Source organism: Pezoporus wallicus, unplaced genomic scaffold, assembly GCF_028554395.1.
Source record: "Pezoporus wallicus isolate ANWC-B61680 ecotype Strahan unplaced genomic scaffold, APGP_CSIRO_Pwel_v1 contig_2770, whole genome shotgun sequence".
Lineage (NCBI taxonomy): Eukaryota > Metazoa > Chordata > Aves > Psittaciformes > Psittacidae > Pezoporus > Pezoporus wallicus.
Window position 1 is genome coordinate 354,258 of NW_026641724.1, and position 288,358 is coordinate 642,615.

The window sequence follows — 288,358 nt, forward strand, 5'->3', positions numbered from 1 at the left end:
CTGCACAGGAAATTCAATTTTTGGTGAATAAAATGGCAAGATGGACGTTGCCAGATCCCCACAGATGTGATCAACAAGATAATAGCAATGTCTCCACCAACTAATGAGAAAGAAACACAAGCTTTCTTGGGTGCAGTGGGTTTCTGGGGAATGCACACCCCAAAATGCAGTTTGATTGTAAGCCCTCTCTATCATGTGACCCGGAAGAAGAATGATTTTAAATGGGGCCCTTTAAATGAGGCCTGAAAAACAACAAGCCTTTGAGCAAATTAAACGCGAGATAGTTCATGCAGTAGCCCTCGGACCAGTCCGGACCGGGCCAGATGTAAAAAATGTACTGTACACTGCAGCTGGGGAGAACGGTCCTACCTGGAGCCTCTGGCAGAAAGCTCCAGGGGAGACTTGAGGTCGACCCCTTGGCTTTTGGAGTCGGGGATACAAAGGATCTGAGGCCAGCTATACCCCAACTGAGAAAGAGACACTGGCAGCCTATGAAGGGGTTCGAGCTGCTTCGGAAGTGATTGGCACTGAAGCACAGATCCTCCGGGCACCCCAGTTGCCCATGCTGGGCTGGGTGTTCAAAGGCAGGGTCTCCTCTACACATCATGCAACTGATGCTACATGGAGTAAATGGGCTGCACTAATTACACAACGAACTCGAATAGGAAATCTCAGTCGTCCAGGCATTCTAGAAGTCATCATGGACTGGCCAGAGGGCAAAGATTTTGGAATGTCACCAAAGGAGGAGGTGATGCGTGCTGAAGAGGCCCCACCATATAATAAACTGTCAGAAAGTGAAAAGCAGTATGCCTTGTTTACTGATGGCTCTTGCCGTATTGTGGGAAAGCATCGGAGATGGAAGGCAGCTGTATGGAGTCCTGGACGACAAGTTGCAGAAACTGCTGAAGGAGAGGGTGAATCGAGTCAGTTTGCAGAGGTGAAAGCCATCCAGCTGGCCCTGGACATTGCTGAACGAGAAAAGTGGCCAGTACTTTATACTAACTCATGGATGGTGGCAAATGCCCTGTAGGGGTGGTTGCAGCAAAGGAAACAGAGCAACTGGCAACGCAGAGGTAAACCCATCTGGGCTGCTGCACTGTGGAAAGATATTGCTGCCAGGGTGCAGAACCTGGTGGTGAAGGTACGTCATGTAGATGCCCATGTACCCAAGAGTCGGGCCACTGAGGAACACCAGAACAACCAACAAGTGGATAAAGCTGCTAGGATTGAAGTGGCTCAGATGGACTTAGATTGGCAACATAAAGGTGAATTATTTTTGGCCTGGTGGGCCCATGACACTTCAGGCCATCAGGGCAGAAATGCAACATACAGATGGGCCCGTGAATGAGGGGTGGACTTAACAATGGACACTATTGCCCAGGTTATTCATGAGTGTGAAACATGTGCTGCAATTAAACAAGCCAAGCGGTTAAAGCCTCTTTGGTATGGAGGATGATTGTTGAAGTATAAATATGGGGAGGCCTGGCAGATTGATTATATCACACTCCCACTAACCTGCCAAGGCAAGCACCATGTGCTTACCATGGTGGAAGCAACCACCGAATGGCTGGAAACATACGCTGTGCCCCATGCCACTGCCTGGAACACTATCCTGGGCCTTGAGAAACAGATTTTGTGGTGACACGGCACCCCAGAGAGAATTGAGTCAGACAATGGGACTCATTTCCAGAATAACCTTATAGATATTTGGGCCAAAGAGCATGGCATTGAGTGGGTATATCACATCCCCTACCATGCACCAGCCTCTGGGAAAATCGAACGGTACAATGGGCTGTTAGAAACTACACTGAGAGGAATGGGTGGGGGAACTTTCAAGCATTGAGATACACACTTACCAAAGGCCACCTGGTTGGTTAACGCCAGAGGATCTGCCAACAGGGCTGGCCCAGCCCAGTCAGAACTTTTACATGCTGCAGAGGGGGACAAAGTTCCTGTGGTGCACATGAAGAATTTGCTGGGGAAGACAGTCTGGGTTATTCCTGCTTCAGGTAAAGGCAAACCCACTCGTGGGATTGCTCTTTTGCTCAGGGACCCGGATATACTTGGTGGGTAATGTGGGAAGATGGGGAAGTCCGATGTATGCCTCAAGAGGATTTGTTTTTAGCAGAAAACAGCCAGTGAACTGAATTGTATGCTGTTGCCTGCTATGTAATAATTCTATAGTCCATCAACTAGATGTCTTCAGGTCACCAGCGACTGGCTCTGACTTCCCTCTGATCATCATCCCAAGAGAGAATGAACTTTCATAGAACCAGACGAGTTCTGCGGTAAATGAGTGATCAGCATCAGCCGGCAACGATCCAACACTGCACACAACCTTTCCTGCCCTGAAAGACTGTTACAAGAGATGGAACCTGACATCATGGACCGAATGGACTCAGCAACATTATAGGGATTGATCCATTCACTAAGAAATTACCTCTCTCTCTCTGTCTGTGTGTGTATGTGGATGTATATCTGTTAAGAGCGATGGTATATTGAAAATGTGGGATCTGAGAATGACGTGAATGGAATGGGATAAGGGGTGGATAATGTCCTGGGTTCAGCAGTAGCAATCATTTTTAATCCTTTTTAGTAGCTGATGAAGCACTGTGTTGTTGACTTTTGGCCTGGGAACAGAGCTGATAACATCGATGTTTTTAGTTACTGCTCAGATGTTTAGACTGGCCATAGGACTTTGTGAGTGTCATGCTCTGCCAGAGAGGAAGGGAAGCCAGGGGGAAGCAGAACCAGGACACCTGACCCAAACTAGCCAAAGGGGTATTCCATACCACAGCACGTCATGCCCAGAGGGGTAACTGGGGGTTACCCGGAAGGGCACTCTCTTCGTGGTCGGGCTCGTTTCAGCAGGTGGTATCGTATTCTCTTCCCTTGTTATTTCTCTTATCATTATTGTTATTGGTGGTAGCAGCAGTAACTACCTTAGTTACTGGACTGTTTTTATCTCAACCCATGGGAGTTACATTCTTTCAATTCTCGTTCCCATCCCTCCGGGGGAGGGGGGAGGAAAGAAAGAGGGGGGGGAGTAGAAACTGTGTAGCTGACTGGGTTTAAACCGTGACAAATTGAAAGCTGTGGTGGGCTAGCACTGGAAATCTGGCAAGCTCCCTAGCCATACGATAACCAGAAATTATTACATCACATGAGATAAGCCTGGCGATATAAATACTTTTTTTGTAACACTGGAAGAAATATGTCTTATGAGAGGTCTCCTAGGGACAATTAGCTTGCCACTTTCCATTAGAGCCGGGGTTTTGAAGAAAAGACAGAGTTATGCCTCATGTTTTGGATTCAAAGGGAGATCAACTTTGTAGAAAAAGAGGATAACCCACATAGAGGAAAAAGAATGAGGAACCGTTACCACAGGGATGTTATCATGGTGAAAGAAAAAGCGAAACATGAGGAAAGGGTCAGTAGTAGGAACACGATCTCATTGAAGATTAAGTAGTGAAATGGAGATAATAAGAATTACTGGGAAAAAATGTTTTGGTCTTGAGTGTAACCTGAATCATTTCAAAACATACAGACAAATGAAAAATTATATGTGCAACATGCCTATACTTTTTCCTAATGCCCCCCTTAGAATCACTGTTTTGACTTTTTTAATATATGCTGTTAAATTTTCATTTGCATGTAAATTGGAAGAAAACATGGCTTGAGAGAATTGTTCTCTGCAAAATTCTGTCTTGGAGTACTGTGTGCAGTTCTGGTGTCCTCAACATAAAAAGGACATGGAACTGTTGGAACAAGTCTAGAGGAGGGCCATGAGGATGATCAGGGGACTGGAGCACCTCCTGTATGAAAACAGGCTGAGAAAGAAGGGGCTGTTCAGCCTGGAGAAGAGAAGGCGGCATGGAGACCTCATAGCAGCCTTCCAGTATTTGAAGGGGTCCTACAAGGATGCTGGGGAGGGACTCTTTATCAGGGACTGTAGTGATAGGACAAGGGATAATGGGTTTAAACAGGGGAAGTTTAGGTCAAATCTAAGGAAGAAGTTCTTTACTGTGAGGGTGGTGAGGCCCTCGAACAGATTGCCCAAAGAAGTGGTGAATGCTTCATCCCTGGCAGTGTTCAAGGCCAGGTTGGACAGAGCCTTGGGTGACATGGTCTAGTGTGAGTCATCCCTGCCCATGGGATCTATGTCTTTTCCAACCCAAATGATTCTATGATTCTATGATAACTTTATCGTTCAAGCATGTTGAGGCTTAAAAACAGTAAAGCCAGCTTAATTCCATAAAGAAAGCTCACACCAACCAGTGCAAACTTTTTGCTGTTTTAAACCCTGAAGGATACTGTTTGGTGTGGATAGAGGCCTTTTTACATTTCCTTTGTATAAACGACCGAGGAAAATGAAATTTACATCTGGTGTTTTCCCCATCTAATGGACCTTTCTGTATTTTTTCCAGAGCACACACAGTATGTTGTGCAGCTGGATTATAATATATTGATAATGCAGGTTGTCTTGCAGATGTGCGCAAGATAGATCATTCCAAGATGCTGATAGATGCTCCAGAGAACAGATGTTTCTCCACACACCAGCTATGTTGACATCTTTCATTAACCTTGAATTCTATTTTTTTTTTTAAGAGTCAGTTACTATATCTACCTATAGATACTTGATCCAGGAGTATTTCGAATCACTTCCTGAAGGAACTGCCTAAGCCCTTCATATTTTACCTATCCTGAATATCTGCAGTTAGCCATGTATTGTTTGCAGGCTGTGAATCCTAGTGGAATTTCGGCAGTAAATGCTGACTTGACTAATTTAGCAGCAGATTTGCTTTATGCATACAAATGTTTTCATTAGCATCTGCAGGCTTGATTGCAGGTTTACATTTATAGTGAGCATTTTTATGCATCAGAGACCAATAGATATTATTTATGTCTGAAGCCTTGCAGTTGGTAGTAGTTATTATTTCAGTATATTCTCGTTACCCCACAGGTAAGGCTGAATTTTTTTTTTTTTAAAGTTGTTTGACATTTGCTCAATTGCTAAAATATTCCATAAAAATTGTAGGTTTGACACACTATCTTCCTCTTTGTAGACAGAGTTTGACAGCCTGCTTGTTGTTAGTGCAACAAAAAAGTGATTTAATTATAATGCTCAGCAATATTTCAGCTTTTCAAAGCAAGACAAACAAAGGATAACTTGGATAATACTCAGAATGCAAATTTTGAGTAAAACAAAATTTTGTTCTTATCATCTTTACTAAAATAAGACAATCATGGCATGTACTTCTTTGAATACAGCCTTTAGATATGTAGGATTTGTGAGCAGACGAACATGTTTCCCTTATCCTAAATTCCCTTTAGCCAGCTCTGAAACAGACATAAGAAGCCTGGGATTGGTAAACTAGCTTGGAAGTTGGACACTGCTGCTGTGATAGTACTGAAAATGTGTATATAATATTTTAAGAGACCATACCTAATAAGTAGGACCAGTTCCACATATGTTCAGTCCTACCTTAATAGAAATCTAAAAGCAGTCATCCATGTTAAAAAGGTGGCGAAGTGCACTGATGGTGTAAAGCTCCCAAGATGAAGTAATTTACACTAAGAAGGATGTTTGAGTATGGTTGAAGTATAGAAGATGTAATGGCAGCCAATAAGCAAGATTTGGCTTCTGAGGTTATTGTTAGCATGCAGAATGAAGCATCCATTCAGATTTTTATTCAAAAGGTCTCTTGAAGCAAAGTGTCTTCCAAAGCCAATAGGTTTTATTAAAACATGAGTCTAGAAAGTGTCAAAAATATATTGCAGCAGGGCCTGTGTATTAGACTGCGTCAGATCTGTACTAAAGCTGATACTATTTTATCTAATTGAGATAATGAAGATCTGACATGGAAAACAGTTGTCATTGATACCAACAGAACCCTTGCTACTACCCTATTTTCCAGTCTTACCTGGCAACACTGCTATGGGCTTTCACAGATTTCCAGACAGAATGCATGTCTAAGAACAGAACGGTAGGCAGTTTGCCGCATTCCTGCAAATAGATTACATAACAGAATGTGTTGATTATGACTATTCGTGATTTTTTTTCTTTAGGTTAAATATCCTAAAAAAAAACAAACCAAAGCAACAACGAAAAAAAAAAATGTCTGAGCTTCTGCAAGAAGTGGTCTCTTGTTCTGAGCTAGTAAATGTAAATCCTGTGATTGGCATGGACTACTTCAGTAAATGTTGCAAGGTACCTCACATTCAACTGCTATACATTATTTGTTTTTTTTCCTGCATCACCCCACTACACAATACATATATGCATAATCTTCTGATTGCTAAGAGTTACTTGAAATTTCATGTTAGGTATAAATCAAAGTCTTCAGCGGATACAGTCTCAACATAGTGTTAACTGCAAACTGTCCAATTCTTTTTGCAGGCTTAGTTAATTTCCTAGTCTCAGTGGTATGTCATGTCAATAAATCATATTTTTACTGTGTGTAGAAAAAATCAACTTCTGTTCATTTCAAATTTGCCATATCTTGACTTTTTTTTCAAAATCCTTTAGTCCTAATCTTCAGATTAACATATGTTACAATCTAGAACTGTTATCTTCCCAACACCAATTTATACTTACAGTAAAGGCTGATGGTATAACAAAAGCTGTTTATAACTACAAACTGATAAGTCTTAATTAAAAGTATACCAAAGTTTTCTGGTTTGATCAGTCATATTTAGCTTGTTAAATGATACACCTGAGGCATTTTCAGAACTATTTAATTGTGTATATGACCTTTTCAATATCATGTTATGTTAAGTTCCACCAAAATGAAGGTGCCGGTTCTTGATTATAAATACACTGGATTGCATTTTAGATTTGTAGAATAAAATATATAAAAGTATATAAGTATAAAATCAGTATAAAAGCCATCCAGGGTAAGTTCTTCAGTTTTTGCCCCCTTGTGCATAATATTCAACGTTTGCATTGGTTTTGCTTTTGTTTTTTTTTTCTACTAACCTTGTTTTAGGGCTTGTGTAAATATATGTAATATTCAAAAGAAGCATCTTCTTTAGGGTGAGAATGAGGATGATGAAACAGGAAAGTGAAAAGAAAAAGGAGAAAAACATCTAGGAAAGGAAGACGGCATCAAGAGAAAACAAGGGGATTTATTTTTAATGTAAATTATAGATACCTCAATGATTGTAATTCCTGAAGATTAGACAGATAAATTGCATCTTTCTAGTCAAGCTAAAAATCATAGACTGAATTCTTACGTGGTTCAAGAAATAATCTGTGTTTAAAGCTTTCTCTCAAACACAGTGTATAAATATTCTTTGTTACATTCTGATAACAAGAACTGACTTCTTCTATCAATTTGAGGAAACAGAAATGTATGGTATAGCTTTTCAGGGTGCTTTTGACTGCCAGGCTAAAAAACATGACCTGATTTGAGGTTTGGTCCAGAATATAACTAATTGTTAAAACTATGAAATGCATTTTCTATCAATAGTAGAGATCAAATGCCTTTAAGTGGTGAAGAGCTTGCATCCAAATTTCTTGACTACCTTGAAAATTTGACGTAGTTGCAAAGTTGTCGGTTTTGCTCTTTAGCTTCATTACAGCTACAGATCTAAAATTCTGAATTAGCTAAATACAAAATATACGGTATCTCTAGTTTATTTTCAAGACAGTATATGTTACCTTTCTACATTTGTCGAACTAACAAACTTCTGAAGTGCCTTTATGATATGTATACAAAGTAGACTATATCATGAGTAATATATATGTGTGCCATTTTAATCATATGATGAGGTAGAAACCTATACAGTAAAATTTCTCCATGGTCCAAAATGTTTTGATCAAATATTTTGCATTTCTTTTCTGTATGACATTTATGTGTTTAAGAGAGATAGACCCTAAATAAATACATACATGAGTTTAATGTTTCCACAATTCCACAAAAGACCAATTTCGGAAGCTGTAAGAGACAATTACAAAGGTTGTGATTAAAATCAAAACAAAACAAAAAACTCATTGGCAATTCTAATGCCCAATAAAATTCTTTTTTGAATTTATAATTTAGTGATAGAGATAGATGCCTTTTCCTTCCTTGCTTGGCAACACTATGGAACCAATGTACTTCATGAAGTTCAACAAGGCCAAGTGCAATGTCCTGCACCTGGGTCAGGCAGTCCCAAGCACAGATACAGGCTGGGTGGAGAATGGATAGAGAGCAGCCCTGAGGAGGAGGGCTTGGAGGTGTTGGTTGATGAGAAGCTGAACATGACCCATCAGTGTGTGCTCACAGCCCAGAAAGCTGACCATATACTGGGCTGCACCAACAGGAGTGTGACCAGCAGGTCAAGAGAGGGGATTCTGCCACTCTACCCTGCTCTCATGAGACCACACCTGCTCTGCTGGCCTCCAATACAAGAGGGACGTGGACCTGCTCAAGTGAGTCCAGAGGAGGCCACAGAGATGATCAGGGGCTGGAGCCCATCTCTTATGAGTAGAGCCTGAGAGAGTTGGGCTTATTCAGCCTGGAGAAGAGAAGGCTCTGGGGAGACCTTGGAGCAGCTTCCAGTGCCTGAAAGGAGCCAACAGGAAGCTGGAGAGGGACTTTATACAAGGACATGTAGTGACAGGACAAAATGAAATCACTTTAAACTGGAAAAGAGTAGATTTAGGTTCAACATTAAGAAGTCCTTACCTGTGAGAGGGTGGTAAGATGTTGGAACAGGTTGCCCCATCTATGGAAGTGTTCAGGGCCAGGTTGGATGGGGCTTTGAGCAGCTTGGTCTAGTGGAAGGTGTCCCATGGCAGGGGGTTTGAACTAGGTGATCTTTATTGTCCCTTCCAAACCCAACCATTCTAAGATTCTATGGCTCCTCTTCCCTTGCTCTCTCTCACTCAAAACAGCTTTTTTTTTTTTTCTTATAGTGCAATATAGGAAAATATTATTGACTGGTTACTGCATAATGTGGTTCTGAAGATAATGGAGTGTAGGTACAAGCAAGTAAAAAAAATGTAATGCCGAAACAGACTCCAGACTCCAGATTTACATGAAGACTAACATTTATAGAATATCCTAATTCCAGATAAGAATAAATCAGTTTAAATCAGTGTCTTTGAACTGAAATATTGAAACCTATTAGTTTAAGATTTTGGCCAGATTTATAAAGTGAAAAAGAAAAAAGGTGTTTCATGTCTCTAGATTTGCTAAACTACAAAAATATAACGGAAGATAGATAATTCCTGCCCCTCTGCTCTCTTGAGACCTCACTTGGAGTATTGTGTGCAGTTCTGGTGTCCTCAACATAAAAAGGACATGGAACTGTTGGAACAAGTCCCGAGAAGGCCACGAGGATGATCAAGGGGACTGGAGCACCTCCTGTATGAAGACAGGCTGAGAAAGCTGGGGCTGTTCAGCCTGGAGAAGAGAAGGCTGCATGGAGACCTCATAGCAACCTTCCAGTATCTGAAGGGGGGCTATAGGGATGCTGGGAAGGGACTATTCTTTAGGGATTGTAGTGATAGGACAAGGGATAATGGGTTTAAACAGGGGAAGTTTAGGTCAAATCTAAGGAAGAAGTTCTTTACTCTGAGGGTGGTGAGGCACTAGAATGGGTTGCCCAGGGAAGTTGTGAATGTACCATACCTGGTGGTGTTCAAGGCCAGGTTGGACAGAGCCTTGGGTGACATGGTTTACTGTGAGGTGTCCCTGCCCATGGAACTAGATGATATTTAGGCCCTTTCCAACCCTGATTATTCTACGATTCTATGATATTACCTATCCTGTTGATGTATTCCACACAGGGAGGAGAGTATGGCTTCACAGAATCACAGAAAGACTGAGTTTGATGACCCCCTTTGACATCATGTGGTCCAACCTCCCTGCTCAAAGCAGGGCCATCTGTAGCATGTTGCCCAATAGCGTATCCTGTCATATTTTGCGTATCTCCGGGGATTAAGACTTCACAGCCTCTCTGGGCAATGGGTTCCAGTGTTCAAACATCCTCTAGTAGAAAACACTTTTGTTGTGTTCAGATGAAACTTTATGTGTTTTAATTTGTGCTTATGACCTCTTGTCCTGTCAATGGGCATCACTGTTCCCTGTTCAGTCCCTTCTATCAGGTATTTGTACTCAGATCCTCCGAGCCTTCCTTTCTTCAGGCTGGACAAATCCAGGTCTCTCAACCTCTTCTCATATGACAGATGCTCCAGCCCTTCCATCCTTTTTGTGGCCTTTTTCTGGATTCACTCTTCCTAATGCAGTTAAGGTAGCTTCTTTAGCCTTCTTTACTGCAAGCATGGCTCATGGTCCTACAGGACCGCTCCTGTACTGGAACAATATGGGGTTATTCCTTCCCAGGTGCAGGGCTTTGCATTTGCTTTTATTGGAAGTGTTTTTCTTTTCTGAACTTACAATTTCATCTTACTAAGTAATCTCTACTTCCTTTGTTCACTACATATTGTCATCTTCTTTATTTGAAGAATAAAGTTATTTGATTTTGTAAATGCATGGCTTCTAAAAATGTAGTTCTTGGGTATACGTTTCTGTGACAACCTTCAGAACCATCATTTAAATGGTGGAAATAATGCATGTACAAAATAGGGTGAATTTATAAAGTGTAAACCCTGTAATTTTAAATCTATCATTCAGTCAGTTTTTTGCATCATAATTTCAGTGCTTAATGGCAGGGTTGGTTGGTCTCTGAGCAGTGCTTAAAAGTGAGTGAGTTAATGAATTGGTAAAAACATCAGTCTGTAGTTGTTATAAATTTGCATTAAAGTCAATGAAACACAATTCTTTTACCCAAAGAAGCTCTCACTGAAGATTTTGGTGTTTGATGAGTTGTTTTTGAATCTTTTTTTCCCAGATAAGATGAACAAAAAGGAAACACCCTTTGGGTTATATTTACAGGATTTTCTAAGAGAACATTTTAAAGTTTAGAGGAGAAAGTTTGTCTTTTAAAATTTTCCAAAGTAAGCTTTGTGACTTCTGAGTGTTTTTCTTTAGTTTTGAATTTTATAATGAAATTTTTGCATAAATTCCTTTTTTTTTTTTTTTTTTTAATCCAGTCCAGAGACTTTGATTTTGGTTTGGGTTGTGGGTTTTTTTTTCAGACTTTGTTGCAATGTTAGACCATAGAAGCAAGAAGGGACTTGATTTTCAAAGGAAACAAAAGAAAAAAGGAATGAAAGCCTTGTTGGTGGCTTCCTTAAATTATTTTAAGAAATAAAGGAATATTTTCTATATTTAAATTTTTCCCAGAAAGAGTAGACTGAAATTTCATTAGTTAGTTGCTTTAGATGAAATGAAGTTGGCAGTGTCTAGCATATTAAAGTCTGATCTTGGGATGTGGACACGCAGAAATTTACTGCTGCAATTATGGATTCATGAAGACTTAAAACCATCTGGGGTGTGCATGGCATGGCAACAAAGAGCTGAGCAAGTTGCAGAACCCTTACCAAAAATATGTAAGTCCTATGCTGAATGCTGCGTAGCAATGTCAATACTGTTAGCTGAGATCAGTCCAGCTTAGTTCACCTCTATGGGTGTGCATTCTTTGTTTCTCATTCCCTATAATTCCTTCACTGCAGTGAAGTAATTACAGTAGTAAGGCTCTCCTCTTGGATCTTAGTGCATTAATCTGGAAAATTTAAGTTAGCTCATGAAGATTATGTGTATTGCAGCCCTCTTTTCTCAGGAAGGCTGCAAAAAGAGTGCTGATGAATGACTGAGTCTCATTCTCTTGTAAGACTATTAAAAATGTTAATGTAAACCTTTTCAGATGTCTAAGAGACTAAGACAAGAAAAGTAGGGAGAGTGATAAAGTGGGAGAAAGAGTGGAGGGAAAGGTTAATCTTATCTGTGAAATGCCAAGTTGTTAGTGGGATGCTTTTGCTCAGCAAATATAATGAACAATATGGTATTTGTCTTGCAGGGAATGCAGACCAGAAAAATGAAGGGCTTTGGTCTTCAAGACCAAAGTCTTGAAGAAAACGAGTGTAGCATGGTAAAGTGCACAATAGAATTTATGTTACTAATGCATTCTGCTGTTCATTTTAATATCTCTCTTTTTTTATAAATGCATATTTGAGTAATAAATCAGTCTGGTTCTTTAATGATAGAATAACCTATCTTAGCTGAAACCTATAAACCCATTGTGAATACTGCATGGTGTATTTTCATCATAGAACTGATGAAACCAACGATTTAGTTAAGGGATGGCTCTACTGGTGATAATGTCAGCTTACGTTCTTTGACTTTTCTTTCCACTAATATCAAGTGTTTTGCTACTTTGTCACTGCTAGGATGAGGGCTGGTTATATGGGAGTCACATTTGTTACCCAGAAGCTTTCTCACAGCTGACTCCTTTCCTCTTTCTGCCCATGTTAAATGGCACATTCTGCTAAAGCATAAAAGAGAATTTCTGCAGTGCTTTCACTGTTAGCTGTGAACTGATAAGAGACACACCTGCTTTTCTTTTCCCTGTTGTATGTAGAGTGACATTGGAGAAAGAGATCTGGTAGTATCTTCCAATAACACCTGCTGAAGTAGAACCTGCTGAAATAAGCCAGTTTCATCTTTGCAAGCAACTTGTAACAATTTACATCTTAAAAAGAAAAGAAAAAAGAAAAGAAAAGAAAAGAAAAGAAAAGAAAAGAGAAAAGAGAAAAGAATAAAGAAAAAAGAAAAGAATAGAAAAGGAAAAGAAAGAAAAGAAAAGAAAAGAAAAGAAAAGAAAAGAAAGAAAAGAAAAAAGAAAAGAAAAAAGAAAGAAAAGAAAAGAAAAGAAAAGAAAAGAAAAGAAAAGAAAAGAAAAGAAAAGAAAAGAAAAGAAAAGAAAAGAAAAGAAAAGAAAAGAAAAGAAAAGAAAAGAAAAGAAAAGAAAAGAAAAGAAAAGAAAAGAAAAGAAAAGAAAAGAACTGCAAAGACGCTCAATAGAAAATTATGATTCTATAGAATTATTTTTGTGAAGTACACTGTGTACCATGCCTGCCATACAAACAAGCAATATCCAAGCAATCCATTGTTTCAGAAAAAGACTGAGTTAGAATGAAAGCAAGGCATATTAATCTCTATTGAAGAATCATGAAAAAGCAGCAGCAGATAGCTGACAATTTTCATCTTATTTTTTAATGCGTGTCCTGGCCTTCATGCACCATGGTTCAAATTCATAATACTGTGACAAGGACAACGATATGTCATGAATCATGCAGAGGGCAATTAACGACAGGCATCAAATATATTGAAGAACATCAGACAAAACTAAGTGTGAGGTGAGTAGGGTTGCAAGAGTATTTTATATTTTATATTTTATCCTTTTCTATGTAGAAGGAGGATACTTGACAAATATAAAAATATTTAGACTATACTTTGACTTCTGCTATTCATGTGAACAGCAGCAAAAAAGTCTGCTCTGGCTTTTACACATTCCCAGGACTGAGACAATCAAAAGGAGCTATCAATTAATTAATGATTTCATTTAACTGCAAAATAAGGTCGGTTGGACAGGACTGATGGAGTTCATCTAGTCCAGCCTCCTGCTCAAAGCAGTTTCAGTTACTGTTGCTCAGGACTTTGTTCAATTAAGTTCTGAGCATCAGCAAGGGTGGAGATGGCACAGCTTCCACAGACACTGCTCCAGTACTCGGCAGCCCTTATAGTGGTCAAAGTAGTTTTCCATAATATTGAGTCTAAATTTCCCATGTTCCAACCTGTGCTTGTTGCCTCTCATCTTATTGTCATGCACCTGAGAAAAGACTGGTTCCATCTTCCTTATACTTCCCCATTCCTCATGAGATGGTTGTAGCCCAGAGCAGAATGTCACTTTAACCTCTTTCTTAAGGCTGAAGAAACTCAGATCTCTCATCCACATATTCTGGCTGTAGCCATCATGGTGACCCTCCACTGAACTCACTCCAGTACATCAGAGACTCTCCTGTGCCAGGATCCCAGATGTGAATCCTGCACTCCTGGTGCTCAACAGTGCTGAGCAGTAGGGCAGGATCTGTGCCTGGCCCTGGTGCTGCAGACCTGGGTGCAGGGGCTGTGCTGCCTTGATGCCAAGAGAACCTGCTGCCCCTCAGGGCCTTTTCTGCTTGGTCACCCCTAACCTGTCCTGCTGCAGGGGTGAGTCCTTTCCAGGACTTTAGGGACCTTCGTCAGGTTCCCTACAGCCCATTTCTACAACTTGTCCAAGTTCCTCAAAATAACAGCACTGTCCTCCAGCCTGCTGTTTACTCTCTCCATCTGGTGAACCCCACTTACTTGCTGTCAGTGCTGTCTGTCCCATCATGCATGTGATAAGGACACTGAACTGCTTTAAACTCAGTATCAGCCCCTGATGGATGCCACTAGTAAGCAGCCACTATTCGGACTTTGCAACACTGATCTTAGCCCTTTGAACCCACCTTTCCAGAGAGTTTTCTTCTTATCTTGTCATACCCATACCCAGGCTAAACCTTCCCACGGCTACAATGAGTTGATCATGTCAAGGACCTTGCTAAAGTCAAGGCATGCAACATCCACTGCTGTCCCCTACACAACCTGCTGGTCACCTCATAGCAGAAGGTGGTCAGGTTTGCATTTGGTAGATTTGGTAGATTTCCACGAGCAAAAGGGTATTGTGGCTAATATGTCTGACTTCCAGAAGGAATCTGGTGGCACCATGTGTGGGCAAAACAATGCCAGGTTAATCTTGATAAAATAGGTAAACTATCTATTTCATAGGCTGCAGCAATCACAAGAATTCACCTCTTGACCAGATTTATGCTTAAATGGGGCATATCTTTTATGAACTGTTTTGCATCGTGTAACTTAAAATTTATTTTTGTAAAATCATAGATAAGTTTCTTCAGCATAACATTATGAAACAAGTTGAACTTGTACAGATTCTGCTCTCTTAAGTTTCTGGAAATAAGAGTCTGCACTAGAAAAGTTGATATGCCTTACAAGGTGCTATTAGGTCAGTTAAGACTGGTTTCAATTGCTTTTTCCCAAGGCCTGTTAAATTTTCTCCTGCGAGTGCTGGTTCTAGAAATAATGTCAATTTTAAGTCATCCTGAATGTGGAATTTTCTTCCCTTTCTGTAAATGGGGTATATATGCTGTGAAAGAAATGTGTTCATTGTGTATTGTGTTTGCTGTTAAAGTACATCTTTCTTTTTTATTACTTTCTTTACCCATTAAAGGGCAATAAGCTTCCCCTCACTTTGGATTTGATTATTAGGATTTTATGCTTCCCTGTCCATAAACCATCAATGCACAGAGGTTCAGCAGAATAAGTTTTGGTAGCTGTGATCTTTATCTCTGAATTCTGTTTCTGGCATAAGTGGATAGGTAATAGAAGGAGACGAAAGAGAATATACATGATAATATCTTTAATGAAGAATGACTGGTAAGGTGGTCAGTGAAAAATAGGGAAACAAAGCCTGTGTTTTGTTCAGTCCTTAGTGTGTTACAGACTAATGCCTTTGGTTGGAGGAAAAGATGCTGCAGCCTCTCCAAGTCTACTTGTGCTCCTCTCAAAGGCAATTAATTACTGCTGTCAGAGTTGAGTTCCCAGAAGGGCCAGTGCAGTGGTATTTTATTAATGATACTCTGCAGTAAAATGTGTAAAGAATTGTGCTCTTTGATTAAACACAAAATCTTCTCAGTTGCTCAGGGTTTATTTTTCTCTAGCAAGCTGGTACTGAGGTTGTCCTGGGTTCAGCAACAGCAGTCATGTTTCTCCTCCTTGGTAGCTGGTGCTGTGCTCTGTTTTGACTTTCAGCTCGGGAACAGAGCTGATAACAAGGATGTTTTGGTTTGGCCAAGGACTTTGTGAGCCTCATGCTCTGCTACGGAGGAGGGGAAGCTGGGAGGAAGCAGAGACAGGACACCTGACCCAAAGTGACCAAAGAGGTATTCCATACCACAACACGTCATGCCCAGGATGTAACGGGGAGTTAGCTGGAAGGGCTGGCAGACTGCAGGGTGGGAGGAGGTATGGGTCTGTGCTTGGTTGGGCTGGGGGGGACGAGTTATCAGTCAGCTGGTGCTGAGGTGTTGTATTCTCTTCCCTTATTATTTCCTTTATCATTATTATCATTGGTGGTAGCAGTAGTGATGTGTGTTATACCTTAGTTACTAAACTGTTCTTATCTCAACCCGTGGGAGTTGCATTCTTTTCGATTCTCCTCTCCATCCCTCTGGGAGTAGGGGGAGGAAAAGAAGGGGGGGAGTGAGTGAACAAGCTGTCTGGCTGGGTTTAAACCACAGCAGAGGGTAGCTACTTCACAGAATGTCCCTTCAGTTTTTGTGTAACAGATGTGAATATATATAAATAAATGTTTCTAAATATACCTACCCATAATTTTTAAATTGCATGTTAAAGTTGGATTAGTAAAAGCAAATTTGGTCATTCATCTTACATACAGCATAATCAAGAGGTCACCAACACAGAACTTTGTATAAATGTATGCGTATTGAGTGTTTTTATATTGAATTGGTCCCTTATTCCATTGCTTAATGTTTGTCTCCCAGAAGGAATTCAGGTTCCTCCAGATGCTGAGTGTGTAGATTGGGGTAGGAGGAAGCAAGAGTGAATCAGGCATTTGAGACATATGTAAAAGAGTATCTACACAGGAAGACATAGACAACCTCAGGTTCACCCAGAAAAGTCCATTGATCTCTAAAACTCAGTAGGTGAATTACGATGACGTCCAGTGTGTGCTTTTATAGACTACTTTGAAAAATTACACTGGAATACCATAGTAAGGACATTACCTTATACTGTGTAAATTTTGGTTTAGTAATATGAGTTTATTGTCATAACATTTAGTATTTTGCCTCTTTTGTGCATAATCATGGCTTCTAGTGATTTTCCTTTGAGAACTGGAGAGAACTCAACACATTCATGTCATATATATAAAATCACCAGATGATAATTATATACCTATGATTTAAGCTGGTGTAGTGAAGTGTCTTTTTGGCAATGCAGAGAAGAAACTACTTTTTTTTTTTTTAATTGCTTTTTCTTCAAAAAAAGCAATTGAATAGTCCCATTGAATTTATAAATACCTTTATGTACTTACAAGGGTTGTTGAATCAGAATGAGAAACTTTTAACACTTTGTAGGATCAAGCTCATTTTCAGTGCATTGCTTCCAGGAGCAAACTATGCACAGAAAGCGTTCTGCAGTCAGCAGTCAATGAACATGAATGTGACATCCTTTCAAAACCATGTAAACAGGAGTAGTGGTATGTGGTATGTAGTTAATATTTCCAAACTCTATTACAAATTTTCAAATAGTTTTAGATATTTTCAATCAATACATCTATGCCAAAGGGAATGGTTGTGTATGATAAAGCATAGATTGCAGCTCCAGTTTTGTAACTGTGTTTTAAAACTTCTTTCACCCGTGTTTTCTATTGGAACAGTTTCATATATTGTCCTGTGAATACAGCAGAATTAGTGTAAATTATAAACATGTCTTCAGCATTTTCAAAACGACAATCTTATTTTTTCCTTCATTTTTAACCACAGGCAAAGATTAAATAGCTGTCTGAGCTTTTCAATCAGTAGACAATCTTCTGAATTTCTTAGAAACAATGTATTTTACAGTATGGGTTAAAAGGGACCTTAGACCAGGGGACTAGTAGGATGACTGTATTAAAAACTCCAGGAGACAAATACATGAACAATATGCGAAATGCACCGAGGATGCGAGCGCATCTGGGAACAATCTAATTATCAAATTGAACATGTTGAGAGGCTAACAATATGCTCAGTATGTTCTCTTTATGGGAAGGATACTAACTACATCAGCAGTACAGTCAGAGAAGGGAAGTTCCCTGAGGACTGGTTAGGTCATCTGCAAATTTCAGCTTGAATATTTCTTGCTTGTTTTTTTGGGGGGGTGAATTTCTCTCTCTTTCCCACACACATTTCTTTTTTCTTTATTTATTGTGTGGACATGGTAAAATGAAATAAAGAATGGGTATCAAGATTAATTCTGCTTGTTTATGAAAACACACATGAAAGTAATATGAGTGTGATACAAGACTACAGACATAGAAATCAATAGCCTGTAGGATTAGAATGGTTCACTGTATGATCTGGGACTGTATCTCCTGCATTCTAGGAAACTGTACAATTTTTCTATCAACTCTTATAATTGCATCAATTTTCTTAAACCTTTCATTTTTTCTTTAAAGATTGGCAGCAGATAGAAAGTCATCACATTTCAATAATGTAATATATAGAACATCATGTGATAAATTCATCCTCGTCAGTTGTAATCTATAGCTTGTCATCTTGAATTATTCCTGGAATGAATTTGGCTCAACCATAGTTCCATAATTTTTTTACAGAATCTACTTAGTACTGTCCAGGAAAACACTATGATAATGAGGCTTTCCAATAGAAAAATGAGTTACTATTACACTACCAATCATTGTAATTACAACCTTGATAACAAAGTGTTGTTTTTATGGTCAGTTGTATAGTTTGCCCTTGAGGATCTGGACCTATCTGCAGTATATTGTTGAGACCTAGATGCCACAATAAGTGTAAATCCCTTGATTTTAAAAAGGACATATATATGTCCTTTACTATGTCACCTAGGAAACTGTTTATTTATATATAATTTGGTAGCTCTTTAATCACAAATTCATCCTGCTTGTTTTTATCAGTGAGACTCTGAATTAAGATGCCAGTGCCCGCAGTACTCTGTAGTTCAAAGTCATACCTGATGGTTGAAGTAGATTGACCTCCTCTTTATATTTGTACTAGATTATACTGTTTGTAGCCATTGAAGTGAGAAATTGTTCCAAATGTTCATGTTCATTAGGCACTATTTTTTTTCCTTGTTCTTTAAAATGTTCTGATACTTGTCCATTCCTGCAACTGTTGACTATTCTGTGATTTTCCTGTGACATGAACCAGTTTTGTTAATTTTCCCAAATAATTGTTTGAAAAGCTAGTACTATTATGTTATTTCTGGCTTCGCGTATATATTCAGCTTGCTGATAGCTGTATTTCTTACAAAAGATGCAATGCTCTATTTCACTACTTGCCTTTTTTTTTGTTTGTTTTTAATACAGTAAGAAAGCTTCAATTTTTTTCTTATGGAGAAAGAAAAGTATAAAGTTATAAGAAGTATCAAAGAAATATGTTACTTGGAATGCAAGTAGTTACAGACTGAAAAGAGCAGGAAATCTTGCTCTTAAGAAGTTTGTTGCTTAAGAAGTAGCAAAGAATATGCTAGTCCAGGTTCCTTGGTCAGTATCAATAGTTTCCTTTTGCTGATAATTAAGTATAGCTACGTACATTTTTTTTGAACTTTCCTGCATTTAGCAAAGTCAATTAGAATTGATTTTGAAGGTCTGGAAATAAATGCTGTTTTCCAGTGTAATTTTTATGCAGCTTCTAAACAAGTTTATTTCCAAATTGATGCGGGCATATTGGAAATATGGAATTTGGACAAACATGCTCAAGTCCTGGAGCTACAAGTGTTACAGATAGGCCAGAGTCTTGGACCCACAAGGCTGTGTAGTGATGGTATTCCATGTACTGACAATATGCCTCTTATGGAAAAGGGTACTTTCTCACTTTATTTCCTTTCATTGTAGTAAAAATTGTGCTTCCAAATATGTACAGCAGGAGTACTGTATCCCCATAAACTCACAAGTGAGTCAATAGTAAAAGTGACTTGAGAATTACACACTGGTCAGTCACATCAAAAACTACCAAATCTGAAGAAATTACAGATGGGAACAACAGTACCTGTCACAGTGACATATTTGTCCTTTTCTGATTTAGGAAATGTTTATTTAGAATGACAACTGTCTACCAACAGAGTCTTAAGTAGCAAATTATACTAAATCTTTGAACTCTGAATTTTGAATTTAATAAAACTTGATAAATTCCCTATATTAGTGTCTATTAATACATACATATTTTAAATACATTAAATATTTATGTTAAATGGACTTCTAAAAATTAAAAATTAATTTCCAGCACTTAAAAGCTTTTCAATAATTTTTTCAGGAAAACATGGAACTTTTTTCCATTACAAAGGATTATTTTGAGATGAAAACATTTTGTAAAATCTCTCAGAAAAAAATTGAAGGAAAAAACTACCATAAATATTGAAATACTAAAGAGAAATTTTAATTTTGAAATTATTTTTCCTTTCAAGTGGTTTATATGAACATATATGAAGATATGTTCCTTGTGTAATAGAAATGCAAGTATCTATATTTGTATTTCAACTAGTAAAATGCACTTTAAAACATATAGACTGTATTACATACTTTAAAATCTCTTCATGCCATTTGTGAAATATAGGAAACACCTAAGGACATGAATTGCATCTCTGCTTGCTTTACTACTCTGACACTGTTAGACTGGGGCAAAATGTGACTTCAAAGTAAACAGAAAGTTAGTTAGTTAGTTACTTAGTTAGTTAGTTGTTAAAAAGCTTCAAAAATAACATCTGTTCTTATCTGCCACTCTAGTGTGACCTTCTGTCCTCCTGTTGTCATTTATATTGTACATTAGCTGTAGCACAGTTGTAAAATTGACTTTGTTTCCTATTCATCTTTCAATAGAACACGAGTAATGTGGCATGTGATGCATGATCTTTCAAAAGTGCATTCCCACAAACTGTGATCCCATAATCTTTCCTCATATTCCTATAATCTGTCATCATATTAATGGTTTGCTTTGGCTCTAACAGAGTTAATACATAGGAGACTAGCCAGCCTAATCCTGTCAGTATGCCTCCTGTTACAAGTGACTAGCCAGGACATTCCTAGATAGTGTTTTTTCATTTGTGGCTGTTTGCCATGTGAGAGTGTCAATTAGCTGGAACACAGGTATTGTTATGCCATTTTGCACATTAGTGAACTGAGCAATGAAATAGTGACATAATGTGCTAAAGGTCACGTGTGAGTGGCAGTGGCAGACACCAAAAAAAAAAAAAAAAAAATTCTAGGTTCCAGTGCTAAAAAAACAAACAAACAAAAAAGTTACTTTAAGGAAGATCTTTCCAGTAGAGAAGGGTGTAATGAACTTAGGTGGTATCTGTGAAAGAAGTAGAAAAGATGCTGGATTGTCTCAAATAATTCATACATCCGATCTACACTGTGATGAGCTCTTTTATGACATTTTAAATTAAAACAGAAATATACATATATATATGAACGTGTGTATAGGTGTATATGCAACTAATATATATTCAGTATGTGTGTGTGTGTGTGTGCGCATGAGCATGTGTTTGTGTATGTGTGTTAGGGTTTTTGTACATGTACTTCCCCTATAGGAGAACTGTGTTTATTACACTTATGATTGTCACAGATACATGGTGTGTAACTGAGTAAGACTACAATTGAGGGGTGAGTGACATAACATAATAGAAATGCAGTTATTCTTCAAGATGCTGCATAATTTTACAGGGAAACCTTACTGGTTTTTAAGAAATTCAGGAAGGTCACTGTAACATTGGATCACATTCCTTCTGTACATTTTCTGATTATAACATCCTATGTCTATAAGGACTTCAAAAATATAGAGAGTATGTGATTTGATTTTACTTGTGAGCAGCAACATTTTCTGTATATTAATCTCTTTTCCTGCTGGCTTCATTTTTTTTTCTGTTTCTTTTGTCATAGTTCCTTTTGGGGGTTTTTGGTTTTGTTTTGGTTTTTTTTGTTTTGTTTTTTTCCATTTACTTAATTGTCATTATTTCTCTGAATTCTTCCTCTTGATAGCATTTGAGTGAGCAAGGCATGTTATTTGCTATACCTGTAAGGCATTGTTTTTCTCAAGAAAGTTTTAGCACAAGTAGAATGAGTTATCTAAGTATTCAGTCTTGATATAGAAGGTCATGAAAGCACAGAACAAAAATGGTACAGGTAATGTCAATATTTATTTCTGTGCACATGGCATTATAAGATGTGAAGGTAGTCACAGAGGCAGCAGCCTCAAGAGAATTATAATAGATTATTTTCCCACACTCTATGATATTGATATATGCGGATGCAGTGCTGTATTCTATTTAACCTATTTTAAGTGCTTGAAGCAGGTAAGTTATTAATTTTTCAGACTGTCCTTGTAGTTTATTGGTACTTACTTTAATATGGTTCTAGAAAGTAATACAGTGTAAATTCACCCCACAGGTTAAAAAGCCAACAGAAATGATGTATGTTAGTTGTTTTTTTGCTTGGTTTGTTGTTTGGTTGGTTTGTTTGGTTTTTTTTAATTTTTTTTTTTTTTTTTTCCACAGCAATAGTGGTTTGGTACTGACCTGAATCCATTTTAACAGGGAATGTAGTTAGGTGAATCTTTGTAGGTAAATATACTTCTTATTGTCATATTTGACCCTTTGAAAAGGGTCCACAGACTGCTATTTAATACCTGCATCCCTGGTTTTGTATCGTCTGTTGCTGGTTGCACAATTATCTTGAGTTATTTTGCAGATTTTAAATACCTTTCTAGCAGGGCTTGTTTTATTCTTCTGAAGGGGTTACTCACACTCACTCCAAGCTTCCTGATTATGATTATGACCACAGTCATCTTCTAGATGGAATGATCATAGAATCGTAGACTGGTTAGGGTTGGAAAGGACCTTAAGAGGATTTAGTTGCAACCCCCCTGCCATGGGCAGGGATGCTTCACCTAAACCATGTCACCCAAGGCTCTGTCCAACCTGGCCTTGAACGTTGCCAGGGATAGAGCGGTTGCCATTTCATTGGGCAACCTGTTCCAGAGCCTCACCACCCTCACATTAAAAAACTTCTTCCTTACATCTAACCTGAACTTCTCATGTTTAAGTTTAGACCCATTACCACTTGTTCTATCACTACAGTCCCTGATCAAGAGTCCTTCTCTGGCATCCTTCTGGGCCCCCCTCAGACAGTGGGTAGTTCATGCAGTCATAGAATGGTTTGGGTTGAAAGGGACCTTAAAGATCATCTAGTTCCACACCCCTGCCATGGGAAGGGACACCTTCCACTAGACGAGGTTGTTTAAAGCTCCGTCCAATCTTCCATAGTTGGGCATGGGGAAAAATACTATGTTAGATAATAGCAGGTTATATAATTTCAGTTAAGCTTCTGGGATTGGTTTTCACTTTCTAAGGAAGAAAAAATAATCTAGATTCTCATTCTTTCTCATTTTTGCTTCCACTTATTCTGTCTGTTCTCAATGTCCTTTCTAGTCTCAGCCTTCACCAACCCTCAGATGCTTGTTTCTTTTACCCACCTTAGCCTTGCTTGATGTTCTTTTCTCCAAAGACATTGTTTATCTATCATCTTCTCTCCCTGATTTTTTCAGTTCATATATGTTTCTGCTTCACTTGCATCTCTCTTCTTCCTAATCTCTATTCCTGTTTATTCATAGTAATTTGTGACAAGCTGCTATCTTGTGTCACATATGGTTGACTGGCAGCAATGCTTTGCTTTCTGCAGTCTTGTGTTCTGCCTTCCTGTTTCATTCATTACTAAGTAGCTGTCCCGTAGAGGTAGCTCACATGGGTCTATTCACTGTTTTTGTGTGAGCTCTCCTTTTCCTAGGCATCTGTGAAACTTTTTTGATACACAGTCACCAACGTTCTGTTCACTGTTCATTATTTAAGAACTGATTCTGAGTTCTTGCAACATTTTATTTTCGCTGTCTACCTGGAGACTTGAATTTAGTTTCAACAGGAGCGAGGGAGCTCCATAGCTTTAACTGTAAATAAATGCATTCCAGTACATTACAATTACTGTAAATTAATGGATTAATGCCGACCTATACGAGGCAGGATTCTGACCCCTACAAGATGCTTAAAAGCAAGCATGCTTGGAAATGTGTAACTGTAGCTCTAGTAGTATCATTTTGCTTAGATCACTTCTCAAATATTGCATTCTGTTTTGATTTCAAGTATAAAACATCCCAGTGTGAGTCAAATTGTCTAGTAGGTCACGTGTCCTGAGTGGATTTAGAAGGAAGGACTCTTTTACTGATAATATTAGGGAGTGTTTGGCCTGTTAGATTTTGTGTGTATCCTGATACTGTTGTCAGTAATTTGCTAGTCTATTGCCAGAATCAGTATATTTTTCCAAGAACTGAAAGTAACTAAGTGTCTAACTAAAGTCTATAAATGGCATTGTAATTTCCTTGAACCTTGCTCTTTGCTTACATAGTAATCACCATGTTCCTTTTTATCACTTTCTACCAACCCTAATTTCCAAGGCTGGATAGGTTGACTATTGCTGGTACGTACATATTATGTAAGTCTTTGTATGCACTGAAATAAGAAAGTGGATGATAGATTTTCTCATGCAATGTGAATTTTCTCACAGTCAGTGTAAACAAAATCTCTATGAGTGCACGTATCCTTTGCATAGTACCATCTTCAAATAAGCTGTTGCCAAAGCTGATGTTCCAGCCACTCTTAAGTCAGTAGCTGTGTGCAGTGAAACAGGGAGCATGTTCTGTTTTCTGCTTCTCCAGCACAAATTGTAACTTTGTGATAGTCTTCTTTGGCAGTTAGATTGTTACAGAACTTGAAGCAAGTAATAGAATCTGTGTTTAAGCAGCTTGTTTCAAGACTTGATTTGCAAAAGACTGTCTCAGATCATTGACAAGTTAACTGCAGAAGTTTGCAGTTGAAAGTCAGTACATATCTGTGATTAACTGTTCAGCAGGGTGACTTCAGCATCAGGACCGATGAACCAGCTCAAGCAAAATCACCTAGAGCACTGGAGTTTTCTCAGTCTGTGCTAGCAAGCGGCAAACTTGATTTCTAGGCTTTCATCAGCACTTCTTCATGTCAAGAAATTGAAAAGTCTTCAGCACTTTGCGTACAGATAAAGTTCTGCATCCTCTTTGCATGCCAGCTAGATAAGAACATATGAATTACCATAATTCATAGTTCAAAGTGCTTTGAATGAGTTTTATGTTTAAAAAGATTTTAAAAAGATGCCAGTATACTCAATGCACTGAACTGGACAGCATAGTGATGTCAGTTGGAAACTGAGAATTCTCTGGAGCAAAAATTAATACAAATTCCATTTATGTTCATTCTGTTCCTGTTTCCACTCCCTAGTTTAGGTTCATTCTTGTAATATATACATTGTTACCTCTTATTTCCTTTTTCATTCTGTGTGGAGAGTCTTTCTAATTTACTATTTTGGGAAACATTTTTTTCCAGTTAGTTTAAGATAAGATTTTTTTCTTTTCCTCTATATTGTGTAGCACAGAATAAATGATCTCATCTAGCATTTGGAATCAGCCTTGATTGAAAACTTTGGCTTATTTTTTTCCTGCCTGGTTAATGAGCACAGGCCTGCAAATCCTTATTTATTTATGTGTACTGTACTCTATTTAAATTTCTGTCAAAGGAGACTTTGTGGTTTATACCTAAACTTGGATTTAAGTATCATTCCTGAACATAAATGGGATGTTGCCTCCAGGCAGGAAAACACTGGAAATGAAATACAAATAAGGAAAATAAGATTTAAACAATGAAGTGTTGATGTGGGTGAATAGATAACAGGCATTGCCTTTTCATTTGTTTGAAACAATTTGGAACCAATTTAACTTACATTAAATAAGTGTGGATAATATCGTATCATATGTACCTTGCTGCATTTTTTCAATTAAAGCCCCAGTTTTCTGCAGTACTTTACTGGCTTATGTTCAGGAGCCACCAGATGCATACTACTTATAACGTGACTTAATCAGAATCAGGACCAGTTAAGAATCAAAATGGATGCCTTCTTGTGAAGTGTCATTCCTTGAAATTTTGGGAAATTTGCAGATGCAAAAAATTTAGATGAATACAAATAAACTTCAGATAAGCATCCAAGCCTTTAATATGGGTTCACATTAAGTATGTCATCCTTTAATAGTCGGACAAATGATAGTTTCAATATTTGATATTCTTTCTTTCATCAACATTTTAAAACATTCCCTTTGTTTTGAAAGTATAACTAGTGGGAGTAAAATTTCTCTGCCACTAGCAGCCCTCTCTCTTCTTATGTATCTTACAGCTAAAGATGAGCCAAGGCTGAAGGAGATTGCTGACTACCACTCTGTTAACAAAATACAGTAATGAATCATGGCCAGTCATTAATCAGAAAACATTGATGTGGCGGAGAAGCGTCCCCAGTTGTTACTCTTTTCTTCATTAGTTCTTTGAAAGTAAGTATAAATTTTTTTTTATTTTCTGTAGCTTTAGGCAGTAGCTCCAGAATATCTGCCCAACTGAAGCTGGCAAGTATCAGTTACTGTTGGTATCAGTTACTGTTAAAAATTTTCAGTAAGATGACTTAAATGGGAAAATCCAGGATTTTAAATGTGTTATTTATGTAATTAAATTATTTGACCCTCCTGAAACTACTAGACAGCCAGCAATGTGTGGTGGCAGCCCAGTAGGCCAATCGAATCTCGGACTACACAGAGAGATGTGTCCAGTGGGTCAAGGGAGTTGATTCTCACCCTCTCCACTCATGAAATCCCACTTTCATCCAGTTCTGGGGCCCCAGTACAAGAAAGGGGCACAACAGTGGTCAGAGGGCTGGAGCATCTCTCCTGTGAAGAAAGGCCAAGAGAGTTGAGTTTTTCAGTCCAGAGAAGAGAAGGCTCCTGGGACACCTTATTGCAGACTTTCAGTACATAAAGGGGGCTTACACAGAAGACAGAAGAAGACTTTTTACCAAAGCCTGCAGTGACAGGATAAGAGGCAATGGTTTTAAACTGAAAGAGAGGATATTTAGACTGGATAAAGCATTTTTTACCAGGGAAGTTATGGATGTCCCATTGTTGGAAATATTTAAGTTCAGGTTGGATGGGACACAGAGCAGCCTGGTCGAGTGAAAGACATCCCTTCCCACTGAAGGGAGATGATCTCCAAATGTCCCTTCCAACCCAAACCATTCTATGTTTCCATTAAAAAAAGTGCAATACTGGAAAGATGCTTAAGGTTGTCCTCTCAGCTTCAGCACTGATGGTGTCTAATGCACAGATAGTATGAAGTCAAGACAAATCATCCGTTAATTGCAGAAGTATCATGTGCCACTTCCCTGGGGACTGCTTTCTAGATTTCTCATGTAGCTATGCAAAGTAGGTTGGAAAACAGTACTCTACCTTAGTGCTTGTCAAGCAGAATTAGAGTCCCTGCCTCCAAATAGTCCTAGGCATTAGGGTTTTTTACCTTCTTTCTATTTAGGGGACACAGTTTCCCAGTTTGGTCAAAATGTAGGCAAAGATCCTTCTTCCTCACCAGCCAGACTTAATGAGAAGTGTTACTTTCTTTTTTTTTTTTGTAGAATACAGCAACTTAAATCCTCTGCTGTGTGGGATGTGAGGTACAGGAAATGCACTGAATTATCTTATTTACTGTACTGATTACAAGGCACAGTACAGTTCTCTAAACCACGTTTAGTACTCATTACATGGCATCCCTGTTAGCAGCACGTAAAAACATTTCCTGTTATATTCAGAAGCAACTAGATTTATCAGGTTTATGTACTCAGAGAACTTTAAAAAATAGATTTATTTATCACCATTCTCCTTTTACTACAAATGTTAGCAATTAATTCCATGTGAGCAAGCTTATTAAATGATAAAAGTGAGAATTTATCTGCAGAGTTGAAGTGTGGCTCCCAAGGAACAAAAAGCAAAGGTAAACTCATTGTCATGTCTTCTGCCAGTCTCTTCCTCCAATGGTAATGGAAGTTCAAGGCACCCCATTTTTAAAGGCTGTTTTTTGTGAAAGAGAGAAAAGTCTCAAGGGGAGGAGAAAGAGCATATTTGTTTTCAAAACCAATTAGATGCCTACCCTCTATTGTAATAAAGTGAAGGCAGATACTTACAAGAGTAAGTATCTATACAAGTGTTTGAACCTCTGGGTTTCCAAAGGCTTTAATATATCTGTTTTGTAAGTGCCACAGCCATGTTAAAGCTGTGGGCTTGTAGATGCAAGTGAGCTTGGACTTTTTATGACTTTTTCTTTCCTCATGAAAGTGTCCCCATTTCAAATGTTCACAATGCTGTAGGCTCCCTTGCACTTTATTATGTAGATATAATCAAAGCCAAGATTTGTAACCATAATCCAACACTTGTAATGAACTGAGAATTGTTAATGCAATCACCACTCCATTCCCCATGTTCAGATATCATAACTTTAATCCAAGTTAATAAATCTTCTCATTTGTAGTAATGAGGCTGGTAGACTGTTTTCCCATAATATTAGAGGATTTAAAACAAATGGGAAAATATGCACAACTGAATCCTTCTGGCACTTTAAGCTGCCAAAAGCCACTTATCTGAGGGGCTCTGATGTTCTTCTCAAAACCTGCATTTAACTATAAATATCACTTTACAGTTTAATAGGACTTCAAAAGCAAATATGAGGTAACATGTGCCATGAAGGGATCCAAGATCCAACTAATCTCTTGCTTTTCTTCTTTCTTTTCTTTTTAAAAAAATTACATAAGAGGGTTTTTAAGTCAACTATTACTTAATTGCCGTGTGTTTGCCCTGCTAATATTCAAGCAGTTTCTTACTCTGTATTGGTCTGCATAATTTCTGTGGGCCATCTGAATTTCTGTCAGTCCATTGAGATTCCTTTTTTTTTTCCCCTGGAAGGAAACAGAAATACTGTGTTTTGAATAGAAGCACATTGGGAAAAATAGGATGGGGTAAAGCAGTGATTAGTACTGAGTACTATTTTTCCAACTGGAGAGTGGGGATATATGTTTACTTTTTCAGAAAACATGAGTGTGGCACTTCTCAGACTAATAAATTGATTGCAAATCTGCATGAAATCACCTATTCCCTTAAAAGCTTATAGTACTTGTATGAGCAAACGAAACAGACAAAATGAGGCCGTAGTTTTTCTAAGACAAAGACCGCAAACCTGGCACTTATTCCCCAGTGGTACTGTTGGCCACAGGATGAATGTCCTGGATCTCCTTTTGCTTGGTTCCTTTACAGTCACCTGTTCTTATGTCTATTCCAAATGCCCTGCTTTGGTTACCCCATGCTTGACACAATACTGTCTTGGGTTTTGTGTCCCTCTGGCACAAATCATGAGTAAGAATGGTAGGCAGGAGCAAGTTTTGGAAACATATGTAGCTGCTAAGAGTAATACTGAGGTGATTACCTAGGTAGTGTCCTTTAAGTGTGTTTAAAGGCACTAAACTAACTTAGGCTTTTATTTTTTCTTTAAATGCACTAGATTGTATCTTATTGCTGTTTTTATTTCTTCAAGTCAGTATTTCTGTATTGTTTTCTTAGGTAGCTGTCAGACCTTTGTAACCATAGTATCCAAGTTCCTCCTCGTCTTTAATGTATTTCTTCTTGTAAATGCAGTCATGTCATGCTATTATCTGTACTATTTTAACTGAGATAAAATAAGACACTAACTTACCTCTGTACGGTTTCAAAGGAAGTTTATGGTGGAACAGGGACTAAAGCTTCTGCTCCCGCATTTTTCACTATGCATTATTAGCTACTTGACCATTGCTTATGCATCATACTTAAATGTGCCAAGGGAAATTAGTGGCCTGTCTCTTCTTGGGAAAGAAACTCCTTTGTTTTGAGTATGAATAAGAGATTTTTCTTCTTCACCCTTGGACTCTCCTTGAGGAGTTGAATATGCTGGTATTTCATTACATGCTACTTACAAAAGAGACATTGTAAATATAATGCTTATGTTAAGTTTTCAGTAGCACAAAAATTAATCCCCAGTTATCTTGAAGTGTGAGAAAAATTGTGTCTGAAGTGTGAACTGGAGATGCAAGAAAACTTGGCTTTGGTTTGATGTCTTTGGTGACATACAAATAGTTTATCATAAGTTACCAAACAACATTTTTTTGTTTTTACATTCATTAGCAATGTCAACACTGTGCTTCTTCTAGCCTCCAGTTGAGTGAATTAGTTCTGTTTAAGGACATCTATGAATGTGCTTAATAGCAATCAAAGTCAGTTGGAGCCAAACAAGAACTTAATTACTTATTCAGAAGAGAGACTTTCAATTATCCTCACAATTCTTCCCAGGGTTTTGAAGAAAAGGATTACAGTGGCTCAGTTTCAGCCTTTGTGATTATCAGTGTCTCCAGATCCAGTGTAAGTGCCTCAGCTTTGAGAAGATTCAATAGCCAAGGTATTTCGAAGACAGTATTTGGTGGCAAGTTCCAGAGAAGATCTGAAATAGAATATTTGAAGAGAGAGAAAATGTTCTTTTTGTTCCATCACAGTTCATTTTTACAGTGCTTTTATCCTCACTTAGTATCTTAGGAGCATTATTGGCATGTAATATACTTTGCTTCTGCTTCATTTCACCATATATAAACCTGAGATGGGTAAGACAGAAGTAAACATTGAAAAAATTCTGAGAAAAAAACACGATGATGTAAGAAAGAGATGTAAAGATGACAAACTGCAGGATTTGAAGTAAAAAGCTGAGGACTCCAGGAGTGAAACGCAATACTGATTACCAAATGGCTCAGCTTAAGTAGGGTGATAAGAAAAAAAATCAAGTTCCCTCTCTCTTCTGTAACAGAGAGTTTTCAAAGACATCATATACAAGTGTCCAGATGTAATAGCTGTCCTTTAGAAAAGTAGCTGTTAGTAGCCCTCTGCTCCTTAACCCATGCAGAATTACTGTCCTTGCGATATTTCCCATATACAGAAGTAACCATTGGATACACAATCACATTGAGTTCTGTTCATTTTCTGAAATATAATGATGATTTGTAAAGTAATCTCACTACATCATTTCAGTGTTGAACATTTGAAGCAAATATACATATTAAAGTGTCTCCCATTATGATTTTTTTTTTTTGCTTTAAATAGGAATTAATTCATGTAACCTTAACTTAATTTTCTTCAGCATGATCCATAATGTCCAATAAACCCAGTGTCATTTTGCAATATGATCAGTTTGCTCCCTCTGTAGTAAATGATGCTTTCAGACCTATTGGAATATGCATCCGTCTACTTAAGCCCATGAACCACCTAGTGTAGACTCATTTGCTCATCTAGTTAGACTTATTTACTAGTCTACACTAGTGCTGGTGCTGCTATCATTTATATGGGCCAATTCAATGAAAATAAACTAATTACAGATCTGATAAGCCTCCTGTACCACAGATGATGCTAATTTAACTGTGTTTTGATTTTTAATATGTCTATGTTGACAAGTCCTATCTAATCACAGCATGAGATAAACTATGAGCGGCTCTTCAGTGTCTTTAACTAAGGACAGAGATTCTGAATGCTTGTAGATGGGAGTAATATCTTGAATGCTTGAGTGATATCTTGTATTTGTATTTAAAATTAAAGTTAAGCAATGAAAGTACATAAGAAATAAAATAATTCCTTGCCATTTTTCCCCTTTATCTGTTATAAAAGAATTTTGCAAGTTTATTTTGGTTTTAAGAAACAAGAAATTTTCTCTTCGCAAGGAACAACAGCTGGTTGGCTATCAAAACCTTCTGTGAAATTCAGCTCCAATCCAAAACAAAATTTTTCTATATTAAAAAAATTAGTTTCTTTGCTTTATTGAGCGATATCAACTTCTTTTGTAATGTCTGAGAACAGGAAATTGAAATATTGTGCACTTTTATTTTTCCATTTTATGTTCATTTGTTGCAGCATTATTCTACTTAGCATTATTCTCCACATTTCTTTTTTTTTTGTTTGTTTTCCATTTAAATGAGTTTCTAACATCTGTTTGCTTTCATTTGTTTTCCAGAGGGCTGTGTTCTATTGTATAAATCGTACTAACCTTTCTCCTGTGCTATCCTTAAAAGGCTGACTTGTAACTGGATTGCCACTTTTGCTGATTCCACCTTTATGTTACAGTCTTTTACCTTAAGGTTCCCAAATAATTTTGTTTCAGGTAACTGTTGTTGCAGTTTGTTTTGAAATTGCAGTTATTCCTTATTTCTACTTCAGTGCTTCTAGGTAATTAGTAATAACACAGGCAAATAGTAGTCAACATCAAGCCTCTAAAAAGCATAATATTCACAGTATATAACAGCTCTAAGGTTCTTTCTTGCTAAGCAGGATTGCTGGTTTAAGCTGTTGGTTTCAAAGAGATGTCTTTTAAATGAATGACATATATCATTAAAAAAAAGAAGACTGCAAAAGAGACAAAATCATCTTTCTGTAACAACATGGAATATTTTCTTTAAGGTGATGAAATTAATTACTGTTCTATTAATAATTATAATTAGGCATCTACAGGCTTACTTCATTTTACGTCTTGGTATGTGTAAGCCTTCATTTTAGTGGGGATGTACAGATACCATGTATAAACGATATACAGGATCTAAAAGGAATGGGGAAAAGCCTGTTTAGCAGTATCATTCTTTTAAAGGCTTTTATCAGCATAACATTTGGGCGCCATCAAGTAACTGATGGATTGCATGGCTGACCTTAAACTATGTAAAACAGGGAAGTAGCGTCACAATTTCCAAAGGGCAAAGCAGCTGTCTTTAAAATTGCACAGCAGGTATCTCTGGCTGGGGCCGAACTGTATGTTCACTTGTTACAGTAAAGATGTTGTGTTAAGATAGCCTTTATAGGAAAATGAACTTCTTGTTTCAACTTGAGTCATTCTGGTCTTTAAAAAAAAAAATACAAAACCCACAGTATCTGAGAGGAAAATTGATTTCCTGAAGTGGCTTAGATCAATCATAGAATCAACTAGGTTGGAAAAGAACTTTAAGATCTTCATGTCCAACTGTTCCCCCAGGGTTGCCAAGTCCACCACTAAACCATGTCACTAAAAGCCTCATCTACACAGTTTTTGAACACTTCCAGGAACAGTGAATTCCACCACTTCACTGGGCAGCCTGTTCAATGCCTGATCACCCTCTCTGGGAAGAAATTTTTCTTAATATCCAATCTAAACCTCCCCTGGTACAGCTTGAGGCTGTTTCCTCTTGTCCTATCACTTGTTACTTGGGAGATCAGCCACCTCCTGGCTCCATCATCTTTTCAGGCATCTGTAGAAAAGTTAGGGTCAGAAGGAACCTTAAAGATCATCTGGTTCCAACCCCCTGCCACAGGCAGGGACACCTTTCACTAGACCAGGCTGCTCAAAGCCCTGTCCAACCTGACCTTGAACACTGACACGGATGGAGCAGCCACAGCTTCCCTGGGCAACCTGTTCCAGTGCCTCACCACCCTCACAGTAAAGAACGTCTTCCTAATGTCTAGTGCAAATCTACACTCTTTCAGTGTCAAATCAAATCAATATCAAAGCTGTTTATTGTTAACAGCACATAATTAATTGATAATTAGTGAATTATACATTTGAGGCCAACAGCAATAACAAAAAACTATACACCACAATACTAAACACAAAACATTAGTAAATACCTACAAATTTCCAGGCATCCTGCTGTAGCAAACCACAAAGAGATACACACATACACATGAAAGCATGTATGTTTCCCTGCACACCACCTCCTCTTACAGGCTCTGGATGTTGCAAACCTCTTTCCTGGCTATGTGGGCCCCTGCCACACACTCTGCCATGGCAGAATGAACACTGCAGTGTACCTGCAGTGGTACCACCCTGAAGCCCACTGCCCCACACACCACAATGTCCTAGATACATACCTCAGTGTGTGGTCTCTTCTCTGTGTCCTTGCACCATGATGGCTCATAGTGGGGTGAAAGTAGCCAGCAGCACTCCACAGGAAGGCTTCTCTGCCCATCCCAGCAGTGCTCAGGGTTACTCTTCTACACACAGAGTTCCTGTGTTAATGTTCTTTGCTTTTGCTTCCAGATTTAAAAAATCGCAAAATACATTTCATTTGTCTCAGGTATTTTAAGGTATATTTAAAGCAATAATGGGTGTACAGAATAGAAATAAGAATGTGCAATAGGCCTGCATTTGACTTTTTTTCTTTCAGAAGATGCTGACAAAATTGCAGTGATGTTAGAAGCTTACAAAATTTCTGCTAAAAATCAATATATACAAAACAGCAAGACGTTGTCTTGTACAGTAGCAATATTTGGACAGTGGTGGGATCTTAGGTTAGGGGCATAAATGAAGATTAAATAATATTCATTTGTTTGGTTTTATAATAGGAAGGATAGCACACGTAAGATGGAACAATGTAGTGTGATGGGAGAATACATATATCTTCCTCTAACAAAGCAATGAAAAATAGTTATACTTGTATACTTATGATCTTTGCTTCCTGAAAAAATACACATGCCTTCCCTGGAAGCCCCATTATATGCAGCTATGTTCTAAGTAATCTAGTTATGTATACTGGAATACAACAGTTAGAAAGGGAGGTGAGCATTCCAGGGAGAGAATGCTCAACAATAGCAAGTATAACCCTGTTCAGCAATTTTAAATAGGATTCATTATTACTGTTTTCTAATAATGCAAGTTAATAATAGAAACCCATGCACTGATACAGTCTTCTCAATGCTTTTTTAGGAGCAGACCCCAATGAACTTTGATTATTACTTTTGGTGCATTACCATGTAGGTTGTTCTCTGACACGATTTTTTTTTTTACATTGAAATCTTCTGTTATTTACAATGTTGTTTCTGTTTTGAGATTGATTTTACTTTATTCACCTTTTTTGGTTATTTTCCTTCTGTCTGTTCTATATTTTTCTCCATTATTTGCTCTCTTTATTAAAGCAAAAAATACTTAGCTGGGCAGCTTCCAGATATAGCTGTAGTTTTGATTCCATTTCCAGTCAATCTCACCCTCATGTTGATTTGTGTTGAGAGCTCATTTCTAATAAGCAAGCAATTCATTTTGCAGGTCCAAATAAAACTACTTTGGGGAAGATTGAATGCTTTTGTATGTTCAGCTCTTAATTTCAAATCTCATAAGTCAATATGTGTCTGTGAGGACAAGTTTGAACATGGTATTCTGTGTTTTATAGTTGTCCTAAATTAATTGCTCATGCTAAACGTTATTCAACTCAAGTTATGTGCTGACAGAAGCCAGACAACTTTGATCTGGTTAGTTAGGCTTATTGTCAATATGTTGCTACCACAGGCATAGGGGCTTTGTTTTATTATATATAGTATACTTTTTATTGTGGTGGTTCCTTCTGGGAATATGGGGATTAAAGGCTTTTTAGTTTTGTAAATTCTTCAGAAATTACACACTGCTTATTATTCAAAATGGGCAAATTTGCTTTCAAATAGCACTTTTCACTTAGATAACTTCAAATTATATGAATTTGAAGTACTGTGAAAATGAAAAGTCTTATTCTCATACCTGAAGATTTTGGTGGAAAAGGTACATGAATCTAGATTTAAATTGCCTGGGATTCAAGTTAAAGGCATGGATACATCTTAAAAGCTGTATATGATCTGTTTTAAGAATCAACAAGTAAGACGATTATCTGACCAGCTCCTTTTCCTAAACCAACTAAAATATGTCTGTTTACAAAGACCTCCCCTCTGCCTAATTCATCCATTTTTAAAGGCCTCTGACGCAAGTCTTCTTCATTAGCAGAACATCTGGGAATTAAGTGGGATTTCTTCTTCACATGACTTCAGCACCTGATGCTCTATCCCAGAAGAGGTTCTCAGGAGCTCAATAAAGCAAACTTTGCTGTTAATATAATGTTACAGGAAGGCAAAACATGTTTTGGTCAAAGTTATGTGAGAAAAAGCAGAGCTGAGATTTCATATGCATGATTCTCAGTTCTTTGTTCCTCACTCAGTAAAACACACTGATTGTAAAATAATATGTTTCCTGCAAGGACTGAAACATGAAATATTGACTAAGGACAGGAAATAAGAATAAAGGCAACTCTATTTCATAACATGATGCCTGATTATATCTCAGTTTGCCTGCTTCATTCTTTCCTAACATTATATAACTTCATATTATCTTTTGCTTCCCAGGAAAAAGGTCATGTCTATATTTGTCATGAATTAATGGAGTTTGTGTAGATATAAGAAATATTAAAAATCAGTGAATTGGTATGCATTTATAATTGTGTGAAACTGAGATGATGTCAGGACAGAAAATATTCATTCCTTTTTCTTCTTTAATCTCAGAATAGCCCACATCCAATATCTTAGCTGCTTTTTTGGCTAGTCTAAACCACCTTCAGTAGAGGCACTCTTATTTATATACTCTGGGGACAATAGTATTAGGACTTTAGTCCTGATCATTCATCAGCTGTATTAGGATGAATTCAACTCTACACACCTGGTCCAAAAAAGGAGTAGAAGTAAAAAAGCAGAAATGTGAGTAACCCATAGTCATATCCCTCTTCTGTCGATTTTGAATGAAAAGAGATGGAGAAATTGATCTAAGTCAGTCAGCAAAACTGTTTAGTCAGACTGCTTTTAACAACTTACACTGAGGCTATTGGCCAGCCATTAGTCTGTCGATTGACACATATATTCAATTCCAAGCAAAGTAAGATTCCAGCTTGTAGTCAGTACAGACTTTATTTGTGCTTTGAAAAAAGAAAGTCCAGACAGCTTTAGTTTTCATTTGGAAGTAGAATTTAAAGCAAACTATGGAACCTCAAAAATTATTGTTGAATGAGGTCATTATTCCCTGGTAGTCTTTGCTAATGACTTTGCTAATAACACCCACTTCAATCCAGTCTAAGGGAGCACAGGTAGGATTCTGATAATCCTTTTATCCATTAGTTGAACTCTTTTACCTGATAAGAATTTGAGACGTAGGTCTTTCTAAACTGTGTTTAGTGACTAAGCTTTCCAGAAAACCTGAGAGATGTAGAGTTATTGCATAATTGCTGTGTGTGTACTTTGGGAGGGAGGATTGAAATATTAGCCCCAGCACATGCTGATATACACTGCTGAAACAGTTCTTATAACTGAGTGCCGGAGGGCATTGTCTTTATCATGCTTTAATACCTCTCAAGCCAGGTGCACCTTAATCCATCAAGTTTTTTGTTGTGAAGTTTTTTATGTAGCAGGAGGAGATATGTACTATTACGTAAAGTCTCATCACAGGTAGAGTTAGTAGTTGTTGCAATCTCAGAATATCTGTTGATGCCTGTCAAGCTCAGGTGTGACAGAGCAAGGTGTGTTTGTGACAGCACTTGTAGGGACAGAATTGAAAACCCTAGAAGCAACTGCTTTTGGGAGCTTTATTGATAAAAGGCTCTCAAAGTAAGTAAATCAGTAAGTAACAGGAATATCTCCATTTAAGAGCACTGGAATAGCTACAGTAGTCTTTTTGTTTACAACGTAAATATCAGGTTTTACTTCTACTCCCAGTAGAATGGAGTGAATTCTGGGGTGATATTAAAGAAGGCAAGAAAGGTACAATGGTTTCCCTTTGAACAGTTTAAACTGATCTACTGTGAGGTGTTAGCAAAAGGCGTAAATTGAAGTTCAGTAGGGAATTGTTACAACTTGCCACTTTGAATAACTGTCCTGGGTTCAGCAGTAGCAGTCATGTTTCTCCTCCTTGGTAGCTGGTGCAGTGCAGTGTTTTGACTTTCGGCTCAGGAACGGAGCTGATAACAAGGATGTTTTGGTTTGGCCAAGGACTTTGTGAGCCTCATGCTCTGCCAGGGAGGAGGGGAAGCTGGGAGGAAGCAGAGACAGGACACCTGACCCAAACTGACCAAAGAGCTATTCCATACCACAGCACGTCATGCCCAGGATGTAACTGGGAGTGAGCCGGAAGGGCTGGGAGACTGCAGGGTTGGAGGAGGTATCGGTTGGAGCTTGGTCGGGCTTGGGGGGCGAGTTATCGGTCAGCGGGTGGTGAGGTGTTGTATTCTGTTCCCTTGTTATTTCCTTTATCATTATTATCATTGGTGGTAGCAGTAGTGATTTGTGTTATACCTTAGTTACTAAACTGTTCTTATCTCAACCCGTGGGAGTTGCATTCTTTTGATTCTCTCTCCGTCCCTCCGAGAGCAGGGGGAGGGCAAGAAAGGGGGGAAGTGACTGAACGAATTACCTGACTGGGTTTAAACCACGACAGTTCTTTTTGGCGCCCAACGTGGGGCACGAAGGGTTGAGATAACGACAGATTTGACTGGATTAATAGTCATTCGTCACAATGCTGATTTATTGGGTATCAGAGTTGTTTCTCTTGATCTCACAGCTTCAGAATGTTGTAACTTACGTAGAGCCGGTATTTGCTGTGTTAGTGTTTATTAAGTGTGGGGCCTGGGCTAAGGTTCTTGTCTCACTATGCTTTATGGCAATGGCTTGTAATACGGGTGGGCTCCAGCAGCAGGGCGGGACGGACGTGGCCGTGGACTTGTACCTGGCCGTCCGGCTGCTCTTCACCGTCCTGGCCCTCACCCTACTCTCCATCTTCGTGAGGCTGCGGGGAACTGAGGGGGAGCGGTCCCGGGAGCCGGCGGCTGCTGAAGCGGCCCGGGAGAGCGGGCCCGGGGACCAAGCGGCGGCGGGAGCGGGGCCGGAGGCCGCCAGGGGACGGCTGCCGGTGGAGGAGGTCGGGGCGGTCGAGGAGCAGAAGGAGGCGGCTGCTGAGCAGCGGGATAAGGCGGCGGAGGAGCCGAGCCCCGCGGAGGAGCCCAGCCCCGCGGAGGAGCCCAGCCCCGCGACGGCCGAGAGCATTCCCCGGCAGCCACCCGCCGAGCCCCAGGAGGATGCAGGAGACCACGCAGCATTTCCCAGCAAGGCAGAGGAGGAAGATCTGGACTCAGGAAAAGAGAAGCTGGCGGTGGGAGAGCCGGCAAGCACAGCAGCTACACAAGCCCCAGTGACAAGCACAGCAGCATCGTTTGAGAGTTCTGAAGGCTCTGAATGGCCTTTGGGTATCCTTGGGACCTGCCTGCTGATTGTGATGGGGATCAGCATGTTGGCACACACACTGACTGTGTTCTACCCACAACCATTTTGTCTGATCTCAAAAGTTAAGCAGAGTCAGGTTTGGGTCTTGTCTGGGGTTAGACGACAATATAGGGGGACCAAGAGGTTTTCCCCAAGGCTGGACAGTCATGAGTGGCAGGGTGTGTGGGACAGTATGGGCAAGTATCTAGTCCACTGGGCCCCTCCATTGCTTTGGAAGCATCGGAGATGGAAGGCAGCTGTATGGAGTCCCCAGCAACAAGCTGCAGAAACTGCTTAAGGGGGCAGTGAATTATTTTGAGCCTGGTGGGCCCATGGCACTTCAGGCCATCAGAGCAGAGATGCAACACAGAGATGGACTCATGATCGAGGGGTGGACTTAACAATGGACACTATTGCCCAGGTTATTCACGAGTGTGAACACTGCACACAGTCTCTCCTGCTCTGGAAGACTGTTACAAGAGATGGAGCCTGACATGGACCAGATGGACGCAGCAGCTTTATAGGGACTGGTCCATGCACTAAGATAAGAGTGCACCGAGATAAGAGTGATGGTATATTGAAAATGTGGGATCTGAGCATGACGTGAATGGTATGGAATAAGGGGTGGATAATGTCCTGGGTTCAGCAGTAGCAGTCATGTTTCTCCTCCTTGGTAGCTGGTGCAGTGCAGTGTTTTGACTTTCGGCTCAGGAACAGAGCTGATAAGAGGATGTTTTGGTTTGGCCAAGGACTTTGTGAGCCTCATGCTCTGCCAGGGAGGAGGGGAAGCCGGGAGGAAGCAGAGACAGGACACCTGACCCAAACTGACCAAAGAGCTATTCCATACCACAGCACGTCATGCCCAGGATGTAACTGGGAGTGAGCCGGAAGGGCTGGGAGACTGCAGGGTTGGAGGAGGTATCGGTCGGAGCTTGGTCGGGCTTGGGGGGCGAGTTATCGGTCAGCGGGTGGTGAGGTGTTGTATTCTGTTCCCTTGTTATTTCCTTTATCATTATTATCATTGGTGGTAGCAGTAGTGATTTGTGTTATACCTTAGTTACTAAACTGTTCTTATCTCAGCCCGTGGGAGTTGCATTCTTTTGATTCTCCTCTCCGTCCCTCCAAGAGCAGGGGGAGGGCAAGAAAGGGGGGGAAGTGAGCGAACGAATTACCTGACTGGGTTTAAACCACGACAATAACCTTTTGTTAACTGCATCTTTGGCCACACACTTATTTTCTGACTCCTCATCTTTGCTTGCCCCGGCTTAGGATGTACAGGATGCCATAGATATGGAAATTTATTTCTTGCCCTCCTCCAAATTCCTGATTCAATTAGGTGGTTTCAGTTACAGTTATATTACTCTGATAAAAGAATTCTCAAAACTAGGTTAGCCAAGGAGTGGTATGAAAAAGGCTTTATAGAAGTTGTCATTTGTGATGGTCTTGTGTTGTCTGCAATACTGCGGGAGGAAAAGATTCTAGAAATTTGCTGGGATTTAATTTTATTTAAAAGTCAAAATACAATGAGAAAACAGATGCTATCAGCAGCAGTTTCCACTTCAGAGCATCATGCAAGCCTGATTCTAGCAATGAGATCTTTGCTGTGACACTGAGCGTGAAAGGGTAGGAAAGTATTTTCTGCCTAGGGCAGCTCCTTCACGCATACACAACCCTTCCTTCTCACATATTGCTGTAAGCTCTTGAAGACTTTCTATGAAGCTCTGAAGGGAGAACCTTGTAGTCTATAAGGGACATCTTCATGCTGCACATATGGCCTTTATCCTCCCTGAATGCACTGCTGTCAAGTCACTGAAACGTGTTACATGTGCACTGGTGAGCAGGTGAGGTAGCTGACTTTGCTATAAGTCACAGTAGCACTCTGCAGAAGCTGGGCAGCAGAAGAGAAATTGACGTGCTCCTCTTTTACTTATTTCTTCTGGGGCTCTGACTGGGTCAAAATTTCAGAGAAGTTAAGTAAAATTTCAGTCTGTTTTCTCAAGAAATTCCTTTCTGGCAATGCATGCTTTACTTTCATGAAGAATTTTCCTGTGGATGTAGAGTTAATTAGAACTGAATAATGCTCATCTTCCTATAGCTGCAAGACTCTACCCACCCTTGTATGCTAAAAGTGAATCCCCATGTTAGTCCATGAAATAAACACCCAAAATTCTGTTTTTTTCTTGCTTATGTAATGAACATGCTAGACATGGTTATATATAAAAAGAGGATAAAAAAAAAAAAAAACACTGATCTGTAATTATGTGATCTCATTTGGCATCTAACTATATGATAAGAAATCAGTGATTAAATTTCCATTCAGGGTCTTTGTTCATCAGTCACAAAACAAGTTCAGTAATTGCCCCTTAGTTATTGTGAGAACTGTGCCTTCATTATTACATTCCTAATTGTTTTCAGTTAAGGAAATCTATTTTTATAGATCACTCTGCTGCCTCTTTCAGACTGGGTGAGTCTCCATTTTTTTCAGTGTAGAAACCTAGGCCTATAGATTATGTTAAAAGAAATTCATATTACCCTGCTGGTATATGCAATTGGACCATACTGCATAAATAACCTGAGTACACGTTATATTTTGTTCTATGTTCTATGAGGCATCTCAATTCAAAATGTTTTATGAAAATTCACAGAACTTCCCAGCAGAGACCTGTAGTCTACCTGAAAGTGACAAGAGTTTCATCATCAAAGAAAAATCAGTTTTATGTTGTAACTGTGGGTGAGATAAAACCATCTTCTGTGTGGAAATGCCATATTTGTTGTCCAGTCGATTCCGCAGACAGAATGTGTATGGTTTTGACCACTAACTTGCAAGTTTCTTATCGGGAAATTTTCATTGTATCCCTTGAAGTGAATTAAACACGTTTGTGCTTAAATGTAAAAATTTTAATGCACATTGCACTGGACACCCTACCAGCATGTGCAGCTTTACAGGGAGTCTGAAAAGGTGTGTCATAAGCCAATTCCTTATGTGCACTTGTACAGGCACCAACCCCATGAGTGTCAGCAAAGGGTCCCTCAGGTAACATTGGATCCATGCAGCAGCCCAGCTCTGTTACTCAAAGATGGCCCCTGAGGTCATTCCTAGGTCAGAAATTACCAGTGCTGAGCTGCTACAATTTGAATTTCACCTTCACTTTACTGGTGTACACACAACACTTACAACTTGACTGCATATGCTAGCTTTCGAGTGGATTAGTAAGATGGCAGTTTTGTGGCAAAACAGCTGCTCTTTCAGCAGATTCTTTGAAGAATAGGGACACTAGAACTATAACCTGACAGTCCTTGGTGGAACTTTCTACCAGAGCCAAATCAGGTGCTTCCTGAAATCTAAACCACCCTTTTAGTATTAGTCCTGAATGATAATATCATGAATTAAGAGTTGTGGGGACTTTTTGGGAAAAAAAAAAAAAAAAAGGCAAAAGATATAAAACTCTGTTTGGAAATACGGACTTTAAATTAAGGAGCCTGTCACATATGCAGCAGTACTGGAAGAAGCTTGACATTCTAAGGCCTCTGATTATAAGGTGGTAGTTAGAGACATGTGAATTCTATGAAGTATCAATTACAGCTAAAACAATATATTCTGCAAATGTTTTCTACCTTTCATAGTTGTCCTTACTTGAGGGAGGGTGTTTTTTCTTACTGTTGTAACTGTTCTTAGTATGTTTTCCCCAATCATTCCATGTAGAAGGAGGATGTACCATCCTGACTTTAATGTGTTTGTTTCGAATACAATTTCGAGCTTATTAATTCAAATCATCATATTTTAGGTATGGGCCTGTTTGGGGTCTTTTGTGCTAAGTATCACCTTTTAAAAATTTGGAAAGTTTTTTTCTAAGTTTCAATTGACATTTTTAACAGATTAATTCCATTGAAAATGTTTGTCAGAAGTTGCAGTCTCTTTAAAATCAAATAAATATTGGTGTGTTGATCTGTACACACAAGTATATACTTGAGAAGAAAAATGCAAATCGGAACCCATCTCTAATAAGCATTCTATTGAGACAGAAATATATGGTTTATTTTTGAGTGAGCTACCTAGGAAACACATTCTCAAAATCAGTTTCACAGAGTTTCAGGGATTATCTAATAAACTGAAGATTTCAGGAGATTTGGGAATGATACAAGGTAGGATCTGAAATTTTGCAGATTACTCTTAGACCACTCATGGTGCAAATATGCAAACCTCCTATATCTAGCCATATTCAGTATGCTTTTCAGATTGCCTTTTGTTCCCTCACAAGGGGGTCACAAGTCAAGTTACTGAAGATGGGAAAATACACTTTTCTTTGTGCTAGCCAATAAAGCAACACCTATTGAGACATGGTTACTTGTCTTAATGCACCACTGTGATGTGTTCCTACAGAGATCATTTAATGATCTGAACCTAAAGCAAATATTTTGGGTGATCACCATAAGTTGTGTATTTTGCTATAAAGCAATTAAACCTGTGAAATTAAGATGAATATGTTGGTTGCACTATACACATTGTGATAAGGCTAGCTCTCTAGTTAGTATAGCAGTACTGTACTTAGACTATCTCTCCTCATGCTTCAAGGGTGACAGGTAATTTCACACTTCCAGAGAACTGAGTATAGCAAGTCCAAAGTTTTATGACTTAAGACATTTTCAAAGTGGTGAGGAATAAACAAAAATTTTCAGTCACAATATGTCAATTCTAGATACATATATTTATAGGTGTATAAATATGTAAGCATACATTTAAATATATACATGAGGTGAGCAATGGTTGGCAAAGGTAGGCTACCATAGGAGTAATCTTCTTCCTAATCTCAGAAAAATATGTGACAGTTCTCTGTCAACAGTGCTATGATGTCTTGAACTTAAGGGTGAAATCCTCCAACACTATAAGCTGCTATCAATTTTCTCAAATCATTCTAGATTTCGAGAAAAAGTTTCTGCTCCAGAGATTCTTTCACATTAGAGTATGAGAAAGGATTGTTTTATAATAATACGTGAAATTAACAGAAGTTAGAATGGGAAAAGACATCAAAGTTTTCCTGTGCAAAATAAGATGGTCCCAGTGCTCAGTCTGTAATGCTTTCTCCAATGTATTGACACCAGTATTGGTAAAACAGGAGAAGTTCAGTTGTTATATTCCCCTTCATTCCAAAAAAGCTGAGTAAGAGGTTGCTGCAAGCTATGTTATTTTCTGTCATCTGTAAGACTGGTATTTATTTTTGAACTATTTGTTACTGCTGCTGCAGTAACTAATGCTGCAGATGGAGTACAAAATATTGTTGATTCCTGCTTCATAAAATATTTGATTTAGACAGATTTCTTGCTAGACTTCGTAATGCAAAATAAGCTGAAATCCAGGTCGGGAGGCTGCAGTGGTCAGGAGTGTGTTTTACAGTGGACCTTCTTCTCAGAAACCTCAAAAGAGGAACTGAAGGACTGAAAAAATTACACTCATCTTTTGAAGGTAGCTTTATGTCAGCAAGGAGCATGCTGTTGGTACTAAAGAAGCTTGCAAACTGTGCTAAGTAAAAGATTTCAGATAACAGGATTTTTTGTCTTAAACTGAATTACAGAAGTTTTAACAGGTGTATCTTATTTCCAAAGGTGCAGCAATTATCTCCAGGACTTGAACCCACTGAGTCTTAAGGTACATTATTTTTACTTTCCATGGCAATACAACTTGATCTAATATGTTTTGTGTTAATGCTTGTGGTTATGTTTCAAGAAAGTTAAAAATGAAATGGTTTTAATCATAAGTTTACAAGTTAAGATTTTTTTTTCATATGTAGAAGAACTGGGATGTATATTGTATTCTTTTCATTGACCGATGTAAGTTGATATATGACAGGCCATATATCTCACCATTGTTAAATGGATAAAACAGGCTTAACTGATTCACGGGCTGGTAAGTTTTGCTCCATTTTGCGGCTTCCACTCTGAAGTCATGAAATCTGAAATAGGTAGGAAAGCATAGGACAATTTCTGCATTTTATGAAGCCTTTTGTTATAGAAACTTAGTTTGGACAGAACGTGTATCAAAGCTGGAGTTTCTGCAACTCATTGTTTTAGAACTTCACCTTTCCATTTTATATAAAATGAGGTTTTAGATCTAAGACTATGGAGGGGAAAAAAAGAGGAATTTTAGAGAATTAGGAATTTAGCAAATAAAAATGCAGCAACTTTTGAAATCAAAAATATCATCTCTATTTTTAGTGTTTGATTTTATGGTTGCTGCTGCTCTTTGTTCATGTCTGTGGATTCTTGTGGACAGGGAGTGAGAGTATAGAGAGGTTAGAAAGCATACATGCATGCACCTGGAGAGCTAATCAGTGAATTCTTCGGTGTCTTTTTTATATTACTTGTTAGCCTCCAGGTATGCTTGCTCACACACTTCCACTCTTCAAGGTTGAAAAGACTATGAGGAGTCTCTGCTCTCCCCGGCCCATGCTAGATTTATTAGTAAAGGTCTCCTCCCCTCTTTATGTGCGTGTTTCCAGGTGTCTTCTGGTAAACCCACCGTCATTATTAGAAACAATAAGTGTCCATGTTCAGAACTTTTGCTCATGCAGTATCTCCAATGAGACTGGGATGTCACAACTGTTTCATGAAGCAAAAGATTTGCACATACAGGTAATATGCTTCATTCATGATCCACTGGAGTTGCTGCTACTGTTCAGAGCAGTTGGCAGCTCCTCTGATGCACCCCACATCAGTCACTGTAGAAACATCTGTTTTCATTCCACCAACAAGCAGTGAACTGACAAGCAGTAAAAAAACAGCCATCAGCCAGTCATAACACTTTTTATCCATCAGTGATAGAAAAATTCCTGTTTCCAGTGTTGCTACCTGAGTATTTCCACCTAGCTGGCATGCTGCTTTTACCTTCAGATTAACTTCTGATAACTGCTAAATATGTGATTTCACTGGGTTTGGACCAATTGTCAGTAGGTGACTATCCTAGTAATTTTAGATTTGGTTAACGTATTTTGTTGGCTAGTCAGGGAGGACAGAAGTCAAACAGGTTGTGGGGAACAGCCATGTTACTCTCAGGGTTGCATATTCTGCCATGCAACAATTAGCTGGTATCAGTCTTCCAAACCAATAACCAGGACTGCAAATGCAAATGATGCTCCTAAAACAGAAGACATTTGTAGCCAGTAGCCTTTGCATTTGATGTTTGAAACTGACCTGTGAGCATGCATACACTATAGCCACCCCTAAATATGTATCAGTACAACACTGAATTTTGTTTCACCCTATACTGTAGCTTCAAAAGTCTCCTAGACATACAAGGATTCAGATGGCACCTTCACACTACTTTCTTTTGGAAGCCCCCGCTTTCTCTTCTAGCACATTCTCACTTTACTCTGTGTTTTGTTGCTACTGCTGTTAATACCTCTGTCACAAACCCACTGAAAGTACTGAAAATCCAGTACCAGTATTTAAAACAAGTCATCAGAACTGATGTTTTATTGATTGCTATGTTCTTCTCGCTCCAGTAGATGTTTCACCACACTTTGCCTGTGATCTTGATTTAAATAGTAGACCTTTGTGTCAGTTAGCGTCTTATACATTTATATGGTGTGGCACAAAAGAAACTCTTTGTCCTGGGTTCAGCAGTAGCAGTTATTTTTCTCCTTCTTGGTAGCTGGTGCAGTGCAGTGTTTTGACTTTCAGCTCAGGAACAGAGCTGATAACAAGGATGTTTTGGTTTGGCCAAGGACTTTGTGAGCCTCATGCTGTGCCAGGGAGGAGGGGAAGCCGGGAGGAAGCAGAGACAGGACACCTGACCCAAACAGACCAAAGAGGTATTCCATACCACAGCACGTCATGCCCAGGATGTAACTGGGAGTTACCCGGAAGGACACGGGCTTCTGGGTCAGACTCATTTCTTGGCCGGTGGTATTGTACTCTCTTCCCTTGTTGTTTTCTCTTATCATTGTTGTCGTTGGTGGTAGCGGTGGTGACTTGTTTGTACATTGGTTGCTGGACTGTTCTTGTCTCAACCCGTGGGAGTTGCACTCTTTCGATCCTCCTCCCCGTTCCTCCGGGAGTGGGGAAGGGGAGAGCCCCGGGGGGAAGGGGGGACCCTCTATTGCTCTCAGCCCGGCGCCACTCACTGTGAGTGAGTGAACAAGATGTCTGGCTAGGGTTTAAACCACGACACTCTTATGCCGTCCTCCTTTCCCATCGGCATTACTGGGAAAAAAAAAAAAAAAATGGAGAGAGAACTCTGAGTATCTCCTCACAAATTATACAGAGTCAGCCAAAGAGCAGTTTCCCAAATCCCTAATTTCTTTCTTCGAGACCTAGGCATAGTCATGCCATTGCAAAACAAGACTAGCAAAATGCTAATACTGCAGTTTGAAATGTGGTTCTCAGACCTGAGCAGGATTTCAGGACATCAGAGAGTCTAAGCTCCCAAGGAGCAGAGACAGGGCAGACTGCTGCCACCAATAATATCATGAAGCCTCTCAACATGTGGAAATTGGGTTCTGCTTCAGTCACACATACCTGAACAAAGACAATGCAAAATATAACCCTTTCATTTATAAATTTTGTGTTCATAATGGTGGAAAGGCAACAGAAGGTGGAGGCTTGTGAGTGCTTTGCTTCTTTGACTTTACTGACTGTCATTAAATAGCACACTTAGATATTTGTTCTGTGGGACTGTGCTTTTAAAAGTATTCTCCAGATTTTAGCTTTACAGTCTCCTCAGTGTTATTACCTCAGTTCACTTTCAAAAATTGTACTGTGGCAATGGTAAAAATGAACAAGTAGAGAATGAAATTGATGTTAGATATTAAACCTGTCTGCTTAATAGGGTTCAGGGGGAGTTAGTTATACTGGCATGTTCTTTTTGTGCAAATTCTTTGTTTAAATGCCAGTTTTGCTGAATGTCTGTGACTTTAAAAGTCACAGCTAATATTATTGCACTGGAAACACTGTCTTAACAGAGTAGAGACAAAATAAACTTTCTTCAACCCCAATAAAACAATGCTATTATTACACAGGTTACACTTATGTGTCTCAAGGTACTGCGAAGTAAGCAAACTGTTGCTGTTTTTTCATTCTTTTGACCATTTTATAGGATTTCACAGAATCACAGAATGGTTGAAGTTGTCAGGCATCTCTGGAGATAGATTATTTCAATGCCCCTGCTCAAAGAAGGACCAGCTAGAGTAGGTTGCCTGGGACTCTGTGCAGTCAGGTTTTTAGTATTTTCAGGGACGGGGACTCCACAATCTCCTGGGAAACCTGCTCCAGCCTCACACAAAAAATTGGTTTTTTATGCTCAAACAGAATTTCATGTACTTTGGTTTGTGGTTGTTGCCTCTTGCTTTTTTTCACTGGGCACTGCTGGAAAGAATTTAACTCCACCTTTTTCAGTGGACTTGGGTTAGCAGCTTTTGCCTGTTCCTCCATCACTGGTATTTAGAGACAAATAGACCTCATTGGCTTAGGTACTGTTATTCGCTTCTTTTTCCAGTCCAAGTTGCCTAGTTTTAAGCAGTTTTCTTTTTCTTTACAGAAGTGGTTGGCCAAGATCAGGCATAAGTTCTTATCTTAATAACTATTTCATCCCAGTTTCCCTTATTCTGACTCAGGAATGCTCCTGCTTATGTATTAGCAAATTCTAGTTTCTGGAGATCTTACCTTTATCCAGCTGATTTATCCTATTACCTTCTGTCTTTCTCAGTTGCATTACAGATCGAAGTGTTTCAGTTTGGCCATATAAATCCTGAGGCATTCAAATCTGAAATCTTAGATGATTGTTCTCTTTGCACTATAAAATACAAAAATATCATGCAAATATAGAGGAATATCTGGAATAGTTAACTTTAGCCAAATGCAAACTGACATATCCTAAGGATTTTACGGCCACAATTGAATAAAACTTTTCCATTGTCTTACTGGAAGATGTTCCTAAAAACTTTGTGTCTTCTTTAGACTCCTTTATGTGCCTATGATATTACATTTTTAAGGAAGTCTTTCTTGCAGCCCTGTCAGAGATTTTATTACGGAAATCACAACCAAAGAAAAGCATCCTTTCCCATGTATTTTGAGTTTGGTAGGAGATTTATTCTAAGACCTATTAGTGTATTCCTTCCTCTGTCTCACTAAAATTCAGTTCTGCATTTGATCATGAAGAACCATACATCAATCAGTAACTGATCTGCATGCACTGGATTGGATGGAAAAGATCCATTAATTTCTCAATGCAAGATACTCAATTTTCAAAGTACATTCCACTAACTTCACATTTCCTGCATACATCTGACCTGGTGTATGATGGGAGATCAGAACTATGATTCCTGATCATTTATTGAGGTACATTCCTAAAACTCTGGACATGGTCACTCTCCCATTTGAAGTCATGGAAGATACGGTATGTGTTGTACACTTGGAAACTTTGGTATTCATGGTGATGCATCATGCCTCAGATGCACTGAACTCTAACATTAAACTGGGTTAAGTGCAGTTGTGTCCCTTATTTAGAAATAGCTTGAATAGCAGTTTCTCTTTCAACCTGCCAGTTTCAGCTCAGTTGTTGCAGTCTTAACAAATTTTATTTGTTGATAAGTTATACTCTATGTTAACCCAGTAGTGAAATACTTTGCAAAATTAGACAAGAAATTTTCTATCTTTTTACGTAGGATATTTATAGATTTTGATAAAATGTTTTTATTTTTACTTTGCATACATATGTATGCACGCTTACATCTGTGCACATATTTCCCTGCTGTCTATTAAAAAAACAGATGCAACTCTTGACAAGGAAAGTTAGGAACATCCAGAATTTTTGAGATGTTTAGGAGCAGTGCTTAGTCAGTCTGTATATTTCAATAGGGACTGAAATAAAAAGTTGAGATTGCTAAGGAAAGCCTAGATCAGTGTATCTTCTGGATGATCTGGCATGATCTGGATGCTGTCTGGTATACCCCATGATAGCTGTGAATTGAACTGAAGATTTCAGTGGTGGAGAACAAAGATGAGAAAAACATCTTTATTAGATAAATTCAACTCACCTAAATTAATCATCATTTTAGTGAAGCAGGTAGATGCACTGTAATTTAAAGTCTGAAAAAAAAATAAAGGTTTAGAGATTGTAACAAAATTATTGACTCGTACTTAGAATGCTAGGAAATTTTGTCAAGAAACCTTAAAACTATAAAGAATCAGAGGGCTAGACAAAATTGTAAATATCCCTGGCTACATGAAAACCATGTTGAAGTATGGTACCTCAATACTTCACTTGTCTGCATGTCTTTTCTTAGTAAAAAGAAGAGCACATGATTGGTGTGGGTTTGCCTTGCATCCATTTACAGGTTGTCTTTCTGTAAGAATGGTACTTAGCAAAGTTTTCATGGAACAGCTAGTCAAAATTTTACTGAATCCTTTCCATGACCTTTCTCAGGTAAGATTCTTGGTGGTTCAGGATATAATCTTCCTTTAGAAATTCATATGAAACATGACTTAAAGGTCTATGTATAAAAAGCTGAGTTTGTTTTGTTGTTGTTGTTTGGTTTTTTTTAATTTAATATTAATCCTGACAGTTTTAATGGATCAATAAGCACAGCACAGCTTCATATATTTAGCAAAACCAGGTTTTCTGGAACATGAGCTTCACAGTTTCTGGTCTTGATGTTTACCACATTATATTTATAGGTTTGTACTCACTCCTTTATAATGTAGTCATCAACTAAGTGCTGATAGTTCCTCATCTCAGGACATAGTTAAATATATTTCAACAAAAAAGTAAGGATATCTGTGTCTTCCAGGTGTGTTTCAAGCACTTTGAGTATGGTGCCATGAGAGATGCTGTTGTCCATGACAGGTTGGGATTATCATGATCAAGTGCTCTACTTTGATTTCACCCAGTGGCTAAAAGATTTGTGTGGCAAAGAGGAAGTGTTGGACTTTTAAAAGCATTAAACAGGTAAGTCTATTCAAATCAGTTTGTTTACTGACAATTTCCAGGCTTATTTCAATTGCAGGTGTTTTTTGAATCATACATCTCTGATTCTTTCTAACAGGGTTCCCTCTGAATTTATCATTTCACAGTAATAGCTGTGGCTTGAAACAAAAGTTTGCTACTAAGTGCAATTTGATAAAGAGCAGGTTAAAATATAATTTCAGTCACATTTCTCCAAACAGAAGGGAAACACAAAAAACATTGCACTGAATTGTTTTAAAGCAGATACTTGTTTCATTTTATTCGTCTAGAGTATTTGCACAATCCTATCTAACCATCCCAAAAAAATCTATATTCCACAAGCACAAATGCAAACAACCATTGCAATTTCAGTTCTAAGCAGCAATTTATTTTGTGCAGTAAGCTGTTTTATTTACAGAAAGCATGTTTTTTTTCAAAAAGGGACTGAGTTATTTCCCTTACCCAGTAGCATTGCACCACTGTGAAAGAAATGGAAAAAATATGAATGAGGCTAGCATAGGAATTTAGTGGCCACTATGTAAGTTATTGTATTGGAATACTGTTAATTGTATGAAGGTTGGGCCTGAGTGCATGTTTATTTCAAGGTTATTTTAGCATAATATTTTGTTTTATTAGTACATCCTAAGAATTCTCTTTATTCTTCAAATAAGACTCATGTTTTGGTCTCTAAACAATGTATCTCATTCTTTATATTGATCTCTAGAAACCAGGTAATCTAACATAAAGCAGTGTGCTATGGACACTTTTGAACATTACCAAAAATAATTCTGTCTTGTCTGATTTTGGTGGATGTTTCACAAGGGAGGGAGAAAACAGTGAACAGTTTGGTTTGCTTCTTTTTTAAGTATGCTGCTGTAGCTTTTCTCTTTTCAAGCCAGAATCCTAGAAACAATGCAGCAATATGGCACTCTGGGAAAGAACTGAACTGATGGATGGAGACTGGTATGGAAGCCATGCTTGTGGCTGATTAAGGGTTTTCATATCCATATTTTCCTTTTTGGTTTGGTAAAGAATAGGGAGCGATGTTTTATTTTCTAAGGTTGTATTCAAAACTGTCTTGGAATATCTCTAAGGCAGCAGTAGATACCACTGCATGAATTCCAAACTAATGCCAATATGATCTGAATATATCATTTGTGTCAGGAAATAGTAGAGCAATGTTTAGGTGACACCATACCTTGTAATTTTGACTGATTCCAGACATGGTAAACATTAGCTTAGACATAAGTGCAGGAAAGTGATCTTTACATTTATTTTCCCAGACATCTAGTTATAGAGTACACTCAGATAAAGAAATTTCAGGTATATCTGTATCTATATCATAGCTGCACTACCATTGTGTTCTGCCTCTTTCCAAAAAAAAAAACTTTGCAACAGAATTATTTTTGTACCAGATGGGAAAAGTACGTTTTATTAGCTATTTAGTGCTGCAGCTGAGTTGTCCTCTGAATTTGAAGGTAGTGATTTAAGAAATAGGCTTTTTTAAAATATTTTTACCACCATGAAACACTCTGCTTTTTAACCTTAAAAAACTCAGAAAAGAAAGAAAAAATGAATGGACTAATGACTAAAATGAGATGACTGCCAGTTTCAAAAACAAAGTGTTGCAGCTTAACTTTGAGATACAGAATTGGGAATTGTTATGCTGATATACAGTGATAAAAAAAAAAGAAATGTAGGAATGTATTTGAAATGGCATCTTATTCTGGGTTGTGTTTCTAGCTTCATGTTACTTTTCCACAGAAATCTCAGCCTGATAAAATATTCTACTCCTAGGCCTGTATTTCTCATGGTAACTTTATTCTGATGATGGACATATATCATCTCTATGTCATCTGATGATTGATACACATATAGAGTTGGAATCACTGTTGAATTAGGATTGTTTATGCTTTGTTAATCTTCATCTCCTTACGATCCAGATTTTTATTTTTAGATTTATTTTTAGAATAAATTATACTATTTAAAAGAAGTCAACACAGATAACTCTAAATTATACTGCTAAATTTTAGGAGTATGTGGTAAATGGGCAAGAGGCAAAAGAAATATAACATTCTTGTTTTGCCTTTCAGAAAATACTGCTTTTTCTTTCTGCTGTCCCTCATTTGTAAAAGTCTTCTGTAGCCTCTACTGTAAAAACTCAGTATATTTATAACATCATTACATTTATCTTCTCAGTAAGTGTTCAGATTTTTCTCCATTTACATCAAAGGCTAAATGATGTTTCCAGCTTCATATCTTCCCATGCTACTCTGCTGGCTGAATACATGGGCAGAAAACTGTGAGCTTTACAAACAACTAATTCTGAAATTGCATTACTAGCCAAGAAAAAAAAAATTGTTTGTTAATCGAAGACCTGTCATGACTTCCAATAAACTTCTTTCTGTGCTCTACAAAATCTTGCCCTCCAAATGTCATCCTTAGACTTTTGTTACCTGCCAAATTGAGATCTTCATATTTTCCTCTCAGTTTTTGCATAATGGTACATGCACTTGGTGTCTTGTGAAGGCTCAGTGCTTTTTTAGGGACTGGAGGGAGAGCAGGGCAACCCTAGCCACCTAATGCACAACCAAGATATTTTTGTAAGAGGCTGTTTTCAGTGCATGGAAGCTTAAAATAACTCCTCAAACAGTAAAAATAAGACATTGCTTTTTAGAGTGCTTTATTTTGTGGGGAATCTTTGCAGAGAAAAGATGTTTTCTATAGTTTGGTGCAATAGAAGTAATTGCTAGCATATGACAAGTAAAGGCTTTGTCAGGAAGTTTCAGTGTTCTTATGACCTGCTTATAAAATTATTTCACCAAGCCTAAATCAGAATTATCTTACTCTGTTTCAACAAGTATATACCTGTGAAAATTTCTGCATAATAAAAATTAAAGCATAATACTACTATGCATGGCAAACTCAGAATATTTCCATGAAATGTAAAGCTTTCCAAAAGGTGATAAGTTCATATCAAGAAAGCTTTGCATTTACCATTTGAAACAAAGAAAAATGTGATATGGAAACTACCTAAGTACACTGTGCTTTCTGGAAAGGCCTGAATAAAAATACACATTTATGTCTAGAGGTTTTAAGTGACTGATAATAGCACCACATCCTTCCTTCAGGGTTATTATGAGTGTGTAATAGGCTGATAACTCCAAGACAATGGGAGACTGTTTACAGTAGTCTACTTACAGTATGATATGAGAAGTGAGCATGTCTAGGAGTTCAGGGATAAATTGATCAAGGTTTGGTTGTTGCTCATTTGATTTTCTGAGCATATTTTGAACTTAGCATACTCAGTGCTATTGCTACAACTTTGTATTCCTCCCCATTTCTTCTTTCTTCTGACACTGAAGTATTTTTAATTATTCTATTAAATAACTTGTGTTTTCTTAATTTCATTTAGAGACTAGTGTCTTCCTGGAATACACGGTTGCTAAACCATATAAATACTCAAAAATATAAGGTTCATCTTTTATCTAAGGTATTCTGTGATCTGCAGTGGGGAAAAAAAAAAACAGTACTTAAAGGATTGTCTTAAGAATCAGAAGGCAAACCAAGTGAACCTAAAATCCATTGCAATTTTTATATTTAATTGTCATTATATTGTTGGTCTCATGAACTAGGGGCACTGTAAGCCACATCTTTAGGTTTTTGAATCACAGAATGTTTTGGGTTGGAAGAGAACTTAAGACCATTTAGCTCCAAACCCCTGCCCTGAACAGGAACACCTTCTACTAGACTAGGTTGCTCAAAGCCCCACCCAACCTGGCCAACACTTCCAGGGATGGGGCATCCACAACTTCTCCATGAAACCTAATCCAGTGCCCCACCACTCTCATAGCGAAGAATTTCTGATTTAAATCTACCCTCTTTGGTTTAAAACTATTCCCCCTTGTCCTATCATTGCATGCCCGTTCCAAAAAGTTCCTTTTCGGGTTTCTTGTAGGCCTGTTTAGGTACTGGAAGGTGCTCTAAGGTCTCCCTTAAGCCTCCTCTTCTCTAGGCTGAACAAGCCCAACTTTCTCAGCCTTTCTTCATAGGAGAGGTACCCCAGTACTCTGATAATCCTCATGGCCCTCCTCTGGACTCTCTCCATAACAAGTCCTTGTTATTCTGGGGGCACCAAAGCTGAATGTAGTACTGCATGTGGGGTCTCCCAAGAGCAGAGTAGAGTGGGAGAATCCCCTCCCTCAACCTGCTGGTCACACTCCTGTTGACGAGGATACGGTTGGCTTTCTGAGCTGCAAGCGCACACTGCCAAGTCGAGCTTCTTGTCAACTGATACCCCCAAGTCCTTTTCCTCAGGGCTGCTCTCAGTCCATTCTTCACACAGTGTGTATTTTTTCTTGAGATTTCCCCAACCCGAGTACAGAACCTTGCACTTGGCCCTGTTGAACTTCGGGAGCTTGACATTGGCCCTCCTTTCCAGCCTCTCAGGGTCCTGGCATCCCTTCCCTCCAGCATGTTGACAGCACCACAAAGATGTTAAACAGTGCTTCTCCCAGTATCAAGTGGAGGTCCCCCCTCAGGATTCCGTATCCACCAAATGGTCCATATATTTAATCCTTATTCCTCCAGTTTAGAGAGAAGGATGTTGTGCAGGACCTTGTCAAACGCATTGGACAAATCCAGATAGATGACATCAGTTGCTCTTCCCACATTCACCAACACCGTAGCCCCATCACAGGAGGCCACCAAATTTGTCAGGCATGATTCACTTTTGGTGAAGCCATGCTGGCTGTTAACAAGTTGCCTTCCCCTTTTCCATGTGCCTTAGCATAGTTTACAGGGGGATTTGCTACATGATTTTGCCAGGACTGAGGTGAGACTGTCTGGCGTGTAGTTTCCTGGACCTTCCTTTCTTTTGCTTTTTAAAAATGGGAGTTATGTGTCCCCTTTTCCAGTCAACAGGAAGTGCACTGGCCTGACACAGCTTCTTAAATGTGTGGCTTCGCTACTTCATCTGCCAGTTCTTCATCAGTGACTGTACTGATACAAGAAGGGGTAATGGGTTTAAACTTGAACAGGGGAAGTTCAGGCTAGATATAAGGACAAAGATGTTTACTGCAGGGGTGATGAGCCTCTGGAAAAAGCTGCCCAAAGAAGTTGCGAATGCTCCATCCCTGGAAGTGTTCAAGGCCAGCTTGGACAGAGGCTTGGGCAACAGGATCTCGTGTGAGGTGTCCCTGCCCATGGCAGGGGGGTTAGAACTAGGTAATTTTAAGGTCCTTTCCAACCCTAAGCATTCTATGATTCTATGATTTTTAGCTGTATAATGTGAATACTTTCTGTAAGAAATGATATTTCTATAAATCTTTTTCCCTTTTGAGGTCAGATGATTCATTTTATGAGTTTTTTTTTTGTTGTTGTTGTTTTTTTTTTATTTCTGATAGGGAAAATCTGATCTGATAGTTAAATCTGGGCAAGGTTCTTCAATAGAACTCTGAGAAAAGTGTTGCTTCTGCTGTGTAAATGCTATCAGACCAGGGCTCACACTTCACTGATCCTTTTAGTTAGTGTACTGGCTCACTAGAGAATGGAGGACAACTTCTTCCTCTTTGATCTCTCTCTCCTCCTTTTCCCCATTTCAGTCCTTTAACTGAATTTCCTGCTTCTGACAGCTTATGATGGGAGCAAATGGGTTGTGAAACATGCCCTCTGTGCCATCTCTGCCAACTGGGAATACATACGGATGCTGACATGGAAGGGTGTGAAAATGCCATGGAGGAGGAGTAATAGGAAGAGATAGCTACCCATATGCCTTCCGTTAAGTCATAAAATGAAAATAGAAAAGTGGAGGGGTGAGGAAGGACTCCACAGTCTGAGGAAATAGTTGATCAACTAAGACGACTGTTCCCATCTCCCCACTGTTGAATGTAGACAAGAAAGTTAGGAGTCATCTGTGAATGTGGGCCATGGGCATTTTCTTCTCACATCAGTTGCTCTTGGCTGTATGGGGTTGAGGGTATAAATTAGGCAGAATAAGGGGTGCTGCTTTAGCCCAGCCTTCCTGAGAGCTAGAAAGATAAGCACAGAACTGCTCTTACCTGTTCTGTTGGGGGTCCCACCCAAATGATGGGATGACAAAAATAACTTTCATACAGCTTGATCAGCATTCTCTGTTAACATGAAAAGGGATGGCTAAGGTGATGCTTGCTTTAACCAGAATGGTGTATAATGGAACTGGCAGTTTCTCTGCTTTGCACTATAGACTGTCAACCCCACTGAAGCCTTTACTTCCCTTAGATTACTTAAATACAGCTTTGCAAAGTGGCCCATATCAGACCAGGATGGGTCAATAGTCAGCATTTGTGCCTCATAAACTCACCCTAATACTCATTTGTTGAAATGAAATCTCATAATCCTGTTCCTCAAATTTATGTTTCAATTAAAATCAGTCACTTCTTCAAAACTTTATTTCTTTTTCTTTGCTTTTATGTCTCAGGTTTTATCCTCCTATTCATCATTTTATCACCTGATCAATCAATAAATTTCAATTCTCTTGCAAGTTCAGCAGGCCAACAGAAGAAACCAAATGTAGCTAACACCAACAAATGAGCTCCTAGGGAAAGTTACCAAAATTGTTTCATTAACAAGGATCTTGCAAAAAGATGAGACAAAGCCATGACAAATATAGAGAAAGGCTTAGGGAGATCCTATGTGTGTCATATAGGGCCCTCTTGCTGATAAGGGAAGCTAAAGCTGTGACTTCTGTAAAGTGTTCTCTGTTACAGAACAAGTTGCAGCTGAAAAGAGGAAAACACCCAATCTTGATCACTTTAACAATCAGTGCCTGAATCTAAGCCTCTTTTGAATATTTTCCAAGTATTCTGCAAATCTGGAAACCCTTCTGAATATTTAGCACTTCAGAAAAATAAAGAAATGAGAGGGAAGGGAAGGGAAGGGAAGGGAAGGGAAGGGAAGGGGAAGGGAAGGGAAGGGAAAAAGGGAGGGGAGGGGAGGGGAGGGGAGGGGAGGGGAGGGGAGGGGAGAGGAGGGGAGGGGAGGGAAGGGGAGGGAAGGGAAGGGAAGGGAAGGGAAGGGAAGGGACGGGAAGGGAAGGGAAGGGAAGGGAAGGGAAGGGAAGGGAAGGGAAGGGAAAAGGGGAGGGAAAAGGGGAGGGAAAAGGGGAGGGAAAAGGGGAGGGAGAAGGGGAGGGAGAAGGGGAGGGAGAAGGGGAGGGAAAAGGGGAGGGAAAAGGGGAGGGACAAGGGGAGGGAAAAGGGGAGGGAGAAGGGGAGGGAGAAGGGGAGGGAGAAGGGGAGGGAAAAGGGGAGGGGAAAGGGGAGGGAAAAGGGGGGGAAAAGGGGAGGGAAAAGGGGAGAGAAAGGGGAGGAGAAAGGGAGAAAGGGGAGAGAAAGGGGAGGAGAAAGGGGAGAGTAAGGGGAGGAGAAAGGGGAGGAGAGGAGAGGAGAGGAGAGGAGAGGAGAGGAGAGGAGAGGAGAGGAGAGGAGAGGAGAGGAGAGGAGAGGAGAGGAGAGGAGAGGAGAAAGGAAGAAGGAAGAGAAAGAAAAAAAAAGAAGAAAAAAAGAGAAAAAGAGGGTTATTTGTGTCAGACTTATTTGTGTAGTTCTGTCTAGTTCTCCTAGGCAATGTGTGCAGATAGATATAAATTTATATAAAGATATCTTCTTATTTCTTGTTTTTTTTTAATCAGAGTATCCTACTTGGGTTAGGTTTCTACCCTACCGTAGTCACCTTTTGAAAAAGCCTGCTCTTTTTCAAGAGCATTTCTGTACTTAACAAAGGTTCAGGTTATAACCCAATTGGGGATTTTGTCAAAATCAAATGACACTTTGAACTTTCTGTCTTTACAATTCCATGTTTTTACAGTTTGGGTTTTATGAAAATTTGCTTTTCTCCTCTTATCGACTGATCAGTTGTGACATTACAAAGAAGCACGAGCTTGCCTACATCTGAGACTGCAAGAGCTTCATCCCATGATGAGATGTGAATGAACAAGAGACTATCTTGGTATGATGCAGCTGGATGGTGCTATTCTAGCTAGGAACAGTTTTTTACAAATTGGAAAAGAAAACATATTTAGTGAACAGTGTACATGGAGATAAAAAGATCCCAAACTAGATGTGCACAATATCTCACGGTCTGTCAAACAAATAGCATGTATTTTAAGAAGTCTCTAAATAAGCATTGGAAGCAATGCATTTTAACAACTTCAGATGAGCTGTCCAAGTCAGTTAAATAATATCCATCCTTTCCTCCTCCAAAAAAGGCAGGAGATAGCAGGGAAAACTTCTACATACAATAAAATGTCCTTTGCAATGTTCTTTGCAAACTCTTTAGTTTGACAAGTGAAATTTCATGTATCTTGTAACAAATACTGTATTCAATAGGGTTTGTGAGTGAAAATAACTTTATGCAAAAAACTGGAAACAATCCTCGTAATGAAGTTATTAATATTGCAGTGCAAATTCTCTGGTTCAAACCTACAGGGAAGTATATATGTTATGGAGCATCTTAATTGTGAACACTGAGGTAAAGGCTATAAAGACATTGTGAGACATTAATACATAAGGCATTATGTATGATATATATTTAACAACAGTAGTTTATTCAAGTATTTCTATTTTGGTCATTCATGTAAGATTCCAGTGCTGTTTTCAGAAACTTCAGGCTAGGCTCTGACACTTTTGGTGACCTTGACAACTACTTTAGCTCATGGCTGCTGCAGTTAAATTGGAAGTGCCGCTCATCAGCTTGCAGTAAGAAAATGCTAGTCCTCATATCCTTTATCCATTTAGCCATGTATATTAACAGCAGCATATTTTTTAGTATTAACTGAATACAGGATTTTATATTCTTCTCTTTAATGAGCTATGTTCAAGGAATGAAAGATCAAAGAAGTATTTTGAGAATGGTATATTGCTGTGAAACTAAAGCATAGCCGTAACTAGAGGTATATAGTATATGCTATATATACTGTTTATATGTTTATATAGGCATCTTTACACATTATACCAGGATGCAGAAAAATGCATTCAAGTGTCTGCGTGACAGTGTTAAAAATTCTGGCCACAGACTTTGTGAAGATACATTTAGTTAGTGAACTTTGGACAGTCTCTGTCATATTCTCTGTGTTGCAGCCTTATCCCACAAAAAAAAAACACATATTTGCAATTGGAAGACAAAGAAATGATTTATTGTAACTGAGTCTGTGAAGTTAGAACATTAATCCTAATATTATTTTCCTGTTTAGTTTTCCTCTAGCAAATGAGTGTGTTGGAGTTCTCTTTGTTTTGAGGGACTTTTCTGCTTTCTGATCCAGATAGTTCAACTGTTGTGGGCAGAAACAGCTCAGGAGCTTCTTCAGAAGTGGTAGTTACTCCAAAGCTAATCTACAATGGTTCCATTAGCTAGATGCAAGATGCCCACACAGACACTCTCTTACTCACCCTCCTCAACACAACAGGGGGAGAAAATGAGGTGAAAAAATTCATAGGTTGAGATAAACACAGGGAGATCCCTATCCAATTATAGTCATGAGCCAAACAGATTCAATTCAGGAAAGTTTCATTTAATTTTTTTTAGTAGAGTGGAATGGAACGGCATGGCTTGGAAATGAATGGAATGGAATGGAATGGAATGGAATGGAATGGAATGGAATGGAATGGAATGGAATGGAATGAGGAGGGCAGCCTGCCTTGCCATGGGCTGCACCATGGGCTGCAGGGGAATATCTGCCCCCAGTGCCTGGAGCACCTCCTCCCATCCTTCTGCACTCACGTTGGTGCCTGCAGGGCTGTTGCTGTCACATTTTCTCACTTAACTATCTCACAGTGGTTATGCAGGAAATTTTACCCTTTCTTAAAAATGTTTTCACAGAGGCACCACCATTGGCCAGGCTGATAGGCACAGCTTTAGCCAGCGGTTGGTCCAATTTCAGTCTGCTGGAACTGGCAATGTTCAGCAAGGGCAGCCCTGGTGTCTCCTCACAGAGACAACCGCTGTAGTCCTCCTGCTACTAAAACCTTGTGAATTAAACGGAATATAAATTTTAATGAGTTGTAATGTAAACAGACCCTGTTTGCCATTAAATACTGAAATCTTTAGAAAGATAAAAGAAAACAGAGCAGGTAACAATTTCTCAATTAATTATGAGTGCCGGAGAGTAAGAAATTCTCTTTCTGGAGTGTAGGTAGGGTACAAGTAGCTGAATTCACACACAGATTACACTGCTAAAACTATTCAAATTTGGGTAAAAATTGTGATTAATATTGTTTCCAGTTTAGCAACATTTTTGAAGTTGGGAGTGAGCAATTGCACTCATACATTAGCATCCATTTAATATGACTACAAATAGCCATTGTGCATACACAAATCAGGTATTTATGTATGTATGTGACCTAGCAGAAAACTAGCTGGCTATTTGCTTATGCAAATATTTTGAGTTTCCATCCCTCAACTGGGAATTTGCACAAGAAAATAACCATGTGTTACTGTTTAAGCTAATTGTATACACCAAAGTAAGTTTACAACTGAAAAATTAGATTTTTCCCACAGTGTCTCAGATTAGAACATGTGAACATCAATGATATTGTTCTATGAGAATTTTCCTTAAAATTAACTTACAGTATTTCTTGCAAGTTCTCATCTCTTAAGGTTAGTTTAGGCCAAACTTCATATGTTGTTTATATAAAATAGAAGATTATACGCAAGCTTTCATTGGTCTAAACAACTGCCAGAACCTGACATATTTGTAGGAGAACCATTCAAACATTTGCAGGCCATGAACTTTTTCCATAACCCAATGTCTGGAAATAGCATTCTGTGAAATCCCCCCAAAAAGTAGCTGGAAGATATTTTTTAAAAGTCAAAACTAGAGAGATTTAGTAAATTTATAACCTGTGTTTGCCCAAGGCAAAACATACTAATAGTCTGTATGTCATTTTTGCCACAGTAGCAAATGCACTCTATAAATCTATGTTTTGTTAGGTACGCCTTACACAGGAAATGTTATCTTAAGAGATACATATATTCTTCATAAAGCTGGGACAAGATTTTCAAATCTTTGTATGACAAAGCCTAAGGAGAGGAAGCCTAGTCTATTATGGCTTCTGAAATCTTACCAGAATCATAGAATCATAGAATAGTTAGGGTTGGAAAGGACCTTAAGATCATCTAGCTCCAACCCCCTGCCATGGGCAGGGACACCTCACACTAAACCATGTCACCCAAGGCTTCATCCAACCTGGTCTTGAAATGGTATTTTATTTTTTATGGTTTACCAGGAGTGTATAAAATGCAAAGACAGATTGTATGGAGTCATTTCTTTCAATTAGAAGGACTGTTTAATCAAATCAAATGCTTTTTCATAAGACCACAAAAAAAGATACCCAAGCTAGCAATGAATCACACGTTGCATGTGCTGTGAACTGTAGGAAACGTACTGATGCAGTCTTTTGAATTGTGAACTTTTAAAACTTATAAGATAAATTCAAAACTTTGCAGTCAATGAGATGCATTCTGTGACAGATTTTTATCTTAGAACTGCATTTGTTGTTTTGAACCATGTTTTGTAATCACTCAGCATCCAGGTATACACATTACTTTGACTTCTAAGAAACTTCATCGATTCAGCATCTTCAAAGCCATGTGGGAAACGGACATAGTAATTCTTTCAGAAATATTTTGACATGATTTTGTTTGATATTCATTGATATGTAACTTCTGCAATTCTTAGCTCATACATTAGCATTGGAATGATTCACCATAAGTTCTTCCTGAAGGAAAATTGTATTTCTAGTCTATAAAATGAAATATCTTAACAGTCAGTGAGTATCTTATAGCGGGTCCTGCACCAATACATTTTTTCCTTTCTACCTATATAAGGTACAATTGTGCTTTCCTTTAATGAAGATTTGACCGAAGTAAATGATGTCTTTACTTAATAATACATTTTTTTCATCTACAAAACATCACATTACTTACTTTCATTTTGTATATGGAGCAGGAAAAAAAAAGCCAAATTCACTAAATTTGTTTCATATGTTTCACATGATTTTTTATACAGCTTTCTTGGGTTTTTAATAACCAATTTTTTGCCAATTTAAATGATTCACATAATCTAGGGGTAAATGAGATCTTAACATAAAAGTTAAAGGATTTTTTTTTTACTTGAAATTCATCTAATTTTATGTAGAACATCAGTTGACCTACATTTTGAAAGAGTAAAATAGCCTGTTTCAAACGGCAGATAATACATTTAGAAGCTTTCAGGTATCTTAGTAATACAGTGTAATGAAGCTACTAATTCCTTAAATGAAAATTAATTGTAGAAATATCTGCTCTAAGAAGAGAGAAATGCAAGAGTTAGGATTCCTTAGTTACAAACTTTCAAGAGAATGAGGAACACCCTGGGTTCAAAGTCCATTGGATTCATACAGACTTTTTTACTGGTTCTGGTTTTGGCCCTAAAGTCTATAAGAATATATTTTTTTTGCATATTGAGATATGTGCATGTCCTGGTTTCAGCTGGTATATAGTTATTTCTCTTCCTAATAACTGGCACAGTGCTGTATTTCAGCTTCAGTCTGAGAACAATGCTGATAACACATGGATGTTTTAATTGTTGCTCAGTGGCACTTACCCTGATCAAGGACTTTTCAATCTCTCATGCTCTGCCAGTGAGGAGGGATACAAAAAGCCAGGAGAAAGCAGAGACAGGACACCTGACCCAAACTAGCCAAAGAGGTATTCCATACCACAGCACATCATGCCCAGTATGTAAACTGGGGAGATTTGACTGGGAGGGACCAATGGCTACTCAGGGACAGGCTGGGCATCAGTCAGCAGGTGATGAAAAACTGTATTGTGCATCACACAAGGGAGGGTGTTGGGACCAGTCCTGTTCAACATCTTTGTTTGCGACATGGGCAGTGGGATTGAGTGCACCCTCAGCAAGTTTGCTGATGACACCAAGCTGTGTGGTTTGGTTGATACTCAGAAAGGAAGGAATAGTATCCAGGGGGACCTTGACATGCTTGAGATGTGGGCCAGTGCCAGCCTCATAAAGTTCAACCAAGCCAAGTGCAAGGTCCTACACCTGGGTTGGTGTAATCCCAGGCACAGCTACAGGTTGGGTAGAGAAGAAATTCAGAGGAGCCCTGCAAAGAAGGATTTCGGGGTGTTGATTGGTGAGAAAATGAGCATGAGCTGGCTTCAATGTGTGCTTGCAGCCCAGAAAGCCAACTGTATCCTGGGCTGCATCAAAGGGAGCGTGACCAGCAGGGCGAAGAAGGTGATCCTGCCCCTCTGCTCTCATGAGACCCCTCTTGGACTACTGTGCACAGTTCTGGTGTCCTCAGCATAAGAAGGACTTGGAGTTGTTGGAGCAAGTCCAGAGGAGGGCCAATAGGATGATCAGGGGACTGGAGCACCTCCCGTATGAAGATAGGCTGAGAAAGTTGGGGCTGTTCAGCCTGGAAAAGAGAAGGCTGCGTGGAGACCTCATAGCAGCCTTCCAATATCTGGGGTGGCCTACAGGGATGCTGGGGAGGGACTCTTCATCAAGGACTGCAGCAATAGGACAAGGGGTAATGGGTTCAAACCTAAACAGGGGAAGTTCAGGTTAGATAGAATATAAAGTTCTTTACTGTGAGGGTGGTGAGGCACTGGAATGGGTTGCCCAGGGAGGTTGTGCATGCTCCATCCCTGGTGGTGTTCAAGGCCAGGTTGGACAGAGCCTTGGGCGACATGGTCTAGGGTGTCCCTGCCCATGGCAGGGGGGTTGGAACTAGATGATCTTAAGGTCCCTTTTAACCCAAACAATTCTATGATTCTATATTATCATAAAAAGATACTTAGTAGTAGCAATAGGACAGATCAGAAACAAGGATAGAAGTTAAGCTAACATTTGAAATAGACTGTGCAGGGAGATAGTCACCACCATGGATACAGAGGCTTCCTGAGGGTCTGTAGTTGACATTTTTGGTGGTGGGTGGCCACACTGGTGATTACCTTTGTCCCCTTTTATTAAGTGTTACAGGGAAGTAACTCTGTCCTTATCATCAGTTTCCATGGCAACTACTCACCCCTGGTTGAGCACACACATCCAGTTTTGCTGATCTTTCAACCAGCTCTTCAACTGTGAATGTCTGTAGTCAGGCCATTTCTGATGAGCATGATGATTGTGTGGTCTCGGGGCAGTTCCCACCACAACACAGTATCAGCAGTCCTTGAGACAATGGACCTCAGTTCCTCACACCAATCCTGGAGACAGTGGAACCTTATCTCAGTTCCTCACTTGGCAATTTTTGAGACAATTCAGTCTCTCACATTGTCTTAAGAGGAAAAGGTAGACAGATTAACAAATTTCAGCTTGATGATGCTCATTATGCTTCATCTGAAGATTAGCATGTTTTCCTTTAGGATTCTTTGACCTTTTTTTCTTTACCTTAGATTCTTCTAAGGCTACTGCTTGAAGTGCTTCAGTGTAGTCCACTGGAAAAGCAGTGTTGTGTATTTTTGCTGCTGCGTGTCATTTTTTAGGAGTTGAAGCTGCACTGCAGTGTCTTAAGACAAGCATTACCACAGCCTGTGTGCTACAGTTGGAGTCAGAAGGGGGTGAGAAGGCTGAATCTGTGGATTTTCAGTCAAGGACAGCTGCCAACACATAATCACGCACCTCTACTGACATCTACTCTGTTCTTTCTCAATCTCCATGTCCTGGGTTCAGCAGCAGCAGTCATGTTTCTCCTCCTTGGTAGCTGGTGCAGTGCAGTGTTTTGACATTCAGCTCGGGAACAGAGCTGATAACAAGGATGTTTTGGTTTGGCCAAGGACTTTGTGAGCCTCATGCTCTGCCAGGGAGGAGGGGAAGCCGGGAGGAAGCAGAGACAGGACACCTGACCCAAACTGACCAAAGAGGTATTCCATACCACAGCACGTCATGCCCAGGATGTAACTGGGAGTGAGCCGGAAGGGCTGGGAGACTGCAGGGTTGGAGGAGGTATCGGTCGGTGCTTGGTCGGGCTGAGGGGGGCAAGTTATCGGTCGGCTGGTGGTGAGGTGTTGTATTCTCTTCCCTTGTTATTTCCTTTATCATTGTTATTATTGGTGGTAGCAGTAGTGATCTGTGTTATACCTTAGTTACTAAACTGTTCTTATCTCAACCCGTGGGAGTTGCATTCTTTTCGATTCTCCTCTCCGTCCCTCTGAGAGTAGGGGTAGGGAAAGAAAGGGGGGATTGAGTGAACGAGTTACCTGACTGGGTTTAAACCACGACACTCCACTACTTCAGAAGAAGCATATTTTAACCATGCCTGTGTAGGATCACTCTAACTCATAACTCCTTTTTCTCTCATGTTTTAATAGCATGACATTTTCAAATGCTAATCAGCATACATGTTTGCTGCTACTCACATTTTACATAGCCAGTGAAAACTAAACTTTCTGTTATGTAACAAAAAGTGGGGAATGGGAGTTTTGTGTTTGCTTCCTGCATGTGAAATCTTTTATCAAATTCCAGAACAGCTACTTAAGCAAAATCTTCTGAGCTGGGTGTGTCTGGGATAAGATTTAGCCAGTCACAGATACTTACAGATACTTCAGGCAATGGGAAGGAATTTAGTTTTGTCTCACATCCAGATTTTGTTTCAAAACCTTCCTCATTTCGATTGTGCTCTAGTGCTAGAACAGCATTAAACACATGCACACTCATGCACAGTTTCACTTCTCTGGTGCTGCAAGCAAAATGTGTGAAGAAATATCTGTGTGACCCAGAATTATTCGGCTTTAACTCACTTTTATAACTATGACCCAATACTCCGTTTCATCTCCTTTCTCTGCAGCACATTACCTATGTGATCTTAGATCTATTACAATGTCTCACTGAGCCTCATGCCCTGTCTGTCAAACACTGATAATGGCGCTTCTTGCCTCCCACATCTCTCCTGTTTGTTTTGATGGCAAGCATTTTGGAGAGGGGATAGTTGGGCACGGCATCTGCACAGTACTTAGTGCAACAGCACCTCACTGTCTGAAATCTTGCATGCTTCTGGAATGCAGTCAATAAAGAGTGATATGTAATAACTCATGTCTAAATCCTCCCAGAGGACTTGCATTTTCTATTTCATTTTAAGCGGAGGCAGTGAAGGCACTGGCATTTAGTAGAAGAGACACACTTTCTATCTGTAGAGTGAGTGAAAGGAGGTGCATTTTTCTCAGTCTGACATGTGCCTCACCTCTGGCTTGGAGGATTGACTTTTATGGGTTGAAAGGCAGTTTATTTTCGAGGCATATTCAGTCTTGGCCTCTCAGACATGGTTGCAATCAAAGATGTCAATCAGCATTAGCTGTAATTGTTTTATGATAGAGAACTGGAATGAGGCCACCAATTCACTTCCTATAGGTCCCAAAGCAGCCATCTAATTGTCACAATTTGCAGTCATTACTGACCTCAGGCAATTTCATGCTGTTATCTGGAGGTAAAGAGCTCCCTATGTCATTACCTGGCAATAAAGCCATCTACGCCTTCAGATTTGCTCTTCTGAAAGGATCTATGGCCTGTCTATGTTTTCTCATGTGCTTACAGCAGCTGTTTAATACAACAGAGTAGTGTGATCAGTGAGGCCCCGGTTTAGTCCATCTTGCTGCCACCTGCCCCTCTGCACAGCTTCCCTGTGCTGTGTGGCCGCAGGAGCCGCAGTGGCTTTACACCATCTGAATCTCACCCAAAGAGAGAGCTAATATTTACGAAAATATCTCAACAAGTAACTACAGTTTTCTTACCACTGTTCTGGGGACTGGCATTCAAGAAGCGCAGGGATTAATATCAGACCTCTTTCCATTAACTTGGTATCAGCTTGATAGTAAATCAATATTGGCTTGATATTGTATTTAGGAGGATTTACTCTTTGGGGAGTGAGGGGAAGGCCATTGCATTTATATGTGGGGTTTTTTGTTCTTTTCTTTTTTGCAGTGAAATATTTGTTGAATGTTGCTTTCACATTTAGTTTTCCATTTCACTTGGAAAGGTGTCTGAAAAACTCACAGCAAATTTCACTTCAAGAAACTCTCTTGAATATAGACCATGATATTGTCTTCTTATTTCCAGTTCCTCTATTGCCTTTACATGATGCAGCTATCAAGATTTTCTAAATATAATGCCATTGTTTTAAAAGGTAGGGTTGCTGATGTCTCTGGCTACATTTACTAGTATTTTATTGCAAAGAGAGATCCAATGAAATGAAAAAGAGTGGCTTGAGAGGGAAAACTCTTTCCTATGGAAATAAAGGTAGCAGGATTTAAGCTTCAAATTATTTTGGATAAAACAACCAGACTACAGACAACATTATATTTTCATTTCTTGTGTAACAGAGAAAGAGAAATCCAAGTTAATAAACCCTCAGAACACCTGAGGCTGATTTTATATGTGTGTATATATTCCAGCCTAACATTATTTTAGAATTGTCTTGTCTGAAACAAAAATTAGAGTAGAATAGCATGTAGGAACTCCTGTGAGAAACTAGAATATCATACTAACTTTATCTGGTTTGTTAAATTAATATAAACATAGTATAAGACATAAGACCATGTTCTTCTAACTACTTTTTTTTTTTGTTTACATAATGCACCAAACAGATGACAGTAAAAAATAATTGACATCAAACTAAGATCAAAACAACACCCTCCAATAAAACAGTTTTAAGTCAAAGTCTGTGGTTTGCAACACCACAAAAATACTGAAATGTTATTTGAAATAATTAAACTACTTTTGTCTCAGCAAATGTTTAAATAGCTGGGAGGGAGCAGGCAGAGAGGTACTAATCCACTAGTTATGAATGCTTGCAGAACACAGCTGCAGATAGTATTCTTCCTTGTTTTTTCTTCATATAGCCACTTCCAGAGAAAGAATGTTGGATGCGAATGTACCACTGGGCTGACTTAGTAGGGTACTTTCAGGGTATAGGAAACAGGATCTTTTGAAAACCTCCCACCACTAGCTTCTAAAAATAAAGTACAGATTTACTTGGTTTATTTTAATGCATTTTATTAGGTCAAAATATTCTACTTATATATTTCTTTGCCTTTTCTTCACTCCACAGAGATGCCTTCTCCTTATTTATTGTCGTGAATTTCAGATTTTTTTTTTGCCTTTAGGCATGAGTTACTATTAAAAAAAAAACAAGCAGTGGGATGAAAACAAGAAACTATACTTAGACTTTATTGGAATATAAGTACCGATAAACTTCTTGACTAATAGCTCTACTGACTGAAACTGAACTTTGGCAGCCAAGCAGATATGTCAGAATACAGCATTTAGAACACAAAAACCACTTATGATTGGAAAAAATAAGTTATATAAATATTTTAGAAATATGTACTGCCTTATCCCAGAATGGACTTTTTATATCTTTTGATGGGAACAGAGAAACTAATGTCTCCTCAATGTTGCAAAGTGCTGAATGATTTCTGGTTGACAGGGATGGATGAGGAGGCAGAAATCAGGTTAAAAATTATTCATAGTGACTCCAGTTTCTCTTTGTCTAGTCCTGTCTTTCTCTTATGTCCTCTCTACTTTATTCTCTGGCAGATGCATGGAAATTGAAGACTGAATGGCTTTTCTTTAACCAAAAGTTCTAAGAAGTGTAAGCATCTTTAAGTGTCACTATATTTTTTGAGGCTGAAGAGTTAGAAAAGGAAAGACTATGCATTCATATTTTTGGTCCTTTTTGGGAGAATAAAAAGGATTCCTATTGATTTCATCAGCAAGATGTTCAGAAGTATCTGATACAGTAGCACAATGGAACCAGACATGGGAATAAGAAAGGCTCATTTTCCTTTCTCAAGCCTTATCTTTTGAAAGTTCTTTTTGCTTGCAACCTGAACTGCATTTTTGAGAACTCTGGAATAGAACTGAAGTCTAACTCAGGAAACTCATACTCCTTTAGATTAAGGATCCTCTAAAGAATATCTTTCTTAATAATCATGGATTGAGAAAGAGTAGGAGAAGTGATAGGGATGTCTAAATTGACTGTCTTTACTATGTCACCTTGATCTCAGGAATGCATGTTGAATCTTGGCAGTGACCTGAACAAAAGTGGCAGTGTGCTTTGTAGTGCTGGCCTCGGTCATGCTCAGTTAAGCTTTCCATCCTGTCTCTTTTCTGGCCTGTTGGATCGTTTATTATTAATGGTGCTCTGGGACTGAAAGTGCCTAACCTGAGAATCATAATTAACATCCCTGATTTCCACCCCTACAGCCAAGACCAAGTCCCAGGTTGAAAGACTCCTTCCATGACTTCAGCATTAATTTAGCTGAGCTCAGTAGCAGCACAGTATCTGTACACTAAAAGATGCCTGAACTGCGAACCATAGAATCATAGAATCATAGAATATTTAGAGTTGGAAAGGACTTTAAGATCATCTAGTTCCAACCCCCCTGCCATGGGCAGGGACACCTCACACTAAACCATGTCACCCAAGGCTTCGTCCAACCTGGCCTTGAACACTGCCTGGGATGGAGCATTCGCAACCTCCCTGGGCAACCCATTCCAGTGCCTCACCACCCTAACAGGAAAGAATTTCCTCCTTACATCCAATCTAAACTTCCCCTGTTTTAAGTTTTAACCCGTTACCCCTTGTCCTGTCACTACAGTAAAATCATGTTTTACACTAGGAAAGTCACAAGTTTCCTTGTCAGGACTGAAAGGAAATGTATTTGATGCTTCTCTTATCTTGATTCTAACTTCTACTAACACAAAAATTCCACCAGCCGTGGCTGAAAAATGGACCTGTCTCCTCACAGTGCAGTGATGATTAGACTTCCACCCTGACAGAATAGACTGAGTTTCAGAGAAAGAGATCCTAGTCATTTAAGAAAATGGGCCTGAAGCTTTACATTTTGCTATTTATGCAGTCCTTTATACCCAGATAAAAGCAGGTATAAAATGCAATCAGTTCAGTCTTGTTCTCTTACATCTGCTTTGTACAGGCATAAATCATGCATGAGTTGCTTAGTTGTGAAGAATCAGGTCTGAAATATCTATGTTTTACGAACTTCAGTACTTTTCTGTGAGTCAAAGCTAGGCTGGGAATAAAAAACCTATTAGTCTGAACAAAGTACTTCAAGGGACTCCAGGCAAGTAATTGTTGCAATCTGTTGTGTAATGTAATGTATGAGCTTTGTCAACAGTGATCTGAAACCTTACCTGCCCAGGTTGTCAGTTCTCTGGCATTAATCATTTCTGTCTTGGGACAACATTAACCATCACCTCCCTGTGCTTCCCATGGTCAAAACGAATTAGGAGCACATCAGTGTGCTGTTAAAAACCTTTTCCCTCTGCTCTTTCAAGTAGCTCAAGACAGTTTGAGTTATTGCCATACAAGTCACAGGTTTCCTGGGGATACGTATGGCCACAGTCTGTTCTCCTTCTCACATGTACAAAAGTTAATTTTGAAGAGTGGGAAGTGAACCAGGGGAGAGGAAAGGGGCGGGCAGAGTCTCAGCTTTCCTTTGGTGTCTCTTTCATGGAAGTTGCTGAGCTTCATAGCTCATAAAATATTTATCAGATTGTTTGAAGAATAAAACAACATGTATGTGTCTGCTCCCAGCCTTTAGGAAAGAGAGAAATTCCTCCTGGATATGATCTGTATTCATTGTGTAAGCTTTCATGTGGTTGGTAAGTCAATGAGAATAAAGATGGGGTGGAAAAATGGTTTGAAAAAAATGTTCTGTGTTGTAGCTCACAGCTCTTATCCTGCTGCAGAAATCTGATTTATTTTCATCCTTCACTAACAAGACTTTCTAGTGAGATTGATGTTAATCTCCGCAGACTGCTCTTCCCCTGGAAAAAAAAAAAAAATATTCCTAGAAGATATTTTTTAATGAGCTATAGGAGCAGCATATCTTTATTTATGCTGCATATTAAAATGAAGGCAGACAACTTCTTAAGATGATTTTACTGCACATGTTAAAGAGATACAAGCACTCAAAAATAAGGAGTGCTGGTAGAAATACTCTTATACATTACTACCTTTTAATTCCAGAATTTTTATTCTGGTTTCTCTTCTGCTATAGGAAGGAGGAAGAAGGTCTCAGGAGCAGTTATGGCAGAAGCAGTGGCATCTTCCCACAACTTCCTTGCCTGTTGCTCAATACACAATACACACACAAGCCCTAGTGTTACAGCAGCTCCACATCTTTTAATTTATTTGGTAACATAGTCTTGATTGTTTTTCAGTACTGGCCAGTTAAATTTCCTTTATGTGAAAATATTGAATTTTTAAAACAAATCGCTTTCACAGATAAGGTCCAGTGGTTTGTAAATTTTGTCTTAGTGAGCACCTCTATACAATGCTCATGAAGTTAGTGAAAAAAATCCAGGTGACCCCATACTTTTGATTGTGCCTATAATCTATTCTTTCAACCAGTGCCTAATGCTGTACTAATCTTAGGATAATTAACCCTTTTCTTTAACATAATTTTGTCTGTTATTCTTCAAAGGATGAAGATAAGATTTCCAGCCCCAAAAATCTGTTCTAATAGAGGCTAACCCTTTTTTTTTTTTTTTGAGGCTAAGCCTGGCTATTTTCAAATAGTAAAGATAATGCGGGTTTCCTAAGGATCACCACTGCATCACAGCTGTATATTTCATGACATCATGTGGTCCTTGTGTCAGTACCACTTATGATAATGACACATGACCTAAGTTGACCTGTAGCATGGTCAGTATGATGGCTTGGGAATGTGATTTCTGGTGGTGGTTGTTTTTTCTAAGAATTCCTCATGGCCATGTCAGTATTGTTCAGGGGTATTTTCAGGGTTGTCTGCTAGCCCCAAGCTGTGGTCATCCTGGACGAGGGGAAGCATAAAATCCTTCAGTGATCATTTCCACTGTCAGACAGCTGCCATTGTAGTTTTATTCGTCCACTGTAATTGGAATTTCAGAGAAACTTGCTTTGGGAAAACTTAATTTTGTGCAGGTGTAAATACACAGTAATAACTGTTAGATGCTAATTCTAATAAAATGTGGTGTTGGGCAGAAGGGAGAAGACATTTTTTGGGTGATACAAAAGAATCAGAATCTATATAGTTTGGAGGCTTCATATATAAGACAAAAATAATTGCTTCAGACATTATTTTGCTTTGTGCTATTTTTTTATACCTTCTTCATGTAATGTGTGGTATTTGTACTGTCATCGTACCTTGGCCATGGTCCAGGACTCTGTTACACTAGGTAGTATATGAGAAAAGAATAGGAACTCTTTCCTGTGGTGTTTACAATGTGTGTTTAAGGTAACGCAACAGTTGAAAACAGACATGCTGAGGGAATATAAGATAGGCAGTACTGATCAATTCACTAGACAATGATCTCAGCAGTACCTAATTGATGCTAGTGTTTTGTGCAAGCAGCACAACAAAAGAGAATTTTAAGGAGGCTTTGAATGTATTTATAGTCAGTTCTTAAGTTGTGAGAGAAAGCACAGGAAAAGATATGCTTTAATAGGGAGATTATGGTCGCGTTAAGATAATTTTTAGTAGAGCTAGGGCAATGCAACAGCCAATCTGAACTGAAATATTTTCTAGGAACAGTTACCATAGAGGGGCTTGGCAATAATTTTTTTAAGCTTTCAGGGTTTTACAGGACATCAAAGGTTACAAACACATTTCATCTCAGCTGGCTCTTTCTGTAGAAAGCCCTGTCAGATGCAAAATACCTGGAAGGCTCTGCAAGCTCTTCTGCCTCAAGACAGGCTGACATTTTGCTCTTTATTCTAGAATTTCACGAAAGTGAGTCGATTTTATTATGTATGACCACAAAATGGGAGAAATGTAGTTCCATTTTCAACCAAAGTGGTAGGTAGATCTCTGGTTTCAGAATAATAGCTTTACCAACAGAAAAAAAAAAAAAGGAACACTCAAACATTTATATAATGAAAAATACAACAGAAAAAAGTTTGGCATGTTTTTTTTTTTAGGGTAAGAAAGAAAGAACAAATTTCTTAGGTCAAAGCAGATGAAATTGACCACCATAACTCTAAGTTATATCCTCAAAGAAGAACCAAGAATAAGTAGAGGATCATTTATACACATTAAAAAAAATTAATCGTAGAATCACAGGAAGGTTTGGGTTGGAAGGGACCTCAAAGATCATCTATTTCCAACCCCCCTGCCATGGGCAGGGATGCCTTGTGCTAGATCAGGTTGCTCAAAGCTCCATTCAGGCTGACCTCAGACCAATGATGGGGTATCCACAAAATCTCTGGGTAATGTGTCCCAGTCTTGCCATCTTCATAATAAAAGAATGGCTTCCTTATATCCAATCTAAATCTACCCTCTATCAGTTTAAAGCCATCGCCCATTGTCCTGTCATTATAGGCCTTGGTAAAAAGTCTTTCTCTACCTACCGATGTGTGCACATCTACGGGGGTATGATATAATAGGCATCACAGAAACATGGTGGAATGGCTCCTACGACTGGAGTGTTGGAATGGAAGGTTACAGGCTCTTTAGGAAGGACAGGCCTGGCAGGCGGGGAGGGGGAGTTGCCCTTTATGATAGGGATAGGCTGGAGAGTATGAAACTCTGTCTGGGGACAGGTGAGCAGTTAACAGAGAGTTTGTGGGTCAGAGTTAAAGGGAAAACAACGATGGGAGACATTACTGTGGGGATCTGTTACAGACCACCTGATCAAGAGGACTGTGCGGATGAAGCACTCCATAGACAGATAGGAAAAACCTCGCGCTCACAGGCCCTTGTTCTCATGGGTGACTTCAACCACCCTGACATCTGTTGGCCCAGCACAAGCAATCCAGGAGGTTCCTCAATTGTGTGGAAGAGAACTTCCTTCTGCAAGTAATAGAGGAGCCAACAAGGAGAGGTGCCATGCTTGACCTCGTGCTCACCAACCGGGAAGGGCTCATTGGAAATGTGACTCTCCAGGGCAGCCTTGGATGCAGCGATCACGAGATGCTCGAATTTGGGATCCTCAGGAGAGTGAGAAGAGCGTGCAGCAAGCTCACTGCCCTGGACTTCAAAAGAGCAGACTTTGGCCTCTTCAGGAACCTACTTCGGAAGGTTCCATTGGATACAGCCCTAGAGGGCAGAGGGGCCCAAGACTGTTGGTTGATATTCAAGTATCACCTGCTGCAAACTCAGGAGTGTTGCATCCCAACCAGAAGGAAGTGCAGCAGGAGAGCCAGGAGACCTCCTTGGATGGATAAGGAGCTCCTGAAGAAAATTCAATTGAAAAAAGAGGCTTATAACAAGTGGAAGCAAGGACAGGTGCCATGGGAAGAGTACAGGAATGTTGTCCGAGAAGCTAGGGACCAGGTTAGGAAAGCTAAGGCTCAGTTAGAATTAAACTTAGCTAGAGGTATTAAAGATAACAGGAAGGCATTCTACAGGTACACAGCAAATAAAAACCAGACAAGGGAGAACGTAGGCCCCCTCAGGAAGCTCTCGGGAGAACTGGCTACACAGGATTTGGAGAAGGCTGAGGTTCTGAATGACTTCTTTGCCTTGGTCTTCACTGGCAAAGGCTCTGACCAAACCACCCAAGTTTGGAAAGCAGATGCAGGGACTGTGAGAATGAAGACCTTGTGCCCACTGTAGGAGAGGAACTGGTTCGAGACCATCTTAAAAATCTGAACATGCACAAGTCCATGGGTCCTGATGAGATCCATCCGTGGCTCCTGAAGGAGCTGGCAAATGAAGTTGCGAAGCCGCTGGCCATCATATTTGAGAAATCATGGCAGTCAGGTGAAGTTCCTGACGACTGGAAAAAGGGAAATATAACCCCCATTTTCAAGAAGGGGAAAATGGATGACACGGGGACTTACAGATCAGTCAGTCTCACCTCTGTGCCTGGCAAAATCTTGGAGCAGATTCTCCTGGAAGGCATGCTAAGGCACATGAAAATCAACAAGGTGCTTGGTGACAGCCAGCATGGCTTCACTAAGGGGAAACCCTGCCTGATCAATTTGGTGGCCTTCTATGATGGGGCTACAGAACTGATGGACAGGGATAGAGCTGTTGATGTCATCTACCTGGACTTGTGCAAAGCATTTGACACTGTCCCACACAACATCCTTGTCTCTAAATTGGAGTGACATCACTTTGATGGATGGACCACTCGGTGGATAAAGAACTGGCTGGATGGCTGCATGCAAAGAGTTGTGGTCAATGGCTCAATATCCGGCTGGAGACCAGTAATGAGTGGTGTCCCTCAGGGATCGGTGCTGGGACCGGTCTTGTTCAACATCTTTGTCACTGCCATGGACAGTGGGATTCAGTGTGCCCTCAGCAAGTTTGCCGATGACACCAAGCTGTGTGGTTCGGTTGGTACGCTGGAGGTAAGGAATGCCATCCAGAGGGACCTTGACACACTTGTGAGGTGGGCTGATGCCAACCTCGTGAGGTTTAACAATGCCAAGTGCAAGGTCCTACACCTGGGTCGGAGCAATCCCAGGCACAGCTACAGGTTGGGCGGAGAAGAGATTCAGAGCAGCCCTGTGGAGAAGGACTTGAGGGTGCTGGTTGATGAGAAAATGAACATGAGCAGGCAGTGTGGGCTTGCAGCCCAGAAAGCCAACTGTATCCTGGGCTGCATCAAAAGGAGCGTGACCAGCAGGTCGAAGGAGGTGATCCTGCCCCTCTACTCTGCTCTCATGAGACCTCACCTGGAGTATTGTGTGCAGTTCTGGTGTCCTCAACATAAAAAGGACATGGAACTGTTGGAACAAGTCCAGAGAAGGGCCACGAGGATGATCAGGGGACTGGAGCACCTCCTGTATGAAGACAGGCTGAGAAAGTTGGGGCTGTTCAGCCTGGAGAAGAGAAGGCTGCGTGGAGACCTCCTAGCAGCCTTCCAGTATCTGAAGGGGGCCTATAGGGATGCTGGGGAGGGACTCTTCATTAGGGACTGTATTGACAGGACAAGGGGTAATGGGTTAAAAGTTAAACAGGGGAAGTTTAGGTTGGATATAAGAAGGAAAGTCTTTCCTGTTAGGGTGGTGAGGCACTTGAATGGGTTACTCAGGGAGGTTGTGAATGCTCCATCCCAGCAGTGTTCAAGGCCAGGTTGGACGAAGCCTTGGGTGATATGGTTTAGCGTGAGGTGTCCCTGCCCACGGCAGGGGTGCTGGAACTAGATGATCTTAAGGTCCTTTCCAACCCTAACGATTCTATGATTCTATGATTCTGTGATTCTACCTGTAATATAAGCTCTCTTTAAAGATTGAAAGACCGCAAGATTACATCATTTTTTCTCAGCAAAGCACTATATACTACAATCACCACGCATGGTAAAATTTGTTGAGCCTTTTGTGTATAAGTTACAGGATAAATATAGTAGAAAAAAGAGGCTCCCATTCCTATGATGGTCAAAGTGCAACTTTAAAGGCATCAAGCTCAACAAAATATGATGCTTTTTTTCACTTAATGTTGAAATTCATACACTTCTCTGCTAATGTTTACTCCATACTGAGGTTTAGAACCAGTGTATTCAATATTAGTGCAACTTTTTCACCTGAAAAAAAATGTTAAAAAGTGTACTTAGACTTCTAAACTTCACAGAAAAATTTAAACTTTTTTCCAGCTGATGCTTGAAAAGAATTCAGTAACACTTCAAAGAGCGGTGGTGGGCTTGTGGGTTTTTTTTTTGCTGTGCGCTAAGGTGAAAAATTTTCTACCATTCCCATTGAACATTTACAAAATAACTGAAAGTATTATAAAGAGAAGAGGGGGAAAATACTTGCTTTATTGGAAACAGTTATTTTTTCTTCCTATTTAAAGCTCAATTTAAACATGCTGCTTTATTTGAATAAAAAAGCCAATTTAATGTTAATGATCAGGGAAGAATTTTTATTTCTGACTGAAAGAAATATAGCTCATCTTTAATAGGAACAGTAAGTAAAAACAATTATTCATGCGTGCTTGCCATCTCATTAGGCATTTGATGTAAAAAAAAACCACTCCAATAAAAACTCTTAAGTAGTTTTGTTTGTTTTTTTTCTTTTTGCAAGGTTAGACTGAATAAGGTTCATTATTTCTATTAGGACTTTAAAATTTGATTATTCAATCAACCTTCTTCAATCCAGGAAGTCACTTAAGGTCCATTAATTTAGTGATGCTCCTTGGTTTGTTCTATCTTTGTTTAAAGAAAAAAAAATATTCTCATTAAAAAACCCAACTTGTTAGTCCTTTCCAGCTTCACTTTCTTCTGTGACTTTTGGCACTCTTACAGCAAACCTTGCATGCAGCAAAGGAGAAGAATCTTAAAGAATATTAACAAGACAGAAGAGACAGGGGATACTTGTAGCTTTGCTTGAGGAAATATCAGTTTGGTCAAGGATAAATTAGTAATATTTTTCTTTACATTTAAAAGCACCTTTTTTTGTCATTTCTACACTCTTTAAGAGTTATCCTTTACACTGACTTATTTCTGTGCACCTGTCTGAAGAAGATCTTACAATGAAATTGAGATTGTAGGAATATTAGAAGAGTTCTTATCTACAAATTCCCAAACTCTTTGTGATGGGTTAGTACAGGCCTAAAATCTTTATAAGGGCACACACATAAGCTTTACTTTACATAGCTGAAGTACAGGGTTCAGCCACCCTCCTGCATGCTTAAGACTTGTTTATTTCAAAGGTCCTCAAAGCAGCTAATTGTAGCTACAGCTGATGAAAAGTTCAGTGCCTAAATAATCTTGTCGAATTGTTCCAATAAGGCTATGAAATGAGGAACTATGGATTATATAGCTTGACTTCAGTAGGCTGTGGTATATTAACAGGATCATTTGAAATATCTGTTTATAGGTAGAATTTATGGTTATTTAATGTAGATTTATTGCAAGGGAAATTGACAGCCCAGTGCTAACAGTAACAGAAATTTTAGGAGTTCCCCTCTTACAGTAGGAGATCTGAGAGGGACCACTAACCTGTTTTCGTGTCTTGAGTTTACAGCTGAGCTGTTCTACCGTGGCAAGTAAACATGCTGAAGCTGCCAGCATCTTTTATTGATTCCCTGAAGTCTGTGATTGGAAAGGGATGCAGAAGTGGGGTAAATGAACTCTTGTGGTCACTCTCCATTTGCCTGTTGCACACCTCTGGAGACCCTTAAATATAGTTTAATTCTGCTTGCACTGAAAGCAGGAGCTTTGGTCTAAAATCAAAATGCCGAGATGTAAGCTCTCATGTGAATCATAAGCACCATAAAAGATGCTGAGCATGGAAAGACCCCAGCTATTATATTTTGCCGTGCTGGACTGCTAAGTAAACTAAATAACTTAACAAAGTTTGAATGTTAATAATTGACACTTTAAAATAAACAGCTTTACCCAAATTAATGTTTTGCTCCTGGTTCTGTGGTTACGAACATGTACAAATTTATGCTCATGGATTTGGGCTTATTCAGGGACCTGCTTGCCCCTGGAGGGTGCAGGGTGATCTTCAAGGACAGCCTCTTCAGAGCACAAGAGTGGTTGATAGCAGTGTGTGAAAAGTCAGGCAAGAGTGGCAGAAAAAGCTAGCAAGGATGAATATGGAGCTTCTGAGCTCAAACACATAAAAGACATACAGTAGGTAGAGGTGGGCTTCTCTGTAAAAGGAAAGCTAATGAAAATGTGGGCCAATTGTTACATGGGGCAGGGTAACTATTGTCCAAAGACATGGAGATGGTGATGATGTGCTCTTGCTTCAATTTTCACTGGTAAAATCTCCCCTCAAGACACCAAGTCCCTGAGCCTGTAGTCCATCGGACCAGACAGAACGCACCAAAGGCAGCTGGCTGGTGTCTTGCTGTCTATCATCTTACAAAGATTAGGACTTCATTTCTTATGCCTGAAGAAAGGCATGATATACAGGCAGGTCAGCCTCCCCCTATACCCTGGGAAGCATCTGGATGTACCCTGACCTTAGCAAGATCTTTGCCACGGTATCCCAGAGTTTCTTTATCATGAGAGTGGTGAGGTCTGGTTTCGATAGCTGAATGAGAATGTCGGTGAGAAGGGAGCTGGGTGCAGACATTCAGAGGGCTGTGATTAGTAGTGCAAAGTCCAGCCAGCAGACAGTAACTGGTGGTGTTTTTTCATTACAGTTTACAGTCCTCATTGACAGCCTAGATGATGGGACAGAAGACACTCCCTGTTTGTGGATGACACCAGTTTGTGGGGAGAAGAGTGAGCTCAAGGGCAGGGTTGTTGTTGAGAGGGACCTAAAAAATTAGCTCGTAGGAATCCCACAGGGCTCCCCAAAGTCCAGGAAAAGTCTGGCCCCAGGGATGGAAAACAGGCTGGGGCCTTCCTGCAGCAGGACAGGCCTGGGCCAACCAGCCAGGAAGGCCTCTGCAGAAAAGGTCCTAGGGGCCTTGGGAGGCAGCAAGTTGCCAGGAGGCAGGAGTGCACTCAGTCATCAAAGCAGACCCTGCACCAGAGAATGCACCAGTAAGGGGGCAGCCAGAGGGGACAGGCACTGATTCTGTGCCACTGCTCAGCAGTGGTAAGACCACATCCAATCTAGGTTTGGCTCCAGCCAAAATATATGTCTATTACATTAGTATTATCTTACTTGGTCTGAATTTAAAAGTCTTCACAAAGGGGATAAAAACATAAATTAACCACCATAGGCACTCGGTAGATTTGTTTGTTTGGTGAGTAACATTGCTGAATTCAGAGTATACAACAGCCAATGGTATCCCCTCACCCAAAGTGACAGTCTCCTCACTGCAGAAGGCAGTCAGGCTCATGAAACAGGATTTACTCTTGGTAAATCCATTCTGACTGTTCCCAGTCACCTTCTCCCTTGTAATTGCAAGAGTCTCAGGGGGATTCATTACATCCCCTTCACAGGAACTGAGATGAATCTGAGCTACTGGTCTATAGATCCCCACATCATTTTTTTACTGTTATTGAAGATTGGGGTGATGGTTATTCTCTCTAGTTTTTTGATAATTTATAACTTTAACTGAACAGGAACCAAACTGGAATATAAGGTGATAATTTGGGAAAGGGGATTAAATGTACTTTCTTCTTTGTAAGAGGCTGAGGAGAATAAATTTTCCAGGTTTCTTGTAGAGTGTGGCTTGAGGTGTTTTTAATGTATTTAACTAGCCTTGCAGCTGCTACAATCTCATTTAGACTATTTTGGAAGATATGTTTAAACCACAAGAGGAAACCTATGTTGGTTTGGTTTGGTTTGGTTTGGCTTGGTTTGGGTTTTAATTGGGATTTGATTCAATGCCGTCACAGGTCAGGACCATTGCTCCCTTTTTTAGAAAGTGTCCTTCAGTTGATGTTTTTATATTCTGAATCAGAGTTTGCGTTCCTAATCTGGCTAGTCCCACATCCTTCTAGAGCACCTGCTGGCTTGATGGCAGAATTGCAGCTAAACCAGAGGCAGTTTTCAGTCCAAGCCTTGATGTTCATGGGATAGAAATTTCAAACAGCATTGACCTAAATCAGATTTCTCCTTCTATATCACTTTAAGGGTATCAGATTTCAGCACCAGCCATTAGATCTGATATTGTATTAAAATGGAACTTAAAACCTTCCTGGAAATCTGCAAAGAAATTTTGTGATGTACTAATGAACAGTTAGTGATCTTGGTGAAGAAGGAAAAGTTATTTTGATTTCTTGGATTTTTAATCCTACCTTGCTTCCTTTTTTTTTATTGGTATACCACTAAATTAAAGAGCTAAAGTGTAGTGCACACATTTTAGACATGATTAAGTGAGATACTGATATCTCCCTATCTATGCATGTGAATATATATGCCAGAATTTTAGTTATCATCAACCATGAGCAAACTGTATGAATAGAATGAAATATGTCACAGACTTGATGTGAACAAGACATTCTTGATCTTTGTGCTGTTGTTGGCAATGAGGCCTGTGTTTTGTTGAGAATTAATGGGTTTAAAATAAAATAATAAAAAAAATAATCTTGTGCTTGCTTGATGTTGGTGCCTTCCTGCAGTTACAAGTGAAGTGTTTTCTGTGCCAATGAATCACACTTGACATAAGCAGCAAGAATGCAACAGTCTTCACTTTGCTTATTCAATGTGTCTCAGCCATGGTCGAGTTAGTCACTGTTAGGAGTTTCTCATGATTGAATCTAAAGCAGCAGATGGCAGTTTGTCTTTGTTCTCTGCTTTGAGGAATGTTGTTGGTATAGAGAAGTCAAACTTTCTTAATATTTGGTATATATTATAAAAAACATTGTAGTTCAACCCTACATGCCAGTCTTAGTCATACTTGATGGATCTGGCTTATGATCAGTAGTGCACAGGCAGTTGGGTAGCTCTTAACATGGCTTAGTATGAGCACACAGTAGAAAAATTCTTGCCAGAACTACACAAATAGTAAGCTTCTGTCCAGATCAAATTAAAATATAGTTTGCAGACTTTACCAAGTGTTGGGATGCCCTTTCTCCTTTGCTCCTTTTTCAGGAGGCAGCTGCAGGTGGCTTGATGCTGTGCTTAGGTGTGCAGGTTTTATGCAATGTTTGGTCTTCATACCAGAGCAAAAGCTGGTGTACTGCTTCTTCTAGGGCATCAATATTGTCTGTCTGACTTAAAGGGGCATAATTCAACATTCATTTGTTTTTCTGCACATCATCTTTTTTATTAGAAAAATACCATAGCTCACATGTTCCATGTTTGCCGTTAACTATCTTGACGTTACAGTACTGCCTCTTACTTTGTCAGTATTCTGCTAGGCCAGACAAGGAAGTTGCTGATTAAAGTTACTTCTCCAAGCACAGTCTGGATCTGCTATTAGATCGTCAGAAAGCAGAACCAGATTAAAACTTCTTTCGTGTGATCTTCTTTGGAAAACTAAAAAAAAAAAAGAGTAGAGTTTGTGAAACCACAAAAGTGAGTGGCTACAGATGTGATTTCAAAACTTCTGTGGGGAACATGATTGTGCTTCTCAAAGGTGGGAGCTTAACAGACTATGCTGGGTTGATCCTGGCCACCAAAGCCATTCCATCACTCCTCAGCTGGACAGGGGAGACAAAATATAACAAAAGGTTCATGGATAAAGATAAGAACAGGGAGAGATCACTCACCAATTACCATCACAGGCGAAACAGACTCAAGGTAGGGGAAAATTAATTCATTTCCAATCAAATCAGAGAAGGATAATAAGAAAATAAATCTTTAAACACCTTTCTCCCCACACCTCCCTTCTTCCCAGGCATAACTTTCCTCCTGATTTTCTCTACCTCCTCCCCTCCAGCAGTGCAGGGGGACAGAGAATGGGGGTTGTGGTCAGTTCATCACACGTTGCTTCTGCTGCTTCCTCTTCCTCAGATTAGGACTCCTCACACACTTCTCTTGCTCCAGCCTGGGGTCCCTCCCAAAGGAGACAGTCCTCCATGAACTTCTCCAACGTGAGTCCTTGCCATGAGCTGCAGATCTTCATGACCTTCACCAGACCTTGGTGTCTGCAGAGCTGTTTCTCTCACAGAATCTCACTTTTATCTCTGGCTGCTGTTGCACAGCAGTTTTTTTCTTTCCCCTTCTTAACTAGGTTACCCACTGTCGCTGAAGGACTCAGCCTTCGCCAGTTATGGAGCCAGCTGGCATTGGCTCTGTCAGTCAAGTCACCGCTGTAAGCTTCCCCCACTACCAAACCCTTGCCAGGCAAACCCAGTACACAAACTGATTGATAGGACTGCAAGTGCTGATGCTCCAAGGATTTTAAAATGCAGGTCAACAGCTTGTCTGCTGTTCAGTAATTATATTTTTTCTTGCATTAACCATTTTTTTGGGTTGCCTTAAATGGCTAGACAATAAGGGTTTTCTTGCTTCTAAACAACCTAGTACCTATGAGCACATAGATACGGGCTAGGAGCTTTTAAAATTAAACCATGTATAGCACATGCTTCATGGGAACACTGCTTAAATAAAAAGCACTCAATTCCCCAGAACACCAGAAGCAATTCATCTGTTGTTGTTCTTTAGACAGAAGATCAATAAATATGAATAACTTGAACAACTTAATACCTTTTGATGCCCACTGTTGGGGAGTCAGAGAATTGACTTTGCATTGAGAGAATCACTGAAGTTGATATCTGTCTTTATTCATTACTGGTGTCGGTGGGCAGCAACTAAGGTAGATGTATTTGGGAAATAATGATGCTTTTGTATAACCATTCCCACCTTCAGTGTCAAGGCTCTAGACTTCGCGTAGCTCAAGTATGTCTGATACGCAAAAGAGTTGTCCCAGATGGTTTCTTGGAGTTATGAGTAAACAACTGGAACACCCTTTTTGCGATCAGCACCTTTCTTCAGCAACAGTTCGGACACAAAATGGAACCTATTAAGTATGCATGAAAATAAATTAGTAGCACATCTCCATACTTGTAAAACTGACCTTTCTAGTAGTATGCCACTCCAGGGAAACATCCATTTGTGGCTTGGTACCACAAATTCACCTGCCTATGGTATTTTTATTTATGTGGGATTTTGATTTAAAAAAAAAAAAAAACCTTTGATGTTATTGTTACAGTTTTCATTGGGAGCTGCTAAATGTTTAGCATTTTTGAAATTTTGGTCTACAAAAGCAGTACTGTGAAAGATAATCAGTGTTATGCTGATGTAGAGTATTTCTTACTGCCTTTGTAATATCAAACTGCCTTTGTAATATCCTGTGCAGCATAATTAATGGTTAACCCATTTAAAAAAAATATATTAGTATCTTACAGTCTCTATCCCATTATAATACTTGTTAACATGTTTTTAATAGGGGTCGATTCATATAGAATGGAGGCAATTAGCAAATGATGTAATGACAAACTCATTCTGCCCTATACATTTGGGATATTATACAGTGTTGTAGTAATTTTTTTTTTACACTATACAGTGAACTAGTAGTTCTTAATTGGAGTGAGGGACACACTAGGGAAAACAACAAAGGAACTGTTGTTCTAAATAAAAACTTTAATAAAAGGTAAAAAATTAAAGATATCAATTGTATTTCAGTCTCACTGGCAAATCTCCTAACTCAGCAAGACTACTGACAAGAGGCTGAAGTTGTTTGTTCAATTACATGCCTTTGAAAATCACTCTTTGTGATTATGCATGCAGTTAATTATTATTTCCTTGTTGTGTGTTCCCTCACTGTGCTTGGAGGTGCAGTTTAGAAGTGAATGGAAATCCTTCTTTATTGAATTCTGCTGTAATTTTGCCACTGGCTTCAGCAAGGAAGTGTGTACTGGTTTTACCAAAAACAAAAAAAGCACAACTGTCAAATTTGATCAGTGACATTTCACTTTGACTTTTGCTAGGATGCATATCCCTATCTGTACAAGGACTGTAAAAACAGAGCCTGTATTTTCACCTTAAGTACAGTGATAATGGTAATCTACCTAACAGAAATGCATGTGGTCAATGATATTTGTTGCTGAAATGACAGTAAATTATGACATTGATAAGTTAAATTCATAATCCAAAACACATCAAGTAGGGCAGAAGAAAGTATTGTCCTCATAGACAAAAAGGTAGAAAATAGTGTCCCGTACTAAATGTGTAGAAAATAATTTTAATTCTAGTGATAGTTAACAATAATTAATATCAGTGATATTCATATGACTTAATAGGGAATAATGCTGGTCATTTGATGATATGATTTTTCTCTTGGAAGACTGTGCTTTTATAAAAAGTAGGCTGTAGTTTAAAACAAAGAGTCTAACGTTCAAAATACCATAAGGCTTTTTGGTATGCTGGAAGTGAACAAGGTAATATGTACAAGCTATTTACTTGCTAACTGACATGTATAGGTTTTTTTTTGTTTGGCTGATGCTTGCTACCTTGAAAATACAGTACTTTATAAATGATTTATCACAACAAATTACGCTGTGGCTCTTTCAAAGGTAGTCCTTCCAACCGCTAAATTCTCTATACCTGTTGCATGTGGTGTTATAAATAATATGAAATATTAACCTTTTTAATAAAATTCATACATTTAAGTCTAAGATTGATATTCCAAAACCATTTTAATATTCCCATATGCAGAGGAAAACAAATAAAAAATTCTTCATAGAAAAATATTTCTGAAGAACTAAGTAATTTGCCCATCAAACTAGTTTTGGAATATGAAGGAAGTCATCAGTAGATTGCTTAGTAGGCAGCATTTGGATATTCTTAGCTGCATTTGGATGAATAGGAGTCATTATGTCAACTTAAGAGACATCAGGTTTTTATTTGACAGAAAGAATTTTGGTTGGTTTTAACGCGGAAATTTGACGCATCCTACTTTTACATAAAAAAAAAAAAAAAAAAAAAAAAAAAACCAAAACCTCATCTTGAAATTAAATTCAGACTTAACATTAGAATGGCATCTATTGTTTATCAGCTATTGTTGAAGTTTAGCTATATACACTTTTCTGGAGTTGTGCATGTACAAAGAAGTGTTAATAATTATGTCATGGCTTCAGATCATATAAAGTCCATTTAAATGCCATGTGAGCATAGATATTTTTTTTTTCACTGTTTTAGAAAGAAGTGTAGCATCTAACAGCAGCCTATTTTATAAGAAAAAAACATAAAATTATGGAGGGCTCTTGTTATTTTAGGGCAGTTGCATTTGGTGCATTGTTGGAATATATTTTTTTGGTGTTCTTATGTTTATATCTGTGCTTATAAAAATAAAAAATATTTAGAAGTCCAACATTTCCTACTCTTTTTTTGCTCTATAGAGGTTCTGGATCACTGATCACTGGAAGACAAAAAAAAAAACAAACAAAAAACATATGTATGGTATTAGTGATTTCTGCTGAACTTCTGGGGAGCAACAGCTAAAAAAGGGGTAAAGTACAGTAGAGAAACTAAATAGCTTGGCTCTGGTAATTAACAATTATAGCAAAAGAAAAGTGGGTTCTGTAACAAAACAGTGTGGATAAGAATAGTAAATTCTATGGAATACATGATATTAATCTAAGTAATCACAGGAAATTTTGCATAATAAGCCTGTTACTCTAATAGGAATATATGCCTTTCTGTTAAAATTATTTCTGTCATACTACCTTCTCTAATGCACTTGAAAAGCCCCCTGACTTTCTAATAGGCCTATTCCTGTATGTTTTAAAGGACTAAGAAAACTGCCTTTATTTTTCCTGAAAATTTTACACTCTGAAAGAGTAACACTGAAGCGTTTAACCTCCTCTGAGGAAGCCATCTTTTTTTTTCCCTAGAAGTAAGATATTTCTTCATGCATTTATGTTTACGAGGAAACTTACAATGGCAGCAGAAAGAGCATCTGATGCAGAGAGAAAGAAAAAATAATCCATAAAAAAGATAAACTAGATAAATCTGATGCTCAGTGAAACATTAAATAGTCTGCAGAGCTCAGCAGAATCATGAAGGCCTTGTATTAGCCTATTATTAAATGTTTAATCTTATTTGTTGGAGTCACGTTCAAACTGCGCACACTACATATAATCTACTGTGACCTTACTTATTTATTTTGCCTGAGATTTATTTGAAGACCAGTCTAGGAAGTACTAAAATCGTAAATGTGTATTTTGCTTTGTTATATATGAAGAGCCTACTGGGTGAAATCCCTGCATATAAAGGGAAAAAAGCAAGGCTTCACGTGCTGCCCATGGGACCTACAGAGTCTTGGCATAACCCTGTCCAGAGGAGGACTCGCCACACTGAATTGGTTGTAATGTTGACTAGACATCTAGTATGCATTCATGTGTAGCCCACTTCAAAGGAAAGTGAGAGGACGAGAGCTGTGGGTTTTTTTCACCAAGAACTACAGCCTGATTCACCTGGTTCCCACATAAAGAAACAAATTTATTAATTGGTTTTGTTTGTCTTCTTTAAGTGACTATTTCTCCTCCTAAAAAGCTAATTTTCCTGCTTTATTCTCTGGTGAAAGCTGCCTGTCTCCTTCTTTCAGACTAAAAGCTTTTCAATCAATCAGCTTTGGAGAGTTTGCTTTCAGAAATGTATTATATAATTCCAAATGACAGTTATGCCGAGTATGGACATTACCTCTCACTTAGAGTGAAAATACTTGCTCTCTTACTGCCATAGCTGAAAAATCACTGAGTGCTTTTCAGGTTTGGCTGATCTGTGATCATTCATGGGAAAAACAATTTTTCTCCTAACAGTAATATCCTCATGAGGAATTCTTTAGGCCAAATTAAACTCACACTTATTTTTCCATTTTTCCTGGAAACTTTTTAAATAAAAGATTATGGAGATAATGGGGACAATTAAAAAAAAAAAAAAAAAGAAAGAAAAGAAACCTACTTAAAAAGTAAGTCTGTATGAAATTTCTTTTTTATGTTGTTTTGTATTTCTGAGTAGATAGATTGAAGAAATGCATTTTGACAGATAAAAGTGGAAGGTAAGGCCTGAAGTTCTGAACTCTTGACTCAGAATCAAAACACAGGCTGTTTTCTAGCCTTCATCTTGGAATTAGCAATAGGCTAAAAGGAAGAAATCATGGATAAATAAGTTTAACATTGCTTCTGCATAAAAATTAACATGTTAATTAAAAATTTATCAATTGACTTAAATGCTTTATTTGATGAATTTTTGACATAGACCTTCAATTTTCCATCTGCATCATAGCCATGTAGTATTTATTTTGAATTTGCCATGATTCTTAGTGCCAGTGTGGCAGATATTTCATGCAGTAAGAGATCACTGGAGTCCTTACAATGCAAGTTAATAGTGATTTATATTATTTTTAAGAGCTAACTAGTAATACTTCATAATAATTTTACAAAATATTTCCACAATTTTCTGTTCCTTGACCTGAGGAATACAAAAATTGCTTCACTATTGCTCTACTATATAGAACATCTTTTTTTTCTTTTCACTTGCATCAGTGCACGCTAAGGAGAAAATATGACACAATGCGTACACCTTTAAAGTCATGAAAATGGGGTCCAGGATCTCCAAAACTGAACTTCATATCTTGTTTACAGCACACACACACACACACACACACACAAAAAAAACAAACAAAAAACTAAAACCAACCAATAACCATTAGTAGATCAGCCTCTTTGATTCTATTTTCTGTTTTAAAGTAGGGGAGGAAAAAATCACATCAAGTACATAAACACTACCAGATAGCATGAAAGTTTAATTTTTTCAAGATATGTTTTCTGGTATGCAGGAGTGAGGAAAACTGAAAACATTAAAAACCAACTGAATTATTGCACTGTAAATTCCTCTATATAAGTTGAAAAACTTAGATTGATCTTGTAAAAACATACAAATAAAATGGAAATGGATTGTTTTATTCAAATGATATCATTACATGTCAGCAACTAAAAAAACAACCACAAAGCAAAACAAAAAAAACAAAACCCCAAACCCAACATTTATTTGAATAGGAAATGTCTGCACAGTGATTGTATAGAGACTTCTGAATATAGTAGCTTCTATTGCAAGTGTGTGTTTAAGGATAAATATTTTATTTAAAATTAAATAACTTGTGTAAGTGACTGAAACATGGTTATAAAGAATTGAATTAAAAGTCTGAAATGAAGGGTATTGTTCAAGAAAGTCTTCATAAACTATATATATTTTAGTATTTCTCTGTCAATTCTAGCTCTTTTCTGCTCTAATAAAAACTTTCCTTCCTGCTCTGGTAATGTTATGAAGCCTATGCAAATAGCTGTTAGATATCCACTAGAAGGAAATGAAGTGCTCTGTTGCCACTTGTAATGTAGTTTACTTTTTCTGTTGAGAGGCCTGCAACATTACCACCCACATAGGGTAATGATCCAGTACTTCAGACATAAACTGGGCCATTAACTTTCAAAGGATCTGTAACAGGAGGCACGTCTTTAGATTCAGTCTTACTGTTCTTTTTAATGGTGCTGTCTATCATCTGTAGTATTTCAAGTGTTATGTGTAGGGCTTTTCCTTGTGGCTAAGAACCACATGTACAGTCAGAGAAAATGCAAAAATGTAACTGATTTCAGGAAATTAGATCAATACATTTGCGATCTCTGAAGCTGAGGGCAGTGCATACACTACAGTCCACACTACCAATGAGACACACAACAGATCATAACATTCATAAGTTCAGCGTCAAATTTGACAGGAAATAAAATACAAGAATATGAATGTACAAGCATACGTATTTTGTTACAGGTTTCCTTAAGCCAGGTCTTGGCAAAAAAAGGATTTCCATTATGAACACAGAATGCTGCCTTTGATAAGCCCTTTCCTAATTTAGCAAAACTGTGTTATCAAATGGGAGCTGTATCTCCAGGAATTGCTCTGATAAAGGGGACCCCAGAATCTGGAAGATTACCAACTTTCAATTTGTACATATTTAAAGCAAGGATGATGACTAAGGATATCTCTGAATGACTAAGATGTTTCTGATAGCATTAGGAAAACAGAGTGTGAGAGTGTGCATGTGTGTGCAACAGATTGTTTCTCTTTCTCATACAAATAGAAGAATTGTGTCTGTTCTTAAGTTTTGTGGTGAGTGGAGGCAAGGACCCTGGTGTTGCGTTTGGATCTGCTTGCTTTCCTTCCTTTCTTCTTTTCTTCTGTGTCTTGTTTATCTCTCTGCTGTGGCTGTGTGCAGACCCTATACTTACAGTAACGGCTTGCATTGATTCCGATTGGATCATTTTGGGATTGACATGTGTTAACGACAAGGGGCTCTTAACCCAGAAGCTCTGTCTGGGGCAGTAGCAGCAGAGAAGAAAAGACTGCTGTTAGTCCTGGGCTGAGTCAGGGGAGCAATAATTCTTCTGCTGGGAACTAAAGAGAGGCTCCAGAGAGACATTAGCTTGGAAATCCCACTCAGAGCAGGATCATCTGGTGCAGGGCTTGTCTACCGGAGGAGACTGCATAGAAGGAGAATTGCATGATAATGCATTGCCATCACACAGTCATCAGAGTAGTGTGATCCCTAAGATGGCATCAGAAGCACCTGAAATTGACAATCAAACTCATCTGATCTTTACTGCTAACAGCTTCTGCCCAACTCACTGTTAGGCATGGCTGGACAAACCTTCCCATTTAGCTGATGTAGCCTTTGATCTGCTTCAGCTGGGATGCCTGTGAGTTGTTGCATTGCAGGAGAAGAACAAATGGGGAGCTCCTCATTGTGAAAGGCAAATGCCTTCTCTCAATTATCTTTTCTTGACTGGAACTGTCAACAAGATAGCCCTTTTAATGTCTATAAATTAACAAACAGTAATGATTATTGTTTAGGTGCTGCTGTTAACCTATCTTGCATTTTACTAGGGTGCATAACAATGTATAGTAGGATAAAATATGTTAAACATAAACATCTCAATGTAACTATTACAAAGAGGTAACTTTGAGGATTCAGAAGGTCAGAGTTCAAAACAAGTGGTGTGGTTTTGATATTACATTGCACTTTAGCTTTGTATGCTTGTAAGCTGTACACTGCAGCATCTTAAAAAAGAGCAGCTGTTTAGAGAAATTTCAGGGTGAAGAGACATAATTCTTAGAAGGATTTATTGTCACAGAACATAGTTAAAAGCCTACTGAACTTTCTAAACTCTTAAAACTTGGCATCCTCAAGCTACAGCTGGAACAAAAGGATTGTGCATTCCTGCAACATAGCAATGTTATTTCTATGTATAAATGACTGTAGCATGCTTAGCCTGACCTCTTTTGATCTTCACAGCTCCAGTAAATCAGAACCTTACTCATCTGCACAATTTGATGACAATTCTCTATAAGCTGCCCATCCAGAAACAAGAAAAAGGAGTTAGCTGGAGCACTAACATTCATTTACTTTTGAAGAGTTGCCTTGTGAGAAAAGAGGAAGGTAGAGAAGTCCAGAGTAGGAAAAGCATCATAAATTGCTCAGGAACATCTCAGTATATACCATCACAATTCAAATTGCACTAAAAGAGAGCTTTAGCAGAAGTTACATATCTTTTTCTGTAAACAAGTGTGTGAGTGTGTATGCATCTTTGTATAGATGTAGATAGAATCCTCAATCTTCCAAAAAAGATTAAGTTGTTGAATATTTTCTACTCAGGGGTCACAAGAGGCCAGCTCTCTCTTACCAGAATCTCTTGATTCACTGTATGTGCATCACTGGAAGGAAACACTGGTCATAAAGAGAAACTGAAGAATAAAACTTCCTTTTACCATCTCCTCCATTTTCAGGAGTTACTTGACTAGGCAACAGAACTATCATTTACTAAAATGGTGCTTCATATTTGCGGTGGGATGTTCAGAGAGCATTTCTGCTGCCATGCAGCATCACACCCATAGAGGGTGAAGTAAGACTAGAAATAATATTTTGTACCAGCACAGTGATTTTCACTCAGCATCAGGAAATTTGAATATTGCACTAAATGAGTTAAACCTAAAGGAGTAGCTGCAGTAAAGCTTGGTGAAGTGTTGATTGCCACATGCTTGCAGAAACTTGAATATCATTTAGTGCTCTGTCATGCAAAACTGAAACAAGAAAGACAGTTATTTAAATAGTAATTTAAATACCTTTTCCTGTACTACACTCAGTCCTACTCTGGATTTCTGTATCTCAGCCTTAAAAGGCAACTCTTCAAAATGAAATGAATGTTAGTGCCTGAGCCATCTTCTTTTCAATACCTTATTTCTGTTTTGCTGAACCTCTGAGTTTCTGATGCACCACATTCTTGTGGCATGTAATAAAAAACATGGTTAGCTTCATACATTCAATATCAGAGTATTCATACCTTCAAGTGTTTAAGGATTCACCAAATTACCCTCTTTTCCCTGTTCATTATAATTTTTTAAATAGCCAGAATAGCTGTCTTCAATGTCTATTACATATTTTTCTTCTGTTCTTTGTGCCCAATACAGCTACTGTTTTGACTTCTGAAAAAACTTCTTTATGCTTATTATATGTGTGTCTGGCCACTTCTTGCTTGAAGTTTCTCTCCATTCTTCATGACCAAAGCAATGTCTTGAGGTTGGGGAGCATTATCATAAGATGAAAGTGGAAAACTGGGGGATAAATTGGAAATAAACAATGGAGAAACAGATGTGTCTCCTTGTTTTGAATAAATGTTTATACAAACCAGAGGTCAGCCATGAATCCATATTGTAAGAATGCTGAATATTCTGTATATTAGTTAGAAAAAAATAGAGATACCTGATGATATATACATTCATTGAACAGAATTCCTGCTGAAAACACTGAGGAGTGTATCATGTGAAACATAGAACATCCTGAAATATTTACTGGCTAAGAAGGGTAAATCATAAAATCATAGAATTGTTTGGGTTGAAAGGGAACTTAAAGCTGATCTAGTTCCAACCCCCATGCCATGGGCAGAAACACCTTCCACTAGAGGTTGAGGTTGCTCAAAATCCAGTCCAGCCTGGCCTTCAACACTTCCAGAGATGGACAACATATCCCAGTGCCTCACCACTCTCATAGTGAAGAATTTCTTCCCAATATCTAATCTACATTTACTCTTTTGCAGTTTAAAGCCATTACCCCTTGTCCCATTAGAACTAGCAACCTGAACTATCATTTCCTGAAATGAACCTTCATATCTGCTGTGGGAAGTTCACTGAGGATTTCTGCTGCCATGCTGCATCACTCCCACAGAGGGTGAAGTAAGACCAATTATTTCAGCCTGTCTTCACAGGAGATGTGTTCCGGCCCTCTGATCATCTTTGAGGCCTCCTCTGGACTTGCTCCAACAGGTCAATGTCCTTTGAAACATTGGGAGTCCCAGAGCTGAAGAGAGTACTGCAGGTACTGCAGGGGGTCTCACAAGAGTGGAGTAAAGGGGCAGAATCACCTCCCTCGAACTGCTGGCCATGCTCCTGTTGATGCAGCCCAGCATATGTTTGGCTTTCTGGGCTGTGAGCATAAACTGCTATCTCATGTTGAGCTTCTCATCAACCAACACCCCCGAGTCCTTCTCCTAAGGGCTTCTCTCAACCCAGCCTCCCCCAGTGGTGTATTTTTACTTGGAATTGACCCAACCTAGGTGCAGGACCTTTCACTTGGCCTTGTTGAACTTCAGGAGATTTGCACTGGCCCACATTTCCAGCCTGTCAGGGTCCCTCTGAATGGCATCCCTTCCCTCCAGCATGTGAACCACACCACACATTTTGTCATCACCAAACTTGCTGAGGGTGCACTCATCACACCGTCCATGGTGCCAACAAAGATGTTGAGCATCTGTTCCAAATACCAACCCCTGAGGAGCTCCACTGGTCACTGGTCTCCACCTGAACATCAAGCCATTGACTGCAAATCTTTGAGTTCAATCATCCAGTCAATCCCTTATCCACCAAGTGGTCCATCCATCCAATTTATGTCCTGCCAGATTAGAGACAAGGACATTGTGCAAGACAGTGTCAAATGCATTGAGCAAATCCAGATTAGTTGCTCTTCCCTTATCCACCGATGCTGTGGCCCCATTGTGGAAGGCCACCAAATCTGTAGCAAAACTTGCCCTCATTGAAGCCATCCTGATTGTTACCGATCACCTCCTCCATTTCCATGTGCCTTAGCATAGTTTCCAGGAGGATCTGCTCCATAATCTTGCCATATCTGAGGTGAGATTGACTGGCCTGTAGTTCCCCAGGCTTTCCTTCTTTCCCTGTTTTAAAAATGGAGTTATATTCCTCTTTTTCTAGTAAATGGGAACTTCATTAGATTGCCACAGTTTCTCAAACAGGACTGATAGTGGCTTAGCCATTTCATCACAGGCCCCTCAGGGCCTGTGGGTGTATCTCTTCAGGTCCCATGAACTTGTTAATGTAAATGTTTCCTTTTTAGGAAACATTTAGTCCATTTAAGCACTTTCTAGTTTTATTTTCTGCCTTTACTTCCTCATGCTTTGTATGGCCTGAATTAAAATAATTGTTATGGTGATACAGTAAAATAAAGGAGAAGACGAAAGTATAGAAATGCCTTCTCTGTCTGAGTTCTTCACATTTGCAACATGTTCACAATACACTTATTATACTGAGAAGCCCTTTTATCCTCATTTTGTACATGGAAGGCTAAAAGCAAAGAGATGGAAGCTCAGATCGAGAAGACTTTTACAGTAAGTTTCATTTTTTATTGAAAGTTAAAAAAACTTAGTCTTTGATAATCCAGTATATGAGATTTACCAGGGAAAAACAAGGTATCTGTAGCAGACCAAGTTACTGAACCCTGGTTCTTGTGTCTTAGCCTGCCCACTTAACAAATAGAACATACTTTTCTTCTGAAATTAAGACGCTTGTTTTTTCATTACTACTGAACTGAATATAAAGAATAATATAAAACTGAAAACCAACAGAAACCTTTCTAGGAAGATTTCTAGCTTGAAACTACTTCTAAATAAGAAATACCTACCTACACATAGGATTTTTCCTAATTATAGAAAGTAAATAACTTCTGTAAATCGGAGATATAAAAATTTTAGAGCAACAGTTCAGCAAGTAAAAGTAATGAGAAAACATAAGAATTCTGCACCTGCATTTTAATACAAAACACACTGAAATCAGAAACTTGCTGCTGAAACGTATTCCTTCATATTAGCTTGATCTTGTGTGCTGATCACAAGTATGCTTTTGTGTCTCTATTCTGTAATTCAAATGACTTCATCTTAAATTAGGTAGCCATATATGGCATTTTTTATGAAGGAAAAAATAAACCAAGCTTTGTATTTGAAATCAATTCTCTTAATTTAACTAACATTAACAAACAAAGAAAAATTGATTTTGCTGATTTCTCCCCGTAGCATAATTGTGTTCCATATGCATACTTTACTAGAACTGCAACTAGTTCTGAAGCAAAGTGTACTTTTTCAGACATACTATATTTACTAAACTGGCTCTGACTGGACTCAAAGTAAGGAGAATTCTGACTCCAGGACTTGGAATTTAAGATTCCAAGAGATAACTGCAGGTTGTGCTGCACTGATGCTGATCCCCATCTGCCTATTTTTCTACTTATTGTATAATAAGTTTAATCTTCAAATCTAAGGAGAGACAGTGGGTTGGCCCACAAGCAAATACAGGTGATTTGGCCACTCATACTTGCTGAGACAAGAAAGAAGGACAGGTCTGAGGGAAATATATTGATTAACAATGACCACTGTACTGATAGCAAGTTGGCAGCTCATGTGGCAAATCTGGAAGATAATAGCAGAGCTAGGACAGATGTGGGCTGAGCTGGCTTCTTAGCCAACAAGTCAATCTATATGTGCTGCTGGGAGCTGTCAGGTCAAAGCACATTGGGGTGATGTGGATGCCCCCAGATGGGGCTGACCAGGACTTTGTAGCAGGTAGCACCTTGCCACAATGGTAGTCTGATCCTGATTTCTTCATGCACAGAAGTGAGGGGCTCTTCCAGTGAGAACCTGTTGTCACTGGGCAGGGAACTGAGCTGTCAGCTGAGCTGAGCTTTTGTGGTAGGCACTAATTCATTTGACATTAATAAGAAACTGAATTTGTTGCTGAAAGCCTGGGGACTAGGAGAATAGGAAAATGCCAAAGACAGGATGTGTGCAGGGCACAGGAAGATGGTCTCTGTGTATCAAGCAGGGGATCTGTGCCAGCCTGCTGATAACATTTTTTCACCATTGGTCTGGAGGAGGATCCTTGCAACATGACTGCTTTACTCTGTAAGGGAGGTAGGAAGCGGAAGGATGAGTTTGCACCTGAGTGAGCAGTGTATGAATGTCAAGGTATGCAACCTGGGAATTCCTGTTTGTTCCATTGTGCGTGAGACCTTTCTGGACGGCTAGGCTTTACAGAGTGGAAAATCCTGTGGGTTGTCAGCTTGACTCAACATGATAAAGTCTTGAATCTGTCATGTATCTTCTAGTACTTATGAGTGTGTAGAATATCCACTTTTCTTCCCTGGTTTCCCTGAATAGTGCACAGCTAACTGACGGAGAAATCAGGCTCTTTTGGAAAGACAGGCCAGGCAGATGGGGAGGGGGAGTAGTTATTTGTATCAATGTTAGATTGGAGAGTATAGAACTCTGTCTTGGGATGGGTGATGGGCCAACAGAGAGCTTGTGAGTCAGGGTCAAAGGGAGAACTGTGATAGACATTACTGTAGGGATCTGTTACAGGCCACCCAATCAAGAGGACTGTGTGGATGAAGCTCTCTGTAGACAGACAGGAGCAGACTCACGTTCACAGGCCCTTGTCCTCATGGGTGACTTCAACCTGGTATCTGTCGGAGGGATGGCACAGCCTGGCACAAGCAATCCAGGAGGTTCCTGGATTGTGTAGAAGACAACTTCCTTCTGCGAGTAATAGAGGAGTTGACAAGGAGAAGTACCATGCTTGACCTCATCCTCCATCCCTGGCAGTGTTCAAAGGTCAGGTTGGACAAAGCCTTGGGTAACATGGTTTAGTGTGAGGTGTCCCTCCCCATGGCAGGGGGGTTGGAACTAGATGATTTTAAGGTCCTTTCCAGCCCTACCCAGTCTATGATTCTGTGAGAGTCTGTAGACCTTTGCCTTTGCGTGTTCCATCTACCTGGTACCTTCCACAAAAGCTCACATGGTTTCTATAGCTCTTCTAGTGATGTGTTTTAATGCTCACTTGATCCGCCTCACTTGACACTCAAGACTCTTCAAAGGATTAGCGACCTTGTGCCAGTCTCCATCAAAACAGGAATTCTTTATTAAATCTAATCAAAGATGAGATATATTAGAATCATAGAATCATAGAATCGTTAGGGTTGGAAAGGACCTTAAGATCATCTAGTTGCAACCTCCCTGCCGTAGGCAGGGACACCTTATGCTAAATCATATCACCCAAGGCCTCGTCCAACCTGGCCTTGAACACTGCCAGGGATGGAGCGTTCACAGCCTCCCTGGGCAACCTATTGCATCCATATTGATCCATCCCTCTGTTACCACATACAAGAAAAAGGGGTTAGAAGCATGCAGTCTCCAGGGTGACTGAACCAGTATTTTTTCACAAGCAATGATGTAACTCTAAAAGGGGAAGGAAAGGTAGAAGACTTTTTAGTGCCATAGGTAACTTGAAAAATCAGTATGAAAAACAGAGTGAGGATTTCTACTTGTAAATTAACTTCCACTTGTAAATTAACTTATGTGGAACACCTGGAATAAAATAAGAATCTGTGAAATGGCTAAATGAATGTTTTTTAAGATAACAATTGATAGGAGCTGTCTCTGTAGGGTTTTATAGTTAATAATTGCTAATGTTTCATATGCTTAGGATTGCATTTATAATTTAAAATTTCATTTTTACAATTATAGGAACAATTTAGAATATGAGTTCTAAGTGCATGCAAATATTATGTTGTTTGACCTGCTACATAATTTCTAAACTGATTTGAGATGTTAACTATATTCAGTTAGGTGGTCTTACTGATTTTGAAAATGTTTTCAGCAAATTTCAGGCACTGCTTCTAAACTTTTTGGGTTTTTTTAAATTTTCCATTCAGCTGGAAAAAAGAAATATCTGAGGCAAATTTCTGAATTTGGTACAGATTTTATTCACATCATTGCCCAATTATTTCAAATGTTATTTATATTGATTTAGCTACATTCATTGAAGTATGTAGGGTCACTCTGGGTTTGCAGTTATTTTTGAGAGATAGAGATATGTCCTAGTAATAAATTGCAAGTCAGTAGCAGTCTATTCTAACTTTCACTTTGCTGCTATAGGAAACCTGAACTCATGTAGCGAAGTGTATACTATAATCGAACATATACCTTACAGTCCCTCCAGTGAGCAGCTTCTTTTGTTTATCCCCGTTTTATGGACATTCTGAGATGTGAGCTGTACATGCTAGGTCTTGAGCTTAGATAGCTAATAATACCAAGCTGATACATAAAGAAGGAAGCATAAACTACACTATGATGGGTTGAATCTGGCTGCACACTAGGTGCCCACCAAGCTGCTCTATCACACCCCTCCTCAGCAGGATGGGGTGGTGAGAAAACAAGATGGAAAAAAACTCATAGGTCGAGATAAAGGCAGTTTAATAAAGTAAAACCAAAGGATGGGTGCGGAAGCAAAAAAAAAAAGTAAAATATTTATTCTCTGCTTCCCATCAGCAGGTGATGTCCAGCCATGTCCTGGGATGTGCTTCTATGATTCTATGTATGGCTTCGGTATATGTAGCAGTTGCTCCAGAAGACAAATGTCATAATAAAAACTGTCTCCCCCCATCCTTCTCCTTTCTTTTCACTTTTATTGCTGAGTATACATCATATGGCATAGAATATCCCTTTGTTCAGTTTGGGTCAGGTGTCACCACTGTGTCCCCACCCGAGATCTTGCCCACCCCTTATAAGCCTTTGCTGGTGAGGGAGACAATGTTGTATAGACAGCCTTGATGTCTCACATGCACTGCTCAGCAGTAGCCAAAACACTGGTATTTTAGAAACACCCTGTAGCTACAAATACAAAGCACAGTGTTATCGGGAATGCTATGAGGAAAATAACTCCACCTCAGCCAGACCTAGTACATGTGCAAATGAAAACATCAGATTTTGGATGTAAATTACAAAACTTGTCTCTTCACAGGTGCACTGGACTTATTTTTCCTGTGCCCATCTCTGCTACTCTTTTAGACAATGACAACTTGCCTAATTTTAAATTAATGTATAAATTGCAACAATAACAACAAAATTCACTTAATCCCAGGCTATGCTTTTGTGAACTGGTAAATATTAGGCATTAGCCTAAGATACTTAGCTATTAAGGGATAGTGTGTTTTTTCCCCTTCAAATGTGCACTCATTTACATTGAAGAATATTGACTTTATTTCTAAGCTCCTTAATCACTTTTGAAATGCCCAGAATAAAAGCCGTAAAAATGTTCTGTAGGATTCAGGATTAAAACATGTTCATAAACACAGTCTATGAATTAAAAATGAATTCATAAATTGTCAGCCACAAACTGTAGTTTTTTATTTCAACTACCAGGGAGAAAATGTGTCATTCTGAAATTATGTTGGCATTTATGTATTCAACCTGTATGTTACCTTAACATCCTGTTTTATATAATGCTTTCAGAACTGGGGATTCATTGTTGTATGTACAGAACTTCCTATGCAGTTCATGCTGAACAATATACTGAGGGAAAGCCAGAAACTTTCCTATGCAGTATTTTTTGCCTTTTTTTGCACTCAGGCATTACAAGGATTTCTGAAGAGTAACTGGACCAACCAAACACAAAAAATTAGAATTAAACCAAATACCAGAAAAACATTTCCCTTTAATGATATAAAATAGCATTTGTGGCAGTAAAGTGTATAATATCAGAAGGGAGACCCACGGAGCTCAGTTTTCTTGCTGACTTAGGTCTACAACCTAGAGGAGGTGCCAAGTTACTAGCATGATCAATTGATTTTCCCACTTATTTTTTGTGTTCTTTACCTCTATTTATGGTTTGCCCATGAAGATATCTAATGTTATTCAGATGGATTTGTGTATTATTGAAATATAAACCTATTTTCCTTAGATGCAGATGAACATTCTTTTATGACATGTGTGGCATCTTAATGAGTTTATCCAAGTGTGGTTCAATATAGTTCTTGTCAGATGTACTTCAGGATTCCTAGATTTTTCAGTGTCCCTAAAAATCCTAATCAGATAACAAAAGTGAAAAATGTTTATACATACACCTTCCACACTCACTATCCTTCCAAGTACTTATAACCACAATTATTACCATGTAATACATTTATATGTTTGAATTTGATTATTTTCAGGTTACAAAACTTTGCAGGCTTCATTAAGATACGAGTTATGGCATAATGTTGGTCATTTATTGCATGTATTTGTCAATAAGGAAAAGAATTATATTCTTCAAAAATTATTTTTTTAGCTGGCATTTAGAAAATACAGTACAAGGTAACCAAAGTAAGTAAGCCATTTTATAAAATACTGTAGCAAACAGTAATTAAACACACAAGACACTGCCTCTATATTCATAGAATCATAGAATCAGCTAGATTGGACATTTATCAAGTCCAACATTACCTCAGCACTGCCAAGACCACCACTAAGCCGTATCACTGAGGGCCTCATCTATATGTTTTTTTAACACTCCCAGGGATGATGATTCAGAAGGCTGTGTCTTTCTTTACTTAAAGTTTTTTTGCGTGTCATAATATGCATGTTAAATACAGCACCTTTCAAGCTAGAGTCAAAGTTATATTGTACAGATATATAGGATAGGAGTAGAATGTATATTTCCTTCTTGAAACTTCAGAGGAAATTCCTATCAGTATCTATGAGATTCTTTTCTTTCAGAAAGCCACAAGATGAGCTTGGCCTGCTTCCTGAGTGATATGCACAGATCGCAAAGCAGAATTGTGTAACTTTTACGTGGAAGTTTGGCAGAAATTTCCAGCATTTGGGTGGAAAGTCTGGAAAAGTGAAGTTTGATCAGTGACAACCATGAAGAGGTAGCCTAAGCTTTTGCTATTTAAAAAGTGATTCAGGATTGGTTGAACTTTGCATTCTGAAAGGCAATGAAGCCAAATGAATGAGGTTATACCTACTTTCCAAGCAGGAGCAGGACTTCAAGGTATCTGCTGTCAGGTGTAGAGATCATGGTGATGAATACGTGTATGAATTCACTACAGTATGAAACCCAGATTTTCTTTCTTCTTCACTAAATTTGCAGACATGCTGGTATGCATGTATTTGACTCTAGTTTTGTTAACTCTTTTGGGGTCTATATTACAGAGGTATATAGGAGTTTAAATTATTAAGCAGTTTTTAAAAGTGGAGGTTGTGCTGAGAAACAGAAGTGTGAGGTGGTATGACACTTGCTATGACACTTACGTTAGTTGCGTTTTCCTGGAAACAAATAGGGCATAGCAGTGGAGACCCATGCACAATGTAGGCCTTTTTTTCAGTCTTTCACTTGAATTTTTGTATTTAAGGATAGTTTCCTTTAAGTAACTGTATTCCCTGGATACCTTATGCAGCTGTTGTGCATTGTACTACAACCTAAAGTTGTAGTATGATTTTTCATAAAGCATACTAAATAATGTAGTATGATTTTTCATAAAGCATGGTTGACTGGATAACTTCAACTATCTTGTAGCACCTTTGCTTTAAAACTAGATTTTAACCCTTAACTACAACATACCTTATCTATGTTTGTTTGATGTCCCTCTGAACTACATTTTACCTTTTTCCTAAAGTTACCCTGTGAGTACAGTGTTTGACATTGAAGTAGAAATGTGGCAAGGAAGAAAATCATACATGACAGAAGTATGCAAAGATAGAAGGCTATTTTCAGGACAGTGTTATGTATCTCTTCCTGTTCAACTTTATTCAAAACACTCTGCCTCTCTATGTAGCTAAGTGTTATAGAATGCACTTTCACATTTGCCATAAATAAGTATGAATCTACTGATCAAACTAATGTCTTCCTCCCTGCTTTTTCCTTTCACTAATAATTCAACAACCTATGTTAATTGTGTCTGTACTGCTTGTGAAAGGAAAATGAACCTTTGTTATCATCCAGGTCTTGGGTAAGCCTGGGACAAATTTTAAGTTCAGGTTCAAAATTTGAACAGATTGATGTCTTTCAAATTCTCATATGATATGAATTATGAAGTTTGTGTCTCAACCTGATTATCTTTGGAATGAAAAGAGCTCTTATTCACACTGAGGGGGAAGAATAGGGGGGAGGGTTTCTGCTATTTTACCTTTATGTACAAGCACTTACTTTGTCTTTTTCTTCTTACTTCTAAGCTGAGTCACACTAATTTCCTTATTGGAACTTAAGTTCCTTTGTCCGAAAAGTTGGTTTAGATTTCCTCGTATTTCCTGTCTTCCATGACTCTAAGACTTCCTCTAGTGGAAGGTGAAACTAGATGATCTTTAAGGTCCCTTCCAGACCAAACCATTCTGTGATATCTCGCAACATGACATCATGAGAGTAAGAGGTGATTTAGACATACTTCTCATCCCATCTCCTCTACAGTCCATGGCATTTGGAAGAATTACATTGTAGGTTTGCTGTACTACAGCTCTTGCTAACCTTTAAAATTGAACAATGATAGACATCTTTCCTATGAATATGCAAACATGGGCAACTCTATCACCTACTGCCCTTGCATTTTGTTAATCATTCCCAAACTACAGCTTCCTGGTTCAAATGAAACCCTCTATCTTGTACATAGACTTCTTGATTTTTTGCTGCCAAGCGTTGCATAAATAAGTACTGATGGAGAGGAAGATGAATGAGTTCACTGAGAATAGTGCTGTTCTTCTTCCATAGGCTTGTTCAGGAAACTGATATCAGTTGCTGGAAAATGGAAAGTTAAATTCCCTGTGAAAATTAAGTTCTTTATGATAGTGATACCATGTACTTTTTATTATCCCTCCATGTGCTTCTATTCCAGGTTCCAGCTCTGGAAACTGCTAGGCTTGGTGGTAGAGTCTAGGTGAACAGGTCTTATGATTGACATTTAATTAACAGATCTGTTGATATGGGCTTCAAGGTACATTTCTACATTCTGCTCCCTACACAGAAAGCTTGCTGAATGTAAAGATGGCAAATAAATTAACAGACCCACAAGAACACTTGATCATACTGACAGGAATGAGGCCCAGGAGGCAGATTTTAATAGTCTAGCAGCCCAGAAGATTACTTGATTTTTGACTCTCAGATAGGGTTGTTTCAAAATAGATGAGTGTAGTGTGGTTCCCTAAAGGGAGTAGGCCAACTCACTGCTGTCAGAAAAGAGAGATGTTCGAGGATTTGGGTTTTCAGGATGTTTCATTTCTGGTTGTTGTTGTCGTTAAAGTCACACTGTTTTGTTATTTGATAAAAATAAAATGTGTATGGAGAGCCTGTAACATTCATTTTCCAGGATAGCAGGAGGCTCAAGCAGCCACAAACACTTCAGTTTTTAGACTAAGCTGACGCAATTCTGAATTATGGAAAGTGAAGCTGCATTTCTTAAGGATTTTAAGCCAACAGAATGTATCTGGGATCCTGTGGGAAAAATCCAGCCTAGGAAAAGTATCAGCTGAATTTTTCCCCTGTTCCAGAAAGCACATTGTGGCATTTAAGTGTCATCAGTTGGAGCCAAACCTTACCAACTTGCAGCCTTGTGAGAGGACAAGTTGGTGGCGTGAAGGTAGGATTCTTTCTTGAATTGGTTTTCTTTAACATGGGGCAATTTCCCAAAGTGTTATCTGGCTTGTGTGTGTTGTTTTTTTCCAGATTTTCTAGAATTATATCTGTAATTTGCTCATTTAGCTCAGTCCTCATCCTTTATTCCTACATTCTTTCCCAACTAACTTTGGAACAGTCTTCTCTGTGTTTGCATTGACAAAAATGTCCTGAAATGAGGCATATGCTTTCAAAGGGAAAGTAAATAAATCACCTAATTTGAAATGTGGAATCCATGTTATGCCAGTTTTTCACTGCCACTATGTAAAGATGTGGGGCAGAAGAAAAAAGTCAAGGGACATTCTGTAATAGAAAGTGTCAGAACAATTCAACGCTTGTTCTCTCACTGTGCCTGGTGAATTTGTATAAAGTGGAGGCTTAAATAGGGAAAACTTTAAATTGTGGAGCTCTTGAAGTTAAACACTATTTTTCTTGAAAGCTTTTACATGTACAAGCAATTGGAAATGACTCCCTGAAACATGAGGACAACTTTAATAACTGTCAAGTGTCAGTGAAGTAGACACATAAACAGAAGAAATGACATAGTCCATCAGCTTTTCCTTTCTTCTCCAATTCACTTTCCATTGCTTAGTCACCTAGATGTATATAAAGACTCTGCGTCAGTTCTACACTTTATCTGCTGCAGAAAAAGGTTAGTTCATCTGCGTTGCGCCTTTCCTGTCTCCACACCTCCCACATAACATTCAAGTTGGATTTTCACTTTAAAAATTAACAGTAATCAATCCTCGATGTATGATTATGTTAAAAAAAAATTTGCATTGGTATTTGATATTTATTCTCCTTCAGTGATTTCTATACTGGATCTGTTCACTGCACATCTAAAACCAAAAGTTTTCTAGCTGCTGTGCAGGCAAATTCATTTTGATACCTGAAAGTAATGCTGGGGGCTTTATTACCCTTCTTTGTCAATTTTGCCAATGGAAAGCGCTATTTTTAGTGACACTTTAGCTGTGCAAATCAATAGACAGATCAGAAGCACTGTTGAATTTCAAACATTCAGGAAAAGAGGGAAGTAAGTCACATCAGAGGCCATACCCTGTCTGAATTCAAGGGATAATCTCCTTGTTTGCTTCATACAAAAGCAAGGACTGCAGAATTTTACTTTTAGTAAGGAAATTATTAGAGGTGTTGAGGAAAAGATATTTGCCAAGATAGGGGTTCAACTGAAAGGGGAAAAAAGAACAAAAAAAGTTATAGAAATACAACTGCATTATTCTAGTCAATAAGTAAACTGAGAACGTCCATTTTGAAGTATCTAACCCTCTGCCTCAACATTCTGATTTGGCTTCATGTAATGTTTTCCTCCACCCTCTGACAAGCGATCGGTTGTAGTCTTTCAGTAACGATCTGCACTGAGGAAGAGAAAAGAGTTAATCCCATGTTTTCTGAATATTAAAAGGCACAGCTACTATATGTTTAGTGCTTGTTTCCATCAAAAGGAATAGAATAGTATTTCAGCTTTTCTGCAAAAGATACCGATAGTGTCCTACTGTTATTCCATCAGAGTCTGAACTCCTGGCTCAGCTTTTAGACTCCTGGAGATCCCATGCATTTCAGTTCCAACTTGTGGCAGTGTATTAGAGAAAGGTAGGCTATATTTATTCTTCTTCTTCCAAGGGTGAAGAAAAGAAAAAACTTTATATGTAGAATATATAGCTTTTTATTTAGAATATATAGATCAATGGTGAGGGAGCTAGGTTGTTAGTCTAAGTAGAGGATAATCTCCCTTAAAAACAAGGAGGACAAGCCCCTAAATGAAATATTATACTGTTTCTTTTTAAGATGTGTCAAGGTCTTTTGGTTCTTCAGAGTTGCAGGAAAACCTGAGAATAAGCTACAAATGTTTTTCATCTAGTTCCTATTGCAGGGCTGTTGATGCTTCATATCTGTCTCTGTAAATAGTATTCAATAGCCAGGGCTAGCCAAGACGGAAGACAAATTCTGTCAGAATTTAAAGGCTTAATCCTTGGATTCTGAGATAATCACATTTTAATTTTCTTGCTCTGTTCATAGATCAGATACTATGAGGTATAATAGAAACATAACTATGCAAGAATACTTCATCGATTTCAATAGTCTTACCTTGGAGGCAGGAAGAAGAGGGAGAAAAGAAGGAATATTTTTCAAATATTAGAACCCGATTATAAGGGAACAAAGAAACATGAGGGAAGACGACATTATATTACATAAAATTTCAAGTTTGAAGTATGAAATTCAGCAATGCTATGCAAATCCTTTTCAGAATTTAGAGAATTTCAATTTTTCTTATGAAATAAAAATGGCATATACCTGTATGCTTTCACTTCTTTATGCCCTCATATTTATTAACGACAGGACAAGGTGGAATGGGTTTAAACAGGGGAAGTTTAGGTTACATATAAGAAGCTCTTTACTGTGAGGGTGGTGAGGCCTTGGAACAGGCTGCCTAAAGAAGTGGTAAATGCTTTGTTCCTGGCAGGGTTCAAGGCCAGATTGGATGGAGTTTCAGGCAGCATGGCCCAGTGTGAGGCGTCCCTGCCCATGGCAGAGGGGTTGGAACTAGATGATCTTAAGATCCTTTCCAACTGTCATGGTTTAAAACCATCCAGACAGCTCGTTCACTCACTCCCCTCCCCTTCTTGCCCTCCTCCTCTATGAAGAGGAGAGTCAAAAAGAATGCAACTCCCTGGGCTGAGATAAGAACAGTTTAGTAACTAAGGTATAACACAAATCACTACTGCTACCACCAAGAGTAACAATGATAAAGGAAATAACAAGGGAAGAGAATACAAGACCTCACCACCAGCCCAACCAAGCACTGACCCATACCTCCTCCCACCCTGCAGTCCTACCAGCCCTTCTGAGTAACTCAGTTACCCCCCCAGGCATGACGTGCTGTGGTATGGAATACCTCTTTGGCTAGCTTGGGTCATGTGTCCTGTCTCTGCTTCCTCCTGGCTTCCCCTCCTCCCTGGCAGAGCATGAGGCTCACAAAGTCCTTGGCCAGGCCCAAACATCAGTGTTATCAGCTCTGTTCCCAGGCCAAAAGTCCAAACACAGCACCAGCTACCAAGGAGAAAAATGACTGCTACTGCTGAACCCAGGACACCAACCCTAACCATTCTATGATTCTGTGATTTTTGTTTACCCACACAAGTGATCTTTAGCTTTAAAGAAGGGATGGGGTTCAGGTTTGCTTAGAAACTTCTTCTGGTCTGTCCAGATCTCTATACAGGCCCTCCCCATACACTCCCAGCCAACTTGGTGTCATCCACAAATTGGCTGAGGGTGCACTCAATCTCCTCATCCAGATCATCAATGAAGACATTAAACAACACTGGCCCTAAAACCAAGCCCTGAGGGACACCGCTAGTGGCTGGTTTCAAACTAGTTGTGACACAATTTATCACTACACTTTGGGCTCTTCTATCCAGCTATTTCCAACCCAGTGAAGAATCCATCTATCCAGGCCATGGGCAGCAAATTTCTCCAGGAATATGCTGTGGAAGACTGTGTCAAATATTTACTGAAGTCTAAATAAACTTTAGTTCTTCCCCTACCTGTGTATTTGCTGAGGTGGATCCTTGCTTATGGTTAACTCATGCTGTCCAAAAGGCAGTGTATTTTGTCCCTAGGAACAATTACTTCCAATCTATTTTTTCACTCCTTGCTCCTCACTTTAGTTTGTCTCTCAACAAGCTGCAGTTTCCCAGCTTCAGGCTGGGTTTCTTCTGTTCGCTGCACTCTGAAGTTTCAACAAGTTTCCATCAAAGCAGTTTCAGCAAATCTCCCATTCTTCCAGGGGTTTAGTTTGGCTTACTGTTCTCAAAGGAATATAACAGAGAGCACACAACACAGCACATTGTATAATAGTACATTTGTTATTTCAAAGTAAACGAACTAATGTTTTAAGCAAAGTAAATAATAAGTCACATTTGTCTTGAAAGCTTGAGAAGTTATGTAATTAATTCCAAGAATCATATAAAATCATACAGAGTAGCCACTTTTTTCCTTTCCCTGCCCCTACCCACCCCTCCCCCCCCAGCACCCCCAATTTGGAAAACAATTTGAGTTTACTGAATTCTTGTTTGTCACTTTGGGGAAAAAAAAAAAAAAGAAAACACAATTATTTCAAAGAGAAAACTTGAAAATGAGGAATGAAATTGATGTAAATGTTTTACAGCTCTGAACTAAAGAACCCTGTTTGATTCATTGGATCAAATGATTCTCATTTTATTCTGTTTCATTTCATGCTTATTTAAGAAATGAGGAGATCAGAAAGATGCTCAGATCTACTACTAACATTTCTATTTCTTAGCGATTGTTTTATTATTATGGCTTATCGATTTAATTTCACTTTATAGTGGAAGCAGCTCTTGTGGATATGAAGCTGAACATTGTGTCTCACGTCTTACTAATTTCAGCTAGAACAAGATATATATAGGTTCTAAATTATTTTCTTCCTTCTCTTCCCCACATTTTACCTTCCCTGGAGGAATCAACTCTACAGGGTATTTTAAACAATGAGGAAGACTGATGCAGAGGCAGCCCCAGGAGTATTATGTAGCAGATTGTCTGAGTATGATTACATTGGGATGAACTGTAAGCGTGACAGCGCTCTGCTGATAGTATAAGCATGACAACAAGATGCTTTAAAAAGTATGTAAGCATCAAGTTGACTTGCTATTACACAGTTGTCTCTGGATTGTAAGGGTAGCAGCCTGAGAACAAACTGGGGAAGGTTCTGAGTTTTGTTTAGTGGGCTAAAATTTTCTGGGTCTATCTCATACCTTTTCAGATAAATTTTGGGAAGCAGTGTAATTATTGCCTATCAATCATGAAAACATCCACTCGAAGTCAAATGGAGTCTACTTCAATGCTCTTGGAAGACTGTTGCAGTCCTCCTTGCACTGCTAAAACTCCTCACCGCTCAGTCAACAGGAGAGTTCTGTGCACCCTGAGCACTGTGAACTGTTGCACATCTCTGACACAATATGCCAGGGGAATCTGAGCTCTTTGTTTAAAATCCAGAAAACTCATGCTGGGTTCATAGCTATATTAAAAGTAGAAAATTGGTTCATTTAAAGTGTACACTGCCACCAAGGGAGATTGAATATATAATGCAGGTGTAGATAGGTATTGTAGATATTTTAGATATTGGGAAGTTTGGAATATAGCCAAGCAGATGTGTATCATAAGTAAAAGTTTCATTAACATGTAAATAAAAGACAGATACGAAACAGTCATGCCATAAACAGATATATCCTGACCTTTTGGCAAGTTCTGATATCGTTAGAAAAAGGACAAATAGGCACTGACTCTACTGCAGTAGAATGTAGAGCTTTTCTTCTACCACATTTTTAGGTAGGTTTTATGTAATACTGTCTTCTGTGATGTTCAGAGGTTTATAATTACAATATGTTACTGACCTTACAAGACGAAAATAAAAAATCACTTTTTTATTGTCTAAAGCACATAACCTATACATAGTCCCCATAAAGGCAAAATTTTGTAAAACGTGGCATTGAAACTAAACGTGACAGCGTACCCTACTACTGCCAAATTTAAAAATAAACAAATAAATACATAAATATATACATACACAAATAGATTGTAAAAATTATTCTGTTATTGCCCTATTCTTATACGAGACAGGAGAAATGAGGTTTGATTGTAATAGAATAATCTATTCCCATTATTGAGGAACCTCTTGCCAAATAGGCACTGCATCAGCGGTATCTGTCTCCCTAGAATATGTTTAATAGAAGGCTTGAAGGATAATATATCACAAAATCTGTTGCTGTAAGAAGAGAATGACAGGTTCACATGGGAATTAAAATATAGGGACCTTCCTCTGCTTATATTTAACCTCAAATCAACAAGTGGGGATATAAATCTCAATCTGGGGAATTGAAAAGTCAAGTTTTAATACATTCTTAAATATATGGGCACCCCAAAAGAGGAAACAGGAGGCAGTTCTGATGACCAGTGTTGTATGAATGGTTTCTATGCAATGGTCTAGTGTTCATCATAAAAATGTCACATAATATCACTTTATAGGCATTTTTAAGGAAAAATACAGTTAACATGTTTAGTCTCTATATTGCTGTCTCTGTGTGTTATAGAGTAATGTAAGAAGTGTCTGAACACATTTTCATGAGATGCTGTCTTACAATTCACTGAGCTGTATATGCTGTGCATCGGTTGCCTAACCCATCAGTTGTATGTATCTAAAGAAGCAATCATTCAGAATTTGTTGCTTTTCCTACCCCTTGTTCCTCCAGTAACTTGGACCTGACCGGTTTGAATCAAATGCAAAGGAGTAGATGCCTCACAGAGTGAAATTTCTACAGTTTTGTTAGACAGTACTGGGTAAAGGGAAGAATTGCAGATAAATGGTTCATGGAGAAAAAGGCTGAAGTGAGAGCCTAATGGACATCTGCTTTGCTTGTTACAGTGCATATGAAGGTATGGTGAGCTATATGGCATGAGCATTTTTCAGCTGTAATCTTCAGACCTGTGGGAAGACATATTGGACACATGGGGCAGGGAAGGGACAGGGAAAAGGACGATGAATACTGGAGTTCCTACAGTAACAGAAGGGGCTAAGGCACCAACTGGAAACCACGCTTCACAAGCTACATATCTTTTCCTCTGTTTTATCTCTGTCCACCAAATTTTGTCTTTTATTATGTACTTTACATCTGTAAGTGTGTGAAAGTGGTAAAAATAAAAATTGACGACCCTGAGGTTTTTTTAAAGGATTTGGGAAAATTATTCACACAGAATGCAGAATTGCTTTAGCTGCCTTAATAATGGTTGAATTTCATCCACATGTATTCAAGTTCTCCTGCATTTGTCCAGGCCCCAAAATGCAGAAAATACTTTTTGATATTTTGATTTTTGCTCTGCATCTTCACTTGTAGTCTGTCTTGGGAGGGCTGACTGTGCAGCTTTAAAATGATTGCCAGGCTCTTGAAAAACAATGCTTTGTCTCAAAAGTTGAAACCAGTTAGAAGATACAGTGTAGCAAATAAATAGTTCACTTCTGGGATTGGCATGGCATCATACTGAGTATATTGTGTGTATTGTGGGGGAAAGACTGGCTCTTATGGGAAGAAAAAAACATTCAGTTTTTTATCACAGTAAGACCTCACTGATGACAATCTAGCACTAACTGTTTTTTGAATTACCTCATGAGAAAAACCCACACAATTGCAAGCTATCTCTGGACCTACACAGAATGCACTGTAGGGGAAGCAGAAACAATCTTTCATGCAGATATTCATTATAACCTGCACATTTACCCTATATATTTGAACATTCTCAGAAATACGAGATAGATTTACATATAGCTGTTCTTTTGAGACTGTTATCATCTGATTTTGACTTGCACACCCAGAGACAGTCTCCAATAAGCTATTAAAAGCTTATTAGCTACTAAAAGCTTAAAAGACTGCGCAGTTTTGCACATTCTGCACACAAGTGCAGGTAGCATTCTGTCAGATAGGACTTTAAAGTAATTAAATATTTCTATAGTAATTAATTACTGAATGATTTTGAAGACTATTGAAAGGAGGATATAAGTTGACAGGCACCAGCTTGCTCTATACGTCAGTGAGTAAGACCCTATTCTCTTGAAGATAACATTAATGTTTGGTTCCCCATGGCATGAAACAAACTTAAAACTACCTTATCTGTTAGGGTACTTGGACATTTTCCCTGTCTCTGAGACTATTAGTATGTCTTCATGGTGAACCCAGTGCCGACAGTGCTGAAATAGCTCTGCTGATCACTCACCCACTTTCAGGTGTGCTATTCATAGCTGTGACTTATTTGCATAATTAATAAAATCAAACCAGAGTTGCTTCTTTCTCAGATGGCTAAACGTCATATACAAAGAACACTTGTACAGAAGCAGAATAGTATAGGCTTAACCTACTGTAATCTTCTGCTTACACATATGCAAGTATGAAGAATTCCTCATGAAAAATTTTCTTAGAGAAGGGAAAAATTCGTGCTTCTTTCCACTGTACAACAAACCAGGTCAGTACTGACAAACACCTTTCTTGACTGGAGGGTAGACACAAGATCTATACGAAACATATAGCATATAATAGCACTAAGACAATGATTTGTCTTAGTGGAACCTACAATAACTTAAAACCACCTAGATCTTGAAATACTTTTTGGCTTCCTCTTAAGCTCCTCAGTCTTCAGTGTCTGCCCTTCATTTTCCTCTCATTTGTTGCCTTCTGCAGGAAAAACTAAAAACCATGAATTCCCTTTCAATATAGCCATTTTCCAAGAGAACATTTATCCTGACAGCAGTTAGGAATTAATGACACATCCACACATCATTAAAAATGCTTTCTGAGTAGCTCGTCTTCAAGTAAGTTTTTCTTCTATCTCTCCATGTGCAGTTTCACTGTTTGAAAAATTGCAGGGAACAGTTGTTTCTTCTTGTCTCTCTTATGACTAGCTTGCATGCATCGCAACTTCTACTTTCCCTAGCAAGTAATGATCAGTTTGATTTAGTTCTCTTGTGTTACATTTTCAGGAAAAATAAAAAAAGTCCTGGAACAAAATCATGCTTTGACCCAAAATTTAGACTATCTGTTTAGCAGAAGGAGATGGAAGAGAAAAATCTCTACAATATTTGAAACTGCAATTATGATGTATAAACACAGAATTTTACTGGTCATGTCTATAGGCATATTTTATGAAAATGCTGTTAGGAGAGCAAATGAAAGCTTTCTCTTCCTTCTCCTGTAGGTTACTGTTCTCAGTGGCAATAAGAAAATCTGTCATTTTCTGGATTTATACAACTGAAGGTACTAACATCTATCATTCAGTAGAACCTATCTAGATTTGAAGAATTAGTCTGCAAATCAAAATGGATAAATAGGTCATTGCACATGTAAATATTTGGACTGGAAGATAAAATTTCTAATTTACAAATGTGTAAACCTGAAGAGAGCAAAATTTTACATGTGGACTTGCACGTGCAGACTGAGTGCATTATTTCAAACTTGTGTAAGGACTTGCAATGAAACATGAGATTCTAATGACCAAGTCAATCTTGTGAAGAATCTAGTAAATGAAGAATAAAATTGCAACATAGAAATAGTAAGAAAAACTGAAACAGATATGAGAACATAACAGCAGATAAACAAGTTCAGGTTGAAGTTCCCATTATCCCAGTATGACATCCCCATTGACAGCCAAAAATAATTTCTCAAGCAGAATGTAGATCCAGAATGAGTATATACAATAATTCCCCATAGTATTTGCTCAGCATCCAAACAGCTGCAAATTAGGAAGATCATGAGTTGGAGATATTCCTTAAGTGCTTGGCAACCCATAGTAATTTTTTTTCAATAAATTTCTTCCATCTTGATTTGAAGTAGTGTAAATCTATTACCACCTATAACATCTGATGGGAAACCTTTCATAGCTTATTGACATATTCTACAAACAGCCACTTCTTTTGTTTGCTTTGTACCTGTTAAATAAAACTTTGTATGTTGCCTCCTACTTATGCTTTATGAAATTATGCCAGTATTTTTCTAGATGAGATTATAGAAAATTAGGCATTTTTATGGTTAACTTATGTTATTGCTTAAAACAATTCAGATATTGAAAATCATGTATGATGTGGAAATCTTTGCCATTATCAATACTATCATCTTCCAAATGTGTCCTATCCCATATTTTCCATCCTTTCTTTCTTTCAGAATTCAGATGAAGGACTTGAGACAAATTTGTTTTCAGCACATTACTCTAGACAAAGGTGCAGGTCAGCACTTGGAAGGGACATAATTCTCTTTTTCTCTATTTAATACTTACAAAAACTACGAACACAGGTTAAAAAGTCCACCTGATCACAGTGATTCAAACCCCAAACAACTGTGCACCCTGACATATCTTTGACACTAAATTAATTCAGTTTAATTGGATTTTTTAAATTGCTGCACATTAAATAAGATACTTAAATTCTAAAACATTGCTCCAGAACATAAAGGTCTTAATGAGGCAAGTTATCTTCCTGTAGAGCTGTATATGATAGATGCAGAGAGATGAAATACATGTAGAGCTAAGCTCTCAGTAAGAAGCAATGTGTTGGCATTCTCGAGAAAGAAACTTTAATTACTTTTCTCCTTTCTACTTTTCTTCCAGTCATTCTTGATAGATCATGTTTACTAGACTTCTTGATGATTCTTGTTGATTTATCCTCTTCAGTTGCTTGCCTCAGCTTTCTCTTAATCCTGCATCTTCTATGGATGAGCACTGGCTGTGAAAGGGGCATGGCCAAGCTATTTCTTAGTTGATCATTCAAAAAGGTTAAGAATCTTTCCAAAATGAGTAATTGGCAAGATTAATGACCTCTCATCTGTCGGGTAAAATACATTGTACCATAACTAATCTAAGCAATCTATAAAATAGTAAGCTTCCACAAACTGCCTCTGTGCTGCTCTCATCCTTGCCTGAGATTGAACACCCAGCATCTCACTGCTTATCTTCTGCTTTTACAGCACTGATATTAAGATGGTGAAAAAAAGGTAGGTTTTCTTGATGTAGAACTATGCAGGTCTTTTGTATTTACAATCACATTGTGTCAAATTTGTATGAAATAAGTGTACCATCAAATTATTAATTTAGATTTAGTATGTTAATAAAATATATACATGCAGTAGTAAATAATACAGTAAATTACAAGTTCTAGCACAAGGACATTAAAAAAATCTGAACATGGCTTCAGCTTTGACTTTGACATAACTGTGTGGTAAGTTCCAACAAATTTTAAATATTTTTTTTAATTTCTAAGATACAGTAGAGACCCAATCAGATGTCTTATTTCAGAAAGAGCCCCTGACAAAATATCAATTTACTCCAGGTACAGCCTGGGTTCTTTGGCTTTTTAGTGGTCATTCAAAGGGGAGGAAAAAAAAAAAAAATCTAATTTGAAATCATGAGTATATGAAATACAATGATAAGTTTGTCATAAAATGTCATAAAATGTCATAAAACTTTTTTTTGCTTGTCTGTCAAAATTTCAAGCTCACAAGTCTATATCATTTTCTGCTAAGTAAGGGCTATTCAGTTTAATGCTCTTAATGATCGCTATGTTGAGATAACTTCCTGTGAAGTTCTCCAAATGTCAGAATTAATTTCTCTTATCAGTATAAAAAATAAAAAATCCAGAAGTAATTAAGATTTACTGAAGATTTATTTTTTGCCACTGTAAGCAAACTCCCAGAGAAAATAACTACTTCTGTTGATCTCTTGTTTCCTAGCAGAGAATAATGGTACATATATAGGATAGCCAGCAGTGAGCTCATTTATCGTAGAAGTCCTAGTTTAGTTAGCACTGCTGAGCTTTGTCTACAGTGAAAAGCTTAACCAGTGCTGACAATGCTTGTGAGAAACGCCTGTAATAGAAATTATGCTAAAAATAGTTTTATTGCAAGGATAGGGTAAAATACATTGCACTCCTGAATTTCTAAAGCAAATAAATTTTAGTGAACCACATACTTAAGATGTGGTTCACATAATGAAGACATTTATAAATACTGCCATTTTTGAAATATCGTATGCCATTTTTGAAATATCGTATACCATTTTACAAAGTTGCTCTTACAGCTTTCTTAATAAATAAGTGTAATAAAAAATTACATTCTACATGTTGGATTGCAAAAGAGCTATGGACAAACCTTCCTTTTCTCTGCTTTATTTTACAAATTCAGAGTGGATTGTTTTACAAAATTAAGCTCTTTACAGCAGTTTTCCAAAACAGCAAAATTATTCCTCTTTTAAACCACATTTGCTCTTCTGCTATTCTTATACAGTTGTAAAACCTCTGAAGGAAGAACTCTAATTTGTATTTAACCCTTTTCTTTCTGAAATGGAAAGCACTTTAGACATTACAGAATTAATACTGTAATATTTGTCTTAATGTTCAATGAATGGAAGGATATGGGTTTTTCCTCTCTTGTCAGGTGTGTAAATGCAATTGGTTCAAACCACTTACATCTTACTTATAGTGGCCCTTGGCAAAAAGGAAAAAATAGGTTTTACATAAAAATATCTTGATTGCCTATCTATTTTCTAATCAAATACAGTAGACAAAGGTTACAATTAATGCTAAAAACATAATGAAGCCTAAAACCCGTGCCTAAATAGGTCTGAGTAATGTTAAATCCTCCAAAGCTAAAGAATGTGGCTGTGATGCATTATCGTCTGTCCTCTATGTTGCTGTCTCTGGTGGCTGAGCAACAAATTGCACAGGCACGCCAGGCTTGAGAAGTTAAGCATTGTTTTAGCCTCTGGTTGTGCAGACTGTATAGCCTAACTTTGCCTCACATGCTGTTTCTGTGTTGCGTTTTGCCTCATAAAGGGACAGCTGAGACTTTGACACATCTGACATTGAGAATTACATCCATTTAACAAACATTTTCACTAAAATCTGTGTTTATAAACAAAATTGTTTGCTGTCTTATCAGAAACTTGTGTTTTATTTTCCACCAGTCCTATGTTTTCAGTTTGTCTTCATCAGCCCTGAAATACTTGTTCACCTGAGTGTCTATAATCTCTTTTTCTAACCTTGGGTGTCACTCCACCGCTGCTCTGTTCATTTTTTGGAGCATCATCACCAATATGAATTTGGTAAACTGGTAAACAGTTTGATAAATTCATGTATTATTTAGAATTCAAAAAGGTACTAACCTAGTCCTGAGGATCCTTGAATTCATACTACTATTAGAGTGTTTCTTAAAAGCTTTTATTTTTCTGGAGTTCAGGGTTTCCAGGTTGAGAGAGAGGCAAGACACGATAAAAAAACTAGTTTATTATTGTAGGAAAATATAGGGAGGAAGAGCTGGCAAAGGGTAAAAAAAGTGGCAGATGTTTTTGGTGAGTTTTTATCTTACCATAGCCAAAGACCATGTGATAATGATCAGTAAACCAGCTCCAAGAGACATCATAGTTTTGGCTATTTGCTACGACTGTGCAGTTAGTACAAAAGAGTCTCTATTCGGGGATTTCCAAAGTAGACTGCAGGACTTTTAGGGGAGGAGCCACTGCAGACCATTGCCTCATGTGTCTTGCAACTGGTATAAGACTCCCCTTTGCTAACAGCGGTGTTAACTCCCTTATTTTCAAGGTTGCATTCCCACAACCCATGCCAAACAGTACTGCTTTATTTTTGTGTGTTTGACCACGGACCATTCTCTATTGTCACTGACACAGGCCACCCTGTGGTCTGTGGTTGGAACACACAAAAATTTTACCATCTGTACTACAGTTTTTTACAATATACTCTCTACAGGGGAACAGACCAGCTCCGAAAGACAAGGAACGTAAAATACATAAAAACTCAATACCTATTACTGCTATATAATATAACAGCTTTCCACAGCCAGTTCCACCCCCATGTCCATCCCTGAAAGGGGCTCCACCTTGCGTTTTCTGCTAGCTGGCTAGTGAGGGTCTTTAGCTTTCGTATTTGTGCATGTATTGAACTGGACTAGTCACTTAAATTCATGCAACATAACACATCAAAGTCTTCACACCCATGCTTATGTACTAAAGGCAAAACAATCAATCACTGCCCAATTTTTGTTTTGAACTATCAAGGCGGCGAGCACTTTGGCTCCAGTTCTTCACAAATTGGTAACACGTCTCTAGATGACATGGAGGAAAAGCAAAGCAAAGTGGTGATGTCCGGGCTCCAAAAACAAGGTTTCACAAATGCTTTGGCCAGATATACTGGGAGTCTCAGGAATCTGGAGATAGATGCTGTTACTTCCAAAGACAAAGTCCTTCACTTTCTTTATACCCTTCTCTGCTTAAGGAATCTTAAATCACATGAGAGCAGCTTCTTGGCATTAGCCTTGGAGAAGATTCAAATATGATAGTTAGTTATTATAATAGTTACTTATTCTAATGATAAAACCTACTTTAGATCGCCCTGCTTGAGCAAGGGATTTGGACTAGATCCTCTCTTGTGCCAGCCACAAGCTACTTGGTCTGCACTTCTGTCCTGGATGGTTCTCTTATAACAGAGGATGCCATCCCTCACATCAAGATCTGGCATGGCATATGTCCCCACCACTCAATGCCTGCTGGCTTGCAGCCAGCAGCAGTGCTAAAGGTTCTTCTTGGTGGCAAACAGAGGCCAACCAGTCTTGCCTTTGACTTATGGTAGGAGGCATTTGGCCAACTTCAGTCCTTGCACCTCGTTGTCAATGCAGAGTTTCACCTGCCTGACCCAGTAACATGTTGTTACTATGGCAAAGCACATACAGATTTACATTAGCAGTATAACTATTACAAGGTGCAGGAGTGCATTAAGGATGCTGGTGGCAGTGGGGGACCAGCCACAGAAAGAATTTCCCACCAGTGGGGTTCTCCCACCCTCTTAATTGGTTCCATTTACCTGCTTTATAACACTACCATTGTCTTAGAATCTTTCTAGCTTCTGCCTTAGCATTTTCTATGAGCTGCCATAAATTTGCATGCTCTAACATCTCTTTTACAAGTGGCAAATCCATACAATACAAGGCGTAGGTTCTCATTGGCAACTGGCTAGTAAATATAGGTGGTTTATACACAAAATCACAGCCTCTAATAATAGCCACATTGCAAGCACATATTCACGTTGTCACTTTTCAGTTGCCCCTAAGTGAGGTTTTGCAAATCATTCCCTTTTCTCTTCTTCTGTTGCATTCCCCTCAGGGGTCTTCAAGGTCAGCTCCTGCAGCTGAGGCATCAGGTTCTTCAACTTGTTTGTCCAGCTCATGGTGTGGCTTGTCAAACTTTGCAGGCAGGTGCCATGGACCTGTAGGCAGGGGGGCACAAACATACCCCCTCCCTCAGATTATCAGTTCCACTGGCAGTTCCGTTTCTGCAGGCCCAAAGGATCACAGTATCACATTCGGCTTTAAGCCACAAAGGTTTACGTCCATGGCAGGTGAGGACTGAGCTGTTGACTGACAGCCAGAGCAAGATCTGACACTTTTCTTTGCTTGAGAAGATGACAGGTTTAAGTGTTTCTTTAAAGAAGAGGCATTCTGATGAAAAAGGGAATGTGAAGCAGCTGTAAAAGTAAACTGCACAGTATTAACAGTCAAGGAGTTTGCCATCTCATTACCCGCAGTTAAAGGGACAGGCAGGTTGGAATGCGAGCTAATATGACCGATAAGAATGGAATAATTAGTGCAGCAGCCAATACAGAAGCCCTACGAGCCTCTGCTCTGACATCTCAACATGCCCGAAACAACTCGACAATGTCTCTCCTCCGAAATCTCAACATACTCCAACCAACTTGACAATGTCTGTAAACTTTTCCTCTGACTGGGGCTAACACAGCCCTGCAATCCCCACCTGCACTCTCATATGCTAGCCAAAATGAAAGTGCATGAGCAGCCTCATGACCATCAATCTGCCTTTGTATAGTATCATCCAGTCATTCTGTAAAAGACAAATAGAGCTCCTGAGACCCTCCCCCCCAGCGAACACCCGCGAAAGAAGCAGTCTTCCCTCCAATGAAGGCACTTGCCTCCAGGCCCAAGCAGCCACATGGGAGGCCCACTGGAATATCAGAGGGTTTAGAACTGAGCTAAGAAGCCAAACAGAAACCACATCAATCACAGTGACTATCTTCAGTCACTATAAATTCGGTTCTATAAACAGCCACTCATCAGGCTGTTTCCCAGCCCGACCTTGTACCTATGCACACAAACACTCCCTGGCCTGCTCAAGACCCATGTGCACTATCAGCAATTCTTATTCTTCTTTTTCTTTAATTATCCACATAGCGGGAACAGGACGGCTTGCAGTTTTTTGATATCTCCCCCTTTCCTACTCTCCCCTTATCGTGAGCCGCTTTGTCCATGGCCAGCCCCAACAAATCCCCTAATTGGCTTAGCTTTCAATCACCTGTTCAGTGGAGTTTCCTTGTTCTGATTGCAGTATGGGGCTTTTCGCATCCACCCCATCTAGGAATACAGTGTCTGCTCCTTCCTCCATGAGGCAAACTAGCCAGTTCTGGGGTTTCTCTCCTGGTCTCTGCTTGTATTTATCCGAACAGTTACTAATCTCCTTGGGACTATAGTCTGTCTATTGGTCTGTTCTTACTTGTCCATTTGCCCTGTTAATCATCTTGCGTTTAAACACAGGAGCTGCGCAGCCTCCTTCCTTTTTCATGTCTGCCTTGGCTTCAGTATTTGATTCTGGCTCTGCACCCCAAATATCTCCATTCCATGTCCTAGTCGAGATCAGATACAAGGGCATGGACCTGTCACCTTTTATCCTTGTATCCTTTTTATTGCTCCGTTTTTTGGCAACACAGTGTATTTTTCTGATAGGGTGGCACGTTGTTTTTTTTTTCCCCTGAGTCGCTCACCCTACTCTGCAGCAGCTATAAATGCCTGCCTCTGCAACAGTGCTTCTGTTTTAACCCTTTCTAGCTCAGAATATAAATCTGCTACTTGTTGCTTCAACTCTGTGATCTTATCTACCATGCCTTTGTTTGGCAGGCAGCAAGCAGCCTGTCATGAGTCCGGCATGATTCAGTAGCTCCCTCGAGCAGGTATGGGGGGTTTCTACATACTCACCCCAGTACTTTAACACTCCCATGGGGTCCCTAGCTCCCCATGGTTAGGGTCCTACATTAGTGCAAGTCTCTATCTCACAACGTTCTCTGTGGTTTCTGCGTCCACCCCAGCCACTCCACAGGAGGATCCATGGCTCAAGGCTCTTTCACATCTTTCTCCCATTCGTTTCCATCCTCCTCATTATCCGATGTACTCCAGATGTCTCCCTCCCATGTTTCGGGATCCCAATCTGATTGGGTTACTACTGTCCGTACCTGTGGTCCCATATTTGTGCTGGGCTGTGGGTGTCTCTGCCACCGCCGCACAGTCTGCACGGCATACAATGTGGCTAATTCCTCTAGCTTTTCCTGGCCCCCCGATGCTGCTTGGGTAGTGGCTAATAAAGCTTGTTGTTGCACTGCCCATCTCGCTTTTTCAGTTAGCAGTTCTTGATTCAACTAATCTACCTCTTCCTCCAGCTCTTCGAGTCACCCCCATCTAATTTTAAACACATTAAGTAGGGCTTCTCCCACGCACCCAGCATGTTGCAGGCACTCTTTGGGCTTGCTTTGTGGAACTTCCACAAACTGTCCCAAATACTTCCATAGATCAAGGGGTCATGTTTCACTCCATGTTTCTGGCCCCATCTGAGTACAGGTTTCCCACCTATACCACAATGTACTCCACGGCTCAGGTGTCCATCCTGGCCATTCCAGTGATGGGGCACCAGGAGCCGAATCACAGGGCAGCTTCTTTTTGAACATGGTTACTCACAACTAACAACTAAACAACTTAGGCATAGCGCAATCCAATAGCTGTGCACTCCACTACATGGCCCCACTACACTCAAAGATGCAAAACATGGAACCTGGGAGCTGTATACCACACCACCTGGCCCCACTAATATTCATGTATACCCAAATGTGTCTACACACGAATACATGGGACGTGGAACCTGGTGTGCAAAACCCAGCCCCACACAAAGATGTGAGACATGGAAGCTGGTGTAAAACTCAAAACTTACTCCCTGGCCCCACTAAAGCTTGTTATACCCAAATATCTCTCACAGTCTCTCAGACCCGGAATCCCATCCTCATCGCCAGTTATGTTCTGGAGTTCAAGGATACCAGGTTGAAATAGAGGCCAGACACAATAGATGAAAAACAACTAGTTTATTATTACAGGAAAAGATAAGAAGGAAGTGCTGGCAAAGGGTAAAAACAAACAGTGGCGGATGTTTTTGGTAGGTTTTTATCTTACCAACCCCAAAGACCATGTGATGATGATCAGGAAACCAGCTCCCAGAGACATCATCGCAGTGCAGGGTGGCAGGCTCAATCTTAGTGGGCGACCCCGCCAAGGCAATGCTGATCTGGGTGGCATAAGGTTTTGCCTTCCTACATTGCATGAGGCTCAGGTTTTCATGCTAGTGAAAGGGCACAAACATTCCAACACAGGGGGCCAGCCTACTTCAGAAGGAGTGGCCACTTATGGCTATTTACTACGACTGCACAGTTAGTACAAAAGGGTCTCTGTTCGGGGATTTCCAAAGTGGACTGCGGGACTTTTAGGGGATTTTAGGGGAGGAGTCACCACAGACCATTATCTCATGTGTCTTGCAACTGGTATAAGACTCCCCTTTGCTAACAGCGGTGTTAACCTCCCTTATTTTCAAGGTTATGTTCTCACAGTCCGTACCAAACAGTACTGCTCTGTTTTTCTGTGTTTGACCACGGACCATTATCTAGTGTCACTGACAGATTTATAATTTTCCTGTGATTCTAAGTAAACCTCTGAGTGTGCTATCTTGCTTTGCACTTCAACTTTTTATTAGGCTTTGTGTGGGTTCACTAATTTCCAGTAACACTGCCAACATAGCATTAACCAGTGTTGGGGTTTTCTGCTATAGTTTCTGCAATATTTTTGTCCTATTGCAGTCTTAGAAAAACAGCTTCTGCTTGGTTATAAATGCTTGGTTGGAAATAAAGATCAAATAATCTATTCACCAGTACTTCAGAAGACTTTACTTCACTGGAGGTTTTCTTTTCTCCTGTCCTGGCATTTTGAAATTGTTAGATTTAAAACTCCTTTGAGAATCAGTAGTGCAGACTAGAGAGAGAAAATTAGTTACTGAGTAGTGGGGGAAGACTTTGTTTTTTGCAGAAGGGTGAGACCATGGCAATTGGCTAGGCTAGCGCTAAGAGCTTATTGATGTAGGCGTGATGTTGGAGGTGTGAGATGCCAATCACAAACTGAGTGAAGTTCAGAAGACTAAAAAACAGATGACAGGCAAAAATGGCCTTTTGGAGGGCGGCTGCAAAGTGATCAGAATCTCAGCTGAGAATACAAGGAGAGTTTCCCAGATGAGGGATGCTGTTTTGACTACTTAGCAAAGGCCTGAGGCAGCCAGCCTCAGGTGCCTAATGGAAACATTCTTTCTATGTTTTTACATCTTTCATAGAGTATCTTTAACAGAAGTCTGCTGTGCCTTTCAATGCATAAAACAAAAGGTTTTCATTTACTGATGATTTTCCTTTGTTTTTTCTCGCTGCAGTAATGCATGTAACAGGAGGAAGAGTATGTCTTGATTATATTTGGTCTGAAATTCACTATTCAATCAATAACTGATCAATTCACTTATCAATTTTGGTGTCATATAATAGGAAACTGAATAGCTAAAAAAATAACAAGTTAGAGGAGGAAACCGATTTCAATCAGTGCAGTCAGCTAGTTGGAGGAGGCCTTTACTTTGACAAAATTAGGAAGTTTTCTCTCAGTTCTTCAGAGGGGAAAAAAAAAAAAAAAGAAGTCTGTTCAAGTAGGAAAACAGCCTCTAGAAAAGAAAGAAACAGTATGATTGCTGAATGCTGAAATTAGAAGTCTCAGTTTTATTCCCAACCTACAGCTGAGGAAGACAAACTGTACTTTATTGCTTTCCATAGCAGAAGTCTAAGGAATAAATATATGTGGGTTGAAACAAAGATAGGAAGCAAAATACTTAAGAAACTGGGATAAATCACAGCTACTGCCTTCATTCATGACCACTGCATTTCTGTACATAATATCTTTTTTCATTTCAAATTCATTGCTAGGTAATGTTCACAATGATTAAGTCTGTGTTCTCTAATTGGATTTAGACGTGAGTAATGAGGTAGACTTGCCGTCGTCAAAACATAGTTGCATGTTTATGATATACATTCATAGTTGTTAGAACGGAATGAGCAGTGAATCTTATAGGGGGAAGCGCATGTTTACTTGGGTTGTTTTCTTACTGTTGCATCTTACTTGCTAGAAACACTACCATGGCTTCTAACCAATAAATACTAATTAGACTTTTTCACTTCATCATACTTATTTTTAGGAGAGTATACTTTCATTAAGGGAGAGATTAATCATAAAAAAATGGTCAAAATATGATATCAACTGAACTTTGTTTTTTATTGAATTCATAAACTATATTAAAGTTTGTCAATTTGCTGAGGTTTTGGGTTTGGGTTTGTTTTGGGTTTTTTTTTCCCCTTTATTTCTTGTTTACTGACTAAACAGTTCGTTTATTTATTTTGTTTTACATATAAAATGAACAACTATGCTTTTGGCCATGTCCCTAAATGAATGGAACCTGCTGCTGTGGCAAACCTTGAGACTGTAACAGCAGGCATTCAGTTGCTCATGCCCAGCCTGCAGTGAGCCCGGACTTATTTTTTATCCCTTGCGTGCATACTGCTCATGTTTAATTTGTGTAGTGTTTTTATTTTTAATGAGGAAGAGATACAAACTATTTACGCATTTCCTGTCATATTGCAGGCAGACACATGATTAAAACCTTATAATCAAGAAATAATTTTTCACAGTCAGAAAGTGCTCATCCTGCTGCTCAGGACCTATTTTTAATTAAAAATCTGAGCTCTGGTACATATTCAAATATAATTATGTTAACAGGAATAGCTACAACAACATGAAAGACTCATCCGCGGTCTCACTAGAGCAGAAGGGGAATGCAATGGAATATCTTATGCCTTTCTTAACTTCATTAAATAAATTGTAATGGACATGGTATAATGTGAGGTATTTTATCCCTCCCTTGGCAATTTGTTGGCCGTACATGGAGGAGGAAATGGTAAGGCAGAAAAAGTTTAAAACAGTGGATACTTTTTAAAAACATAGTAAAATAATACAAATATGCAAATAGTACAAATATAACCGATTCCTCCATAAATCATGCCATACTTAATACTGGAATCTCTTGCTTGAGCAACGAAGGCTACATTGGAAGTTCTTGCACTTTTAACTTCTGTTTAAGCAGGATTAACATTTGAAAGCTAAGCTTATAGTGCAAGAGTAATGAACTTCATCTGAGGAACCAAGGAGAAGCTCTCCACAGCTTTGGACTTTTCTGATAATCACATCTCACTGCATCTATACTCCGCAGATCCTGCTAAGCCACGTGGTAAAGCAGAGCCTCAGCAAAGTCTTGACACACCACTAACTATTAGGTATGGTTTTATGTCAGTCAAGCACAGGTTTGTTGGGCATGCTTCCTTTATTTATACCTGTAGTTATTTATTTACATCCCTTTATTTATATATTCTAGTTATTAGTTCTTTCTGCAGAATGTGATTTTATGAAATATATTTTTAGTGGTTAGTGGCTAATATCAAGTCATTACATGTGGGGGAATATATTTGATTTGCATGGCTTTGCTGTAACTGTATGGACTCAAGCTACTGGCCTTAAAAAAGGAGCTAAGTGGAGGTGAAGTTGTCACAGCTGTATTGTATGCAAATACTTCTCTCTCCAAATTAAGTGCCAGATTGAATCTTTGAGGGATCTGTCACAACTATACAGTATAAAGATGCAGAATGTCTGGCTGAAAGCTTTGTGTTTTCTTTTATTTTTCTCTGGTGTATTCTACACAGTGAAAGAATGCTAAAATAATTGTACAATCGAATAAGTAAGCAGGTATGTATTATCTGAGAGGTATTAAAAAGTATTGGAGGTGAATAAGTAGGAGGTGTTCATAGGCAGAAATAGGAGGAAATCTATTAGTTTTCATTCCTGTATATTTTAATGGCCCAGTGAATATACATACTTATCAACATATGAGTTGGTCTAGGCAACTCAGGAAACATGCAGGTTTTTATATAGTTGTTTTCTTGCATGAGATGTTAACAAATGTTGGTACTTAACTATTTTGTCTTAAGTCCTTCCTCCTTCTATTCTTTCTATGCAAAAAATAAGCTCTCTTGCTCATTCTAAGTTCAGGTATGCTCTCCATTTAACTAAACAGATGTTCTCTTCAAATAGGCTTCAGGTAATACGGACATCTCAACCTTTCCTTAATGAATCCGTTGCAAGCAAATTACATATGCATAAATGCAGGCTAAGTCCTTCAAGGACATACTCATTAGCTGTGTCGTTTGGAATTCACTCTTTGGAAAAAATATTCCCCTGTGGCTGTTTGAAGCATTTAGATTCACTATTTGAAAATACCCATTTGATATATAATAACTATATATTGCTATGTACACAGGAAAAAAAAGAAGCAAGATAGTTATTCCCAAGATTATAAAATATGTCCTTTTATATTCTACAGCCCTGTATCCTTTTCGCATATGTAAAATAACAAGATGAGGATCCAATCAATCATCTCTATACTCCTAATTTATTCACAGTGATATAACTTAACTTACTGGATTTTCCTTATTCATAATGAAGTGACAGGAAATATTTCTAGCTGTAGTAATGCACAAATATGAACACTGTAAATTATGGGAGAATTTGAGTTCTGTCAGTGTAGGTAGAAGTTATTTTTAATATATGGCATAAAGTAACATAGTTTGGGATAAAACATGGTCAAAGGAATGTCTGATACCTGGAAAACATAGCGAGATTGATCAGCACCATAAAAGATTTAAAGTGCTGAAGCTTTTATGTTGAAAAGAATTTTAGGGATCTTAAACAAATTTTGTGTAAAATAGACAAAATAAGGAGATGAGTTTGGATCACTAGGTATAGTGATCTTCAGTAAAGAGGTATCAGGTTATCAGCTGCCCAAGGTTTGTGACACAATTCTGCCTCATTAATCAGCTGTGCCATTTTAAGCTCTACCTTTTACACTGTTGTGTTTTTTTTTTTTGCAGTGCACTAATTTGCACTATTAAAAATGAAGAAATGGTGGTTACAAACAATTTGTTCAGGGCTGATATGAATCATTGGACTTAAAATAATTGAGACACTCTTCTTTGGAGTCAGTGCCAAGCAATGAAGACCTCCATGGTTTATTTCATGACCAAAATGTAGTAGTGCTGGTAATTATTGCATAGGACATTTGGAATCATCATGCAATTGGTATTTCTTTCTTTTCTCCTTTATCTAGTGGCAGCATTCAACTTTACTTAGCTGGGGTTTAGTTGTCTTTGTTGCAATACAAGGATCTCCTTTAGAAACGAGCATCCACACTTTGCTTGGGCTCTAGGGAAGATAAGAGATCTCACTACATGTAGTTGCAATCTCCTCTGAATTTTTTCATAATGTCAAGGCTATAACTGGTTCAAAATAAAGGACTAACTTCTGCTGTCTTTACTTTGGCCTATCTGAAGCACTTGTTTTGCTGCTCAAAAAATATCCAAAGAATGTGGCTGCTCAAAAAATAACCGTAGTATTTTGTGCATTAGTGGTGGCACATCACCCAAAGAAGGTGGCAAAACACCTTTCCTGTTACCATTGAAGTGCAACAGGTATCCATGATTTGTAATGGCTGCATAAGGGAATATCCAAATGAAAGTGAGGGCTTCCACAGCTGAAAGAGTTGATTTTGACCTGCCTTTATTTCTAAATGAGAAGGGGTCTACCAAGCATTTGCAGCCAAATATTTACCTAGTAGGTCAGGGTGACTGATGCAACAGAAATAGTTGGATTGCCTGTTGGAAGCTGTTATATGAGAGTGGGGAATGCAGCAATTGCATATTGATAATGTTTGATTATAAATTATGTTTGAGTGCTCATTAAGGAACAAGAGCATGCATTTCATTACAAAAACACAAGGATTTAATACAGGTAAAAAGTCATTATGACACTCAAGGGCATAATAAACTGTAAGCAGTGCAGCATTTCTTCATAACAGTAAACTAAAATATTTTCCGTTTCAAGCTTTACCCTCGTAAATAGGCCCCAATGCCAGACAATGCTCCAACCAACCAAGAAATATAAACAAAGTATTTACAGATTGGCATTTCTCCCCTCTGTTGCTTGGCCTGTACTCAATTTTTATTTCAGAATGTTTTTCTATTGAAAGTTGTTCTGAGAAGAATTTGACAGCATTACTGCCATACTGGTTTTGTAGAAGTTATGTAAGGTGTCAATAATGTGACCAAAGAACTGTTCTGTTCTGCCCTTTCTCCCCTGCCAAAAAAGGGGTAGTCCTTCTTCATTAAAGCAAAAAGATTATGCAGTCAGATTACAAATACATGTCAAAGCAGTTTTTTGGATCACTGTTCCTGCTGTACTGTATATGTGTTAGAAGCATCTTTTAAAAATAAATGCATCTTTCCACTACCAATAAAATCACTTCCCACATTCCTGTCATGTTTTCTGGCAAATCATTGCACATCTGCACTGCTAATTCCACTGTGCAGAGCTTTTCAAGTTAGTCTGAAAAACTGCATAGTTGTATGACTTCAGTGCTCCATGGTACTTCTCAAAAAGGCTAATTATACTGTGTCAAGCATGTTACTAGGGGAGTGGTGCTAATTACCCTTTTTCTCTATTTGTTCAACTAATGAACTTAATTAGGTTCAAATTAGGCCCATTGTTTTTACCTGTTCTTAGCTTGAAGTTTGCTGCTGCTTTGTCAGCTCTAATGAAGAGACTTACCTTTTATTCCCCAAATGCATTAGATGTGTCATTTAAACATGTTAGTCTTCTGAGAGCTGGCAGGGGTGCCAAGGACTAAGGGAACAGCACAGCCTCACTACAGCCCCAATACAGCCCCTGTAAAAGTCATGGAGCAAGTCCTCAAGGGGCACATTTCTTAGCATAAGAGGAAGAAGGATGTGATGGTGAGTTTTCAGCAGGGTATGGCCAAGGATGATCCATCCTGGTTGGGCCAGAGGCAGGAGAAGGAAGGGCTCAGGGGAGGCCGCTGGAACAGCAGGGCTGAAGAATATGTCCTGTGAGAAGTGGCTGTGGAGCTGGGTTTGGTTTAGTAGGCACAGGGGCAGCCTCATAGCACATAACTGCATCCTGGTACCTACAGAAGTGGATCACAGGAACAGGGACAGGCTTTTCACAGTGGTGTCTGCTGGGAAAGCAAGAGACATTGGCTGAAACAGGAGAGGTTCAGGCTGGATTTAGGAAGAATTTTTTTCTAAGGAAAATTGTTGCAAGGACAGCCAGGGTGCAAGGTCAGGGTACAGGGAGATGTTACCTTCCTTGGAGGATTTCCAGACCACACAGGATAAAATCCTGAGCAACCAGGTCTGATCCCGTGGCTGAACCTGCTCTGGACAGGAAGCTGGGCTTAGGACCTCCCAAGGTCCCTGCTGGTCTCAGGTGTTGTGTAGTGCTTTGGTCCCCTCATCACTCTGACTGAAAATGGAGGATGCCTGCATGACAAAGTTGAACCAGCACTGCTTTACAAGCTTGGGATCTGGAGAAATATATGTTAGCTGCTGGCACTGTGCTGCAAACACCTGTGTGGATAGATTACCCTCTCTAAGAAGACCATCTGTTCACTGTGGGTTTTTCCAGTGGAGAAGTAACATAAATTCCTTTAATCAATCCATTTTCCATCTGGGACAGTGAGCTGGGATACTAAAATAATGATCTGTACAGTAGTCAGTGCACTTTCTACTGCGTCATACCACACTATTGAGAACAAATTCATAATAATCCACTTTGTTAAAAACCTTCTCTAGACCTGTCAGTTACGGAGTTAAAAAATCTGTCCTCTATTCACGTGACATACATAGAACATTCTAACACAGGAGATGAAAATGGAAGCATGAATAGCTCAAATAATTTATCCAAGATCATAATGTCTATAACATATCTAGGAAATAGATCCATTTCTGTGCTCCTGATCTTACAACCTAGACATGGGACTCTTTTTCTTCAGATGTCACCACTAAGTATATAACAAGTAAAAAATTTGGGGTGCTGCAGTGAAAGTCCTTTACTTTCTACTGTTCAGGACTGTTATCAGGAGTAGAAAAGAGCAGCCCTTCCTTTTCACCATTTATTGTAGATTAGAAATTTTCATACTATGGTGGTAAAAGGGAGGGGAGAGAAAAAAAAAATAAATACAGAAAGAAAATTAAAGACTTTTCCAGCTGAATCAAACTGGACGTTTGTCTAATTCTTTGTTACAGAGTCTGCACCATCAGATTTTGACTGCCAAATCCTGACAAGCATTGCACATTTTCCTATCATAAATATGCACAGAAAAGTACTGCTGAAACCAGCATACCTTACGGGACCAGAGTTAGGGGTGGCAAGACCAGATGGGAATGTGAAGCAGCTTTTGTAACTGCAGCCCACCTCATTCTTAGCTAGCTCAAGTACACTGCCACTGGTGCCACAGCCACAGAACGGACATTTTTTTGCAGTAAGGGATCAAAATGATGCCTTGATATGTCATCATTTGAACAAACTTCAGTGAACTCAACAAACTTCATGCTTTGGAAGAAAGGAAGTGTAACTTTTTCCTCTCCTACAGAGTTTCTTTGTGCTGTGTTTCTCTGGCTTGTTCCTTATTACCAGAAGATCATCCTAGAGCACTATAAATAATACACGATTTGAAGATCTGCCTTTACAAAAGAAACCAATAGATATAAAGATATTAATCTTAGCAGTGGATTTCCCCTCCTTTCTGTAGACTTTCATTTTAGTTAAAAATGAAACACCTCTGACAGAGAAATCCTATGCAGATGCAAAATAACATTTTCTTTTATTATAGTCTGCAAAACTCAGTGAGTATAGAAGATGCAAGCTTTGTGCTTTACATTCTTTAACCTCCATTAGCTTCAATTTTTGGCTTCCATGAATGATTTTTCCAGTATCATTGGATACCTCTTCATCACAATGTTTTCAGTAACATCAACAAAAACTCTGAAAGTCAAGCCCTTTACAAAGTATTAAGGACTATTCTTCAGGAAAAACATCAGTTCTACAGCATTCCAACTATGAAATATGACACTTGCAAGCAAATGTAATCGTTGAATCGATTGTAATATAAGAAGCTGAGTGATTTATCACATTGGGCATGGCAATAGTTCTAGGAATAAAAAGTCATGATCACTTGCTGCTATTAGGAAATAGAAATTCCGTCCCACATACAGGAGGAAAAGGTTACCTTCCTGAGTGAATGGTATGTGTCCACATCAGCTACTGACAGATAATCTTTTGCCACAGTAGGTTAAGTGAGTGAACCAGAGCTAATGTGTCCTCGCTTTTACCTTTGATGTTTTGTCAGTTTTAAAGGTTCTGCATAGATAGAGTTCTGCATGGGTAAACAGTATTTCCCAAGGGTTGTAACCTTTAAAGTGTTTGGGGTTTTGTTTTTGGTTTTAAGATTTGCACCATCTGTTAATGGGCATTTGAAAAGAATGTAAATCTTGTTTGAGTAAGTAAATCAAATTGTGGTGAAACGTGCAACTTTGAATTATGCCACATTGCAGCTATGCTATTCCCAGTCAAGTCCACATGAATAACACACACTTATTATACAAGGTGAACAGTGTGTGTGTGAGAAAAGGAAGGAATATGAAGTTTCGTATCTTATGTATAGTATTCAGTAATCATTTAAGTAGCTGAATAGTAATATAGATGTTATACTTAAGATTGTGACCTGAGTTAGCAGGTAGATAATGTTCAGCCCTCTTTGAGGGTGTCTTACTTCAATGTTTCCAGAATTTCATGAAGAGGTTCTTCTTCAGCTGCATTTTGCAGTTTTGGACAAGCAGTCAAGGTATGCTCCTCTACTTGACCTGGAATGAGTAAGATTTTCATATGCTATGTTGTTTATTTAGGCTGACTGGTATTAAAAGCCCTTAAATGGAAAGCATTGGGAACTCCAGACTACACTTTCTGTGTGTTACCATTACTGTAGCTCCTACTGCATCTGCATTGATGTCTTCTTTATCTGTTGTCAGAACTTTGTGAATTTTTTTTTTTATTTAGTTTTGGTTCAGATTTTAGCTATACCTGTAATGTCAGAAGATTACACTGAATATGTCTAAGGATATTGGTAAAATTTATCTCCTTAAAATATATCTATTCTCTCATTCCTGAACCCAAATATCTCTCGATTTCTCAAATGCCAACAGCAAATTAATCTGAACAGCAGATATTTGAACCCAAATATTTCATGATGCCAGAATAAGCTTTGGATGATAGTTTCTTGCTATGAGAGGAATTTAATAGCAGCATAAATAACTAAATGATTTTTATGTTCAGTGCAAATTACTCAGAACACAGAATGAGTAAAGCCCTGGGATGATTTCTGAGGAGGAATAGAAAGAGATTATAATAACCTGAATAGTTAAAGGTATATCAGACCTGTTAGTTTGTTTATATTGACCCATTATTTCCCACATGTACCCTTCCTGCTGGACACTGTGTTTGCCTTTCCTTCCCTTGACGTACAAATTGTCTTCATCTTTTACAGGCTAGATGCCTGAGCACTTCATGTTACATTTTTCCACAGGATCCCATTCAGATTTTGAGCAATATACAAATATTCCAGATTTTTTTTTTCCATTGTGCTGGTTTAGGGGCTGACTTAGAACTTAACTATCACTATTTACATTATTAATTACTTTTGATTTTGGGTTTCTTTTTGTCTAGATGCTAAGCATCTGTCTGTTCTGCTTTCCTCTTTTTCTGTGACAGTATTGTTAAATGCGAATGAGATATGCACAAAAAGTATGCATTACACTGTTAGCTCACTTCAGGACCTCTGAGGTTACCACTTGACCAACAGAAATGTCAACATGAATTGACATAATATCACACAGCAATTACAGTTAGGCACTCTACATTTAGTGCTCTTTGGCTGCTGTGTTGGGTTTTGCCTGCTTGATATGGAAGATTTGTACCAACTTATTGGAAGAGAATTTTCAAATAGTTTGATTAAAAAGGAACAACAAAAAATTTGCTGAAAGATCTGGCCAGAGAAGAAAATAATTCTTATGTTGTTGATATATCACTACTGCTTTACATTATTATGTCTTCAGAGATGGAGATGCATTATTAATAATTTATCATGTAATCAGTTATTAAGGTGTCATTTGTCATCAATGGTTCTCAGCCCCTAGTTTCTGCATGCTTTTGCTTTTCCTCAAGTAAGCTGACCCAGCAGGGTCAATATGATGATTTTGATGTCAGTGATCTTGTGCAGGAAGTACAGAAAAGATGACTTGCTATGGAGATTTTTAAAAGCCTTTGTAATTCTGAAGCTAAAAGACAGTTACACACATGCAGTGAAAACCTTTTGATGAGCATTTCCATTTAGAAGGATAGCAGAGAAAGGTGCAGGAGGAAAAAAGATCCTTCTTGAAATTGGGATGAAACTAGTTGTTCAAGCTTCATACTAAAAATATAAAGGAAATTATCTGGAATAGCCTTTCATGGAAAGGCCCCATTTCAAAGCCCTTCTTATGATACTTCACAAACCAGCTAAGTGGCATGGTTTTGTGTGAAAGCCTTTTGTCCCTTATTGAAACTGGCCCACTCTTTATTAATGAACAGCTGCTAGACAGGAATTTATAAGGTAAAGCTCCCAAAACGTACTAATAACTTTCTCCATATCTGTTGGACTTCTTGCCTTCTAAATGCATCCTGTACTTGAGAAATCATTTCTTAAACTTTTTTATCTGAAATTACATGTTTCCTTCAATAGCCTCTCTTCCAGGAGCATATTTGATTTAAAAAAATGTCTGGTAATCTCTATGCAGGAGCATGTCTTCATCCTTAAATTCTCCCTACTGAATCTTTATAGATTTACTCTGATGTCAGGAGACATCAATATTAGCAGTAATGTTGAAACACATGCATAAGCCTAGGAAAATGATGGGTGCATTTAAAAATATTGTTTATACAGCTAAATACATTTGCTACTGGAACATCTTTGTTTTGCCTCCCAGCCCCATCAAACTTGCCTTCAGACTTTAGACTATAATAATTTACTTCTGTCTTACAGCTTGAGGGGAGGAGAGAGGCATTCATCTCTAAACTTGTAATTTTAGGGAAAATTAAGTTTTACTGGTACTTCCACCAAAATTATGCAGCTTTAGTTACATTTTGCCATCTGCAATTACATTAATCTTCTCCAGCTAATGAAGTGTAATTTGTAAATGAACTGTTTGTTTCGCTGAAAGGATCGCTGCAGTCATCTAGCTGTTGAGTCTCCTCCAAATGGATGCATTGTTAATCAGGGATGTCAAAGTCTAGCCTTTTTGAATTAGATTGGCTTTCTGGGGTTGTCACTTGGCTTGGCTTTTTGACAAGGGCTAGGGAGTGCAGGAAAGGCTTCTGTTTTTCCTCAAGGCCACAGCGAAGCAGAGGTGTGTGCTACTGTATGTCTTCCACCCATCATTCAACAGTGTAAAAAGGGTCTTGGTGATTAGATCTCCTTGCACAACATTTTCCTGTTGCACGTTTATCATGCTGTTGTGAATGACAGAGGTGAAAGCTAAGAACCATGGCTTTATGATTATAAAAAAGATCAAATATGAAAATTGCACAGTACACTTTGCACAGTAATGATAACGTCGTATAGAGCTCTGGGACTGCTTACCCCTGAAGAGATTTAAATTGCCCTTTTTTCAGTCATCTCTTTCTAATGTTGCTCCTGTTAGTGGCTCTGATTCCAGAAATGTCAGGTTTTAATGGTTCTTTCAGCTTTCATGTAATATATCCTCATTTTTCTCAGAAAATATTCTTCTCACAAGCTCTGATATACTTATGTGTGTCTTGGTGCTTGTGTTTGCTGAAGGGAGGGGTCTGAGTTTTTTTCAATAACTGCAGAAGCAGCTAATCTTGTTCTGAATACATATATACCCCTCGTAAGAAAGCTGAGCTGGTTTATACACTTCCAATAGGATTTATCTAAATGGTTGAGCTGAGCTAGATTGTGCTTTGTGGAACTGCAAATGCATGCAGAATGTGTAGTTCAGGATTGCAAAACTAATAGTCAGATCACATGAGTTATATCAGTTCCTTATTTCTTCTTTTTCTCATATATCTTAACACTGAGAGTGAATTGCTATAACGCAAGCTCTGTTGTTTATATCCTGATCTGTGACAGTGCACACAAGCTCCAGAGCAGCATTGCAGATTTTTCTGTATTTGAGTGAGTAAACAAGTTTGCCAAATTATGTCCAAGATTTGTAATGTTTTTAAAGATGCAGGAGCAGTTTGGGAATACTTTTCATTTCCAGATCCAGTAGTTTGGGATTACTTACACCTGGCCTTTTTACTCACAGAGAAAGGTGTCTTTGAAGGCAGACATAGCAAGTCAATAAATAAAAATAATGCAGCAAGAACTGATATACCAGTACTTGAAATTTTGGCCTTGTATATCTTTAGATGATGCTGCTAACCAGAAATCAAAAAAGAAGCAGGAAAAGTGACATTTCAGAAAACAGAACTTACTGATGTAGACTCTCCTTTTTCCTTTACTAAATTAAAATGGCAGGTTTTTTTCTCTATAATAATTTGATAACAACTAAATTACAGTTTTATCTTTCTATTAGTTTCTTAACTGCCCACAAGTAAGTTACTGTATTCTCATCTCTACCCTTCCAATCCCTTTGTATATTTCTGGGGCACAGTCTCTTTATGCATAGATAGTTTTAGTGTTATTTTAGCCAAAGCTACCAAAGTCACATCACTCTTTTACCCCCATCACTGCCCCACACCAATTACATTATTTTAACAACATCAAACAAGGAATAAATAGCAACTCGTAAAATCAAATACGTATTTCAACTGTGTGAGCAATGAAACTTACAGTTCACTCGTGTTTGTTCATGCTAAAATGGTTTGAGAACATAAGTCTGCAGAAAACAAACAAGAGGCAATACAAACATGCCAAGGTGAAAATTAATTTTGCATTTGAACAGGCATTTATGAAAACTGTTCTCTTTGCTCTGCATCCTGTAGCAGTTCTACCACATTCTTCTGCAATGTCAGATCTGAACTTTATGTTCCAGCAGAGCCAACTCAACTTTCCTGATGGGCATCCCACTTCAGTTCTGTTAGCATCAACATTTCTTAAGAACCACCTTTGTGTTGATGTGCATACAGTAACTTCTTAGATAGCAGATAGTTGTTCTGTTCCAGGATCAGATAAAGGCACTGTGTGAATTGGTGACATTTTTTTCCTGCTCTTCACCTCCAGTTTAGACTCTGTCAAAGGAAATGGAGTAAGTTATCCCGCTTGTCCTCCTTTAACTTACCATGGCATAGCTTATTTCCTTCTTGTGCTCAAAGGCAGCTACTTTTAAGAAACAAGTCTCTACCTTTTCCCACATCCAGTCTGTGCTGTCTCCAGCTGTTTTCATCTGCCAAAGAACATTAGGCAAGCATTCCTTCTGTTCCCTGCCACGTCCAAAGCTTAAATAGCATTTGTAAACCAAGTTAAATAACATTTGTAAGATAGGGTGGGTGAAAATAAAAGCTATGGTATTAGTCTGGGCCACTAAGATTTATGAAGAACTCAACTCAGTACCATTTTGATAGGCTGAGATCACATCCAGAGGCCAGCTGATGGGTACAGGGATTTTCACAACGGACCATTTACTGCAAATGAAGGAATAAGTGTGTTAGCAATTAAAGACTTTGGGGGAATGTAAAAGCTGAGCCCCTGGAATTGGATTTAAATGTGACTCTTCTGTTTTCTGTGATTGATCAGGCTTGTGCAATGCCTCAGCTTTTCATTAATGTCACTGGCTAGGTTCATGGGCTCTGCCATTTCAGCAGAAGAAAGGCCACTCAAATTCTTCTTCCATTCTCCTTTCCTTATTTCCCTGGAGTTCAAGGCTCAGCAATCAAAGTGCACATCAACCAGCTGGAACTGAAACTTTTTCTGTCTCAGTGATCAGAGTCTGAAAAAACCCTGCTTATGCAGATCATTTGTATTGCTATTTGCCATTGCCATTTTTCTTACAAAAAGAAAAAATAAATCACCCACATTAGTCCTGGCATCCTGTAGGATACTGTTTCTCATGCCTGTGCAGGCAGGTATCCCTATCATGTGTTCATCCTATAACCATTCATGATTTCATTGGTGCATGTGTCTCTTTCAAATATATATAATTGCTCTTTAGACAGACTGAAAGATCTAGCTTAGGTCAAGGGTGATCTTCAGTTATGGAAGAGACTGAGTCATTTATTTCCACATAAGCCAAAGGATTGTCATACTTACTGGACCATTGAAGGCCTTTCAGAATTTATTGCCAGAGCTTCCCTTGGATCTTATGAAATCTTTAATCATGACAGTATCTTAAAAATAAACAAACAAACAAACAAAAACGCAAAACACCAAAAAAAAAACCAAAACAAGAGTAATAAAAATAACAGAAAAGTAGCACTTATTTTCTTTGTAACATTTTAAGGAGTCAGCTGGCTAAAACTAGAGAAAAATGAAATTCTGGCCTTTTTTAAATTGACGTCATGCTTTTTTTGCTTACTATAAGTATGGGTATGTATAGGCAAATACTTCTTTCATCTATGGCATTTGCAGTGTAAATAACACATCACTATCTTTAAGGTCTCTTTCAGTCCAAACTATTTTATTATATTTTCTGGAATATATGAAATCATCTTCTGAGGATTTTTTTCTTACAGTATTGCTGTTAAGAAAAACATATGTTACTTAGGCACCCCATGATGTTTGCCTGAGTGAAACTGAACAAAAGGAATTGGCATGTTATGAGTGCCAGAAAGGGCAGGTAAAGAAGTGATATATGCACTTATTTTTCCTCCTGCTTTTCTCTAGACCACCTGTCTTCAGGAGCTGCCCCTTGCTTTGTGCTGTCTCTCTGGCTGCTAACGAAGTCTGACAGCTGCCCTGCTAGCTACCTTATTCTTCGGTTAGCCAGTTGGACATTGTTGATGGAAGCTGCAGGTTTGAACGCAGAGGCATACCTTTTCACCTTCATGGCCGAGGCTCTGACCACCAACAATCCACATCCAGATTGCCAGCTGAATCTTTTATTTTATTTATACATATACACATAGAGGCACACAAGCTTGACAGACCTTCTTTTTTATTCCTTAGTGTAATAAATGATCAGAAAGTTCAGTATGCACTTGTGTAAATTTTGTAAGTTGAAGAAAGATAAGTTAAAGATTACTTAAAAGTGAGAGCACTCACAACTGCCTGTGCATGATAGTTTCTTTTTGCTCTCAGTTTTGTTGTTGACATTTTGTTTAGATGATCTCTAAAGAAACTTATTGAATTAGCTCAAGAAATCAACACAAAACTTTAACTTATGTCAGATAATGAGTCTGCAGTTGCATTTGGCCTCCCTGTGTGATTTAGCAGAACAGCATTATGTTTACTTTTGGCCTTGGAAATCCTCAAGCTTAACTCACAAACTTCCACTTGAGCACATACAATAATTGCTATCTAACTGATAAATTAAAAATGACAGAAGAGAAATGGCGAATGAGTTGACTAATCTAAGTTCAGCACTATAGAACAGTAGCTTGGATGATTCACCTTCAAGGACCAAAGGCAAAAACAGCATCCGTTTAGATGACGAAAACTGAGTGCTCTCCCTGAAGGGATCATAGAATCATAGAATAATTAGGGTTGAAAAGGACCTTAAGATCATCTAGTTCCAACCCCCCTGCCATGGGCAGGGACACCTTACACCGATTCATATCACCCAAGGCCTCATCCAACCTGGTCTTGAACACTGCCAGGGATGGAGCATTCACAACCTCCCTGGGCAACCTATTCCAGTGCCTCACCACCCTTACAGTAAAGAATTTCCTTCTTATATCCAACCTAAACTTCGCCTGTTTAAGTTTTAACCCCTTAACTGCTTGTCCTATCACTACAGTCTCTAATGAAGAGTCTCTCTCCACCATCCCTATAGGCCCCCTTCAGATACTGGAAGGCTGCTATGAGGTCTCCACACAGCATTCTCTTCTCCAGGCTGAACAGCCCCAACTTCCTCAGCTGTACAACCCTGTGAATTTAAAGGATATAGCATCCAAGGATTGATTTCCATTGAACCATGAGGGTCAGTGCTGATCATTTGGGAAGAGCCTCCTGCCAGCAGGAGTCTGGCAAGCAGTCGACAGAGGTGCAGGAGTACAGGCAAAAGCACTCCTTGAGTCATCATGGTTGGACAGTGCATGCACACACTTCAGTGCTGCAAGATATACCATATATTGATCTTGGCCAAAACCAGAAATTAACTGTATTTTCATCAGTAAAGCAACAAACGGTTCCTTTGGTTCTTTTTCAGCACTACATGTTATCTACAAAAATGCAAAGAGAGGAAATATGGTTAGTCTTTCTTCATACCATTAGCCCAGTTTGTTACAGTGCTTTAAATCCCTATGGAATTTTACCTGTTCTCTCCTTTGTTGATCAGTAGAATATATCATATCTGCTATACTACAGTTTTTGTTTGGACTTCAGGGTTTGCCTCTTTTTTCACCTATTGAAAATTACTTAACACCTCAGTCTCAATATGGCATAATTTACCTTCTCTCTAGAGGATGAAGAGGCAAAAATACTGAAACAAAGCAATATCTTCATCAGTTTGTTAGGAAAAAATGCATAATAAAATACTTTATCTTTCTTGTAAGAATGATTTGAAAAATGGTTATGACCAAATAAAGAATTTTTCAGAAACAAAATGTATTTTGCAGACTGGAACTTTCATATTATTCTCCAGTCAGGATTTATATTATTTATTTAGTCATATGGAATTTGTTTCCAAAAAAAATGTTAAATTGGAAATTGGATTTCTCAAACCCTACACTGTATCATTACCATAACTCAGATTAATTTCACTCTGGTAATTTCAATTCATTTGATATTTTTTTAATGAAAAAGAAGGAAAATTATTTCTCCCTGTAACAATGTGTCATTGCTGGCTATCAGTGCAGTATCAGAGGTTATAAACACTCTAAAGAGTGCCTACTGAGTTGGCTTAAAAACTATATTTATCAAATGCTAGATGAAGTCTAGCAATACAGGAATGGTGCTGAGCACACATTAATTCATTCAGCTAGGTGCATTTCCAGTGTTTAACTCCTTTCTCTCATGCGACACCATTTCTAGCACTGAAGTTATTTTAGTTATATTAAATATCTCTGTGCAACTCAAGGAAAGTGGCATTTCAGATCTCTGCTGGATTTCTTAAAATCATAATCTCTCTGGCCTTTCCCAGTTCAGAGGAAATGTACTGTAGAAAGGTACGTGTTTTTGAAAAGTCATCGGTAGGGGTAACATGAGTGAATGTTATTTTAGATTGTGTCATTTTCTTCCATTTTAAAAAATATGTATTAGCAGCTATGGGCATGAAGGTATGTATCTATATATACATAAATATGTTTAAAGTATGAGTATTTATAAGCATGGCTATAAATATCATGTTAGCAACAGCCATTCTCATCCAGCTGTTACACAAGGTTTTGCATAAAACCCCTGTATTGAGGTCATCAGGAGGTGGAGGGAGAATATTGGATTGCTTTCACTTGTGCCCCAGGTGGCTGCCTAAAGATTAGTTGCAATTTAGTACAAATTGCATTATATCAAATTTAATTCATAACCAAAGTATTGCAGGGTGCTCCAGTTGATTAATAAGTGTTGAGGAAGAAGGATTTCAGAACATGTATTTAATATGTCATTCTCATGGAGTAAAAAAAAAAAAAAAGAGAAGGAAATGAAGCAAAGATGTGTGGCTTCACTCTTTCATAATTAAATCATGACACTGTCAAGAATTTAAGGTGACAACTGCTATCTAAGCAAGATAAAATGGCCACAAAGTTGAAGTTACTTTATAAGCTTATTCAGTTACATAGACTAAATTTTAGCTACTGTGAATGCTAAAGAACTTAGGACAGGTATTACTGCCTAACAGCACCCAGAGCAAGCAAAACTACTTGCACATACATGAAATCTCTGACAAATGCTTCAGAGCATCAACCACTGTGCAAATTTGGAGTGGTATGCAGTATGTCACATCAGAGTTGTGTCTTTATTTTAAGTACCTGATGCCAACTTTGAGAACTGGTCACATGAAGTCTGTTGAAAAAGTCTGTTCTTTAAAGCAGAGGGTAAGCCTAATTCCTCCGAAGTAAATTGTTTTTCATCTCAACAGAGCAGTTACCGTCTCTACAAGTATCTTGTCTTTTAACAAGTGATTTATAATTCTTTCAGATATAATTAATACATTCTCTGTTTAAAGATACAGATATAAAACAGAAGTACTGTTTCCTCAAGGTGTGCTGAGCTGTTTTCTTTAAACAGTAAAACCTGAGAACCATTAGCACTTATTAGGAGCACAGAGGAAGAGAAAATGCCAGAAACATCAATGTGGCTACCGCTTCAGCCAAGGTGCTTTTGTATCAAAGCATGGGCCCGTTTGACTTGTGTATGACTTACCCTTTACAGCCTGTGTTTCCACCCTTTCTGTTTAAATGGAAAACAATAATAGTAGTGTCACGTTGCATTTCTTTTATCACAGACCTAAAATTGCTTTTTAAGAGTGTTCAGTATCACTATTTTTGTCATCCAGAGTGGGAATAGAGGCCAGAAGCACTAAAAAACACTTGGGCGTGATTAAACAGCAGAGCTGATAGCAAAATATGGTGTGCATAATCTGCAGACTTAGATTTGGACACATTGGCTTTCAGCATTTTGGGTGAACCTCTTCAATAATGTTGATTGAATGTCTAGTATCCTAAGCATATATCTGCTTCCCATTTGGGCAGCATTCCTTCTACCTGTGGATGTGAAAGTTGAGGGACAAGGCAGCTGCTTACTTTTTTTAGGTATAAACTGCCTACTTTTTTTTAATTTCAGGTGGAAAATTAGTGCTAGTGGTTGAAGAGGATTGATATCTGGCTATTATAATAATAAGTAATAAATACAGCTATAATGAATTATATGATTAATAACTGTGTACTGTGTAATTACATTATACAAATGAATTATACATACTAACTATCATATATAGTGTATATTATACAATTATAACTGTACTTAATTGTAGTATTTCTGGTAATAACTTCCCTTCAGCCTATGTACTTTGACTAGTTTATAATTCATCAGTTTTACCCCCGCTGTATACTCTGTATCATTTTAATACATTTTAAAGGCAAACAAGAGCTGTGGGTTTGCATTTGGAAGTCACTTCTAAAGAAACAAATGTTACATCTCTCATATTCTGCAAAACTTGTCTGAAGAAGTGTCCATAGATTTCAAGGCACCTGACAGCCGATGCTTCAGCTCCCTTTGCTATCGTTGTAGTGCCAGTCATTCCCTCCTAACACGAATGGCTCAGCAGGCTAAAATACAGCTGTTTGAGAGAGAAGTCCAGGAGTGGTTACAGCCTTTTCAAATTCAGGAAATTCTCAGGAGAGATAAGGTGGCAATTAGTTTTCCAGATGTAAATATTTTTAAACTAATTCAACAAATTTTAACTGAGGTGTGCACTATCCAAGCTCCAAAGAGCTGCAAAGACATTTAGCTGCACACAGGTTTGTTCATTTTTCTGCAAGTGCCCTCAGTGCCAGAGACGTTCTGCTTCCAGCTCTATAAAGAATATCTTGAAAAAGATGGGTGAAGTTGTTTGCCTTGAAACAGTTGCCAGATAGTGTTATTTGTCCACAGCCAGCATCTCAGGATTTGTCAGATTCTTAGTATGGAAAGGGTAAAGTACTGAAGTAAAACTGGCAAGCTCAGGAAAGAAGTCATGGTAATCTGAGCACTGATACTTGAAGGCTGGCTTGGCACCAAGAGAAAACATGATCAATGCTGAAGTCAAATACTGCTTTTATAAGTAGAATTTCAGTTCCCTTGGATCAAAACCGATAACTTTTGGCATTGATCTCCAATTTTAGCAGATAAGAGCATTTCTGAGTGGCAGGACTCCTTTGATTGAGGAGTTAATAGGGCCGCTGCTTGGGTAGTTATAAATTAACTGGTTATTGATAAGTTATTTGTGGCATGTCTCATAAAGTGAATAAGGAAATCCGTATATATGGATACAAGCTATCCCTTCCCTTCAATTATACTACTTTTCAGCACATTGTGTTACCTCTAACGTTCTTTTGAAATAGTCTTCTCTCTGATAAACCCACTGTATTTCTGGTTAAAGACAGAAATATAAAAACAGGGAGATATGAATTGCAAACATCAGGGTTTCTCCCTACAGCTTTGGGAGAATGCCCACTCATTCTTTAAGAGGGCCTGAATTTTTATACAGTAATTTATGTTTATCAGTAAATCAGTTTAATCCTGAGAACTGCTGAGCTCCCTTCAAATCATACTTGTTTTCCAACATTTTATTTACACTGGTATCAATGGGAATTATGGATGCTTAGCAGATTTTAGAATCAAGTCCTGCATCTCTGTTATGAAAGGATGCTTTGCTTACTTCTGTGCTCTGTTTCTGCTGCAAAGCTGCTGCAGCAAGCAAATTTAGTATGGATTTTCCTCAAAGCAATCAAGGTCTAGCGTTTAGGGGTTTTTCTTTTCCTCTATTCCCTGATTTCTATGGTACTGGCTCATGGCATAGGAACAAAGTATCAGTTTCCATGGCAACATTAACCATATGAAATGTTTTATAAGTTCAGGAGGTAGGGGTTGTAGAAGAGATGGCATTTATCCTCTCTAAACTGGTAACTGAAAGATGGGAATGGAGTTCCTGCCATAAGTACCGGTACTATTCAAAGACATACTGTCTGGTATAACAGACGCTGGGACTTGGTAGTATGAACACTTCTAGCTAGCTGGACTTCTAGTCCCTTCATCAGCCTGACAGTAGTTTAGTTTCACTTAAGAGAGCAGCAACTACCACATTGCCTCTTTTTCCAAGGAAGTGTGGGAATGGGAGGTCATTCTGGTAATTTTTTTATACACAATAGAATTATTGTGATACCCCATTAGGACTGGAGCTTCAGTTTTGTCCTTTGGGTGCTTGTTTGGTTCCTTCCTTTTCTTCATACGTCTTAAAAATCAAATGTTACTCTATAAGGACAGTCCTAAGCGAATAAAAGAAATCAATATTTTCCTGAATAGAGTATTATAAGAATCTGTTTCATGCTGTAGGATAGTACCTGTCATACCAAAAATAAATGGGAGGGAGGAGAGGACTTGACTCCCCTGGTCATCAAACATTCAGAAGCTTCAGGGGGTGCTCTGCAAGCAATCTACAGCCAGGGAATTACATTATATTTCATTACCCTAAGGTTGATGAAGAGGGTCTGTAGCACAGTGAGGAGCGTTCTGGTTTTGCACTCATTAAAGTAAAGCTTTGAGAGGACTGAATAAGGAGAACCAAAAGTTCTTTACATTTTTCACAGCATGGAGAACTGTAGATTATGAAAAGGCAGTACTGACAATGATTTTCAATGAGGCTGCATGACAGCAGGCCTGGAGGTGGTGGATCATGCACTCCCCACCCCACAGCGGAGGTACTTCTTTCATCTAGAGACAGGGGATCATTGGAGCCGAACCTGCCAAATCAGCTGCCACTCTGAAAACAAACTTTTTTCTACTGTGCCTTTTTAAAGGGAAATAATATACTAGAAGATTAGCTTCCTTCATTGTATGAACTATATGATACTGCAACAAACATGTATTACAGCTTTCTAAGCTCTCTCCAGGTTATTAACTGACTTGAGAGTTGTTTTCAGGTCTTAACTGACCTGAGAGTTGTTTTGACCACTTTACATTTTCTGCTCCAAATCTGTCAGATCATTACCTAACCCTTGTTTTTGTAACATTGCTGAAGTTGGTTTTGCCCTCTTGGACAGCTTTATGTTTCTTTGTTTTATGTAAGCAAGAACATCGTTCTTATGATTCAGTGCATATAGAGCAAATTACAGTAAGACTCAGATTTGAATTATCTAGGTCTCAAACAGACTCTGAATGTGCCCCTGGCTCTTCAGTTGTCTCACTGTTACCTCTGACAGTGAAATCTTGTCTCTATTAATCTCACATCAGCATGCCCTGCAGTGAGACTTAAGGGAGAGTCCATCAGAATCAGATTCCTTGTTGAGACTTCAGTGCCTGAAATAGTAGTTGGGTATCCATAATTGTTTGTATCCTCTTACATAAGAAGAATGCAAGGCAAATGTCATTTGTTGAGAAAACATGTAAAGATGTAGGTACTGGGAAAAAGTAATTGTTGCTATAAAATAAGTTACATCCTGAAGATATGAGAGGGATCTATATCACAGATGTATGTACAATTAAATGTATCCCAGGTAAATATTTAACATATAAATATACATTCAAATAACTTTGACCCTTCATTATGATGATTTCTTGGAAAAGAAATTTGTCATGAAAACTGACTGTTATCCCAGAATTCTGTCATTCCTCTGAGTTTTGTAAATCATCTTCAATTTCAGTGATAGCAAACATTTTAAATCTGGCACCCTTCTCCTCAGATGTATTCTCTGGAATACCTTTGGCATAGGTATTTCGTAAAGGGGTCAATAAGAGACTCTTGTCTCAAAATGAAACACATGAACAGAAGGGAAAGCCAGAGGAACAGAAGGCTAAAATGTCATGAAGGAAATTGAAGCAGAGAAATGAGATGAGATGAGGTCGAAAATTTAACAAGACAGATGAGCAGTGAGTTGATTTATTCTGCTAGAAAGTAATCATGTTGTGCTCCTTTGTTTTGCAAGGGCTATCCTGCTTTTTCTGTCCATGATACAATGCCTGTGTAGGCAGCATACAATCCTTCACAGATTGTTTCAGCAGTGACACATCACTCAACTCTGCAAGTGCAGAAAGTCTTTTTGAATTTTTCCAGCTCTGCTTAGGCCAGAGGATTTGCAGGGTGGCCATGACATGCTTTAGCAACTTGTGAAGCTCTTCCAGATATAAGAAAGCCAAGGCAGAGACTATTGTTGTTTATGGATTTTTTCATTTTATATTTTTTTTTAGAAACATAGAATTTTAAAAATACTGAGCCTTAACTTGATAAACATATCCCTAATACCTAGTGTGTATTGCAAATATTTTACATGTTTATGCCAAGCTTTTTTCAAGTATGTATTTTCAAATAACATAAATTACATCATTTTTTCATAGAAAAGTTTAATTTTTGCTAATTATAGAGGAAGATGACATTTCAATACCATTCTCTGATGAATTTAAACCATTTCTCTCAGCAAACTACTTTTGGGGTCTTTTTAACATTTTTCTTTCTTTAGTCAAGGTTGTTTCTTCTTTCTTTAACAATGGTAATAGCTGAAGTGGAGGGGTGTTCATAAAAACCACTGTGAGTCTATTCATTTAGAATGGTGGGGTCTGTGTGGGAATTATAAGACATTTCAATGAAAGTTACAACTTATCTCTTCAAAACCTTTGTGATATTTTGACAGTTTAATTTAAATGATATAGGGAATATATATGCAGTTATGTACTTCCTTGCTTTCCTTCCCACTTCACCACAATGTAAGGAACAAAAAAAAAAAAAAGAAATTTAAAAAAAAAAAAAACAACCAACAAAACCCCACAAACTTCTATTTTCATCTGTTTTCTATAGGAGTGAGAGAAATCAGTTAGTGGCTTTTTTCCTCACAAGTTCATCCACTTCTTGATGTCAAACCTATCTAATAACTGGAGTGCTGTGCAAGTAACTTTTCATTCATTTTGAAATGGTACCTCCCTGATTCTTTCTGTTATAAGTTGTGTGCTTGGAAGTTCAGGCACAAAAAAAGCAATTAGGAGGAAAAAAAAATAAATTACAAACTCACATATTTCTTGTGCCACTCATTTCTCATGGTGTTTAGTTAGTTGCTCAGTTAGCCATGAATATGTTAATCAAATGTGTACTGTTCTGCTTTCTCTAAGTCACCAACTACATTTGTCTCTAAAAGCAGAGTAGCTAAAGGAACTTAATTCTGTTCTGGAACGGCGTTAAAACTTATTTGCTTGCTTTTTTTCTAACTGCTTTAGGAAGTGTAAGACTGATGTCAAGAAAGGCTTACTTTCCTGCCCATGAAAGTAACAAAGGAAATGTATCCATCAGCGTTTCCACTGGTACAGGTTTCCACCTGTGACTGAAGTAGGCAGCTTTTACTTTTCAGCTTTTTTGGTTTTCACAGGCAGATATAGGAAGGTCTTTGCATGACGAAAAAGCACATTATCTGCTTTCTAGATCCATGAGCAATTCAAGTCTGAAGCATAGTCTTGGAACTTTTTCTACCTGATCTCCATAATCATGAGAAGTGTATTTTCCCTGAAAAAAAATAATATATATAAATAAATAAATAAATAAAATGAGCCATGGTCAATTCAGAGAATGAACCACTCTCTGAAAGACCTCAAGCTTATTTATGCTCACCTCCCAAAAGCTGCTTCACATGCCCGATGTGTCCAGACAGTGAACCTCATCTGCAGAGTAGTTGCTTTCTGAAGATAGGAGATAACTGTCTCCATATTTTTCTCTAGAACATCCCAGAATCCCTCGTCTTCTTAAAATGCAGCTTGTGGCACAAACCCAAGATCCTAGTCATCTGCATTAGGAAAAACATGAGGAGTTAGTTAGTCTTCTCTTCATCATCACAGCAAAGACATTGAGTTCTTGGAATCACTGGGTGAACACAGCCAAAGCACCTTCATGACTGAACTAAGTAAATTAGCCAGAGAAATGTATGACTAACTACCTCTTTTGCTCATGGCAGGTCAAACTAAAGCTCCTGTTCTTTTCAGTATCTGAAAACAAAGACACATACCGTGGGGCTTGTGTACACAGAATTACCCAGAAGCTTGAGTAGTTTTATAGATCTGGGGCACATGTTTTCCTCTCTCCTGTGTAGGCAAACTATTTTTGCAATGAAATTATTCTGAATATTGAAAGGAAGAAGACATCTCTTCCCCTCTACCTTTTTATTTATTTACTTTTTCCTTTTGGCTGCGTTTGACCATGAGAGAGAGCATTGTTCCTGTCCCAAGAAGGAATTACTGTCTTTGAGGGTAGAGTACTGAGTGACTCGGTAATAATTTCTGTTCTGCTTAAAGATTATCTTTACAGTGCATACAGTGTGTCATTCTCTCCATGCAAAAAAAGCAAACATTTACATTTTTAATCAACCCCACAAAAAAGTCATAATTATGGAATTATCACAACAATATCCTAGGCAGTATATCAGTAATGAATCTGGCATCTCTTTAATAATAAAACTGAATCTGTGTCTACCTCTGACCTTTGATTCACACATAAAGTTAAACTTTTGTAGCATAAATTATACCTGTCTACCTACCTGTATCAATGCAAACTTGGTTCTAATGACTCAGACCTCATTAAATAAGGATTAATATATATTAAATATGTAATTAAATGGTAGGGATAAGGACTGTTTCACTTTTATCATGACCAATCCATCTTCAGCATGTATCAAAATAGTGGTTAGAGAATTTTAATTTGAGTTCTGCACTACTATTCTTCCTTTCTCTTCTATGACTTTAAATGGACATCACTGATAATAGTGAACAGACTTTTTTCAAAAGCACTGAAATTATCTCTTTCAAAAAGTTCACTTGCCTACACAGCAGACTAATGTAGCTGCACTAGGGATGACTGCAAAAGTGAAAGAATCTTGCTGCCTTTTACAATTTACCCTGCTTTTGACAAAGGGCTAGTTTCAGTATTGCTTTTCTGCACTGAATCTGCAGTGTAGGCTTTCCAACAAGCCTCTAAGAATTCAAATAGAAAATCTAGCGGTCTGAGCTGGGTACGTGTTTTATCATGCTAGACATTGGGACTTCAGTTCCTAAATCAGGTTAACATTAGAGGACACAATGCTCACTTCTGCAACACCTGTGAAGGTTCAAGAAGGTACCTCTCTTGAAATTTCTGTTGTCTCTTCAGTTTTGAAACAAGTCAGTGGGCAATAGAGAGTTTTCTTCTTTGTTCTTCAATGTTGGTAAAAATCCTTACTCAGCCATGTCCAGAGGGATGGTAGGAGCACTAAAAATGCTTCATTTTGTCTCTTCAGCCCACCATAGTTATTAAGAAGTCAGTTTTGAGTTAAATTTGTGTATTAAGCCACACCAGCCTTTTCAGGCTGAAGTGTCTGGTTGTTTTAAAAAACATTTGTATTATCTGCTTTGATGGTCTTCTGAGAGATTTCTACTCTGACACTACATTTAAGAGAGCTTATTTTGGAAAAGCACAATCAAAAGAAATACTCCTATATATTTGGGGTTTAAGCTGCAGGATTTAGTTTCTGATTTCTGTTTGCACTCAAATATGTACATATATTTTAATTAAAATAATAGGACTTTTTCTTTATATTACCTGTCATTGTTTGTTTTTAAAGCAAGAGAAATGCTTTTGTATTAACGGCTTTTTTTTTTTGTATTCTTCCTATCCTAGGTATTATTTTAACATCTCTGGTCCTAATGTGATGACAGAATACAAATATATCCTAATTTTTACCTTCCTCCTGGCATTAGAGTCCTAGTCAACTTTTTTTCTGGAAATACGAACCTAAATAAATTGTTGTTATAATTTAAATGCTGTTTAATGCAGTGTCCTACTAGGGACTTATTTTGCTTGAGCTGGATAAAAGATTTTTTCCAAATTCAGATGAAAGTGTAGGTAGATTAAATGGGAATAAATGAGCTTGAGTTCATTTTAAGGGTAAGGTATTTGTTGACAGATGAGGTAAATGTGTGGTAAATGTGGGAGGAAAGAGGACATGTCAAATGACCTCCCATGGAGGGGAGGGGAAAAAGAACTGAACAGAAAAGGACAGAACAGAACAGAAATTTCAGTTAGAAGGGACTTACAGTGATTGTCTAGTTCAACTACCTAACCACTTCAGGGCTGACCAGAAGTTAGAACATGTTATTAAGGGAATTGTCTGTCTTTTAAACACCAACAGGCTTGGGTGTCATGATTTAACACCAGCCAGCAACAAAACCTTACACAGTCTTCCTTGGTGGGATGGGGGAGAGAATCAGAAGAGTAAAAGTGAGAAAACTCGTGGGTTGAGATGCAGACCATTTAACAGGTAAAGCAAAAGCCGTACGCACAAGCAAAGCAGAACAAGGAATTCATTCACCACTTCCCACAATCAGGCAGGTGTTCAGCCATCTCCAGGACAGCAGGGCTCCATCATGCATAATGGTGACTTGGGAAGACAAAAAGCCATTAAGTCCCAAATTCCACCCCTTCCTTCTTCTTTCAGCTTTATATGCTAAGCATGACATTATGTAACAAAAAGAGAGAGAAATAAACCCCAAGAAAACAAGTGATGTATATGAAAAATGATTGTGCGCTGCCAACCAACTGATGCCCAGCCTGTTCCTGAGCAACAGCCCCCAGCCAGCTTTCCCCCAGCTCTACATGTTGAGCATGATGCCATATGGTATGCAATACCACTTTGGCCAGTTAGGGTCACCTGTCCTAGCTGTGTCCCCTCCCACCTCCTTCTGTGCACCCCCAGACCTCTTGCTGGTGAGGTGGGGTGAGGCAGAAAAGGCTTGGCTCCGTGTCAGCACTGCTCAGCAACAGCAAAAATATCCCTGAATTATCAACACTGCTTCCAGCATAGGTCCAGAACAGAGCCCTATGCCAGCAAGTGGGAAGGAAAATTAACTCTGTTCCAGCCAAAACCAGCAGAGTGAAGGATCAGCCACCTTTCCAGGATGTCTGTTCTGGTCTTTGGCTGTTAAAGAAATGCTTCCTATTGCCAAGTCTGAACCTCCCCTGATGCAGCTTTGAGGTATTCCAATGCCTCCTATCCCTGGATCCCAGCAATAACAGCTCAGGACCTCCCTCTCCACCTCCCTTCCTTAGGAAGCTCTAGACAATAATGAGATCGCCCCTCAGCCTTCTTTTCTCCAAATGAAACAAACTAGTCCTCCTCTGCTCTGCACAAGACATGCCTTCCAGCCCTTTCACCAGCTTTGTTGCTCTTCTCTGGATGTATTTGAGTTTCTACATGTCCTTCTTGAACTGTGGGGCCCAGAACTGCACACAGTACTCAAGGAGAGGCCAAACCAATGCTTAATACAGTGGGATAATCACCTCTTTTGACCAGCTGGTTATACTGTGTTTGGTGCAACCCAGGATGTGGTTGCCCTCCTGTCTGACAGGGCACATAGCTGACTTGTACTGAGCCTGCTGCTGACCAGACCCCTTTCTGCAGAGCTGATCTCAGGACAATTCTCTCCCAGTTTATACTTGTGTCCAGAAGCATCAGGCATTAGCCATCCCACCACCCCTCATTCTAGTACACTCAAAAAATTACTCATTCTATCCTTTCATAAGTTTCTTGATCTACCGCAGTCTTCTTAGCCACTCCGTCAAAAAGCCACTCTGCTCTCCAAAATCTTTATACAAAGTCGGGGGGGGGGGGGAAGGGGGGGGTATAGTATGACTGTTAATTTACACTGCAATCCTTTAATCTACTTCCCACTAGGTAATAATAATTTACCATCTTGGAAAAATCCATGACCTCTCAAAACTGTTTTTGTTTGCTTCAACAATGTTCTTTTACTGTATATCTTCTATCCCTTAGCAAGAGAGACGCAATACATAGAATAGAAACATAGAATGCATTTGGGCTGGAAGGGACTTTAAAATCTATTAGTTCCAACTCCACAGCCATGGGCAGGGACACCTTCCACTAGACCAGGTTACTCCAAGCCCTGTCCAACCTGGCCTTGAATACTGCCAGGGATGGGGCAGCCACAGCTTCTCTGCACAACCTGTGCCAGTGTCTCACCACTGTCATACTAAAGAATGTCTTCTTAGCGTCTAATCTAAATCTCCCCTCTTCCAGTTTAAAACCATCCTTCCTTGCCTATCAATACATGCACTTGAGAAAAGTCCGTCTCCAGATTTCCTGTAGGCCCGCAGTTAGGTACTGCAAAACTATTATAAGGCCTCCCCCGAGCCTTTTGTTTCTCCAGGCGGAACAAGCTGAACTTTCTCAGCTTCTCTTTCTAGGAGAGGTGCTCCAGCCCTCTGATCATCTCTGTGGACCTTCTCTGGACTCGCTTCAACATGTTTCAGTTTTGTCTTGCACCTCTGTACCTAACCCTCTCCAAAGGACAGTTGGAGAGTTGGCCAGATAATAACAATTCAGGTCTGGAAGGTGAGTTGAAGGCAGTACTATGTCCCAGCATGGGGCTCAAGCATCATGTTCATTGGCTGTGAGAAGCAGGAGAGAAGGAAGACGGGATGTAATTGACTCCAGCCACTGTTTGCCAGGACCAGGACCTTCTGGAGAATCCTTCAGGGGTGGGAAGATCCATATGCTTTTTGGCTGTGCTGCTCTTTCCATCTCCACACCCGCAGAGTGAACTGGAGGATGGCTTGACTGGATAATTCACAGGGGAAGATACTGATATGAATTCATGCCAGCCTACAGTGACTTGCTCACTAGAGTCTGAATTGCCTGTGAACAGCTCTCAGCAGCTCTCATTTAAACCACAAAAATGTCAAAATATTTTATTCAGTGGAAAACATAAGTGAGTGATCAGAGCTGACTATTTCTGAGTTCATGCCTTTTAGCAAACTTTTGAAATGAGTTCTTCTCCCTAACCCCAGTAAAAAACTCATATGTTTTCAGGTTTTGAAGGGGGGGGGTATTTCTTTTCTAAAGCTCTACTTTAAAATAAATTTCTCACATAGAGGCACTGATCCCATTCATAGTAAAGTGAGTGATAAAACTACCATGGACTACAAAATGGCAGCAGAGTAGTCTTTATCTTCAACTTTGCAAAACATCTGGAGTCTATCTGTTATACTACTGGGAAGTGGAAGATTTTAAAACAATAAAGCAGCAAGGAAAAATTGTAAGCAGTAGTGAAGAGAAATTATTGTGATTAGAGCAAAATCATTTATTACCCTATGCCTTCCTTACAGAGAAAAATATTAGACAACTATTACATAAAAAAGCCAAGTTTAGCCTTTCCCTGGAATAGTCTTCTACTACTTACATAGTAGCTAGATAAAATAATGTTTATAATTTAGCAGCAGTTCTTAAGTCCCTTAATTTCATTGCACTGATCAAAGACTTTCCAATACATTAAACAGAAATACTGATTTGGGATTAAGTCTTAGCTACAGAAGGTGAAAAAGGGTGAAAAAAATATTGCTGTCTTTACTGTTCTTATGCTTATTATCACTTCCAATTTTTTTCTTATGCTTCTTTTAATTTTTTTTTCTTACTCTCGTTCTTACTGAATTCACTTGCTCCCTGTCTCTGAGGCTTTGAACATCCACTGCAGTCTTTGGGAACTAGAAGTCATAAATGCTGAAAGTTTTTTTCAGAATCATGTCATCAAGGTATCTTGTATATTAAGGTTAGAGGTTGAAAAATGCAAAAAGTACTGTCAGTGCTTTAAGTAACTTGAGCTTGTTTTGCAGTATTTTGCAAAATTAAAATATAAAAGGAGCTTTTATTATTAGCTGCAGCTATGTGATGGCTGAAAGGAAAGGATTTGTTCAGAAAAGCCTGTGTATTTTTGTATTTTGTATTGGAATCATCCAAATGTTTCCCTTTTAGTTAGGCCTTTTGAAAGATTGATTCAGCAGACAACAGCAGCCATTATTAATTTTAAGATAGCCACTATTAATTTTGTAGCAGCAGTATTGTCTCTCGGTTTGTATGCAATGTGAATTGAAACACTCCCAAAAAAATAGATCAAATTTAGGGTCTACATGCTGATATCTAAGGCTGGCTTATTTTTGGTATGTCATTTTAAGTAATCACCATTACCACCTTGATTTTGTTTGCCCCTCTATTTAAAATACAGTTGGCCTACAAACACCTCCAGAATCTCATTATCCTCCAAATTCCTCCATAATTCTTGTGAAAGCTTTCTAGAGGAGGCAGTGCTCACATGCTTGTAATAATCTTATTCTCTCATGAGTTCTTCAAGGTTGTAATACTAAGCACCCTCACCTGCCAAAGGCATTTTCTGTCTTCTGTCATTTTTTTCAAGCTGCCTTGCCATAGGTAGCTGTGATATCCTTGTTTCCTAAGTGAAGAGGCCTATAGGTGTTATGCTTTCTGGGTATAGATTGATCTCCTACCAAGAAAGTTGGAACAAGCTCCTCAGTTTCAGCCAAATTTGGCAGCGGGCTGTTTCTCAAAGCTAGTAATTTTGCATTAATTTTGTACATATAAGGCTAGAAGAAGTATCCTAATAAAGCTTTCAGCAAAAAGAGTGTGCAGACTAAGTATACTTTTTTTCTAGTCATCGAAGAATGCATATGGGAGCTCAAACATGAAAGAAAACACTGTTTGTTAGTAAGGAGACCATTAATTCTGAAGGTCAAGGAATCGCTTGTTCTATGTTTCAGTAGTTCTTAACACAGTTCATCTGTAATATGCAGGTAGTAATATGTTACCAAAGAATAGTAACACGTGGGAGAATATTTCAGTATTCCTTAGAAAGGAAAGCATAATTCACTGAAGATGAAGACAGCATGAAGACTCCTTTGATTTTATGGACATTTCCCAACACAATATAAATCTAAAATACAGTATAATGCTAAAATGTAGAGAAGCACATCAATCCAATCTAATATTCAGTGACAGACAAAGTTGAATCAGGTAATAGAGGATATATTCCTTATATGTTGTTATGTGAATTTCTAAGATCATTACTCTATGGAACAGCTGTGCCTGTTTGTAGCCCTGTCCTATAAGCTTCTGTGGCAGATATCTTCACTTTCACATCTTTAGCATCTAAGTCCCTGAGCCACAGGAATCCATCTCATTGAAAGACCATGTAGAGCAACCTGACAAGTCTGAGCACCATCAAAATTTCACAGTACCTTCACTTCATTAATATTTTTCCAAAATTAAAATTCTAGATTTTCATCACATTTTAATAAAAATAAAATTCTGCTCTTTACCACAGCAAGACTGCGCTGTCAGAGTAAGCCTACCAGAAATAACTTGCAGTGTAAAAAGATAGTACAGTTCAAATGCGTTCACAATCCCTTAAACCTAAGCAGTTTGGGTTGACCAAGAATTAGTATCATTTCTTTCTTTCCTTAGGATGCCTGTTAGTTATGTTAAACTGAACTCATTTGCATCCTGTGACTTGAATAAAGATAGATAGTAGAACCTTTCCAAATCAGATTGCTCATCTGAGAGGGAGAAAAAAGATGCCCTTATTTTTTCCAGAAACAATGACTACCCTATCAGTTGTAACTTGTTGAATCTGAAAGAGCTTTTATTATTATAATTATCTTCTGATTGAATTTTTTAGACATCTATGATTATAACAATGCAGCTTTTATTTTCTTTTAAATAATATGATTCCCAAAGACAAACACAATGGCTGGAATAAAACAACAATAACACAAAAAAAAAAAGGAAAAAAAAACAATGGGGATTTTGCCAGAATACAAAGAGAACACATCTTTGTTAATCAGAAAACAGCAAAGCACAGTACAACATCTTCGAATCTTGCATTGTGCTTTGAAAACTGGAGCCCATTTGGGAAATTTCATTTCATTATGGAATGTCATTGTACCTTGGATTCTGTTTTTTCTTTTCCTTCTCTACCAATCCATTTCAAAAGTCTTATAGATTATGTTTCATGTTTTGGTATACAATTATATAAAAAATCATTGTGGCTTATTCTTGGGTAACTATGCTTCCCAGTAGAGCAGGTTACTTACCAAAATCTTTCAGATGGAAACTCATGGGACAGAGTTCCACTCAGATGGAAACAAGCAGGAGGGCCTCTGGGAGTTCCTGCAAGGGAGGAGACAACAGTGACCCCAAAGAAGTTGAAACATTTAGAAGCAGAACATAACCTGCTGCATCTACATCTCATGCACCTGCATTTCATGGACACCTGGTTGACCAGTTTTTCCACAACACAAGTTCAAGCTACTTAGAAAATAGAGTTCCAACAAAGTCCCCCTACAGGCACCCTCTCAGTAAAGAAATGCTTCCTATTGTCAAGTCTGAACCTCCCCTGAAGCAGCTTTGACAAATTCCCATGCATCCTATCACTGTATCCCAGGGAGAAGAGCTCAGCACCTCCCTCTCCACATCCCCTCCTCAGGAAGATGTAGGGATCAATGGGGTCACCCGTCAGCCTCCTTTTCATCAAACCAAAAAACCCAGACTCCTCAGTCCCTTCTTCTAGAACATGCCTTCCAGTTCTTTCCTGGAGAATGTCGTTCCAAAATTCTCTGCTGCTTGTGAGGTAAACCTGGCTTTACATCTTGTGTACAGAGGTTTACAGTGGAATTACATGGAGCTAAGCTGTCAACCCCTGAAAAAAAGAGGGAACCGTGAAAACAGAAAGGAAGCTCTAAATGTAACAAATCTTGGCTGTGTATTGCTCTTTTTCTGTAGGATTTCATACTCAAAGTAAATGTGAGAGAAGATTTACACAGTTTTCACCCAGAGCATATTCCTTCTGATATACCGCTATGAAATTAGGCAGCAGGGCAAGGATTAGCATGTCTTCAAAAATCCCAAGGTACCCATTTCTGATGGCTAGACTGGAAGACATCAAACCTGATTTTTCTCCTCTGGTTTGCTTTCAAATGCTAACATTTCACCTCTGGAGCACTAAATCCATTTCTCATGTACATGTTTTAAACACAGGTTGAGGTTAGCACATGCACTATTGCTTTTGACATAATAAACTGGCTTGCAAGTGAAAACCTGAAAGAGATTCTCTGGCCTCATGAAATGCAGCAAGACCATGAGGAGCCCTGGGTATAGCATTTAAGTCAAGCTCATTTTATTAAAATTTTGATCAAGCCTCATGCACAGAGAGAAACTGGTTGATTCTGGGGTAGCGGGTTCAGACTTAGACAGGGGAAGTTCAGGTTAGATATAAGGAAGAAGATCTGGGTTGTCCAGGGAAGTTGTGAATGCTCCATCCCTGGCGGTGCTCAAGGCCAGGTTGGACAGAACCTTGGGTGACATGGTTTAGTTTGAGGAGTCCCTGCCCACGGCAGGGGGGTTGGAACTGGATGATCTTAAGGTCCCTTCCAAACCTAACGATGCTATGATTCTATTCTATTATTTGATCTGAAAGTATGTTTAAATTACAAAACAGCCTGTTGATGTAGATGATCTTCTGTTATTATTCCATGTCTGGAGTATCGTGGATGGTTCCTTAGTGAAAATGATCTCACAGAAACAACAACTTACACAGTTTCACAGTATGCTAGAGATTGGAAGGGACCTCAAAAGATCATCTAGTCCAATCCCCCTGCCGGAGCAGGAACACCTAGATAATGTTACACAGGAATGTGTCCAGGCGAGTTTTGAATGTCTCCAGGGAAGGAGACTCCACAACCTCCCTGGGCAGCCTGTTCCAGTGTTCCGTCACCCTCACTGAGAAGAAGTTTCTTCTCAAGTTTAAGTGGAACCTCTTGTGTTCCAGTTTGTACCCATTACCCCTTGTCCTATCACTGTTTGCCACTGAGTAGAGCCTGGCTCCATCCTCGTGACACTCCCCCTTTATATATCTATATACACTAATAAGGTCACCCCCCCAGTCTCCCCTTCTCCAAACTATAGAGACCCAGCTCCCTCAGTCTTTCCTCATAAGGGAGATGCTCCACTCCCTTAATCATCCTCGTTGCCCTGCGCTGGACTCTCTCCAGCAGGTCCCTGTCCTTCTTGAACTGAGGGGCCCAGAACTGGACACAATATTCCAGATGGGGTCTCACCAGGGCAGAGTAGAGGGGAAGGAGGACCTCTCTCGACCTACTAACCACCCCCCTTCTAATACACCCCAGGATGCCACTGGCCTTCTTGGCCACAAGGGCACAGTGTTGGCTCATGGTCATCCTGTCATCCACTAGGACCCCCAGGTTCCTCTCCCCTACACTGCTCTCTAACAGGTCATTCCCCAACCTATACTGGAACCTGGGGTTGTTCCTGCCCAGATGCAGGACTCTACACTTTCCCTTGTTATATTTCACCAAGTTATTCCCTGCCCAACTCTCCAGACTGTCCAGGTCTCGCTGGATGGCAGCACAGCCTTCTGGCGTGTCAGCCACTCCTCCCAGCTTAGTGTCATCAGCAAACTTGCTGATAGTACACTCAATTCCCTCATCTAAATCGTTGGTGAATATATTAAATAATACTGGTCCCAGTACTGACCCTTGAGGCACTCCACTAGATACAGGCCTCCAATTAGACTCAGCCCCATAGACTACGACTCTCTGGCTTCTCTCCTTCAGCCAGTTCACAGTTCACCTCACTACCTGATCATCCAGACCACACTTCTTCAATTTAGCTGTGAGGATGCTGTGGGAGACTGTGTCAAATGCTTTGCTGAAGTCAAGGTAGACCACATCCACCGCTCTGCCATCATCCATCCACCGTGTTATTTCCTCATAAAAGGCTAAGAGATTGGTCAAGCATGATTTCCCCTTGGTGAAGCCATGTTGACTGCCCCTCATAACCCTCTTATCCTTGATATACCTTAAGATGGCACCAAGGATAAGGTGTTCCGTCACTTTCCCAGGGATGGAGGTGAGGCTGACTGGTCTATAGTTACGCGGGTCCTCCTTCTTGCCCTTTTTGAAGACTGGAGTGACATTTGCTTTCCTCCAGTCCTCAGGCACCTCTCCCGTTTCCCAAGACTTGGTAAAGATGATGGAGAGTGGTCTAGCAATGACTTTTTCCAGTTCCCTCAGCACCCGTGAGTGCATCCCATCTGGACCCATGGATTTATGGATGTCCAGATTGCTCAACTTGTCTCTAACCCATTCCTCATTGACTAAGGCAAACCGCTCCGTTGACCTGACTTCATCAAGATACAAGGGTGCAAGGAAAAGTATCAGACACTTCATTTTGCAAAATGCTTCTGGTTAGAAATCTAAAGAGTTGTGACATAACAAACCTGGAAAGATGCATGAAGACCCTAAAGATCAAACCTGCTTATGTTCATCAAATAGGTTCATGATTTGGAGGATAGCATGCAGATGCAAAACTATAGTGCTTACTTGAACTGCTAATAGTGTCAAGGAACAGTAGCTGCAAAATCAGTGCAGGGGCTGTGTACTGAATGCAATCCCTCTGTGCTTCTATCTTGTGTGCAAATTATGAAAATTCTGGGGAAATTGCTGTGTTGGCATGGCAAGGTTTTGATAGTGGGGGAAGCTACAGAGGTGGCTTCTGTGAGAAGCTGTTAGAAGCTTTCCCCATGTCCAATAGAGCCAATGCCAGCCAGTGCCAAGACAGACCGGCGCTGGCCAAGGCCAAGCCTATCAGTGGTGGGTGCACCTCTGGGATAACACAGTTAAGAATGGGGAAAGTTACTTTGCTTCAGCCAGAGAGAGGGATGGGAATCTGAGAGAGCAACAGCCCTGCAGACACCAAGGTCAGTGCAGAAGGAGAGTAGGAGGTGTTTCAGATGCTAGAGCAGAAATTCCCCTGCAGCCTATGGTGCAGACCATGGTGAGGCTGCTGAGGCCCTGCAGCCCATGGAGGTCCATGGTGGAGCAGATTCCCCTGCAGACCATGGAGAACCCCACACCAGAACAGGGGGATGCCTGTGGGCAGCCCAAAGTGGAGCAGGCTCCTGGCAGCAGCTGTGGCCCTGTGCAGAGAGGAGCTCACACTGGAGCAGGTTTGCTGCAGGACTTGTGACTCCACAGGGACCCACGCTGGAGCAGTCTGTTGCTGAAGGATGCATCTCATGGAAGGGACCCACACTGGAGCAGTCTGTGAAGAACGGCAGCCTGTGCAAGGACTTTTTGGAGAAGTCCCTCTGTGGGAGGGACCCATGCTAGAGCAGAGGGAGAGTGAGGGGAGTCCTGCCCCTGAGGAGAAAGGAGCAGCATTGACAACATGTGGTGAACTGACCACAACCCCCATTCCCTGTCCCCCTGCACTGCTTAGGGGGGAGGAGGTAGAGAAAATTGGAAGTCAAATTGATCCCAGGAAGGAGAGGTGGGGGCAAGGTGCTTTTAAGATTTGGTTTCTATGGTCATTGTCTAGCTCTGATCTGACTGGTAAAAAGAGTAATTTTTCCCCACATCGTCTGTTTTGCCTTTGACAGTAATTGGTGAGTGATCTCAATCCACAAGACTTTCATTATATTTATTTTTCCCTGTCCAGTTGAATGAGGAAATGATAGAGCAGCTTTGGGGGGCACCAAAACTAAATCTATTGCACTCCTTACACAAAGTAATATAGGCAGAAAATAGATTCCATTAACCATGAGAGAAAGCAAGCTTAATATGGGTTTAGTCATTTAGATTACCAGATATAAATTCTTTGAATGGAAATATTAACTTAAATATTTTGTTTTTTTCTCCTGAATTCAAAGCGTTTTGGTCTCTAAGTTCTCTAATTTAAATAAAAATATTTTGGATTATATTTTCACAAGCCATAGCTGGAATTATCTAGAAGATCTATGTATCATGTATAATACAGACAGATGTCTGTCAGTTACACTGTTTTAAATATTTGTTTGCTCCCTGTTACATACAGTTTAGAATACCTCTAAATAATACATTTTAATGCACATTTTTTGATACTTGGTATTCTACTTAGCAAAAGATGGAGACTGAAGAACTTACAGTATCTAATTTATTATTCTGTTCATGCCTCATGATACTTGATCTCATGCATGCATGAGAGAATGAATGCAGGTCTGCACACTGCACTGAACAGACAATATAGAAGGAGAAAATTCCATTCCTTCTGTGCACTGAAATCTGACAAAATTAAAGAGTTTGATTTGGGTTGTGCTGGGGCAGCCTGCCTTAGGAAATACTTCATTATAATCCTTCAATACTTTAAATCAACTCTCAACACAGGGTTAAATTCGTAGTGTAGATTATATTGGTACAGAAATTTCCCCTCTTGTCTGTGAAAATGCAGTCCAGTACAAAGCTATGTCAGTGTATGAGCAAACATCACTGTAATATCAGCAAGATGTAGATAAAAGCAACTTTGTATATTACACAATGCTATGGGCTTTCCTCTTCTTTCTTACTCCATTGTGACTACGCTGACATTACAGGCATTATTCCTTCTTTACACTGGTAAGACATGATCCCAAGTGAGTCTCTATCAGGAGCTAAAGCCAAAGTGAGGAAGAAAAAGTGCTCCTTTAAAGGGAGCATCTGAGCAATTCTACAGTAGAAAGTATTATTTTAAAAACATTTAAGTGAGTACAGTTAAAGAGAATGTTATTGTGCTTTAAATCTCTGGAGGAAAGGTGATTAGACATAGTTGCTATTTTTTCTGTAATATATTTGAATAGAGTATGTTACTTGCACATGCTGCAGAAGCTGAGCACAAATTGCCTCACTAAACTCTATTATTCTGGGGAATAGTGAGAATAACAAGCTGAGACACTGATGAACTCAGAGAAATATGAATAACACATTAACACTCAGGATGTATCAATAGCATGCTGCCTGATACTGAGGACAAGCATCTCAGGGATGCAAGGCGTTGCAAGAATGGGTCTCCAAAAGCAGGTCTGGAGACAGGAGATTTTCAAGACCACTTCTGATGGCTCTAGGGAAGACAGATTCTGCTGCAGGGGGTAAGAAATCTTACCAATAAAAAGCAAAGGGATTTTGTCTCTCAGATACCATTATACTCCACATAAAAACTGGGGGGAGGCTAAGCAGGAGGAGTGATTTCACTCACAGAGAACACAATATGGGGATGTTTATGATACTCAAATGATTTTATCTCAGGTTTACTGCTCTTCCAACCTAATTTCCGGCTTAAAACTCATGAGAGTATGATGCATGAAAGAGCTTCAGGGGAGGGAGGGTGAAATGCTTTTGAAAGACATTCCCTGGTTGGGCTTATTATAAGATGTCACAGCACAATACAGCCAGTGCTGTTGCATAGAATTCCAGGCATGGAAAAGGAATAAATACATTCTTCACTGAGAAATGTAAGAATGCAAAAAGAGGATTTTTTTTTCTTTCAAGAGCTTCTTTTTGTCTGCATTCGATGCAGTCTGGTGGATTAACAGCAGTTACACCAAAAGTCCTCTTGCCAGAGAACTGGCAGCCTGCTCCTTTTCTTGAGTGATAGGCCCTTGAGCCATCAGGGCTTAGCTCTATGTCAAGCTACAGTCCGTCCTTCTGAAATTGCCCAGCAGGGTTCAGCAGAAGCTGGACTGAGCACACCAGTTTAAATCATGTAGCTTACAAAATAGCTACAGTAATGCTAGCTTTGTCACTCTCAATCCAACATCCATAGCTCGCTTTGATTAAGAAGGAACTTGAAAAATTAAAGAGATGAATATGTATATCAATGAGAATTTAAGATTCTGTATGCTATAATTTGCCATTGATTATAATCAATCAGAGAGAATTCAGTTTCCACAGTTGATCACTGTGAAAGCTACACTGTACAGGGCAATCTAAGGTGCTACTGAGGAAGAGCAGCAGGAAATTATACTCTAATTCACTGACACAGCCAAATGATTTGAGGAATATAATTGGAGCCAATAAATTTATAGCTCTGATGCTGTTATTAACCTGGATCCAGTCTGAGAATTTCTAGGATTATAAAAACAGAATATTAATGCTCTATCATAGTGAAAAAAAGTGCTACAATAATTTGCATCTCTGTTTAGTTATAAAATAATTGCTTTTATATCCTAAATTATTATTTCTGAGGCACAAAGAAGAACAGTACATTTGTACCTTCAGAAACTAAAAGCACTGTGTCTGTACATGCAGGAATATGTGACATGTTGGGACATCATGTGAAGAGGGTCCAGCCTTGACAAGCCGTAAGTGTAGGTTTTACTGGTTTTGCCATCAAAGTAACAATAAGTGCAATGTAACTTTCATGCCCCAATTGCAGCATTTTGATATTTTCAACAAAGACTGTGCCAGCCAAAGCAGAGAGAGATTTCTCTGTGCTTTTACCTTTAGCAAACCAGAATTACGCTTTTGTAAGTGTGAAAGAGGACTCTGCAGTGGCCTGGGGAAATCTTGACCTGTTGGGATGTTTGTCACCTTGAAAGCAATCAGATGTCATCTGGAAGTTCTTTATTCCTTGGCAGATGAGACAGTCACTGCTGTCCTGAGAAGCCTTGCATCACCCCTAATGCAGGTACAGCTGAGAAAGGTTTAACAGGGGTTTAAAATATCAAACCACTACCAAAACAAAAACCCCTCCAAAATATATCTAGTAATAGTGTTTGGAAACATGAAAATGAAACAATGACTTGAGTTGCTTTGGTTTAGCTTAAGGTTGCGGCAAGCACTAGGGAGCTTAAGTTAGAAAAACAAACCTCAAGTTTGTCCTTTAGTTGTAACTGTGGGGTTTCAGTGTGCTGCCTGTGCACACACACATTGCATTAGAGTCATTAATTCAGGGTGAGGCAGGGACAGCCAGCTGTCAGCAGACATGAGGCCGTGGTCTGGCTGGAGACGACAGACACGCTTTGGACTGGGTGACTGACAGACCTTTCACAATGAAGTGTTTTGAGTAATTGGTACAGGGCCCCTGCAGGTGGGAATTTCAGTCATGTCTCAAGATTTTCCCTAAAGAAACCACTGCTGTGTCTGCTCTGAACTGTATGCTTAAGCATGTTGGTTTAACTTCTTAGGTGGCGTGAACCAGGACTTCCCTGGGCCATTCCTACTGCAGAAGTGATCAAATTGTACATTTGTAAATAGTCAATACTCTATTGAGTATTGACTCAATGGAGTATTGACTATTACTGTATTGTAAATAGTCGAACTTTTTAGAAGCGGTCATGTAAAATAGTCTTTCCAATGTAGCTGAGATAATCTATGACAATAGAGATCATTAGAAATGGAAAATATTTCTGCTGGGGTGGTTTTGTAGGACCACAGCCAGATGGATTACAAGAACTCTGCAGAACACAAGTTTGGGGAACACCTTCTCATCCAGTTGAAGACATCTCTGTGAAGATGCTTATGGAGATACCATGGAGACTTCCATCACCACTAAACAGAAAATGGCCATCTTGCTCCACAGATTACATTTCCATGCAAGCATTATTGCATGTCAAGATCTTAATACATTAGAGTAGGGTTGGGCTTTTTTTACCTTTTTAACAAACGTTTGTCTTCAATGTGCAACAACACGTACCCTTGTCATACTTACCTAGCAGACTACAATGTCAGACTAAGAAGGATTAATTCACACAGATATTATAGGTATTGTCTGGATCTCAAATGAGATGCTTCCTACATGTAGCAACTTCTTTCGGTGTAGAGGTCAGTAAGTTTTCAAGTAACACACTTGGGTATGACAGCTGAGTAAAGTGGCTTTTTGCATCAAGAATGTAGATCTTTGAAATGGACCATGACCTGAAGTAAAACTTTCCTTTACTTTTCCTTCATAGTGTCAACCTACCCATACAAATTCCTTGTAACTGTCAGTAACTCAGGTGTATACTCAGTATACTCAGATGTGTAATGATGCTTTTAAAAGGAAACACATATGTAGGGTGAGCAGGTTTAACATTAGCTGGGCAAGAAGCAGTTAAGTAATGTGACATGGATGAACCTCTTCCCTGATGGTGGTAGGTCTCAAGCTCTTCTGAATTGCCCCTCAACTTTAACTTCATACAAAACCACACCATTAGAGAAACATGCACAATGTCATTTAGTGAATGAGGAGAACAGCACCATTTATGCCTAGCTCTTCCTGAAAAGAGTCATGACTTGCTTGAAGTGTTTTGTATTTTCCAGAACTAACCTGCTCTGGAAGTTTGAACAGATGTGCTTCTGATGAATCAGCTTGCACATGTGAAAAATGAGAGTTGAAGTTTTCTTGTCTTTGAGTAAATGCTCAGTTTGACATGGGAAAACTGGAAAGAATGAGAACAGAGGGCACTACTTTCATACAATAGTAAAAGCACAAAAACCTCCTTCCAGTAAGGCTGATCAGGTCGTGTGCTGTGTATAATTCTTCCATCGTAATATTCAAGTTCACTTTCTACCCCACCACTGACGGCTAATATTCAAGTGCATTTTCCACCCCACCACTGAGTTAAAGAGAACTTCTTAGCCCTTTTTTTGTATCCAGAAGTTGAGATCAGGCATCAAAATACTCACACTAGATTAAAGGTAGTTATACATCTGTTAGTAATGCTGAATTTCCAAATGGGCATTCTTCTCTTTTCAGGTACTTGCTAGTACCTTGAATTCACAGAACCTGAATTAGGTCTGCTGTCACCAGGCCTTCCCACTTCAATGGAGTACTTGGGTAACCTTTTCTGTGAATTCTTTTCTCACCGAAGACATGCTATCTGGAACATTAGTTCATTGCGATCACTTCTTTCTCCCTCATGCTATTACATCATGTCATGTGTGGTACTTTGGGAATACTGTAATAGCACAGCAGTTTGGCACACCACAGAAAGAAGCATTTCTAAAAGGGTGCTATGGTGATGGAATTGATACCAATATGAAAATCTGCCTTTAATTACCAGCAGGGCTTGAAGCACAGGCAAAACACAATCATATATTAGGAAATGCCTTGTTGAGGAAAAGCTAATACTTCAGTTCTCTGTGGATTAATTAGAAAGAGCCCCATCCAGGACCAATGATTGTTTACTTAAATAGTTTTCAAGCAAACTACAGTGTTCCTACTGGGCTCTAATTGTGCCTGATGGACCCATCACTTTATAATCAGAACAATGTTGTACAGTTTTCCCCAATGATTAATTAAACTGATGAGATAGTGCCCAAATCTTGCCAGCAAGCAAGACCACTTGAATTTTTCACCATCTCTGCCAGAAGTGTTGCATGTATATTGTTCAAACCCAGCAGGGTCTTCTACTCCTTGCTTACAAGGTTTACAATACCAAGACAATTCAGACTGGCTTGCATCTTCATTCCCCATATGACTCGGCTCTCCAGTTGCACACAGGGGATCTCATAAGACGATAGAAACCTCAACTGCTTTTCAGTTAGGCTTATTTCCTACAAAGGTAGTTTTCTGAACAAGGTTAAATGTGCAGCACTTGTGAAAATGCCTGTGCCTGCAGTCAAAGGCACTTAAAAGACAAGAAAGCTGTCACTTAACTGCTGTCCACTTCAGAAAGCACTAAGGGCAACAGGAAGCCAAAATGAATGGTAAGATGATTGCATCTTTTACAGTTTCTTTTCATTGCTACTACTGCTGCTGCCCTCTCAGTGATCTGACCTTTTATTATTTGATCTTCTTTTTCCTTCTTTTAATGCTGAGTGCTTCTGCAAAACGATCCTGCCAGCAAATTTGGTTGTATGAGAGCAGCAAATGTAGGGGAGGAAGGGAGGGATAGGGAAATAGAGCTTCTTGAAACTTTGCATGGAGGCTCATGGATGGCTCATGAAAACAGAGAAGAAAAAAGTAACAGTATAAAGTCTTTGTGGCTTTTAACACAATTCTGCAAAGAGGGGGTGAATATTTGCACTATGTGGCTTCTGAGTGAGAAGTTAATGTATCTGCAGACATTGAAATTGTTGTAATATTTTAGCTGAATTTATGTATTTCCATATGTAGTGTGTATAAATCAACTTTCTAAGAGACCTCTATCCCTGCTTGAAGTAGCCTGAGTTATGAATGTGTTTGCTTTTGAGGGGTGCTGGATTTTTACTGGATTTTACATGAAGTAAGAACTTTATGGGAGCTCCAATGTGCATAGGCATGCTACTGTTTGTAAACAGGACCAGCAAAGCCTTAAATGAAATCTTCACCCAGAATGAAGCTGATGAAGACAAAAAGTGTGTTTTGACAACTGATCAATGCTAAGTGCAGTTCAAATTGCTAAGGCAAGGCTGGCGGTGCTGATTTGTGTGTTATGACATTCTTGTAAAACTGGTGTTTCTGCCCCTAACCCATTTGTTGTCCTGTGTGATTTTTGTACCAGTCCCCAAAAAGATATGCAGAGGTTGCACACAATGTCCTGTAGTGCATTATACTCAAAGCCAAAGTTACTTAGTCCATACAGACCTCTGTGTTCACATGTCTGCACTGCTCACAGGATTGAAACAGGCTATCACCTACCTTCATTCTGATATGAGAAACCGTGGTGTTAATCTACTCATGTTTCAGGGGGCGCTTGTGGGATTAAAAGAAGCAAAAACAACAAGTGGGATGTTTTCTGTATAGTTTGCATTGCACACTGGAGTCATAAAACTGTAGGTGGGAAAAGTCGTGTGACTAGAGCTCCTGCTATTATCCAAACAATGGTGGAAGCATTCAAAATTGGTCTGAAAACTTTGCCATAAGGTTTTGTTATTTAAAAGGTTTTCACAGAAGTGGCTATCGTTTATGCAGAACTCTGTTACCTGGGATAAAATTTGCAAGGAATATCAGTGGTGTATCTAAAGATCCTGTTTGAAAATTTTCTATATTGTAAAATACATCTAAATAAAGCACAGTTCATGAAGGAAAGTTTAAAAGAGAGGCAACAGGGGAAAGCTGCCAGTGATGGTACAGAAACAGCAGATTTTTACAACCTCTTCTTTTATTCTTCCAAACCACTGTTTTTGTTCTGTGTTTAATTAAAGCACTTATACAAATAATTATTTATTGTAACATAATGCTTAGGAGTAATACCCATGGATGAGGTCTCATTTACAACATTAAATTCATGGATGATGAGTCTTCTGTGACTACCTAAATTTCTTTTGGAAGGTCAAGAAGTTTGTGATTCAGTGACACTCTACCTATCAAAGCTGTAATGAACTGCAGCAAAGACAGCATGAAAGCAAAAAAGTGTAATATCAATTCAGAATCTGAAATTTGATTTATTTTTTTTTTCAAGCTTTGCAACTTCTGAAATTAAAATTATTATAGATAGTCTTTCTGCCCAAGAAGACTATATGATAAGTATGAAAGCCTGGTTCTTCATGAAAATTTTAAATACAGTAAGAAGAAGCATCTGAGAATGACAGTCAAATTCTCCCCTGAAGCCTTTAATGAAAATTGAAAGGTTGCATGAGCTGTGCTCTCTCCCACTTCATGATTCAAATTGGGTCTGTGTATGAGATGACTCACATGAGGAGGGAAGCAGAGATGCATCCTGGGCATGCATTTGGGTAAGGGATTCCCCAGGCTTGCGAAAATGAGCCTTACAAATTGAGCCAGCAAGTGGGGCTTAGCTCGTGAGCTGCCAGCTGCCTGGTCATAGACATAGCAGGGGAGCAGCGGTTTGAGTGATCTCATACAATCGATTTGATGCTGTTTCTTGACAAATGAGCCTGCCTTTTATTAGCCCTGCTCATAGTCTCAAAAGGCAAAGCACTGCTTGTGTAATTCTTCCCTGCACATGCAAAGTGCACTTGTTATCATTCAAAGTGCTCTGTTCTTTTACAGCTTTTAAAAATTAATGATTAAATTTGTTCTCTTCCCCCACATCCTTTTTTTTTTCCTTAAGTCTGTTTGCCTTTTACAATCAAAATGTCCAAGGACACAATTGAAATGTGCATGAACCTGCAAAAATTTCAGAATATGTCCCAGAGTCTCTGTTTCTTTATTTATTGGGACTTTGCTGCAGTTTAGGAAATGTGTTCTCCATGCTATAGAAAAGTGGAGAAGGCTACCAGTTGAGCTTGAGAAGTCTGAAGTATGTTGGTGGGGTCCCATTTTATCCCTGGTGTCACTGCACTCCTTGCCTAACTGCCAGGTAGATGGGGAGTAGACTTATGGAGAAGGGACTCTCCCATTTTCCCATTTTAATGGCTACTTGTGTCTTTTGATCTTGTCTGATTTTATTTAACCTCCTCTGGGAAGGCTGTAATACTGTGAAAAGACTAGACATAGCCCCCCCAGTTTTTACTATCATTGCTCAGTCCCCAGGACAAGCCCACCTGCCTCACTACAAAATTTTCCACCCTTTACTGTCTTTGGTAACTGCCTATATCAATAAAGATGTCAGCTGTGATTCAGTGAAAAGATCTGAATTTCAACTGCTGGGAAATATGCATCCTATTGAATGCCACAGCAGGTATCCTTGTTTCTCAAAAAAAACATAATTGCAAAAAGACTAATTTTGGAGACCAGGGAATCTGGACTAAACACTGTCATTGGTTGGGCTGATGGAACCCCCTTGAATAACTGGAAAAGTATAAATGAAATGTTAAATCCAAACCTTTATGTGATTGCTGTTATAGCAGGTTTGGATGTTAACAAAACAAAACAAAAACCACCAACAGCATATCATGAATGACTGTCTAGCCCTTCATAATCAATTATTGCAATTCAAGTGAACAAAATGCTGTATAAAGATTACAATTCTCAAGTAAGAGCCAGGGTCCAATAACCAGGTATCCCCAAGAAAAGGAACTACTTCCTCTTTCTTTCTTTCTGCGGTCTCTCAGAGAAGAGGTAACAGCAGGTCACTTCAAATTAATTGTAGAAATAGCCAGAAGAATTAATGGTACAGTCCTGATGTGCGAACGTGCAGAGGCTGAACTTCTCAGAAGTCGCTTGCTGCTCTAAAAAAAATTATTGTGATGAGAAGATCTGACACCTTAAAATTCTTGGAAATGAAGTGAATCATGTTAACTGGTTGAATTTGATAACACTAATTCATCTTGAGAAATAACAATTAAGAAACTCTGATAAGTTTTACAAGGATGCTTGAGCATCGATTTGGCACTCAGTGCTCCCAGATTCAGTCTAATACCTGGCACAAATCTGGAAAACAGATTAAAGTTTACAGGTATATAACAAATATTTTTGCATTTACTCTGGGCTGAAGCCTCTCAGTTCTTCCACATCTTTCCCCACTCTGAAGTCTGTTAGAAACAGTAATTTGGAGCAACTGATATAGTTTTAAAACAAAAAAAAAGTGTCATAGCACTGTACCAGGGCAAGGGATTTCTAATTATTTATGCTATGTCCTTCCATAGTGTTTGTGTAGCATAAAGAAACCTGCAAGAGTATGCTAAAGACAAAACAAAAATGTCTTGCAGTTTTGCATACATTGTGAGAGAATTGTGGAAAAAAAAAAAGATACACAGCAAAATTCACATCAGACATAAGTTCAAGCATTTGCAGGGATTATAATGGATGTAATGCTCAGTTAGGGGCAAAGCCGAGAACACTGTGTATTTGTAGGCTTCTGTGGCATACTCTGTCTATATTGTTAAATAAAATATGCCCAGCCAGCTAACTGGAGCACTGGATCACTGATACTGTTTATTATTGCTTTCTCTCTACACCAGCTAACACTGAGAAAACACCCAGCTGTGCTTTCATATGTACATGTACCAGGGACCATCCTCATCAGGCAAACAACTCTATCTACAAAACTTTGTCAAGTTCAGCTCCATCTGTCATACAGTGCCTCCAACCACCATGCCAGTGCTCTCCCTCCACTTCAGCAGTTAACTCTTTTTCCTTGAGAGGACCTGTTTGAGACAAGGAAAAGGAATGCTGAACCAGGAGCACAAATCTGGGCAAGATGATAGAGGCAGCATGAGCCTTAGTCAGAGGCTGGGGTTGGCTGTGCACAAACATACAGCAAGGAGTAGAAATTGAGAACAAAAATTGGTCTAGAGGTGCAGCCAAGTCCTAAGCTTAATCAGGGATTTGTGATAGATGGACACAGACTGCCTGAACAGGAGTGACACTTCATAAATTAAATATTCATTAAGAATGTTGGCTCTCCGTTAATGAGACCCATTAAAAAGATTTAGTGGGAAAAAAATGTTTGTGTTATGAGAGAATCTTGAGTATGTTGGTAACCAAGGCCTGTAGTGATTCACATGCTTTAAAAAGTTAAATTCAAGACAAAAAATAGAAAAGATATTTCTCAAGGAAGCATTTTCTGCTAGTTTACTGAATGATCAATGTTTTTTTGTGGGGAAAAGTATTATGTATTTAAAGACTGTCATAACATACGTACCTAAAAAGGAGGTACTGTGGAGACCTTGAATCTCTTATTTTCTAACTTTTGCATGTTTTTCTTTGCAATCTTGATTTCTTATTTAAATTAAATGATTGTTTGGGTGTTAAAATGAGTGTAACTATTTCTTCTTCAAAATTTTCTCTGTTGGGTTTGATTTTTTATGCAAAATTGAATGTGAAATAGACGTCTTATGTCCATATATGTGTTGGGGTTGTGTATTAGCTTAGGAATCAAATGAACTTTAAAGAACTGTAGAGCAAGTCATTTACCCTACCAGGAATGTCCCTTGCATATAGTAGCAGCATCTTAGAGTTTGAAACAAATTATTTCTGAAGCAGCCTGGCATCAGAAAAGCACAAATGGGAAAATTTTATTAGATTAAACATGACAGCAAGCTCAGAACAGGAATGTCTTTGGTTTTGTTCCGGTTTTGTTAAGAAATAAGGTATTCACAGCGTGGTGAATTTTTCTGAACTTTTAGCGCATGAGACCTAAGGGACCACATGTCAGAGAGGTTCAATTAAGCAAAACATTAGTGCTCAGAGGCGCTTGATTATAATGGCCATATTCTTGAAATTTTGAAGTGGGTAAAATACTTTTCAACATTTCTACTCTGTAAGCCACAATGCCTTGGAGAGAAGGATGACATAAGGAATTGCATATTAAGAACACAGTTGATTTTTCATGGGAGACATAGAGGAGCAGCAGTGAACCTAAACTGCCTACAAGTGCAAACAGCTACACAGGTTTCTGGAGATAGTTTGATTCTTCTGTTATTTACATGTACTTTCAAGTTGGAGATGACTTCCTGCCATCTCAGCTCAGTCAGAGTAGGGCTGAAGAGTCAAGATTTTGACTTGGTCAGTTTTTGTCCAAATGTAAGGAACTATTGAAAATACTATGTGAAGCTTTGTTGCTGGGTGTATTCTATGTTATACTGAAAACTCAGTGTTATTTGAATTCAGAATATTTATTTCCTAGGTATATTGATATAAGTGTAGACTTTCTGCTTAAGACAAAAGACTGTGTATTCCATACTTGGACATCCAAGCATCAGAAAATTGGTAACGCTGCTATTGCTTCCATCTTAAAAAAAAAAATCACTGTACAATACAAATATTCAAAAAACAGATTGGGACTGTAGCTGAGATATTTTCAGCTTCTTCCCACTTTCAAAAACTCAAAGTTTAAACCTCTTAGAGCAAAACTGAAGTGCCCACCTGATCCTATGACTCAGGAGGGGTCTGTATGAAAATAGACTTCCATGGCAGCTGTGGTGAAGTTTCCCCTGGGAAAGCCTGACAGAGTTACCTATGTAAGGACTAAAAAAAGAAGAAAAGAAATGAAGGAAAGAGAAGACACAGGCATAAAGCAGGAAAGAAGTTTTGGCTGTCTGCTAACCATCTGCATCTAGCAAGTAGAGCTGCAGCTGTGGTATAATTACAGGATATGCAGCCCCTTCCCCAGGGCTCTTCTCCAAGCGTAACTCTCGATGTCCTCTGCTCCTTTCAGTCGTATTCAGCTCAATCATACAGAATTTAGTCCTGGCATGGCAAGGAACTGAGTGTGAAATCACCTTTTATTCAGTCAGCAGCACTCACTAGTTTCCATGCATATGACATGTAAGGGTGTTTTGTAAACAGCTGCAAAGCATTGATGAGAAGAGGTGGATATGATCTGAATTATCCTCAAGTTGCTACATATCCAATGGCATCTGTTAGTATCATTATGCTTTGCACTACCCAGCGTTATCAGTGAGGATATTATTTCTTCACATTTCACTTCAATACAGAGTTGCACTGATTAAGAGTCCTACTTTTAGTCAACCCAGACTAAACAGGCCACAGTTATCCATCATAGCTGATTCATACTAAATTTCACTTAGTTATAGCAATAATCTTGTCATTGTTTCCCAGAAAAAGAGAGTATTAATAGCGAGTAACAAAGGAAATGTCCTAATAGGGTCAATAAGCATATAGTAATAATAATAATAATAATAATCCTAATGGGTATGCAATTTGCCTTTAATATGGGGATGAATAATAGTTACCTAGTCATAATGAGAAGCCTGAACTTCATTCTGTAGCAGGAGCAGCTATGTGAATGCAGTCTGGTATGTAGAGGTTAAGCCTCTGACTGACAGCTGCTTTCAGCCGCTGGAAATAACCTCCTGGAAGAGCAGCAGCAGCATATGGCTCCTCAAAGGGATTTTACAGACTGAAAAGTGGATTGGTTTTGTTGAGAGTAGATCCCATCTGCTGGAGCTATGTCAGTTCGGTAAAACCAACTATTTAGCTCTAAGTTCAACACTGATATACCATGCTACCCTTTGGATTTCCAGTGTTACTATTTGATCTTTGTGGAGAACTTTCCTAATAAGCAGAAAATTGCTCCTGAATTCCTCCAGCATCATTTCAGCTAGTTTTATCTCTTTGGGTTTTTTTCTTCTGTTCACATTTTATAAGTAAATTAAAAATGATAAGGAGGAGGTATAGCATGAAAATGAACAAAAAGTTGTGCCCCCCTGCCTTCTTAATAGAGATGTCCATGAAAAAGCAGTTCTAAAAACTGCAACCACCGAAGTTGTCTGTCATTGAAATTAAAATATGTCTATTTTCATATATAAAAGTGAGATTTTTAAAGGCAGTTTTTACTGGGCATGCAGGTCTCTGAAGAGGAGCAGAATAAGATGAATTCTAAACAAAATTAAATAATAACCAGCACTGATTTCCCAGTACATTTTTTTTTAGCACTTTTTTTTTTCAGCCAGGACAATTGAATAAAAAGATAAGCTTATCCTCCCTTCCTTTTATATATTCTGGTATGTTTCACAAGCTCCCCCTAGATTATATTTTTAATTCTGTGATTTCTACCAGACACTAGGAATCCATGACCTTTCCTATCATGTCATTCTGCGGAGTTCAGTAAACGCTTCTGTTAAACACAAAAGACGTCATGCTTGTGCCTACTACTGCAGTATATGCCTTTGCCACTTGGTACCTGATTTCACTCACAGGCATTGCTAGGTGTGGCTGGAAGTCAGCAGTACATTCTCTGTTTGCCAAAACCCAAATCCCCAAAGTATTTTGTATCTTTCATATGTGTTGCACATCAAATAATTCTTCAGTGAAGAAGACATACCAGTGAAGGACAACCTTCTCACTTGACAAATGGTGTGAGGCACCATAAATAAGCAGTTTACATAGTGGTGTAGTAACCTCAGAGCTGTCCACTTGAGCTCTGAAACCATATCAGAGAGAGACAAAAAACACGTTTTTGTAGCATTTTCCTGTCCAGTAACACACATGCTCCTGAAGACACAAAGAAATACACATCCTTTTTTTTTTCCCCTTCTTTTTTTTTAACTCTGTGCTACTCAGCCATTTAATTAGATAATCTGTACTTACTGGAATGATGGGCAATGATATTTCTTTAATTACAGCCATCTTCACAATTTTATTCAAAGCAGTTCACCACGTAATTAGTGATATTTGTTAGGAGAAGGAGAGAGGGAAAGGATGAGACATGGTCTTTCCTGCAGATGTGTTAAATGCAGAGAGTATGTTCTGGTGTCACAGAACACTCATTGTGGCAGTGGAGACTGTGAGAGGAGCTGTAAGTAGAGCAAAGGGGGAGAATGGTACAAATATTATAGTAGTTCTTAAATACAAACATTCTAGTAAGTGAAATAGTAGAAGCAAGAGCGGCAAAAGCAACAGTACACACATTTTTTCTCCAGGCCTCAACTTTCATGTGTGCCTTTCTTAGTAGAGGCAGGTCAGTGGACAGAGCCATCCATTCATTCCCAACTAAATGTATTTCTGTACATCTCAGATACAGCCTTTCTATCTGTGTGACTAGCCCAACTTTTCAGTTTACCAAACACATTGTAATAGAAAGGGGAAAAAGTGCCTTGTAGTGTACAGAAAGATACTTTAAAAATATATGATTAAAAAATTACAGTCGATTCTTATTATCCCCTAAGACATCATATAATCTTGTCTATGGCTTTCATAAAAGCACGCATGTCTTTCCTGGATCTGTCCTTTGCTTTTTCATAGCTCCTAGTCAATTTCCAGATAACTACTTCAATCTTTCAGATAGTATCAAAAAGGAAAAATTGGACAATCACTCAAGAAATACCTTAAGAAATTTCTTGAGGTTTTTTTTTTCTTTAACTATCAGTTATCTGCTAGTTTTTTCTACCTTCCACCTTCCTGAGCACTTTTAACAGCTTGCTTGTGTGACCTCCACCTCCAACCCAAATGTGGAAGTAGCTAGCTTTTAGTGTAGAGATGCAGTGGCACGCTTAGGTTGCTGTAGGCTAACCGCAGTTGTGATTCTCCTTAGGCTCTGACGGTAGTGTATATATGTATGTATGTATGCATTTATACATATATTCATATATGTATTACGGCATGTATCCTCACTTTCAAACTTCAGAAGTAAACTGTTTTTATTTAAGTGCATCAGGCCAGAGTTCATATGAAGTTCTTCTGTACTTTTCAGACTAACACAAAAAGAAGGAATTTGAAAAAATGCAGAACGAACAACTAATGAGTCAGAGTTTTGTCTGGTATCGGCCTCTGTGAAAACAAAACTCTGCTGCTTAATGAAGCACTATCTTTTGAAAATAGGCATATCTTGGGTATATATGTAGATGCTTATTTGGTTACAGAAAACTGTTGAGCTCTATTTTTCTCAGGAATTGATGGGAAAAGGAGAACATAATGAAGCCTGTTTCCATAGGGCTGTAAGAACCTCACTTTTCTGTAATAACTTTGCTGTGAATAGAATATGAATCTTTCTGAAGCAGTTGCCTAAAACCTTCCTATAAAAGTTAGAAATGTCAGTCAGATGATAATGGGTTGGGTTTCTTTGGGTTTTTTAAAGGAGAAATATTAAACTGATTTATTTAATGCATCAAGCACTGCCTGAATGAAGAGAAATCCTTGCTATTAATGACTACATTGTAAATCTTTTCAGACAGCTAAGTTAATAAAAATGCTCTAAGCAATAAGGAAAATGCAGGTTGTTTCTAGGAAGTCTGTTTTATCTCTGCTATTTCTGGTCAACAGCTGCAGACCACAACTACCTCTTATTTTCTATTAAAAAAAAAAAATTAAATGTAGTTATTGAAGGTACAAACTAGCCAGCTAGAGATTTAGAGAAATTCAGCTAACTTTAAAAAATCAATCTGCCTTGATAACAAAAAAACGTAATTGAGATAGTAGGGAAGTTTTGAGGAGGTAAGAGTTAGGTTAGAATATTTGAGAAAAGCTACAATTGAAGAGAAAAAAAATGATGCCTAGAACAAAATATTCTGTGTTTAACACAGGGAAAAAAAAAAGAAAAAAGAGCCTTGAAGCTTTTTGAATCAAACTCTGCTCTTAAAAGTAGTAACTTACTGCTAAGAAAGGGACATTTCCTCTTGTCTTTTTATAAATAGCAGTTATGTAAAAGCCTAGAAGTTTCAGTAGGAAAAGCAGTAGGTTCAGGAGGCATTTAAAGTATCAGTACAGTATGAATTAGTAACTAGAACGAGTGGTTTGTTTCTAATATTTGACAGGAGGTAGCTGATGAAGCCCTGCAAAACCTTGACCCAATAAACTGTAGCAGAGTAGTAGATTTCATACTGTTTCTAATTCCCCTGTTGGTAATTTGTCCTTGGTTACTGCTAGGTGCTTTTTTGGGTGTCTCAGAAAGGGTGAGTGAATTATTTTCATTAGTCAAGTTAAGCTCAAAATCTGATCAAAGCTGAATCCTGCTGTGTTGTTGGATGGAAACTTGGTGTAGACCACTTTAGACATATTTAGGGCTGCTGGTTTATCCTCTGAGGGATTGAGCAGCATTTGCAGGGAATATTACAAACTGCAAATCTTATAGTATGCTTTAAAATAGCCATGTATTTTGCAATTGCAGTTCACAGATGTATAATTCTAAAGTGTTTGAACCGAGTCCTAATTTTGAAGTTCAGACAATACAAAGGCCTGTTGAAATAGAAGTATAAATACATTTTCATTTACTTTAAAAACTATGTTGAGATTCTTAGCTGTGCACTATTGTAAGACATAAGCACACTATAGCACATGCTCTGAACTACTGACTGACACATTGCTACAGTCTACACTGACCAGCAAGAAATGACTATGCGATCAGTGAAAAAAGTACACATTCTATCGAAAGTGGCCAAAAGTCCTATTTCCACCTGCATTGCAGTCTTTCCATAATGAACATTGCAAGCCTCAAAACTGAGCCTGAAGTGGCTTAAAAATTTTGCAAGCATAGCCCAAGTAAATAAATAAATAAAGGGAAAGCACTTTGCACTTTCCCAGTTGTCTCTCTTAAGAGCTAAGAAAACCCTTGCCTACAGCTAACTGAGTTTATGTCTTTTCAGAGTATTTCCTGGATCAAATTTTAAGAAACACTTGGATTTTTTTGCAGTAATATTCACCAGTTCAAAGCCCATGTTATAAAGTGGTCCTGCCAGCTCACATAAAGCTCCTTCAGTCCAGCTACAAGAATCTATCTGAAAAGCAAATCAGAAGAGAAATCCAAATTTACTCAAGACAAATTCATTGATCAGTGTTCACTAATCATGTGCTTTTGTTGTGGTTTGGGTTTGGGGGGCGGGGGTGTATTTGGGGGTTTTTTTTGTTTGTTCTTTGGGGTTTCTTTGCTTTTTTGTTTTTTTCACTGGGGCAAAATGAAGAGTTCTAGATGTACAGATGCCAATGTTTTTTAAATATTTGGGCTATTTAACATGCCTTTTCTCTAGCAAACCAAAGAAGTACTAATTCTAAGAGCAGATCACCACTTAAGTAATGATAAAAAAGAGTTCTTTGTGGCTAGCACACTATGCTGAAACTTAAAAAACATGGATTTCTTCGCTCAAAGGCGAAGGACTTGAAAGAAGCATTCATCTTACCTTGGTGTCAGTTCTAAGACCTGTAAAATGAAGATAAACGTGTTTTGCCCACTATGTAGTTTAGGTTTTGTCAAGGAGAGTGTGTAGTCTGAGGAATAAAGCATGCATAATGATAGACCAGAAAGAATTTTAATGGAAAGGTGAATGCTCAAAACATTGGGCGCAATCTCCCAAAATCTATGCATTACCTGTTTCTTATCAAACTGTAAGTAAAAACTACTTAATTACTTAATAAAATGAAAACTTGACAGGATTTTAAAATGACCTGAACTAATATTTTAGGATAACTTGGATTTGACAGTTGTCAGAGAAACTGAACCTGAAAAAACATTCAGCTAATTCAGTATATCCTCTGCTACCAATTCCCTGCCCAGCTCCAATGATAACTCTGCTCTGAGCTGTATCAGCTAAGCTGGTGCAGGATAGGTACAGGCAAAGCCTCAGTTCCACTTTTAGATTATGAAACATGTTAAACAAATTTCTTTTCTGGAATTTGGAGGATAAAACAGAAGTCTGATTAAAAAGTTGTAATGATCCCTACCATCTTTAGAATTTAAATCCATTTGGTACATTAAAAAGAAGTTATCGTGGGCTTTGCATTCAAGTAATGAACAAAAAAAATCTACATACAAATTCAGAGGCTTTAAATAAGAAGGGATTTCCTACACACTGTTTAATGAAGTTAGAGGTTGATCCTCTCCGTTGTTCCAACGTATGGCTTAGTATCATAACATTGTTTCCTATTTCAAGTCTTGATGTTTTCTCAACAAGTTATCTGCATCGTAATACATAAATTATCACAAATTTATACTGACATAGTTATGTTATGAAAATTCCAGAGATGAATAATTTCAACTACATGTTTTCAGAATTGGTTTCATTTTGTGCTTTTTATTACTTATCAAACCCCACCTTGTAATATCAAGTTCCACTATTAGAACAGCTAAAAGCTTTTCTTTTGAGGGTATGAGGTTTTTTTGTTTTAAATGAAAATGGCAAACACTGACATATGAGTACATGCCACTGGATTAAAAAAAGACCCTGTTGTTTGATTGGCCCTCTGTGCTGATGGCCTTCTTACATTCTACATATCACTTTCCATTATTAAATTATGATAGCATAATTATTTCCATAATTAAATTATTAATATAATCCAGTGTTGTTAGACTATTTCATTAGTTCTCAGCATTCCTTCCTTCAGTGCTGCACTTGAGTTTTCAGTATTTTTGGCTGAAGAGCTTTAAAGAGAAGAAACAACTGTGTCTCATTTAGTAGAGCACAGGCTGGGATCACTCTTGTGAAAGAAGCATTCATCCATACTCTCTTCAGTGTAGTGTTTTCAGAAAGGATTGTTTTGGAGTTTTTTTGCCATATCTGAGTAAGATGTCGACTGGACACTTATGTCACTTAGTGAAAACACAGTTTAAATATTCTTCCATCTTTGCAGCACCTCTGTGCTTGCTTCTTTCTAAAGTTACCTGTTAGAGTCAGCATTTGAACTATTCAGAAGCTGTATCCTGCTGTTTTCTGGGCTTTGGTCACCAATGAAGCTTTACTTGCTTCTCTGTTCCCTCTCTGTGATTGACTGCCGCTTTGAAGGAATAGGAGGCTGCTGCATGCCGTGCATTGCAATAAGAGATGGCTTTGCCAAGTGGTTTAAGAACAGAACCTGTAATATCGCCTTTCATGGATTTTCTGTGATGGATGATTGTCTTTCCTATGCAGTGGTAATAGCATGGCATTGCAGAAGACTGGATTTATTTCTCTCACTCAACAAGCCTAATCAGGTGTGGCAGAAAAGGAGATAAAAAACCCTAACTGGCTCTACAGAATGACTGAGCTACCTGAAAACTGAATAAATATGAAGTCATCAATCAACAGGGGCCATGAATGCAGTCAGTGTTAGGGTCAGACTCACTGACAGAAGTATAATCTTGTGCTTTTGTAGGTCATAAGTCCACAGCTCTTCAGTCTGAATTAGGTTGCTGGATTTTTTCTTTGCATCCATCCTGCAGTTATGGATTTCTCTCTCATTCTCTCAATCACAGTTTGCCCCTAACAAATACTGTGTACTCAGCACAGTGTTTGAAGCTCAGAGTGCTGTTCTCTGAACGTAGAGCATTTCTTCTCTCTGGACAGGTAATAAAACTAGAAAGGTTTGACTTGACCTGTTCAACTCTGAGACTTCTGAAAAAGTGGACCCAGTCACAAAGCATGAGTTGCAAAAAAAAAAGGTTTTCGACACTTCATAGTATCTTTAATTTATAATTAATTGGCACAAGAAATCACACAGGTCCTAACCACGATAGTTATGACAGCACAAATTAGAGATCAACTTGAGCAACAGCGGGCTAGGGGATATCTGAGTATATGCAAAAGGAGTTTATGTGCAAAATACTGATTTTTTCACAGTTGCACAGAGATTGCTCGTATATCCAGACTCATTAAAAAAAAGAAGTTTTAAATATACAATGCCTTGCCCCAGTTTAACCTTATAATTTATATTGCACTGTTGCCATTTTGTTGTAGTTTCTTGTCACTATGTATTCCTTTGTGATATGCAAGTTAACTTGGTCATCAGTTTCTTAATACCATCATTACATAAAAGAACTGATTTGATACCTGTCTTCTTGTCATTTCTGTCCTCAGCTGTTCCTATACATTCAAGCCAGCCTGGGCTTTGCCTCCTTTTTTCCCCCTTAAATACTATCATGTCCTTATTCTTCTCCCCTATCTAAAGGGCTTTTCTCTCACCCCAGGGAGACTAGCGCACCAGCCTTCTTCTGAGTTTCTCTTACATTATTGTCCAGTATGTTGCCTCTCTAAAAAGCAGCTCCCACATTACACACTTCTTCATTTTGCAAAGCTCTTGATCAGACTTTCAAGTTCATCTGTTGCCTAATTTGCATCTATGCTTACAGTTTCATGTTCTTTCATGCGCTCCTGCTTAGCAACAAAGTCAGTTTTGACTTAATAATTTTTTAATGTCCTTTCTGTATCTCCTTCCATGATGTCTGATTGCCTAGAAACACTGATTCCTTAATCGCTTTGCATTGTAATCAGATGTGCTTTGCTAAAATCTACAGATGAAAACCCCTCTTCTTTCTTTGCATCTATGAGAAGGCAAGTAGGAAAAGGAGCAAAGTTAACAAAATATACTTAAAACTGTAGTATTTTTGAGTACTTTATGAAAACCTTTGCTGCCTTCTCCCAGGCATCTGCCTTCATTACTTTCACCTACCTTAAAGTTTTGAATTCTTAGAGTAAATTGACTCAATCTAGCATTATTTTTATTGCTGAATTGGACATCAGGTGCAAACCTTTTGGGATGAGGTCTGTATTTGTGGTCAGCTACTACTAGCAGATCAAAAAGGTGAATGCATTGAAGAATATAGTGTTTATTATACCTATTTGCTGAAAAGATTAATGGAGCATTTTCAGCTGCCAATTGTTAAAATTAATATAACTTGAATTATTCATAAGTAAATTCTCAACTTAAGTCAGTGCCCAGTGGATTTTGCTATTTCATTTGTGTCCATGTTGGTAAGTCACAGCTGTTCACCTAATCTTTCATCTACATCTTTAGCTTCTGAATTCTTTCGTATGATAACTGAAATGTGTCTGCTGCTGGGCACTGTCAGTCCTTTGATTTTAATACAAGTTCCCAGCACAGAGGAAGGGAAAAAAAATACCAATTATACAGATTTTTATTATTATCCCTTAAACGGTGCAAAAGGAGAACACAAATGTATGTATATACAGTATATTGAGTGACCTAAATTGCTGAGCATCCTCTGTAGAGGTGCACATAATTGTTGTATTACGATTATTCTCGTCAGCCTAAAGCATGAAAGCAATTGAGTGAAAAAAAATCCTCATGTTATGTAAAATGATTACTGCCTGTGAGCCATAATAAACAATGATATTCTCACAGTGGTGATGTTAAGCAGCAGAACAAATGACTGCAGTCTGCTGATTGTGCAATGTCTTGATCATTATCAATTGCTGTAACCCCCAGTAAGTAAATGATTTAATTATTGGGGTGTTTGCATGATCTACTTCTAAAAGGAACAAAGGCTACTGCTGAGAATGCACCACAGTCACCTCTGACTCCAAGTGACTTAGATATCTACAGCCCCAGGTGTTTCTCACTGTGTTTTGCTCCTGCTCTGCAAGATATCCAGAAGGCATGTTAAATTCAACCCACAAAGGAATGCAATTCCAATTTATATTCAAGTGGTTAGCAATCATGATCCAAAATATAACCGATTAAAAAACATTCAGGAGAGCAGGAGGACGGAGGTACGGGGAAAGGTTTATTTCTTTACCATTCCTACAGACTGGGCTTCATCCAGAAGTTCATAGGTTTAATGGCATGATGACTATATTTAGAAATACAACTAAGTGCTACTTAGAGAGCAAAACTGCTGCAAAATATCACTGAATCCATGCAGAAATGAGATTTACCATATATTCCATGAGAATCTTCCTTTATGCAAAGCGGGCAATCATCATTTGCAAGCTGAATAGCAAGACAACAGTTTGCATCTGTGGTGATCAGATCAACAGCCACATTAAATAGTGAGGGCTGAAAATCAATAAAAATCATTATCTGACTAAGGTAAATCTGCACTAGGAGCTGTAATGCAACATTGAGAAGGCTGCCCTTAGTTTTAATTGTGCTTCTACTGATACAAGAGCCAGATCAAGTATGTTAGTACTGCATTGTAGCTGGCAGCGTGCATGTATACCATAATTCCATTTTCAAAAAGACATTCAGCACTTAGGAACTGAAGACTTACTGAAAGTCAGACAACCCTCCTTGTTTCACTTCTTCCCTTCTGGCCAATGTGAGATCACCTCCTAAGTGATGAACACACCCTTGCAAATACAAGTCCTGAAATCACAAGGGTTTTTAAAATGCTTTTGAAAATCCTATTATTCTCCTTACTTAGTGGATATAAACAGCATAAAATGGGAGGATGGAAAAGAAAATGACACTTTTTAGCTGTATCATAAATTTTCTGTACCAGCCTTTCAGTTTTTAAGGACAGACCTTTGAGGGAGAAACTCTGTCTCTCTGTGTGTAGAAAATATTTAGCACTGGCTGGTATTTTAGCTGCCAAGGATTTCTTGTCTTTCTAGGATGGTAACATGCATATAAGGTATCTTTATCAGTCCCAAGGAATATTGTTTTCTCTCGCTTACTCATTTTGTATAGATCACACCATTCTTCCTCATTAGACTGTAATTGCTCTGTAATTATTTTAACTACAGCTGGGACAATAAGTCTTGATGGAACAGTACCTTAAAAGGAGCACTGAGGATTCAAAAAAATCATCCCTTCACTTGATTTTTATTACTTCTCACCCCTTCCTGCTGCAAGTATCACAGAAGGTCACAATAGCAGAAAGGAAAAAGAAAGATTAAAGAATTTGTGTCAGAATGGTCACACACATACTCTTTAGTAACGTCTCCTCTCCAGAAAAGCCATATGAAAAGCCACATTTTGCTGGATACTTTCTGAAGGGGTAAAAACAAAGGGTAGATTTGTGCTTTACATTCTTCATAGTGAAGTAATGAAGTTCTTCCTCCAAATGCATATGCCACTGACACCTCAGTTAATAAATCAGTTATCACAACAAAAAATATTACAAAAGCCTTCAGAAGGCTAGTTTCAGCTTTACCTAGTAGTATTTTCTGGTTTCTTCTGTAAGCTTTCACAGGAGTCTTCAGGCTGCCTCTAAAGATCTATTTGTTTGAAAGGAAGAAATCCATTTTAGCTTTTCTCCTTTTTACACATACTGTTTACAGTTTCAGGACCTGTTTCAGTCAGACCCAGTTACACTTCATAATATATTTCTTTTCACTCAGCACAAAGATTTTCTTCCTGTGACCTAGTCCAGAATCCCTGCCTTTATCCCCTCCTACTTGGCAGCGCTCAGAAAATAATTACCTGTAGCCATCCACTTTAAAAGCAACATGTTCGGGCAGTAGGATTCTGACAGATGAAGGTTGCAAGACACTTTTGTAAGCATTCATAATTTATGAAATGAATTAATGGTACATTACTGCTAGGACTATTCCATTTTGGCAATTCTACATGTGTTTGAATAAATTGGAGGCTATCCTAATCTTGTCCAAAAATGTTAGCCAGTCTTGCACCCTTCATTTTGCCATTCATTCTCTTGTCTTACCTGTTGTATTCTATCCTGTCCGCACCCACTGCACTGTTCCAGTTTGCATATATAGGACTAAAAAAAAAAAAAAAAATAGATATCGGATTGCAAAAAAATAAAAACCAAAACACAGCTGTTAGGAATCAGCAAAGTGTCTTCCAAAATCTGCAAGCTAAAATAAGTCCACCAGAGTTGAAGACTTGTCTCTTTATGTCTGCTGTATTCCACACTTGAGTAAAATCTAAAGACCTGGGAATTTCTGATTACAGTTTTACTTTTATGTTTTTTTTTTCTTTTTTCTCTTTAATAACATTTCAGCTTTTCTTGGAATACAGTTGTGTGGAATTTGCATGGGGAGGTCTGAGGGGTGGGGTGCTAAAGGGGTACCTTCTGTGAGAAGGCACTAGAAGATTCCTGCACGTCTGGTAGAGCCAATGCCAGGTGTATCCAAAGTGGATGCATCACTGGCCAAGGAAAAGACACTGATGGTGGGAGCATCTCTGGGACAACAGAGATAAGAAGGGGGAAAAAGCCCTGCATAATAGTAAACATAGCCAAAGAGAGGAAAGAGAATCTGAGAGCAACAGCCTTGCAGACACCCAGATCAGTGCAGAAGGAGGGGAGAAGGTGCTCCAGGCACCAGGACAGGGATTCCCTTGCAGGCCATGGAAGTCCACAGTGGAACAGATATCCCCCTGCAGCCTGTGCAGGACCCTATGGTGAGCAGGGAAAGAGTGTGAGGAGTCCTCCCCTGAGGTGGAAGGACAGGTAGAGACAATGTGTGATGAATTGATCGCAACCCCCATTCCTCATCCTCCTGCACTGCTGCGGTTGGAGGCAGAGATTTCAGGAGTGAAGTTAAGCCCTGGAAGAAGGGAAGGATTTGAGGAAGGGGGTTTAAGATTTAGTTCTTATTTTTTCATTATTCTTCTTTGATTTGATTGGTAATAAACTAATTTCCCCAAGTCTAGTCTGTTTTGCCTATGACAGTAACTGTTGAGTAATCTCTCGCTGTCTTTCTGTTGACCCGTGAGTCTTTTGTTACGTTTTCTCTTTCTTCCAGCTGAGGAGGGAAGTGATAGAGCGGCTTTGGTGGAAACCTGGTGTCTAAGCAGGGTCAACCCACCGCACTGGCCTTCCAAGCACTTGTATCAGACACTTAAAAGATTTTTAGCTGTGTACAGCAGTTAACAGAAGCTCAGACTTATGCTCCTTTGTTACTTTCATAAAGTAACAATTTGCATTCTTGTAATGTAGATTTATTTTCCCTGTAACAAGGACTAACAAGTCCCTTAACATGAATTGCATGGTGTGTCCTGTCTCCTCCTCTACCCACCTCTTATGTTTTAAAATTCTGTTAGTGGAGAATTGCTGTCTTACAGCTGCCCCAATTCCTCCCCTTGTATTCCCACCTCATTCATTAACTGCAGTCTGATACCTGTTCTTGAACTGAATTCCTACTTTAATGAGTCTTCTTTAAAATACCTGCAAATCAGGGATATATATATTTGGCATGAAATTGTCAGGTAACTTTGCAATCTGAATCTCTTAATAGCAGGTTTCTTGTAAGTGATTTGCTTTTGAAACGGGTGTGTTTGCAATACATTATTTAATAAGTTGAATAAATCTTTCATTTATGACTAAATTCAGTCATCAGATTAATTTTTGGTGTAACTCCACAGGTTTCAGTGGTGGATTGGCCTAGACAGCTTTTAAGATTCCTAGTCAGCTTTATTTCTTTAGTATGTCTTGGAAAATAGAAAATCATGTTCAGAGAACTGCGGTGAAAGGAGCTTTTACATGATAATGCAAATGCAATTACTTCAGACATCTTGTTTTTCTCCTGTGCTGCTATAACAAAAAGAACAACTGTGCTGAGTAACAAGGATATCAGTGAAAAAGGTCCTTCCAATTGCAGTTACTTTGCTGTGATGCAAACATCGCTGTAAATAGCTACTGAGCAGAGCCTGCTGTGGAACCCCACCTGCTAATTCTTTTGAACTGCCTTGTAAAGCAATTATGGGATACACCAGGTTTCTGCAGAACTCTGTTTGCATGGCAAGGTTTTGGTAGTGGCGGGGGCTACAATGGTGGCTTCTGTGAGAAGCTGCCAGAAGCTTCCCCCATGTCCGATAGAGACAATGCCAGCCAGATCCAAGATGGACTCGCCACCGGCCAAGGCCAAGCCCATTGCAGTGGTGGTGGTGCCTCTGGATAAAACAGTTAAGAAGCAGGAAAGATGATGCACAGGAGCAATTACATCCAGAGAGCAGAGTGAGTCTGAGAGACCAACAGCCTAGCAGACACACCAAGATTGGTGAAGAAGGGAAGGATGTGCTCCATGTGCCAGAGCAGACAACCCTGCAGCCCATGGAGGTCCACAGTGGAGGATATACCCGCTGCAGGCCATGGAGGTCCACGATGGAGCAGATTCCACCTGCAGCCCATGGAGGTCCACGATGGAGCAGATTCCACCTGCAGCCCATTGTGGTCCACAGTGGAGCAGATATCCCAGTCCATGGTGGAGCAGATTTCCCCCTACAGCCTATAGAGGTCCACAGTGGAGCAGATATCCCCCTGCAGCCTGTGGAGGTCCACACCAGAGCAGGAGGATGCCTAAAGGAGGCTGTGACCCTGTAGGCAGACCATGGTGGAACAGGCTCCTGGCAGGAGCTGTATTCCCATGGAGAGAGAAGCCCACACTGGAACAGGTTTTCTGGCAGGAACTGTGACCCCACAGGGACCCACCCTGAAGCAGAGACAATGTGTGACAACCCCCATTCCCCCTCCACTGCTGGTGGGGAGCAGGTAGAGAAAATTGGGTGTAAAATTGATCCCTGGAAGAAGGGAGGGATTGGGGGAAGGTATTTTTAAGATCTGGTTCTTAGAAGAGAAAATTGGGTGTAAAGTTAAGGCCAGGAAGAAGGGGGAAGACTTTTTTTAAGATTTGGTTTTACTGGTTATTATCTTACTTTGACATATTAAACAAATGAATAAATTAAACTAATTTCCCAAGAATAGTCTGTTTTGTCCATTAACGTAATTGATGAATGCTTGAATGCATTCTCCCTGTCCTTAATTTGACCTACAATCCTTTCACTATATTTTCACTCCCCCACCCAGCTGAGGAGGGTAGTGATAGAGTGGCTTTTGTGAGCACCTGGCATCCAGGCAGGGTTAACCCAGCACAATGGCACAGCTGCCTGAGATGCCACAACCAGCATGCTTCATGCTGGCCTTATTCAAAGTGCAATACATGTGTCTGTGGTGGTTGTGATATGATTTGTTGGTGGCAGAGGGCTTTGTTCTTTACCAAGAACACGTTAGGGGCATTCTGAGTGCTTATTTAACCAGTGCTGAGTACTCAGTTTTTAAAATAAATCAGTTCCCTGAGTTAATCCCATTTTTCAGTTTATGCTTGCCTCCAGCTGATTCCTTATTCTTTGTGTTTGTTGTGCAGTCAGTGGATGCTCACCAGTCTATGCCATGTTGTTTCATGTAGGTAGTGTCTTTCCTTTCCTGTTGCACCAAAAGGTGGTTTCATATTTCCTTTATCTACTGTATTATTAAAGAAAATGCAAGTGGCTCACTCGTAATTGGTACACTCAAGCAAACACAGTGCACAGAGTCCCAGAAGCTGTCTTTAGCCTACCTACATAACTGAAAAATAATGCTGCATCCCTAATGCGCTTGAGAGGAAGTAAATTTGAGAAGTGTTTTGACTAACAGCTGCATGCTTCGTACAAGGAAACTCATAATTAAAGAAAAGACATTTGTGAAGAGCATATATGTGTCCTACACTCCTAGTCTCATAGTCCTAGGAGACAAATGACTCCTAGTCATTGTATCAAGCACCATGGAATGGAAGCCAACCATTAGATGTAACACAGTAGAGCTGGATATCACATGGACCTCTTTGTAATGTGGCAAGAAAGAGGCCTCAAAACAAAGCTTGAGTCAATTCTGTGTGAAAAGCACTTTCTTGGTTGGTTCCATATACTGTTTTCTTGAAGTTGCTGCAAAATGTACGGTCCAAGAAGCCAGAGGTGAGATCCTCTTGCCAGCCAGCAATACGCCAGATGCTGGAAACAAGCTAGCAAGACAGAGCCACAGATGACATGAAAGCTGTTTGTGTTGGATGTGCTGATCCACTGTTTAAACCACGTTGCAAGACGGTCAGTGAATCTGTAATTTTAATAAGAATGAAAGAGATAAAATCTTGTCTTTTTTTTTATATGGGCCAAGCATCACAGGGAACTCTTACAACTGATAAATGTCCTTTCCCCAATGGAAGTGCTGCCAGCCAGGAAAAGTTAAGTATCCATAAAAATTCTTCTCCCTCAAACTGACTGCTAAGATTTTCAGATAACCTACATAGCAGTTCTTTAGAAGTGTCACATATTAGGTGGGAGGTTTTATGGATGGCAGGCAAAAAAAAATAGAAATCTGTGTGTAATTAAAAGCAAGAGTGTACCACTGGTTCTTACCTTGCAAGTGTTAGGAGAAGAGAAAATGTTCCCCATATCTGCAGCTGTCACTAAATAGAGTTCTCAGCCACAGCAAATCTCTTCCCTTTTAAGTGTATATGATTATGCCTCACAGACAGAATGTGGTCTAGAAATATGGACAAACCTGGATGTGGAGAGGCTTAGTATAGCCCTTGATCCAAAACCAATTAGTCAATGTGGTTCTTGAGTAGAATTGAAGTACCGAATCTTGCTTAGAGTTTATGACTGAACCAAAGCTCTATAATAATTAAATTATTCCTACCCCTTCTTCATTGCAATGAAGTACTGGCAAGCTCTGAGAACATTAATGAACTAATCCCCTTTCAAATTGTTTAGTCCTCTAGAGCCAATGTAGAATCTGAGCATTTCACTCAATCATCTTGTATTAAACTGGGGGGATAAAATAGTTATATTAGACAAACTGCTTAATATTTTTCAGGCTAAAAAACAGCAGACATACAAGTTTCAGCTTTGCTAAAACAGTTTTTGTGTAGGGTTTCTGGTGTGGGGTTTTTTGGTGGGTTTTGCTGTGTTGTTTTTGTTTCACTTTTGGGGGGGGGATTTTGTTTTTTTTTTTGGTGGTTGTTCTTTTTTTTTTTGGGGGGGGGACAGTTTGTGTGTGTGTTTTGTTTTTTTTAAATAGTGCTCACAAAAAATAAAAAAAAAAAAAAAAAATCCACTGTGGCCTCCCAGAGCTGCATTACAGATTGCTGTGAAATTCCTAAATGGAAAAAAAAAAAAAGCAACCTGGCTTTGTAAAGAAGCAGGCTGTTTTGTGCTGATGAAATCCCTCCAGGATTCTGAAGGGCACCACCTCATTTTTTTTTTGCATACATATTATGCCCTCCTACTGATTCCATTAGTGATTCATGGAAATTATACCTACGAAACACAAAAATACTCACGTATCTGATTGCTGACATGAATATATTGGTTACAAAGACAGAAAGATACCAGCTGTAAATTGAAAGAGGCTTTATTGTATGAAGTTAAAACATGGTAATAGGATAGTTTTATCTTTGGACTTTTGCATCACTGCAAGGTAAAATTCTTTCTTTTAGAAAACAGAATATACTAGTTTAGTGTGTTTTGTTGTGATAGTAAATGACAGAGGAGCAGATTTCCTAACTAGCATTAATAGCACATCTCTGAAGGGTGTAATGGGTTTCCATCATTTCACCTGAGCTGGGTATGGGTTCCTTTGTAATCAGTATATGCAGACACTTGCAGCCTTGCATCAGCTGCCTGGGCTCTGAACAGAATAGCAGCAGCCTTTCTCATTTGCAAAGTAGCACAAAAGGCATGTAAGAGTGTAAAAGAAAGGGTGGGAAGAACGCATTAAAGTATTAATAATTACTAATTAATAAAACTAGTAAAAAAATATAGTGGGTGGGATTATGACAGTCTGAGTAAGCAGCACTGTGCACTGAATCTGCCAAGAAACATCTTCATAGCAGGCAACCATGACTGTTACTGCCTTCCTCATCTTATAGGAAGATCTTCTATTTTGGTTTGGCTCTCTTGTCTCAGCTCTGTATGCTGATGATATCAGGCCTAGCAAGGTGTCCTTCGTTCCCAGCTTGACTGGGACTCTACATCTGGGATTTCAAACATTCCTCATTTTTTCATTTCTGGGGCTTGAGTCCATTTCAAAAGTAGAGATTGATGTCTTCATAGTATCTGAATTACCTGCTAGGTAATTACAGCTGCATGACTTTCTTTAATCTTCAGATGCCATGGAAAGTTTCTTCTAGGACAAAAGATGGGCCTTATGGTCACCTAACATTAGACTGAAGACACTTAACCAACCTGAAAATGCCAAATTTTGCAAAGCTGAAGACAAACATTTAGAATCAGCTAGGTTGGAAAAAAAGCCTTCAAGATCATCAATTCCAACAGTTACCATTAAACAAATGAGAGCCTCTATCTGAAAGCTGGTTCTGTTATATAGCATATATAACACCTTTTCTGGACTTATTTCTGTAACTCTTGGCAGTGTAAAACTAAATAAACCGAAATAATGGAAGTGACGCAAAAGCAAATTTGTATAAAGTGGCATGCTAGTGAAGCTAACCACATCATATGTGACAGCTATGGTGAGTCTGGATGCTAGATTGGATGCTAGGATGCAGGTTTACCTTGCTCATACATCCTTGCACAGGCACAGCCAGTTCTGCTGACCTTGCTTATAAGAAACTGATGCCTAAGCTGCATAATTTCTGGCAGTACGTCTTGATAAGAAGTGTTTAGCTAGATTATACCAATTCATTAATTGCAATCAAAGGTATAATCAGTTTGCTGAACTAAGCATAATATTCTTACTGAAAGGGCTCTCTCAAGGAAGATGGTTAGTGTGAAGTCCTACATGTCCCGCAGCAGTAAAGGCAAGCCAGCACATGTGGATTTTGCATATCTTGACCACTGCTTTTAGGAAGGCATTGGATCCATGTATCATGCCAGATAGATAAAGTGACTGTTAGTGCCTACACTGGATTACATATAATGTTTTGAGTCAGAAGGTGTGTGATACTGGAGCACAACAACTTTCTAGAACATTTCCATCTCTGAAGTTACTCACAGGAAAATAGTTTTTCTTTGGCGTTTTGTTTAATTTAGTTTTTTTGTTCCATTTATTTGGTGCCAGGACTAGTGTTTGTAATTAGGCTTTTCTCTCTGAAGAGGCTAGAACTTTGAGAAACACTGTGGTCACATATCATATGTAGAGATACTGTGACCTCTCAGTAGAGGAATTACTGAGATACACACAGGAAACTAAAGTATTTTAAACAGGAAAAAAGTGAATATACGCTAATACCTGTGCAACAACTTCTCCTACATTAACAACGCATTTAAATTTCATTTGAAATTTTTTCAAGTTGAGAATTTGTACTGTTTGACATGGCTTTGATTTAATCCCAATCTGAATGTAATTCTGTAAGATTTCTAGCTTGCTGATCTTTTCTAAATATTAGTCGCATAAAGTATTTCGTTTTGTGTGAGTACTTTTCTTCATACACATGGATTATTTTTCACATCCTTTTTTTCTCTATCTTTTTATTAGCCTTTCATTTCATGTGCTGTTGCTGGTCATGAGTGTTGCTGGTCCAGCTCCATTTAAAATCAGGAGCTGGACTCTGCTTTCAAAAAGTCCAGAGGAATTTTCTTTCAGCTCATGAAAATATGATAATGGATTCCTTTCTTTGTGGATTTATTTAATTTGCATTCAGAATCCTTACTGTGTTAGATAAATATGTTCAAGCAATCTAACTTCCCATGTGTTTGCTCCTCAGAAGTAACTACCCTGAAATACTGATAACAGTGAGGGGAATGGTACTGTCTTTCTGTCTTATAGACCAAGACTTTATCTTCTTTCATCCCAGTCATAATTGCTTATCAGCAGTAGCAGACTTGGTGTGACTCTGAAGCCACCAAGTTTGTGGTCCCCAGCAAAGGCATATTAGGAGCTGAGCCCAGTGTATCAATTGTAGTGGTTTAATAGGAAAAATTAAATATTGTAGACTGTGGTGTCTAAGGTTGATAAGTCCCTTCCGTTAGGCTTGTTTCTCACTTCTTTGAATCCCTTTCCATTCTGACTCTGGTCAGATGACAACACAGGAAAAAGCAATGGGAAATATACTCAATGGAAACAAAAAATAAATATTGCCTTCCTCATTTTCCTGTAATAATGCTTCTAACTGCAATGCAGCTTTCACCCCCTCACGGGACCAAAGGCACAAAGAAACATCAGAATACATATGGTTCATGTTAACAAAAATGCCCTTGTGGCATTGTGCGCAGCAAAGGCAGGTGGCTTTGGTGAAACAAACCAGCAAGTTTTCAGTTCAGAAATAGTCACGAGATTTAAGTTGTCTTTTGTAAATGGCAGCAACACTTGCATTTCACCATACTAATAACAAAGAAATCATTGCTGTCTAAGTACAGGAAATCAAAAGTTTCTTGGAAATTAAAATGGCTGGAGATGTGAAGAGGCCTTCCCCATTCTTTAGTTCACTACTACTTAAAGTCAACCAGTCCTGACCAGTAGCCGTGGCCCCTCATATGGGATCTTAGCCATGGGGTAGCTTACAGCAAAAGAGGAAAGTATCTCTCCTTCTTGTTCTGCAACCGCTCTGCAATCAGGCATCCCTTCCCTAAATCTCAGCTGGCTGCAGCAGCTCTGATATGCCGCCACCCTATGAGGGATGGGGAGAGCCAGGACCCATCAGGGGAGGAGACTGTGTGTGGAACGGGGTCTGCACAATACCATTTGTGAATTGCAGTACCAGTCTACAGTCCATTGCCAAGTACATGCCACATATGCTGAGTGGACAGGAAGAGTAATTTTATATGAGTTATGGGATTGTGAAAAGGCAGCAGCTAACACTTAGCTGAGAGCTAAAAGGCTCTCAGCAGTGTATGCTCTCATGGCAAGAGACTGTCAGTTCCCAAAGAGCTTACAGATCGATTACACAAATGAGGGAAGGGGAGAGAAGAAGGCAGTGTTGAACTGAGAATGACCCGAGACCAACAACTGCTAATGACTCTGACCCAGGTGGAGCACCAGTGACAGAGGCCAGGCACATGCCTGTGTTTTCTGAATCCCAATCTGAACCTTAAAATCTTCTGCACATGCCAGTGGCCTTGCTATGAGACTCCATCTTTTTTTCCAGACCTGCAAAGGTTTGCTGTTTAGTGGGAAGGATTAACATATTTTAACTTCTGTTTGAATTATAGATTTTGCCATAAACACTCTGCTGTTAAGCAATAGTTTTCTTCCTTTTCTTGTTTAATTTAGCTAAGGTGGTAAGTCCTGTTTTATGCATGGATCGTTACTGAGTTGTATAGAATAGAAATAGCTTCTCAAGTAGAGTTATAAATTCGGTGTTGAACCTTTCATCTCTTTCCCTCACTTCTGATCTTTTTGTAGTTTAGAACAGATACTGTTTTCTCTGACCTTTCTTTTCCCCCCAGATCTTCTATTTTTCAGTCATAGCCGCACCTGTGTTCCTATGTTCTTTCTTTTGATTTTATACCCCCCACACCTCTTTTTTATTCCCTTTGCTATTTTGTTTTCCATCTGCATCCTGTTGCTCTTAGCATGCAGCTTCATTCTTTCGGAAGGGCTGCCTCCTCTCCTTACCTGTTCGGTAGTCCCTCCCCACAGCTCTGCTCCAGTGAAGGCCACAGAAATCTGCCCAGTCTTTGAAACACAGCACCACTTAGAGGTTGTCAGGCGAGTCCTACTGTGTGTGTGTTGCCTGGAGCAGCAAGGCAAAGGAAACAAAAAGGAAAGAAAATAAGAAAAAAAAAAAAAAAGGCTCTAGGAACTATTCTTCTGAGCCTGTTTGTAAACCATTTCCTCTTCATCAAGATTCAGTTTCTTTGCAAGGTTAAAGCTGATTCCTAGAGACACTCCTTTCTAGTGCGTCGACTTCAGGCTGTATGGTACACTGATAGCATATGAGGCATTATGCTAACACTTGAGCTCACCAAGCTGCTGAGATTTCATCCTATTCTTTATTGTCTGCTGTTATTCTTGTTAAATGTTATGATTTGAATTTTACTTGAATTCGATAGTGTTGCAGTTAAAATATTCTGCCTAAATATCTCAAGATTGATGATGCATGAATGTTGGCAATGAACTGAGAGAACATCTTCATCCAGGACAGGAGGGGTGGCACCAGGTTGTTTGTTTGTATCATAATATAGGAAACAGTGATTTAAAGAAACAATGGTGTCATAACAGCATGCTGTGTTATAAATATCCATCAGGAGCAGAACAATCTAACTGGCCATGGCTCTGAGTTAACCACCATTAACCAAAGTAATTTTTGCATAATGTTCATTTCTGGTCCATCCTAAAGAGAAGAAAGAACTAACAGCAATAAAAGCTTTGCAAGTATAAAGGAAGATTTGTGACGTGGGTTTTTTAAGACTGTTGATACAGGAATGGTAGTAGTCTGTGTAATAGTTAAGATTTTTTAAGTTAGGGTGTCAAACGTAAGTTTGGTTTGGTCACAGTTGACCAGTAGCATCCCTCTACATTATAGAGAGAAGATAATCCCTTTGATTGGATAATGCATCCTGTCTGCTTCCTTGCTTTGGCAACATAGAGAAGTCAAGGGGAAGATGAGCCTGAAGGAATGTGTTGGCCTTTGTTCCTTTCTTTTCTTTGACAGTAGTTGAAAGTTTTCTTAAATAATAGTAATTTCTTAATTCTTTTAGTATTCCTGTTCTGCCTGAAAACCATCTGTTGCAGTATTGAAAATCTGAGAGCACTCATTAAGTACTTACCCTCATTGCCTTTCGCTATTGTGCATGCATTAAAAAGCATCAAGGGGACAACCAAGAGTAGAGAGTAAATTGTGGATTGTGTGTTTATAGTCATGGCATTAAATTGTACTGTGGATTTAAAGGCCTGTAATGTTTTAGAAGGAGTCAGTAACTGAAGCTTGAAAAACTTGCACTGGATTTTTTCAGAATTGAATCTCCATCGCAAATTGCAAAAGTTAGAAATGGGAATTTGTTAGTGAATATGGGGAGATTTTTGCAGTAGATTAAGTGTAGGATATAACTAAGAATCATCACTGATGAGGACAATTACAGAATAACTTCTCAGGCCTGGTATCAAATATCTGAAACTCTAAAACCAAATGACCATATAAAAGGGGGGAAGGGAGAGAAAACCCCTTCAGCTGAGGTATTTTTGGAAAAAAGATGCACAAACAAACAAAACCAAACCAACCAACCAACCAAAAAAAAATAACATGTTGTAAATAACATACATATATTTTCAAATGCCCTGTAAGAAAACTTTCAGCAAAACTACCAAATGTTGCTCTCTTTTCTTGGGGTGTGGGAGGGGATGTACAGTTCTGTTGTGTTACATTGCAATGCTTTCCTGTATCTTCTTCTTTCTGTCAGAACTATTTATATCACAGTGTAGCATATTTTATTATTTTCATGAAAGAAACACTCTCTGTTCAGGAAGAGATAGTGATGCATTGCAGAGGGAAGCACTCCAGCTTGTAAAAATCCCAGCTCACAGGAGCAGAAGCACAGAATGGTTTGGGTGAGAAGGGACATTAAAGCTTACCCAGTTCCAACCCCCCAGCCATGGGAAAGGACTCTTTCCACTAAACCAGGTCGCTCAAAGTCCCATCCAGACTGGCCTTGAACACTGCCAGGAATGGGGCAGCCACAGCTTCTCTGGGCAACCTGTGCCAGTGCCTCACTACCCTCACAGAAAAGAACTTCTTCCTTATATCTAATCTAAATCTCCCCTCTTTCAGTTTAAAACCATTCCACTTCATCCTGTCACTACATACCCTTGTAAAACGTCCCTCTTCAGTTTCCTGTAGGCCCCTGGTTGGGTACTGCAAGACTATTAAAAGGTCATCCCAGAGCCTTCTCTTCCCCAGGCTGGACAAGCCCAGCTCTCTCAGTGTGTCTTCATAAATGTGCTCCAACTCTGTGATCATCTCCACAGCCTCCTCGGGACTCACTCAAACAAGTCCATGTCCTTCTTATACTGGGGCCCCAGAGCTGAAGGCAGTACTGCAGGTGCTGTCTCTCAAGAGCAGAGGGGCAGAATCATCTCCCTCAGCCTGCTGATCATGCACCTTTTGATGCAGCCCAGGATACGGCTGGCTTTCTGGGCTGCGAGCACACACTGAAGCCAGCTCACGTTAAGCTTCTCATCAACCAACACCCCCAAGTCCTTCTCCCCAGGGCTGCTTTCAATCCAGTCTCCACTCAGCCTGTATATTTACTTGCCGTAAAGTAGGTGCCCTGCACTTGGCCTTGTTGAACTTGTAATTCCAGTGAGCACCATTGTGTTTTGGCATTTTGGGCATCAGTAAAAATGTCAAAGATATGGGGAAAGAGGAGCATGATTTTTGTGCTGTTTGGGGTTTGGGGTTTTTTGGTTCTGTTTTTGGGGGTTGTTTGGGTTTTTTGGTTTGGTTTTTGTTTTGTTTTATTGGGGTATTTTTGTTCGTGGTTTTTTGTTTGTTTGTTTGTTTGTTTTGGTCCGGGTTTGTTTTTTTGTTTTTTGTTTGTTTGTTTGTTTGTTTGTTTTCCCATTAGATTACAAAAGAGTTCTTCCTTAGAGTAAAAATAGACCATATACAACCTGTGAATAAAATATTTGTTTTTGTGAAGCTCCAGTTTATAAAAAGCAACTTAGAGAAAGGTATCTGCTGTTCTATTAAGCTGACAACACTACATTCAAAAAGTAAACATCCTTATTTTTCTTTCAGTACCGGAAGAAATATAGACTACTCAATGGCTTTGGTTGCATAGAGAAACACCTAGAAAGGGGAAAGAGTGGAACACTGGCTGAGCACTGCTCCCAGTAATGCCAGTAATAAAAATCTTAGCTATCTGAATGTAAAAACGAGCTCTTTAAAAGTAACATGCTGCAATTTTTTACAGCTGCTTAAAAGGTGCCTAAATCTGCATTCTAAATACTGCAAAACCTGTTCCTTCCCAAAAATCAGCCTTTAAATGAAATCATACTTGACTCAATTGTTTTAAAAGAAGAGAATGGATAAAATGAAGAAGCAAAAATATAATCCCTTAATATATTTGTCTTACTTAGCCAGGACTAAAAGAACAGCATCTGTGCCCTTTGCAATAAATGCCGCATTATTCAGTTTGATGCACCATGGAATACCATAGAAAACTTCCTGGCTTTTGATTGGGAACAGTGTGGTCTCAGAAAGCCTGCAGTCTCAAAAAACATTTACCAAGGACATACCTGGTTTATTTAATGAACAGAAAACAGTATGGCTGTCTAGTACTGACCTTGCCTGCAGGTACCGCATCCCTGAAACACTGCGAGAAAAAGGAATGGACAGGAGGATGAAGTGATGCACAGCTGGGCAGATAATGCTGCGAAGAACAGTTGCCTGATGTGGTAGGGCTGTATTTTCTTTGGACAGGTTCGTGAAGTGCGATTGTTTCTTGCAGCAGGTCTTGGGAGCGCGCTGCTTCCGCAGGGTACCAGGGACACCTAGTGGCTTTGGTAAATTAAGCTAGGATTGCTTCTGCCGCTAGCTGGTAAGTCGCAAGGTTTTTGAGGAAAGGCTTTCTGTGCCTCTCTGCTTCACTGTTATTTCTCAAAGCATTTTGCATCACCTTTCTGTGTACCTGTAGTTCTTGTTGTTTAAAGTTAACCCTTTTAAATGTAATTGTTTTCTTTTGTCATACAGGTATATGCAGGACAACATTTCTGTCTTGTGGGACTAAATAATTCCCAGAAAATCAATAATACTTATGAAGGTGAGGCAATCGAAATGACATTTGAGGAATCTTTATATGTAAAATGCTTTTCCTATAAAGCCACGGGTTGACTTGTAGGTGAAATCTAAACCAGTACATACTCCATGTACAAGGTCACCCTGTAGCACAGCAGATAAAAGCAGCCCTCCCAGGTTAGGCAGGGATCCATTTCCCTCAATATGATGTTCATTTGTTGGTGGCAGCAACACCTGGTGTCCTGGTGATAAATGTGAGTTAAGTTGGAATTTGCCAGGGTCCTTGCTGCCTCCTGAAGAAACCAGGAAAAACAAAGGTGTCAGAGAGTTAGCATGGCTCAGCCAAAACAACTCTCTGTGTTGAGATACTGGGTACTCTGCTGTGGAGCTGCACCCTGAAATTAGCACGTTTGCCAACACCAGTGGCCACCGTGGCCACCAGCACAGAGCAGTGTTACACAGTCATTTTGACAAAGGCTCCTCAAGAGCTGCCAGGAGGGCACCAAGATAGTAAATAAAAAACAGGATCGATGTCCCAAATGTGGTGTTGAAATGTTTAGAACTCAATTACAGGGGAGTTGGTCCCTTCAGTCAAGAACTTTAAAGTGAACGTTGTTACATAGTAGAGCGAAAAAGAAAACAGCTCACAGTCTTTAAAATCAGAAACTGGAAATGGGCTGGTCCCACACTGTTTGAAAAGGACTTTGTTAAGACCTGTTGAGAACCTATGTGGATGAATTTCAAGCAAGCTTTCTCAACAGATTCTTTGTGCCAATCCATGTTTTAGGGATTTGCTGCTGTGCTACATTCAGTAATGATACACAGTCATTCAAATATTATTAGAGAAGTCTAAGGCCATCTGTCTCTCACACAAGCTACCTTTCTTGAAACATAGTCTACAGAATTTATCCTCCCATAGTTTCATTGTTTATAGAAGCTAGAGATGGCAAGCTTTGTTTCAAACCGTTTTCACAGATGACAACAGACTGGTAACTGTGATTTTCCCTCCTCTGGCTTCATCAGGTGACATAACACAGATCTTCTGAATCCTTTCTTTCAGCATGCATGTATTAATGCTAGATTCTATAAATTATATTCATCCTCTGCTTTCAAACAGCTGAATGTTGAACAGACCTGCCCTGGATAGGTTTCAAGATCATTAACTTTTGCTGGTCTCGATAAATTCCTGTTATACTTTTCCAGCATCACAGTATCTTATCATAAAGATCTGCTTCATAAAGATCTGAGCACTGCTCCATGTAAGGGAGAGGTTTTCCCTCCCAGCTTTGATCCAACCCTTCCCCAAGTCAATTGAAAATTTGCCATTGACATTAATCATCTCCTCATTAAACTTCAGCCTTTGTTGCCTTTCATGGTTGTATTCTCAACTCAGTTTTACTGTGTGTAAGATGACGAAAGGCTCCATACATCATCAGTTAATCAATGACTACAGTTTAAGAAACACTACTCCAAAATGCTAGTATTGTAATATTGTGCAAAGATGCTATCCTGTCTCCTGACTAATGGCTTTGTTCCTTGTCTCTCCTGCAAGGTGCTCTGAAAGGAGGCTGGAGGTTAAGCACTTGGGAAAGATATCATTATAAATTTTGTACACTTGTTTCTTGCTCTACCTACATCCAGAGCCATTTTAAAACTCTGCATTTTTGGAATCACAATGAATATGTTTGTTCCATTACATATTCTGGTAGCGTCTTGCTATCTTAATTTTTATTTTAAATATGGAGAAGGTTCAGTATGCTACTGCACCACTACTATACAGTAATACATAGTTCATGAAATCCTGGATATTTGTGTCTGAATTTTACTTTAGGGCTTTATGTATTTATGAAGATAATGAAAAGTTCTAGAAAAGGAATGTATTCACTTCTCCTTGGCAGCATTCCCAGCTCTTAAACAATCATTACCTACCTTTTGCTGAAGTTGTCATTGCTATTGTGGCTTGATTCTGGTTTTACTGAACTATAGGAGAATCAAAAATTGTTCTAGATATCACTGACAAATAATGAAGGGCTTCTTTGCATAAAAAAAAAAAAAAATCAATTTGCTAGACTTCAACTGGAGAAAACAAAGTCCAGTATCATAGTTGTTTTGAGGTTTCTTTATTCTCCTCAGTCTTAAGGACTCATTTACTTGCTTGCTTTACACTCATTTCTTTCCATTTGCCTTAAAATTTTCAGTCTCATCAGTAATATAAAAGACTTTGAAGTCACATGAGAACTAGGCTGAATATATGCATGGAAATCCTTATTCATCAGTGTCTTACTAAGTTAATAATAAAGATATTTCATGTAGTGTAGCAGCTGTTTTGAGAAATAGGATCTAAATCAGAGCTGAGAATAATGTATTCAGCATTTCCTCAAATGGCACATATAATTTCTTGCAGATATAGGTGTATATTTCCATATAATTTGTCATGTAACAGAGGCACTAAAATATATTTTTTGCATTGCTTCTGGAATTTACAGCAAGGAACAGGTATTTCTGTTGGTATATTAACAGTATGTTTCAAGTAGAATATGCTAGAAGGAAGAGTTTATAAATAATATATCAGCATTACCCAGCAGGGGAGTAGAGCGCTGTAAGGCCAATGAAATAGAAGTGTGAATCGCTGACCTCTAATGCTACCTTAATTAAAACTGTCTCTATTAAAGTTCTTGTACTTCCAGGAGCTGACTGCTGTAGACACTTTACACTTCATACTGTGCAACTGTAATTTAAAATTTGAGACAAAGGAACAAAATTATTGCTTTCACTGGAAAAGCTATGAATCACACATAAGTACAGTATGTCTCACACATAAGTACAGTATGTCACACACATAAGCAGTATGTCACCTTGGCAAATTAAGGTGGTAGCATGCGAGATTGGTTATTTGGGTCTCTGTTACAGATGCCTAGTCAATTTTATTCAACATACTTGAGACTAGCAAGTGCAGTACGTACTTATAGCCATCTATAAACAGTTCCTGAACACATGGCAAATGCTCTGCCTGAACTATCAGCTAGCACCAGATGGCATGGCAGGTCACTGTCTAAAACATTTATGATTTTAAACTTCAAAGATTTGCTATTCTGCAAAGAAGGGCATACCTAAAAATCCTTATGTAAATTCAGATAAATACCAAATTTTCAAGGTGCTCCTTAACAACAGAAGTCTTCTTCAGACTATAGCTTGATCATTTTTTGACCCTGGCTGCTTAGGTCTGTGTGTTATTCAAATAACAACCTCAGCCTTAACCCACTTACTAAGTTTTCAGACTCTGAGTATTCAAATCTCTACATATTCAACCTTTTGTGTAAATCTCATAAGAGGCTGGGTTTGTTTGGTGGGGTTTTTATTTTGTCATTGGGGGGGGTTGGGGGGGGGGATGTCAGTTTCTAGAGCCATTATTTAATCTGAATTATCTATTTTTTTCATGTTTCTATTAGTCCAAATATTTTTAATTTTTAGAGGGCCTTTCTAGCAAGGAAAAGCAAGAGTAAAGACAACTTTTCTTCCTCAAGATATTAGGAAAGTTGAAAAGCTCCTTTTGGATTATTCTGTTGAGAGATGATAGAGCTGATGTTTACCAAAACCTATGTTGTTGTGTACACGCTGTCATGCTGGTCTTGTGCCTTAAATGTCATCATAAGGCCTTTTTCAAGTGTTGTGAGTGCTAAAAGCCACTCAGATTGAGTCTGAACATGCCTGAAATGTTTGCTTCGCTGTCTTGGTTCATTTGATCAGATGGTATTGTGGTTGATATCCATAGCTAAATAAAACATTTGCATTGTTAAAAAGTTAATACAAGGAGATTCCTTAAAAGAAGAGGAAGAACACTATCTCTTGCCTGAAATGGTGAGTCAGTGAAGCAGACAGATTTGGGAAAGCTGCTCCGTATGGCAGAAGATCTCAACCAGAAGGTCCTCCCACCAGCAACACCAGATTGTGTGAAGGGATGCAGAGGACATGTGTGCTAGCCAGGCAGTGGGAAGTAGATCGAGGACCAATATGCTTAATCTGCTTTCTGTCCTCCTCCCCTGTGCTTATTTAAGGGTACACAACCATTCCAAATTATGGCCATTTGCCAATTGCTGTTTGGAACTGTTTAGGGAGATTTTGGGTCTGCATTCAGATTGCCATTCCTATTTCTTCCATGCCTTTTTCCCCATCATCCTACCCTATGTGAAGTCAGTGATTTATTCTCTTTTCTTTCCTCCATATGGCAGGATGGATTAGAAAAGAAGGAGAAATGCTCATATTATTTCAGTCCCAGAGGAGGCAAAGGGGAATAAACAGCATTTGCCCCTGATTTTCTCCTCTTTACATTTTTGCATGATCCAGAAGGCTTGGGCTGCTTCTTTTCCCTGCCAGTGAGAAGGGCTGGTCACTGAGTCCCAACGGTACACTTATTTGAGTGATAAGCAGATAGCAGCACTCTTTGAAACCACCTAAATTCCTCTTCTGTGCAGCTAATAGTGCAGAATTCAGTAAAATCTTGATCAAACTCCAAGCTGAACTCTGTAAACATCTGCCTGATGCTTCATCTTGTAAATTCTTGTTCACGAGACCTTTACAGTCAGTGACTGGTATTTGGATATAGTTTCCTTGCAGAAAAAAAGATAAATTAGCTAGACAGAATTTCTTAAAGGAAGATGTATCAATTTGTGTTAAGTACTAATAAAAATCAGCTTAAGCAAAGTTAGAGCAGTGTTTAAAAAAGAAACACCCTCTTTATTGATAGTAAATATGTACCAGTCAACCAAGCCAATGCAAATTTACTGGCATAATTTTCTTTCACTCAAACAGTAAGGCAGCTATTTACCAGCTGTCTTAATTGACTTGTGGTCAGCTCTTCAGGCATTAAATTTCCTAACTATGAACAGAACTGGCATTCAAGTGACTCTTGTTTAAAATCTGTGTTAAAAAGAAGATGGAGATACAGGTATAGAAGAATAAACTATGCTCACAGCTTTGTAGATAGATATAATGTGTTTTCTTTATCAATTTTAAGTTTTAATCCACAAGAATTTAAGTCAAAACTTCATAGAAGTAACAATCATACTGTTACCAGTACTCATTTCTACAAGGTGTTCTCATGGCTCTGTCTCAGATGGCACAGTTGACATCTAAAAATCCTCATTTCATTAAGGATTAAAGTGACCTTTCCAGTCTGGCTGATTTTACAAAGGACATTTTTGAAATTAAAAAGGTCCCAAATCTTGTAGGCTTCATAAGTTTATGCGTGGCTTTTCAGAAGTGATGCATAGTGAAAGCCTACAAGTGGTCTGTGTCAAAAGCTCAGCTGCCAAGGTGTCACTTCTTCAGCCACAAACCTCGACTTTATTTGATAATCATAGACTCACAGAATCACAGAAGAGTTTGAGTTGGAAGTGGCCTTTAAAGGTGATCTAGCCCAACCACCCTGCAATTGCAGGGACATCTTCAAACTAGATCAGGTTGCTCAGAGCCCCATCCAGGGAGCACTCCATCTGGCCCTGACCTTGAATGTTTCCAGGGATGGGACATCTACCACCTCTCTGGACAGCCTGTTCAGGTGTCTCACCATTCTCATTATAAAAAATTTCTTCCTTACATTTAGTCTAAAAGTGCACTCTTTTGGTTTATCACAGAACGTGTCCTAATTCCCATATGAATTTTCCAGAAATCCAGAAGCAAGCATGGCTGGAGCACAACAGCTAGCTACTTGCTCAACTGCACTAGCCAAAGGCTTTGTAGCTGACATACAGACTTTGTTGTAATTTTTAATGCTCTGTAGTCTGTGTAACCTGAACTTTGGATTTAATTTACCCTCATCCAATAAGAGTATTATATTTATTATTATATAATTTTATTTTTAATTAAACATCCCACAGAGTGACTAACTGCCTACAAATTCCTGGTTTTATACAACAGTCTTCTTAAATCATTTGGGGAACACTCAGTTCATCAAGACCTTCAAGCAGAATGCAAAATAAGGCATTCTGAATCACTGATTCAAAAAATAGATATAATTCCAATTATTAACTCTTGTGTTCCACTCTGTCAGATGCTGGAAGTTAATTGTAGTGTGAAGTTTTCCCTACCGAAGTGATTGTCAGAGCTCCCAAACACTGAAAATGAAGAAATGAAGATTGGGCAGGAGAGTTCTGAATAGAATCACAACACTAGGCCTGTGCCATTCACATCTCAGTTTTCTACAGAAGCAGCTTTTATTTCATGCAAGCACAGATTGCACACTAATTCTCTGCTGTTTACTCTCCACTGCATATACCATTGCCATTTACCAACTTGTCTGCACTGCCACTCTGTAAGCAATGGCTGTCATTCAAACCTCAGTAATTAGACTCTCTCTGAAAAATCACAAATTTAGCATGAAGTAATCCTAAAATTTTATTAAAATAATATTGTGTTGGTTCTCCCCCTTTTTTTTCTTTTTTATCTTTTTCAAACTCTTTTGGTGTATCTTTGCTTCTATGTTTTACAGCTTGCAGATCCTCAAGCTCAATATTTTGAACTTGCGTCTTTAAAAGTAGGCTTGGTTTCATTAGCTGGAATGCAGACGCTTAGCTTAAAACCTAGAGGCTCAAAGTTTAGCAGAATTGACATTCTTATCATATTAAATGCATCTATGCACTTAGAGAAGTGCAGTATTTTTTCCTTTTTCTACATCCTAAGTGCATGTTATCATTATACTGCCTGATTGAATATGGGATGGCACAGTTTCAGTCTGGGTTTTCTTTTTGTTTTTGTTTTCTTTTTTGGTTGATTTTTTTTTTTTTGGGGGGGGGGGGGGGGGGGGGGAGTTCTTTTCTGGCAGAAAATATTAGGTTTAAATCACCCTATTAAAAAATAAAGATTTTCTATGGTGGAGGGAAAAATAAAAGCCCCAGACAATTATAGGGAGGTTAGACAGAAATTGGAAAAGAAACATCATCTGTTGAGCAAACAGATATCCTTAACCTGACTTACTTCTTGTATATGAGTCATCCTGTTGCATTTAGTAGTTCATCTGCTTTTCAGTATTATGAGATATTGCTGCCTTTGAGGGCACAGGAACCCATGTGGAAGGAAAAGGGATTTTATTTGAACTCAGTTTATATAATAAAGAGGGAAGGAAAATCCAGTGTTTGGATCTGAGATACCCACTGCTGGTAATGTCAAAAAAAAGAGTATTTTTGTATCTAAATTACCTGAGGAAGTCCCATTGTGTTGCAGGAGAAGCTTACAAGCTTAGGGAAATAATGATACTGAATAAAATCATACTGTTATTTAGTATGTGTCTGACTGTACACTTTGTACACAAATGCCAGCCATTCGCAAAACTGCTTGCTTGATGACATTAGTTGGAATTTGGTTCACAGCAATTCTGCTTTCAGGAATACCATTGGCAAAATGCTTTGACTGCAGTGGGAACAAGATCCTTTTCATCCTTTTACCTAGTAGAAGATTTAACTGGAAGTGAAGCTAGTCTGCGAAACCAAACACTCAACAGTCTTAAAAAACTGCAACATCATTTTAGCAAGTCTGCCTGTATTCAGCAGTAGGTTTGCTGCCTAACAATATGCTCATACAGACTGGAACACCACAGAAGAGGGTCTCACATACACAGTTGCATGAGAAGTACACCCAGGCTTCAGGTGTCCACATGCAAGAGGCACAGGCATCTCAAGGATTGCCACAAGTTCATCTTCTGTGGCACTGCAGTGATCTGCACCCTCATGAGTTTCAGCCCAACTCCTGCACTCGGAACCCTGTCCAAGAAATATGAGATACAAAAGAGTGCACATTCGCACCAGGGAAGAGGACAGTTCTTCCCATTGCCCTGTTGAAACATCTTTTGAAGCATCACACTGCAACTAACAATTCAGCCACGCACTTTTTCGAGTAACTCAACACACTAGAGATACATCTTCATCCTGACGGAGGGTAGCTTAGTTAATAAGTATCTGCTGGTGTTACACATGGAAGCTCGATTTGACAGTGCTATAAATCTGGGCTCAGCATTCAATGCAATCATAGTAAACCCATCATGTTATAGTTAGTGTCAGGTTGTATACTAAAATCTTAAGAAGGAAAAGAGATTCTTTTTCCATGAAATAGCAGGTCTGATCTCTGGTGTGCATAGGAGGTAGGAGATGTCCTTTCAGCACATCCTCTCTGTCCCTCGTTTTAAGCTGAAGTATCCAGTTCTTCTATAATGGAAAAGGCACAAAATCACAAAAAAAAAAAACAACAAAAAACCAACAACAACAACAAAAAAGGGGTCTTAATGTAACGTCTAATGTCACTGCTTGGTGAGAGATGTGGATAGGTCAGTTCAGTGCTTGTTTATATCCTAGGCAGGTTAAATATATGGGAAAAGGATGAACCTATGAACATTCCTGTATTTTTTACATCAGCTGCTTCCCAAAAATTGTTGAGCGGAGCTCAGGCAGTTGTACACGAGAAAAGGAATTCCTAGACAGTATTGTGATGGGACTAAGTTGGTTATCCTTTTAGTGATCACCAATGGAGTACTACTTTATGAACTGCAGCCACTTGACAGTTTGTGTTCTGTCTAAGAGTTTGAAAATGGAGGTTTCAGTGATTGCTGTATTATTCTTGTACACATTCAATTATAGTATATAACTGCTTATAATCAAGACGTTATGATAACTTTAGGAAAGGAGGAAAATATCAAAGCATTTTTGTTTTTACTCAGCCAGCAAAGAATATGTTGTGGAAACACTGAACCCTTTTCACAGTTTCATATCAACATCCTGGATGTCACGTGGATTTCCTTCAGTTTATGACTATGTTCTGTGCATCTATAATTATGTACAGTAACCTAGCAAACAGTCATTGCTCCTTCCCCTTTCACAAACAAAAACTTAAAAATGTGTGAATACTCTGAGTTTTGTGCAGTGCTTGGTCTTTTCCTTTCCGAGAGCCGGAGAAATCAGAGAGCAAGAGAGCCTGTCTTAAGAGTATGCCAGGTGTTTATGTCTGACTGCTCTTATTCCCATATCAGCTGCTAAAGTAAAAAGCAGAAGAGTGGCCATTGTTATATTTTTTCCTTCCCCATTTTCATTTAGGAAGCAAGAGAAATCACCATGCCACATTACTGTAATGTTTTTGATACAGTTGGATAAGGAATCAGGAAGTCAAATGGAAAAGCATAGAATCCTTTGAAAAAAATTACCATGTGGAAGAAAGAAAACTGGTTTTGTATTTCTGTCATGCACAAGAGCAAGGATTATTGCTTTACAGAGTATTTGCTGGGCTCTGAATTGTGTAAAATATGTTGAAGTCTGGATGCCCAACAAAAATATGGATGTACTGGAGGACTGAGCCCTGTTTCTCCTTTTTAAATATCATTCTTCTGCATTCTCAAACAGGAAAGCTGAATTTGGCTGGGGTGCAACTGTGAGAAACAGGCTGAGTATAATATCTTGACTGATCTTCTTGTGTGAGGCCCTGAACACCAATAACAAGTCATGGATCTACTAGGGGATTTTTGAGGACTCTCAGTTTAGGCACAGAAAAATATGCTTCCAGGGCTTATGGCTTCTCCTTACAAAGGTACATGTGAACAGTTAGAGGTCATGAATATGATATATGCAAACAAATACTGGCACCAGCTACCATTTTGCAGTAGATGTGTATGAGTGAAAATTTTTGGTTTTACAGCTTTTATTGTTTTTCATTGTTAGTCATCCCACTTAGCAGCTCCTAAGCCATGAATACCTGCACGTCTGGAGATTTCATACCATATGGAAAGTTAACTAGTGGTAATTCCAGTGACATTTCTGGCAATGTGCACCAAATTTCTCTACAGTACTGATCAATGCATTTCAGGCTGTTTAGGCAGCAGAAATCTCCATCCTAGTGCGTGCATTTCAAGGATAAAATCTTTTTTGAGAACCTTTTGCAGCCTCATTGAGGTTAATTAATTAATCATCAGCTAAGACAAGTCTCACAAAGTATCTAAAGCTACCCAAAGACACTTCATACCTAAATGTATTTTTTGCTATCTAGACATCTGCTTGTAACTCTTTTCCCATTTAATTATTTCTCAAAGTAAAACAGATAAAATTGCAGGAAAAAAAAAAAAACAAACTGTTTTTAATCCCCATGCTAGATTTACTCAACTATGTCTTAGTGCCCTTGAATGAAGAAGCCAGTAGATGTGTTTCTGAGGGATCTTAGCAAAGTCTGTGATACCATCTCTTACAGTATCCTTCTGGACAAAATATCCAACACAGAACTAGACAAGCCCATTACACATTGGATAAACAGTTGGCTGATGGGTTGGATGCAAAGAGTTACAGTAAATGGGTTTACCTCAGGCTGGCAGCCTGTCACCAGTGGGGACCCCTACTTCTCTTCAGTGTTTTTATAAATGATCTGTATGCAGGAATCAAATGCACATGAAGCAAGTTTGCCAATGATACTAACTTAGGAGGAGCTCTGGACTCCCTCGAGCTTAGGCCTTACAGAGAGATCTGGATAGACTAGAGGGCTGGACAATCACCAGTCGTATGAAATTTAACAAGAGCAAGTGCTGGGTTCTTCACCTGGGACAGGATAATCCTGGTTATACATACAAAATGGAGGAGAGAAGCTGGAGAGCAGCCCCATGGAAAGAGATCTGGGGGTCTGGGTTGATGTCAGCAGTGTGCCAACCATGGCCAACCATGGTACATCAAGCACAGCACAGTCAGCCAGTTGAGGGAGGTGATTGTCCCACTCTACTCTGTGCTGGGGCAGCCCCACCTTGAGTCTTGTTTGCAGTTTTGGACACCTTGATAGAAGAAGGACATCAGAGTGTTAGAGTGTGTCCGGATATGCTGATATCATCCTTACACATACACATGCAAATAAACACTGTTTTTACAATCATTCTTGAATTCTAGATGATCCTAGCAATGTTTGTCATTAGGATGAGTAATAAAGCTTAAGACTGCAAATTCTGGAGAAGTTCATGTCAGATATTTCAGAACAGAGGGAAATTGCCAGCAACCTTTGATTTGTAGCTGTCCTTTCACCTCCAAATTCAGAAGGCATAATCTTCTCAGGATACAAGTAAAACAAATGTCTCGTTTATTTTTCCTCAGTATTTACAGAGACTTTGCATTTATGATAGTGTCTGCTCAGAAACGGCACAGACATGCAAGTTATCTTCCACTGGAGAAGATGCAGGAAGATCTGTGTACATCCTTTCCTGTTCATGTATCCTCCTTGTTTGCACTTCCTTCCCTGCCCCGATGTCCAATAATAGTGAAAATATGCTTTTTAGAGTGAACCAATTTCCCACACACACCCCACCCCCCTTCAGTTCTCCTTTTCTTATTTTGTTCCAACTACTGTTTGGCCTAAGTGACATTTCAGAGCTAGAAAGTACCTGAAAGAGTAAAATATTACATACAACCCTCATCAAGAAGTATATCAGTGCTTGCTGTAGTATAAAACTTTGTTTCACACAGCACCTACAGAAGCTTTTGAGTAAGTGAATTTCAGTCAATAGCATGGGTGCCTTCAGTGTTAAGATCTCAAATGATATGGTCTTGTCTGGGTTTCTTACAGTTGTCCTTGATATTAATGAACTTTTAATTAAAAATAAAACTGAGACATCATTATGGATAGATGTATCCATGCAGACTCAAGCATTCAGTTTTCATTTTATTTTTTTTAATTAGGCCATCTGAAAGTCCTCTGGCAACAGAAAGCTGTTTAGGACAAGGACAAGTGTGTTATTCTCAGAGAGCATTATTACAGACAATATAAGCAATGATCTTAAAGACTTCTAAGCATCTGTTCAGTTTTGCGTGTGCTAGTATGTATGGACATAGAAGTGGGTGAAAAGTATCCGTTGAAACTGTTTCTTGAAAGAGTATTATGTTTTAAATGGAACGCAACTGTTGTAGAAATGTCTGGGGGGGAAATAAAAAAGAACAATTTTATTGGAAAACAGTTTTTCAACAAAAAAAAAACAACAAAATATTTTTCAAGAGAAAAACACATCTGATTTTTGTAGTTTTACTGTACTGCTATAGGACAAGATAGAAACTGTACTGTAAGCTAAAGCTTCATCTTTGACCTGAAGTCTGCAGATGTAAACTAGGAGGAAAACTGCACCAAATGTGCTGTGAGTGTAGTTTAGGTTTACATCTGAAGCAAGTGTAGCATTCCTTTTACTAATAATTAAAGGAAATATTTACCAAATACATACTAATTCAAGCAGAAGCTCTACCTTGTACAAGAAGTGTCTTCATCAGGTCTGATACCAACTGAATGAGATGCAGGTTTTCAGGAAATCCCTCTTAACTTCCAAAGAAACTGGTATAGAGACAAAGTCACAAAAGTCATTACGCAACAGATTCTATTGCCAGGGTTTGGAAAGCTCTTGGAAAGTTGCTAGCAGCACCCTAGCAAATGTAGGTACAGATTTCAAGCAAGTGGGTGGCAGTAAATACTCAGAAGAATGGGTTTCAAATGTAACAAGAGTAGTTTGGCCATGAAGCATACAAGAGTTAGCATCTTTCTGACTGCTTTCATTTCGAAGCTACCTACAGCACTGCTCTGACACCAAGAGCTCTACAGTGGGCCAGGCTCAAATCAAGGGCTTCATTATGACTCTGACCCAGATGAAAAAAAATTGAATTTCAAGTATTTTGTCTTCCACATTCTGTCTCTCTTTTCTTCATTCTCTGAATATGGTGGCTTTGTTCAGCTCATGCTGACGATATCTGCAGCAACATTCATGAAGTATGGATTTGACTAAAGCAGAGATTAATGGTTGTCTCTTGTTCACCTGTCAACATGTCAGATCTTATTTCTGAATGTCCTGCCTTGACCCTTCTTGCATGCTGATTTTGTGTCTGAATATATTTTAAGAATGCCTTTAGCAAACAGGAAATCCCCAGGGCAATTCACTATTTTCTTTTTCTCTCATGTCTATGCGTTATGATCAACTCTATTTTAATTCAGAGTGCAGTAGCTCTGTACAACTGTCCTTAGGGTATATTCCTTATCTGAGCCATTAAGTGGCTACAGTTGGGACTATCACACAGTTTCTTCCTGCATAACCTATTAGTGTTGACCAATGAGTTGAAATATATCCATTCTTTGCTTTGTGCCACCTCTGAGTGCTGGCCACAGTTTTCTGCTAGGATAGCCACTCTGAACTGATGTCATTGTACCAATAGAGGGCTTTCTGACTAGGACTAAGAAATGTGTTTGTTCTCTTTCACTTATTTTTAATGTACCAAATATAATGCTGCAGCTCCTGTACTGTCTCTGCAGACTCTGGCTACTCCAGCAGTCTACAAAGAGCAGCGTCAGAGAGCTCAGCAGCTTGCTTCAATGCTGTGCTCTGAAGGCCTTGCATATGACAGTATGGAGACAGTCCCCAGCAATTATGCCCCTTGTTTTGACTAATAGGGTTTCAGTGCAGTAGAACGTGCAAACATGCTTACTGAAGTGTAAGAAAACCACACATTTGATGGGTTTATTTTTTAACTTGTATCAGCTGATACATTCTGCTGGAATTATGAGTGTTACAGGTTTGCTTGTCTCCCCACCACACATATGCTGTACCCACAAACTTTTGAAGTTCTTGCCTTAGCACAAAAGTTAATTGAACAGTTTAATTCAATTTTTAGCCATTTTCAAATAGTTGGAGCTATAAACTTTAGATTGTATCTGGCTCCAGCCAAGATGGGTGAATGTTAGTCTTGCAAAATGCATTTGGTTTTTCAGATGTACATAGCTAAAAAGGTTTCTTAAAAATACAGGGTCTTTTGGCTAAATATGCTTTGAGTTGTGTCATGAAGCAACAGCAGCAACTGTAATACTAGTTGACTGATCTTTTAGCTTTGCTGGGTACAGTCTGTGTAGAGGCTTTAGCCTTTACATACTATGATTTCTCACCAGACTCCATGCTGCTGTGAGAAAAAAAATGCAGGCACCCAAGGGGGTAGATTTAAATTGTTTGAAACCCTCCTTGATGACTGCAGTCAGAGGATTGTGGTAGACATTAAAAATCAGCTCTGTCAGGTCCATACCCTGTGGAGCACTGTGCAGTTTTGGTCTCCCTTTTGTCTTTTTCAGTATTTACACAGAGCAGCCACAAGAAAAAAAAAAAAAAAGGCAAAAAAATCTGCTTTAAATGCAGATGGCACATTAATCCATCTGACTTTCCTAACAACCAATAAGGTCTCTGTCACCTAGATTTCTTATAGTATGTGGATGAGATAAGCAAGATCTTTTAGTATTAAATGTAGAAAAGATGAAATTATGCTAATTTGCAGAACCTTGCAAACTATATTGTTAAAGTTAACACTGTGTGTCTGTTTACACAATGTGAAAGTCAGCACATTACCAAAACAGTTCATTATTTCTAGCAGCTATGGATATCTCTGGACTTTAACATGCAGATGTTTGAAAGAAACCTCCATTTATGACAGGTTATATCAAAAACCTTTCTTGTGATTTCCTAGATCCAGTGTGGATTGCTTGTGGCTTCCTAAATAGATTTTTGAAGTGGGATTGAATTGTGCTTGAATGTACTAGCCCTAAAAAGTCTGATACTGGCCCAAATTTCAATCATCTTCCTTTTTGTTTTCCATTAGCTTTCCATCATCAAGATCTTCACTCTTTGAAGCTGAGGAGCAGCTAAATGTTAGAATAAAAATTTCAGAGGGAATTCCATCCCTGTTTTTCAACATAAGAGATACTGTCCAGGTTAACAGGGGTGTCATCTTTACTTCCATGCCAAGACAATTTTAGAAGAAAGACTGTTTCTTCCAGGATGAAGAAAGATAATATTTAAATGTAAAACTGCTGTTGACAAAAGCTTCTCTTCCTTCTCTTTAATCAGTCCTGGGCTGCATCAAAAGGAGCATGACCAGCAGGTCAAAGGAGGTGATCCTGCCCCTCTACTCTGCTCTCGTGAGACCTCACCTGGAGTACTGTGTGCAGTTCTGGTGTCCTCAACATAAAAAAGACATGGAACTGTTGGAACAAGTCCAGAGGAGGGCCACGAGGATGATCAGGGGACAGGAGCACCTCCTGTATGAAGACAGGCTGAGAAAGTTGGGGCTGTTCAGACTGGAGAAGAGAAGGCTGCATGGGGACCTCATAGCAGCCTTCCAGTATCTGAAGGGGGCCTATAGGGATGCTGGGGAGGGACTCTTCATTAGGGACTGGAGTGACAGGACAGGGGGTAATGGGTTAAAACTTAAACAGGGGAGGTTTAGGTCGGATATAAGGAAGAAATTCTTTACAGTAAGGGTGGTGAGGCACTGGAATGGGTTGCCCAGGGAGGTTGTAAATGCTCCATCCCTGGCAGTGCTCAAGGCCAGGTTGGATGAACCCTTGGGTGACATGGTTTAGTGTGAGGTGTCCCTGCCCATGGCAGGGGGGTTGGAACTAGATGATCTTAAGGTCCTTTCTAACCCTAACTATTCTATAATTCTAATGCAGTTGGCCTTCCTACTGATTTAGTTTTGAGTTAATTTATTCAGACTGCATTATTTAGTGCATCTATGAAAAGCAAGTATGGTATTTAACATCCTCTTGTTCAATGTCCTGTTCATGGCAGCAGAGGTTTTATATGGTTCACCTGCCTAGGTACACTATGAAACACAAGGTCTGCTTTGAAATAATGAATCCTAACTTAAAAAAGGAATTTATTCTTATGAATTACACTTTCTCCAAGAGCTTTAGATCTTTCCTTTCTGTTGTATGGTTTTCCCTCCTATACTACGGTAACTACATTTCATCCCCTGTGATAAGTCATTCTCAGTATCTAGAATATTAAAATCTTTCAAGAACCATCAGTGAATCAGAGCTTGATGAATTTTTGCTTAGTATTAGTTAGGGTTAAAGCAACTTCAGAAAAATGTGGACTTTTTTAATATAGTATGCATCATTTTGAAGTCACACATAGCACAGTGAACTACCATGCAGATATACTTAGAAGCAAGTGTAGGTATGGAGTTTAGATACAACAGTTGGGTGTTCTTCCAGTACTAAGCAGCCTCAACATCAAACTACCAAGAAGCTGCACTGTTTTCAGAGACATAAGTCTGTATCTTTCTTCATTATTGTGTTACCGTGTTCAGGTGCATCAACACATCCATATTTGTCCTAAGAGTGTTATTCTTCTTTTTTGCCACTGAATATTTAGCGATTAGTGACATCACTTTTCACCAGTAAAGTAGAGATCCTGTTTACTAAAGATGAGTGAACAATTTGGCATAAGCAGTCATACCTTTCAAAATTTTGATTCTGCATTTGGAAGGAATAGATGACAGAAAAGATACACTAAGCGCAGTAGTATTATTTATTCAACTAATAATTCTTTGTCAAAAGCTGTTTCTCTGGAAATATTTGCAAATTTTATAAGGCAATCAGTTGTGTGGTTATGATAGTAGATTTACCTTGCCTGAATGGTTGACTTATATCATTAACATATGCAAAAAAATCTGAGTTTTACTTTACCTCAAATCTCTTCTACACCCCTTCATGTAACAGGTCATATACGTTTTCTGTAAACTTCTTCCCCTTCAATTTACTATCAGTGTCATTTTTGTGTACAATTCTTGCAAATATTTTCACTTTCTTTTCCTGTCATTTATGCATAAATTATCTCTTGTGAGCTAATCCTTAAGGTTTATTATCTTTTCCTTCAAATTTCGTCTGTGACAACTGCAATAAATTGGTAAATCAGTCTTAAAAACATTGGGTTAAGAACAGAATGTGTACTGGTGGATTCATTACTTTGCTTAATTTCAGACGGTCTGTATTTCTAAGCCTTGTATGGGTAATTTGTATAATCACATGAATTTATCATTATAATTTTCTTACCTTCTGTTATTTGGCACACCTGCTTCTCTTCTTCTTTCACTTTCATTTGAACAATAATCTAAGCATTTGGAGAAAAAAACTGTACCAACTTGTCTAGTTTTATAACACCTGGTGCAAAGATCTTAACCGGTCTTACAATAATAGTTGGAAAGCCTTTCAAAAGGTTCCTCTGGTTGTTGGGTTTTGTTTTCTTGTTTTGTTTAGCTTTTCATGGGTTGTTTTTTTTTGGGGGGGTGGGGGGTTGTTTGGGTTTGCTTGGTTTTGGTTTTTTGATTGTTTATTTCTGTCTGTAATAATGGCAGACAGGTCTGGGTCTCAGTCTTAAGTATAACCAGGGTACTGTTGAAAACAAATACTGTTTCTTCTGAAAAAAGAAAGGAAAAAAAAAAAAAATTGTAACATGCCTGTAGTTTCTGGGCTGTTGTTAGCCCATGAAGCTTTTCCTTAGGACTTAGTAGAGAATGAAGCCAGGACTGCAGAAAAATTGAATCAAAACTTTGTTTCCAATTCAATGAATTGTCAGACTTGTGTTTCTTGTTGCTGCTGCAGTTGCTATTCAAGGTTTCACGTAATCTATTAATTACTGGAATGCAGATAGACTGCTACTTAGTGTTTTGCACTTTATTTAAACACTGAGATGTTTAAGAGATCCATGAAGGGAAGAAGAACAAACTCTCTGCATAAGCAAAATAACTTGATTAAAGAGGCAGGGAAGTTAGCCCACCAGAGTTTACTTGAATCATTTTTGAGAAGCTCTGATTTAAAAAAAAATCCTCCTTTGGAGAGTGTATAGGCAGGCTTGTGATACAACCTGGGATCCATACTCCAAGCTTAGATAATTTCCTGGCACAAGACCTGGTAATACAAAGCCTTTGCTACACATTGGCTCTTACATTGGAAGAATGATAGGAAGAATGTCAGGGTTACACAGTCTTGTCAGAAAATGCCACAGTCAGGATTTCACTCATCCTTTTTGTGGCATTATGTCTCACTGTAAGAGCATTCATAAGTGTCTAACATTTTTGTGTTTCTTTTTGGCTGTCCGTAAAACCATCTCAGTTTGTCATAGTGCCAGCCTGTTCACATTCATCCTCTGGGCAAAACTTGCCACAATTGCCACCTTGGTGCAGTTCAGCAGGAGGGACTCCTCACCCTCCCTTCCCTTACCTGGTCAGGTCCAGCATCAGAGAAGAGTGCAGGGAAGCCAGATCATCTGGTCTTCCAAATCATTGTGGTAGGTAGCTGAAAGATAAGTTTGTGAGTAAAAAAAGTGAATCTTATAAGAGAATGTGTTAAGTGACCTCAACATATGAAAAATTTTGATTTCTGGTATGATCCACTGGATTTTTTGTTGACCTAAAGGCTGGGAGAAAGGGTGAGGGGAGAGGGGGATGGGAGAAGGTGAGATCAAACTATGAAGTTGGAGGGTCAAGCATGCAGCTAACGACAGAAACAGATCTTCTGACTCATCTTTTCTGTCCAAAGCCTGGTCCCCTGTGGTACTGGAACATCAGGTGGAGCCTGGTTAAATGCATTCCATTTTTAACTGTAAAGGCTTCAATATTAGTCAGGGGGAGAGGGAGAAATGATACAATACCACTTTGGCATGGCATGATACTCAGAATTGTACCACATTCTGAGGGATAATCAGGTTACTTTGTATTTATTCTTTATTATAGCTCTTCAATTTAAAAGCTATGGGGTATGGTATATACACATTCTTGTAAAGTATTGATGGGTGCATTCAAAGCCACAGAACTTTGTGAAAAATGATTTGCATTTCAAAGCAGCAGAGATGGCTAGTTTGGGTGAGATCACATGGAAGTATTAACTAATAACTTTAATGAGCTTTCTTAATTGTATGGCTGAACTTTTACTGAGGTCCTGTGTTGAAAAGGAGCATCAGCTAACAGTAACTTGACTCTTGACTTTGGACTGAAGAAACAGAAGCAGAGAAAGACAGATAAGGAGGTAGTTAGCTAATTTTATTTTTTAATAAGGAATACCATGGTATATTTCATTGTCCATAGTGTATCAAAATGTAATACCTCAAAGTTCAGGAAAATTTTACATGTTCTCATAGTCACTTCCAAGCATATGAAAATTGCCAGTGCATAATTATTTAGTATATACTTAGAAATTTTGTGCTAACAAGCCATAATTTTAGAGAAGTACTCCACAGTACAAAAGGTAGAACAATCACAGGGCAAAAAGATGATACTTTTAGCTTACACATATGTATATATATATATACTTGTATGCATGCACTGTACTTTACTTTCTTGTATGCATCACAGTGAAGAAAAGTTGTACAGAGGGATGCAAAGAAGGATAATGGGGTAATCCTGCAGACATTTAGAGGGAATCCCTATACTGGCAAAAGATGAAGTATGTAGTGCTGGTTGTTTAAGCATGAATGAAAGATGCCATGTTGAACAGTAGCACTGACAGTTCAGCACAGTGCCAATGAGGTTGCCAATTAATTAACATCCCAGAAGTCTAAAGAAATGTTTTGAAAATACCACATCACATTTGTCAAATTCTAAATGAAACATCTGCAATAGTTGGTCAAAGTTCACTATCAGCTTCTTCCAACATTCATCTTGTCCTGCAAAGAGTCAGAAATCTTTAATTTGCCCATATTTGCTTTGCTAGACCTTTTTATCTTTCATTCATTATTTGTACAATAAGGTAAGATTATATTCTTAGCATAATGAAGATAAATTCATTTTGCACAAAGCAGTTCAACGCTAAGGGTATAGTCTCAGATGTGGTTACCATGAAGTATTGAATTATTATCTAGGTCAATGTAAATTTAAATTATCCCTTTAATTTATATTTTTTTTCTAACCTATACTTATTGATCCAAGTAATCTTTGTTTTCCTGACTTGTGATTGAATATATATTTTTCTTTATTGATGTGTAATTTACTCCAGTTAAAATCTCAGTTCTGACTCTTGTTTGCCTGCATATACAAACATGCATGCACTCTTACAGATAAATGCATAATCAGTCCTCATTTGTGTGCACGTGGTCTTGCAGAAGGCAACTGTTAATGCTTGAAGTGCTTTATTTATTCCAGCCACAGTAAAAATAAAATTCTTTTATCATCTTTTATACTGTCCATCCTCTACTTCATACTCCTCAAAAGTTTTAGATACCAGCTGGCTTGGATAGCTGCAAAAAGCATTTCATATTTTTGGTGTCTAAAATGAGCACTCCAGGGGTGCTTGTCTTCCACTGAACCTGTTTACTTTGTGTTTCATACATTAGGTGAGTAAGATAGGAAATTAATTCTCTGTGTGCTAGAAGTATCAGTATGAAAGCGCTAATCTCACAGACTGAGCTCTGATCAGGGAGCTCGAAAGCCCCTTTGATCTGAATTCATTGCAAACACCTAGCTCACAGACCCCTATAGATTTCTAGTTTTAACTTAGTGCCTAATGAAGTGAAGTTTATCCCTGAAAACTTTTGTCACAGCTGGACATAACTAGCAATAGTTACTTGCAAGACTACAACTTAAGGGGAAAACTAAACGAATCTCAGCAGGTTATCCTTCTAGGACAAAGTTGAAATGTGCTTTTATAGGTAGCATAATAAAGCATAGCCTTCATCCAGGTCCCCAGACTACATCACAAAAACAGCATGCAATTTGCCTCGTAGTAGTCTCTGCATAGAAGCATTAGAGTAGATAGAAGAAGCTGCATCAGTCAAGGGTTATATTCTTCCACAGTAATGAGAGGAGTAATATGAGCACCATTCATCTATGGTCAATCAGAGAACACTATTTCTACGAAGCTCCAAGATAATTTCTTGTCCACCCAATTAAGTTTTTAACAGTCAAAGCACAACAGCTGTTCATTACTTAGTCCATCCGAACCACACAGTTTCTGTTGAGAATTGTTAATGATACGGTAACATAAGCAGATCCAAGTACCTACTATTTTTCTCACATGTTGAATCCCCACCCTTCTTATCATCCACAATCTCAGAGGACAGCCCTCCTCCCTCAGACAGGATGACTTATATGTTATCACATCCCAAGCTGTTTGTGAGAGGAGTGTGGTGCTGTTGCAGCAGTTACTAGTCGGAGTTTCTTCTTCATCAGTCTAAGGTTTTACTCAATATTATTTTTATGTGTTTCAGACAGCTTATTTGCTAATATACCTGTCTGTTTGCAGCACTAATTTAGTTATACCATATTTGTTTAAATCTGTGAATCCTTCTGTGTGTACAGGGGGATTTCTTTCATGATAAACAATCCACGTGACTGCACACAGACAAACAAAACTTGACTCAAAATTAAGTTGAAAAATTCTTAAGTGATAGCCAGATGATTCTCAAAGGAGAAAGATGCAGGTCAGGCAGCGAATGCCTAGGCACTGGCTAATTTTGTCATTGTGTGTAGGACCAGCTGGGTGATACTCATCTCTCCAGACCTGAAAGGAAGTTGCAGGCAAGAGTTATGTAAATAATTGTACAAATACCGCTAAAATGAAGCTCAAATTAACCAGTTAGGAAGAGTTCTCACAAGGCCTGAGCTGGCTTTTAGGTTTTATAAATGCTATGAAGCCTGACTCCCAGTACTAGCCCATGGCCTCATGCAGTTGGCTGTACCACAGGAGTTAAGGCACTTCCCCCAGTCCTTGCTTGCAGCATGACTTACTCTCCAAGTGTCTCAGACACACCCTCCTTTGATGAGCACCTTCAGTATTCTTTTTTTTCTTTTTTTCCTTCTTTTGAAATGGGTTATTGAGTGTCTTCATTTAGTCACCTCCATTGAAAGAGTCCTTGCCTTTGGTGACTAAACCTGTGAAGTAGCACCTTTGGAGAAGCATAGTTAATTTTATAGAGGTTATCGTGTCTTCTGCTATCCTCGTTTTAACCTGAAGGTGAGAATGAATATATCTCTTACTAACTGCGATTTCCATGGAATCTTTTGTGCTTCTTTGGACACTGTGCTGCTTAAACACAGCCAGCTCATCTTGTCTTGCTATTTTTGTCCCTCAGAGTTAGTTTCCATGTCTTGGAAGTACAAAGATATATTCTATAAAACCTTCTCGGGTGTTTGGTTCTAAAAATCATGTAAAATCTCTGTGTGCAGTAAAAGCAAAGAATTAATTTGTCCTTAATGCAAATTGTAATTAGAGATGCAGGAGTTCTTCCTTCCTCATCTGAGCCATTGTGTACATGTATGTGCGAACAAGCTCCATCTATTTATAGCTATAATGTATGCAATAAATGTTAAAAGGAATCTTTTCATTGTTAAAGGAGCTCCTTTTCTTGAAGATAATACATCATTAAGGTTTGCCTTAAGATGCTGTTGTGAATAGGAAGGCAAAAAAACCTAGTTTCATACCACCTTACAGAGGCCCAATGCCGTAAACCTTCCATAAACATGATTAGTCCTATTTGTACAGTGTATGGTGTTTATCTCTGCTTTAGTTCTAGGAGAGTGAGAAAAGCCTCCTTTAGTTTTTGCAGTAGGAAAAGCTGTTTTATCTCCTCTTACATCTGGAGGGGAAATGCTGGATAAACAGATCCTTCAACAAGCCTGGTGATAGTAAGGAAAAATCTGTTTTTTTGTTGCTCTCGCCATTCACAATAGGTTTTGTTGTTTTGGTTCTAGTGAAAACACATGTGCCTGCTTTGAAATGGTTCTGTAAAACTGGCAGAGATCTCCTTTAGCTGCAGATTTAACTTCTCCCCTTTCCCATCCTTATCCCCACAGGCCCGTGACGGAGGGTTAGACCGGATCAGTGGAGTCATGCATCACACAGCTGTATCATGCTGGCAGCCTTTCTTGGGTCTGGCTGTGCTGCTAGTCTTCACAGGCAACACCATAGGCTGCCCAGCCCGCTGTGAATGCTCAGCACAGAACAAGTCTGTCAGCTGTCACCGACGGCGTCTGATGTCCATCCCAGAGGGCATTCCCATTGAGACCAAAATCTTGGACCTCAGCAAGAACCGACTGAAGACTGTCAACCCTGAGGAATTCACATCGTACCCTTTGCTGGAGGAGATTGACCTCAGTGACAATATAGTCGCTAATGTGGAGCCTGGAGCCTTTAACAACCTCTTCAACTTGCGCTCCTTGAGGCTGAAAGGAAACCGTCTGAAGCTGGTCCCCCTTGGGGTGTTCACTGGGTTGTCAAACTTAACAAAGCTTGATATAAGTGAAAACAAGATTGTCATTTTGCTTGACTACATGTTCCAAGATCTACATAACCTGAAATCCCTGGAGGTTGGGGACAATGATTTGGTTTATATATCACACAGGGCCTTTAGTGGACTGCTTAGCCTGGAGCAGCTCACCCTGGAAAGATGCAACCTCACAGCTGTACCAACAGAAGCTCTTTCTCACCTCCACAATCTTATCAGTCTGCATCTGAAACAGCTCAACATTAACTCTTTGCCGGCATATGCCTTTAAAAGACTTTTTCGCCTGAAAAACCTAGAGATAGAGGCCTGGCCCCTCCTGGACATGCTACCTGCCAACAGTCTGTATGGTCTCAACCTCACTTCTCTTTCTATCACCAACACCAACCTGTCTGCAGTACCTTACTCTGCTTTTAAACATCTGGTTTACCTGACGCATCTAAACCTCTCTTACAATCCTATCAGCACCATTGAAGCAGGCATGCTTTCAGATTTAGTGCGCCTGCAGGAACTCCACATGGTGGGGGCCCAGCTACGTACCATTGAATCACATGCTTTCCAAGGGCTCCGATTCTTGCGCGTGCTTAATGTGTCCCAAAACCTGCTAGAAACCCTAGAAGAGAATGTATTCCATTCTCCTAAAAGCCTTGAGGTCCTCTGCATTAACAACAACCCTCTAGCCTGTGACTGCCGTCTCCTTTGGATTTTACAAAGGCAACCCACTTTGCAGTTTGGCAGCCAGCCACCAATGTGTGCTGGCCCAGACAGTGTCAAAGAGAGGTCATTCAAAGACTTTCACAGCACAGCTCTTTCCTTTTACTTCACCTGTAAGAAGCCCAAGATACAAGACAAGAAGTTGCAGTACCTGGTAGTGGAAGAAGGGCAGACAGTGCAGTTGATGTGCAACGCTGACGGGGATCCGCAACCTACCATATCCTGGGTTACCCCACGTCGGAGGCTGATCACAGCTAAATCTAACGGAAGAGCCACTGTGTTAGGAGATGGCACCCTGGAGATCCGATTTGCTCAAGACCAGGACACTGGGATCTATGTTTGTATTGCAAGTAACGCAGCTGGGAATGACACCTATTCGGCTTCCCTTATGGTAAAGGGGTTTACCTCAGACCGTTTCCTTTACGCCAACAGGACCCCCATGTATATGACAGACTCCAATGACACAAGTTCCAATGGAACTAATGCAAACACCTTCTCTCTGGACCTTAAGACAATATTGGTGTCAACAGCTATGGGCTGTTTCACATTCCTTGGAGTGGTTTTATTTTGTTTCCTCCTTCTTTTTGTGTGGAGCCGAGGGAAAGGCAAACACAAAACCAGCATTGACCTTGAGTATGTCCCTCGCAAAAACAATGGTGCTGTGATTGAAGGGGAGGTTACTGGACCACGGAGGTTCAATATGAAAATGATTTGATGGTATTTTGCTAGCAGTGCTTTTTCTGTGGCATTAAAACCAATTAAACCAGCCTGGCATGTGGAATTGCTAGGCAGATGCAGCTTAATGCAGCTGTCACTGTATCAAAAGGTTACATGAAAATGGAAAGACTATTTGTGGTTATACAGCAGAGCCTCCAGACCTTGAGGCAGATATGTCAGGGCCTTTCATAGAACTGGGAAATTGTACTAACTGTTTGCATTGCAAATATTGGCATTCTGGGGATATCAGCAATGAACCACTGGCTCATGCTCATGGACAATTGTTCAACATTTTCTACCACTACAAAAATAAAAGAAAAAAAAAAACAAAAAAAAAGCCTACAGTGTAGGATTTACATACTTAAGGAAAAAGACACATTTGTCTAAAACATACTCTACAGTGAAATTTGTATCTATAGATCTCATTTGATAAAATCTTTCATCACCCCTTCTAGTTGGTTCTACGCCACAAAAAATTGGTAGTTTTTTTTTGTTTTTTGTTTGTTTGTTTTTTAATCTACATCTATACTGTGTACATTTTAAAGCAATACAAATGAGAGGTTATGCTTTTAGATATCCACCAATACTGACCCGAGTGTGATGTCACCTTCCTTTTAAATACCATCTAACCCAAATTAGACTCTTGCAGTTACCAATTAGAAATAACATATTTTTCTCCTCATGTAGAAGGCCAGAGATGAATAGTTGAGAGGAAAGATGTTCAGCTCTGTTGATCTTCTCTTCATATAAATATAAGGCATGTGCCTAGTTTTGATACAGAATGGAATATTTTTTATATCTGTGATATCACACTGGACCAGTTTACTGTAACAGAGCCCTGGATCCCACCCAGGGAAGGCAACCCACTAGACATTTCTGGCATAGAGGAGCTGAGTTCTACCTTGAAGAGAGAGAGCTGTTTTTGTTAGTCCTGATTTTAATTTCAAAGCCACTGCTAAAATGTTAACGTATACTTGACAAAAAGAAAAAAAAAAGCATTTTACATAATCCTTGGGAAATATGATTGTCTTACTATTTCTAAAAGTAAACTAAAACATACAAATCCTCTGCTACTAGGAACGAACTCTTCTCCAATGCCAAGTAAACTATGGTTGTCCATGCATAATACAGGGATCGTAAAGCTAAAATAATCTTTTAAAACATGATAGCCTCAAAAAGGCTAGCATACTGCCAGATAAATGAACCTCTAGCCACAGTCATTCTCATCTTGTATATTTGTAGATAACAGATAAACACAAAACTAATTTCCAAGAACAGATTACTTACTTAGCTGTTCTTGATGCCATTTTAATAACTATGTGGTTATGTTTCTTTCAGGGGCAGTATCTTAGAGGAAGAGGGGCAAGTTTTTCCAGGTTTTAGAAAGCTTTTTAATGGAGGGAAGACAGAAGTGGAATGTTAGTTCAGTAGAAGTAACCTTTTTAGTTTGTTTTATGTCTCAAAACAAATCTCAAAAGGCTCAGAACTGAAACTTTATTCTTTATCGTTGATACTACTGATCTTACTTTGAAATTCTCAGTAAAGGGAAGATAGAGAGTTATTCAGCCACCTCTCAATTTTCCAGCAATTATGAGCCATAGGTTTGTTGCTAAGTGACTGATAACAAATACAATTTGTAGATATTGTTTGACATAATTTGGAACAAGGATGATAATGACTATGTACGTTTAGCCAAAATTAATATGAAAATATTATAAGACAGAACATTCAGATTAATGTGGTTTCAGAACCTGCATCCAATCTTAAAATTAAATTTCAGCACTTTGAAACCAAAGTCAGGCTGATCTATAATGGGGTGTAGACTTTTATAAAATCAGTATCCACAATCTTTGGCAGAGATTTTCTAAGCAGGATAAAAATCTCCCACTCCTATAAAGGGCAACGTGCCAAAAGTAAAATCTAGCTGTGCTTCCCTGGTGTACCCCTGACATAGCTGTAGGACCCAAGGCTAGGCAGTTTTGAGAATCTCTTTTCTTAGTGGTTGATCTGTGGTTGCATCACTGCTCCCTTTTAGGTCGCCAGACTAAGAAGAATGCAAGGGTTGTTAGAATTTTCTTCACTTTAGCTGGTTTTAAATTTAGAAGTGAGTTTTCTTGCTGCTTTTTTTTTTTTTTAATGCTCTGAACTACTTAGTTGGAGATTTATGGAGATGCTTGAGACTAATCCTCTTTGTTCTATGACAATTTGTAGAACATTAATACAAAGGAATAACCCCTGCCTAAATTCTAACACCAGGGAAATTATTTTTGCTGATATAGTAACCACCGCACTGAAGTCCAAAATTCTAGTGTACCTTAATATGGGCAGTTAAAGAAACAAATGGGGATAAAACAAAGTGTTTCTGAACTGCCCATTGAAGACATTTGCATGTGCCTTTCCCTTGTAATTGTCATTTTTTTTTAACAGTAATCTATTGCCCCCACAGTCACTTCATGTTAAATGTTGAAATCAATGTTAGAAGCAAAAATTCGTCAAAATTCTAGACAGTTGCAGCTGATTGATTCATATTAAATGACACAATTAAAAAAATAAATCTCAAAAGAAATATCAAAAAATGTGCTTTTAGGATTAATTATGAATTGCTGAATTCCCCTATTCCCTTAGAATGACTCTAAAAAGTGATTGCATTGTTAGTGCACTGCAAGGTTTCCTGAGCAGCTGTGTGCTTAGTTACTTCTGTGAAATGTGTGCTGGTAATGAAAATCAGCGCTTGCTCTTGCTGAGCACCACCTTGCAGAGCTGTCAGCATTGTGTGTATCGCCTTGAGTTCAGTCAGTATTCGTTTTTTAAGAATCAGTGTTTGCTTCCTGCCTCTAGCAATGTTCTACTTTTTGTAGCCTATTTATTTCACCATGGACTTGGCAAGGCATATGGCATCTCTTAACAGAAGGGAGAACAGCAAGACTCAGAGACAAGCTTTTATCTTGCTCCACATAGTCTTCTTTGTATGTGTTTGTGGGACACGTGCTTACTGTGGCTGTTTTGGATGAATAAGGAGTACAGCATCAGGGTCAGACCTATATAAGCACCTTTGTGACAGTTCTTTTAAGAACAGGGTGGCTGAATGCCTACTCTGCCTCTTGAAGGAGTCATTTCTTTTCTGCTAGAGATCAAAGAGACACCACAGTTTATCTTACTGCAAAAGGAAAAAAGGACTGGGCTGTGAGGAGGCATCTGACCCACATGGATGCACTATCATACAATGAGACAGGTGGACAGTGCATATCTGCCACTAAAAAAGGGAATGAAGTGTATTTCCTTACCTCTGACATGCATATTGTCTGGCCCCCATGCTGGCACAAGACCAAGGCTGAACTCTCTGGGGAGTCAGTGCAGTGAGACTCTAAGGCGCAGCAATAGTTCTGCAGAAAAGGAAAAATCTGAAAATGTCAAAACCACCAGAGTGACTTGAGAAAGCAGGTACCACAGTAAACTAGTCAATAATTTCTGTAAAAGAACCTCCCACAAATACATTTTGATGGTCACTTCCACAGGCTGGTACTCCTCTCTCATAATGAATGGATGTACAAGTGCTCAGATTCCCCGTGAGTGACCTGAAGAGGACCCTGTAGCAATGTATTAAGAAAAGATTTTGCAATAGTGTAAAATGGATTAAGACTAAGTAGTGCCCCACCTCAGCCTTATTTTTAGGTTTTGAGCTGGTTCTCTTCCCCCCTCCCCACCCTTCTTCCTCTGTTATTAATTGGCAGCATTCTTTTCAGAAATGCTTAGTCCACAACATCAGCTCAGTTGGATTCAGACTAGGAGACTGCGTTTACCCTCTATTTCCCCTTCCCTCACCATTCATGCACCCTTTGCACCCTCATGGTGCCAACAGGGTCAACAGCTCCAGGTACAATTGAGATCAGGCAGGAGACTTTGAGCCCCCTATAGAATTGTTGATACAAGCTGATGCCACTAGATATTTCTTTAAACAATTTTTTTTTTAATTAAGTTGATGTTATTGTCACTCATTCAAGTTTTCCTTTATTACGTGAACAGTAGCTGTCTTTTTTTCCTTATTTCTTGCATCATGGTATTGCACCACCTACGATGGTAACAATTATACTATCAAAAAGAAAATTAAGAAAGAAAACCACATTACATCCTGCACACCACAAATTGTAGTTGAAGCATAAGAGACACAGTAAGAACTCAGCATGAATATTTAATGGAAAATCTTTTAAACCTTTTGATAGGAGAAAAAAAATTGTGTGGAGAAACTTTGGAATGTATGCCATGTTGCGACTGAATCACACCAAAGTTATGTTGAAATAGAGTTTCCTACACCCTGCCTATATGTCTGTCCTAGATACTGGACTTTTCCCAAAAAACATTCAGGATGTGTGAATGCCTGAAGCACACATTTAACCCATGAAAAGGCAAATCATTGTTCAAATCCAGTAGTGAAAGCAGTTTCTGGATGCCCAAGGATAACAGCAGCTTCTAGCAAAGACAGCCAAGAAACTGCTGTCATACAGTTATTTTGCCTCATCTGCTACTGCATCCTGTGAAAAAAAGGATCCTTAGCCAGTAATAAAATGGAAAATCTTTATACATTTTTCTTCAAAGGGGGCAACATTTGTGTAATACGCTACAGTTTCACCTCCATCCCCAGCAATGAAACATCCAGGAAGAAGTGAGGAAGAGGAAACCTATTCTGGCCAGTTTGCTAATTACCTTTTTCCCCTTAATGATTTTAGTACTACCTGGGGGTAGCATGACGACTGCTGTCTATTCCTGTCCTTTCAGCTCCCAGTGTGGCTTGACATGGAGTAGCAGGGAAAGAAGCACATAGTCAGGCTGTCCCTCCTCCATGAACTGTAACTCTGGTCTTCTCAAATAAAATAACCAGTGCATCAGCAGTGTCTTGGAAATGGCAGACTGCTGCAGCTCATTTGTAGTTTTGCCATAAGACAATATGTGGGACACATGCTTTCTAACCCCATTTCAGTATCCTAGGTGACTGTGCTAAAATAAAGTAAGAAAACTTTCATCCAGTAATTTAAAAGTTAATTGTGCCTAAAGGAGTTAAAGGAGCACATTTGGAAAAGGTAAAGTGCCTGATTGCTGAAGAATCCCTGAAACAATAAGATTTCTCAAGTTAGCTAAGCAATTTGGATGCCCTGTTTCTATCACCTGTAATAAGAATTACAAACTCAATTTCCCTTGGCAGCTTAGAAGAATCGCAGCCAGTTGGTTCAGTGATACATGCTCCCTTTTTCTTTCTCTAGCTCTGCCCTCTTCCTTTCTCAGTTTCAAATGACTGTGATGCTAAAAGATTTCTGGATTCAGTTTAGTTTCACTGCATATTCACATGGCTTTTGGAATCTAGACCTCAAAGCAGGATCTTAAATCCTCTTCAAGCCAAAAAATAGAAATAAAAAAAAGAAGACAAAGCTTGGGTAAACCTTCTCCTGCAAATAAAATATACCAACTTCTGTGAGCCTGCTGCTACTGAGATAGCTACAAGCCAAAAGCAATCTGCAGGTTGAATGAGTCTTAGTCGTTTTTTCTTTTTTAACTAGAAGCAGGTGGTTGGATATAAGGCCAGCTGGAAACAAAAATCTGTATTTATAGCCTCAGTGGAAGAAGGAAATAGCTGGAATAGTCAAGAAAATGTTCCACATTACTTCCACTTAAAATTAAGAATATCCATATTCAAATAGATCATAGAGGGGTACAAAAGAGTACAAAATGGAACCAAAATTATCATGAAGCAGAAGTCTTGAAGCAAGAGACTAAGAACGTAGTCAGGTAATATGTATCAGGAGAAATCCTCTTGACACCATTCTCTTACTCCTTTGTTACACTAGAAATTTGATAAACAAATCTAGGTTTTTTGCTTTCTACTAAGTAAGGCTATAATGGAAAACAAGCAGAACTTACATTTTAGTTGTTTCTCACCTTGTGTCATACTTTCTATTCTAGATTGCTTTAATATTTACCACTGCTTACTGAGCTGGAGAATGTGAAAATGTAGATTCTGGGAAGAAGAAAAGAAAAAAAAAAAAAGGCAAAAGGAAAAGAAAATGTGTAACCTTAAAGAAGTCTGCCTATTTCTATGTGTGGCATTTGCAAGGCAACAACATTATCTCCTCACACACAAGCCAAGAACAGTGGCTTGAAATTTCAAGGCAGCTGTGAAGATGGTTGTCAACTTGTATACATGTTAATAATATCGATCTTTCAGAAAACAAAATATGATTGTTTCATGAAGAATTCACTTACTCCATTTTGATACATAAAATTAAATGACACTTTTCCTTCATTACAGTGGGCACTGTGTAAGAAGAAAGTAAATGACAACCCTAATCTGGTGAGCTTACAGCCATACAGTAGAAAGCTGGCTTCTGGGCAAGTACATATGATAGCAAGTCTCTCATTGTTTAGGGAGGGAATGCCATAGTGCATATATATCAAAATATCATCACACTTATTGAAATCTATTTGCAAGCACATGTAGTTCATATGTATATGTTTGTGTGTGGAAAAAAAAAAGTAATTAGATTTGTTTTGTTCTTTTCTTATTTCAAGTATTAAGTGTATATTGTTTTTAAAAGGTGACAAGGTTAACCAGAAAAAAATGTGTTGTAATTTATTTTAATATATATGATCATAAGTATGGATGGGAAATGAAACAGTCTTGCTGTTATGATCCATGAAGCACACGACATGTTGGGTTTGTCCATAAGTTTGCTTCATGTTTGAGCAAAATATGCTAATATAATGGGGGGAGGGGGAAGAAAATTGAAAAAAAAAAAAAAAAAAGCTTTGTTTGTCAAGACAGTTGTCCTGAATGTCATTTTAAAAGTTACTTTAGGGCTTATGTCATGATGTGTATCATACTTATCCAAAATGAAACATGAATAAATAATTCCGTGGAGTGGCAAAATTTACTGCTAAAAGTGAAGAAAATATACATTGTTTCTCCTATTGTAGCTCATTGCTTTTCTTCCAACGGGTAGTGGAAGAAACTAAGATGACAAAAATACAGTTTTCTCAGCACCAGACCCAAGGTCTTTAGTGCCAAGTCTTCAAAGCAGGTAATCTCCTCAGACCCAAAACTCTTGAGCTGAGATTGTAAACCAGGACAGTCAGAAAGAGCAGATTCCAACAGGTATTTTTGATCTATTCACTTTCACCCCCTTTCATTGCATGCAGCCATCAGACAGAGTAAATCTTAGGTCCCATTCAAGTGTGGTTTGGGATTTATTCCCCATGCAAAGTATCAGTCAGCCTGGGGTCTCTCTTTCACTTGCACAGTGTACACAGGTAACTGATGGGGATAACAATTAAGTTAATGCTGGAAGAAAAAAACCTGCCGCTTGCTAGCACCACGGAGAGCACAGGAGAAAGGTAGATTTCACCAGCTGCGTGTCACTTAGAAAGCAACCAGTACTGAGCATCTGTACCTGAAACATGGTTCCTAAGGAAATCATCAGTATTCAAACTCCACTGTAACTGCACCAGAAAAATTAAGTCATGGAAATTAGATTCTGTTGAGCTTGAAAGCTATTCCAAACCCCTGTGGCTTGCCACAACCCACTAAATCTATGCCAGAGATGAGTTTTGAAGGACATAGGCCATAAACTAAACTATTGCTACTCCCATTCTCCCACAGCTAGGTACTTCCACCAACAGAGGATTTTACTTATGCATTCTGGGATCATCTTAAATAAGATTCATCAGCCATGAGCCCATTAACCTCTAAATCAGGGTCCTATTCACTAGAAGGGGAAAACAAAGTTGTTATTGCTACCTCAGGTAAGGAAGAAGTTGGATTCCCAGATGGATTGCTGGGAGCAGAGGCAGACAGGGACTGAATCTGAGCTCTTTTGTGCATGCTTCTGTCTGTCTTTTATCCTTTTGCATTTGCATTTGGCACCTCCAAAAGGTTTTGGCTAACATGCACCACTGTACCCTCTTCTGCAGCAGAATGTCAAATGCAATGAATCCATAGGTTAAAATTAACTATATATTATGTAAAAAATCCATTTTATTTCATGTTCTTTTATTTTCCTTTTAATTTTGTAATTTGATTGGTGTATTCTACAGTACTGCCTTCAGTATGACATGAAAAAGGAGCCATTGCTCCTACAACTGCACTGGGAACATCGAGTTTGCACTGAGTTTGTTTTCACTAAAGTTTACTCCACCTTAAGTTTTAGATTTCTTTTATGCAATTCAATTTTCTCTTTTGGACTACCTGTCACTCTCTCAAGAGGTGGAACATGTTCCTAAATCACAGGATCTAATATAGAAGAAACTACTAACCTTCTCTGTGATAACTGGGTAGAGAAAAACACCATCAAATCAAGCAATCACTGACAAATTCATTAAAATAATCCTGAATTTTCTAAAGCACATTCACAAATTTTTGAGAATATTTGTACTTTCACAGATCCACTCTAGATTTGTCTCACAGTTAGTAGCCCTATATTGGGTAAGACAGTAACCTTTAAATAAACAGATCTTGGTATCCAAAGTTTATTTTAAGAAACGCCTGGGTTTAACATTTTTGTATTTGAAAAAAGTAGTTGGAAATGGGAAATAGCACTATTTACTAATAAATAAACTCAGTTCACAGAGAGTGAGTTATTCTCACATGGGGGAACACTCACAGCAAATTTTCTGCACCATAAAACCTTCACACATACAGCAGTAGATGACACGCTATAAAAAAAGGGCTTTGTTAGTCTCCTGCACTATCTGGACGAGGGCAGAGGCTGGTAAATCGTGCTGGGAAAGTGTGAATAAATCTGCAGCTACTAGTTTAAGAAACACAGTTATTGAACAGAACTGTACCTTGTTTTCTACAGACTTGTTAGTGGGCTGGGAGAATTGGTCTGAATTCCTTCTTCCTAGATATAAGAGATCCCCCATGAAAGGCTCTTATGTTGCCTCTGTTCTTGGAAAGATAAGTTTCAACCTTAGTATTCAATGGGAAATGTAACACAGTAAGAAGTTAGCAAAATAGAGGATTGCATAGTCGCAAAGAAAATAAATCAAAGCTTGCATTAGAAATTACATGGTAGTGGTACTTAGCACCTTGTCTATGTAACTTTGAAATTATTTGGGTTAGCAAGAGCCGGTTTATTAATTAATAGCTAGGGAACACATTCAGCTAGTTAAAGCTGTAATCACCAGCTGGAAGATATTTACCTCATCAGTCCGTAAGTGGAAGTTATATTTTTCTGAGCTATTTTCCAATAACTTTCCTATTTATATAACTCAAAAGCACAAGTAATGGAGAGCACACTTATTTTATTATAGGAAGACAATGATAGAAGAATTAATCTCTTACTTTTACTACGAGAGCTCTTTGCTCTATTTGCAAAGACTAATAGATTACATCCATTACGTAAATTATTACTATCACTGAAGCCAAACAACATCTTGTCTTAAAAAACTAAAATCTTTGGTGCATCTGTGTAGTACATCAATTCTAATGCACCGCAGATAATACTTTTCTTTCACATGCAAATGGATTAGAGACAGGACAGCCATCTGACTTGTACAAAAGCTTGCCTTTCAATGGACCTTACGGAATCTCACATTGCCTTTCATGAGTTTGGCAGGCTGATGCATTTTGCTAAAGGATATCAGGTCAGCATTGCCTTACTTGGGGAAGGCATAGCTGTCAGATAGTCATGCAAGCAGAGGGCTGTAACTCAGGATTTCTGAGCTTCAGTCAAAAACCTGGGACTCTTAAGTCTCTGGAGAATACAGTAACAGTATTTACCTTTCAAAATGAGGATTCTGCCATTTCCCTAAGGATTATGAAGTCAATGAGCTATGGTTCACACATACCTGTGTGACGGAATGGCAATTTCACATGTAGGTTGGTATGTGGCAAAATATATTGCTATCAAAAAAAACCTTTTTTTAAGAAATGCAATGCCTGCTGCCCAAAGTACTCCAGAAGATGAAGGCAATGTGGTGACAGCAATGGACTGTCCTGTAGTCAGCAGTTCCAATGGCTGTAGAATAGATGCTCTTGCAGAGCAGCGACAGTGTATGAAAGAAAATTTTCATGAGATGCATGCAAACTAGATGATTGTCACTTTTGCAGTTCAGTGGTATATTGTATGAAAGAACCTCTTCATGTCTCATTAGTGGCTTGCAATGCTTGAAAAACGTGATTCATCTCCTAAAGAATCTATAAAGATTCCTCTCTTTGCCTTTTATTATAGATGAGAGATGCCAAAATGAATGCAAGCCACACACCAATTGTCAGGCTGTCAAGTGTAATACCAAGCACTCAGACTACTACTACGACAAAAACATTTCCATTTGGTCCTTCTACAAGACTACCAAAACCAGGTCGCATAGTTTCTCTGCTCTCTAGTCCGTGTTTATTGAAAGCAAGCCAGCATTCCCACAGATTTTCCAACTCTTTAATAGCTAAAGTATCCACTTTTCAAATTTCTTCTGCCAATGTTTATCATAGGGAATTTGTCCTGATACGCTTTTACTCTATTTGCCAGAATGCTGAATTGTGGCCAACTTCATCTTTTAATCAAGGTTGGTTTGCTTATACCTGAGCCAAACACTTGGAAATTTCCCATTCTCTGCTTCTACTTTAGCACTGAGGTCAGATGAATTTGCTGTGTATTTCAGGGAAGCATGTTTGATATTTAATTGGCAGTCACTCTCTTATATCCTGCAGTTACTGGGAGCTAATTCTGAGGTATGGGCCTGTCTAACACAACTGAAAATAGCAACTGATCCTTGGGAAGAAGATTATCAAACATATGTCCATTTTGCCATTCAAGACTGACATCAGCTCAAGACACTGGAAGTTGTGTGTTCGAGCCAGTGAGAACGGAAAGGAATACTTGCTGAATGCGCAAGCCATCTTAGAGAACTGCACATAAAAAGGCACGTGAGGGATCAGTTTGTCCTTTCAGGCTTAATGCACTGAAGCAGAAACACAAAGCACTGCAAAAAGGAGGAGGGTATGCATTAACAGAAAGAAAAAAAAACAAAACCAAAACAAAAAAAAAAAAAAAAAGGTCAACCACAAGTATTTTGCTGTGGTGGGCTTTACAGTGTAAGAATGAAAAGTTGATGGGAAAATTATTTTCTCAGTGTGATAAAATGCCCCCTCCAGATTTACAATACAAGGATTCTCTTCTCCCCCTGTTTGAAAAAAGAAAGCTACAAACCACCTCATTTCATTACAAATACTTTCTTAAAATACAGTTTGTTTCAAAAGATGAACCCTTCCTGGGTTTTCAACAGCTATTGTAATTGTTTTTCATAGAACTCAATTTTAATTGTAACACTGTTTTGCTACAGCCCTACTGTCTGTGTCCTTCTTCTTCATTGTCAGTTATTTAAGTGAAGAAATAAAAGCTCAAAAGCACATTGTTGTAATTGATTTCTATGTTTTAATTGTCTTATTTGAAACAAAGTTATGAATTTCATCTGTTGAGGCATAAAAATAAAATTCTTTCCTTAAAGAAAAAAAAAAAAGAAGAAAAAATAAAGATAGAAATCCATTACTGTTTTGCTTGTGTTTTTTAAGGCAAAAGTTTGAGGCTGTCATTCCAATCCTCTGTCACAGTTCTGGAAATATGTATAGCATTCCTGTGAGTGTATTGATTATACAGAAAAAAAAAGTTTTTCTTTAATACTCTTAAATAGTTTAATGCTTTTCCTGCATATATAAATCTAGTGTTCCCCTGTTAGGATAGCACTTGCTATGTCACTGTCATCTCCCATCCTGCTCTTTCCCCACACTTTCTTACCAGTGTTCAGCTGCTAAGTTCAGCATGTGGTGTCCTCATCCAGTCCAAGGACCATCAAGTGTAAGGATTTGTTCCAGTGCCTTGTACCCAGGCCAGTGTGGGAGATGGGATCTCGGCGATGGGAAGCTGCTGATCCATGGACCTTTAACTGGTCCTCACCATGTTGCCAGTCTTTTTCCCACTGTCCACCCCTTCCTTTACTGGTCATCATTGGCAAAGAAGGGGTACATCTGCCCTCATAGAGGGAAACTGCTTTGCTTTGGAGAGAAATGTGCCCTAATCCAGCAGATAGTAATCCACCAAACAGTACTTTTCTGCCCTGGTACGTCTGTACCTTCTGCTCTGCTTTCTCTTCAATGCCTGGTTTCATCTATGGAAACCAACCTGTGGGGAAGGCTGCAAGGAGGGCACAAACAAGAGGCAGAAGCATCCAAGACAGACTTAGGCCTTGAGAAAACTGTATTTAGCAGCTACAGAGTGATTTTTAACAGCAAAATCCCTTACTGAGAGGAAGAAGATGCCTAAGTGACCTAATGGGGCTCTGGGAAACATGGCCAAGTCCTTGGTGACTAGTGTAGAACGCCAATACTGAGAAGAAGACAGAAATTGGAAAGAGGTATTGTAGGAGGCCCCAGAGGAGTGTGGAGAGGCATGGGTGCTGGTTCAGCATGACTCTCAGGGTGAGCGCCACTGGTATGGCCATGGACCCAAATAATAAACTGTGACTGCATCAGGCTTGATACTTCTCCCCAGGCAATGGCAGAGTCTGGCCCAGCCTGGTTTGTGCCTGGAATCCTGCTGAGCATGTGCACAAGTCAAGCAAGATTTTGGCTGGTGCTGTGTCATGCTTTTGGGGCTGCTGGTGACAGCTCTTACTGCGCTTCCCAGAAACTGTCATCTGTGTTTTCCACACCCTGCCTGGTTCAGGAAGCCAGACACCACAGTATTTGCTTGGAGCAGCATGATATGGTGGCCAGTAGCAAACCAGAGTATCCCCTATAGGGTCCCTGTCCAGCTCATCAAGTTCTCAGTGTGCATGGAACATGACTTTAGAGTACAACGAAATGCCCACCACAGAGCCACTGCAGGGATGGTGCCCAGAGCTCCAGTGGGTGACTTCCAGCATGACATCTGCACAGCCTTTTTCCAGAGCCTCACTGACACCCTCAAGCTGGTGATGTAGAGGGAGTTTCAGGAGGTTTATGAAGGCAAATAAGAGTTCAACTTTTGCATCTGGGACCTGTGTACTTCTTATGCCAGCCATTTAAGGCTAATGCTCTTTCATTACTGAGAATTACTGGCTCAATAATCCCTTGTAGGGATGGTCTTCTGAGAAGTGATACCTTTGGGCCAAAATAAAGGATTTGTGGCTCTGAATTTCCATGGAGGTAAAAGACAGTGATGCTGTTCTCAAAAAAGTACTACACAGGCCTGTGAAATAAATCATTTTATAGCACAGAGGACCAGAACAAGTTGGAACACAAAGGCCAGGTGGTGTGAGAACAACTAAAGCAAGGAGTATGTGGTCCAGAACAAGGGTTTGACTTATCAGCGATTGTAAAGAGTATATTCTGTTGCTGCTACGGGTATGCTGGAAGTTGCCAAGTAACTGTATCCATCTTTTATCTGTGTGCATCACAAATCTCTTTGAAGCTGGTAGAGTTTTATGCCAGGTAAATGAAAGAATTATTTGACTTCTCCTTTAGAAAAAGCAGAAGCAAAAGAGACATCACAGCCCTGCATCCAGCACAGAGCTAACACAGTTCAAGCCATTGTAGGATGCAAATATTCACCTTGCTCTTCGCTTCAGATAAGGCACACTTTTCTTCCAGAAAAGAAAATGTATTTTTTAAAAGATCAGCATATAAAAATAAAACATTTTTAATACCAGAAACAATACTGTGTATTGCTGCAATACTGCAAGTTTTCTGTTACATCAGTGTATTGGATTTCTTAACTGTCACTTTTACTGACAGCTTGCATCCTTGTGGGGACATCTCAGCCAGGCCTTTCTTATCCAGGACAGAAACATAGTTATGCAGGAGGAACTTTGTTGGAGCTTTGTTATATATTTCACAACTTTTCCTTTGATAGGTTTCATTGTTGCTATGTACTCCCTGAATGAACTTTACAGACAAATTATGCAGTGATACTCCAGTTGTTTATACATTTTTAAGTATAAACAAACTTTGCATCAAATGAAGGCACTAACAGCCTTTAACTCTACAGCCCTTCTAAGCTCTTAACAGAATTGTCTTGTCTCCTAAATGTTGGGGTGTTTTTTTTGTTAATAAGAAGTTACTCTTTTTTGATGAGAAGATCATCACATACACCCTAAATGTACTGCCTTAGCTGGTGCATACAGAAAAGAATGTTTCAGCTCTTCTCAGGATGCTGTAACATGTGGCAAGGCAACTTGCAGTGACTGTACGTCACTCTCCTTCGCTATATGATTTAGAAGAGGAACACCTATGCACCACTTCTCAGTATTATCTAAGTCTCATCTCCAGTGTTAATCAATGTCATTGCCATGGCTCCCATCACTGCTCTTCCTCCATCCAAAACACTCCTTCCTAAAGTACTCTTTTGTCCAAGCCAAACTCCAGCTTTCTTTTGCCTGCTGGTACTTTGGCATACTCCCATCATTGAGTGCAAATCACCCTTTGCCAATGCCAGTCTCGCTTTCTGTCATGGTGACCCCTTTATGCAATTTTTTGCATTTTTTATTCTTGGCACTTTTGTGTCTGTAAGCTGTGCTTCAAAAGAATTAGATTTTTATATTTAGAAATTCATTAATATTCAGAGTCTGTGTACTGTACAACCTGCTCATTAAATAATGAGCACATAGCACGCAGAACTCCCACTTGCTGTCTTGCATTAGTAAAAGCTGTTTGCTGCAAGCATTAGTAAATTTAATAAAATTGTTATTACATATTCACCACATACGCCTTTGAAGCCTGTGCATGTTGTGCTAAGAATGCATAATTAGCACAGGGAACACAGATCAGAACTCCACAACCTTCTCTTCGGGATTTTATGACACTATTGACTATAAGAAAAAGTTCACTCATCTCCAGTCAGCAAGAAATTCAATTGAATGTCAAATGTAAGTACATACAGCGTACAAGGCTTGAGTATAATTGTGACTGTGAAATTTAGTTGCTGCCTTGAATTAATGTTTGTATAAAGTGATTTAAATGTTAGCAGAAAATACTAGATTTTGAAATTAAATTTAACTAATGAAAACTCTGAGTGCTATAAATTGAATCTGGGAATGGTATTTGCGTATATGCATCTCACTCATAAAAAGAAGCGGACAGAAATTTCAGTTCCAAAGATTGCTAAATCTTGACTGTGTTTATCAGCCAGGTTCCTGGACACTGTAATCATTTGGAATAAATTCTAGGCAGATGTTAGAAAGGATTGGATATGGAGGGAATAGCATCTTATTTTCCATGCTTTTGCCAGATAGCAAAAAGAAAAAAAGAAAAACCAAAAACTGGGGTGGGGGGGGAGTCAGTCGGGGGGGGGGGGGGGGGGGGGCGTGGATTTTTGTGTTATGATTGAATCAATGTAACAGCATCTTTATTTACCTGAACAGAAATTGACTCCTTATTGTTCCTCCTTTCATTGCCTAGCAATATCCTATTTCATTACATAGAATAGCCGTAAGTGGCATTTTCCACTTTTATCAGTTTATGATAGTACCTTGGTCTTTAATGCTGCAAAAGTACATAGCTTGAGTTTCTGTGCTTACAGTTTTCTGGCTGTAAAGCACACACCACTTTCTCAGCTTTCTCTACCAGGTAGTTACCTGTTTCTCATGTAATCTGCTCTGCCTAGCTGGATACATACTGTTTAGCCTGTTTTTAAATTAGGATACTTGAAACAAACAAATAAAAAGTATTTCCACTGCTTCAGCTACTGAAATATCTATTGCTGTTTGATTGTTTTCCCTGAAAACAAGGAAAATTGGTCACTTTGTTGCAAGCAGGTTGGCTCATCCGTTTGCTCCCCCAGCGTCTCTGGCTTCTTAAGAGGAAGTTGCAGAGCACTTTTAGTTTCCCTGGGCTGTGAACCACTACCTCCAAAGCAAAATTACAGACCACAAGGACAGCAGGTGTCCATCAATCTGTACACCTGTACCATCCATCAGCCTCCAGCGCTCTGGTCATGCAAGTACATAAGATACAGCATTCTTCCAAAGACTTCATGTCATCACTACTTTACCAGAAGTCTGTCATGGCCTTGTGGGTATTAAGACCATAAATGTATCTGAATGTCAAATGGATCAGACTGTCAGTGACATAATCATACCTCTGTTTTTTTTAGCATAGTGATGGGTTTTATGGTTTGCTTAGTTTGAATTCTGTAGGTCTTTTTGATGGTAAAAGAAATTAAGAAGATGCTGCTTTTGGGAGCTTCTCCTTCAGAATAAATTTGCAGCAGAGATTAGGGGACAGTAAGGCAATGTAGCGTGCTGAAGAATTTACACATTAAGACATACTACTGAAAATATTAAAATGTTGGTTTGACTGTCATCCTCTCAGTGTCCTATTTAGGAAGTGAGAAGCTCTATTAACATGCACTTGAGGGGCTACATCCTGCTGACTTAGCACAAGCTTTTGGGTATGAAAATAATTGAGCTGTTGTTTCTATCTTCTTTGTACGAGGACATTGAGACCTTTTGCTCTTTTTCTTTCCTTTGTGTCCTCTACTTTCCTGTGAATAAGCAAACAGATGAAAATTTCTTCTACCACAGGTGATTTTATTTCCATAATAGCTACATTATTCTGACTATCTGGCAATTTACTCTGTCCTTTCCCAGCTAAGGTGATTCATCGTATTTTCAAAAAGCTCTTGTATTAGCCCTGGAAGCACCCACAACCTTGGGTCTGTAATTTCCATGACTGTGTATCTTCTAATGCATAATCACATCAATACATTTCACAGGAAGTTTAATGTGATGCCCTTTCCAAGGAATAAGGTTTGGTTTTGCCAGTCTGCTGTAGACATTTTGTTGGTGAAGAATTCACCTAATGAGCAACCGATTTTCCCCATTCATCCAACATTCAATACTTTCATCATCAGCAGTGTAGGTTCTAAACTGTAGAGATTTTGCAAATGTTCCATTAATAACAGCATCATAATGATATATTGAAGGTGATACCTAATAATGGGGAAGGGGGAAGGGGAGAATCTTAAAGAAAAGCTTATTTATATCATTGAATAAAACTATTGGTTCTTCTATTAAACCTTCTGAAATTTAGTAACTATAAAAGGAGTAATCTTCATGTTACAGATGTAATTCCTAGAATATGTCTCCTTCAGGCAGTGAAAAATATGTTTCTGGGAAAAAAAACACCTCTGTTTCTAAGGCAGAGCAGTTATTTCATGCTCCAAAGATGCTGTAGAACAACTGGAAATATGTTTTGCAGTGTGTCCAACAACTTTTCCTCTGACATCAAAAACATTCTAGGGCGCACATATGATTTCTTGCATTCCAGAGACCCCAAGTCTGTGGCAGATTACAAGGTTAATATTTTAAAATGTGAACTGTGGTAAAAGGTTTTTTTCCTACTTTCATAGCTCAAAAATGACCAAACAAGTCTGATAAAGCCTAAAAACAAAAACAAAAGAAAAAAGATAATCACCTATGGCTGAGATATATGGTGAAGCTGAAAGACTTTTTTTGTCTGAGATTATCATGATCTGGCACCTGCACCCAAAATTCTAGCTCTACTGCAAACCCAGGCTGCTGAACATATAGACAAAGGTGCAGTATATATGTATGTAAATAAAATCTCTTGAACATTACCAAGATAATTTCCTTAAGAGATGGTATTTGTTCCTATCCAGCAGTCTGATGACACCTTATGTCTATTTATATTGCAGTTTTCAGGAAAATAAACCAGAAAGCTTTCTTAGTTAAGTAGCCCATATTAAGTTCCCAGGAGGTAATAGAAGACTTTTCACTCAACAAACAGCCAGCAATTTCAAGCAGAAGTCTGTCTGGGACCAAAGTCCAGTTCTGTGGATTTCTCTGTAAAACATGCTTCTTCCCCACTCCCAAGTGAATTGTATAGTCATGGCAGAGTGAAAAATTAAATACAGTCTTGTACATCTCTGGGATGTTAAAATCTGCAATTTTTAAACGCCATAGAGATAAAAAATAAAAATGAAAATGTTAATTCTTTAAGATCCTACCCTTATGATTCTCTTTTAAAAATAATAGGTGTTGACACTCTGCTCCAAAATCAACATTGGCTTCACTAGGCACAATGCTTCCCACCTTCCCTACAATGTATAATTCTCTCAAATCACACTACCATCAGGGGAGCTAAGGGGTGGCACAATTTTTACCTACATTCAAAAGATATTTGCATGCTTGGCTGCTGCTGCAAGATGACCTGGATGCTAACTAAGTATCCCTGACAGTCTCCCAGAGCCATAGAATCACTTATGATACTGTGTTTGCTGTTGGTGATTGGGTAAGTTGCTCTATGGGCACATTGTTGTTCATCTTTCCTACTGCCTCATTTAAGATTTGTTTTATAATGTGTTGTCAGACTCCATTACTGTTCAGATGACAGGCATGTAACAAACTGGCTGTAACAGAGGTATGGATCAGTTGGACCAGTGCTCAGTGCAGAGCTATTTGCCATCAGTTAGCTCCATGATTATTGGGATGCCCAGAGGTGTGGAATTACACTGGGAACAATTTTCCCAGTCTCTGCATACTTCAATGCCTCTTTCTGTAATTTCTCTCCTGAGGCTCCATCATGAACACCACCACCATCCTCAGGGATCTAAGGTGAGCCCTCATCTGAGTCCTGCTCAAAATTAAATTATCTGGAGTCTAAAGAAGTGAGCCAAATTGTTAATAAATATTAGCCTGAATTGACACTATGAAATCAGCTAATTTACTAGAAACAAGATTCAGAGACAAGGAGCTGAAATAGCCAAAGCAAGAGCCAGAGAGTGAAAAGACAGCGCTTATCTCCAACTTTTTGCAGAAAATTGCCTAAGAAAGGCCTGATACAAAGTTTTGTTTGAAGCTTCGCATGCTTCCAGCTTGGGCCAACCCACCACACTTACTACAGCAAGTATTGTGTTCCCTACTGCATACACAAGTACAAGGAATACAGGCAGATCTCTATGTTTCCATCAAGTTAGGCTCCCGAGTCCCATCCTGTTGTTTTCTATATTGCACCTTGAGGCTACATTTAAGATTAACTAAAAATCATTGCTTTCCAAGTGAGCTCTGACCTCATAGTCTGATTAGGCATTAATTGAGCTCAGGGGAAAACAGAAAACTCAGTTGTAGGGGGGCAGAATAGCCAATCCAAGAGTTTAGGAAAAAAAAAAACCACAACAAAACAGGAGTTCCTAAGAGCTTCTGCTAGGATGCACAAGAGATTGCCAAATGTAGGGAAGGAAAATGTCATAGCTGCTTCTCTGTAGAAGAAATGGTCTAGACCCTTAATTAGCAAAGTCTGGAGGACATCCGGTTTTGATGTAAGTTCTAGCTCTGAATGCACCACTCATTTTCCCTCTGACCCTTTCACTTAAAGTGGACAATTCAAAATAATCAAGGAATAAGCAGGACAAGTGCTGTGACACTGTTATTGTCCTCTAGATTGTCCTCTAGCTAGTAAGTTACATTTGAAGTTGGTAAGAGTATATGTTAATTCCATCCGTCCTGAATTACTGTGTTCACCTGTCTAGCCCACATCACAGCCATGACTCACAGCAACGGATAATTTCATCTGCCTTTTCTCATCTGCAGTGACTGGAGTGGCAAGCAGGGAGTAAATGGTGACCTCCAGGATGAGGCCACCTGAGAATGCTGAATTTATGCTTCTAATGCAGCTGAGCAGCTGTTGGAGTGGCACTCAGAAGTCCTGATCCAAGGGACAAAGTTTGGAGGCTAATAATGGCAAATCAACATTTTTTAAATCTCAGACGTGATTAAACACCAACTGAAGGTTTTGTTGTGGTTGCAAGTAAGGAGGTTTGCTTGGTGAGTCTTCTTCCAGTGTAAGACAGTAGGCCTGAGAAAGAGTCAAGAGGTATCTTAAAGAAAGTCTGCTCAGAGAAGGGCTAGGACTTAATGGAGCACCTAAGCAGAAACCTCCAGAGTGCAAAAAAAAAAAAATGCGGAATGCTAATTTATCTCCAAATGCAGCCTGACAAAGTGGAAGTGAAAAAAGAGATTTCGGTAAAAGAATAAGCACAGCCTATTACATGAAGTCCAGTCCACTGTGAGGCTTTCTCATAGCATGTTGTAGAAGAGATGCAGTCTTGTGGCTAATGCAAATCCACAGAACTTCATCAAAATCAGTAGGGTTCCTGTAATTTAAACCAGCTGAGGATCATGTCTCAAATCTCTTAGTCATAACAGCATACTGTATACTAAGAGAAAATTAGTACAGGAAGTAACACATAAAATTGGTGCTGTGCTGATTTTCTCTGATAAACAACATATCATAAATATTTAAAATCCATTACAACTTTATTTATTCTTAAATACAGTATACTAATTTTGTAATGCTAAAGTTGTTCAGTCCACTTATTTGCATAATTGCGGCACTGCAGTTTGGTGGAAGTTTTGATTCAAGATACTTACAAGTGATAGCATGATTGTGTGTTCAGTTAAATTAAGAAAAAAAAAAAAACACAAAACCCCAAAAAAAACCAAAACCTTTCAACGCAAAATGTATTATAATGACTAACACAGATAAGAGGAAAGAAAATTAAAAGTTGTCTGCTGGGGGCTAAGACATCATAACAGTCTGAGCAAATGTTGAGTGAGATGCTCTGAGTAAAATGAATAGTGTTGCAGTGATTAAGATATTAACTGATGGTTAACTGTAATTGGCAGAAATTCAGCAAAAGTGATTTTTCCTAGAGATGGGAATAATGTTGTCAGCCATTCCAAAAAGAAAAAAAAGTGAAGATGTAATCTGGGGAAATAAATGAGTGCTGCAGGTTTTCTGTCTAATTCATCTGTTAAGTGCATCCTCCTACATAGTTACACCTGGCCACAGGTCTGTTGACATAGCCCCTCCAAACTTCTGGGCTCTTAGAGGAAGCAAGCTGCAAGCACAAGCACCTGCCAGCCAATTGGGCAGAATCTGATGAAGCAATGGTTCACAGTCTGATATGTAATAGGCTTCATCAGAGCTTCATCCTTCTGTGCTATCGTACATACAAATGAATTGTAAATCCAAGGGGAAAACTGAGTCCACAAATGAGTCTAACTCAGATCATACAGTCCCTAGCTCCACCTTTCCAGGGGTTAGAGGTAGCTCAACCCTGGGTTATTGTAGAATCACAGAATCATAGAACAGTTAGGGTTGGAAAGAACCTTAATATCATCAAGTTCCAACCCCCCCTGCCATGAGGAGGGACGCCTAACACTAAACCATGTCCCGTAAGGCTTGGTCGAACCTGGCCTTGAATGCCGCCAGGAATGGAGCATTTACAACTTCCTTGGGCAACCCATTCCAGTGCCTCACCACCCCCACAGTAAAGAACTTCTTACTTATATCCAATCTAAAATTCCCCTGTTTAAGTTTTAATGTTACGCCTTATCCCTACTGTTACTATAGTCCCTAATGAAAAGTCCCTCTCTAGCATCCTTATAGGACCCCTTCAGATACTGGAAGGCTGCTATGAGGTCTCCACGCAGCCTTCTCTTCTCCAGGCTGAACAGCCCCAACTTCCTCAGCCTATATTCATACGGGAGGTGCTCCAGTCCCCTGATCATCCTCGTGGCCCTTCTCTGGGCTTGTTTCAACAGTTCCATGTTCTTTTTATGTTGAGGACACAAGAACTGCACACAGTGCTCTCAGTGGGGTCTCACGAGAGCAGAATAGAGGGGCAGGATCACCTCCTTCGACCTGCTGGTCATGCTCCTTTTGATGCAGCCCAGGATGCAGTTGGCTTTCTGGGCTGCAAGTGCACACTAAAGCCAGCTCATGTTAAGTTTCTCGTCGACCAACACCCCCAAGTCCTTCTCCACAGGGCTGCTCTGAATTTCTTATTTGCCCAACCTGTAGCTGTGCCTGGGATTGCTCCGACCCAGGTGCAGGACCTTGCACTTGGCATGGTTAAACTTCATGAGGTTGGCATCAGCCCACCTCTCAAGCGTGTCAAGGTCCCTCCAGCATATCTACTGAACGACACAGCTTGGTGTTATCAGCAAACTTGCTAAGGGTGCACGCAATCCCAGTATCCATGACACTGACAAAGATGTTAAGTACAGAGGTACAGGTACCAGCTCGTTTCTGCAGCCTTTACAGCCCTACCACTGGAAGCATGCCGTGTCCAAGACTACCAGAAGCCAACAGTTCAGGTTGCCCATTTCAGCCCTCCTAAGAACCCTTTATTATGTAGTTCAGTAGCTCAGAACGGCACAGAATACGGTGCCATTCTATTAGCTGTTGCAGAAGATAATGAGAGGCGAAGAAGGAGAAACGGGAAGCTTTCATGGTGAATGTCTTCCGGGTGAAAGAGCATCTCTTGCTGAACATGAAGGATCAGCAGAACTTGAAATAATTTCAGGTTTTCACGAACAGGAATGGCACATGTCTACTTCCTAAGGGCAGTAGCAGGGAATATACGTGTCCCTGAAAACTGCAGTATTTAATGCACAGGGAGCAGATTCCATGACCTGCAATGGTTTCGACATTACAGGGTTAGGGATGTGCAGGCAGCTCTGCTCAGTCTGCAGTCTGGCAGTCAAGCCCATGTTGGGACCCACTGCAGCAGGGCTGGCCATGTAAAGACATGTAGCACAGAGATAGTTGGAGAGCTGTAAGAGATCTCTCGTGTATAGTACAATGCTTAAGATTATGCCTAATTCCAAACACAAATTAAATCCATACCTGTTCACTAGTGCTTTCAAGAGTGTCACTTAGGCTTCAGTTTGAAACATGATCAAAAAACCAAAGGTGCATATCATATCCAAAGGCTGGAGCACATCTCCTGTGAGGAAAGGCTGAAAGAGTTGGGGTTGTTCCACCTGGAGAAGAGAAAACTTCAGGGAGACTTTATTGTGGCCTTTTAGTACTTAAAAGGGGCCTGTAAAAAAGATAGGGAAAGACTTTTTAGCAGTACCTGTTGTGATAGGATGAGGGGTAATGGTTTTAGACTAAAAGAAGGGAGATTCAGCCTGGATATGAGGAAGAAATTGTTTACAATGAGGGTGGTAAAATACTGGCACAGGTTTCCCAGAGAGGTGATGGATGCACCATCCCTGGAGACATTCAAGACCAGGCTGGATGTGGTTCTGCGCAACCTGATCTAGTTGAAGATGTCCCTACTGATTGCAGGGGGGTTGGACTAGATGACCTTTGAGGGTCCATTCCAAACCAAACTATTGTATGATTCTAAGGTGGGAAGCATCTCACCATTGACAGGTAAAAAATTAGTTTCTGTGCTTTCTCACATTTATCTAGAGTATTACCTTTGAATTCACTCTTTCTTATATGTTTGTACAGCATCTGCTGCATATAAACCTTGGACAGTGACAAATCCAGCACAAGTAAACAGAAACTAGGACAAATCTGATTATTATCTGCAAAAATGGTGTTTACAGTTTATGTAGGGGCAACAAAACAAAACAGTGATACTATTTGGTTTAGTGCTATTATTCATTTTATAATTGAGCAAAGAATACTTCAAAGTAATATTTGAACATACTAAAATCACAACTATGAAAAGAAGAGTGGGATAACAGCTATGTAATCTGAGCTTCCTCTTCCTCACAAATGCCAGAAACAGCATTGACCTACTGCAAGGACCAGAGAAAACACTGCTTTTCAGAAATTTTAATTAGTGTTTGCCTGACCCATTTCTAGTGCTGAAAATAAGTTACTTTCTAAATGTGTTTATTTTTAAACTACACCGCATGGCAGCTGGGATTCAGTACCTAACTGTGGTACTAAAATCGCATGCCTAGAATGTCATGTACTAAAGCCATCTTCCCAGTTGCATAATCTCTCTCCAATTCTACTGCCTTTCACACTTACAACAAAAGGAAAGCTTTCACACACAGGTGCAGTACTGGAGTACCCTTTCAACTGATTGCAGTGAAGCAATGACATTTCTAGACTGGTTTGACCCTCTCCATTTTAGACTGGACTTCATATTACACAGGAGTTGCTGGCAGCTATGAGCCCAGCAGCCATCAGTGTTCTAGACAGGATCAAGAAAAAGTTCAATATCCAAGTCAGTCACCTGAGTCCTTTTCATCAACCCCTACCTACTCACTCCCCTTTTTCTGAAAGATACTTTGAAATACAGACTTTACAGAGAAACTGACAGCAAAAATGGGAGCTAGAAAGCAAGCCGGATGTTCTTGGGCTTTGTTTCTTCTACAAGCATTAGGTTGTTGTGTGCCTGAACTACCAATTCTAATTTCAATATTCTTGTTTTTTTATTATCAGACATTGCTTCTGGCATAAGACTTGCAGTGCTTGCTTGAAGCAGTCTTTATTGGTTATTGTCTGCTACAGTCACTGGAAGCTGCTGTTGCCTCACTTTGCTCAGTGGCACCTGGCAGATGTCTCTATTTCTCAGTGAAAGAAAAATTCCTGACTCTTCACAGTTGTCTTCTTATTGAACTTAATTATCCTCATTTGTTTTGAACATGAACGGCATCATTCCTCCTGGATTTCAGTCTGAATTTATTTCTTTGAATGGCTACGTATTGTATGAAACACATCAGTAGGGTCTATAGTAAATTCTTATAAGAAGCAAAAACCAGCATAATAAACCAATTTATTACAAATTTGTAAGTATTTTAGTTGAGCAAAGAACCATAATCTGACACCAAGGAAAATGTATTCTAGATCCAAACAAGTGGTGCTCTGTGGGTGCCTCACACAGCAGTTATGATGTAGAGTGTCAGAACCGAGACTATCTCCTGCTTCTGTGGAGAAAAAGTGGAGCTTTAAAACAAGTAGCATCTACTGCACTTGCTAATCATGGTTTAACCATGATGTGAACATTACAGTTAGACAGAGGAGAACATAATGTGGCAGATGTAAAAGTCAGCTGAAATCTCAGCCATACAACAATACAGACTTTATATATTGTCTGTGAATTGTGTTTGACGGAGTTGTTAAGAGAACACAGTATTTTTGAATGCTGGCATAAAAATATTTATCCAACACTGCAAATGAAGGTAGATCAAATTCGTCTTCACCTGCCAACCAGGAAAGTGCATTGTTAAAACTGATGGGCCACCTACAGAAACACTCTTAGACAAAGAATTAAACAGAGTGAAGAGAGTTTATTTCCTTTTTACTGTCCTAAGAAAAAAGGCTGTAGAAACAGTGAGGAGAAAAAAAAAAAAACAAAAACAAACTGGTTTTAAAAAGAAAACTGCTAAATAAATAAAGATACATCTGAATTTCAACAGTAAATAAGGGTACAACATAAAGAATATGGGGTTTGGTCTTGGGTTTTTTTAGGTTCTTGGTTCTCTTACACTGCTTTCAGACAGGATGGGAGTACCCTGCAGAGGAAATAAACCTACTGTGGGAAAGAGCCATGAAGCAGCATAAATCAGGGAGAAGTGCTGCTGCATATTTCTGAGAGGTTTTGGTGCATGCAGAGAAACAGCTGAGAGCAGGAGGAAGTAGGTAAGTCTCAAAGGGGAAGGAAAAGGCACTTTCTAGGTTGCAGAAAGGCTCAGAAAGCCTCTGAGCTAGCTGGAACAAAGCCTGAAAACAAGTCATTTCTTCTGAAGGGACATGACAAGTTTAAAAAGAGGTGCATCTGAAACCCTCCTAGTTCTAATCTATCACAACACATTAGCTAGACTTTTATCCACTAAACAGGTTGAGAATCCTAGCTTGCATCCTAATAATACTGCTTCCACATAGTAGTGTTTTGATTTAAAAGCCTTTTGGTCTCTGTAGGGCTACAGATGTTTAGGCAGAAATGACTGACAGTCCTATCAGATTTGAATTGCTATGACAAAAAGACAAATGGGTGGACAAAGTTGGGTGTAAACAGGAGGGTCCATTAAGGGCATCTGTCATGTAGAAAATGGGCCACAGCTACAGGAGGAAGAGCTGGACCAGCTCTAGTACGTATTTATCTGCAGTCTAGTCCAGTTCCATGGTGACTAGCTCCTGGGGAATCAGCTTGGCCTTCGGGCTGGGACATCCATGACTTCTCAGGGCAACCACTTTCAGTGTCTCACCATCCCCTTTCATAATATCCAATCTAAATCTATCCTCTTCCAGCTCAAAGCCATTCCCCCTTGTCCTGACACCATATGCCCTTGTGAAAGTCCCACTCCAGAGTTCTTCTAGGATGCCCCTTTAGGCACTGGAAGCTGTTCTAAGGTCTCCCTGGAGTCTTCTCCAGGTTGAGCAAACCCAACTGTCTCAGCCTGCTTTTCATAAGAGGTGCTCCAGCCCTCAGATCATCTTCATGGCCTTTTCCTGCACTATGATCTATGGTTGTATCTCTACAGGATGTGTGTCTGTCAACTGTGGTAACTCCTCCTCTTGAAAGTCTGCAGAGGCTCCTGGTGAACCTAGTATGTAAGCAAGTTTCCAGTTGCAAGCAATCTGATTCTTGGACTATATGAATAAACTCCTAGATTTTTGTCCTTCAAGAATATGAAGCACTTTAAACAATGCTTGGAAAATCCTTGTACAGTTTTTGTGTGAATATGAGTCTGTGATCTTGTACTACTTTGAGAGCAAGGTCTTTTGAATCTGTGCAGATAAGATTTAGTGGGGCTTTCACTAACCTTAATCTGTGAAAGCTGTGTGACTGCAGGAGTTGGGGCTGTACAGCATGGAGAATAGAAGGCTCTGAGGAGACCTTATTCAGGCCTTTCAATGCTTAAAGGGGGCTTATAAGAAAGATGACAGACTTTTTAGTGAGGCCTGTAGCAATAGAACAAGGGCTAGATTTAGACTAGATATAAAAAGGAAATTTTATACAGTGAAGGTGGTAAAACACCAGATCAGGTTGCCTAGAGAGGTTGTAGATAGCCCATCCCTGGAAACATTCAAGGTCAGGTTATAACGAGCTTTGAGCAACTTGGTCTGGTTGAAGATGTCACGTACAGGGAGGTTGGACAAGATGACTTTTAAAAGTTCTTCCAACTCAAACCAGTCTTTGATTCTATGATTAAATTTGCCAATGGTCAAAGGGTTCAACTGCCTTGCAGAGCTGCTCTTCAAGTGTTGTGAGGCACTCACCTCTATATTACTCCTATTAACAAGGAACCTCTGTAATGACTTCTTAGTTTGTTATCTCAGAGCCTACATTTGTTCTTCTTAATCTGAGAAACATCAGTTTATGATAATTTCAAGAATGTGTTTTAATGTTTTATGGACCCTTCTGTTCCATTAAAATAAGGTAATTCATCGATATTTGGGTAGTGAAAGACATAACAATGACCATAAAATGATGGGACTATTTCAAACAGATATTCTGTACAGCAGACTGCTCCACAGTTTTCAAGCCTTTTGTTGGTGTCATGGTTTAAACCCAGTCAGGTAACTTGTTCGGTGCCGAGCTGACAACAATCAAGGTCCGCGTCCCTCCCCCACTGGGGCTCTCCGCTTCCCTGCTCCTGGAGGAACGGGGAGGAGGATCAAAAGAGTGCAACTCCTACGGGTTGAGACAAGAACAGTCCAGCAACCAATGCACACAAATCACCACCGCCACTATCAACTACAACAATGATAAGGGAAAATAACAAGGGAAGAGAATACGATACCACCGGCCAAGAAAACAAGTTCCACCCGGAAACCCCTGTCCTTCCGGGTAACTCCCAGTTACCCCCCACCCTGGCCATGATGTGCTGTGGTATGGAATACCTCCCTGGCTAGCCTGGGTCAGGGGCCCCATCTCTGCTTCCTCACAGCCTCCCCTCCTCCCTGGCAGAGCATGAGCCTCACAGAGTCCTTGGTCAGGGTAAACATCACTTAGCAACAACCGAAAACATCGGCTTCACCAACACTGTTCTCAGGCTGGAAGTCAAAACACAGCACTGCACCAGCTAACACAAAGGAAAAAACATGACTGCTACTGCTGAACCCAGGACATTATCCACCCCTTATTCCATACCATTCACATCGTGCTCAGATCCCACATTTTCAATACACCATCGCTCTCCCACATATATATACATCCATATACATACAGACCAAGAGGAAAAGATCATTTTCTTAGCGCATGGACCAATCCCTATAATGCTGCCGAGTCCATTCGGTCCATGATGTTCAAAGTTCATTCTCTGTTGGGATGATGGCTGGAGGGAAGTCAGGGCCAGTCGCTGGTGACCTGGAGACATCTAGTTGATGGGCTATAAAAGCATTACACAGCAGGCAACAGCATACAATTAAGTTCATTGGCTGTTTTCCCCTAAAATCAAATCCCCTTGAGGTATACATCGGACTTCCCCATCTTCCCGCATTACCCACCAAGTATATCCAGGTCCCTGAGCAAAAGCAATCCCACGAGTGGGTTTGCCTTTACCTGAAGCAGGAATAACCCAGACTGTCTTCCCCAGCAAATTCTTCATATGCACCACGGGAACTTTGTCCCCCTCTACAATATGTAAAAGTTCTGACTGGGCTGGGCCAGCCCTGTTGGCAGATCCTCTGGTGTTGACCAACCAGGTGGCCTTTGGTAAGTGTGTATCCCAATGCTTGAAAGTTCCCCCACCCATTGTTCTCAGTGTAGTTTTTAACAGCCCATTGTACCATTCGATTTTCCCAGAGGCTGGTGTGTGGTAGGGGATGTGATATACCCACTCAATGCCATGCTCTTTGGCCCAAATATCTATAAGGTTATTCCGGAAATGAGTCCCATTGTCTGACTCAATTCTCTCTGGGGTGCCGTGTCGCCACAAAATCTGTTTCTCAAGGCCCAGGACAGTGTTCCGGGCAGTGGCATGGGGCACAGCATATGTTTCCAGCCACCCGGTGGTTGCTTCCACCATGGTAAGCACATGGAGCTTGCCTTGGCGGGTTGGTGGCAGTGTGATATAGTCAATCTGCCAGGCCTCCCCATATTTATACTTCAACCATCGTCCTCCATACCAAAGAGGCTTTAACCGCTTGGCTTGTTTAATTGCAGCACATGTTTCACACTCATGAATAACCTGGGCAATAGTGTCCATTGTTAAGTCCACCCCTCGATCACGGGCCCACCTGTATGTTGCATCTCTGCCCTGATGGCCTGAAGTGTCATGGGCCCACCGGGCCAAAAATAATTCACCTTTATGTTGCCAATCTAAGTCCATCTGAGCCACTTCAATCTTAGCCGCTTTATCCACTTGTTGGTTGTTCTGGTGTTCCTCAGTGCCCCGACTCTTGGGTACATGGGCATCTACGTGACGTACCTTCACCACCAGGTTCTGCACCCTGGCAGCAATATCTTTCCACAGTGCAGCAGCCCAGATGGGTTTACCTCTGCGTTGCCAGTTGCTCTGCTTCCATTGCTTCAACCACCCCCACAGGGCATTTGCCACCATCCATGAGTCAGTATAGAGGTAAAGTACTGGCCACTTTTCTCGTTCAGCAATGTCCAGGGCCAGCGGGATGGCTTTCACCTCGGCAAACTGACTCGATTCACCCTCTCCATCAGCAGTTTCTGCAACTTGTCGTCCAGGACTCCATACAGCTGCCTTCCATCTCCGATGCTTTCCCACAATACGGCAAGAGCCATCAGTAAACAAGGCATACTGCTTTTCACTTTCTGACAGTTTATTATATGGTGGGGCCTCTTCAGCACGCACCACCTCCTCCTTTGGTGACATTCCAAAATCTTTGCCCTCTGGCCAGTCCATGATGACTTCTAGAATGCCTGGACGACTGAGATTTCCTATTCGAGTTCGTTGTGTAATTAGTGCAGCCCATTTACTCCATGTAGCATCAGTTGCATGATGTGTAGAGGAGACCCTGCCTTTGAACATCCAGCCCAGCACGGGCAACCGGGGTGCCAGGAGGAGCTGTGCTTCAGTGCCAATCACTTCCGAAGCAGCTCGAACCCCTTCACAGGCTGCCAGTGTCTCTTTCTCAGTTGGGGTATAGCTGGCCTCAGATCCTTTATATCCCCGACTCCAAAAGCCGAGGGGTCGACCTCGAGTCTCCCCTGGAGCTTTCTGCCAGAGGCTCCAGGTAGGACCGTTCTCCCCAGCTGCAGTGTACAGCACATTTTTTATATCTGGCCCGGTCCGGACTGGTCCAAGGGCTACTGCATGAACTATCTCGCGTTTAATTTGCTCAAAGGCTTGTTGCTGCTCAGGGCCCCATTTAAAATCATTCTTCTTCCGGGTCACATGATAGAGAGGGCTTACAATCGAACTGTAATTTGGGATGTGCATTCTCCAGAACCCCACTGCACCCAAGAAAGCTTGCGTTTCTTTCTTATTAGTTGGTGGAGACGTTGCTGTTATCTTGTTGATCACATCTGTGGGGATCTGTCTACGTCCATCTTGCCATTTTATTCCCAAAAATTGAATCTCCTGTGCAGGTCCCTTGACCTTACTCCGTTTTATGGCAAAACCGGCTTTCAGCAGGATTTGGATTATTTTCCTCCCTTTCTCAAAGACTTCTTCTGCTGTATCGCCCCACACAATAATGTCATCAATGTATTGCAGGTGTTCTGGATCTTGCCCCTGTTCCAGTGCAGTCTGGATCAGTCCGTGGCAAATGGTAGGGCTGTGTTTCCACTCCTGGGGCAGTCGGTTCCAAGTGAACTGGACACCTCTCCAAGTAAAAACAAACTGTGGCCTGTACTCTGCTGCCAAAGGAATTGAGAAAAATGCATTGGCAATATCAATCGTGGCATACCACTTGGCTGCCTTTGACTCTAGTTCATACTGAAGTTCTAGCATGTCCGGTACGGCAGCACTCAATGGTGGTGTGACTTCATTCAGGCCACGATAGTCTACTGTTAGTCTCCATTCTCCATTAGACTTTCGCACTGGCCATATGGGGCTATTAAAGGGTGAGCGGGTCCTGCTGATCACCCCCTGACTCTCCAGTCTACGGATCAGCTGATGGATGGGAATCAGGGAGTCTCGGTTGGTGCGATATTGCCGCCGGTGCACTGTTGTGGTCGCAATTGGCACTTGCTGTTCTTCAACTTTCAGCAGCCCCACAGTAGAGGGATCTTCTGAGAGACCAGACAAGGTGGACAGCTGCTCAATTTCCTCAGTCTCCAAAGCAGCAATACCAACATTAAGTTTTGTATGTAATAATTTACAATGATGATTTGTCATACAGGTTTTCAGCAGCAAATGAAGTTGTGTAAATGTGCTAGTAAAATACCCATTCTCACCATGATGTAGTGGTGGGCACATCAGTTCATTGTGGCCAGCTAAGTCCTTATGGTAGAGGATGAAGTAAGAGAGATTCATTGTCCAGGTGTCACAGTGCTTCTGCTTGGCACAACACAGGATGTGCAGCTCAGTCAACTAACTCCTGAGGTTTGTGTAAAGTAAACAAACTGAACTGGATGCATCGTACCCATTTACAGAGGAAGAGGAGGAGGAGGAGGTGAGGTCCTAGTTGTGGTAGCATGAAACATTTATAGTCTTGATACCCATGAGTTAAAAGAACGATTTGCTGAGGTTGTATAGGTCATCTTTCTGTTCCAGTAACCCTTTCTTCTTCCTGGGAAAGAGGAGGTCCATGTCAGACAGCATGTTCAGCTCAGCAACCTGATTCAACACAGGAATATAATACTACAAACTGTGATCAAAACAGTAAAGTACTTACTGGGGGGGGGGGGGGCAATCTGGTTCAGTCAGATGGAACTTGAGCTGATGACTGAACCCTGAATAACCATTCATACCTGCGGTCCATGTAAGTAAGCAACGTCACTGAACTTACCATGGTTAAAATGATACCCTGTTGTAAAAAAAGCCCATCCAAACACAACACCAAACAAACAAAAAAAAACCAAAAAACAACCCCAAAACCCTGATCTGCTATGAAGTGTCTCTGTGTCTCCCCCCAAGTTCTAAACAAATCACTTTACACCATCATTTTATTTTTACCCAGAACAGTCACTACTATGCCTGGTATGAAAGTGCTAACTTTCTTAATTCACACTTTTTGTTTCACTGTGCAAGTTTGTATGCAGACCACCCATTGTTTTCTTGCTTAATCAAAGCCTTGTGTGTGAGGACACTGACACAAAATAACTTGGTATTATTCAGCCAAATCAGAACACCCTATGTTCAATAAACAGAAGTATAAAACAGATTTTACAAACCTATGACATACATGTCAGAAATATTTCACAAGTGATTTTTGTTTCAAATCTTTGATTACCCTTTTTCTCTGGAAAACAATGCTCTTCAGCAGATTGGTTTAAACAGTACAAAGCACACAACTCTAATGCTCACATACACTTCCACAGGAAAGAAAGAAAGAACTAGAGAAAACAAAAGTTCAATGGCATTCACTATCAGATTTTAAATGCTCATAAAGAACCCTTGGAAAAGAACATTTCTGAACACACAGCAGCATTACAGCATTGCAAATCCTACCTACTTCCCCAGTAGTCAATACTACTGAGGAAACTCCACTCCAGTGAAGTCAATGAACATTCTGTTACCAATTTTTAAATGACAAAATGCCTCCAAGAGTGTGCAAAGGAATTAGCAAAGTCATATATTCCTGCTGCCTTCAGGATAATGGCACAAAGGACTACCTGGCTTAAAAATTCAACTGTGGTACAGAGAAAGCAAAATTAAGCTTATTTTTCCAAGGTATAACAAACTGCAAACAGATCCTAAGGCAACTATGGACAAAAGGAAGAAAGCCTTCAGAGATGTGTCACAAGCAGAAGGTGAAGCTGCTTGAAATGCCAAATGGCTGGGCTGGACAGCCCTTGGAAAGGAAATGCTACCACACAGTGTAGGTGAACTAAGCTTGCACTGAACATCTGAAACAATATGTTGAATGTTTTGGTCCAGCTTATTTCTGGTTTCCATACCACCGCTAATAATAAACTGCCGGACAGCAACTGAAAAGTGTGACCTTCAGCTGCTGAAGCAGAACAAACTTGGGGAAATCCTGGCACTGACAAACACAGCCACTGAAAGATGCCAAATATTTGCACTGCCAGAGATACTTAAAGAGGAAGAAAGGTACTCATCCATCTGGATTGCTGGATTTCCATGAGTCTGTAAAGACGTGGAACATAACCTGAACACAGTAACTCAAAAAAGAGCTAAAGGTCCCTCACTTCCTGCTCAGAAAATCCTCATTGTTTGGATGAGCCACTAAATTAACTTCAGCTGTAGAGAAAATGACTCATTAAACAGAACAAACTGTTCTGTTGTTGGGTTTCTTTTTTCCTTTTTTTTTTTTTTTTCTGAAAAGAACATCTACTTTCTCCCTATGCTGAACAAGAAATTCCTGCTAATGAAAAAGGAGTGGTTTGTGAAACTTCTAATGCTTTGATTAAGCTTCATGCTTCAGTTTGAAGATACATGTTACTTGCGGCACAGGTTGTCCAAATTAGGTCCACTGGATAGATAAAGTTGTTTATTTTCTGTCAATTTCTGTAAGAGTCCTGCGTTCTTAAAGAAGATCTAAAGCAATCTGTGGCTGTGTGCAGAAAAAAACCCTCAGCAGCCTCTCCCAGCAGTCACCAACTTTAACATGACTATGTGAGTAGAACCCTTCAACTGATTGCTTTGTAAAAGTGGATAAACATTCTTGCTCTTTAACCACTCTAAAATCAGTAACTGCAACTGTATCTTGTCAAAGGAGATCTACAAAAAAATAATTCAGTCTCTTGCTTTGTCATGGTCTCCCTGTGTACCCTGCTGAGACAAACTAACTAGTAGGCATGTACATTGGCACAGACATGTAATGTGGCAGCCTTAGATGTCTTAGAAAACAAGACCTAGACAGTGAAGAGATGAACTCCCCATGGAAAAGTTAAAAGCTTTTTTTTTAAATATTTCTGTTACAGTCTTGTAAAGGGAACTCAGAAGGCTTCAGATGTTTCCTTTACAGCCTTAGCAATTCTTTGTGAAATGAGTCTGAAAGCCTGTTTACCAAGTAAAGCTATCAATCCTCCTCAAGTTGTAAACACCAATCCACACTCCCATGCAGGACTGTGCTTGTTCATGATGTGTTTCTCAAATTTGGAAGAATCACTGAGTTGAAAAGTAACATTCAGGCTTTAAAAATCTAAACCATTTCTGAAAAGCATTCAGACAGAACACTTTCTGGGTTGATTTCTTCTCTGTAAGTGCAATGATCATTGACCTTGTAGGCAAAATGCACCACAGATGTTTAACTGCTCATAAATTATAGTCATTTCAAACTTCTGGGTTATATGAATGTGCTTTTCTTGAAAATGGCCATGCATTCTACTTTTGTAGAATGACATGCCTTAGTCACACTATTCAATACTCTCTTCTTCTCAGATCTTCTTCCCTAACAGCTTATTTGCCTGTTAACAACATGTATTATCCCTGTAACCTATATACTTACAGAGTGATATCATCAGGTGTAAGTTAGCACCATGATCTCTTTACATGGAATCTGATGAACTGATGTGTGGATTTGAAAGCCATAGGAAGTTTCTTTGACAAATTTCTCTGACCTTATGAGTAACACAGGCTTTTATATTCCAGGAGAATGGGGTATGTCAAGTAGCTGGCACAGTTTCTTATCATTTTTATTTAAAAAAGAACCAGTAAGATTTTGCTAGATTTAGTGGTGATATTAATACAGTAACTAATACTCTGTGCAGTGCAACACATTCCCTTCTAAGAAAAATAACTATTTTCTAAACTGTCACATGTCCAAGCCCAAGATAAGGTTGCTGCTTATATACCCAGAAATACCTGAATCCCAAAACTGTTTAGTCATGGTCCAAAAGAAATATCATTTTAATACTGTGTCACTGCATTACACAAAATATGCTCCACTTTCTTCTTTAGATAATACATTTCTACCTTCTGACTGGACACAAATCACTTTCAGTCACATGGCAATATGTCATAGAGAAGATAAAACTGAACAGAAATTAAATATTTACCTCCTAGGAACATTCTTCTTAGGTGAAACTTGTATATGTTTATTCAAGAGGTAAATAATCATAGATTCATAGAATAGTTAGGGTTGGAAAGGACCTTAAGATCATCTAGTTCCAACCCCCCTGCCGTGGGCAGGGACACCTCACGCTAAATCATATCACCCAAGGCCTCGTCCAACCTAGTCTTGAACACTGCCAGGGATGGAGCATTCACAACCTCCCTGGGCAACCTATTCCAGTGTCTCACCACCCTAACAGGAAAGAATTTCCTTCTTATATCCAATCTAAACTTCCCCTGTTTAAGTTTTAACCCGTTACCCCTTGTCCTGTCACTACAGTCTCTAATGAAAAGTCCCTCCCCATCATTCCTATAGGCCCCCTTCAGGTACTGGAAGGCTGCTATGAGATCTCCACGCAGCCTTCTCTTCTCCAGGCTGAACAGCCCCAACTTTCTCAGCCTGTCTTCATACGGGAGGTGCTCCAGTCCCCTGATCATCCTTGTGGCCCTTCTCTGGACTTGTTCCAACAGTTCCATGTCCTTTTTATGTTGAGGACACCAGAACTGCACACAATACTCCAGGGGAGGTCTCACGAGAGCAGAGTAGAGGGGCAGGATCACCTCCTTCGACCTGCTGGTCATGCTCCTTTTGATGCAGCCCAGGATACAGTTGGATTTCTGGGCTGCAAGTGCACACTAAAGCCAGCTCATATTAAGTTTCTCGTCGACCAACACCCCCAAGTCCTTCTCCACAGGGCTGCTCTGAATCTCTTCTCTGCCCAACCTGTAGCTGTGCCTGGGATTGCTCCGACCCAGGTGTAGGACCTTGCACTTGGCATGGTTAAACTTCATGAGGTTGGCATCAGCCCACCTCACAAGAGTGTCAAGGTCCCTCTGGATGGCATTCCTTACCTCCAGGCTATCAACTGAGCCACACAGCTTGGTTTCATCGGCAAACTTGCTGAGGGCGCACTCAATCCCACTGTCCATGTGAGTGACAAAGATATTGAACAAGACCGGTCCCAACACCGATCCCTGAGCGACACCACTCATTACTGGTCTCCAGCTGGACACTGAGCCATTGACCACAACACTTTGCATGCAGCCATCCAGCCAGCTCTTTATCCACCCAGTGGTCCATCCATCAAATTGATGTCTCTCCAATTTAGAGACAAGGATGTCGTGTCGGACAGTGTTGAACGCTTTACACAAGTCCAGGTAGATGACGTCAACAGCTCTACCCCTGTCCATCAGTTCTGTAGCCCCATCATAGAAGGCCACCAAATTGGTCAGGCAGGATTTGCCCTTAGTGAAGCCATGCTGGGTGTCACCAAGCACCTTGTTGATTTTCATGTGCCTTAGCATGCCATCCAGGAGAATCTGCTCCAAGATTTTGCCAGGCACAAACTGGTCTGTGATTCCCCGGGTCATCCATTTTCCCCTTCTTGAAAATGGGGGTTATATTTCCCTTTTTCCAGTCACTGGGAACTTCACCTGACTGCCATGATTTCTCAAATATGATGGCCAGCGGCTTCGCAACTTCATTTGCCAGCTCCTTCAGGACCCGCGGATGGATCTCATCAGGACCCATGGACTTGTGCACATTCAGATTTTTAAGATGGTCTCAAACCTGTTCCTCTCCTACAGTGGGCACAAGGTCTTCATTCTCACAGTCCCTGCATCTGCCTTCCAAGACTAATTAAATTTGAAAATGGCCATGATTTTCCTCCAGTGAATTCTGATGTACAGAGAAGTCAATGAGCTGATGTTAGTGTAGCAGGGCCATCAGATTTAAGTTCTTGGCCTTCTTTTTTAAAATACTGCTTCTATTTCTGACAAGAATGCAACTGAGAAAACTATATGATGGATTCTGAATGTACTGAGTGCAGACTGTTATGCAAGAGTCTCTAAATTACACAGATGGCAAAGCAATACCAACATCCAAGAGTGTCTGTCTCAAAATACAACTTTCTAAACACAACCCAAAGGAACCAAGCCAACTTTCTTTTTCATGCCCCCTTACCTTCCTCCCAGAGCTGTTTCTGCATACTACGGATTTCTTATAGGTACAAACTGCACATCTGCCTGAGAATAAAAATTCACCTGCATGCTAAGAAAAAAGATGGATAAGAAATCAGTCCCTCTCAAAATGTACTCGGATACGTATCCTTTAACACACTGCAAAATCATATCTTTGGTATTATACTCTTTATAGGCAATTTAAACTATACACAGAAAGCAATGTTTAAGTATGTCAGTAAATTTAATTCCCAAGTAATCAAAGTTGTATGCTGCTACTGGAGATGAGAATCACTGTGAAGAGAACATAGCACTCAACATGTATCTGCAAGTTAGTCAAATCTCTGTGTGGGAGGAAGGCACAGAAATTTATTCAGGCTCCTGCTTGAATTCAGAGCACCAGTGTGAGTTACACCAGAAGGCGAAATTCAGTGTGGATAGAGAAACTTGGCAGCTGTCTCATATAATAATAGGGAGGATATTGAAGCATTTGGAAGACAGGTGTACAGATGTCATTGGAACATTTTGGGTTTTTTTTTCATTTTAGGCATCATCCTTTTATTTTCTTTTTTTTCAAGCACAGGTGTGGTTTCCTTGCAATAACCTCTTTCAAGGGTGTGCTGAGAAAAATGGTAACATTATGACATATTCTGGCCAAATCCTCAGCTTCTTTGCCTTTTGCTCTTCCCCTAGCGGCTGGATATTTCAGCTATAGTTCCCTTGGTCCCAGAGACACTGAACTGCCTTGTCGCAGGAAACCAAGAATATTGAGTTTCAAAGGAATGAAAAAAGGAAGTTTCATGAAAGGGTGGGGCCACTTAAAAATGAGGTAAGGTTACAGAGAAAAGAGGTAAGGAAGTCAAGGTCATAAAGTCGAGAGTCCACATCAGCCATATTTACTGCAGAATGTTATTCACGATGCCACTTTACAGTTGTAACTACTGATGTTGCAATATCCCTGCATAAAGCCTCATACAATGTGCTCTACTGTTTTTTTTCTCTAGAGTAATGGATCAGTAATTAAGCCAGCAGTGGGGAACTCTCCAAACAAATACAGGACCTTGCACAAAAAATTTACACCAATATCAGTAACGAAACTATAAGCCACTGGAGTAGTTTAAGGCTTGAAGACAGGGGCATGAGGAGGACATCTAAAAAATGTTAAATATGTTATTTCATCTGTAAGTTAGCAATTTTTTCTTTCACATGTACCTTACACAAATCCTTGAGAGGAAAAAAAGAAAAAAAAGAAAGTACATTTTTCCAGAAGTTTATAAAACAAGCATAATCAATGGACATAATTTGAAAGAGCTGCTCTTGGAAATGATACAGCATTATCTTCTACAAAACATATAAGCCCTCCTGAAGTACTAATAGTCTCTCTCATTTATCACTGAAAACCTATTTACTAGTCTAGTTAACCTAGCTATTTAAGGATGTAAGTATGTAGAGAGAAACATACTTCATTATTTCTGAAGTCCTAGATAGCACACAGTCAAAACCTATGTCAATCTCAAAACTTCGAACTCATGCTTTGTTTGAGAAACTGAATGAACAAATCAATACAAAGCAGTAATACATAAAACTATCAGTATATATTGATATTGACACTACAGAAGCACAAATAGTTGGCATATCTGTAGTGTCTTTCTAATTATTAGTTTATTTTAAAATTTCACAGCCCAGTTCTGTAAAACAATTTAAGCATGTTGTTTCCTTCTTGCAAGATAGAAAAACACTTATCTAAAATGAAAATTAGATAGACTGCTTATAGAGATCTCATCACATGGCAGAGCTTCCATCCTGTACTTTCCCTAAAATTTGGAGTCCAGGTAAGATGATATAACAGAAAGTGGCCATAGCACACTAAGAGTAGTCTTATATTGTACTTTAGTTATTGGACTGTTCTTATCTCAATCCATGGGGTTTACATTCTTTTGATTCTCCTTCCCATCCAACCCAGAATGGATGGGGAGTGAATAACTTCATGGTGCTGAGTTACTGGCAGGGCTTAAACCAGGACAATTGTCAAAGTTTAAACATTCAGATAATGGCATCACATGTTGTTCCCTGGTATAGAAAGAGGCTGATCAGAATGTCATGATCTGGTTTACTTCAGGGAGAGGAGCGATGATCATATTCTACAAAGGACAAAACAGGTGGGAATCAGACTTAAATTGCACTGACACAGAGGGTGTCTTTAATGCATCTATACAGCATACACCTCTTTACTGACTATGCTTTCAAACAAAGGACTCATATAAATGTAATGTTTAACAGAAGAATGAAAAGAGAGTTGGTCTTTAATAAGGCAGTACTATTTAATAGATATTTGGTAAAGGATCCCCAGATGGCTTCTCCTGGCTTCTCCAGACTTCCCTGATTAATATGCTGAAGATGTGATCCTCAGCTTCAATAGTAAAACATCATTTGTTTCTTTTCAGGAAAACAAATAATGCCCATAATGTAGGTTTTGATACTAGCAAAAATTCATTCGGCAAATTACACAGTATTTGGTGTTTCATTTTTTTGTCCATGAACTCTATTCAAATCTTGGTAAGATGCACTCATGCCTTCTCTAAAAATAGAAGAAACTATTCTGGAATCCTCCTTCACAAAACTGCAGATAAATTTGGTGCGTCCTGAATTATTTCTTTAGATTGCATTGCTGTTTTTCAGTTTACTCTAAGTACAGGAATAATTTGTAATCCTCCATGAGGAGGTTTTCCATGGAAGACAAAATCTTTTATCTAAGCAACTGATATCACTGGTGAAAAAAGACAAGATTTCAGACAAACAAGCCTTGTAAGTTTCCATGCATATGTTAGTCTAGCAAAAACCAAGGAAGATTCAACTCTAACAGTTCTGCTCTGAAAGAATATTCACTTGAGCTGGGAATGCTGCTCACAACTGATCTGATATGTACATTTCCTAAAGAGTTACAGGTCATGAATTTAGAATTTTCTGAGGCAGCATAATTAATATCAGTCCTCCAATAAAGACTATAATAACTCATTTAACCTCATCCTGCAAACATGAACAATTCTGGTATTTAAGTTGGGAGGTTTGAGAGCTGTTTTATCACGTGGCACTTTCCTTTACCTATTCTGCAGTCAGCAGGCCTATTTCTCAGAAACTAGAGCCCGGTGGTCAGTGTCATCCAAAAGCCGTCTGTCCACTGTCTGTAGACTGGAGCATTTGGCTCAGTACTATTTGCCTGTGGTGTTTCCCATTGAGCTACAGTCCTGAGCAGGAGCAATGGCTATAAGACCTCATAGATTCATGATCTGGCTCTGTATTGGAAAAATATAATTAATGTGCTGCTAGGTGTGCCCTTCTTACCTATGTGGATTTGCTTTTTTTGGCACAACTGTACAAAGAACAGTTATGCCAGCACTCTGAAATAAGGATGAATACAAACTAGATAGTCCTAGAGATGTTGCTGGTGCTACAACAGGAAGTAGTTTTTTACAGATCATGGCCAAGCCAAGGATCTCATTGCTGTTGAATCAGCATGCAGCACTAATGATAGTTTTAATTATAAGGTATTGTAGACTGAGAATATATGACCTGTCGTAAAACCTGCTGGGACAATGTTACCTTTTCTCTCCCAAAAAAAAGCACATTTTTGTAATATATCTGAACTCAAATTAAGCATTTGTTCAAATTCAACATTTCAGATTCTGCGGCCAAGCATTTTCACACTAGTATTAGGCTTCTAATCCCAGATTTATTAGAAGATATGCAATGAGAGCCCTGGAAAAGGACTAAAAGGGCAGCAGTCTTAGGAGCAATTCATAGGTTTTTTGGGCTGGAAGGGAAATGTCTGCACAAATGCGTTGTGTAAGGAGCACTACATCTGTGTTTAGTAAAACTCTGCTGTTTACACAATTGGAACAAGTCATTGAAAGCAGAGACTACAATGGTAGGCAAAGGTGATATAATGATATTATTCCATCATTTAAAGTACAGTAACTGCATCAGTGGGTGTTTATATAAATGTTTTTTTATTTGAGGTTAAATTTAGCTGCTTGGTGCCCTATATTTTGTTTTTCTTTTTTTTCAGATAGAAAAGCTTTTATAATTGGGAGTACAACATCACCCACTTAATTGTTGAAAACCAGAATGAAGTACTAGTTATCAAAAATTTTGGTAGCATATACATCAGGCATGATGGCTGTTTCCAAAGGACACCATATTTTGTCATTTTAGAAAGAGGTCTATTGGTCTATGAAATATGATGAAAGCAAAGAAATGAGAAAACCCAACAGGATAAATAAATGTGAACCAGAGAAGGGGAATTTAGCATGCAAGGCTAATGTTCAGAGGTAGGCATAAGAGTTAGACATGTGGGAGTCAATGCAATGAGTGATGGGATTTTTCACTGTTTTAATCATTCTATAATTTCTCAAGTATTTGAGATAATGATCAGGGCTAGTCTATGAGTGATTGCCTGTTAACTGCAAGGCACTTATAAGCTGTCCAGAGGTGGCTGCCTGACAGATATGAAAGTCTTTCTTTTGCACAGTTGGGTTGATTAATAATATTCTGAGCCTGTGTGGGCATAGGTTATCTGAGATCAAGTGCTGATAACATTCTCTCTCCTGTTTATATCATTTACAATCTGATTAGCTGCTTCCCTTTTTCTGTGAGGTATTTTCCTTTGGAATAATGTAGTTCCAAATCTATATCTCTCCCCCAGACACTGACATTTTCTTCTGATATGATGAAGGATGAAAACCTATAACTCATGAAATAAACTCAGATCTGGATTTGCCTTTTGGGGTCTACAGAATGTCTTTACAAGGAAGTTCAAACAGGGATTGATATCTTGAATTTTTGTTCTTTAGAAATGCAATGGTGAGGATAACAAACTATTTGCACAATGCTACAAGTATTATTTACACCGTGAGTCTGTGTTTGGGCAAGTTTACCTGAGCTCCGGGGATGTAATGATGAGAAGGAGTATGCAGGAGATTACAGAAGACAACATATGCATCTTTGCATGCATTCTGGGTTGGGGTGCTCTGATTCAGTTCCTGCTAACTGGGAGAAACATCCTTTCCATCTAGATAGAGGACTGAAAATTGCAGGAGGGAAGCCAAAGGTACATTTGGCATAAAGGTGGCTTGGTCTCTGTTCACACTACAAAATGAGGAGTTCATCAGCTGAATTTATGTGAAATTCATGAAGCATAAACTGTGTGCCTAGGCTAGACACTGACTGAAATAACTGCCCCTAATTTTGAAAGATTTTTTATGGGCAAAAGAGAAGAAGAAAGCTTACAATGCAGTACATACAGTGAATAAGGAAGACCTTTTCCTTTTAAGGGATCTGAAATCTTTTGAGAAGGATGATTAAAATAGTAGCATTATTTTTTTTATTTTCTTGGATGTGAGGAATGTGTTTCTTTCTGGGGTTTCTGGGGAATATATATTAAGAGCTTTTTTTTGCACCCCTACAGAAGAGGAACAGTGAAGATTCTCAGTGATAGTAAAAGTAATGAATACTTAACCTCGGTTACCCAACTGTGGACAAAGAGTATATCAACCCCCCCAGACATACACTAATGTAATAAAACTGAATATTCTGAGCATTAAATGAAGTAAAAAGTCCTCAGGAATTTTCTGAAAAAGAAAGTAGTTATGTTATGTCCTTTATCAACAACATAAAGACAGGGATTTTTCTGCCCTGAGTTATCTTTTAAAACTACCCAGAAAAGAGCATCAGACTACTAAAGTCTATTTTATGCCACTTGCCCTGATTCTCAACTGGTCAGCTAGGAGTGCCCAAGTCTTGCCTACATAAACTTTGTTGACTCCTTCATCAGGTATCCTTATGGGGATGTGCTATTTTCTTTCCTTCTTCACAGTCTTCTTAAAGAAAAGTTGCAGAGTTGACCCTCATCATAGGGAAGTGTATAGTCTGCCTGGAGCCCGGATCAGGGATATCACAAGGGCACTCCCCATCCTGGTGCACCCGACAGACTACTACCCGCTGCTGGTCTTTCAGACAGGTGAGGGGGAAGCTGCTGCCCGCAGTCTGAGGGGAATGAAGAAAGACTACAGGGCCTTGGGTCAGATGGTGAAAGAGTCTGGGGCTCAAGTGATCTTCTCCTCACTCCTTTCATCTTCCACTGATGCTGTGGGACGGAATGGGAAGATTCAGTCCATAAACGATTGGCTTCGAGACTGGTGCTACAGGCAGGGCTTAGGATTCTTTGATAACAGCTGGTTTTATAGGGCACCAGTCTGGACAATGACAAGTGGGAAAGGTTTATCTCACAGAGGCAAAAGGATGCTGGGGCACGAATTAGCAGGGCTCATTTGGAGAGCTTTAAACTAGATTCGAAGGGGGATGGGGTTGTAGCTGGGCTTGCCCCAGTGGGGCAGCACTCCAGAATTGATGAAGACTTTGAGGCCTCCTATAATCCTAGGGTGAAATCAGTGTGCTCAGCTCGCTCCCTGGAATGTCTGTACACCAATGCACACAGCATGGGAAATAAGCAGGAGGAGCTGGAAACCTGTGTTAAGTCAGGAGACTATGATCTGGTGGCAATTACAGAGACGTGGTGGGAGAGCTCACATGGCTGGAATATAGTCATGGAGGGCTATGTCCTTTTCAGAAAAGACAGGCCAGCCAGGAGGGGTGGTGGGGTTGCTCTTTATGTGCGGGAGCAACTACAGTGCACCGAGTTCTGTCCAGGGACAGATGACGAGCAAGTTGAGAGTCTGTGGGTGAGAATTACCCAGGAACAACCCCAGGTTCCAGTATAGGTTGGGGAACGACCTGTTAGAGAGCAGTGTAGGGGAGAGGGACCTGGGGGTCCTAGTGGATGACAGGATGACCATGAGCCAACACTGTGCCCTTGTGGCCAAGAAGGCCAATGGCATCCTGGGGTGTATTAGAAGGGGGGTGGTTAGTAGGTCGAGAGAGGTCCTCCTTCCCCTCTACTCTGCCCTGGTGAGACCCCATCTGGAATATTGTGTCCAGTTCTGGGCCCCTCAGTTCAAGAAGGACAGGGAGCTGCTGGAGAGAGTCCAGCGCAGGGCAACGAGGATGATTAAGGGAGTGGAGCATCTCCCTTATGAGGAAAGACTGAGGGAGCTGGGTCTCTAACAGTTTGGAGAAGAGGAGACTGAGGAGTGACCTTATTAGTGTCTATAAATATATAAAGGGGGAGTGTCACGAGGATGGAGCCAGGCTCTACTCAGTGGCAAACAATGATAGGACAAGGGGTAATGGGTACAAACTGGAACACAAGAGGTTCCACTTAAACTTGAGAAGAAACTTCTTCTCAGTGAGGGTGACGGAACACTGGAAGAGGCTGCCCAGGGAGGTTGTGGAGTCTCCTTCCCTGGAGACATTCAAAACCTGCCTGGACACATTCCTGTGTAACATTATCTAGGTGTTCCTGCTCCGGCAGGGGGATTGGACTAGATGATCTTTTGAGGTCCCTTCCAATCTCTAGCATACTGTGATACTGTGATACTGTAATAAGACAGCTCTTTTTTAAGGAAATTATGTGGTAATGATAAGTTGCCTGATTCTTCAGGAGAGCAATCCACTTTCCAGAACAGATAATTTCCACATAGTTGAAAGAACACCATGAAAGCCCCTTGAAGACTGGCAGCTGACGACTGTACGGAGGGACGGGGTTTTGTTCTGTGCTTGCCAGCCAGTCTAGGCTATCAGCCTAATAACTCTCTCAGTGCCTTATGGTAGCTCTATGTATACGTATTCAGAGCCCTTGCTTATACAAGAAAGAGAATAAAGAGGCCTCCATACTCATGCAACGAAGAAAGAAACCAAGCATCTGCTTCTGTGAAAGCAAATCTATATAGCTGATAGCACTTTACAGCAGCATCAGTGGTGACCTAAATGCTAGAAGTTTGAATACCATTTCTCATATCGATGCTCTTTTTCATTAGTCAGCTATGGAATAGCATCATGGAAGCTGCAGCTGTTTTGGGTTTGGGAAGGGAGTAGATAGCTGTCAAAATGCTGAAGTTCAGGGTGGGTCAAAAGGCTCAGAAAAATGTGGTATTCATTTGAAGCTGTTAAGAAACTAGGTTTCTTGGAATCTAGCCACATGTTTAAATTTATAGCTCTGCTGTGAAAGGTGCTTGTATTAAAATGGTGACAATGAGGATTAAACCAGCTTCATCCAAAACAGGGTTTCCCCTCCAGGCAAGACATGATTGAGCTGCAAGAGAGAAAAGCCTTTCTGAATATCAGAGGAAAGAGGAAGCTGTAACATAACATTCCACAACTTCCCATGCTCCCATATAGCTTTAGTGGCAAAGCTTGTGCGTGGAGAGCACAAGCTGAAGCTTCAAGGGTCTGTGGTGTGTCTGTATTAGATCCATATGGAGCGATTTGCGACCGAGCAGGTTAGGAAATCCTAGACTTACTTGTAACCCTTCCTACTTGTCCCAGGCACTGAGAAGTACACAGTCAGTCAGTTGTGACTGGACAGATCAAAAAGTCTTACCTGACACTTCTTACAGGAATATGGTATCTTACAAAACTGTATGGACAGTTCTCACTAAACCTGAGTTGCTCTGAGGAAAGGATGATGTTCACAGGTATCGCAGTGAGAACAAGTGAGAAACGGTGACTGGATACACTAATCCTCTTATTTCAGACAACAACCAATAGCACTGTGTGTAGGAATGTCCTAATGGCAAAAAAGGCAGAAGCCATGCAATGATGATAAATGCCCCAATAGTTTATTCCATAATTGAAAGGCTACCATGCCATTCTACACTGCGAAAATGCATATAGTCCATGTATACAGGTCGAAGTTTTCGGATGAGTGCTGTATACAATTGTGTGGCAATTGGACCAATAAATCCATCATACATGGTGAGCAAACACAGGGTCGTAAATAACTATTGTTTGTCTGACTGAAAAATCTCTTGCAGCAAAAGCACTGATATAGTCACGGGGGCACTACTGTAGAGAGGAATTTGCTGATAAACTCTAAAATTAAATGTAAATGAAACTTTAATTCACAATAGCTTTATTTCAGATGATGGGACAGCTACTTACTCTTTAGTGTTCAGGATGAATTGATGGAAATGAGAGGTTGAGCTGAACTCTGATGAGCAGAAACCTGCCATTGTGTTATACTATGCCGCACAGCAGATTACACTGTGATATTGAGGAAAGCTTAGTGTGAGCTAAACTTATTTTTCCCTGAAAAAAAAAACAACAGAAAAACAGTTTGCATTATTAGCTACATATTCTGGTGGTTGCTTTGTTTTTTGTTTTTTTGTTTGTTTGGTTGGTTTTTGCTTTGTTTTTTTTTTCCAGTTAGATTGTTCTATTTCTTTTTGTTACAGTAAGTATAGGACTTTGTGAAAAAACTTCTGAAAATCAGATGTGAATGACCCCTTAGCAGTTTCTGTTTCACTGTCACTGATCAGCTGTTGCATGTCTTGGATGGTGGCAGAGGTATAATTTTCTGTAGGTGTTCAAGAAGTGTAAAAGTGTATGTGCAGCACCCCAGGGGTCAGTGTGAGACTGCACATCTCCACTGCAGCATGGAAAGAAAACACAGGGAGGGCAGTTGTGAGAAAAGGTTTTAAAACCTTTTTGGTGAAGGGAAGACCCTGTGTGCATCGACCTGGAAAAGGTGAGCCAGAGAATTACCCTGGTGCCACTAATGTGTGGGCAATTTGTTGCTATTGATGCTGTACCTCCAGCAAAACCACTGTCATCACTGGCCATGGGGAATGAGTACATAGGGATATGTTTGGAGAACTTGAATCTTACACCTCACAACTCTTCCCCATACATGGGTGTGATGGCTACTGACCAGAAAAGGACTAGGGAGGATGGAAAAGAAGGTATGAGATTATGGGAAAGGAGCTGTGAAATTATGCAAAGGACTATGAGATTATTGATTCTCAAAGGAAAAGTAAGGCAAGACTTCTTTGCTGTAGTCCTCTTTTATATTTTTTTTATTTATTTAGCCTTTCAATCTTTACTGTCTCTAAGCAGCAAAAATTATACAGACTGCTGTTCAAATTAGGAGGATTATATAAAGTGCCATAGCCAGTCTTCTGAATTTGGAAAACATCCATAGTAGAATTAAACAGGAAAATATTTAAGCAGCAAGAGAAATTCAAGAGTGAAGGTTCTTAAAGGACATTTTACAAATGGCCCCCTGGGATTTTCATAATGATGCTGCAAATTCCCTGTGAATGTACCATTTGCCACAGAATTCATTTTTTTCCATGATAGAGAAACAAGTGTATTTGCTGCAAAATAAAACTAAACCATTCTGGTTGTGCATGGGCTCTAGCAGTATACATGATATCTATAGTACTAGGGTTTAAATGTGACATAATACATTTTAATCTGCTGTTTATAGATCCCAGTGGGGGTTTTGTACATAATTTACTCTCAGTGATTTACAGTAGACAGGATACCAGCTGTAGTCTTATTTTGTTTTGTGGTTGTTCTAACTCATTATAGACAATAAAGCCAAATTAACACAACTATATTCAAAGGATTCACTTGTGGGATCAAAGAGACATCATGGAAACTTACCTGGTAGGATTATCTGCAAGGTGCAATGCAATACAAGAGTAAACTTCATTACAGCTAAAGCATGAGCCCAAAGCACTTTTCCCAGAACACTGATGGACTCTCTGGCAGCTCACCATGGCAGTTATAAACCAATATAATACTGGAGCAACTTTGTATCCAAAAAAGCAAAAAAAAAACAAAACACCAAACTCTGGACTTATGGAATTTTTGGTTTGTGTTTTTTTGTGTTTTTTTTTTTGTACGTGTGCATGTATGTGTGGTTTTTGTTTCTGTTTTTTTTTTGTGAGGGAGGTTTTGTTTTGGTTTGGTTTTACTTTTTGTTCTGGTTTTGGTTTTGGTTTTGTTTGTTTTTTAAGTGGCCATGTCCTCTCAGTATCACTCATGGTCCTACAGAGTCTTGTGGATGACCTGTTACTAAACATTGTCTTAAAATGCCTTCCTGAATAAGGAAGATTTTCTTCGATTGGAATTATTTAGAGCACCACCTAAAAATACCTTATGAACAAGTGCAGCAGAACTAGATAAAGTACTATAGAGAAGTTGTGGCTGCCCCACCCCTGGAAGTGGTCAAGGCCAGGATGGATGCGGCTCTGTGCAACCTGGTCTAGTGGAAGGTGCTCCTTCCTATGGGAGGGTGGTGGAACTAGGTGATCTTTAAGGTCCCATCTAACCCAAACCATTCCGCGATTCTATGATATCTGAGACAAAGTTCTCATCCTGGTCTTCCTGAGGTACTCAGTTGTCTCTCCCTTTGTCCTTCTAGGCTGTTAAAATATATTCATTATGGTGAAAAAAAAACCAAACCAAACCAACAAAAAAACAGAGTAGTGAATAAATGACAAAATGTTGAAGTGCTATGGTCAAGGTCAATTGCAACGAAAGAGTGAAGAATAGGGTTTGAGTAAAAACAATAATAAAAAACTCAGTAGGATGAAAAAGGTTAAAAATAAAAGCTGGCAGGAGAAATTTTATCCCAAATGATAGTTCTAAATGAAAAAACAACCCACCAAACCATGAAAAGGCCTATTCACACATCAGATATCTTCCCACAGGAAAGAATACAAATCAAAAGCAAGAACTAACAGCTGCAGAAAGTGGATGAGGATTGAATTTAAGGAGTGGTGTTTCAGTAGCCACTAACTAATGAATTTCCACTTGCTAATGACATGTATAAGAGCTGCCCATCTGACTATTCCAGAGTCAGAAAATCAACAGTAAAAGGTATGCAGCACTAATCTGCAGTAAAATAACTTGGAGGTTAAATGAAAGACCTGTGTTATATGTAATATATTTTGTGTCCAAAGCACCCTGTAAACCTGGAATGTCTGATCTGTAAATCAAAAATTCTTTGCTTTAACCACTTCAATAACGTAGAATAATTATGAACTATTACTTCTGAAGGAACATAAAAAAATATAAAAAGCAATTAAAGGAGTGAAAAAAAAAGTGCTGAAAATCTGTCATTTTTATTTATTTATTAGTTATGTAGGTGTTCAGTGAATACCTGCAATTATCATGCTGATTTTTCCTTCCAATTATATTTTGCAATATGTTTTGTTTTTAGGAGAAATCAAAGACTGAATTGGAAGTAGAACAAATGTGCAACAGGATGTTATTGAACCAGAAATGAAGCTTTCTTAACAGGAATTCCTTGAAGAAGCACTCTATAAATACTAAAGCCATAACTGGAGACATGAATGTAAAATAAAACAAAAGTTAGTGGCAGAATGGCCAGGCAGCAGAATTATAGTCCCAGCTCTTCAATAACCTTATTTTAAGACGGCTGAACAAAGAACAAAGTCTTAAATGATTCAGTATATGAGAAGCTATGTGAATTTTTAATACAGATTATTTAAAATGTTCTGTCTCACATTTCACATCCTTTTAATAACCTCAAGATGTCTCCATTTTGCAATGAAATCAGCAATACGATGTATGTCAAGGTTTCTGTATGGAGAACTGAGAAAAAATCACAGAGAACATGAGGTAATAATGCATACACAGAGCAAAGAGTTCAGCAAAGTCTGGTTGGTGCAGAGTTCCCTGTGGGCCTAAAAGATGATTTCAGCTTGCAGACTGGTTTGCTTGTTCTGTACTTTTGCTTTCCATGTGTATTTTTCCCATTTGATTTTCAGAATCTGGAACAGAGTTCTGCTCTGGACCCTTTTGCTTCTGCAAATCTCAGCAAAGGAGTGCAAGAAGGAAGCAGATGTGAAAATGCCATCTCATTTCATTCTGCTTATAACTTACAATTTAGGATAACCTATATGTAGCTCTTTTCACTTTTTGACATTTCAGGAAATATTTCCTTACTTGGCATTTGAAAGCACATGAAAGGAGAGCCTTCTGTGTAATAGTATTGCTAAGTTAGTTTCTTTCGTTAGGAGTGTACTCAGGTGCAAATCTGAAACTCCAGCTGCAAGTCATAGACAATTGCTGTAAAGGGATAGGTTCAGTGGGACTCTCGCAAGGGCTTACTCAGAGAATGATACAGAAAGCCATGGCATGCTCCTGTGTAGGAGAACTGAAGATATATACCTTAACAACACAATTCCACCTTGTAACTTTGGTTTTATATTCCTTCTGAAAGTCATTCCCCATCTCTATTGTTGTAAATATTTCCTGCTCTTTCCATGAATGTTCAGAGCCTCTTTTACCTTTGCCATTTACCTTAATGTTAATGTTCATGTTACAGCCTCCTAAACTTGAAGGAAAATAATATCAAAAGAGTTCTATGTCATCTAAGTGTTTACTATGTCATCAGATTGTGGAAGACACTGTCCAAAAAGTTACTAAAGATCAGAGCATACCAAGATTAAAAAAATCTAAAACTTTATGTTTGGTCTATTGTGACGAATCTCGTGTACTATAGACTCCATATAATACTTCCTCCTCTTCAATCATTCACTTGGGTTACCCAAAAAGGACCAGGATAAAGGTGCTTAAATGAGCATCTGGTACCAGATTTTGTCATATCCTGACATCTTCAAGAATTTTACCAGTGGAGACAGAATTTCTTTGTAACGGGCTGAAGTTAGCTTCCTTTCTCTGTCACAGGCTGAAAATAAGGCTTCTTTGGAATATGAGTTATATAGCATTTTAATCTCCCTGTACAAGCCATCTGTGTGCAGAGAAGCAGTAATGCAGTCATAGAATCTTAAATTTATTTCAGATTCTTTTTACATTCCTAGAAAGATGCAAAATCAAGGTGTCAGAGAATAAAAGATTTATGGGAGGATTCCCTGGGAGAATTGTGTAAAGCTGAAGACAAAAAAAAAAAAAAAAAAGAAAAAAGAGAAATCCTAAAGGCAAATAGTGAAATAGGCAAATTACAGTTGAAGAACAGTTTCTCCACCACATACCTGAATATTTGGAAAGTGGGAATTTGAAAGACTGGTTGATATACAGTCTTCTTCCCCAAAGAGAGTTTGTGTTATTTTTTAGTGCAGCAAAATGCATGTGTCCTCTTTTCCCATGAATTTGGGTCCACTGTCACTATGTACCTTTCATTCCCCCCAGTCTCCTTCTCATATTGCTTGTCATCCAGGCAGACATCCCAGTGCCTTCAAGTCCCACTCCTGCTCTGCCGTTTTTCACTGTTAAGCACTATCCTCAGCTAAGTAATATCTTTTACCTGCCAGCTGCGAAGCACGCAGAATGTATTGGTGCTAGTTTCAAGATGCGCACATGCTGAATGATCAGTGTGCTGACCTTACCCTGCAACATTTGTAGAAAACGCATATGAATTTTTCTTCTCTACATGGCAACTCATTTAATCAAGATCTGTTGGAGCCCTTTCTCTGATATCTTTTTCTGCCTTGGCCAATTGAAATCTATACAACTGTAAGGTTTTAGGTAACTGGCAGACCAATCTAATCATATCAGCTTTGTCTTTATAGGAAAGTAGGCTGGAACATGAAAGTAAGAATTAAATGATCAGAAATTATCAGAATTGAACCAAAAAAAATTTTGGGGAAACCCAATACTAGTGACTTCAAACTATCTGTTATAAAATTGTTTCTTTAACTTTCTGTATTTTTCTTGTAAGATCTATGATTAGCCTAATCATCACTTTCCACAACTTTCCTGATTTTAACAGGTCTTTTCTGAATGAAGATAATGTGAATTGGATACCATATTCTAGGTGTGATTTGGTATGATGGCTTGAATATTGCACTCCATCTTCTGGAATTACCCACCCTTCTTTCATTACTGCTTAAAGGCTGAGAAGGAAATTGCAGGAAAAGATGAAAAAGTCTATATGCTTTATAATACAGTGCTCCTTTTCTTGACAGAAATGCAGTCACTGGTGTAGCCCTGGCTACATTAAGGCAAACATTATTCTATGTACATAAGCAAGCCAGCATCTGCTTAAATTAGACAGCGTCAATAGTAATCTCAACACAATGTACCAAGTGCCACCAAAATTGCAAATCTAAAAGTATCTCGAGAGGATTTGGTAGCTTAGACTGTACCTGTTGTATGCAAGGTGAGAAAAAGTTTCTATCTCATTTTTAGATAAGGGTAAGATGCACGGAAGCTTAAAAGCCTTGACACAGTCCCAGTGTTTTGCGTCAATCTGTATAGGAGGAAGCTGTTCTGTTCCAGGTAGTTGCATAATCACATTGGTCTTGCTTTTCATTTCAATGTTTACACAAATCCAGAGCAGAGACTACACTTCCAAAAATCTTGTGAGGAAGCAGAATAACACCGTATTTGTTTAATGTTCTCCTCTTTGTGAAAAAATTGGTATTTGCAGCTATTTCTTCAACAGAAAATGCAGGTTGGAAAAATGTTGTGGCAAAACAACATTTAAAGGGGTCTGTTTATCAATCAATACATCTTAATTAATATTGCTATATGAATGCTCTTGAAAAAGCATCTTCTTTTGCATATCACTCAATTTTATGTCAACATTCAGTTTTTTCCACTCACTGTTGAGAAACCCTGCTGTAATATTTTTCAGAGCAGACAAACAATATCCATTGTGTTTAGACAGACAGAATCCATTTGTGATAGGGAAAAAAAGGTAACATACCACACCAGCATGGATGATAGGCATTTGAAGGATAAAATATTAATGATATAAAAATTGAACTTTCTTTTTTTCAGCTGCTTGCAGTCACAAGATGAGACCCACACTAAAATAAATGAACAGACTAGTTTTAAATAGAGTTGGTTTACCCTGCTTACTGTAACACAGACAGAATTTGAATTCCCTTGAGGATCACTGACAAGAAACACTCTAAATTCTGACTCTAGTGTTTACTCAGTGCTCAAGAATGAAAAAATAATAGGAAAGAATAGAAAGGCCGGAACTACTAAACTCAAAGCAACATTAATTTGCAAGCTGGGTTTCACTGTTCAGAACTAGTGCCCATGTATCAGTCATTATTTATGCTGGGTCACATGATTCGTGAAAAAAGATTACAGAGTAGGACTACCATAAAGCAGCTACTAACAATACGGAAGCATCACACAATTACTGTTATTTCTGCATCCAGTGAAAAATCTAAGAATGACTTCTTAAAATTTCACCAGCTGCCCTTTTTTCCCCTTAGATCCATCACCTTCCCTCAGTCCCACACTGTACTCTGTGTGGGAATAATCCAGAGTAGAAAGAAGCCAATTCTTTTAAAGATTCTTTTCTTCCCTTAGTTATTTTTAACAGGAATCAATAGTCAATAACCAAAGTGTGAACAAGAAGTTCTTTCTACATATCTCTGCCTGAACTTGCAACCAAAAAGATGTAGGGATAATCAAAGCCTTGTAAAGGACATCAGCTTGCCTTAATGAGAGCATACTTGATTCCTCAGGCTGTAATGCAGAGCTCTCAGATGTTTTCAATGAGCCGACTCACAGACTTGCGGGCTGAAGCAGATCCAAAGCTGCATGAGCTAAACAGGAAGGTTTGCCCAGCCGTGCCTAAAGGCTTAGTTGGGCAGGATATGTTAGCAATAAAGATCAGATGGGCTTCATTATAAATCTCAGATGCTTCTGTGTTAATGGGACACTCTGATGCCAGCTCAAGGATCACTCTACTCTGATGACTGTGTGGAGGCAATGCATTATCATGCAATTCTCCTTCCAACACAGTTCTCCTCTGGTGTTTCTGTGTTTTATTTCCAGACAAAGTAGATGCTGAACTTATGAGTATTATGATCTGCTCTGGTAACGTGGACTTCAGTGTATGCACTTGCTGCCCTTTACCCTAGAGATCCCACTGTATAGTTACCATTTGATTTAATTTCCCCAAATCAGATTCACTTTTGCACTTTCCTGAGTGCACATGTGGCTCTTAGTGACAACAAAAACCATACATGTAACTCACAGGTAAATTAACCTGCATTGGTGTGGTTGCACACTGAAGAGAAGAACCCACCACTGTCATGAATAGCAAAGGCTATCTTTTACACAGTACAGAGTACACACACAGTATGCTAGGGATTGGAAGGGACCTCAAAAGATCATCTAGTCCAATCCCCCTGCCGGAGCAGGAACACCTAGATAATGTTACACAGGAATGTGTCCAGGCAGGTTTTGAATGTCTCCAGGGAAGGAGACTCCACAACCTCCCTGGGCAGCCTGTTCCAGTGTTCCGTCACCCTCACTGAGAAGAAGTTTCTTCTCAAGTTTAAGTGGAACCTCTTGTGTTCCAGTTTGTACCCATTACTCCTTGTCCTATCATTGTTTGCCACTGAGTAGAGCCTGGCTCCATCCTTGTGACACTCCCCCTTTATATATTTATAGACACTAATAAGGTCACCCCTCAGTCTCCTCTTCTCCAAACTGTTAGAGACCCAGCTCCCTCAGTCTTTCCTCATAAGGGAGATGCTCCACTCCCTTAATCATCCTCGTTGCCCTGTGCTGGACTCTCTCCAGCAGGTCCCTGTCCTTCTTGAACTGAGGGGCCCAGAACCGGACACAATATTCCAGATGGGGTCTCACCAGGGCAGAGTAGAGGGGAAGGAGGACCTCTCTCGACCTACTAACCACCGCCCTTCTAATACACCCCAGGATGCCATTGGCCTTCTTAGCCACAAGGGCACAGTGTTGGCTCATGGTCATCCTGTCATCCACTAGGACCCCCAGGTCCCTCTCCCCTACACTGCTCTCTAACAGGTCGTTCCCCAACCTATACTGGAACCTGGGGTTGTTCCTGCCCAGATGCAGGACTCTACACTTTCCCTTGTTATATTTCATCAAGTTATTCCCTGCCCAACTCTCCAGCCTGTCCAGGTCTCGCTGGATGGCAGCACAGCCTTCTGGCGTGTCAGCCACTCCTCCCAGCTTAGTGTCATCAGCAAACTTGCTGATAGTACACTCAATTCCCTCATCTAAATCGTTGGTGAATATATTAAATAATACCGGTCCCAGTACTGACCCTTGAGGCACTCCACTAGTTACAGACCTCCAACTAGACTCAGCCCCATAGACTACAACTCTCTGGCTTCTCTCCTTCAGCCAGTTCACAGTCCACCTCACTACCTGATAATCCAGACCACACTTCCTCAATTTAGCTGTGAGGATGCTGTGGGAGACTGTGTCAACTGCTTTGCTGAAGTCAAGGTAGACCACATCCACCGCTCTGCCATCATCCATCCACCGTGTTATTTCCTCATAAAAGGCTAAGAGATTGGTCAAGCATGATTTCCCCTTGGTGAAGCCATGTTGACTGCCCCTCATAACCCTCTTATCCTTGATATGCCTTAAAATGGCACCAAGGATAAGGTGTTCCATCACTTTCTCAGGGATGGAGGTGAGGCTGACCGGTCTATAGTTACCCGGGTCCTCCTTCTTGCCCTTTTTGAAGACTGGAGTGACATTTGCTTTCCTCCAGTCCTCAGGCACCTCTCCCGTTTCCCAAGACTTGGTAAAGATGATGGAGAGTGGTCTAGCAATGACTTCCGCCAGTTCCCTCAGCACCCGCGGGTGCATCCCATCTGGACCCTTGGATTTATGGATGTCCAGTTTGCTCAACTGGTCTCTAACCCATTCCTCATTGACTAAGGCAAACCGCTCCATTGACCTGACTTCATCTAAGGTCTCAGGGGTACAGGGCTCTTCAGGACTGCCTGCAGCAGAGTAGACCGAGACAAAGAAGGCATTCAGTAACTCTGCCGTCTCTGTATCTTCTGTCACCAGGGCACCCATCCCGTTCATCAGTGGGCCTACATTGCCTCTGGTGTTAGTTTTGTCTGCCATGTATTTGAAAAAGCTCTTTTTGCTGTCCTTGACCCTTCTCGTCAGGTTTAATTCTAAGGAGGCCTTAGTCACCCTAGCTGCCTTCCTACATCCTCTAGCAGCTGCCTTATATTCCTCCCAAGTGGCCAGCCCCTCCTTCCATGACCTGTAAACTCTCCTCTTCCATTTGAGCATACCCAGCAATTCCCTATTTAGCCACGCAGGTCTCCTGGCCCTCTTCCTTGACTTCCTACGTGTCGGGTGCTCTGATCTTGAGCTCGGAAAAAGCAGTCCTTGAATGCCAACCATCTACCTTGGGCCCCTTTACCTTCAAACAGCCTTGCCCATGGGATTTCCCCTAGCAATTGCTTGAAAAGACCAAAGTTTGCCCTGCTAAAGTCCAGGGCTGCAATTCTACTTGCTGTTCTACTGGTCCTACCACACAAGATCCTGAATTCCACCATCTCGTGGTCGCTGCAACCAAGGCAGCCCTCAACCCTTACTGCTTCGACCAGACCCTCCTTGTTAGTGAGGATGAGATCCAGCGGCGCTCCTCTCCTGGTTGGCTCATCCACCATTTGCAGGAGGAAGTTATCATCCATACACTGGAGGAACCTCCTGGACTGCGGCTGGGTTGCTGAGTGGTCCTTCCAGCAAACATCAGGGAAGTTAAAATCCCGCATGACGACCACGGCCTGTGACTGTGAGGCCGCTCTCAGCTGCCTGTAGAAGGCCTCATGAACTTCCTCACCCTGACCTGGTGGTCTGTAACAGACACCTACAACAGTATCCCCCCTGCCAGCTTGCCCCTTAATTCTCACCCACAGACTCTCAACTCGCTCGTCATCTGTCCCTGGACAGAACTCGGTGCACTGTAGTTGCTCCCGCACATAAAGAGCAACCCCACCACCCCTCCTGGCTGGCCTGTCTTTCCTGAAGAGGACATAGCCCTCCATGACTATATTCCAGCCATGTGAGCTCTCCCACCACGTCTCCGTAATTGCCACCAGATCATAGTCTCCTGACTTAACACAGGTTTCCAACTCCTCCTGCTTATTTCCCATACTGCACGCATTGGTGTACAGACATTCCAGGGAGCGAGCTGAGCACACCGACTTCACCCTAGGATTATAGGAGGCCTCAAAGTCTTCATCAATTCTGGAGTGCTGCCCCACTGGGGCAAGCCCAGCTACAACCCCATCCCCCTTCGAATCTAGTTTAAAGCTCTCCAAATGAGCCCTGCTAATTCGTGCCCCAGCATCCTTTTGCCTCTGTGAGATAAACCTTTCCCACTTGTCATTGTCCAGACTGGTGCCCTATAAAACCAGCTGTTATCAAAGAATCCTAAGCCCTGCCTGTAGCACCAGTCTCGAAGCCAATCGTTTATGGACTGAATCTTCCCATTCCGTCCCACAGCATCAGTGGAAGATGGAAGGAGTGAGGAGAAGATCACTTGAGCCCCAGACTCTTTCACCACCCGCCCCAAGGCCCTGTAGTCTTTCTTCATTCCCCTCAGACTGCGGGCAGCAGCTTCCCCCTCACCTGTCTGAAAGACCAGCAGCGGGTAGTAGTCTCTCAGGTGCACCAGGATGGGGAGTGCCCTTGTGATTTCCCTGATCCGGGCTCCAGGCAGACTACACACTTCCCTATGATGAGGGTCAACTCTGCATGTTGGGCCCTCTGTTCCTCTCAGAAGGGAATCACCTACTACAATGACCCTTCTTTCTTCCTTACCAGAGGCAGTCTTGAGGTGCAAAGTCGACCGCCTTTTCCTATGTGGCCTTGTAGGCTGGTCTTGCACCACATTTTCACCTACCTCTCCTTCAAGATCCAGGGCCTTGAACCTATTACAGAGGGACACCTGTTGTCCCTTTTCATGGCGTTAATGTGTTACTTGAGCAAAAAAGCACAGCTTGTAACTATAATTATATTAAAGGCACTTTGTGTAGATTCCTCTGATCTTCTATAAAGATAGACAAACACAAAATAGACAAACCTTGACCTGGAAGGATGGTTTTGACAGTTGCCTAGTAAGTCTGCCTAATTCAGAGTGACTTTGACTCAGCCATTCTTCAGACAGATTTCTGTGGCATGATGTTACATTAGGCATGAGGTGTGCAATTGTATCTTCTTGATGTCCATAAACACATAGATACAGACTTATGCTAAAGGGTGAATTGTGCCTATTGGTCATTTCTGAACCTGTTACCATTTACCTTTCTGAGGCAACAGTATACATATGTATACTGTTGCCTCAGAAATATCTATATAATATATACATGTATTATATATATGCATGCATATAATACATGTATTATGCATGTATACGTATATGTATGTGTGTATATACATAATACATATATATATTTATATATATATATGTGAATATATATATGCCTATATAGATTCATAGAATGGTTAGGGTTGGAAGGGACCTTAAAGACCATCTGCTTCCAACGCCTGTGCCATGGGGAGGAGAACCTGATCAGGTTTCTCAATGCCTCATCCAGCCTGGCCTTGAACACTGCCAGGGACAGGGCAGCCACAATTTCTCTGGGCAACACGTTCCACTGTCTCACCACCCTAATAATAAAGAATTTCTTCCTAATGTCTAATCTAAGTCTCTCCTCTTTCAGTTTAAAAACATTTCCCCTTGTCCTGTCACTATATGCACTTGTAAAATGTCCTCCTCCAGATTTCCTGTAGGCCCCTTTTAGGTACTAGAAGACTCTTACAAGGCCTCCTCAGAACCTTCTCTTGGCCAGGCTGAACAAGCCCAATTCTTTCAGCCTGTCTTTACACGAGATGTGCTCCAGCCCTCAGATCATCTTTGTGGCATCCTCTGGACTCATGGCAACAGCTCCACACCCATCTTGTGTTGGGGGCCCTAGAGTTAAACACAGTGCTGCAGGTGGGGTCTCACAAGAGCAGAGTAGAGGGGCAGAATCACCTCCTTTGACCTACTGGCCATGCTCCTGTTGATGCAGCCCAGGATGAGGTGGGTTTCTGATCTGCAAACGCACACTGAAACTGGTTCATGTTGAGTTTCTCATCAACCAACACCCCCAAGTCCTTCTCCTCAGGGCTGCCCTAAATCCATTCTCTGCCCAGCCTCTATTTGTGGTTGAGGTTGCCCTGACCCAGGTGCAGAACCTTGCACTTGGCCTTGTTGAACTTTGGGAGGTTTGCACTGAATCACCTCTGAAGCATGTTAAGGTCCCTGAAGGGATGTTAAGGGACATCCCTTCCCTCTATCATGTTGACTGCACCACGCACCTTGGTGTCACTGGCAAACTTTCTGATGGTGCACTGTCCATGTCACCAACAAAGATGTTGATCAGGGTCAGTCCCAAGATCAACCCCCAAGGAACACCACTTGTCACTGGTCTCCATTTGGACACCGAGCCGCTGACCACAACTCTGAGTGTGAATATCCAGGCAATTCCTTATCCACTCCAATTTAGAGACGATATAGACTCATAGATCAGTTAGGGTTGGAAAGAACATTAAGATCATCTAGTTCTAACCCCTCTGCCATAGGCAGGGACACCTCACACTAAACCATGTCTCCCAAGGCTCTGTCCAACCCGGACTTGAACACCACCAGCGATGGAGCATTCACAACCTCCCTGGGCAACCCATTCCAGTGCCTCACCACCCTTACTGTAAAGAATTTCTTCCTTATATCCAATCTAAACTTCCCCTGTTTAAGTTTTAACCCGTTACCCCTTGTCCTATCACTACAGTCCCTAATGAAGAGTCCCTCCCCAGCATCCCTGTAGGACCCCTTCAGATACTGGAAGGCTGCTATGAGGTCTCCAGTCTGAACAGCCCCAACTTTTTCAGCCTATATTCATACAGGAGGTGCTCCAGCCCCCTGATCGTCTTCATGGCCCTCCTCTGGACTTGTTCCAAAAGTTCCATGTCCTTTTTATGTTGAGGACACCAGAAATGCACACAATACTCCAGGGGAGGTCTCACGAGAGCAGAGTAGAGGGGCAGGATCACCTCCTTTGACCTGCTGGTCACACTCCTTTTGATGCAGCCCAGGATACGGTTGCCTTTCTGGGCTGCGAGCACACACTGAACCCAGCTCATGGTCATTTTCTCATCAACCAACACCCCCAAGTCCTTCTCTGTGGGGCTGCTCTGAATCCCTTCTTTGCCCAGCCTGTAGCTGTGCCTGGGATTGCTCTGACCCTGGTGTAAGACCTTGCACTTGGCATGGTTAAACTTCATACAGTGTCAAATGCCTTGCACAAGTCCAGGTAGATGATGTCAGATGCTCTTCCTGTACCCACCAATGCCATGGTCCCATCGTAGAAGGCCACCATATTTATTAGGCATGATTCGCCCCTAGGGAGGATGTGTTGGCTGTGACAAATCACCCCCTTTTTGCCCGTGTGCCTTAGCATAATTCCTAGCAGGGATTCTGTCAATACAAACAGTGTTATCAATATTGTCCCAGGCAAATTTTGCCAAAAATAACAGGGCAGAATCTGTTAACATTTGTGAATAATGACTGATTTATATTCTTTTTTCAAGGAACATGTCTGTGTAGCCACATTCAGTTGTTATAAAGACTTGGACGAAGTTATAAAACTGTAAGTTTGATTTCTCCTAAACTGCAGTATTTTATAATCTCCATATTTATTAATGTTGTGTTGTCCATCACCATAAAAGCCATACCAAGACTTGTATTATGGAATAAAAACCTGGAAGATTGTCTTAGACAAACACTTTCACATTAACGCTTCAGAGAAAATTTAAGTATGGAAGAATGAATAGAAGAACCTTAAATAAATTTAAAAGCAAACTGCAACAGTATTTTAACTGCAGAATTACAAAAACAAGGCTCTTGACGACTTAGACATCACTTTAAACAGATGAATTTCCTCAATATTTGATGAAATTTACTCCTAGTGGGAGCCTAAATTTCAGGCACTGGTGACCTAAACTATGAAGAATCACTAACCCTTGTCAATGTCTTAATCTTAACATCCTAGGAAAAACAACTTTGATGTTCATTACTTCATCTGATTCACATCCATGACCTGTTCCTGAAGCTTTGGTACAGTAGCCATTTTTCTGACTGGCAGACTATTTTAAGCCTTCCTCATCTATCTAACCAGAGATGGAGTGCATAATAATTTTGTTCTTTCCTTCTTCATAAAAGCACAAGAATCCAAAGCAAAAACAGGTGCAGTTTTGCTGGCATCAGGCATTGAGCTATTTTTTTTACCAAACTTCTGATTTTGCAAGGACAGGTCATGAAATATTAGAACGAATGAATCACTTTGCATTGCATGCACGAGAAAATCTTTCCATATTTAGGTACCTTACAATTGCAGAAAGATCAAAATAGAGTGGCAATGACAAGTGGTCATGGAATCAGTTGAATCAAAGCTACATGAACAAGCATTTGGGAAGTGAGATTCAGCCAAAGAACAACAGTGATCCCTTGCTGTTTAAAACATGAACAAAACGCTTAAAGTAGTTTTTGTTTAAATACAAATTGATCTACCTGTTGCTATCGAAAAGTTCTTTCTAAGCTGTGCAGATGTTTGTTTCTCAAGAATATTCACAGGACAGTGAGTTACAGTGTTAGTACATTTTTGCCTTCTTTCTGAATGCATTTCCATGAAAACAATTTCATTTTTGTCCCAGACACTCATCTGCTGCTGTCATTTGAACCCTTTCTAAGGCCAGAACCTTTGTAACATCACAGGTTCCTTGAGTGGATGAGTATACATCAGATATCAGGAGTTGAGGAATGAAAGGTGCTCATAGCAACAACTTTTAGGCTTGTACAGCTGTACCCAGAAATGATTTCACATCGTTTTGCCAGCAAACACTGATCTTGAGCCTGGAAATAAAATTGAGTGGTAGAGGTAATGGTCTCTGTTGCACTCATCCATATTTTAGGTTTAATCATCCAGGTGAGATGGCACTACTTTGACCTTCTTTATATTTAACAGTCCTCCATATTCCCCTCTTCTTTCTCTTTCCTTCCCCTCAAACACCAGATAGGAGTAGAAGCCTGACTCCTCTGAAGAAGATTTAGACAGGGTTAAGCCCCTGATTCTCACCCTCACACACTGGTTCAAGCACATAAAAATCAACACACTGATCTTAAGCCTTAGCATTCAGACAAAATCTGACATTCCTACATTTCACAGTATCACAGTATCACATTATGCTAGAGATTGGAAGGGACCTCAAAAGATCATCTAGTCCAATCCCCCTGCCGGAGCAGGAACACCTAGATAATGTTACACAGGAATGTGTCCAGGCAGGTTTTGAATGTCTCCAGGGAAGGAGTCTCCACAACCTCCCTGGGCAGCCTGTTCCAGTGTTCCGTCACCCTCACTGAGAAGAAGTTTCTTCTCAAGTTTAAGTGGAACCTCTTGTGTTCCAGTTTGTACCCATTACTCCTTGTCCTATCATTGTTTGCCACTAAGTAGAGCCTGGCTCCATCCTCGTGACACTCCCCCTTTATATATTTATAGACACTTATAAGGTCACCCCTCAGTCTCTTCTTCTCCAAACTATAGAGACCCATTTGACACTTGACACAGAGCTGCCTGTGGAGTTTCTAAATTCTTTGATATTGTATTTATATAAGCATTACAGGGGGAAAGAAGAGGTCCAATCAAGTTCCAAATGGTGCAGCAAAACTTCTATTGCAGCATTCACTAAACTTTCCACAGCTCAAAGACGGCCTCTCACAACCAGCCCTCCGTTATAGACAAAAAGCAGCCACAAAACACACTCTTTGATGCTAAGGCTCATAGTCTCGCTGCAGGTGCACTGAGAAATTTACCAGTAATGGTCTATTAAAGACCAATTCATATTTTAAAAAAACAACACAGAAAAAAAACCCACAGTGATTTGGTAAGCATTGGCTATGTCACAAAATGACTTTTTCAGTATTGTCAGCTAAAAGGATTTATGCAGAGCTCATGCTCAGACTTTCACAATTCCTTTTGTTTGCTTGTTTTCAGAGGTCTCTGCTGGACTCAATATTGCAGAAGTTCTGCTTTTATGACTTTCAAGTTCTTTGGTTGCCCCAGCTCAGAAGTAAAACTTGAAAAAATGCAGAGTTCTATCCTGCAGGATCAAAATCCTCTCAAGCCAAACAGAAGGGATCTCAGTTGAAGTTTCAGAAGAGGTTTCAAATCCATCTTCCAATAATTTGCATGTTGATTCTTGATTTTGAATACTTCAAGATTCTATTTTTACATAGATGATAGAGTTATGTAACCATTTCCAACAGTAATATAACTAAACATTATCTTTATGTAATTTGTTGCTAAAGTTCTACCCAGAAAGTGTCACCACAATGTTGGAAAGCCATGAAATTCAGCTCTGCTCAAGGAAAATGATGTGGTCGTTCATTGTCCACTGAAGCCTCTTGGGTGAGATAAAACTAGACCTCTTTTGAAGGCATTTCAGCATCCTTCCTACAATGATAGTAGTTTTATAGGTTGCACTTTCAGCACTTCCATATGACCTGCTAATGTCATTGAATTTGATAGAAATCTTAACTATTGTTTCAGAGGACCAGAGCTAAAATGATGTAGAAAATATTTGAAAACAGACTCTCAATTCTTCCTCAAAGCCATAATTTTTGCAAGACATCAGTGACATGAAAGTTTCTTGTATACATTTGCACATTATTGATTTAAATGAATGCCTGCTGCATGAATGCTGCTCTTTACACTAGATGTGCATCTCTGATATACGTTCTCCTGTGCATTCTGGATTATAATTTACACCTGTACATCAAAGATGTAAAACAAACTGTCTGATAAGATATTTTGGGTGGGTTAGGTGAAGCTAAACTCAACAGAAGTGTGACTTACTTGGTTACATCAGTAGCAAAGCCTTATATCAGATAAATTGAGTGACAAAGTGTTGGCCATCCTGGCTGGAGTGAAAAGCAGATTCCTGATTTTCTTGCCAGCAGTTCACAAATCATTCTGTGAGCAAGGGAAATAATGAAGTATGATTCTTGACACGTTATCTTAAACTCACCAATTTTGACTGAAATTGGATAGTAGATTAAAAGGCTTTGGGCCTGGGAGTGCAGGATACTTAGCAGTAGGCAAACACAATGAGAATATATAAATAATTGTCTACTTAGGAACTTTGGCTAACAACATCTTGGTACAAGACTATTTGCTGTTCAAACACAAAACCACTTTTTTAACTCAAGGCCTCACTGATAAATTCTCAATGCACTGTTTCGCTAAGTATTGAAATATCTGTGTTCACTAAACCACGGAACAGAATATCATCCAATCTACTCACACATGAGAGCTTCTGAAAGTAGATCTGTCCTACTGCAAGTCTGATTTTTTTTTCACAAACATCTTCTGTTATTAGCCACAAGTCAATTTTTCTGTGAGAAGTTTCTGCCCTTTTTTTTTTTGTTAGGAATATTGAGATCTGATTTTCTTCTTTCTTCCCTTTCATTTTCTTTTTCCCTTTTCTTTTTCCTTTTCCCTTTTCCTTTTCCTTTTCTTCTCCTTTTTCCTTTTCCTTTTTCTTTTCCTTTTTCTTTTTTATTTTTCCTTTTTTCTTATTTTTCTTGTGAATAAATTCAAAAAAAGTAGGTCATTTCTATGTTTGCATTCCTCTTCAATAATTTCCTGACATATTTTTGTAGAGCAGTGCTTATAGGGAATCAGGACTTGTTAATGTGTGTGAAAATATGAGACACTAAAATTTACCTTTGAAATTTTGCATTCAACTATCACGATTTTACTTTAAATATTTTGATATCCATAGATTATATTTTATGCTTACTGGGGAAAGAATTGACAGAAAGAGGAGTGGAATAATGCTTTCAAAAATGTAATTGGTCCAAATATGTACAATTTTTCCTACTATTAGTCAACAGAAGACTAGTATATACCAGTAAAAGAAGTACTTAGATGCAATTGCTAGAATTGCGTTTTGTTGTAGAATTAAAAAGAAAATAGACCTGTTTGAACACTCTTATAATGTTTTTTGTAGTCCTGTCAAAACTTAAGCAATTACTGTCACATACGCACTAAGAATACTAACATATTTTGAGAGATGAAATTGACAGGAATGGAGAAACTATTTCATATACTTACAAAATACTTTGCATGCCACAGAAGAAAATGTCTTCTAGCTAGCTCTGCAAAATGCTGTCCCATGGAGACTCTCTCCAAACTTGCAGCACTTGTTTTTCTCCGGAAAAACTGGAATTACAGACCTGCTATGGTTTTCCATATCCTGCTGTGTGTGCTTCCAGTCCTATTTCTCACTTTCAAAGAGGTAACTGTGCCTCTGCGCTGAGGCAGGCGTGTCCCAACCTAGCCCTGAGCTGTGCAAAGGTCTTCAGTTTCAGGCTTTAGCATGATTTTACTAGATCAGTCACAGGGAGGTTGCTTAAGTGACTTCTCAACTTCTAGCTTTCATTTAGTGCTCTGTGATCTAAGGGCATGTTTTCAAAGCTACTGAGGTACCTTCACTTGAGTTGCAAGTAACTGCTCACTAAAGGGCCTGTTTCTTAGCTCAGCTAAGATTTTTCCTCAAAACCTTCGTTCACTGATTCTGCAAGATGCTGTGTTTCTTCTGTACTAGAATAATAGATAAGCACATGAGCAATTGTCTGATGATGTAGGAGTGCAGTAGCAAAGAAAACTCTGCTATAAATCACACTAATGAATACACACAAATTTTACACATACAGAAGACACATTTTCATCAGGAAAACAATGCCTATTAAATGAGGCTATTTGCTTATGCTTACTTTGCAAACGGAATGCCATATAAATCATTTTGCCCTGCACTGGTCTTCCTCAATCTTCCTCCATCCCCATCCTTCTTCCAAAGTAAAATCTATTTTGTTCTCAAGTTTCAGCTTCTTTGATTGTGTCCAGAAAACTTAGTAGCCAGCTGATGAACTGAGGGCCCATCCTGCTAACATTTGAGAATTATGGACATCTCTAACACACCTACGCGTTTAAACATATCTACACATTCTTATGTACCTGCACTTAGACAGTGTGTAAGCAATGGTCACTCAGTGCTGTTTTGTGAACTAAACTCAGCAACTATATATGCAAGATGTAAGCACTGCATAATGTAAGCACAAAACACCCAAAGGGCATTCATAATTATATAAACTGGAAGTTTTTTGTTTGAGAAATACATAGAAAACTGAAATCATACAAAGTCTAAGCTACTGTTCCAAATATAATATGGTTTTGTGTCATCTTAAACAATCTCATGGAGTTTACTTTGATTTTAATATGAACTAAGATAACCAATTTATTAGAGAAGTAGCAAGGCTTACCAAGGTAAGACTCAAGTGACTCAATGAGTGAGTGAGTAACAGCTGGATACAAAAGGCAGGACTTTCCACTGGCAGATTGGACTTCACAGCAAGCAAGGTATCAAAGTAAATTTCTACTACATTCAGAAACTGAAACCTATCATTGTATCTTCCATGAGTTTCATGCATTTATATTAATACTGAGGTTACCTCTTTCTTTCTCTTTTTAAAAGAGATGAGTTATTTTTCTATCCAGAAAGTGCAGTTGCACAGATGGCATTGAAAGCGATTGAAAGGCATTGAAATGCCTTCATTTCTTTGCAGCTGTATCTCTACATATGCTCAAAAATTTGAGGTTGGCTGACTTGGTACAGTCGTACAGCAGAACAATCAGCCTCAAATAAATTCATTAGCCATTATATCATCTTCTTCCTTCCAGCATTTATAAACACATGCCCTGACTTCTTCATTTATTTACCAAGTTAGTGGATTTCAACCAGCATATCTCTGATGTGTGGAAGAAACAGACAAAGGGATTCTCAGAAAGTAGCTAAGGAAATCCAGCCTGCTGCTGGTCTGCCTGTTCACTATACATGGATGCAAATCCCCACTGGACGGCTGTAAAAGACTAAAAACTACTAATAAGTTCATAAAATTTCATTATTGCAAATGAAGTGGCACTGGTGTTCTTTAAGCATGAGAAATGCTCCACAAAATAAACCATCC

General features: G+C 39.4%; 1 protein-coding gene across 1 annotated transcript; it reads left to right on the plus strand.

Moving 5' to 3' along the window:
* Window positions 1–11,283: 11,283 nt before the first annotated feature.
* LINGO2 (leucine rich repeat and Ig domain containing 2) lies at window positions 11,284–227,264 on the plus strand. Its single transcript, XM_057425037.1, has 4 exons — window positions 11,284–11,443; window positions 44,348–44,390; window positions 50,527–50,684; window positions 219,866–227,264. Exon 4 carries the CDS (start codon window positions 219,902–219,904, stop codon window positions 221,720–221,722), a length of 1,821 nt encoding a protein of 606 aa, XP_057281020.1. The 5' UTR covers window positions 11,284–11,443; window positions 44,348–44,390; window positions 50,527–50,684; window positions 219,866–219,901; the 3' UTR covers window positions 221,723–227,264.
* Window positions 227,265–288,358: the final 61,094 nt, after the last annotated feature.

Bases quoted from the DNA above. Each gene is read 5' to 3' on its own strand.
- LINGO2 (XM_057425037.1), top strand. From the start codon at position 219,902: ATGCATCACACAGCTGTATCATGCTGGCAGCCTTTCTTGGGTCTGGCT.